The sequence below is a fragment of the Onychostruthus taczanowskii genome, unplaced genomic scaffold, assembly GCF_017590055.1.
Source record: "Onychostruthus taczanowskii isolate IOZ18803 unplaced genomic scaffold, ASM1759005v1 scaffold22, whole genome shotgun sequence".
Lineage (NCBI taxonomy): Eukaryota > Metazoa > Chordata > Aves > Passeriformes > Passeridae > Onychostruthus > Onychostruthus taczanowskii.
In genome coordinates, this window is record NW_024499462.1 from 302525 (window position 1) to 511991 (window position 209467).

General features: G+C 46.9%; 10 protein-coding genes and 1 long non-coding RNA gene across 23 annotated transcripts in view; 7 read left to right on the top strand and 4 right to left on the bottom strand.

The window, feature by feature from the left end:
- The first annotated feature begins 34300 nt into the window (after nucleotides 1-34300).
- Nucleotides 34301-81178, top strand: MCU (mitochondrial calcium uniporter). 3 transcript variants are annotated; one of them, XM_041404941.1, is made up of 8 exons: nucleotides 34301-34327; nucleotides 68486-68555; nucleotides 72450-72620; nucleotides 73413-73517; nucleotides 75670-75830; nucleotides 76313-76516; nucleotides 77968-78084; nucleotides 79210-81178. In XM_041404941.1, the coding sequence occupies exons 1-8, from the start codon at nucleotides 34316-34318 to the stop codon at nucleotides 79285-79287; spliced, it is 918 nt and encodes a 305-aa protein (XP_041260875.1). In that variant the 5' UTR covers nucleotides 34301-34315; the 3' UTR covers nucleotides 79288-81178. The 3 variants fall into 3 exon arrangements, with proteins under 3 accessions (XP_041260875.1, XP_041260873.1, XP_041260876.1); XM_041404939.1 differs by having other exon boundaries at nucleotides 79214-81178; XM_041404942.1 differs by lacking the exon at nucleotides 76313-76516 and having other exon boundaries at nucleotides 79214-81178.
- A 92-nt stretch (nucleotides 81179-81270) lies between these two features.
- OIT3 (oncoprotein induced transcript 3) lies at nucleotides 81271-106325 on the top strand. 5 transcript variants are annotated; one of them, XM_041404935.1, is made up of 9 exons: nucleotides 81271-81408; nucleotides 89554-89928; nucleotides 90319-90429; nucleotides 93264-93386; nucleotides 95213-95335; nucleotides 99440-99600; nucleotides 100119-100534; nucleotides 104063-104162; nucleotides 105476-106126. In XM_041404935.1, exons 2-9 carry the CDS (start codon nucleotides 89685-89687, stop codon nucleotides 105662-105664), a joined length of 1467 nt encoding a protein of 488 aa, XP_041260869.1. In that variant the 5' UTR covers nucleotides 81271-81408; nucleotides 89554-89684; the 3' UTR covers nucleotides 105665-106126. The 5 variants fall into 5 exon arrangements, with proteins under 5 accessions (XP_041260869.1, XP_041260870.1, XP_041260868.1 ...); XM_041404936.1 differs by having other exon boundaries at nucleotides 81288-81411; nucleotides 105117-105593; XM_041404934.1 differs by having other exon boundaries at nucleotides 81291-81411.
- Nucleotides 86030-119618, bottom strand: PLA2G12B (phospholipase A2 group XIIB). Its single transcript, XM_041404943.1, has 5 exons — nucleotides 118824-119618; nucleotides 113805-113881; nucleotides 112540-112705; nucleotides 109557-110272; nucleotides 86030-86070 (listed from the first exon to the last, which is right to left on the bottom strand). The coding sequence occupies exons 1-4, from the start codon at nucleotides 119056-119058 to the stop codon at nucleotides 110154-110156; spliced, it is 597 nt and encodes a 198-aa protein (XP_041260877.1). The 5' UTR covers nucleotides 119059-119618; the 3' UTR covers nucleotides 86030-86070; nucleotides 109557-110153.
- A 733-nt stretch (nucleotides 119619-120351) lies between these two features.
- LOC121336101 lies at nucleotides 120352-123787 on the top strand. Its single transcript, XR_005952691.1, has 4 exons — nucleotides 120352-122081; nucleotides 122959-123071; nucleotides 123359-123481; nucleotides 123581-123787. It is a non-coding gene; the product is annotated as an uncharacterized LOC121336101 (long non-coding RNA).
- Nucleotides 123788-123862: 75 nt separating this feature from the next.
- P4HA1 (prolyl 4-hydroxylase subunit alpha 1) lies at nucleotides 123863-152671 on the bottom strand. 5 transcript variants are annotated; one of them, XM_041404929.1, is made up of 15 exons: nucleotides 152582-152671; nucleotides 147585-147701; nucleotides 146685-146781; nucleotides 144784-144935; nucleotides 143958-144095; nucleotides 142011-142250; nucleotides 141021-141211; nucleotides 140212-140388; nucleotides 136014-136084; nucleotides 131046-131145; nucleotides 129931-129984; nucleotides 128831-128896; nucleotides 128328-128396; nucleotides 126971-127067; nucleotides 123863-126490 (listed from the first exon to the last, which is right to left on the bottom strand). In XM_041404929.1, the coding sequence occupies exons 2-15, from the start codon at nucleotides 147670-147672 to the stop codon at nucleotides 126420-126422; spliced, it is 1611 nt and encodes a 536-aa protein (XP_041260863.1). In that variant the 5' UTR covers nucleotides 147673-147701; nucleotides 152582-152671; the 3' UTR covers nucleotides 123863-126419. The 5 variants fall into 5 exon arrangements, with proteins under 5 accessions (XP_041260863.1, XP_041260862.1, XP_041260867.1 ...); XM_041404928.1 differs by lacking the exon at nucleotides 129931-129984 and adding an exon at nucleotides 130045-130098; XM_041404933.1 differs by lacking the exon at nucleotides 152582-152671 and adding an exon at nucleotides 151870-152548.
- A 4175-nt stretch (nucleotides 152672-156846) lies between these two features.
- Nucleotides 156847-164389, top strand: NUDT13 (nudix hydrolase 13). Its single transcript, XM_041405050.1, has 9 exons — nucleotides 156847-156965; nucleotides 158349-158459; nucleotides 159320-159459; nucleotides 159960-160067; nucleotides 160435-160541; nucleotides 161665-161790; nucleotides 162003-162114; nucleotides 163265-163419; nucleotides 163971-164389. The coding sequence occupies exons 2-9, from the start codon at nucleotides 158377-158379 to the stop codon at nucleotides 164163-164165; spliced, it is 1026 nt and encodes a 341-aa protein (XP_041260984.1). The 5' UTR covers nucleotides 156847-156965; nucleotides 158349-158376; the 3' UTR covers nucleotides 164166-164389.
- Nucleotides 164390-171725: 7336 nt separating this feature from the next.
- ECD (ecdysoneless cell cycle regulator) lies at nucleotides 171726-180790 on the bottom strand. The gene is made up of 13 exons (XM_041404885.1): nucleotides 180544-180790; nucleotides 179949-180066; nucleotides 179514-179601; nucleotides 178399-178577; nucleotides 177520-177715; nucleotides 176498-176626; nucleotides 176227-176352; nucleotides 175369-175454; nucleotides 174504-174610; nucleotides 173902-174079; nucleotides 173393-173460; nucleotides 173095-173315; nucleotides 171726-172577 (listed from the first exon to the last, which is right to left on the bottom strand). The coding sequence occupies exons 1-13, from the start codon at nucleotides 180737-180739 to the stop codon at nucleotides 172365-172367; spliced, it is 1905 nt and encodes a 634-aa protein (XP_041260819.1). The 5' UTR covers nucleotides 180740-180790; the 3' UTR covers nucleotides 171726-172364.
- On the top strand, nucleotides 180781-193414 carry FAM149B1 (family with sequence similarity 149 member B1). Of its 2 annotated transcripts, XM_041404886.1 has the most exons (15): nucleotides 180781-180846; nucleotides 181476-181580; nucleotides 181718-181829; nucleotides 182742-182884; nucleotides 183253-183372; nucleotides 183946-184116; nucleotides 185036-185223; nucleotides 185467-185597; nucleotides 186153-186206; nucleotides 186638-186750; nucleotides 187437-187616; nucleotides 189703-189829; nucleotides 190153-190278; nucleotides 190797-190878; nucleotides 191932-193414. In XM_041404886.1, exons 1-15 carry the CDS (start codon nucleotides 180812-180814, stop codon nucleotides 192003-192005), a joined length of 1761 nt encoding a protein of 586 aa, XP_041260820.1. In that variant the 5' UTR covers nucleotides 180781-180811; the 3' UTR covers nucleotides 192006-193414. The 2 variants fall into 2 exon arrangements, with proteins under 2 accessions (XP_041260820.1, XP_041260821.1); XM_041404887.1 differs by lacking the exons at nucleotides 186153-186206; nucleotides 191932-193414 and having other exon boundaries at nucleotides 190797-191296.
- Nucleotides 193415-193905: 491 nt separating this feature from the next.
- On the bottom strand, nucleotides 193906-196681 carry DNAJC9 (DnaJ heat shock protein family (Hsp40) member C9). The gene is made up of 5 exons (XM_041404888.1): nucleotides 196424-196681; nucleotides 196049-196186; nucleotides 195676-195930; nucleotides 194908-194991; nucleotides 193906-194491 (listed from the first exon to the last, which is right to left on the bottom strand). Exons 1-5 carry the CDS (start codon nucleotides 196601-196603, stop codon nucleotides 194360-194362), a joined length of 789 nt encoding a protein of 262 aa, XP_041260822.1. The 5' UTR covers nucleotides 196604-196681; the 3' UTR covers nucleotides 193906-194359.
- A 1779-nt stretch (nucleotides 196682-198460) lies between these two features.
- Nucleotides 198461-209337, top strand: CWF19L1 (CWF19 like cell cycle control factor 1). 2 transcript variants are annotated; one of them, XM_041405130.1, is made up of 15 exons: nucleotides 198461-198588; nucleotides 198976-199238; nucleotides 199342-199426; nucleotides 199897-199975; nucleotides 200290-200391; nucleotides 203011-203225; nucleotides 203940-204058; nucleotides 204227-204311; nucleotides 204849-204989; nucleotides 205841-205952; nucleotides 206698-206777; nucleotides 207588-207797; nucleotides 208184-208303; nucleotides 209020-209117; nucleotides 209193-209337. In XM_041405130.1, exons 2-15 carry the CDS (start codon nucleotides 199009-199011, stop codon nucleotides 209335-209337), a joined length of 1821 nt encoding a protein of 606 aa, XP_041261064.1. In that variant the 5' UTR covers nucleotides 198461-198588; nucleotides 198976-199008. The 2 variants fall into 2 exon arrangements, with proteins under 2 accessions (XP_041261064.1, XP_041261065.1); XM_041405131.1 differs by lacking the exon at nucleotides 198461-198588 and having other exon boundaries at nucleotides 198882-199238; nucleotides 203940-204007.
- Nucleotides 209281-209467, top strand: part of CHUK (component of inhibitor of nuclear factor kappa B kinase complex) — a 16864-nt gene continuing 16677 nt past the window's right edge. Inside the window, 1 exon segment of the mRNA XM_041405129.1 lies at nucleotides 209281-209467. Coding sequence (XP_041261063.1) covers nucleotides 209432-209467 — 36 coding nt within the window. The 5' untranslated portion in view covers nucleotides 209281-209431.

A 209467-nucleotide genomic window follows, 5' to 3' on the forward strand; every position in this document is an offset into this window, starting at 1 on the left:
CGCGGGGCGCGGCCGCCAGGTGGCGCTGGGGGGCGCGGGGGGCGCGGAGCCCCCGCCGGGAGCGGCACCGGCACCGACCGAGCGGGCAGCCGGCGCCTCTTCTCCCGTTCTGCCTCTGCTCCCTTCTCTTCCCGCCCCCCTCAAGGTCAGCCGAGGGAGAGGCGCTCGGGGGGCTTCCCGCATGCCGGTCGGTGCGGGGCTGGCAGAGGGAGGGGGCAAAGCTGGCCGGGCTCTGTTCGCTCCCTTTTCCCTGGTGGCTTTGCCAGGAAAAGAGGGGACTGGCAGCACACGGCTTTCCTGTGTGTCTCAGCGCGGAAAAAAAACTGTAAAGGCAGCAGGTTGCGTCTTGGAGCTCGAAAGATTTGCTAAAAATACCGGGAGGGGTTTTTTTCCCCCTATTTTTACTTTTTAAACTAAGGGAACAGTGTGTAACCGTGGGTTATCCTTCTGGCTTTTGCCACAATGTGTTTTAGTGCTGCCTCTGAAGGAGCTTCTGTCGGAGGTGTGCACCTGTCGCTCCCTTGTTTTGCTCCGAACAAGTGACCGCGGAACTCCGGGAAGCCGCCGGAACCGGGGATTCATCGGGCGGCGGAGCGGGCTCTGGGCTCCGCTGGAGCAGCGGATCCACCGCTGTGCTCCTTGGGGTTGAGTTGTTTGTGCCGGGTAGCTCCGGGCTGCCGCTGGTTCCTCGGGCCCTGTCGGTGTGTTTTGGCAGCCGGGGGATGCCCCGGGTTCCGTCCGTATCGGGTGTCTCCATCCCGGCGGTCCCGCATTCGCAGCGCGCTCCTTCCCACGTGTGAAGTGTGACTGCGGGGTTAATCCCGGCACCTGCTCAGGTGTGGAATGGCCTTTCCAGCGTCCCTAATTAATATCTGAGCTGTCTGCTTTCGCGGTGTGGCCCTGGGAAATAATTTGTATTTATCTAAATTTAAATTGACCTTTGCGATTGATTTAACGGAGACTCGGATTCGGGCTTGGTTTCACTCCTTGGGCTAAGCAGACCAGTAAATGTGAGAGAAAATGATAAAAAAAAAATTAAAAAGCCGTGAATCTCCTGTGCTTGCCCAGGATACCGAGCAGACGTGACTGAGGTGTGGGCATGTTAAAATCCTGCTGTCAGAGCTGTCTCCTTTAGGAGCTTGGGGAAGGAGGAGGATTTTGCTCGTGTCCTGGGGACTGATGATTAGAAAGCCCTCCTGGCTTTAGTTGGGCTGTGCTGTTTGATTCTTGGCAGCCTGGCTGTGGTGTTGCAGTCATTAGTTTTTGGGGTTTTTTCAACAGGGAGGCTGTGCGCAGGTCGGTTGGGTTGAATCCCTGAGAACCAAGAGTCGGGATCCAGGATCCTGGCAGTTCCTTCTGGCAGCATCTGTGATGTGCCTGTTTATCCCCCCACAGCAGAGATGAGTTATCCTTTCCCTCATTGCACTTGAGAAACTCTGCAGACCACTGAGAGAGAGCAGCTGAATTCTGGAATAAATGATCTGTGAGGAGAAATTTAAGGAACTGGAGCTCTTCATAATAAAGAGAAAATTGAAAGGAAGTGTTACTGCAAAGGGGAAGCAGAAAACCAGACAAATCCTTGTCAGGTGGGAGAAGGAATGGGCTCAGAATGTGAGCTGAGTGGTTTGGTTAGGTGCTGGCAGACTTTACTGCCAGTAAGAGCAGTGGAATGCTGAATTATTTCCTGGGAAGGCTGTTCAGTCTTTGTTATCAGAGGTGGTTATGACAGGTTAGGCTCACATCAATCAGTTATGGCTGATGAAGAATTGATCCTGCTGTGATGGGCCTGGGATGTACAAGCTTCCTGACACCATAGATTAAATTAGGAAAGATGTAGGAAGAATTTCTATAATATGGGTGTAAAAATTAATAGAGTGGTTACATCAGGTGTGTCTGTGCAGTGTTGTTTTTGGTACCATCAATTCTACTTGGGTACTTCTCAGGATGGCTGGTTTCTCACAGAGGTGATAAATTAAATGGGCTTTCTTTGAAACAGGCTGGAAATGCTAAATGGTCTTATGGATGAGTTCTTTCAAAAGCAATATAAATAATGCTGGAAGAAACTGCACCAGTAGACCAGATTACTGTGAGAGGACAGAGCTGTAAAACAAATAAAAAAACTTCTCCAGATGGGTGAAGTACAAAGGAGGAGGTTTTGATAACACCAAATGGGAGAGAGGGCAAGGAGGTGAACAAATACTTGGATTATGAGGGAACAGTTGGGAGTGCATCAATACTGGGGGACACAGGGCTTGAGTGAAGCATTCAGAGCTTGCTTGAGAGTTCTGAAACCTGGGGGAGCTGGGAAAGCTCGGTGGGCTCAGCATGGAGATGTTCCCACAGGAACAATCCCGTAGGGAGAGCACCACGAGTCTGTCCCCAACAGGATCACATGGGGTGAGAGATCTGGGGAGGGGGATGCAAGAAACTTGAATGAGGAGTTCGTTCACTGATCTTGGAGTAGGGATAAGCAAGAAGGAGGAAGTTTTTACTGATATTTGTAGATTTCCCCTCTGAGTGTGGTGGTGGTGTGCATTTCAGGATGGCTGGGCAGGGTGAGGAGGCCTGACCAAGGAGCAAGCGGGGCTTGGGCATCCACAGCGTTGGAAGAGTGTGACAAAGCTGAATAAATGAACTTGGAGCACAAGTATCAGAGGCTGCATCTCTTTCCAGTCTCTCTGTTTGGCTACGCACACGTGAGGGTGGAGGAAGCCAAGTTCCCAAAAGTGTTTGCAGTGGAGAAGGTGCTGGAGTGGGCCGTGATGTGTGGGAGGCCACACGCCCTGTTGGGCAGCTTGTCCTCTGAGGGGCCTGGACAGAGGATTCAAGTGGGGCTTTTCCTCAAAGGAAACTTCCTAAGGGAACAAGGGAAGGCCTTTCCTGTCTCCTGCTTGTCCCAGGTGCTGTGGAAGTTGAGGGTCAGCTTCCCAAGGGCTGAGGTGTAGTGGGGCTGGGAAGCAGGCCTGGAAAAGCTTCACAAGGAAGCAAGCTATAGATGGTCTTCAGTGATGTGGAGGTTGTCAAAATACTTAAATGAAACACTCTGCTTTTGTGTGTTGAACACCTTATCCTCATGGCTTTGTTCCTGCAGAGATTAGAGGCTCCTGTTCCTGCATTTCCTGGTGCCTGTGGCCAGGGGTTGAGTTATGTTGGATTGGAATGTAATCAGCTGTTGCAAAAATACCTATAGAAAATCAAGGGCTTGGCTGTGCGTGGCATTCCTGTGTTAGTTCATTTTAGCAGCTCTGGGCAAATCAGGAATATTGACTCCTAGTGCCTTCTTCTAAGCCTAAGAAGGAAAAACTGAACCCATCTGAGCTGCAGTCAGGTTTTGAGAAGGTATTGGACAACCTGCAGGTTTTCTTTCTGCTCCTGATGAGAACCAGGGTAACCTGTGCTGATCCATCCTCCAAGCCAGGTAGGATTTTTGGTGCAGGTGGCCCAGGTCTGAGGATGTAGTGGAGACTGTATCCTGCAAAGATCTTGCCCTTGTGCCGAGAAGAGATGGGATAAGCCCCACGAGGAGGATGCAGGGGACATCCTGCTGCAGCTGTCCTTTAGTCACCATAGATACAATGTGTATTTAGTGGGTTTTTTTTCCTCTGCAGCATTGACTTCCAGAGAAGCTGTAGCTCAGTAGTGTGGTCATAATTTCCTGTGGGACCACCTCAAGTCCTGAGGGCAAGACATGAGGAGCCTTTGCTTCTTTTTTGCCAGGGTCAGGATTAAATGTGTGAGATGGTATTTCTTGTTTGGACTCAGATGTTTTTTAGTTCTTATCTGTGTTACAGTCTGACAAACCCTGGGTTCTGCAGCACTTTAACAAACTAAAAATGGAGCCCCATCTCTCTCTCTGCAAGGCTTTTTAGGGATAAACTGTCCAATTAAGAAATGAAACCTAAATTATTTTTACTTTTAACCCAATAACCAACCACCCATGGATGCCATGTGGACTTTTTTATCCAATTACACAAAACCACCCAAACCTATGGAGAAGGTGAAGAAGGACCAGCCTCCACCCTAAAACCTCCATCTTGTTTATATATATTACTGTATTCTAAAATCTTAAACTCTAAGTTTCCCACCCTGTGATATCACACACTTCTGCTCAAACTCCACACCCACAATCCCAGTTCCATCATTCCATTTTGGAAGCCTTCTCCGTGGCCTCAGGTCACATGCAGTGTTCTCTTGGGGGTCAGTGCCTGGCAGCACAGAATGTCTGAAATTCTCAGCATCCAGGGTTCCAATACCTCTCTGTCACAAAAGCTGCAGTTTATTGTCCCGTTGTTGCCCAGCCCTTGAAGCAAATTGTCAGGGGAAACTCAGGCAGTGGCAGGGATGGTGGGACTTGGAAGTCTGTGGGGTGTGTTTTTGCTGAGGATGGAAGCTGGCAGACTTGTTTAATTAACTGTACTGCTGTTTTCCTGACCTGGCATACTGTTGATTGTGATTTTCCAAGGAATTATTAAAAATCCGTGCTAAAGGGGATGACCAGCAAATATTTTTGGATGCATGAAAGTGGCTAAAATCAGGGAATACACTTTCAGGGCTCTCTGTGTGAAAGAGGAGCACAATACAAGGACTAGATGTTGGTTTGGGGTTTTTTGACAGTTACTTGGTGGTGTTACCATTTTTTTTTATTATTTATCATTTTTTTATTTATTATGGGCATAATCAAGACTTTGAATCGAGGGTCTGTGATGGGAAAGGAAGTTACAGTCATGATCAAGTTGATGTTGCCACTAATAAAAAAATTTTAGGGCATTTCTTTTTCCACAAGGGGAGTGTTTCTCATCTGTGCTCAGACAGGAGGGTTGCAGTTCTCCTGACCAGAGCCAAGTCTTAGAAAGAGAAGAAGGAAAGAAGTTGTTCTTTTTCTAAGGCTGTTTTAAGACTCATCTTAAAGAGGAAACTTCCTGTGAGGTTAGGCTCCTCCCAGTCTGGAGGGTGAAACGTAACTTTTATGACTTAATTTCTGATTTGTGCTATGAGTCACTAGTTTGCCATTCTATAAAATAGCATTGAGCTGACTCAAATATGCAATTTAAATTATTCTCCTGATTGTAGGTCTGTGGAAATATATTGTTTTAGATTTGGGTGGCTCGATTTTTAAAAAAAAAATTATTATTCATTTATTGCAGTGTCAGTTGGTGGTCAGCCACTCCTCCTAAAATCTCTACTGCTGCTTTCTACTTCTGTGGCTTCTGGTAGGATGAGTAACTGTACTACTAAAAAATTTGAAATTTGTTGAAACTAGATGAAGCTGTGTTCCTTGTGCTCACCATGGGGGCACACTTCTTATTTCTGAAGTGCTCTTGAGACCACCTGTGTTATTGCTGCTGGGGATTTCATCATATTTTCACTTTCCCAGGGCAAACTACAGCAATCAGGCTTTAAGGGCTACTTTGTCCTTGAGTATTTAATGCAGAAAATGAAACGACCTGTGCTTCTGCTGTTAAAGATTCTGCAGAGGGTTTCCTCCCTGTTATTAAGGTCTCAAATGGTCATCAAAATGAGATGTCATCTTAATGAAGATGAAAATAAGCAGCACTTGAATGTGATGTGGAATTAGTTTCCAGCAGGACGAGCCTGTGGGGTATGGCTTTTGTCTCATGTAAAACACAGAGCATGTCCACTATCTTTTTCTGCATTCTTGGCAGCTCTTGAGGAATTAGGAAATGTAGAGCTCATTTCAGCAATTTGCTTTTGTTGGCTTCCCCAGGAGGAAAGGACTGCCATGCAATGTGGAAACTCTCAATCTTTGACACTCCCTGCCGGAATAATTAAACTTGAATTGCACTCAGATATCTGACTTGTGAAGGATCTACAAGGGAGCAACCACCATAAAAACCAGCTCTGGGTGATTGTCAGTCTTCTCTTAAACCCTTGTTTTCTTCTTCCCAAACTGACTCCTGGTGGTGCTGAGCTCTTCTGGGTTTGCAGCTGAAACCTGCAGAAGGAGCAGCCAAAGGATGTTTGCTGGCCAGGGTGCAGATTGTGAGATGGAATCAGAGTAGGAAGGAAATTTGTTCTGACAGATTGTTGTAAGAGGAAATAGTTTTTCATTCCACTGCAACCATTCTTTAAAAATACATCCTCATAATTTAGCCTCATCATTTTTCTTAGATGTTTGGACTTAAGTGAGAATGAGTTTTCTGCCTGGCAAAGCAACTCCAAAAATGACAATTTTAAGTACTACTCTGACAAATGAAGATATTAAGAGAAAATGGGCTGCCCAAGATAGCACAAGAGTGATGTGAGATATTTTTTTCAGTTTGAGTGTTAAGAAATAAAATATCTGGGGTCTGGATGATGGTTTTTCTATCCAAATTTTCCTGCATGAATACTGTTCTGTCATTATTCATGCTTGCCTCTGAGAAGAATTTGATATCCCACGTCCTGCTTGTGTTTTCTGCTTCTAGACAAAACTCACACACTGTGAATGTGCAGTGCAGCAGCAACCTTTTAATAGTCATTTAAATTAATTGGAAGCCTGTCCCAAACATCACAAAGATTCCTGGTGGGGGAGATGGGAGGGAGAGCTGGCGGCAAGAGTTCTTTTCTCCCCGAAATAACAACGAGCTGAAAAACTGCAGAGATTTCCCAGGGGGAGAAAAATGTGATTCCTTTTTTGGAAAGAAAATGCCCTGATTTACCATGTGACTTGGGAAATCCTCTTGGCTTCCTGCAGAGGGGGAAAAGGGTGAGTTGAAGGTTTGGTGGGAGCCTGGCAGGTTTGTGATGCACGAGGGCTCCCGTGGGATCCTCCTGCTTGCTGCAAGGCTATTCCTGTTACCCAGGGACTTTGACAACAGAAATTTCATTGTCTAAATATTGAGTAGATTGGATAATTGCACTCTTCAGCGCTGTGTGGTTTCTCCTGAGTTTGGGGGTGTTGTGTTTAAGTGGAGAGTGGGATCCTTCCCTTGGATTTTGGTGTAAGGGACTCAGGGGACCCAAACCCAGTGTCTCTGTTAAGAGAGAGGAGTTGTTTCACGAGCACTGTATATTGCTAGTAATGAAACCAGCTCCAGACACTCCCTTCTGCATGAAGGGAACAGATTAAAAATTGTTCCCTGCTCAAGATGAGCTGTTCTTGTGTTTCGTGAGCTGCCTAGAAAACCTCTGAGGCTGGCTTTTGTTCAGGCTGTGGTCGGTGCCCTGCATCGCACGGGAGGACTGGTGTTGTTTTTGAGCCTGGAAACCTGCAAGGGAGGGAAAGCACCGCAAGTGCTGAGACATCCGTTCCTCTTTGCTGGGCTGGGTGATGTGACTCTCATTGCTAAGTAACCAGAAATGATGCTCCAAAACAGAGCTTTGGCCCGAAGCCAAAACCACGGATTTCTCTGACCACAGAGTTGAAGAGTGCGAAGACGGATTTTATTTTAAGGATAATTTTGTCCAAAGACAAAGACTGTGACTCAGATTCACACATGTTCTCGTGGAAAACAAATCATGGTTTGGAATCAGCCACTCACTTGTGTGTGTGGGAGCGAGCATTTCCATATTTCCTCTTGGCATTTAGTGCTCAAGAGAGTAATTTTAAACAAATAGTTTCACAAAGTACCTCGTTATTGAGTAGGGCAGGATATGACACCACACAGATTTTTGAGCTGGCAAGGAAGTCAGGATTTTGAGAAGAGCCCTGATACTATGCACTTGTGAAATTAATTGTTTTGTAAATAACATTTTTAACAGATGTTGGTTTATTTTTTTTTTCCCTCTTTCCCCAAAGGTGGGTTGTTTCTGGTGGCTATCCCTGCACGCCATTCAGTTTTCCTCTGCACAGCAGCTTCTTTGCTTGTGCTGGACGGTGTTTTTTCCATTTGCAGTCAGTGGTACACGCATGGCATCCTCTGCAGGATGCCCTCCTCTCCCTCTGCATGCACGCCGGTAACACACAGCTCCAGTTCGTGTGCAGCACCCAGGGCTCTGCATCTGGGGCAGGGAATTCGGGGGAGCTGCTGCTTTCATGACCTACTTCTTCCTGCAAGTAAAAAACTGCTCCTGGTGGCTCAGGAGAGAGATTTGGGCTTTTAATCAGACTCCAGTTTGATGCAGTGGTCCTCCTCGAGGTTGTTCCCTGAATTATTCCAGTTTCAGTGGAAAGCAAGCACAGGAGCACCTATGCCTAGAGCAGTGTGGCTTTGGGGATTTAAAGCAAGCACTGTGTGTTCCTGGGGAACTGATTGTTGTTGTGGTCAGTCAGATGTCATTTATTTCTTCATTTGTCCTTTTGTAGAGGGGTAGGTGTGTAACTGACTCATCCTCAACACTGTAACTCCAATTTTTCCTTCAGTTTAGGACATTTGGCAGCACTCAAAGCAGAATCGCTGTGATTAGCCTGACATTTTATGTAACAGAGTGCACCAGAGAGGGCTGTTTGTTCTTGGAATTACAATCTCAAAGCACCACAGTAGTTTTCAAGGCAGTCTTTACATAATTTGTGTGGATTTCCACGCAGATGGAATTGCAGGAATACCCTGATATTCCCTGGGTATCCGTGCACGGGTTTCATGGCACAGCCAGAGCTTTGCTCACCTCCTGCAGGAGCTGAGGATGCTCCAGACAGGATTCTGACTCACAAACACTTCCAAGCTTCCTTACAGCCTTGGGAATGTGGAGATACGTGGCCTGAAAGCTGAATTCCTGCCCTAGCTATGCCATCCCACTGAGGACCTGGAGACCCCACTGGCTGGGTGTCAAGTCCATGTTTTCTCAATTTCCTTGGCTAAAGACTTAAGCCATCCCTTACCTCCTTTCCACTGAACACCCCCCAAAACCCCTCCTCTGACTGTTTTCTGGTAATGTATTTTAATGTGTTCCAGCTCTGGTACTCTGCCTCCTCCAAGCTTTTCTAAAGAAAACTAATAAAAAAATAATAGTAAAGATTTCAGCCTTCCATTGTCACGCTTTTCGTTTTTATAATACCAACTAGCATCCCAAGAGTTGTTTTTAGATTAGGCTAATTTAGTTCTCAAGTGTATTTCCCTTTTTTTTGCCATTTGTGAGCACGGGATAGTTTAAAATGTGTATTATTTTGGCCGTGATTTGCCTTGGAAAAAGCATTCTCTGGAACACTTTAATACAGTTATTTAATAGCTGTAAATAACAGAGCTGCTAGAGAACAGCTTGGCTGACCACTGGCTGTAATCTGCATGAAACTTATTTAATCCTAAGTTATTAAACTTGAATTTTATGGGTTGTGTTTACAGCCACAGTTCTCCAGCTCTGATTTCATCTCTGTGCTGCTTGAACCTTAATATTAATTTTCAGTCCTGGTGATCACTGACTTATGTGAGGCTTTTCCCATGGCCAGATATACCTCAGTCTGGTTTCTGAAGCAATAGAACAGTCAAAATAGAAGAAAATGCTTTTTTTGTTTATTTGAGTTTTTTGAGTGTTTGTCTTTGTTTTGTTTTTGGGTTTTTTTGTTGTTGCTGCTGTTATTGTATTTTCCTTCTGCTGCTCTGGTGTTTTGCTGAGTCCCCCAACTTCTTCTCTTGGCTGTTTGAAATGCATGAAGAGCTCGTAAATAAACATGAGAGAAATCCATGCAGCTTCTTAGTAGAGAAATTTTGATTTATTGCATATTACCTGAGTGCAGAACCCTTCCAGCTCTTGCTGTGAAAAATACCTGCCTATTTCCTTGTAGGTCTGAAGAGCATCACCCAGGTTGAAAGGACGTTGTGAGTGTAATAACTTCATGTTTTTGCAATCAGTTAATGAAGTTCAAGTCGTGTGATACTCAAAGTGAACTGGGTAATTTGCTGATCCATGTGAATAAATCCCACAGACTCCCTGGGAAGGTGGTTATTTCCTAAAATCAAGGGACAGCTGCGGGCAGACAATCAAAAATAGCAGAGGTGGGAAGAAGGCAGATGAAAAATAGGATGCACTTGAGCTGTTGCCATCTATCACTATTATTGTAATAAGTACAGGAATTTGAAGGGGCATGAAAGCATTTCAGTGACTTCTCCTGGATTCCTGATTTATATTCTGGGAATTTTGGTGCAAAGATGCTGTTCTTGCTCATCCCTTGGTCTTTCTGATGCTGTTGCTGCAAGGTTACTTTCCCCTCCTTGTTTAATAGTGGACCCACAATGATAAATACAGGTTTTTTTCCCTGTGCAAGGCTTTTATCTTGCAATAATTAATATTAATACATATATAAATTGGACTGTATATAACATATATCTATTAATATATGTTGGATTATATTATGTAAACCAGTAATAATTGGGACTTTTTTCTTTCATCCTTGCTGTGAGAACAAGACTACCAAGTCCTTTTGAGGATATTAATTGCACTTTTTCACAAGAGACTGAAGGAGCACAACCTTAATAAGAAGTCTTAACTCTTAACAGTGACAATTGCTGTTTGCAGCTTTAATTGTGATGTGACTTTTCCAGGTAGATAGTCTGATAGGAGAAGAATAACCAGGCTCTGACTAGACATTTTCCTCATTTCTGCCCACAGCTCTGGCCAGCCATTAATTATCTTTCCCTCTCCTCAGTAATTAGTGTGCAGCTATGAAGTTCAGAGGTTGAACACAGTATATTAACCCTTGTCTCCAGGAGAGAGGAGATGGGAATGTTGGCCTCCTGTGAGAGTGCAAATCACCTCCTTTTTGTTGAGCTGCTGTTCTTAAACTATTTCCTTTATAGAAAAGCTTCTAAGTCATATTCAGGTAGGATTTAAATAATAAAGTTGAATAAAATGTGTGCCCCTTCTCTGCTGAAGCTGCTTGTTTCTTTTTTTTTCTTAGTAGGGCTAAGGACCAGTAGCCAGCAAGATTAATTTTATGTGGTGTGCTGATTTAGCACTCCAGAGCCTCCAGTGAGAAATAACTTTCTCCCTGTCCTCCCCCTTTTCTTCTGTCTTCACCAAGTTTAGTTCCTAAGGCACAAACCCAAGCAGGGTATTTGGAAGTGTAAAACCTCTGCTTCAGCCAGCATGAGCTATTAATCCCTCTCTGCATGGTTTTACATTTCTACAAATGAACTTTTTGATCAATAGTTAGCAAAAAAATTGTAAGAGAATCCAGGTGAAATAGCAAAAATTAAACAACCATGTTTGAGAGCACAGTTGGTTGAATCATCTCCTTCAGACCTTTGCCTGGTGATTAGTTTTGGACCAAATTGTTGCTTCCACTCTTAATTCCTTCATTCCCACTGAGAGGTTTTGGGGGAACCTCAGACTTCTGGGGGCAGTTTTCACTCACAATAGGTTGCAACTGATTTTTAAAAGACAGCTTTGAAGAGATCTGATTTCCGGACAAACATCTGCTCTTTACTGTGCTTGTGTTAAGATTATCCTAGTTTAGAAAAATAATCTGGAATTAGTGTCAGTGAGACAGCAATCTGGCAGAGTGCAGGTTTAAATGGATACTGCTAACAAATCCCAGGCAGTGAACTGAGCAGAGCTTCAGCCTCAAAATAGTTCCAGCTTTCTTGTAGTTTTCTAAGTTCTTTGTTTTGCTGTCAAGACAGTGAAAAATTACTTGCATCTTTTGAATTTTAGGGCCACCATGAATTTTTTTACCCTCTCTTGGTTTCCTCTAGTGTTTTTTATTTTTTGGCCAAGAGCTGCTTGGCCAGACATCCATCACCAAACTGAGAACACTGGACCACACAGAACCTCACTGATGTTGCAGTTGCAGGGTTTACATCTCTTTGCTGTGGGGAAAGTTCATATTTGGCTTGGAGGATGGCAAAAGCTGGTGTTTCCATGTCCCCCAGCCAGTCCAGGCGTGCAGCAGGAGCAGCTGGTGGCTCTCCAGGAGGGTCACCATGGGTTGGGATGCTGCAGGGTGGCCCTGGGGTAGCTCCGTGGTTTCCACTGGCAGAGGGACCTCAGAAGAAGGAATTTTTGCAGTTCCTGTGCAAGCAGATGATTTGCCTTTATGAATCCTTCCTTGCCTGGATGGAGAAGAACTTTTCCGGGAAGGCTGAGGCGGCTGTGGGGATTCTCTCAGGTTTTTTGTAAATATTTAGTTTCTAAGAACCGCTGCCCTTTGAGCAGTGATTGTGAGTCCCTTCCAAAGCAAAGGGCTGTTTGGACCTCTTGGAGGACCTGTGGCCTCTGACATTAAATTTGCCATTTGGAAACTCTCTTTGGGATTGCAGAGTAGTTCCTGTTGCAAGTGTGAGCTGTGAAGAAGGAGGTTTAGCTGGTGAGCATCCCTCAGATGGACAGATGGACACTGGGCTGGGTGTCTTAATGCAGCTTATGTGGCTTCCTGGGGGATAAGTAGGAATGGATTGTGATTTAATGCCACTAAATGGGGGAAAAAATGTGATTAGTGTTACGTTTACTCTATGTAGATATATAACACTTAATCTACAACTGCGTTTTCAGAGCAGTTTTCCTTCAACTGATAATACCAGCCATAAAAATTCCACTTCTGCAGCATGGCCATAAAAAATAATGACCTATTCCAATGTTCTGTTGCGTTCCTGAGCTTTAGGAAGTGTCTCTGAGGGGTCAAACCTGCACTTGGGGCTGTGCTTTGGAGCAGCAGGGTTAGAGCTTGACTCGTATGTGAGGGGTGGTTGCTGCTGCAGAAAAGGAGGCAATTTGTGTGTGCTTGAGGAAAGAGCAGAGCTGCTGACTGCCTGGGGAAGCTGTCCCTCTTTGCCAGCACCTCCAAGGAGGGGAGTTTGTCCCTTCTGCTGTTGTGTGCCTCTTCTACCACTGCGCTGTTTAACTGGGCACTTTCTCTGTGTGCTGTCTAGAAAAGATTTATTTACTAAGTTTTGCTGTTTTAATCCACAAATTTTAGGCTGGAGATTAAACGAATTAACAGCTTTGCCAATGTATCACTGAATCCCAGAATGGTCTGGGCTGATCCCCTGTTGGATTATGCCCTTTTCTGACCCAGAGATGGGCAACTGAGAGGTGTTTTAAAAACTTTTACTCCATTTTCAGTCTCATGTGAAGGGTGAGACAATACAGATGTTAGAATTCACACCATCACAATCAGAAGCCAATTATTTCCTAATTACATTCTAAGTGTTTCTCGGCCTATCAGCTTTAGCCACACCATGCTGTAGATGCCTTAAAGCCAACATCTAAAACTGCCCCTCGTGGCTCCCACTACAATGCATCTTTCATAGCTCTATTTCTCCAAAGTATCCAGTCTTTTTTACAAGGCCATCCTTTGAAACTTGTTTCTGGTTCCATTTCTCTCTCCACAATGTCTGTCCTGTTCCATGGCATTTCTAAGTCAGCATTTCTTATCTCAAGGTTTGCATACAGATACACACACTGTGTAAACCTTCTGTCAGGCTTTGAGAGATCACTACAAATCCATTTCCCTCACTGACCTTAAAACCCATCCCAGTCCATCCCCATTTATGGGCTGGATCCCACCATCCCAGGCTGCTCCAAGCCCTGTCCAGCCTGGCCTTGGGCACTGCCAGGGTTGCAGGGGCAGCCACAGCTGCTCTGGGCACCCTGTGCCAGCCCTGCCCACCCTGCCAGGGAACAATTCCTCCCCAAAATCCCATCTAAATCTCCCCTCTGTTGGTTTGAAGCCACTCCCCCTCGTCCTCTTACTCCATGCGTTGTAGAAAGTCACTCTCCCTCTTTTTTAGAATCCTCCTTTAAGTGGAAGGAACTCCAGGTTTCCCTGGATCTTTTTCTTCTCCAGGCTGAACATCCCTGCCTCTCCCAGCCTGTAGCAGGGGACTTGATTTGAAAAATAATTCACAAGGGGGAGCACAGTGGGGATTTTTGTGTTGCCTCAGCAGCTTTGCTCAGTGCCCAGGTCAGAACCAGCTGGGTAGTGGGTGACAGATCATTCCCACCTGGAATGGGGAGCAGCTGGGTGTGGAGCACTGCAATGAGGAGCAGCTGCAGCAGGGCCCAGGTGAGGCTGGTGAGCAGAGTGCCAAGGCTGGGAGAGCATCCCCCTCTCTGCTGGTGGTGCCTCAGTTCTCTCTCTTCCTCAGCCTGCAGCGTGTGGTGAGTGATGCCTCTTATTTCTGCCTGGAGGGTTCTGGGGCTCCAACTGGCTTTCCAAGTTACTTGATGTGTAATTATCTGGCATTTCAAGTCTTCCCATCTTCATGTGTTGGGCCAGAGCTTGGGATGTGTGTTATGAATTCTCAGCAGCTGGGGGAGTTAAACTTCTTGTAGAGAGAGAATTCACCACTTGCCACCAGGACAGACCTGGGGGCAGTGAGGTTTTTGCCTTCCAAGCCTTGTTTTCTTCTCCAGCCTCTCCCCACACCACACAGGGAGCACCTAACAAAGTTGAGAACTATCTCAGGGATGGTTTTGGTGCCTCTTATCCTTGTGTATACTTTAGTTACTTAAATATAACTTTTCTTATGTTTATACTTTAGTAGTAAGTCCATGAAAAAGTCTCAATTGAGGAGAAAAATTGGGAAGTTGTACAACCAGCTTGGTGTCTTGGTTATATGAGTACTTAGATCAGAATGAGCCTTTTATATTGGTAGGGTAAGGGATAAAGAAATGCTTTTTTAAGTATACAAGTGGTTGGATGAAGTAAATAAAGATGAAGGCACACAAATATTTGTCTGCTGCTTGGATTGTGTGTGCTAGGGCACTGGATATGGTGATAAAAAAATTCTCCTTTTTGTGTATAAAGTCAGTTTTATTCTTGGTTTTCAAGCTAACAAAGAGGTCAATATTAAAATTCTGCTGTCACTTTTTCAAGGAAATATTGTGGGCAGGATTATCTGGCTTTTCCTAGAGACAGAAGGCTAAACAGTTGCCACTAGCAGCTGTTTTGTGTAAGGCTTTCTTAAAAATGTCAAGTTGCTTTTCTCTTGACAAAATTGGACTAAACCTGAAGTTATATGTGTCTTGGTTTTTTCATGCTAGTCTGTGTGGGGTCTTAAAAGTACTTACCAACCAGGAGTAGGGCTGCTGCAGCAGGAATATTTATCAGCAAAACTGTGAAAATCCAGGTCCTCTGTCAGCTTGTCTTACACTGAATGTCAATTTTGCATAGAAAGAGTTAATTAATTTTCATGAAGTTTTAATCACCTGAGCAAGAAGTGCTGAGGAGCCCTCCCTGTTGTTGAAGGAGTAGCAAAGCTGCCTGTTTGAACAACACTAAAATTGGTAAAAAACTTATTTTCAAGATGAAAAAAAAACTTTAAAAACTTAAGTTCTTTTCAAAATAAATATGTGTGGATTTCTTGGAAGTTTCTGTGTAATGCCAGCAAAAATCTTGGGTTTAGTGTCTGAGTGACCCCCTGGGACTGGGTCTTACTTCAGGTGTACATTGGTGGTTTAATTAGCTGTAATTACTGGAGATATTCCCCCTTCAAAACGAGCTCATGGAATAGGTTTCCTTTTCCTCCTTTTGCCAGGCAGGGTGTGGAAGCTGAGCCTGAGCATGGGACACAGCTTCTGGATGATTTTGGTGGCACTGTGGCCATGTGAGAGTTGGGGTGAATGAAGAAAATGAAATTCACACTCAGATGATTCAAGGTTTAAAAGGCCCTGGGGGATAAATCCAAGTACCAGTGGGTGGTATTGTGGTTTGAAAAGTTACCATGGCTGAGTCCTTAGCTGAAATTGCCGCCAATTAGGACTTTCAGCTGGGGCTAATCATCTTCTGATGGGCAAAGAAGAGGTTAACTGCTCCCAGCTGGTGGGTTCAAGTGATGCTCAGGGCTGGGTGCTGCTGAGCTTTTTTTGCTTTTGCTTGCCCATGTGTTGGTGTCTGAGCACACCCCTGTGGGTTTCTGCGTTGGCAACTTCCAGGTTGAAGAATTAGCTCATCTTGAAGGAAGTTAAGATCTTTTGATTTGTCCTTGTCGTGGCTTAGTCAGTGTTCAGGCTGGAAGGAGGTAAAATTTTGCAAGTTTTCCTTATGGCTGTTAATCAGCAGTAAACCTGAACAGTTGTTGGGAATGACTGGGTGTTTTTTTGTTGGAACGAGTCCTTGCAGCTTGGCAGCTTGCACCTATTTGGAGGATGCCACCTCAGGTTGCTTAAGGCCTTGTAAATCTTTATTTGTCTTGAAGTGCCTGAGTTATGGGGCTGGATGCTTCTGGTCCCAGGTAATTGCAATTTGGAATTGGGCAGTGCTGTTCTTTTCACACTCTAATTAAAATCCTGCCTGACTAATGAGTTGTTCACTGCTTGCCTCCCACCCCTGCCATGTTACTTGTTCTTTGCTGGCATCTTTCTCTTCCTCTCTTCCCTATTTTATCATCCTGATCTTCACCCTGTTGTCTGCCAGCATGAAAATAAAAACCTGGAAGTCTTGGGTAGTAAAGACTTCAGCTCCTGGGGAGGTTTTGAGCAGTGTTGAATATCATAATTGGTTCAAGTTTCAGTGTCCGTGGCAAGGAACTTCTGGGGCTCTTTCTATAACATGCAAAAGGGAAAAAGGAAATACTTGTTCTTAAAACTCCATCAAAGGTGTGAGCTGGGAATGTGGTTGGAGAATAACTTGAAAAATTGCACCTGAATCCAAAAGGGTTTTGACTACATTGGATGTATCCTCCTGTTAACTGGGAAGTGTGACTGAAAAATAATATGGATAAAATAGATGGGATTTGTTCAGAAAGCTGATATAATCTGCATTTGTTTAAGGTTAGCAATGACTGAGACATTTTTGAGTAGTAACAGAAAAGGCAGTATGAATGACTATAGTTGAGATGGGAGATTATAGGTTTTTCATTATCTGCTGATAAGGGAAATTGTTGTGGCATTTCTGAATGAGGTCGATATGGAGAGCAGTTCATTTCATCATAGGCCTCTGGCTTTCTGCATGAGGGATTTTAAGTGTACAGGAAAATTCTTAAGTCTAATAATTCACATTCATCTTGCTGGGGGAACTGGCTGGATATTTGCCCACGTGAAAGCTTTTATTTAAAGTGTTCCTTTTGTAGGCATTTAGACAGATTCAGGGGAGTTATCATCATAATTGTCCCTCTTCAGGCTGTACCAGTGCCTTAGATGGCTGTTAAGCTTCGAACACTGAAAGGAGCTGATGGTCTGCTCTTCTGAAGGACTGTCAAAACACCAAAATTCTTTTTTCAATTCAGGCGACCCAGTAGGAGAAAGTAATTGGGAGTTTTTCCTGGCAAGGAGTGTTTGAGCAGAAAATCATCTTGGGTTACAGCACCTTGGCTTTTACCAGTCAAGCTATTCACCTTCCTCTTGTTTGACCTGGCAGGTGATGGCATCCTGCAATTTTTTCAGTGACAAATAATGTAATGGCAAATAAATTCAGCTTTCCTGGCTTAGGACTGACTCCTCCTTTCCCCCCTGTGCCTCCAGCCCAGAATGCACAGTTTCATTCTCCGTGGTGAGACTGTTTTGTTGGATTATCTCACAGTCAGCCAGAGCCAGTTTGGCAGGATGTTCGTTCTTGGGGTGGGTTTGTCTTTCCTCTTTTGAAGGATACTCAGTTTACTGAAGGCTGAGCAGGTGGTAATGAGGGAGTTTTTATAGCTCCATGGCTTCTGCTGGAGGCTATAAACAGCGAGAGCAGGAGGATGGATTTACATTCATGGCTTTATTGGATGAGTGTTTGTCTGCTGCTTGTAGAACCTCTGAGTACTGTGACAATTAATCCTTCCTGCACCCTCCTTTGCTGCTGGGACATCCCTGACTTGCTTTTCCAGGGAGCGTGCTGAGGTATTTGTTGGCAGCCTGAAATTGTGGGCTGGGCCTGTGTTTATGTACCAGCTGTACATTTTGGATAACTGGCAGTCCCTTGCTCAGTTCTGTGCCACTGTGGCTGAGCAGAAAAGCATTTGTGCACGCACTTCAGCCTGTGGAAACCCACAGACCCTTCAGTGGGACTCCCTGACCTCTGTCTCCTCTCTAGCCAGTCCAAGGGTGAGGGGTGGAATTCATGGAGGAAGCCTTCCATGGCTTGTCCTGTTCCTGCAAGAAATACTCTCAAGTATCTGCTGGAATTAATGCTTTTGCCTTGCCTGAGGTGGATTTATTCCAGGCTTGTGGGCTGCCCTGGTTGAGCAGGGACTTGGCTGATACTCTGTAGCAGGTCAAGTATCTGGGACAAGTTCTGTTCAGTGAAATTGTTCTGAATAATTTTTTAAAAAACAAAAAAACCCCATCATGCTTTACAGAATCATCTGTTCCCTGCCTTGCTTTTGTGGTAGATTTTGGCAGCGGGGGGAATATGAACGTGTGAGTTGGATTTAAAGGAATGTTCTTGGTTCCAACCTGCAGCTGTGCCTGGAGTTTCACTGGGCTTTGACATTACAGGTGCACAGTGGTGTTCTTCTTCCTTACTCTGTTTTGGCAGAAGTAACACAACATCTGTATTTTGAATGGGTAATGCACAGTTTACAAACACGAGAGGGTTTCTTCCTTTGCTGTTATCTTTCCTTCCTGAGGTGTTTCAGGCTGGAGTCCCTGATGGGGTGGGATAAGTGCGGATAAGGAATGTTGCCTTTTTCAGCTGTGACTCAGTTTTGCTTTATTCAGGTCAAAGTGAGCACCTTGCTCAGTCTGACAGACATGTAGCAGGGGAAAAAAATCCCAAAACACTCAAACCCTCAGCACAGACTGTATCAGACCTGTTCACAATGGGAGCAAAACTTGTGTGATTTTTCGGGTGACAAACACAGATCACATGCTGATCTCTGGAGAGGGAAATGTTTTACCAGGAAGCAGATGGAGTGTTTTTTTAATGAGTGCACTTAGTTCCTTTAGGCTCCTCCAAGTTCATTTCCTCCAAAGGCTAAACCAGGGAGAACTTTACCCATATCTTCATAAGCTGAGAATCAGTTTGGCATTGGTGTGTGAACTGTGTTTAGCACCTGAAAAACCACACAACTTTAATGTTAAGTGCACACATAAACCTGGCAGCATGCTCTGGAGAACAGATTCCAGATTTATAAAGCTGATTGAACCAAGCTCACCTACTCCAGACTTTGATTTCAATGCCCAGTTTGTTTGCAGGTAAACATGTGGAGGAAGGTGATGGCAAATATTTGTGGCTGTGCACTTGTTAGCACTGCACCAGTCAATTATTCCTTGGGATTTTGAGGTCTGTAGATCCTTGCTGATCCTGGGCAGGGTGTTTATACCTGCAAGACATTGTCTGGGTTTGTTTGGTTTTGTTTTTCTTTTTCCTGCCCCTGGAAACATGTATAAGTGTAGGTGTAATAGAAAGGGATTTCTTAGTAGTTTTTAAAAGAAGATCAGGGTTAGACATCTATAATAAAAGTCTGTATACTAGCAGTGATCTCAGGTGAGCCTGGGCCTCTCCTTGGGGCTATTGGCTGGGATGGGAAGGGCAGGGCAGGCAGGATGTGTCCAGCCTTAGCCCCCCACAGCCCTACTCTCTTGCAAATTTACCAAAATCAGAGACTTTTATCAATGTGCAGAGAGATTGGCATGTCTGTAAATAGTGTGAGGATGTTCAGACTTGTGTGGGTTGGTTTGGTTTTTTTCAGGTTGGTGTTATCTCCTGGTGTTTCCCCCTGTGTTCTTTGAACAGATAGTGTGGGGCTGTAGGTACTGATGATTTGAGAGGAACTTTTTCCTTGTCTTGGGTTTCCTTCTTTTTGTTGGAGGTTCTGTCAAGGTCTACCAAAGCTGCATCAGAGGAGTTCCTGAAATACAAGACAGGATCCAAACATACATTCCTCGTGTGATGGGTGCGCGTTTTGGTGCAATTTTATTAATACATGACTGTGATTTCTGGTTTTCAGTGCTGCTGTTCATTCCCCCCCATTGCCATAATCTTTGGGATAAATCCTGCTTGCAGAAAAATGTTGTCATTTGGGTGGGGGTTATGGCGTGGCCAGGGCCATCCTTGAACTCTTTATAAAAAGGCCGAATTTGCAAACTGGGACCAGGGAAGTGTGAGAGGCTGACTCTGTTCAAGTCTGTTGCTCATGACTGCAAAGCCACATGATCTTGGACAGGGAGTTGTATTTGGAATATAAGTTTGGCAGCTTCATGATTTATCAAGATTATTAAGTTGAGGTTGCCCTGTCCCTGGAAGTGTCCAAGACCAGGCTGGATGGTGCTTGGAGCACCCTGGGATCTCAAGTAACATGGCAGGGGATGGAATGAGATGAGCTTTAAGGTCTGTTCCAACCCACACCATTCCATGATTCTGTCTGAGGGGGACTGCATGGTTTAGAGCTTAGAAAGCCCATGGAGAATCAGGGGGAGCCTTGCCATGAATGCCCCAGCTGCTTGATGCTCCTGGCTGGGTTATTTACCTGCCTGTTGTCCCCTGCACTGGTGACACCTGTGCTTTCCCACATCTGTCTGATTTTTACTCCCTCCTCAGAGCTCTCCAGTCCTTTGGCAGTGCTCAGACGTCTGAGTGATGCCTTGTGAAGGCTGACCTAGAGCAGAGGCTGGACAGAGCTAAAGAATAAAGTAGGGATTTATTAGGAGGTTTTCACAGATCCACCTTGGGCAGCACAAGAGTCCAGCCAGGGCTGCACCCAAGATGAACCAAAATGGTCACAAAATGGACAACTGATCATGGGGTCTCTCATTTTTCTAAGTTCTGCTCCATTTGCATATTGGAGTTAATTGTCCAATTTCAGCTCCAGCCCATGCAGTCCCATCCTGCTTGTTTTTCTCTCTTCAGTCCACGTTGTTTGTGCTCTTGGGCTGAGATTTGGATCATTTGTCCTTGGTCCCCAGCTAGAGCAGGAATTGTTTTGTCTCCCTGCTCTGTGCAGCGAGCTCACCATCTGCTAAAATGAAGCTCAGAAGTACACACTAAAGCAGCACAGAATCTGAAAAATATAAAAGCTAAACCCTGAGGCACCATGAGGGTGCTGTGGAGGATTGATAACTGCTGCAGTTACCAGGCTGTTGGACAGAGGAGCAGAGCTGTCAGGTTGGATGCTTCAGGAAGTGTCCCCAAGAAGCACAGGCTGTGCTGGTGGCCTGGGAGCACTGCAGGACGTGCCAGAGCTCCCCACTGGCTGCAGCCTAGCTCAGGTTTAGCAGGATTTTGCAGCAGCCAGAAGAGTTGCGTGGGAGAAGTTGGGTTTTTTTCTTTTCTTTTTTTTTTTTCTTCTTCGCAGCACCTTGGAAGTAGGAAAGCTATTTCAAACACTGTGCTTGATGTGCTTTCCTAGAAATTTGTGTGGACTAAATGGTGAGGCTATGTTTGCCAGCTGCAGAGTGCTTTTTTCTTTTGATGTATGTATTTTATAGCTGCTCTTGGCTGGGGGGGTTGTGTTACTGTGCTGGGGTGATGGGAGGGCTGACTAGAGGAAGAACAGATGTGTGTGGCAATAAGGAACTGTGCATGGGTCACACTGAGGCATTTTATACTCTAATGGGAACAGATGGATCCAGGCTTGTGAGTAATGGAGTTGTCTCAGAGGCAGAAAAGTTGTTCTGACGTGGTGGTGCTGCGCAGTGCCTGAACCACAGCTGCTTCCATCCCTCAGTTTTGTTCCTAGATTATTGACAGAGCAGGCTCCTGGCCGCTTTTTTGCCTTTTGCTGTAGATCAGCTGCTCTCTGGGTTTCTGAGGCAGAAATTCTGGTATTTGTGTTGTCCCTGCCCAGCCTTCCTGCAGCAGCTGTAAATAAAAAGCCTGGCACAACCAAGAACATTGCACCTGCTTGGAGCCAGGGGGATCCTGCTGGATTAACCTTGTGGATCCCTGCTCCTTGCTCTCCTTCCCTCTGCTGCTCCTAAAAACCTCCTAGGCTGCATGGTCTCCAGGTTTGGGGGAAGCAAGTGTTGGTTTTGGGCATTTTACTGAGACAGGACAAAGCCTTTTGCAGCATGAGTTTGCCATCTGTACAAATATTCTTCTAATAGGCAGAAAAGATTTGTGAGATTTTACTACTGAGCGCTGCTGGAGCTCTGCAATTCAAATTTGGTACCCAGGCAGGGAAGTTTATGCAAAACACCTATGTATTATAGATAATTTTTAAATGCTTAGCATCATTTTCACAGAAAAAAAGTCCTGTGGAGAATGGATTTCCTCTGTGAGTCCCTGTGGCTGTAATAATGATGTTACTTTTGGCAAAAGTGACACAATTTAATCCTGCTTAATGCATAGTCTCTGATTTAACAGGTGACAAAGGAACTGTGAATCACATTTCTCATTTCAGTGAGATGGGGAATGTCCACATCTAACTGTTGACAAGTGAAATTAATGATGGCAGTCTTGCTCTGATGTTTGGTGGAGCTTCATGTAGTGTTACACAAAAATAAAATGAAATCCAGAAGTTCTCCAGACAGTTCTGAACACAGGGGTTTTTTTGTTACCTCATTTTTCACTTGTGTTCAGAGCCTGTCAGAAGATACCTTGAGCTTTCCTTTTTCCTCAGTGTGCTTTCCAGGAGCCCTGTGCTGGCTCCTTGAGTTTCACCACCTCTGAGCCCTTAGGAACATGGGGAATTCTGTCCTGTTTTCCCACCAGGGAAGCACAAGCAGCTACAGTGCACAGCTCTGCAGGCACTTTGTGTGTTCTCCTGGTGCTCATGTTTTCCAGCCAGTTTTCTCCCTAGAAGTTTGGGAAGCACGGCTGCTATGCCATAAACACACCAGATCTTCTGCTTGCATTTTCTTCCTAAAAGCTGAAGAGAAATTGGAATATTGGGGCTGCTGTGTGGGGTTTGTTGCCAGAAGTTTGTTCTCCTTTAGCTCAGCGTGGTGTATGTGTGGTTCTCAGCCAGGGAAGGCCTGTCCTGGATGGGAGGCTGTAGGGAAAAGAAAAGATGAGGTGCAGAGGGATGTGCTGAGTGGCTTCAGCAGGTGAAGGTTTCGTCACGCTGGCAGGGCGCTGCAGCCTGGTGAAGTGATGTAACACCCTGTTCTCACTAAAGTCGCTTCTTAGAAATGACACTTTATCTTGCTTCCTTTATAAACACTCAGGAAATGTGTGCTGCAGTCCATTTACCTGGGGGTTGGTGTCCAGCTCTGCAGAACAGCACAAACCCCTCATCCTTGGTCCCTCCTGCCTGCTCTCCAGGCACTGGGAGCGTCCCTGGCTGGGAGCTCTTTTGGCAGGGAGAGCTTGTTCTTGGGAAAACTGCGCGTGTCTAAATAAAAACAAAAGCTCTGCCAAGCTCCTCTGGTATTTCTGGTATGAAACTTTCAAGTTAGGAGCACCGAGGCCTCCGTGAATCTTTTGGTTCTGGCCTCCATTCATTCAGCATGTTCTTAGTGATCAGTGTTACAATCGTGCTCTGTATAAAATGATTTGTGTGGTTTGAATCCATATAAGGATCTTGCTGTCAAAACCACAGTATCATCAAAGGCCTCTTTCTGAAGGAGAGCTTCCATATAAATGCTTTTAAGATTATGCAAGTTGCTTATTTTTGAAATATTGGCACCAGAGCTACTTGCTGTGAATTCCTCTTTTTCCTTTACAGGGAGGCCGTCGCTGGTTGTGATTCCAAAAACAAAACAAAAACAACCTCCCCCTCAAATTACTCATTAGAGGCAGCTTGGAAAAATAGTTACATCTCCAAATATCTTGGATAGGAAACCTTATCTGAGGCTCCATCTTGAAAAGAAAAATGTTTAGTCTCAGAGTTTGGCTTGGGATTTGCTCTAGAAATGGTATCAATTGTGTGGAATAATGAGACATTGCTGTCCTTGGCCACATCTTGCTAATAATAATAATAATTCTTGTCAATAAATCTCTTCTAAACAGCATTTATTAAAAAAAAAAAAAAAGAAGGTCCTTACAGTGGAACAATATTTTTCTAGGAGCAGATGAGTAGGCTCAGTTGAGCTTCACTGGACAGTTAATAAGGGGACGTTTTGGGTTTTTCACTTACCCCTCCTGCTTTGGGGAGATAAAAGCTGTGGTCGCCCTCTGTTTGTCACATCCCTGGATAAGGACAGATGTTGTTCCTTCCAGAGTCTGCTAGAGATATTTTGAGCTGTTGTGTTTCCTGTTAAAGCTGGAGGAAAAGAGTAGAACAGCTTCAGGTGTCTGGGAGGTCCCATCCAGCCTGGGCTGTGCTGTGGTGCTTGCCTTGTCCTGTCCTTGGTGCTTTGCAGAATTATTTGCATGGAAGAGAATGTTGTGTCACAGTGACCTCAAGTCCTCTTGGGAGCTTGTATTTCTCTAGGCATTCGGTACAACTGGAGAACCAATAGATTTGAGACAAAGGAGGAATGAACTTACTTACCCTACCGACAGGGGCTGTGCAGCTGCTGTCACAGCTTCTGGGATGGAGCCACTTGGTGCCAAATTATTACATGCTCTCAGCTGGAAAGAAGCTGCCTCATTCCCTCTAGCAGAATATAAAATTAATTTCCTGTGATTGGCTGCTCAGCCCTGCTTGAATATCCTGTTTGGGAGTTTGTTGAACTGTCAAAAGGGTGAAGTCAAGGCCTGTGATGAGCTGCTCTGCTTCTTAAGTGACTTGGATTGATAGATACTTACCCCATTTTTTTTAACCTGTCTCCAGTGCTTGGCAGGTGTTTTTTTCTTGCAGAAAGCACCAGCCTGGGCTGTAGGACAGCAATGCTCCTGCTGGAGTTGTTGCTAGGGGTGGTGTCTGTGCTCCAGCACACACACACCTGATGGCCAGATGGAAACCTTGCTTTTTAAAGTCTATTTTTTGTATTCCTGGCCAAGGCAGCCTTCCTTGAGGGGGGAGGTGGTGCTGCAGGAATTACTGACTGCACTAGTTTTAAATCAATGATTTTGCCAACTGCAAGCCTTTAACCCAACAGAATTAGCCTAAAAATGGGACTGTGAGGGCTTGATCGCTCTTGTAATCCCCCACACTTGGAAAAACACTTCCCAAAACTGGAGATCCAAGCCCAGTGGTGTAAATGGAGATGCCAAAATAAATGCACTGCAAGAACAGATCCAGAGTGACAGTGAGCACCTCTAGGTGTAATTATGCATTAGGAAATTGGGAAGTGAACTACACCTACTAAAAGGAGAGAACAAGTGCCTTCATGTGCTCTTAATTGGGTGTTTTGCTTCCCCCAGCCCTCTTTGGCTGTGAGATGACTTGGCTGGCAGCACTGGAAGGTACCTGAATATCATTAGGAGCTGTGACACATCCAGCCTTCCTGGCTTTGCAGTAATTAATTTCCCTTTCCTTTGAGGTAACGGAGGCAGGCAGTGGGAGATGATGAAACAGCAGCGTTCTGTGCGAAGTGTTGTCTTTTAGGTGTTGGAGCTTGGAGTCTCTTTCAAGTCCTCGTGTGCTCCTTCTTCCCAGCGCAGCCAGAGGGCTGCAACACTGCGAAATGAATGCAGTGCCTCCCCTGTAAAGCCTTGGAAAACACTAGGAGGATTAGAGAAAACAAATGTTAGGAGACCGACCAAAACCCACTCTCGCTTTCCCTTGTAGCAAATTCACCTTAATCATTCACTCCAGGTAAAGGGAATTCCTTTTTCTGAGCTGATAGAAAACACGGTGAAAAAGGAGCTTGCAAATTTGCAGCCTTCATTTCATATATATATATATATATGTATATGTATATGTACACACACAGTTCATTGAATGGTAATTTAAAGTTTATATATATCTACACACACAGAGTATTCTAAATGGAAATTTGTCTGGGATTTGGGGTGCTTGTGAAACATGAATGTCTACAGAAAGAAAAAATGAGGCATGAAAAACCTGTTGATTAAATAGTGTATTTGGTAGAGGAAAAACATTATTAATGGCTCAGATATATCCAATGGGTTTTAAAATCCTGTTTTCTCCTTTTTGCTGAGGGCAAGGCTTTTTCCTGTGTGGGAGAGCCTGGAGCCCTCTCCCTGTGTAGCCTGGGCTTTCCCTTTCAGCAGGGTGTGTGGAGCTTGTCCTCTGCTTTTGTAAGCGTGACTAATCTTGCAGCTTGAGCTTCTCCTTCCTGAAGGAAAAACCTCTTAAAAATGGGATTGAATTCAGTCCTGCAGCATCCAGCTCCTATGGCTTGTAATGAGTTTTTGATGTCTCATGGCAGCAGGTCATCTTTAATGATGAATTAATTTTGTGTGAGGCATCAACTGTGGTGTCAGTCAGAATTAAAGCCTCTGGAATTCTCAGTGCTGCTAAGCCTGATGTAATTCTTCAGTGAAGGTGCTCTGAACCAAAGTGGCCCTGATTTGGCTTTGCTTTCTCGCTTCTGTCCCAATGTAGAAAACCCCTGATTAATTTTTTTTTTCCCCCAGACTTCCTAATCCGACTGTTAGAGCTTTTAAAAGCCAGAAAATACTTGCTGTGGAGTTAAATGCTGACTTACTCTGCAATCCTGGACACTGGGGGCTTTTTAGAGAGACACTGCATTTGTCTCTTAGCAGCTTAATTGCTGGCTGAGCTTTGAATCAAAAAGAAATCTGCCTGTAATTTTTCCTTTGTGTGGGGAAGCTCTTGTCAGATATTATGAACAGCCTGAAATAAGTGCTTTAGGTGGGGTTCCAGAAGTGCTGCTAACTGGTGGATTGTCCCTTGCCAAGGAGGAAGGTGGGGAGCTAATGGGGCATTTTGATGGAGGAAATTGAGTGTCTTGTCTCCAGTGACTTGCAGCACAATGAGTCCTCTATCAAATACACTTGAAGAGACCTTTTCCCCTATCAAATACAAAGTCTTGAAGAGACTTTATTGGGAGCAACGTCTCTCTGGATCCAGTGGCTTCTGCCATTGTTTAGACAGCGAGGCAGCAAACTGTTCCTGGTGGCTGCTGGTGGAACCACTGGGGTAGCTGGAGCCAAGGTCCCTCCGGGGCAATAAACAAACAATATTGAGCACCTGCTGCTCTCTTTGCTTTCTGTGTTTCTTGGGTTGAAGATATGGTGATTGTGATTTCCACCTCTTTCTTTCCAAGGGAGTTCTCGTGGGCAGGTGTTGAAGGCCTCTGAAGTGGTTTATTCCATGGAAATTGCTGTAAAGTTAGTGATGTGTGCCTGTGCTCAGGTAGGGGCATGGGAGCCCCAGTCAGGTTCAACTCACAGCCAGAGTGATTGGAAAAACCCTGTTGTGATATTTGCATGGGAATACTTTGGCAAGTGATAAACATTTGTGTTGGTAACTACCCAAAGCAAAACCTACAGTTAGCTGTTTTCAATATGCACATTTCAGTAACTTCCCAACGTTTTAATCTGTTTATTTCACCAAAACAGCAGGAACGGAAACCTCCTGACTGTTTGATCTGAGCCTAGTGGGCCTTAATTTTGATGGTTTCTCTATAGCTGTGCCAAATAGCTGCTGCCTTGGAGTAAATCTTGATCTCTTCAGTCTCTGTGCTTCCCTCAGTGATGATTTTCCCACTCACGTTGCAGGATCTGTGCTCCTGTGGCCTTTGTGTTGAATGTTGCAGCAGTGATTCCTTCTTCCCCTCTCTCCTTCTGTGTCATCCCAATTTGATGGGCTGCCTTCTCACTTCTGTTGGCATTGTAACCTAGTCTGCTCTTACTGAAAAATCCTCTTTTGACACCCTTCCACCTCCTAGATGGAACAAACATCCTTGCAACCAGGTTTTTGGAGAGAATGCAGGGAATAAGCCCTTGTTTAGACCAACACAGCTCCTGTCAATACTGAAGAGCAGAGAAGCTTCTTGTTTCCTGCCAGTCCTGAATTTAAGTAAATCTTTCTGCTGAGGAAAAGGTTTTAAGGAGAGAAACATGGCCAATATTTCTGGTAGGACTCTGTACAAGGTGTCATGAATTCCAATATCTCGAAAGTCAGAGTCAGTCATGCAGCACCCCCCTAATTTGAAGTGATGAAGGATCCTGAGTGTTGCTTGAGATGAGTTGGCTCCTCAATGTTGTTTTGGTATTGACAGTAAGTATCTCTGACCTTTAAAGGAGGACTCAAAATTGAGACTTTGAATTGCCCTGGAATTACACCTTCCACTGCAAGCCTCTATGTGAGGCACCATGTTGGGAAGTTTCTGGGAACATGTAGGGATAACTGTATCATTGCATCCTTTTTTTTTGTTTCTTTGTGTGATTGCATCCTTTCTTTTTTTTTTTTTTTTTTTTTTTTTTTTTTTTTTTTTTTTTTTTTTTTTTTTTGTTTCTTTGCTTGGCAGCTCTGAACTTTGAAGGGCCTTGTGGTGAAGCAGTTTGAGCTCAGCATCACGGCCTGAGTGTGGCTTTGGGTCATCACTGTAGAAGAAACCTGGGGGATTTGGGAGCAGCCCTCGCCCTCTGCCCCTTTTCTCAGATGGAACTCCATAATCTCTTCAGTTTTTTATTTTTGTGGCTGTTTGGCAAATGCCTTAATCCAGAGATCATTTAGCTTAACCTTTGGGTATTGTACCTGTTGTGCCTGTGTTGGAACCCTGGCTGCTGAGAATTTCAGACATTCTGTGCTAACAAACACTGACCCCCAAGAGAACACTGCATCTGACCTGAGGCCGTGGAGAAGCTTCCAAAATGGAATGATGGAATTGGGATTGTGGGCGTGGAGTTTGAATAGAAGTGTGTGATTTCACATGGTGGGAAACTCAGAGTTTAAGGTTTTAGAATATAGTAATAGATATAAAGCAAGATGGAGATTTTAGGGTGGAGGCTGCTCCTTCTTCTCACCTTCTTCTCCATGGATTTGGGTGGTTTTGTGTAATTGGATAAAAAGTCCACATTGTGGGCCAAGGGTGGTTGGTTATTGGGTTAAAAGTAAAAATAATTTAGGTTTCATTTCTTAATTGGACATTTTATCCTTAAAAGGCCTTGTAGAGAGAGCTACAGGGCCATTTTGTAGCTTGTTAGTGAAATGCTGTAGAACTCATGGCTTGTGAGATGTGACACAGCTGAGAACTAATAAACATCTGGGTCTGGACATGAAATACCTTCTCGAGCACTTTCATTCCCAGCCCTGACCCAGGTCGAAAAAAGATAAAATTTGATGTGACTGCAACTCCTTGTTTAGGCTGTAACCACTCCTTCCATCCTTCTGTTTCCCTGTGTCATTGCTGCCCTGATTACAGAGCATTTTTGGGAGAGAGTGTTTATCTTTGCCACAGAGAACACTTCTGTTTCCTTCCCCTCCGTGTAATTGCTGCGTGTCGTGTGTTTGGGAGGGGTGGCAGCTTTTGCAGGCACTGCTCTCTGCTGCTTTTGTTGCCTGTTCCTCCCCCCTGTGTGGTTGTATTCCCAGTTCAGGCTTAAATAGTAAGCTGGAAAAAGCTTGGGATGTGGAGGGAGGTGATGAGGGCTTGGACAGGTTTTCCCAAAAAGCAGGGAACATTTATTCCCGATGTGTGACCAAGGTGAGTAACTTTATCCTCCTCTCCTAGAGAGAGAGAAGGGCATTTTGTTCACCTCTTTTTCCAGTTGAGTGTGCATAAGAAGTTTCTCCAATTATGGCTTGTTTTTTAGCTTTATGACCTGACAGGATGCTGAAATCACTTTGGCCTTCCATGCACAGAATACAAAAGTGGGAAAGGCTTTTTGCATTCCTTGAGCTTTGCCCAGTCCACCTGCTAGGAAGTTTTCTTGCTCAGGTGATTATGATGACCTGATTATGATTATGATTGTATTTTAGAGTGATAGCTGATATTTCAGCCTCTACACTTCTGGCTGACGTGGGAGACCTGCTATCCTTGGAGGCTTGTCTTCTTCCTGCAGGGAAAGGGTGGGGATGAGATGAAAAGCAATATCAATATTGCTAAGCCATGTTTATTGCTGGGTGGAATCAGTGGAAAGTTCCAGGCTTTGCAGAGGAGATGTGCCAGGGAGCCTCTACACCTTTAAATGTGTGCAGAATGTTCTAGAAGAGTGTTGGGGAACTGATTCCTCACCTGTGTGCTTTGGTGGATGTCTGGAGAGTGCTTTTTCCATTCCTTAAACTGCTTTCTCGGTGCTTTTACTGATTTTCTGTGATTTTACTGTGCTTTCTTGTGCCTTTTGCCCTCTTACACAGTGCTGCACATAAAAGGTGCTTTTAGCTTCCCAGTTTCGTAAAACTTGGCTTGAAATCGTTCAGCAGAAGAGCCAGGGAGAAGTGTCGTGAGCAAGGGATTTTGGTTCTGGGGAGGGGATGTGTCTATAAAAAGATCTGATGAATAATGCACTGTGCTGGCAGGAGTGTCAGAGGCTTATCGTGGTTCTGGGAGTGCCATGAGTTGTGCAAGTTGTAGTAGATACTATTGCCTGGGCACTGCTCTGTGCCTGTATCAGCAGATGTGGACAAAAAATTAAAATACTGTGGTGTTGCTGAATGCGCAGTAGAGAATTTAGTGGGATGGGTTCTAAAATAAAGCAGTTAATGTTCTACCCCTATGAAAAAAAGATGTCTGCAGCTGTTTAAAAGAAAAATATTATTGCAGAATGCTGTAGGAACCAAAGTACTTTCATAGGGTCATTGAGGTTGGGAAAGACCTTCAGGATCATCAAGCCCAAGCTGTGTGCCCACTTTGTCCCCAGCCCAGAGCACTGAGTGCCACCTCCAGCCCTTCCTGGGACACCTCCAGGGATGGGCACTCCAAAGCTCCCTGGGCAGCCCCTGCCAAGGCCTGAGCACCCTTTCCATGCAGAAATTCCTGCTGCTGTCCAAGCTGAGCCTCCCCTGGCCCAGCCTGAGGCCCTTTCCCCTTGTCCTGTCCCTGTTCCCTGGCAGCACAGCCCGACCCCCCTGGCTGTCCCCTCCTGGCAGGGAGTTGTGCAGAGCCACAAGGTCCCCCCTGAGCCTCCTTTTCTCCAGCCTGAGCCCCTTTCCAGCTCCTCCTGGGACTGCAGCCCTTTCCCAGCTCCATTCCCTTCCCTGGACACGCTCCAGCCCTCCACGTCCTTCCTGGATTGGGGACCCAGAACTGGACACAGCCCTGGGGGTCCATGAGCAGGGCCAGCCCAGGGGACAGTCCCTGCCCTGGGGCTGGGACAGAGCTATCAAAAGAGCTCCTTGTAAAGAAGTCTTTTGGAGCCAACATATTGTCTACAAACGTAGTTTGTATAGATATAAAAAATAAATCAGTGGGACAGATTTTCAACATACCAAGAGGGTTTGGTTTTGTGGAGTGAGTGGAATAAGAAATGGCATCCCCAAAGCCCTGAGCTGTGGTGTGGGATGCTGGGGAGCCAGGACCAGTGTGCTTTGAGCTGGTGCTCTGTTCAAGGTCTGTTGTGACATGAATGGAGACTTTTATGTCTTTAGTTCTATCAATTACTTCCTCTCCTGCTTGCAGAGCTGTAGGTAAGAAACCCCTTGGCAACCTGCAGTGAAAAGGGTGTAAAAACTTCCCAGCTTCAGGTGCTGCATCCAAGGCTTCCCATCCACATCAGCAGCTGCCTGCCTCACCTCCAGGCTGTGCTTTTGTTTCTTTTGGCTCCTGATGTGCTGTGTGAGGAGCACGTAGAGTGGAATAGGTGATGCAGTGCCCAGTTGGGCTCTCAGTTGGGTTTTCTGTGCTGCATCTTGCTGTTTCATCTCTGCTGCTTTGAAATACGAGTTCACTGGAAGAATCCTCCTGGGGACAAATCTGGATGTGATCTGGCACTCCTGAGAGCCAAGAAGAAAGTCTCGTTTTCTCTGTCCCTTGGCAACCTGCAGTGGGTTGTAAAGGGTGTAAAAACTTCCCAGCTTCAGGTGCTGCATCCAAGGCTTCCCATCCACATCAGCAGCTGCCTGCCTCACCTCCAGGCTGTGCTTTTGTTTCTTTTGGCTCCTGATGTGCTGTGTGAGGAGCACGTAGAGTGGAATAGGTGATGCAGTGCCCAGTTGGGCTCTCAGTTGGGTTTTCTGTGCTGCATCTTGCTGTTTCATCTCTGCTGCTTTGAAATACGAGTTCACTGGAAGAATCCTCCTGGGGACAAATCTGGATGTGATCTGGCACTCCTGAGAGCCAAGAAGAAAGTCTCGTTTTCTCTGTGTTGGGTGAGGGGGGAAGTGTAATTAGCAGGATCTTGGGTACCTGAATTGTTTTGGAATAAATTTGTTGTGCTGAAAAATGCAGATCAGTTGAGGTACCAAACCTGCCTGAAATGGAGATCTAAAACTGCTGGAATTTGAGAGGAAAAAGGGAGGTGACTTGTTTTTCATGGTGTTGCCCTAGAAATCGTGGGGTTTAGCAAATTTTATTTTTGATCACGTATTGTTTTTCTGTAATGTTTTCCACTGTATGCTGCCAGCAAGACCACCTGAGGCTCTAAAGAGCTGTTTAAAAGAAAGAGCGGGGACTTGGGGATTCTACCATGAAATTAGGAAGAAATGAGCATTACTTCTGAAAAAATCTGGAGTCCTGTTAAAAAGACATCACCAAATGATTCAATTTGTGAAGCAAACAGAATAAACTGCCTTGTGGCCACGGCTTTACTGTGCTGTCAGTAACCTGACAAAAACCCTGCGGTCCCGTTTTTGTCTCTACTCAAACCAATCTTATTTCCCCCAGTGCTCTTGGGGGGGAGTGTTGTAGCTCTGTGCCATAACTGCTCCTAAGCTGGGCTTTGTGTGTTACGTTCTTGGCTCCGTGTGGCTTGAGGAAAGCTCTCCAGGAGCCTGTGCTCGCTGAAGTTGTGCTGCTGGAACTCTGCCTGCTCGGCCTTGGCCCTTCTCTGCCGGATGCTGGCGCAGGAAATACTCGGTGTTCGATGTGTAGTTAATAAAGAAGAAGTGGTCACTGAAAAGCAGGTGCCTCAGTGGACTGCTCCAGCAGTTCTATCGTTTTTCTTTTCTCCTAAACAGCCTTTCCAGCCCTGTTAGCAGGGATGCGGTGCCCCCTTCCATGCTGGACGCGCGGAGGGAAGCTAAACCCTTCAGGGTGTGAGGGAGCAGAGGTCAAGCTATTTATTTCATGTGTTAGAGCTGTGAAATGCTGGCACTGCCTAATTCCAGCTCATGAAAACATCCTGCAATAATCCCCTGTCTCCCCTGGGACGTGGAGCAGCCAGTGTGGAACAGCAGCAGCTGCAGCTCCGTGTGTCACTGGCTCAGGAGCCCTTCAGAGGTGTCTTGTCCCCTTGCCCCTGGGAAAAATCACCTGCCTTCTTTTCCTACAGCCAGGATTAGTAATTCCCTGTGGATTTATTAGTGGGCAAGGATTTCTTTTAGGCAGCAGGATGCAGAACTGGACATAGTAAAACCCAGGCTGCAATCAGTCCTGCTAACAGTGGGGTTGATGAGCTCTGCTTCCCAAAACTTGGGCTGTCCTTCTCTTTCCATAGGGACTTGCATTGTGTGGGTTTTTTTGCATGTTGTTAATTATAAGTGTTGATAGTAATGATGAGAAAGTAGAATTAGGATTAGCAGGGACTCTGATGTGCAAAGCAGGTGTGGCTGAGGGTTGGGAGAGCTGTTTCTGTAGGGGTCTGTGCTAGGTGAGTGTTTTCTGAACTGACCCGGGCTTGAATCTCCCTTCACAGGAGTGCGTGGGCTTTTTGCATTATTTATTGAAGAAAATGCGTAATTAGGCCTTCTTTTCTATTTCTGTCTTAAAGCAGCAAGACCTCCACAGCAAAGGCAACCTTCCAGAGCTCCAAGTGCAAAAGGCAGTGCTAAGGCTGTTTCCAAATCTGTTTTTTTCTTTTTTGTTGCATGTAGTTTATTTTTCCAAATACAGAGAAATCAAGTCAGAGACAGGAATATTTCTATCACTTAAAACACAAGGTTCCTACTTCAGTGGCTGCAGGGGGAGATGGTTAAAGCATGGCACAACTCTCCTCCCTAAACACCCAGCAAGTGAGGATGGCACTATTGCTGCCCTGGAATGCAGTGGAGCTCACAATCCATCCTGGTTGAAGATGAGAGGAGATGGAAGGGCTTGCTTCTTTATAAGCTGCTTAGATCAGAGACAAAGCTGATGGGCTGAGTGCCACCTGTATGCTTTGCCATATGCCGCTACTCCTCAGTGTTATTTGCTACTTGAGCTTATAGAATTTTAAAAAATTCTCTTTAAAAGGCAATCTCTGGAGAAATATCTTCTGACTCGGGAGGAGGGGGTACAAACAGCTCCATATGAGCCCTTGCAGGGGGAACAGGTGACTGTATTAGGAGATCTAATTATGTTAAAAGAAAAATTGCTATTAGCCTGGGCAGGCAGCTGCCCAGCATCCAAATTTGGCTTGTGCTATCTTTGACCTTATAGGAGCGTGTCTTGGACCGTGGCTGGCTTTTCTGAGCTTCAGGAGGGATGGGTGAGTCACTCTGGAAACTGGGAATGCCCTCTGATGGGATTGGTCCTAGATAGTTTCCATCTTGGCTTTTTGTGTTGAGCTGAGCCCCAGGGAGCCAAGGAATATCACATGGGAGGGACTTGGATGGCTTTCTGAGCTCTGATGAAAAGAAAACTAAAATTGCAGGTTTGCTGACCCTGCCCCAATGTGAGGCTGTCAGAGGGATGAGGGGAAGAGTTTTTCTTCACACAGTGGTGGATCAGGTGCAGCCTGCAGCGTCCAGGATGTTTTCCAGTCCCCTGTCTGTGTGTGTGAGGGTGTGGATCCTCATATTCCATGGCTGAGAAGGTGAGAGTACAGCACAAGGGAATAAATAACCTTTGCCCTTCCTACTGTTGTTTCCTGTCCCAAACATAAAAGATTGTGTATCTGCTGGATATCACAGGTATTGTTAAATCAGACGAATGAGTTCACCAGAGATGATTGTTAACCTGCTCTTGCCATCTTGGGCTGAGCCTGAAGGCAGGGAGTGCCTGGAGCTGTTGAAAATGCAGTCAGGCACTGTTCAAATTCATCAGCAAGTTTGTCATAACCTATTGCCACAAACTAATTCCCAGTGTCCTTTCAGGGACCTTTTCTGCATAACTGGTGGAAATAAAATAGCAGCCAGATCCTTGCTGGCAGGTTTAGCTGCATAATTAGACACTGCCTCCACCCCCCCTGGCCCCCTCTGCTTGTCCTGCCCATCAACACACTTGACCACAGTGCCTGCCAGCCCATTTTCCTGCTGCCAGCTCACAGGGAGCCATGTCTGAGACATCATGCATAATTAAGCACTTCCCACTCCCCCCCCCCCACCCCCCCCCCAAAAATAATATTAAAATAAGCTGAGCAATCTAAAACCCTTTGGCTTCAGGGCGCAGTCATGCAGTGTGTGGGTGTTGTTGTTTTCTGTGTGTTTTAATAAGAAAATGATTGGGAAGGTGTTGAAGGGCATCTCCCCAGGGTTTGCAGAGGTCACTGAACATGGAGAAGTTTTCCTCTTGCTCAGGCAGCCTCATTAAAAACCTTACAAAGGAGGAAAGAAACGGGCTGCTGGGACTGCACTGCTGTCTCAGGTATAACTGCCCAGTTTGTGGGCATTGGGGTAATGAGGATCTAGTAAATGACACAAGAATCCCTTTTATGCTGTCCCTATTGGATATTTTCTTTGTGCTAATAGAAGAAGTGAAAAGCGTTGCTTTATCTTCTCTGCCTGCAAGCTAACATTCCTGTACCAGCTGGAAAATAATGCCATAAAGTCAGGATCTTTGTAGGAGAACTGGAGATTTTGGCTGTGTTGTAGCCAGATAATGATATGATAGCATATGTTGTGAAGCTGCCCTACATAAATGCATGAGGAGAGAACTTCATTTTCTGAAAGTCATCCCTTGAGATATGTGAATGCACAGTGTTAGTCAAATATGCTGCTAAAATTGTCTACAAACCCACACCAGGATAATTCAGAGTGTGTTCCTGTGTTTCCCTTTCTACATAACGTGGTTTATAAATATCCCAAACCCCATTGCTGGGCACTGCTGTGTGTTGTGTGTGCCTGTCTCAAAGTACATGGTGCTGATCCCAAGGGTAATAGGTCCTGGGAATAGCTCCAAGGGGATGCCAGTGCAGCAGTGGGAAGGTTAAAGGTGATATGGTGTGGACAAGAGCAAATCTTAAAGCACAGCTCATTCCACCCTGGCCTTGGGCACTTCCAGGGATCCAGGGCCTGCCCACCCTCACAATATGGAATTCCTTCCCAATCTCCCATCCATCCCTGCCCTCTGGCAGTGGAAGCCATTCCCTGTGTCCTGTCCCTCTATCCCTTGTCCCCAGTCCCTCTCCAGCTCTCCTGGAGCCCCTCTGGGCTCTGGCAGGGGCTCTGAGCTCTCCTGGTTTTATCCAGGTGAAATAACCTCTGCTCTCTCAGGCTGAGATCTTTTAGCTGCTGACAGCAGCTGGCATTAATTTGTGTGAAGTGCCTCTGGATTGACTTTCACACGTGTTGGGAAGTCAAATTGAAGAGCTTCCTGCAGAAGACACTTGGATATAGATAGGCTCCCTAATGATGGATATAAAAAATGTTCAATCAAGCTCTATGGTGATGTTGTCTGAGTTAACTGAGCTCACAGCTTCATTAACAAGGATGTCTCATGGCCTGGAATGGTCTGCCATGTGGAGATTTGGAAATGGAAATCTCTTGTAAATATTTCCAAAGAAAGCTGTGCTTTTGTTCTTCCCCTGTAGCTGTGTTCTTTTTCACAGCTATTGATTGAAATATTTTGGTTTCTTTGCTGCTCCATTTAAAACCATAGTAAAAAGATGCTGGAAAGAACTCTTAAAAAAAGCAGCTTGTTCCTGGGTTTTTTTTTTATGCACTGGCTAGCCAAGAAAATTTCACATCAGAGCTGTAGCAGGTTTGGGTTTGATTGAAAGAATAGTGGCAGCAGTTAGTCACTGTCTGAGGAGATGGGAGAAGGTCTGCAGTCCTCAGAGATGTGCTGTGGTCATCTTGTTCCTGCTGCTCTGCTTTCTCCACCTTTGACCAAATACCTCTCTGGGAATTGTTTTAAAGACAGAAAAATTCTGGACTTGTTTTTTGGAACAGACTTCTGAGTTTTATTGGCATTAAAAAAAAAAACAAACCAACTTGTTGTGGCTGAAAAAGCTGCACTTGCACAGGAAGGTGATGTAACTCCTGTTCTTCACTGCTCAGAGCAAGCAGGTGGCACTCAAAATACACTCAGGTGAAGGAAGCCCTGAAGGTGGCTGCATTCCCTCTGCCCCTTCCCATGGAAGTGTTTGTGTTGCATTTTTGATGCTTTTCTGGAACAGGTAAAATGATCTCTGATTTGTGAAATGACTCAGGAAGCTTTAATTACTTCAATACCTGAAGCCTCAGCTGGTTTTGGTGGAGATGAGCCCTGGCTCATGACAGTAGGACTGTCCCTGTTTAGGGATGTCCAGAGTCTCAAACACCATGGAAAGGCATTGGTGAAATTCCTTGGGATTTTCCCATCACAGCCTTCACTGTTGTGTTGCTGTGGAAAAGATGTCTACCTCCACATTTTATTATGGGAAAAAAAAAATCTTTAATATTGGAAGTGCTGCTTTCATGCACCTTTTGGGAACTGAGGTTAATTCAGGGAGTGAGAGAAATTCTGAGGCTGCTCTAGAAATAATAATAAATGTAATAAAGATATCATATATATTATAAGATAGAATATCTTTATTATATTATATCTTTGTACTTTCTATAATAAACAACTTCAGGTTTCTGGTACAGCAAACAGGGAAGTTGCATGATGGAAATACAGTTGTAAGAGGTGGGAACAAAGAGGAGATGCCTCAAAGCTTGGAGCTGAGCAGAAACATGCAAGATCTCTAATGCATAGGTTGGTTGGGGTGCTTTTTTAGCCCTTTGTTGTGATTTAAATCTTTCTCTGGTGGTTTATTAGTTCAGCTGTGCTCTGCAAAGGAAAATGCTTTTTGTTCCACTGCTGATGGACAGCACTGACCTCATCCCACCGGGATGAGAAGGAGCAGCACAGCCTTGGAGCTCACTGCCTGCTGCATGAAGGCTCCTGCTCAGGTAGAGCATCCACCCCACCTGTATGTCCTTCCTGAAAATCTGTAACTTGAGGATAAAACCACGTTCAAAACTGTTGCGCACGTCATTGTTAACACAGACAATGAGAGCAGGAGTGGTGTGGGCTGCACATAATGAATGTGGGCTTTTTCCTCTTCCTGAGCCTGGATTGGAAATCCAGTGTTCTGTGCCAGGCAGACTGTTGGGAGCACCTCTGGGGGTGAGGAGTGAGCTCTGTGAGGTTAAATAAACGGTGTTGTGCTGCAGGGGCTGTAGCTGTGAGCTTGCTGAGCTGGTGGGGTTCAGGTTGTTCAGTACTGACACTGATTTTCTAAATGAATATCAAAATTAGAAGCAGAAAAAGCAGGTGATTCTCTAAATGAATTTCTGCCTCAGAGGCAATCCTGAAAAAAAAAAAAAAAGAGGAAGACAGCATTTTATTAGATGTCACAAGAGGCTGGAGCTTAAATTTCCCTTTCTCACCCAGCTGAAAACCAGAATTGTGTCCCGAGGTGTGGGACCCTCCTGCTCCTCCCTACTCCATTTGTACCACTCAAGGGAGGGGCTGTGTTTTCATTTGTAGGACTGAAATGTAGGACTGACTTTCATAGGTAGGACTGAATTGAGAGCATCAACAAAACCTTTCGATTGCTGGTTGCTCCGAGCCTGCAAGTCAGTTTATTCCTGCCTGCTCTTCCAAGCCCTGCCACCTCCACAAACCCAAAGCAGGGCTCGCTGCTGTCCAGGTGGAACTGCATGGAGCACACAGTGAGTCTGTACGTGCTCTGAAGCTCGGTGGTGAACGTGCCAGAGCACTGAGAACAGCTTGTAAGCCAAGCTGGGAGATTCCCATGTACATATCTGCTGTTGCTCAGGGAGATTTTTAACGTGCAGTGTCACTCGGGGAGGTTTGCTGCCTGCCATGGATGACCTTTGGGGTCAAATCCCTGCTCTTTTTCTCTCCTTTGATGCTGTTGGTATCCCTTGGCACTGTTGGAAATGTGCTCCCCCAGCCTGGGAGCTGCTGTCTTTAGGGAAATCTTACAGCAGAGCTTTGGAGGAAAGTGAGGGCAGGAGTGTTTGCTTTTCCTCTGGTTTAAAGACAGAAATGATCTCATCATGGAGTATGTGCATTTTTCTTGCTCATTGATACTGTGAACATGAATTTTTCAGTGACATTATTTCTTGGGAAGAATTAGAAGTCTTCTGTTTCTTTGCTGCCTCCCAAGCAATTTTTTGTGCATGTGGTGTCCAAGATGATGACGTTTGCCCATTTATCAGTTTTACTCATTTGTCAGTGTCTCACCATTCTCCCTGGGTGTTCATAAAATGAAGCACATAGCAGGATATTGGGTAAATACACTGAGCAGAATATGCCTGCGTCTACTAAACAAGCAAGTTTAAATTGGAAAATATACTTTTGTGTTTTGGCTGCAGCTGAAGGCTGATTTTCCAGATGAGTTATTGAAATAACTCCCACTCCAAATGTTGACCTTCATTTAAACCTGATTTCACCCCTCCCCTTCCTGTAACACTGGGCTGTGGCTGCAACAGGGTGAGAAGTTGCACTCTCGTTTTCCTTCCTTGTAACTGCTTTACAAATGCTGAGCTCTGTGGTTTGAGTGTGAGCACTCAAATGTCTGCAATAAAAGCTTCAGTCCTAAAAATTCAGTGTGTAATTTAGGTACCAGGTATGGTGGAGCTGCCAGCTTGGTCAGGATGGCAAGTTCCTCTGAGCTTCAGAAATGGAGCCAGGTCCTGATGGGGAGAATGTTCACATGCTTCAAAAAATGTACAGAAAGAAGTGGTGTGCAGGGGTGGGAAACCTCGAGTTCCCAGTTTTGTGTTTGTGGAAATGTTGTTGTTCTGTACACATAAACTCTTACCTGCTCTGTAGGTCTGGTGTCTGCACTTAGCTGAAGCGGATACCTAGCTCAAATAAATATAAAGTACAAATACAGAATGAATTGCTTGCAGAGTACATTTGTTGCTCCACGGGAAGGCAGCAGCTGATGGATCCTGTGGTGTTGCCATGCTCTGCCTGGGACAGGGCTCTTCTCTGCCCAGGCAATTCCAGTGTCGGTCTCAGGCACTCCTTTGTGGCTGATGGAACAGCATCTGTAGGAATAGTAATGCTTGTTTAAACCTCCTGTTGGAAAAATGGGCTTCTGAGGGAGCATGAAAAGACAGAAAAATCTCCAGGAGCTTTCTGTTTAATATAAAGATCGTGGTGTCTAGGTTTTGTTTTTCTAGTTAAAATCCCTGTTTGTGTTTCAGAGCTAAAGCACCCTGCCCACCCATCCCAATTTCTGAATGTAGTTAAAAACAGTCTTATTTCTCAAGCTTGACTATTTCAGTTTTTTCAAGGACAAGATACCTGTTGGAACCGGGAGGAAAAAATCCCGTGCTGGGTCTTTAATGTGGTCTCTGTAATTAGTTCCAGTGCGTAGCCACTCCACGTGGATAGATGATGTTCCATTGACAGGTACTCCAGACTAAAAAGAATGAATTCTTAGAACATCACAACGATTCCATTCTGCAGCAATAGCTGCAGTAGAAGCATTTGGCTGCAGCAGAAGGAGCAGAATGATTTCTGCAGGACTAACTCAAGTATTAATGCACTCTGTGCCATGCACTTAAGGAAATACATCTCCTTCGCAGGGAAGAATTATTTATTTAGCAAGATGAGTGAGTGCAGGGCATCTTGAAGGGTTAATAATTTCGGGCTAATTTTTCAAAGTTCACCTATGCCATATAAATATGGAAACCACTTCTGTGTGAAGAATTTCTTCATCTTTTTGTGGGGGTGAGTTATTGCAGTCCCGAGTTGCCCGACTGCTTTGTCAACACTCTCTTCTATTTGCTCATTTCCTGCCGTTCTGTGGATTTTCTTGCTTTTGCTCTTACAGCAATGTAGTTCTTTCTGGGAGCGGATTTCCAAACAGAAAATGGATGAGTTCGGAGCGTAAAGAGCTATTAATACATCTGCCGGTATGGCACGCCGTGCTCTGCTGGGAGCCGGGGCAGCGGCTGACAAAAATACCCGGCTCTGTTCTCGTCCAGCGCTCCCTCGCTGCAGTCGTGGCTGCGAATGCAGCGCAGGGATGTGAGCTTCTGGTTTCACAGCGTCAGGGAAGCCCCAGCAGCGACGGGGAAATGAGACTGCGGAGCTGGGAGTTCCCTGCAGCAGCAGCAGCGGTGATTCCCCGCGCTGGGAGAGCCAGCCCCGGGATGGAGATCGCTGCCACTTCGCTGCTCTGCGCAGTGGGCAGCTGGGATCCCCTGCTTATCCTCCTGCCGCTCGGCACAAGGGACAGCCATCATCCAGCGGGCAGTCTCCCGCTTCCCGGCAGGCATTCCCGGCTCCTGCTGCTGATGCTCCCCGATAACCTGCGGGCTGTGCCGGCGCAAAGCGGGGCTTAATTCCCCCTGTCGGGTTCTGGGGGATGCCCTTGGTCTCTAAAGCAAGCCACTTCTGAAATAATGTTGAGAGAGAGGATTGCACTTCATGAGGAGGAAGGATGTTGAGACACTGGAGTGTGTCCAGAGGAGGCATCGGGGCTGGAGAGGGGCTGGGAACACAAACCCTGAGAGGAAGCACTGAGGGAGCTGGGGGTGCTCAGCCTGGGGAAAAGGAGACTCAGGGGTGCCCTCATCACTCTCTACAGCTCCTGAAAGGTGCCTGTGCTCAGGTGGGGTTGGTCTCTTCTCCAGGCAGCACTGACAGAGCCAGAGGACGCAGTCTCAAGCTGTGCCAAGGGAAATATAGGTTGGATATTAGAAAAAGAGTTTTACAGAAAGAGTGATAAAGAACTGGAATGGTCTGCCAGGGGAGGTGGTGGAGTCACCACACCTGGATGTGTTTAAAACAGACTGGATGTGGCACTGGGTGCCAGGGTTCAGTTGAGCTGTTGGGGCTGGGTTGGACTCTGAACTTGGAGGTCTTTTCCAGCCCAACCCAGTGGCTCTGTGATTCTGCGAGTAGCGGAGTTCGTAGTAGAGAGCTGCTGCTAACAAGCAGCTTTCCTTTCTCAAAGGAGGGATTTGCATGTGGGATAAGGAGGCTGGAGCAGATGGTGGCAGCGTGTTTGGTTTGATCATTGAATTCAGAAACAATTCCACTGGAGCTCTTGTCCCGGAGCAGTAATTGTCTAGGGGAGTAGGGAGAGAGAAGAGAGGTGTTTAATCGTGAGGATTTGCTTCCCTGTGCCGTGCACATTAACTGGAAATCCCTTCGTTTGTATTCATAGCAACCATCAAGCATTCTTCAGTTGGAGTCAGAACGAATGGGCTGGTTAAAGCCATTATTACATGTAGGGATTTCCCCAAACAGCCACTTTTGACATTATTGCTCCTTTCAAAGTGATTCAAACGTTTTGACCTGTAGACAGTGCAAGAGAAAAAAAGGTCACTGTTAATTAGATTATTGCCCATCTGTATGTTAACATGGCTCTCTCTGTTGGCTGTGCATTATTGATGATGTGTAGCAGAGATTTAATTATTTTTCTGTAACTCTCTGCTGAGCTGGACTTCAGCCCTATTCTCTGTGGATGAAATATGGTTGTATGTGATTTAAGACTGCCTGAAACACAAATCTGAGTATCAAAGAGGTTGTAGAAATGAACCAGTATCACCTGCAGATAGCACATTACAGCACCTGCAGCGAGCAGTTCCTTTAGAAGTGTCAGAATTAGTGTGAGACCGTTTTCAATCTAACTTGTACAGAATATACTGAGATTTCAGTTCAGTTTCTCTGTGTGTTTCTCAGTTTCTGGGTGTTTTGAATACCAGCCCAGGTCTTGGTGACTCTGCCAAGCCCAGCTATGCTCACACTCAGCTCTGGAGGGTTCCCATCAATATCTGTGTGGTTTTCCACTGGCTCTGCTACTGGAGCTGTAGGGAAAAGCTGCTGGCCAGAGCTTTGTATTTATTTGCAGTGGTGTTTCCAGGTTGAAGTTTATCAAAATTTCTTACCTTCTTTGGCTTTAATGGTGTTTCTCAGCGTGTGACCTGAGAGAGGAAATGAGGCAGAAGAAACACGTCCTTGGCTCGTCCTGCAAGCCCTGTGGAGGCACCCTGAAAGTGTTCTTCATTTATTTTGAGCTCAATGTGAATTTGAGACCTTCAAACACCATTCCTCCAGAAATCTGGCATCTAAAAGCAGCTGGGGGCAGCTGTCCTGTTAAAAGTGAAACCCCCCTGTGGAAATGGAGCAGCACTGAAGGGTTCATTGGGTGACGTTTTGGGGGCAATGTTGGGGTGCAGCAATGCCTGTGCAGGCTGGTGCTGCTTTGTTGCGTGGTGGTGGCTGCAGATGTTTTGGCTCTGCTGGCTCGCTCAGCACCACATCTGCACCGGATTTCAAAGGATGCCACTCGCTGCAGGTACTTGGAGCTGTGCATCAGTTTGAGGTGTGTTCCCTGCTGGCAGAGTGTGGGCTTGTAGCTGGAGTGAAAAGCAGAGAAGTTCCTTGGCTTGCCTGTGAAACAGAGATGCTTTGCCTTTCCTGCCCCTTGAACAGCAGGGAGTGGGGCTGGAGGAGGAGGGGAGGAATGGTGTGGCATTAATTTTGGGGACTTCTAACCATAAACTTGGAGGACAAAGCAAGCTCAAGGTGGTGATTTCTGGTGCTGCGGTGCTTAGGAGGGATTTAATTGTCATTTGTTCTTTGCAGTGTTGAGAAGCCTTCTCCTGCCTAAGGGAGGGCTTAAATTAGACATTCACAGAAAATGTGTGCAAGTTCCTGAGGAAAGAAGAGTTTGGCTGACAACTTGGGTTTCTTACAAAGTGATATTGAGGTTCATGAGAAAAAAATAAGCTTTTGTGTGTGTGTCTTAGGTGCTGATGTATTGCCTGGTCTGTAGGGTGAGTGTAACTCCTCCACCTCCTGAATTAACAGTGGAGCTTTTACTGAATTGGGTATTTACAGTTTATTGGTCTTCTCTCAGCAATGAGAAAACAAAGGTCTGACTCAGCCTTGTGGCAATTTCCACCTGGAAGTTAAAAGTTGCTACTCTTTTATGGAAGTAAAGTTAGATGACTCACATGAGGAACTCTCCCTTCATGGAGAAGAGAATACTCCTAAACCCTTAATGCAGTAGTTGAATGTTTAATTTTCCTTAGCTGTATTAAATTCTAGTTTAAAGGCTTCAACCTCCAGTTTTGGTGGCTCTCACAGGGGAGCAGGGATGGATGCAAACAAAGATCTGCCAGTAGTATGCCAGGTACTCAATTAGGCTAATTTTCACCAGTTCTTGCTTTAATTTCTGTTTAGAAAGAAGTTGTCAACCCCAAACATGCACAGGGATGATAGGGTATTTCTCATCTTGCAGCTGCAAGCAGGAGAACCAGCAGCTGTGTGGCAGCACATTGTATTGATTCCCTTATCTAGCTGATAGCAGCCTGCAAGGAAAAAAAAAGTGAATGATCTTGAGTAAACCAGAGGACATCAGGGCACCACCATGGGCAGGAGTTGGGAGGCAGGCCCTGTCACTGGCAGCATGGTCTGGGGTCTCCTTAATTAAGATAGTAAATTAAGGGGCATTTTTATAGCAACAGCACCTTGTGATGTATCTAATCTGCTTTTGTTAGCATCCTCTGCTCCAGGGAAGCTTCTTCCCTAAGGCTGCCTTGGAGGGAGAGCGCTGCGCAAACACTTCAGACTGTGTGAGATGGATGGTGCCTGCTGGCCGCAGAGGCTCAGAGGGGGATGCAGCAGTGCCAGAGCTCAGTCCTGATCAAAATGCAGCCCCAAGAGGGGAGGTGAGGGCTTCCTTCCTTGGATTTCCTACTGGCTGCAGTGTTGGGCAAGATTCTGTGTCAAATTTGGTTATCTCAGAGAGCTCCGAGGTGTCCTGGAAATTAGTGTGAAGGGTGAAGGACTGTGGGTTGTGTGAGACTTGAGCAAGTAAAGATCAAAATGATGCTGACATAATAAAGGTGCCAAAGGAGGAGCAGCTCCCAAAGGCAGAGTTTGGTGGGCTTGCACAGTCTGAGGTTTTGGACTGCAGCATTTGGAAAGTGCATAAAACATTGCCACACGAGGCCAGTGCTGCCCACAGCAGCATTAGCAAAGCATTGTGGTTCCTCCAAACCATGGAGGAGTTGCTGGTTTCTTAACCTGGGGAGCAGGATGGGCTAAAAGCAGAACTTGGGGTGGAGGCAGCTTCTGAGGCTGACATGCCTTGCTGTTCCCTGTGGCAGTGTTCTCTAAAATAAACCTGTTGGTTCAGGAGATGCTTCCCTACTTTTATGGTTAAAAGTCCCCAAAATTAATGCCACACCACTCCCCTCCTCCTCCAGCCCCACTCCCTGCTGTTCAAGGGGCAGGAAAGGCAAAGCATCTCTGTTTCAATTCACAGGCAAGCCAAGGAACTTCTCTGCTTTTCACTCCAGCTACAAGCCCACACTGCCAGCAGGGAACACACCTAAGCAGTTCATGTGCAGTGCTCTGAGCCTTTGGAGGAGACCAAGCCAACCTTGTCCTTCTCACTGTCCTACAGTGTGGCAGCTGGATTAATTTTCCACAATGCAAGACTCCTGTGCTCTTAAAAAATGAAACAAAACCCCAAGGAATTTCAGCTTGTTCATAGATGGGGTCTGAACGTACGTGCCTTCAGGGGAATTGAAGAATTTCTGCATCTCTGAGGCTGTTATGTGCTGAGATGAAAAAAAACACAAGGTTCAGGTTCTAGAATTGCTATTAAATAACTAATGTTTATAAAAGAAAGCCCAAAATCTTGCTTGTTAACAGCTTGTACATATCCCTCACTGATGTCCAGACCCACAGAGAGGTTTTTCAAGTGGCATCTCTTGACAGCATCCACAACTCTTAAGGGATTTGCCAGTTGAGTGCCAAGCTGGGAAGAATTTGGGTTGTTTGAGTGGCCTTAGCCGTGGGTCAGCATGGGCTGGGTGAGCAGGGCTGCTGAGCTGGCACAGGCTCCTGGTGCTCCCCCAGAGCCAACAGCACTGGCAGAAATTCCCCAGAGATCTCCCCAGGGCCTGGCTTTGTCCGTGCCCAAAAATAAAACCAGTGACAAGCATTCATTTTATTTTTTTTTTTCTTTTTATCACAAGGCAGGTAAAGCCAAATGGAAAACATTGACAGTCAAAATCAGAAGTCAGACTTTGAATATTTTGTGATAAGGGTGCCTAAAGACCTATTTGTTTTGTGCATGTTATCTCTTTATCAGACCTCATTCTTGATGGAAAATAAACATAAATAATTTTGGCTTCTTTTTCACTTCCATGGAAGTCAGACATCAGCTGACTGTATGTCAGTATTTCACAGAAAATTCTGATTTGGAAGGCACCCTCAAGGATCATCATTCCAGATTTCTTCTGGAACCTTCAAAAGTGCCTGATTGTGGGGGTTTTTGCCCTCATTACTGAATTTTTATGTCTATTTATTATTAAATAGCTGGTTAGCAGCAGCTTTACATTTCTGAACCTAAATGCTATGAATAATGTGTTTAAAGTATTGATCTATCAAGTACCTTTAAGGTAGCTACATTTGACTTGGAGATTTATATTTCAACTTCAATTAGAATAAGTCATAAAAATGTCTTCTTTACAATTCTCTTTGGTTTAAATAAATCAGGAAATATGTGAAATACATAGCAATTGACATGCTGTGTGTTTTCAGAGAGTTTGGATTATGGGAGCTGCATGGATGTTCTAAGTGCAGGGAAACCCTGTTGCTGGATGTGAGTGGCATTTCAGGAAAATAAAGTAGAAATGGTGAATGTATTTAAAGCTGACTGTTCCTAATGAGTTTTCCTGCCTGGTGGCTTGACTTATTGAAGCTCAATATTCTTGAAATGGCCTGGATTTGAAGTCACACTTGGCCAAACTGGTTTTTGTTGTGCTATTGCTAAGCCCAGCTAGAAAGAATAGGGAAAGTGGATTGATTAAATTCAGCAACATTTGCTTTTTCCGTAGTTAAAAGTGGATAGAATTTACCTTTCTGCTCCTGAGTGTTTAATCTCTGAGAACTCCTCCTTGGCCCAAGCATCAATTGCTGCTCCCCAACTCCTACACTGAAGCTTTATCCCCTCCTGTGCCTTTCACACTGAAAGGTGTTTTCCTTTTTATCATGGTCATTCATGCCTTTGAAGGTCCCTGAGCTTGTGTGGCTTGGATTTTTTTCCTTTTTCCAGATGTATCCCAACATAGGGATACATTTATTTAGGCTGGGGGAAAAAGATGGGATGAAGAAATAATGTGAAAGTTACTTTTTGTCAGAGCCAAAATTAGCTTTGGTGGCCATATTCCCCTCCCTTTCCCAAATGCAGGCTGAGGGTTGCTCTGACATTCCTCACAGGTACAGGACTTTCAGGGAAAATCCCCAAAGCCTTAATAATGCCATGATCACATCTGGACAGGGCTCATCTACTGATCCCTTCACCAGGTTCTGCCTTTCTCTGCTCAAGGTTTGCTCTTTTTCCCTCTGGGTGCTGAGAATCCCTCCCTTAGAGTTCAAATGGCAATTAAGAGTATTTTTTCCCCCCAGAACTTCAAGTTGCTCAGAGAACTCTGTGCCCAATCACTCTGTGAAACAAATTGCATGGAAGTAACAGAGATCACAGCTGGTTTAAGTGATTTACCTTGGCTTTGTCAGGTGGCACTTCTGTTGTGCTCCCTGGAAGGGCTGCACAGCTCGGTGATGAGGTGAAGTGAGTGGGCAAATGCAGGTTCAATGGTCTGTGAGATCTGTTTCCTAAGCTCTGACAGCTAAAACAGGGAAGGGAGGGAGGAGGAGGATGCTTTCCTAAAGCAGCACCTAAAATTCTCCTTCCACAAGTAGAATTATCGAGGTTTTTCTCAACAAATGTCTGAAGCTACACCTGAAACAATGAGCTGGCAAAGTGATTTGAGCTGGGTTTCTGTGAGCCTGAATGCTCATCCCTCACCCTCTGAGACTTCTGCCTTGGAAAGGCCACGAGTTCTTGTAGAAACCCTCCCCTCGTGTCCTTGGGTGGAATGCAGGCTGGCAGGGGGATTCCAAATATTTAACAGAAAAATTGCTCTGAAATATTTATCCAGTAATTGTGCTGAACAGCTTTTGCTCTCCAATTTAATCAAGTATTTTATCACCACTTCAGGCTGCAGGTAATAGACCGAACGGAATATTTTGGATCTTACCCCTCTTGAATTATTCATGGTCCGTTGTCTCTGTTCTCAGCTTGCCAGATGAATTACTTGTGTTTCCAATAGTTAGGCTTGATTTATTCTTTTTTTCAGCCTGTGTAATGCTTAAACAATTCCCAGGCAGATTTGGAAAATAACTTCTTGAAGACACAGAGTTTAGGATAGCATTGATCTCTCATGCACTGATGCATCGAACTGACACCATCCATTTGAGGGCAGAGCTCACCAAGAGAGACTCATATTTGAAGACTATAAGTTGTCTCTTCCACAAAACACTTTTTTTTTTTTTTTTTTTCTTTACTGGCAATATTAAAAAACCCAGATTCTTTTAATCTTGCCCTGATGACTCATCTACACTTTGATACTTTTAGGCTATTGAATACCAGAAGTTATATGGTCTGCTTTTTGGCAGTAGAACTGAGATATTGGAGGGTTTGACTGAAATATGTGTCCTGACAGTGGGGCTGAGTGAGATATGAGGAGTTTGGGGGAATCAAGCAAGAGCTGGCAGCACTGGGAACTCGCCCTAAGTATAAAAGGGAAGCCTGTTTTGCAGGGGTCACAACAGAAATAAAAACGGTGATTTGGAGCTGGAGAGTGTGTTTTGACCTGTGTGCTTCCCTCTTTGATCTGGACAATGTTTGTGCTTGATGTCTGTGTCTAATCCTTCCTAAGGAGGAATAAAGTTTATTGACTGGGGGAAGAATGGTGCCTGTGTGGAGGTACTTGGATAAATCACTCACTGTGTACCTGAATTACCTCTTCTTTGGTTCTTTTCTTAGTGAAATCTTTCATTAGAAAAAGCTGAATTAGTATTTAAGTGCTGTGCAAACAGAGGGCTGTAGTGAATAAAGCAGCAACCACTTGAGAAAGGACACAGCCAGTTTGCATCATTAGTTCCTTTAAACAGAAAAAACCAGTTTTCAATGCAGAGTTCAGTCTTGAGCAGCTCCTCATGCAGAAGGATGAAGTGTGTGTGTTGCCTGTGTTGGGGACCTGTTCTGCAGGGTCTGTTCTGTTATTCCTCTCTTTTTGGCAAGTCCTTGCAAATAGTTTTGTGATTAATCGAGCTGTTGCTGTACACCACAGAGAGGTGATCTCATGGATAAACTTGCTTAGAAAGCTCTTTCTCATCTGTTGTAGCAAATTTAGCCAGGCATTTGAAACACTTTACTTTTTTTATTGTTTCTCTGCCAGAAATATTTTAACTGCATTAGAGATTTTTGTATGAGCCAGTGATAACTTTTCTTATGAGCTGTGAGCCAAGAAGCTGCTGAAGGTTGCACAGTTCAGTAAAATGTTTTTCCTGGCCTTGATGCTGTAAGGAAATGGCTGTGGAAGTTTTCCTAGATTGTGATAAAGAGCGAGGAGTGATGAAATGGCAGGGAACAAGGATACCTGGAGAGGGTGGATGTTAGGGAAGCCTGTTAGGAGCTCCCAGAGCTCAGTGCTGGATTTGGCAAGCCCCTGTGAGATACACTGGGCTGGTAACAGCACAGTACTGCGCAGCGGCTGCAAACTTGGGACAGGCTTTGGTCTCCTTCCCCTGGTCAATTTGGCTTGCAGTTGTAAAATGTTAAAATACAGTTGGTATCTGGGAAGAGGGAAAACTTAACATGAATAAAATAACTGGGAAAGGGAGGTTTTCCCTTTCTGAGCAAGGTGCAAATGTGCCAGTGGAAGAGGAATGCTGAAGTGGCTCACTTGTGATCCATTGCCTGCTCCCAGAGGATGGGTTCTGGCTTCCATTGCTGCACATGTGCTCTGGGTAAGGGGATGGGGCTGACACCTTTTTGTGATGCATTAAAACATCCTGAAGTATGAGGTATGCTGAGGGTCAAGTGATACATATTCAGGGTCATAGAGAAACAGATTACAAGTCTGCACCTGGCATTTAGTATCTGAAAATTCCCTTTGGCATTCAGTTTTGATCTTCATCTCTTGTATTCACTTTCTGCTGCCAAATCTGGTGGTGTGAATCTGCTTCTGAGTTTCCTGAGAACCTGTGAGTTTGCTCCTGAGAGCTGCAGCTGAGCCATTTCTTCTTTCTCTCCCAGGAATGCAGTTTGTTTCCCCTGTGCAGCTCTTAAATGTGTTATTTTTTAATAACACATTTATAATAAAAGCAGAGGCATGCTTCACTCAAATTTTAAGCCCAGACTGGTAATGCTGGTGACTAGCAGAGGCATGCTTCACTCAAATTTTAAGCCCAGACTGGTAATCTTTGACACAACTTTTCACTTTAACCCTGTAACTCTTTTGCAGTCCTACAGTTATAAAGAGCAGGATTTAGCTTCTCTATTTTTCTCTGTAAAGATGATGATGGAGGAGTGCCTGATGTGCTGCTCTTAGCAGGGATGTGCTGTATGTGGTGCCATGAGCTGTGTTTTGAAGATGCAGAGATCATTATTTTTCTCTGTGAAGATGATGATGGAGGAGTATGGAGGAGTGCCTGATGTGCTGCTCTTAGCAGGGATGTGCTGTATGTGGTGCCATGAGCTGTGTTTTGAAGATGCAGAGATCAGGAGTGTGGTGGGGGGTCCTGGCCAGCAGGGCAAGGGCAGCCTCTGCTGCCAGTGAGAAATTCCCAGATGGCTGATGACAGCTGAGGAAACAGCTGCAAGTGTAACCTGAGAGCTTGCCTGATCTGTGGCATAGCCCAGGCATGCATCCATTGTATTCCAGGATTGCTCTGAAGAAATAGTCTTAATAAATCCAGATGACTGTGCTCTATTAGTCAATTCAAGATGGGCTTACTCACTACATTTTGACTTTTAGATCCTAATAGGAGCTGACCCTCTTCCACCGTGCTGCCTGTGCCCAGCAGGCACGTGTGGGTGCCTTGACAGAGCTTGTCACTGTTTTATTTGTGGCAGAAATTGGTTTCTGATCTGAAAGTTAATTACCCATGTTTCATGTGGATCGCTGGTGTGCCTGTTGTCCGTCTGTAGACACCTGTGTGTCAGGTGTGCATGCCACATGGATTATAAAAGTTGGTTTAATTCCTGCTGGAGCCTTTGCTAGTTGTTTCCAAGCTGGGTTTAAAAAAAAAGAGAGTTTTGGAAAACTGCAGTCTGAAATATGTGTAAGCTGTTTGTATAAAGTCTGCCTTGTGTTGTGTGTGTGAGTGACTTCTACGCCACTGTGTTGATGCCTTGTGAAGGCTGACCTAGAACAGAGACTAGATGGAGTTAAAGAATAAAGCAGGGATTTATTAAAAGGATCTCCTCCATGGATGCACCTTGGGCAGCACAAAAGCCCAGCCAGGGCTGCACCCACGGTGAACCGAAATGGTCACAAAATGCACGACCGGTCACGGGGTCTCTCATAAGTTCTGCTCCATTTGCATATTGGAGTTAATTGTCCAATTTCAGCTCCAGCCCATGCAGTCCCATCCTGCTTGTTTTTCTCTCTTCAGCCCATGTTTGTGCTCTTGGGCCTGAGATCTGGATCATTTGTCCTTGGTGCCCAGCTGGAGCAGGAATTGTTTTGTCTCCCTGCTCTGTGCAGAGAGCTCACCATCCCCTAATATGAAGCCCAGACCCACACACTAGAGCAGCACAGAATCTGAAAAGTATAAAAGCTAAACCTGAGGCATCAGTATGGAGTTGCTTGCTCCATACAGTGAACTGTGGATGGTGGTCTCCTTAAGGAGAGGCAAATGGGAAGTACAAATGCCCTGGTCCAGAAAAATTGAGTGAAACAGTCCTCTTGGTCACCTTTGAGTTTATTGTTTTGGTGTAATAACATTTGTAAAGCTTTGGTGTTACTTGAAGCCACTAATTTTTCTTTCATAGAAAAAAAAATAAAATTCATTTGTGTTTTAGTGGCATGAGTATTCACATACTTGCTGGGTAGTGCCATTGGTAGCTCATGAATTTGCTCTCCATCTTGCTGCTGTTGATAGCTGGTAAGCTGCTACCAGCTGATGGCTTCAGAAATGTTGTTGTAACGACACAAATCATAGGTGCTGTCAGCAGCAGCTCTGAAATCAGCCAGCTGACTCTGTGTGCCCTCTCCTGTTGGCAGAGCTTGTCCCTTGGCTGTGGTGCTCCCTCCTAAGCTGGCCCTGGAGACTTCATGGAGATGATCTCTCTTGGTGACTTCTCTTGGCACATTAAGGGAAAAGAGCTGCTGCAATGAGCAGCAAAGCACTGCCAGTCTGTGCTGTAGTTTAAGATCAAGTCAGTAAAGGAGACCTTTAAAAGCCCATCTGGAAATCTGTTTTGTTGTCCAGCTGTGCCAGGTTGGCTGCTTCTCCATGGCCAGGGACTGTAAACTCGGCTACCATGGTGAAAAGCAGGAAAAATGGATCCCCAGGATAGCTTTGCAAGAGACCTTGGAGGGATTTTTCCCTTGTAATGTGGTAAAATAGTATAAGAAGCATTCATTGTGTTACTATTTGAGCCATTTCTATGAGATCTGTTTTAAGGAATCTGGAACATCTTTGCTGGGTCTCAGACTCCACTTGCTCCCAGGTGCTGTAGCACATGGAGACGAGATGCAAAGGTGCCAGTCACCCAAATGACTTGTGACATGTACTTTCTGTGAAGAGCAAACACTGACAACCAGTTTAAAGCCTCCTCTATTATCTCAACCTTTTCCTGCTGTTCCCAAGGAGCAGACAAAGGCAGCTCATCACTTGTCTCCTTGACTGAACTGATGTTTCCAGCTCTTAACACACTTTACTGTTAACAAGAAACTTCAGAGGAAAGAAACACTGTTTTCAGGTGTGTTTCACCAGTCCAGGGGCTGGACTGCAGAAAGCCTGTGGTTGTGGCTATAAATCACTGCTGTCTAATCTGGACCTACCTTTCATCCTCCCTCCAGCAGCGCACAAGGACTTGGTGTTTCGGAGATGGGGTGTGGAGGGAATGTGTTGCTGGAGCAGCTGCTGAGCAAGGGTAGTTGACAGGAAGCTTTGGAGTCACAGGCTTGCAAAATGGTTCCTCCATGCAAATTCATGTGTTGGACAGAAGGCTTTCCTAGAAGGAGAAAGCAGCTGTTTGAATGTGGCAGTTTATGACTCACTGATGCCCTAACAATCAATTTAGGCACACTGAGTTGTTAAATTATGTCTTAGTGTTTGCTTAGGTACTTCAGTTGGGATCCTTGAAGGAATCACAAGGTGGGAAACGCTCCCGTCATAGAACTTAGCCAGCTGTCCTGTGGTTTTTGAAAAGCTCCTTGTTCTAACTTAGTGTTCATTTGAAGTAGCGTTCTCTAAATGCACCTGAGTGAGGCGCAGGAGGCTCTCACAGGCAGCAGCAGGTGACTGAACCTGATGTGTTTTCTCCTGGAACAGTAAACTTGTAAAGCAGCATTTCAGGCTGGAGCTGATGGGCTCCAATGTCCTTTGCCAGAATGTGCCACGGGCGGTGTCAGAGCCCGGGCTTGCAGAAATGGAGCAGGAAGGGTCTTACACAGGTGGTGTTCAAGTACAGAAGATTGGTTGTCTGCTTGGCTGCTGCAGCTCCTGTGCTGCTCAGGTTCCTCAGTGGTGGTTCCAGGATCAAGCTGGCCCATTGTCCTTCACAGGTGAGCTTGGATGTGTGATGCCAGGCAAGCTGGACTGCAGGTACAGCAGCTTGTCTTGCCCCTGTTGTTCGTGATAAAATGGATATGGTGGCCCAAGCAGTGCTTTAACAGCTGTAGCCTGTTAAATCTAAGGACTGGCGGGGTTGTTTCCCTGGAGTCTCCCCCCCATCCTCCCCACTGAGTGTGTCTCTGTCAGATGGGAATGTGCCACATGTCAGCTAATGATTTGCCTAATAGTGTGGTTAAGCACCAGTGCAATCAAACCAGTGACAGAGTTAAAATTATCTCCTAATTAGACTGAGAATCAAAAAAATCCTGGCTTGTGGGAAGAGGAGGGAAACAGGGAAAGAGTTTGCATTGAAATGCAGTTCTAGGAAGGTTTGGGGTACCAAGAGAAGTTCGTGTCATGCCACTAAGGTGAGCCTGACCCTTGCGTGAGCTACCTCTAGCCAGATCAGAATGTGCATTTTTAAGCCTCTTGCTGGGCTGTAAATAGTGTGGGGAAGGCTTATTGAAATCTATTTGGGAGTGTGCAGGCTTTATTTCTATTTATCTTTGTAAATTCCATTTATGCAAGGTCCACAAGTCCTGATTTTTCTTACCCAGCCACCACCTCCTACACCTAAGATGTGTCAGAGGTGTTGGTGGTTCTGTGCAGGGCTGGTAAAGGGGAGTAGGGGGGTGGTTTTACAGCCCCTTTCTGTAACCTCCCGGTGCCCAGGAGGGTACAAGGTGGCCCTCTACAAAACTGCAGGGGGTTGTGGCTTGGTAGCTTGAGGCTACCATAAGTGACACCCTTAATGGAGATCAGCAAGGGAGCAGCACCACAGAGTGAGATGGAGTTGGCTTTGCATGCCCATGGCATTCAGCCAGCAGGGACAAGGGTGTTCCTATTTCCTGCTGGGATTTCTGCAGGGTGTTGGGGGTTTAAAACATGACAGCAGCTGCCTTTCATAATTTCCAGGGAAATTATGGTTCCAGCACTTGGGTAACAGGAGTGACTTTTACAAGATGCTTTGCTAGAAGTTGCTTTTTTTTTGGAGAAATCAGGTATTTAATCTTCCTTAGGCAGGACTTTTTGTCTGGAAGATGCAGAATTCCAAAAAAGGAGTTTGATATTAATTAATAATAAATGTGCATGAGAAAGTTCCCTCTGCCAGACGTCATCCCCTGAGCTGCCACACGCTCTCCTACAAACTTGCCAACGCATTTCTCACCAGCCTGCAAAACCAAAGGAGTGGTGGTTGCTCAGTGGTCTGGGAGATGATGCTTCTGAATCTTTCAGTGTTCTGCAGGGTGGAGGTTTTGGTAATCCAGAGAGTCATGGTGTCAAATTCATGACACTTAATGTTTTACTGGATTTAAATCCGTCTTCCCTATCTACAAAAGGTGAGAACAGCAGTTATTGCTGATCAGAGTTGTTTACTGTGTCTGTTAGTCTGTCAGACTGGCTGCTGTGTTAAACATACTGTATATATTAATAACAAATAAGAGCTGGGAAATAGAACAGGTCTCGCAAATGTTTCCAAGCCCAGGACCACACAGACTCTGTTCTAGACTGCGAAACTGTTAATGTCTCTCTTGGTTACTGTTAAAAAGTTGAAATACTGTGTTTTTGAGGTATTTGGTGGCCCAGCCCCTCGCTGCACATAGGGGCTTGTGGCAACTCGGTGATGACCTTGTTCAGAAAGGCAGGAACAGGCCAAAGCTTCCCCTTGCCCCTCTTTCCAAATCCAGCATAACTTCATAAATACCTTGTTAGCATTTGCCTGCTGAGAATCTCTCAGGAAAAAAAAAAAAACAAAAAACCAAAAAAACCTCAGATGAACTTAAATTATTTCTGTTCCTCTTGCCTGCAGGCATATTGGAATGAATCTTTCTGGGTTCCTAACATGGAAAAGAAATTTATCCCCAGAGGAGAAGGGTGTGCCAGTCACCCACCGTTCAAGTGTGATTCCCAGGCTGTATTCAAACTCTTGCAGTTGTAACTTGGCCTGAATTCTTTCCTCAAGTTTATAGTGATATCCTTGAATTACAGGAACACAGTGTAGAGATGAGACTTTGGCCTTTTCAAGCTTTGAAAACACTCAAGTACCCTGTGTCTGTTGTGTGAAAGGGCAAGATAAAATTTGGGGAGGGGGTTGTTTGCTGTACAGCTTCCTCACTGGAGATGGCATTGGGAATGTCACTGCAGAAATGGTGCTTGTCTGTAGGCAGTCCATGTGGGATGTGCTCTGCCTGAGTGGATTTGCTGGGTTCTTGCACTCCTGAGCAAATCTGATTGCAGCTGGTGCAGTGTCCTGCGGCGTTGTGGCAAGGCTGTGACCTGTGTTCCTCTCGTTTCCCAGCTCTGTGCTCATCTAGCTGCTGCTTTCCCAGCTGTGCCTTGTGCATGTTTTTAGTTTCCATCGTGACTGTCGCCTCAGAAATGAGTGATCTTTGATATTTAGTCTGAACTTGATGTAAGCGTTCCTGGTTTGCATGTCTGCAGAAGTGGTCACTGAGGATTTTTTTTGCCTCCAGAGTTCTTTATGGATTCTCCTAGTATTTGTCTGGACAGCCACTTACACTGCTCCTAGCAGCTATTTTAGTGCTTCTCTTAATGCTTTCTCAAGGGCTAATGTGTTTTCAGTGCTGTGCTGGGAAAGCACGCAAGGTCTCGGCTCTCCGAGGCAGTTCCAGAGTCCATCAGGCCTCCTGCTCCCCAAAAGGGTAAGCTCTTTGCTTGGAAATGCCTGGGCCTCATCCCTAAACTCATCATGTTGTTGCTTTCTGCCTGATTTGAGCAATAAGCTTCATCTATACTAAAAAAACCCAAACCAAACAAAAACAGCCAAAAAGCCCTGTGAAAGAGGGATCTGCTTTTGATGTCTCACGTGAGTGTTTGGGTGTGCAGGCTTTCAGCAGAGCCCGTTGGAAGGAATTGTGACCAGCAGCTGTGGCAGCTGGATGTGGTTCACTTACAAGTTGTTTGGATCCAGCTCACCCATCAGCAAAGCAGTGTAAGCAGGGAGGGATGAAAGAGAGATTGTAATGGAGGCCCAGCTCTGAATCACTCTTCCTTTATGTCTGGACTTTCCAAGCTGTTGATGCCTATTTTGGGGATGATTTTAAACTGTGTCTATCAGACTGAACCCAGCAGATTTCACAGGCTTAGGAAAACAGGCAGAGTCCTACAGCATGTCAGCTGGGGAGATGTGTTCTCTCCATTGTGTGTTCACCCAAAACAGCCAAAATAATTTTACAAACAAAGGAGAGAGAGAGAGGGGCTTTGGTATGGGCAGATAGTAACAGGACAAGAGGGAATGGGTTCATACTGCCAGAAGCCAGGATTAGATGGGATGTTGGGAAGAAATTCTTCCTTGCAGGGTGGGGAAGGCACAAGTAGCTCAGAAAAGTTGTTGCCCCTGGATCCCTGGAAGTGTCCAAGCCCAGTCTGGATGGAGCTTGGAGGAACCTGGTCTGTGGAAGGTGTCCCTGCCCATGGCAGGGAGTTGGAATGAGATGGGCTTTAAAGTTCCTTCCAGCTCAAGCTAGTCTGGGATTCTCTGATTCTCTCTGGACTTTTAAAGCTATCTCCATAGAGGAGCAGAAACCTGGGATTCACAGCTGAAAGAGCTTTAAGTCATAATTAGCATTGGATCAAAGGAAAAGTCCTGCTTCCCAGGGCTATTCAGTGCAGTGAGAAAGCATTAAAAATGTTCTTGGAAAGAAAGTACGCAGAGTGTCTGATTCTGTGTGAGCTGAGCCAGCCTCCTCTCTTGGATGGAAAGCATATGTTTTGAAGTATGTTTTGAAGCCCTTACCTTGATGCCTGTCGCTTCATGGCTTCTCCACAGAGGCTCTTTTTGCTCTGTTTTGTGTGTATATTTAATTTTCCAGAGAAGAATGGTTCAATTTTCATTAACTAACTGAGACTGTCAATGAAAATACAAACTGTAAAGGTGTCTCTGACAGCTTGTATAACTCGGAGCCAAATTGTAAATTGCCTTCTTCTAGACCACTGAACACCTATCACAGTATATTAAACCCAGTTTAATTGATTTGGAAAAGCTTTAAGGAAGTGATCAAGCCAAAGATCTCCTGTTACTTTCCATTCCAAATCCCTCTCTCCCAGGATAATCTCTTTTCCCAAGACTGTTCATTCTTAAATGGCCCTACTGACTAGAAAAATTCTAATTTTCCTAGTAATTTTTTTCTAGTGGTTCATTTCCAAGGCTTCTCAATCTGTTTTAAAATGAGTTAATCCTCAGCCTTCATATAGGAAAGAAGTGTGAACTGCAAACCCTTTGCAACATGTGTATCTCTGATGTGTGGTTTGTAGCTTATGATTGGGCAAGTAGTTCAAATCAGCTTTTTGGGACTAGCTGTTGAAAATGCATTTGTTTGGTGTTGGATCCTCCTTGTGTTTTATTCTTCAGATGAAGCTGCAACAGCTTCTGTGGGGAAAAAACTTTAGGTAGAGGTGTAAACACAGGATATTATATGTTCTGTGCTTTTAAAACAAAACAAAAATACTTGAACTGAAACAATTTGAAAAATTTCCGTTAAAATCCTACTAAAACAAACCTTGTGATTTAGGGGATAGAAAATTTATAGAAAACAGTATTTTTAAATAAAGAGATGGAATGGAATGGAATGTTTGGGTAATCCTGGTTTATCACACATCCTGGCAGTGGTTAACTTGATAAGTTAGGGGAAGTCATAGGTCTGTTTTTCTGTAAGATTCTTCAGTGATTTTAACTTGGATGCCTGGACTTAATCATTATATAAACTAAAGACGGGTTTGTGCATAGTGTGTGTCCATAAACCCCATTTTGACTGGTTTTGCCAAGACAGAGGGGGGAGGTTTGGGAGGGGACAGAGTGGATTGGTGCTGAAGGTGGCCTGGCCATGGGCACTGTGGTGGCACCTACAGGGGGGCAGCAGCCCTTCCAAGGGCATCCAGCCTCTGGTCCCCACAGGCTCAGCCTGGGGGAGTGATGGATGTTGCTGAGCTTTGAGGGTGGCACTGGCTGTTAGATCAGTTTACAGCTTTCCTCAAACTTTATCTGTTCGTGCCTCCGTTGTGCTTCCATGCATTTGAGCCTAATTACATTCAGTTTGTAGCACAGCAGTGCCATGCAGGAGGTGCTCAGATGAATAGCTCTAAGCTATTAGGAGATACTGTTGCAGTCATTCCCTTTATCAATGGTCAATTAAATAAAAACCTTTTGATCTCTGGGCCTCCTGCTTATGACTGATGATGAAGCAGTCAGTGAGTGTTGCAGTCAGCCCCACCTGCTGCCAAGGCTGGGGTCTGGGGAGCAGTCCCACAGGTGATAAAAGCTTTTCCTCCTCCAGAGAAGCCAGGAGCAAGTTTGTGTTTCTGAAACCATGCTTGGAATGCTGCAGGATACCCTGTGGGTGCTGCTCGTGCTGTACAGAGGTGGTCAACCCCACTTTCTTATGGTTAGGGAGATGGAGCACCTCGGCTGTGAGGAAAGGCTGGGAGAATTGGTCTTGTTCAGCCTGGGCAAGAGAAGCTTTGGGGTAACCTAATTGTGGTGTTCCAGTATGTGAAGGCACCCTGGAAGAAGAGAGACTATTTACAGGGGGGGATGGCTTTAAACTGCCAGAGGGCAGGGTTAGTTGGGATGTTGGGAAGAAATTCATCCCTGGGAGGGTGGGGAGGCCCTGGCACAGGGTGTCCAGAGAAGCTGTGGCTGCCCCTGCATCCCTGGAAGTGTCCAAGGCCAGGTTGGGCAGGGCTTGGAGCAATCTGGTCTGCTGGAAGGAGTCTCTGCCCATGGGAAGAGAGGCTGGAGGAAGATGATCTTTAAGGTCCCTTCCCACCCAAACCATTCCAGGATTCTATGACTCTGACCTCCTCCTCTCCCAAACAGACCAGGTGAGACGAGCAGGGGAAAGCTGAACTGGGAAACCTTGGGAACTGAATTTAACACAGTAATTAGGCATCAGGTTGACAAGTAACGTGTTTGTGTTCTTCCTGCACGTTATTGGTGTGTCAATAGAGATCTGCCTCTGCAGAGCACTGCCTTTCACTCCTGCTTTAACTTCTGCCAAGTTGCCTCTCCAGGCACGTACTTATGGCTCACAGGAGGTGAGCATTGCACCATCTCCTCTCTCAGGGCACAGGAGGAGGGCAATCCTGCAAAATAAGTAAAAGTACATCATTAACCAAAGGACATTAAACATTAACATATAGGGGTATTAAGTTTGCGTGTAAGTATCCTTGATCTGTGGTCTGGTAGCACAATGAAATGGAGTTCTTTAATGGCTTTAAAACATCCATATATTTTTATTGGATTTTTTTTTCGTTTCTGTCTGTTGCTCTAGTCTTGCCAGGAAGCATAAGGGATTTAGAAGCCAGAGTTGCACCGTAACAATCCTTATAGCAAGCAGCATATCCAGGGGGAGAATGTCAGGCATCCACCCTTAATTCTGGAAGAGGATTCTTCCAGGGCTTCATGAGATGTGTGTGGGACTAGCAAAAGGATTGATTTTTACTGTTCTAATCACACCTGGTGGTAAACTGCTGCAAACTGATGGTAGAAAGCAGGGAAGAATGCCAAGCTGAACATCCTACACTTTGGTATTTCTTCCAGAATAAACCTGGCCAGTGTGAATTGGCTGCAGGTATTTGTAGCCAAACTTAGTTTTTTGCTTAGGGTCTGAACTTGTGAGAATCAGAGTATCGATAAAGCTTGTCTGGCAGTTTTGGGTAACACTCAAACTTCCCTGCTAAGTGCCTCATAAAGGATTGAGTCCTAAAGTGAGTTTGGCCTCTAGGCTCACCCTGTAAGGCCCATAATCCAAGAGAAGGAACCACTTTTTGTGGACTGCCTGGATGTGCCTTTGTGGGTACAGCCTCTTGCTGTCTGAGAGTACTTACCTTTCTGTTCCACCACTTTTTGGACCAAACCCAGGTGTAAAGTTAGCCAGAGAGATGAGATTGTTTTGTGTTGTGCTTTCCTGCAGGGAGTTGCTGGTGTAGGACTCCCCCAGCAGTGGGATGTGCTGTGGCTTGCAGGATGTTGCACCTCTCCACATTTCAGAGTGTGCAGATCCTCCCAAGCTGTGCATGTGCTGTCTCTGACTCCAAAGCCTGCACGAGCCTGCTGTGCCTTTTCACCAGCGAGGTTCCCTCGTTTCTGAGTTTATTCCCTGGAAAACCAGTGCGAGTTGGCTGCTTCCCAGCACGCACCGAGGCAGAAGGAATATCCCTGCACTTGTGGGAATCTCACTCCATAACTCTGCTCAGTGTTTCATTCTTGATGCTGGGAGTGCAGGGGTGTCAGCGAGGTGCTGTTTCCTCCTCACTGGGAAGCTGTTTGTGCACTGGGAGAAGAGGGGCAAGAGCTCTTGTTTGAAACTGGTTCTAGCAGAGGCTAAAGGAGTTGCCTGATGGGGTTGGTAAGTGCTAGAGGAAGAAAATCAAACAAGAAACCAAACAACAAAACAACAGCTGAGCTGCCCTGGGGAAATGGCTGAGGGGAATCCATCTGATGCCTTCTCTCTTAGTTATGCAGTTTTCAGCTGTGGGTGGCTGAGAGAGACAAAATCCCTGAAATTAGTGAGCTCAGAATTCACTGAATTCTTCAAATTTCTTTTAAACAGTGGTTGACAGCCCCCTTAATTTTGAGAAGAGAGTTATAAACTTTTCCAGTGAGATTCAAGTGATGAATCTGGAAATTAGGGAAATAAATTTAGCTCTCAGGTTTCAAAGCTGACAGGTTTAAATGCATCCTAGTGTTTTGTTTCAGTTCTGTGTTTCAAGCCTTCAGGATTCAAAGGAATTAAAATTCTCAGCTTTTTTTTCCCCCAGTAACCATGAGGATTGTATTAAAGAAGTGGAATCCAAACCATCCTGCTTCAGCAAAGCAAAAATATTTTAATGGTGAAACTGTGATCTGACATCACAAACTGTCAGGGAGAAGTTCCAGCCCTGTTTTGTGTTGTCTGCCAGAGGTAGGAAGTTCTGTGTGAAGGTTGGGTGAAAAAGTGATTGTGAGGGTCTGGAGAACCCTGCCTATCATCTGCCTTAAGTTAGGAATTGGGTATTTCTCTGTAAATTGTTGGCACTTGCAATAAAGTTAAGACTATAGACTGAGAGAAGGTTTCGGTTTGGGGTTTTGATTTGGTTTTTAGTTAAGGGGGAAGTGATGTGGATGGTGGCAAGGGAAGCACCTGTTAAAAGCAACAGATTCTGCATTACTGATGTGCTTAAGATGTCAACTCAACTTTTTTCCCTTTTAGTACCTGCTCTTCCTTCTCTTGTCTCCTAGAGGCTCAATCAAACCCATCAAATGCAGTGATGTTCCTGCTCAACAACAGTTCCTGCTGCAACTCCTTGTTTCAGTATCTCCAGAGCAGCAGTAATGCCTGGGAGAAAGGATGAGGAACAGTTACTTCATCCCTTTTTCCCTTTCATGCAGAGAATTAATCTCTTTCCTCCTACCCCCTCCTCTTCCTGGACACTGTGGATTACCTGCTTCTTTTTAGGCAGATGGGCAAAGGAAGCAGGATGAGAAACGAATATTTATAGCTCACCTCCTGTTTATATTCCCTTCCTAGCAGATGTGATAGAGCTTTGTACTAATGCTGGAAGAGGAGAAAATTCAGGCAGGAACAAGAACTGAGGCAAATGAAGATCATTTGCTAATGCGTAGGTCATACGAAGTGCTTCTAAATGTAAGGAATAACACTTCCCACATCTTGCTGGCATTGCCTTTTTTTGTGTCCGTCTACAGCCTGATTTTAAAACACAGAAGAAAAAATCCACAAAGAATAGCACTGCAGTTCAGACGGGTTCTTGTTTGCTTGACCCTCATCCTCATGAAACGCTGCCCTGCGGAGGCAGTGGGTGCAAAATGTTCTTTTTGGTGCAAAATCTGACCTCTTGAGTGGGATGGAGTAAGGGCTTGCTGTCAAAGAGAGAAAGGAATCAGTTCAAGGCAGTGGGATTTAATCAGACAAGTGTTGTTTGGGTCCTGGGAAACGAGCTGCGTGGTTAAAAAAGGCAGCAGCTTGGACTTAGAGAAAATTGTGCTCAGAAGTGTGTGGCTTGTTGCTGTCACTGCGAGGGCACAACTCTTGGGTCCAGGGGTGTTTTTTCTCCAGCCAGATCCCTGGGGTTTGCATGGATGTGGTGTGAGCTGTACCCTTGTGGGAGCAGGGGGTGTTTGATCACATCCCACACTCCCAAACAGCAGCCCAGGGTACGCCTGCTAGCAAATACTGCATGGCTGTATTGGCTGTGTGAGTGTATCCAGAGACCTCAGCTGGAGAAGGTCTTCCATTATCAAGGTTGAAAATCCCTGATAAAGTTGGGCCCAATTTCAAAGGAAGATTGAGACTTTTTTGGTATTTTTTTTTCTCTCAAAGAGAGATCCCAGAAGTGCGCAATCATGTCCAGGCACCTCAGAAAGAAAGGAAGGGGGTGAGAGATGCAGGCAGACATCTCCAGTGGCAGACAGGCCTGTTTTGATCCCTTTGGAGGTGTCTGAGGAAGGCAGGGAGGGCGCTGAGGAGGAATTAGCAGGAATTAGCTGAAGCTGGCACTGGCAGCAGGCCGGTCCCTCACGAGGCGCCGCCATCTTCCCCTGGTCACCCCGCTGCCCTCAGAGCTCCTCTGTGAGGGGCTGCTGCGGGCTGGCGAGGTCCTGTGAGTGCTCAGAGCCCCACGCTGCTCCATTGTGAAGGGTTTTATCGGCAGACTGGTTTGATAGTCACTGGGTGGGGTGCCTGGGGCTGGGAGGGGTTTCTGTGGGGGCTCTGTGGGGTGTCACAGGACTGAGGGGGGTTTCTGATATCTGTGGGGTGTCACAGGGCCGATGGTCGTGTGGGATATCACGGGGCTGAGGGGTCTCTGTGGGGGCTGTGTGGGGTGTCATGGGGCTGAGAGGTCTCTGTGATGGTTTTGTGGGGTGTCATGGGGCTAAGGCGGTTTTCTGATATCTGTGGGGTGTCACGGGGCTGAGGGGTGTCTGATATCTGGAGTGTCACAGGGCTGAGGGGTCTCTGAAGGCTGTGAGGGGTGTCATGGGGCTGAAGGGTCTCTGAAGGCTGTGTGGGGTGTCACAAGGCTCAGGGGGTCTCTGATATCTGTGGGGTGTCACAGGGCTGAGAGGTCTCTGATATCTGTGGGGTGTCACGAGGCTCAGGGGGTCTCTGATACCTGTGGGGTGTCTCAGGAGGCCAAGAGGTGTTTGGGGTTGAAGAGTCTCTGATCTCTGTGGGGTGTTTGGGGCTGAGGAGTCTCTGTGGGGTACCCAGGGGATGAGGGATCTTAGTGTGCTGTGTCTGGGCAGAGCTGGATCTGGGCATAAAGGGTTGGGCTAGGGGCAAAGTGTTAATTTCAGGCTGTTTCTTGATATTGTCTACTTTAATTGGCAGTAAATCAACTTTCCCTTAGTGCAGTCTGTTAAGCCAGTGAGGAGTGGTGACTGATCTTTCTGCCTTCATCCTTTTATCCTGCATCCTGCTGTCCTATTCCCGAGGAGCGAGCGAGCAGCTGGCCCCAGTCAGTCCCTCACAGCTCAATGTATTTCAGTCCAGTCAGAGATTGTGTGCTGGTGCAAAACCACTGGCTGTGTTGGGAAGTCACACATCAAATCCCTCAGACAGCAGGTTTCTGGTCAGGGCATGGTTTTGCCCTATACTTTGCAGACAGCTGGTGTGCAGGGGAAGGAAAAGGGCAGGGACAGAAGGGAACTCTGATAATTTGGGATCAAGGTACTGTATTGATTCTTTAATTTTTTTTTGTTTGTTTTGGTTGGGATTGAAAGCATTTGAGATGGTATTTTGTGTTTGGACTTGGATATTTATTATTTTTTATTTATATTACAGTCTCACAAGTTGTGAGTTCTACAGTATTTCACTAACAAGTTACAAAAATGGCTTCGTATCTATCTTTACAAGGTCTTTTAAGGAAAAACTATCTAATTAAGAAATGACACTTAAATTATTGTTACTTTTAATTTAACTAATCACTGTTAATGTAGACTTTTCTGCCTAATTACAAAATACTACTCTAACTCATGAAGAAGAAGGGGAAGAAAGACTAGTTACTGCTTTAAAACTTTTATCGTAGCTTTATATATATTATTTTATTCTAAAACTTTGAACTCCAAGTTTTCTACTGAGTGATATTGCACACTTCTATTCAAACTCATAATCTTAGTTCTGTTATTCAGTTTTGGAATGGCCTCAGGTCAAATGCTGTGTTCTCCTGGGGGTCAGTGTTTGTGAGCACAGAGAGTCTGAAATTCTCAGCATCCAGGGTTCCAGCATCCTGTTTAAGAGAGACTAAAATCTAACAGATTGAGTACGGGAGCAGAAGTGAGGTAAAGACAGATAAATGGAGCCCTTCAGCATGTTTGAGGTGGGTGGCTTGGGTTGCTGGGGCTGCCTGGGGAAGCTCGCTGCAGTTTTCATCGCTGAGATTCCAGCCTGGAGGATTTAGGATAACCAGTTTTAGAGCCAGGAAAGACATTCAGTGTTTCATGCAGCAGAAGTCGGGATAGAGAGGAAAGTATCTGTTTCTTGTTGGAAAAGGTGAGCTGCTTTGTGTCAGACTTAAGGCAGCCCCACATAAAGGAGTCCCCTCGTAATTTGTAAAATAGATGTTGCCAGAAGCACTTGCAAATGTGTCTCTTAAATGCTTTGCTTGTAGTAAGAAATTTTTATGCAGAGAATGCTCTGTTTTTCACAAAAGCTCTGCTGCACTGGTACTCCAGGTAATGAGTTAGCAGCATGTTTTACTTGGGTTCTAGAGTAAGTTGTTCACCTTTTTTTCATGCTTTGGGTGTTTTTTTTTTTCTTTTTTCCTGGTCAACCTCTTTCCTGATTTTAATTAGGGTTTGGAGACTCAATCTCCTAAAGTTGTTAGTATTCCGTTATTGATAATTACATACCTGGAGAACAGGAGCTGCTCCCTCTTTTTCCAACAGAGAGCACTCACTGGTAGCCAAAAGGTTGATTTTTTTTCAGCAAGGCTTTGATTAACTTTGTCACCAGGGCAGTATTGAGAAAGCCACATTAGGACCTATAAAGGTGCTGTTATTTTTGCCTTTGGGTTGTCTAATATACACCTGGAGGAGGGATTAGTTTTAGGTAGAGGACTGGGACTATTTTCCTCTTGCTCCTTTAATCATTTTGGGAGCGCAGCTGCTGCATAACCCTGAGCCTCTTAGCATGCATCTTACTGCAGATAAGGCAGGAAGCGAAGGATCTGATGGATGTGGAATGTGAATTCCTGCATGTGTTCCTGTGAGACCCAGAAATTTATCCTAGTGCTTAAAGCTTTTTGTTTTTGTGGTCTGCCTTTGGTGCTTTTCACGCTCCCAAGTATTGCTTATTTTGGGAGGGGTGGACAAGCCTGTATCAACTAAAATTTGGGTGCAGTTGTTGCACACTTGGTTGCTGAAGGGGCGTGAGCTGTTGGCTGTTTACTTGAGGGGCTCATGTGGTCAGTAAAGCTTGAAATGAGTTGCTCTCTGTGCCCTGCGCTGCTCTGATCCCCAGCCTCAGCCTGCTGACACCTTTCTGTATGAAGCTGGTGAGCTGCAGACACTGGGTAACGCATTCAAACGTTTCTCTCCGTCTCAATTTTAAAACAACAGTCTCCCTTCGGAATAAAAATGATGGATGACTCCGTAAGCTCTTCCTAACCTTGGATGACATATCATGACATCTTGGTCTCTGCTCAGTTTTGAGCTCATTTGTTCCTATTTTTCCCTTCCTGCCCAGTAGAAACTGTTTTTGTTGATAAGGGATTGTACCAGCAGCACAGTTCAGAGCTGCAGGAGTGACAGATAGGAGTGCTCTAACAGATCTCTCCTGTAAAATGTACTGGCAGCACGCTGCTGGGGAGGGGAGTGTTAAGGAAACAGAGGGGTTCAGCCCATATTGGGATGCAAGAATTGTGCAGGGGTTAAGTCTGGGGGCACCTCAGCTTTTTGATGAGTCACCTAACGTGCCCTGGTTTTTTTTTCAACCTGTTTTGCCTTTTCCTGTTTCGTTCTATGAGGGCAGGAGGCTTCTGGAGTGAGCTTGTATTTGTGAGATACTCGTAGCCTTAAGGTAAAGTCTTTGCATGTGCTACCTGATAACATCTTCCAGCTACACGGTTACTTTGCAGTAGGATGATGCTGGGTTCAGCAGGGTTTAGGATGTTGTGAGAACTGCGTTTTTGGGCTGCTGTCCACATGTGGTAGAAAAGCAGAGTCCTGCTGTGCAGTGTTTGAAAAAATGAATGAGTTATGTTGTCTAGAGGGGGTGAGTGAAGCAGTAAAAACCTCATATCAGTGCTAGCTGTGCTGTGGGATCATGTAAAACTGGTCTATAAACAGGCTTTGGGGTAGTGCTCTCTGATTGAGGAGGGTTTGTGTCTCACTGAGTGAATTCTGCCCACGTGTTTTTATATCTGATACTGTTTTAGGAAGGATTGAAATTCCCCTTCTTAGGTAAAAATTGGTTCCGAAAATCGATTTGCATGTGGTACCACATCTGATCCTTGAAGCTTCTGACTTTATTGTCTTGGCAGTACTATTATATTATTCACAGAGCTGGATTTGTACATTATGTGGGGCCATAGCTGTGTTTGTCTCAGATAGTTTTGAGTCCAAAACCTGGATTTTTTCCTGTGGGAGGGGTAGGCCTGGTTGCTCAACATTAGCACATGCTGTCAGAGAGTTAAGAAGACTTGGTTATTTCACTTGCAAAATAGCAAATTTGCCCTTTAGTTCCCAACAGGTGTTTTTTACAACATTACTCTTGTTGAAACATTCAGCTTCTCTCTTGAGTTACAGCTGTTTGGTGCCCACTTATTTTCCTGTCTGATTTGACCCTGGGAAGCTGAAAATGAGATTGAGAAGAGGCAAATTGAAAATGACTGATTTTTGTTGTCAAAATTGATAGAAATGAAATATAAATACAGCACCTGTCACAGTGAATTTCTAGAGCTGTCAGTGCAGTGACCATCAGGGCCAAAGGTCCTGCTTTCAAAAAGATTAGTGGAAACTATCCTTGGTTTGGATGTCAGGCTTCAGAGGACAAGGGAAGTAGCAATTAAAGCCATTCAAAGTAGGTTATCAAAGGCAACCTCATGAAACACAGAGGTCTGGACAATTTGGCAGAGAAGTAATCAGCAACCTGGGTTTTGTTTGCAAACTTCATTAGAAGTTTACTTAAACAATCCCTCCCTGTAAGATACCTTTATGAAAATGTAGGTTTGGCAGCTGTGTTTTAGTGTTCAGCAAAGAAAAAGTATCCCAGACCATAGGAATGTCCAAATCGGACAGCAGCTGTGGAAAAATCTGAGGCTAGCCACTGAAATATGAACCACCAGAGACAGGTGAGAGCTGGTGTGTTACTCCTTACTGTGGTGTACAGTTGGGCTGGTTTGTGCCAGAGTTGGAATTTCAGTGTTGGGGAAGGATTAGTATATAACCAGTGTAGTATAATCTGAAAAATAGACTTTAAATCAGTCTGGTTGTAGATTTTTATGGGCAAATGAATCTCTTGCTAAGTTTGCAGAACATGCAAACCCATTCATATGCTTTCTTCCTGTTGGGCTGTTGTTTCTTATTTTTATAGCTCAGTATTACAGTTATTGCTTTTTATGTTAGAACAATTTGTTCTTCTGTGCACAGGCATGTTTACTGCTTCATATCTCAGTTTGGCTTCCCTCTCTAAGGACACGAGAAAAGTAATGTTGGCATAGAAAACAACCAAAGAGAATGAACCTGTTAATCCACAACTCTGTAAAACATCCCTCCTGGTTATGCAAAAAACTTCTTTTTTTAACCTTTAAAGACTTGTGCTTTGGTATAGTTTCTACTCTGTGTCTGTGTAGTAAGCTAAATGGATTTCTTAAAACTGATTGACCGTGTGGCTTTAAAAATCCATGTCACATTAAGGAACACAAAGCACAGCTGTTCTGTTACAAACTCTCAGCTGCCCGTGTGGAGAGTGAGGTGTGTAGAGGTGAACTTGGCTGCGGGGGAATCCCTGTGGGGTGACAGATGGGAAGGGAAGAGGCTGTTCCTGACACGTGCTGCGGGTTTGTGGCTGCTCCGGACGGGAGGAAGTGCCTGGCGCGGGCATTGGGGAGGGGGCACGGGAGATGGTTCTGGGCCGGATCCTGCCAGACTCTGAACATTTGTCCTTTTTCCCGTGTTTTCCAGGTGCATCAGCGGCTGTCTCCTTGGCAGAGCGTGCGAGTGGTGTATTGCAGTACCGTAGTGCCCTCTGATGGTGAGTACACACCAGCTCCTGCCTCACTTGGATTCCACAACTCAGGTTTCATTCCCTGCCCCCTTTTCTGGTGGAGGCTTCTTTGGCTGGGCACCAATCCAGTTTGGAGCTCAGGAGGCGACAGAGGGAACAACGTCAGAAAGAATTAAAGCAATGGGCAACTTTTCTATGAACTGTCCTTACAAAACTGGACAGGCTTTATAAAGAAAGATGGAATTGCATGCCGCTGTCAGAGTCTTTTTGCCACACTTCTTTCTGATGTGGCTGTGAGGTCTGTATGACTCCTGCCCTTCAGGGTGCTGTCCTGCCTGGAGGGAGGTGCCAGAGGTTGGAGCCAGGCTCTGTTCAGTGGTGCCAAGCACTTGGACACGAGGCAAAGGGCAGAAACTGATGCACAGGAAATTCTGCCTGGACATGAGGAAGATCTCCCTGTGTACTGGAACAGATAGCCCAGAGAGGCTGTGGAGTCTCCCTCACTGAGGATGCTCCAGAACCATCTGGACACAATCCTGTGCCATGTGCTCTGGGATGTCCCTGCTTGAAAAGGGAGGTGGCACCAGAAGACTCACTGTGGTCCCTTCAGCCTGACCCTACCTGCCCCCTTAAGCCCATTTATGTAACAAAAGTGCAGTTTAGCTACATGCCAGAATGGTCAAAAGCATTGTTCACTGCAGTGAATAAATTTTGAAGCCAAAGCAATGATATTCCTTTATTTAAATTCTAGCACAGTTCAAACATGAAGCTTTTTTGATAAGGTTGTCAGAGCACAAAGCAAAAGGATGCACTAGTGGAACTTCAAAAATCTCAGTGTGCTGCCAATGCAAAGTGGAAAGGAGCAGCTTTCAGCTGCTTAACATCTGCGTGCTGTGCACAGGGAGTGGAGCACTTGTGCTGACAGACTGGGCATTGAGTGGATCCTCTCCTTGTTAAGGCTTGTTAATGAGGTCTGAAAGCTAATAAATGAAGGGTTCCTGCTTCCCCTGCCAGGGTAACAAGTGTGCAAAGACAAAGAGAACATGACTGACTGCTCTGCAGAGCTTGCATGAAAACCTGGCAGCTTCAACAGGTAGAAGTGTAGAGGATGTGTAAGATTGAGATGGTGTCTGCCTGTGCTGATTTGATTTTACCTTTCCTCATGTTGTGCTTTAATAATTCTCTCATTATTTCTTCTGATAACTTTGCCTTTACCAGTAGCCAATGTTGAACACTGACTTCTTTGGCAACACTTTTTTTCTTTTATTGTACTTCGTTTTGACCTCATTTGTTGCTCAAGTTGATATTAGGCAAAAATGGAAATCTTAAAAAAAAAACAACAAAAAAAACACCCATGACCTCTTGCTGGTGCACATATGGTTGAGTCAAAGCTTTGTGGTACTTGGATGGAACTCATGCCTCAAAGCACCCCCACACTCAATATAGCATGTAAAGCTTTTCAAATCCCCCACGGTCTCATTTAGCACCATTCCTGGCCAGGCTGTAGGTGACTGTAAATGTAAGTGCAGCACACTTGTATAACATTAATTTCTTTTACTTGGCCCATGCCTTTAAATCCTGGCTTAAAATTTAACTAGGGGAAGATTAGCTGAAACCTTAGCTCTGTAATTAGAGAGGTGCCAAATGCTTTGTTCTCTTTGTAACTTGTGAAGTAGATGCAGAAGACACCCAGGGCTGTGGGAGAGAAGAGTGAGGCAGCCATATCACAGGGGCTTGTTAATAACTTTTGCTGGAGCTGCCTGCTGCTGTCTGTTAGGTTTGTGTTATTGTGTCCTTCAGATTTCCTTCTTTTCTATGCCTTTTCCCTCTTCAATGCAGTAAATGTCTGACCAGCATTGCTTGTGTGGGAGGTGGTGAGAGGATCAACCTGCAATCACAGACTTTCCCCACCAGTGAATTAAGCTAGGAAATTACTTTTACAGGGTTTTTGCAAGGAAAATATAAAGCAGCTGTGTTTGCAGGCTTATGGACCCTGTCTTTTGAAGGGAAATAATTTGATCTTTAATACTTTACCTAAGCTGGAAATCCCGGTGAAAGGCTTTGTTTGTGCTCCTAATGCTGATGACTCCTAAAATGCAGCAGGACTGTTCCTGGTAGGCACTTCCTCCAGAGCTGCCAGTCCTGGAGCTCTGGGTGGTACTGATGGGGATCCATGGAAAAAGTGTAAATGCAAACATTGTTCTCTCTTCTCTGCAAAAATCTGCCTCACTGCCTCTGTGATCCAGGTAGCATTTTAAATTTAAAGAAAACCTGGTAGCTGGTGTCATAACAGCTGCTGCTAAGGAGCTCTAAATTCTCTCTGGCAGTCCAAATAAATTAGCACTTTGCTTTATTTCTTTCCAGTAAATATCTGATTGTTGTCTCTGAGTTCTGTGCTTCAAAACACTAAAGCTACTAAAATCCTGTCAGGTGTCTGAGTCTTGAGAAAACACATTGATAGTTTTTCAAATACTGGGACCTCTTAGGATGCTTTAGTTGTTTTAGGTGTCCATACTTGGTTGCTTCCATTTAGTCTTTAAGGACTTTAAGGTGGCAATCCTTTGCAAGAGGGGAAAAAGCTTTTTTATGCTTGATTAATTTCATGAAGGTGTGTGATAGTTAAGAATGAGAAGAGAATTCTTCTGGCTTTGTGCAAGTGCACTTGGTAAATCCTTTCTCAATATCGACGATCCCCCATTTTTGGAAAGGTGTGTTGCCCCAGGATTGTCCCCATAGTTCCCTTTGCTAGTTAAAATAACATTATTTACCTTTATTTCTACTTCTGTTGACTTTTTGACTGGCTGGTTTTGGTGTTAGCTGCTTAAAATGACTTAGCATGTCAGTGCATGAGTTCAGTGAGTTTAAGGAGACAGGAGCTGACCAAAGCTACAACAGGTTGGGATACTGAGGCAGATGAATTGTGGGTGGGTGTGACTGCACCATCCTTGAGACACAGCAAATGTCTGAGCAATAAAAAACCCTGTGTGTTTTTACATAACAAAGATACCTATAAAAGCAAATCGTTTTGAGGTGTGCTGTTATGTCTTAGCAACTACGTCACTTCAGGACAGTTTTATGACTGTGATTCAATAAAGGGCTTAGCAAATATGAACTTTTAACTTCTCTTTTCTATGTATGGATCTCACGAAGTACACGGAGCAGGTTGTGGCAGTAAAGTAATAACTAGCTTACAGCTCATACAGTTCACTACCATTGATTTTAGAATTACAGAAATCCTCAAGAACGCCCTCAGAAAAGCTTTTGGCAGCACCAAAGAAATGGGAAAATCTTGTTTTATCTACACCTAAGTAGTAATGCCTGTCTGGAGACGTACAAAGCATATTGATCCCATGAATTTTAGATGAAATGACCTTGAAGCCTAAACTTGGAGTGCTGTTCTCCTACAGCCTCATGCTCCTGACTGCTTTCTGACATGTTTTGCCTCAGGACAAGGAGGAAGAAACCAGAACTAAATAAGAATATAAACATTTGAAGTGGGTCCTTCCTTGATGTTTCCTAATAGACATAATCTGCCTTTGTCTCCTGAGCTATAAATTCTGATATAAACAACAGTGCTTTGTCTTCCAGAGTCCAAAATGCTTTCATTCTCAAAACCTAACCAAAACAGACTGTGCTGTCATGTTAGGGCTTTTTGCTATCATGTTGCCTTTAGAGCAAAGGTGACCATAGAGTCAGTAACTTTTAAAGTAAGTAACTTTTACAAAGTACAGAAAAATACTGCCAAATTACTGGAGTGAGAATCTCTGCTATACCTCAATTTTTCTTTGGCCTTATCTCTTGAGAAAACTGAAAGTTTAATCTGTTACATTCAGATTATAATGAGGTTTGCTTTGTCTCCATGGAGCGAGTAGAGGAGATCTGTTACCTTCTAACGATCTTGTGTTTTTGTTGTGTCTGTAGAAGTGACGGTGGTTTACCAGAACGGCTTGCCTGTGATTTCTGTGAGCCTTCCATCGCGGCGCGAGCGCTGCCAGTTCACCCTGAAACCCATCTCAGACTCTGTCGGGGTGTTCTTGCAACAGCTGCGAGCAGAGGACAGAGGCATTGATCGGGTTGCAATCTACTCAGCAGGTACTCTTGTTTACAAACTGATTGATTTGCTTGCTTGCCAGCTGTCTGCATCCGGCCTTTTGCTTTTGAAGTACAAGTTCGCTGTGGTGTGAGTTCTCTGACCTTCCTGAAAGAGCAGAAGGTAGAAATGCTATTCCTAGACTTAGAATATTGTATAGTCAGTGCTGCCAAGGAAATCAGTCCTAATGGAGATGTCTTTTGGTGAGTTTCCTACTATTTAGTAGGAAAGATGCAAGCTGTGCAACCTACATAGAGGTTGAAATTGATTTATAAGGAGTTGGGTGTGGAAGGTGGTACATGGGAAACAGTATCGTGCTTTAGCAGTGAGAACTCAGTTGTGTTTCACCTTTCATTGTCCTGGCAAAAAGTATCATCCTTTACAAAGAATATTTATGTTATTATTGTAAATAGCCAAGAATTTAAAGTTATTTTGTGAACTCAAATTCTGTTTTGGCTTTAAGGGACTCTGCTCTTTGATTTTTGGTCATATGGCAAAGCACATCAAGAGATCAAGTTCATCTGAAGACTTTGCTATTTTTATTAAAGATTGCTATGTTTTTCTGTATTTTTGTACACTACTCTCATACTTTGGATGTACTGTTTTTTTCATAGTCCAATACTGTAAATTAAAGAGATCCACCCTCTGGTTTTCTGTAAATAATATTTACATTATTCTATTTACAAAGAATAGAAACCAAACAGCTGGGTTTGGGATGGTATTACAACTTAGCCACAGCATGTTTGAAGTTCTTTGTTCCTCCTGCTTAATCTGTGTTTTTGTTTTCCTTACAGATGGCACACGTGTGGCCTCCTCCACAGGCATAGACCTGCTTCTGCTGGATGACTTCAAGCTGATCATTAATGATGTCTCCTACCATGTCAGACCACCAAAGAGAGGTAAAGCAGCCTGCTTCTGCTCAGCCCTGGGAGTAATCTCAGTATTCAGTTCCCTGCTTCACTGCAGCATGCTTTATTAACTTGTTCAGGAGCATGAAGTGTTGTTTCTAAAGTGAAACCTCGTGGTTTCTAATCCTGCCCTTGGAGCCCAATTTAGAGATTTCCAAGTTGTCAGAATAATCACTAATGAAAAGGAGATATTTCGTTCTGTTCAAAGCTAGTGCCCCCAGCCCTCAAGAGGAATAAACAAAGAAATAGAATTCCTTTTAATTTGTAAGTTTTTCAAAATTTTTTTATAATTACTGGAAAGTAATTTAATTTAATTCATTCTGAAGGAATACAAGACAAGATGGGAATTAGATTGGAATTTAGATTGTCTGGTTTGGAAGAATAAATTGTTGCTTCCCCTGACAGCTAACATTGTTTCCATTTAAGTGTGATACTTTGAACATTGCAGATAAACCTCAAACCCCTGTTAGCTACCAAACAGTGAAATAAAAGAGACTTGCTCTTAGAAGAATCAGGTAGGAGGGGAAGGGAAAGCAACCTATTCTGAGTCAATAAGAAAATCCATTTCTATAATATTCTTTGAACGTGTGTGATTTTCAAGATGTGAAAATCTGCAAAGAAGCTTTTGAGACATTTCAGCATTACTGGGGGAGGTAGGAATTTAGTGTTTTTATCTGCCCTCTTTCTTCTGGGCAGCTTCATAGCCTTCATAAACCACCAGGTTCTTGCTTGCCTGTAGTTACCTCTGAGGATTTAAACAAGAGGGACAGCTTGGGAAATGCTGTTTCTGTTTGTCTCCTGGCTCACACATGTGGGAGATTTTATTGTTCTGTTATTCTGGAATTGGGAGTGAAGTATACTGGGTGAGATGGTCTTTCTCTCCTAAATGTGGGGTAGACTGACCTCTACTAGAGATGATTTTTTTCCCCATCTCATTAAAAGCACCTTAGCAGAAAGCTCTCTGCTAAGACTGGGAGTCTAAACCACTGGGTATCACACACACAAAGAAGTTCCTCTGCTGTCACCCACTGTGTACTGATAGGTGAGCTCTGGGATCACCAAGGTTACAGGAAATTGTCTCCTAGGATGCACTTGCCAAGGAGATTTCTATAGTCTGTGCTAAAATGAATGTGCCTGCAAATAGGCACTGAGATTAGTTCTGTCAAACTTTTCAGCTCTTGCTTTTTCATTTTTACAAGATCACCTTGTGTATTTGAGAATGGAAATGCCAGAATACTGTGATTTTAAATAAGTACTTCTTGATGTTCACCTCAGTAGGAACACATGAAATTATGTGCTTTGTGTGTCTTGGCACAGGCAGCTGAGTCACTTTTTTCCCTTGAGCTGCTGGTGTTAAAATTTAAGTTGTCCATAGCTTTTTGAGTTGGTAAAATCATATTTTGATACCTTTAGGTGCAAGTCCAAGGATGCTACAAAAATTAATTTTTTATTTGGTTAATGTCAGAATATTTTGCTTTAATTTCAAACTTCTTTTTTTTTCCATGTGGACTGTAAAACAATACAAGTAGTCACAGCTCCTTTATGAACTGGTGTCCTCTTTTTGAGTTGCAATGCAAGGATAAAGGTGTTTTTGAGTTGTGGCCCTGTTCTTGTTTCTGATACTGTGTGGGAGAGCTTCACTCCTTTGCAGGCAGCGCAGCACGGGGTGTTACCCACAGTGCACTGGGAAACAGTTCTTGGCACTGGCACTCCAAGTGCTGCTGCTGAGGCTGTTGTGGGGTCCCTAAGCCACAACGTTCAGTTGCCACCACCAGTAACTCTGGTTGCTGGTGGTCTGTATTCTGAATTCTGCCCGTGTCTTGACAGCTGGTGTGATGGATCGTAGCTAGTTTAGTTTGTTTGTCTTGTATATAAATATGAATCAGAAGCAGCTGTTAGCATCTGGCCAGCTTTATAGGACACCTCTCTTTTCATTCTTAGCAAATTTTAGGAATATCCAATAGTAAGGCCTGGTTTTCTTTCAAGGGAATCACATTGTCTTAGAATGCTGGAGCTCTTCCAAAGGCCTCTTTGTTGAGAAGATAGTTTTGTTTGTTTCCGGTGCAGACTAACAGCGGTTCCCCAAGGGCCCACGAGAAGCCCTGTGGGCACAGTGGATAAAGCAGCCTCTGTTTTTCCCTAGAGCTCCTAAGCCATGAAAATGCCACGACGCTGAATGATGTGAAGACGTTGGTTCAGCAGTTGTACACAGCCTTGAGCATCGAGGAGCACCAGCTGAACAAGGAGAAGGAGCTGATAGGGAGGCTAGAGCAATTGAAGGAGCAACTAGCACCTCTAGAAAAAGTAAGGAGTTTCTCAGTGTGTTGTATTTATCCTCCCAAATGCAGCCTGGATGTATTTCCAGGTTTTAATTGGGTCCCTGGCGTGCTTCAAATAGTTTTAAGATCACTGAACCAAGTGTTTACCAAACCATGTCTGCTTCTGGTTTCTGTGGAAATATTTTTCTTGCTTCATTCAAGTAGTTAGAAATGAGCTTGTTAGTAAATAAAGGCTGGGGCTAATGCAACAGAACATCTCTGAACGTAGAGAAATAAATACTTTCCTGAGGCCTTCAGAGCATGCTCAAAGTAAATATAGGTGACAGCAAGACAGTGATGGAAAAGAAGCTGAGGTTTGTTTGTGTAAGCATCATGCATAATCAAATCATGTTTCAAACCACTTAATGTTGCTATTAATATAAGGGACTGATTTTACATTATTATCTCTTAACAATATTAACATAATTACTTCTGAGACTGCAAGATGTGTGTTTCTGCCTTCTGCAGGTAAGAATGGAGCTCAGCAGGAAAGCAGAGAAGAGGACAACCTTGGTGTTGTGGGGAGGCCTGGCCTATATGGCCACTCAGTTTGGGATTCTGGCCCGCCTCACCTGGTGGGAATATTCTTGGGACATTATGGAACCAGTCACCTATTTTATCACCTATGGTAGTGCCATGGCAATGTATGCTTATTTCGTAATGACCCGCCAGGTAGGACTTGTTGTGCTGATTTTGACACTTCAGTAGAAGACTTTCTCTGGGCTCTACTCCCTAGAAAAATAGCAAATTTGTGCCTGGTAGAAGGTGCTTAGCCCCTTCCTTATCCTGTTGGAAATCAGATGCTACTTGTTTCATTTGTGCTGGCCAGGGAGGTGGTGTGTGGCTGTGGGGTGTTCTCACAGTGGTCCTGGCTGGTTGTCTTACCAGAAATGTTTTTCTGTGTTTGGTGACTGACTGCTGTAGCCAAACAGATTCCTTTCTTGGCAGTGCAGACAGGTATGGCCTGAGACACCTTCTGAGCTTCAAGGAAGCCCACCCTTGTTGGAAATGTCTTTCACAGATCTAGCCTCCCATCCAGATGAAGAATCCATCTCTGGATCCTTGTAATTGTGACAGATTCTCTGTGGATTTTCTAGTGCGTGGTTTTTTGTCTCATCAGTTCCCAATTCTGCCTAAATAATGAGGAAGGGAGGGCTCAAAGTGTCTCTGCTGTCACAGGGCCATCAGAACAGATGCTGCAGGTGTTCTAGCGTGGTGTCCCAAGGGTCTGTCAACTGCATCATTTCAGGGACAGTATTTATAGCTTTTCTCACTCCTTTATTCCCCACAAACTTGTCAGTACAAAATGTTATTTCTTGTTGTCTCTGCATGGAAGTATTCACACACGGGACAAGAAGGAGGAAGGTGCTTGTAAATCACTGCTGGAGTGTAACAAATGAGTAGAGAAGCAAATGTCTGACTTTGCTGGGTCTGGCTGGGATGGAGTTAATGTTCTTCAGAGCAGCTGGTGTGGTGCAGTGTTTGGCATTTGTGACCAAGACAGCCTTGGTAACACAGCAGTGCTTTTGCTGTTGCTGAGTAGTGCTGGTACAGCATCAAGGCCTTCTGTGGTTTTTGTTCTTCCCTGCTCTGCCCCCTCCCAACCTCCCTCTTCCCATCCTTGCGCATAGGCTGGGGGTGGGTGAGGTGTTGTGAGGGAACACATCTGGGACAGCTGCCCTAAACTGACCATACCACATGATGTCACATTTTTCAATAAACTGGGAGGGAGTTTCTCCAAAGCAGCTGTTGCTCAGAGTCTGGCTGGGCATTGGTCTGCTGGCAGGAGGTGGTGAGTGATTGCTTTTGCATCACTCCTATATTGTTGTTTTTTTCCCAGTTATTAAACTGTTTTTAACTTTACATTTAAATCTTTCTTGGCTTTTCCCTACCTTTGGATTCTCTTTTCTCTCCCATCCAGCTGTGCAGCAGTGAGTGACTAGGTGGGGGTTTAGCTGCTGGCAGGGGTCACCCACCACTGTGTGAGCTTGGAGCAGGCTTATGCGTTCTGTCAGGAACTGGTCATTCTCCCAAAAGCACCTGAGACATACTGTACTATGGCATCCTGTGCTGCCTCCCTGCTGTAGCTTTATTCCTATTTTGTCTCCTTTTTTTCTCTTTAGGAATATGTTTATCCAGATGCCAGAGACAGACAGTACTTATTATTTTTCCATAAAGGAGCCAAAAAGACACGATTTGATCTAGAGAAATACAATCAACTCAAGGATGCAATTGCTCAGGTAACAAGAGTTTTTCCAGAAATAAGATAAAGAAATTATTGCTTGCTAGCTCTTCATTACTATTAATAGACACACCTCAAGCAAGAAAGAATGTATTTTAAGTTTTCAGCCCATTTTCCTGTCACAGCCCCACTGCAATCACTAAACTGGCTTTGATATAACCAGGAATAGAACTGCTGGAAGTGTAAATCAACATGAAACCCATATCAATCTTTAAGGGCCTTTCAGAAACTGCTGGTAAATCTTGAGTTGCTTCAGACTCTTTATGCTTCAGAGGAGCCTAATTCAAGATTTCTTTGCTTCTCAGCTCCTACACACCAGATGGGTTTAGTGAGGAATGAAGTCTTGCATCCATTCAGTTCAGGTCTTCCTGACATAGACTTCAGTGCAGTCCTGGAAAATAATGTTCAGGAAATGTAGCTGTATTGTTAAAGTCAGTGAGGGCAGATTTCTCAGACTCTGGAGACAGACCCTCTTAACAGATTATCCACATTGTGGGATCTGTTCAGCAGAGGATAGAGATGTTTCCTTGTGTTTCTCAGGGCCTTATTGCAGAAGGATGGTGTGAGCAGGAAAAGCAGAGTTATCACATTATTGTTCACTGCTCTCTATCATCCTTTATTCCCAGGCTCTGGAAATGACAGTGTAAGATATCCAGGGCAAGAGGAGTTCTACCCCTGCCTTGGAGAACAAACTGCATAAGGAAGGACCCACAGGTCCTTCTGGAGTTTCTTAGGCCACGTTGAATAGAGATGCCATTGGTTGGCTGTATTTTCCTGGAGCTTTTCTTCTAGAATCAGCCATCCCTAATAATGTAGTTGAGATGTTGGTTTGTTGGGTTTTTGTTGACTTGTTTTAAAAAGTATTCCAGTGGGTTTATGGGGATCCAAATCTTCCCTACCCTAGTCTTTTAAGTTGCTGCATACAGACAGCTTCAGACAAATACAGCAGAGAATGGTTTTTGTAAATATGAACTTTCAACTTTATTTCACTCACTGGGCAAATTCCTGCTGGACAGGGAAAAAACAAGGAAATGTGGGAAAGCTTTTCTTTCTCTAAAGGGAAATGGTATTGGGGGAAGTTGTTTTGGGAGCTTGTGCTTTATAATGTGTCTTTTACTTTTAGGCAGAATTGGACCTTAAGAGGCTTCGAGACCCACTGCAAGTTCATCTGCCCATCCAGCAAATTTCTGAAAAGGACTGATCAGCAAAGAAGCTCTGAACCCCAGCAAAAAACCTGTTCATAGCTCTTGCCTTTTTTAATTAAAGCGTTGCAGGTGGAAGCTGGGATGTGGTGTGGGGGGTGGAGGGTTTTTACCTTTAATCAAGACAAAGGACTGTAAAGGGGGAAAATCTCTTAAATCTGAAGATGGGACATTGTGGAATGTTAGTTCTGAAAAGGGCTTGGCAAATAGTCACATTTTAAAAACTGTCAGAATGGCAATTGTGTACAAATACAGGATTGGGAGGTTCATGAAAAGAATGTAATGCTGGGGTGTAGGGGTGTCTTCTTCCAGCTTTGCAGGGTCTGCCTCTTGATAAGACACCAGCAGCCTGCTTAGCTTTTTTAATTTTCCTTTACCTGATTCCAGTCTCTTTTTCTCTCTTGAAAAAAAACAAAAGGAGAAAAAAAAATGAACAAAGAATCCAAGCCACCTGGAGCTCTGGCTGGTGATCAGAACTTGCACTCCACCGCCATTAACACGCACACTTCTGGTCAGACCTGGTCTCTTTTATAAAGTTACTACAAGACTGCTTTCTACTGGAAAACCGTGAGCTTCCCCTTCCCAGCCCACCCCCTGTGCTCCACTGACTTCCTCCTTTGCTTATTTGTAGCACAGATTGGTTGTAGCCCAGTGAAAGAAGGAATGAGTTTTCTTCTGGACATTTGATAATCGATGTTTTGGATTATTCCGTAATAACTCTCAAAACTTTGCGTCCCAGTGCCCTTGAGCTCCTCCTAGAAATCCATGGCAGCATTGCATGAGCGGTTTTTTATATTCAGTCTTAAGGCAGGGAGGTTCCCCTCTTCCTACCCCAAATCTTGAGAGCCACCTGAACTATGAAGTTAGGAAGGCCTTAAAGGGTTACAAAGCTGTTGCCAGAATCATGACTCCTGCTTTAAAATGGACAGTTTTGGAACATGGAATAATGAAACTTGATACTTGACTGTTTGTGTAATAGGATAGAAGGTTTCACATATTGTCAAAGCATTTCCCTTGCCCAGAGGCTTTCTGAGAGCCTGGGGATCTTACAGTGCAAGACACAGAACTGCTTTGGTTCTGTAGCACTTTCCCCTGATTAAGTAGCTTTAAGTGAACTCTGTGTCCACAGGTCAGAATTTCTTAGGAGTGGCTAATGACATCTCTTGTTCTTAGCTAAAAAGAAATAAAGGAAGGAAGGTCAACCCATTGCCCTCTCTGTTAGCCAAGGCTGGCTGCTTTCTAAGCAGATAAAACATCTCTTCACTCAAAGCAGGTCAGTCTGGTTTAGCACCCTCCTGATAAATGCTGTGGAGACAGGATGAAGGTGGGAGAAGGACACTAAGCTTTATATACAGAAAGGCTGGCTGCTTCTTTTTGATGTTTCACTACTACTCCTCACTGTGTCATGGAAAGAGGCTTCTGGGTTTTTTTTTTGGAGAACCATGTTTTAAAAATATAGGAAAGAAAATAATTCAGTATTAACTAGATGCCAGGTGCCTTGCAGATGTGGAAACACAGCTGGGATTGCTGCCTCTTCTCACTCAGTGGCATGTTGGACCGAATGGGTGCATGTTTCTAGTTTTGTTTTTTTTTTTATTCCCTCCCCCTTCTCCTCTGTCTTTCCATTTAATTACATTGTGTGATTATTTTTTATCTGTTTTATCATGTTTGTGTGATGAGTTTTAAAAGGAAAAAAAGTGAACACAATCCTGTAGCTGAATCCTTGGTGTGTGTTTGGGACGAGGGAGGGAGCATGGAGAAAAGTCCTTCTTTAAAAAAAAAAAGAACAAAAAAAAAACCTGAACATGTGTAAAATCCTGTATCATTTATGAAATATGTATAAAAGAGCAATGTACTTCTGGAACAATAAATAATTATTCAATTTTTGAATCAGTGCTCTTGAATAATGTTATTTTCCCCAGCTGAGAAGAGAATATTCCCTGTGTGGCAGCTCTCTCCTGAGTTTCCTCCATTTCTTTTTGTTTAGGTTGTGTCTTCTTGACTGACCTCACCTCACTGATGCTGTGGTGATGCAGATAATAACTTTCCTGAAGAAGCCTGGATGGAGATGTGGCTGCCAGGCCTGGCTGCCTAACACAGGGATCTCAGGAGCAGTTGAGGTGGTGAGATAGAGATACTTAGTCTAGCAAAGATCTTCCTTTGTTTGGCCAGCATAGTAGCAGGATAAGAATATATATGGGCAGTAATGCCCAGCAGCCAAAAGAGGTACCTGTGGTGTCAGTGTATTTCTATATTGCACTCAAGTGTTGTTTTGGAGAAAAACTGGAGTTGTCAGGCTTCAGTTCCTTTCTGTCTGGGCCCTTGAATGATTTGTCGTGGTGACATGTGATTTGTTCATTTCCTTTGGGAATCAGCAGAGTGTGCTTTGTCCTGACTTTCTGGATTATTAGGATGAGATATTTGGTGCAGGTTTCCATTGTGCCCATGGACTGCTTACAAAAATTACCATCCATGATTAGCTAGTTTTTGAAAAAGCCAACTCTTGTGTTTTTCAAAGCTGGAGGGGAAGGGCTGGAAGCTGTTTGTTGTCACGTGCCTTTAATCTCTGCTGACGGGCCTCCTTCCTCCAGGCAGCCCTTAGTGTGCTGCTGTCCCCAGGTGAGCTGCTGCCACCCTTAGGTAAATTGTTTGGCTCAGTTGCATAAGAATTTGTCCATTTTGGCATCCAGGAGAGCAGGAGACTTTGTGATATCTTAGCACCACCATCTCTGTTTTGAAAACAAGAAAGTGCTGTTACAAAACTGTTCCTGCACATGAATTAATGTTGTTCTAGAGATGGTGTGGGTTACAAAAGGAGAGTGACTACACTTGTGCCCTGAAATCCACAAGCCTCCCACTCCAGTCTCAGTGCCTTGGAATGCAAACACTGAAGGGAAGGGCAGGGTTTGTTTGCTCTCCTGATCCACGCTGTTGTATCTCAACATCAGCACACACTCTTGCAGCAACTATTTCCCCTTTGGGAGCCAGGCAGGTGATAAGGTCCTGTCCCCCTGGCAGCACTTGCAGAGCAGGCAGTGCTGCCTGAATTTTAATGTGCCACTGCATTCCTCAGCCCTGGTGAGGGAGAAGCAGCAGGGAGCATTGCAGTGCTCAGGTGCTGCTTTTTCTACTGATTTTGCCATTCTTTTGATTAACCTCTTCTGTGAGGGAGCTTTCAAATAAATGTATGGAAGGGGTTTTTTACAGCTTTAGGTTAAATGTAGTGTTCTCTTGAGGGTCTGTGTTTTTTAGTATAGAAAGCCCAAAACTCTTTGTATCTAGGGTTTTAACATATAACCAGTTGAAAGTTTCCTGGAGAACAGCATTAAGTTCCCTTTGCCACACCCATGAGGCTCTGCCTTGCAGGCCCCTCCAGGGAAGCTGTTCTTGGCTACTCTTTCCTGAAGAGCAAAGAAGAAACCCTTTTTCTTTCCCCTGTAACCCTTCCTGCATGGCAGGCAGCAATGATGATCATCTTGCTGCAAGTTCTTATGCTTCCATGTTGGCTTTAAGAGGGTTTGCATGATGCTCTGAAGCTGCTGTTGGCTGTCAGACCATGGCACTGAGCCAGCCATGTGAAGCTGCCCAAGCTGCCCTGTCTTTGAGCCAGTGGACCGATTTCTTTGATATCTCCTGGGCTTCTTGTGTCTGTGGAGTTATAAAAGCAAGCTTCTGTCCTCTGTGCTCCATTGTATGGCTTAATTTTCACAGAGGAAGGAGATTTTTATAGCTTAAGTATTCTTCTACCTATCCCAAGAGATGCTAATTATTCCTATTAAAAAAAAACAATCCGGCTAATTTTCTTTTCTGGCATTTAAAGGGATGAAAAGTAAAATCCACTAATGAAAATCAGACTTGCAGTGTACCTAAGCCCTGAAGCAGGGGAGAACTGCTCATAGGCTGTGCTCCTGTGGCTCTGAGGGCTCTTAAAAGATGATTTCTACTTCTCTTTCTGCCCCTGACTAGTTTTGCAGTTGTTGATGTGCTGTCTATGCCCTAATTCCTCCATCTGAAAATGGAGGAGCACGGAAAATATGCTGGGTTTGTAGGACCTGTGGAAAAATTCTCAAACACCAAGTTCTGCATCACAGTGCTCCACTAAGGGAAAGGAAATAACAGCTACTCGTAACTAGGAGTGATCTTAATGGGTTCTCAGTCTTGTACTTGTGTGGAGTTTGCTCACATTTCACTTGTGCTCCCTCCCTGATCTCCACAGCCCTTCCCACTGGCTCTGAGTCCTGGAACAAGTTGTTTACAGCAACAAGGCCTATCTCCAAGTCCTTGACTTCAGTGCAATCCATCTCAGCTGCCTGTCAGGGCTTATTGTGAACCTGCATCCTCCAGTCAATCCCAGACAAGGGAGCCTGTCCTGTGTGCCAGGCTCTCCTCCCTCCCTGCAGCAGGAAGTGCTGATTAGCTCTTCCTCCTGCTCCTTCTAAGCAGGTTGTAGGTTCCTGCACCCAGAGCTGTGCTTCACACACCTCCCAGGCATTGCTGTGTCCTGAGAGGTGGCTCTGACAAAGCCAAGACCACTGCAGCAAATGCCTAAGCATTTTTAGTCATGAGTCCATTACAAACTGTACAAGGCTTTCCAGCCCAGACAATGCTTTGAAGAATGTGAGTTCCTTGTGTGAGGATGGTAAAGCCCTGCAGAGATCTCACTTCCACAAGAAGGGTGGTTGCCACATGCAAAATGACCATTTTTCTTGTTAAGAACAGATATGCACAGGCTTTGTAGCAGGTTTAGAAAATCCCTCTCAGGTACCAAAATAAAATCCCTGCCCTCTATTTTCATTTTACCTTCCTTCTTATCTTTTAAACAGTGCTGGTGACTTCTTTTAAAAGATTGAAGCTTGATTGAAAACTTGAAGCTGGTTCTTTTTGGGATGTTGGGTGCATCAGTCTATGGTGTGCAAATGTGGAGGTTAGGAACAACACATTTGCTGGAGAGTGCCGGTGCTACAGAATGCCCTGTTGGAATTGTGTCTCTCCCAGAGCATCTCCTTGCAGGGAGGTTTTTGATTTGGGGTTTTTCCCTCCATTTCTTCTCTCAGGACTAACTGTTACAGCTCCCTGAGGCATAGGTTGTTTGTGGGGGAATTGGAGCTATGAATATCACCCAAATTAACTTTCAAAGAGAAGCTGCTGATAGAAGAATTGCCTCTGATGCTTCTTCCCAGAATTGTTTACAGGTAGCAGACTGTCTTCTCCAGCTTGAGACCACTTCCTTCAATTAGATGTTATGGTGACTTGGGGTGGTGTCTTCTCTGGGAATGCTGGGGCATCTCCTGCTTTAATCCACTTTTGAGAACTTGATAGGGCCTGTAGGTGCCACCTTTGGGACTCCAATTTGCCATGTTGCAGTTCATTTCTCTGTGTTAATTGTCAGCTGTCAGTCACTTCCACGTACCTGTCAAAACCTTGTTATAACAGGCTCATCTAGCAGCTACAAAACAGAAGCAGCTGGTGAAGGATGGTTCAGGGAGCTGCACACACCTGTGACACAAACAGAGCATTCCATTCAGGCTTGTCAGTTTTATTTACCTGGCATCATAAGTATGAACCAGCCTCTCAATGAAAGTGGCAAAATAGAAATTCCAGTGGCTTGCTGTGTTATTCTCTGTTCAATTTTAGTTTCTCTTCTGGGAATTCACATAGTCACCTCTTGAGGGTTATCTGCCTTGATAGCTTTGTGTAGTGAATCTCTTCTCTTTTCCTGTTGTTGGAAAAACCTTTCTGGTACTGCACAGCTGTCAGCACAATAGAGCCACAGGAATTTTTTTTCCTTATGGAAGCAATAACAGTAATTTATTTGGAGATTTTTTGTTCCCTAGAGTCATTCACCACTGAAAAAATCCTCCTGGCTGGAGTGGAGTAGAGCTGCACATGGTATTTCACTCCCAGGAGCACACCCCAACAGAGAGAGGCCATTGAGAATTTTCTGTAACGTACAGTCCCTGTAAGACAGACAAGCACCCAACTCCCTGTCTTGTTCAAATTCATCATGTAAATAATGGAGCCACTTTTTCCTGCTGGGATTTGAAGTTGGTGTTATTTCTTAGGCCAGCCTGCTGCAGAAATGCAGGATGCCAAGGGAATGAAGGGAATGGAGAAATTCCTACATTTGCCTGATTGTGTGATTACTGTAGGCTCAGCTGCACTCATTGCTGATGGAGAGCTCTTGGGGTGGGGTGAGAGGGGAGAACCCTTTCTGGGTTTGCTGTAGTTAAGAACACATTTCAGCATGCTGCATCTAGAGCTTGTGACTGTCCCCTGCAACTCAGCCCAGTTTGGTTTGAGCTAGTCAGGAGAGGTTCTTAGATACATCAAAACTAACTTCATAACGTTGGGATTGGTTTATTTTTTCAAGACAAGAGATTGTAAGAGCTCTGCAGAAAAGTCTTTACTTGCCTTGCTTGATAATCTTGCTGCAGTGGTCAGGTTGTGTGACCAGGAGTGGCAAGGGCCTCTGTGTAGCCTAGGAACAGCTCATTTCCCTGTGGGACACCAGTCTTTCACTTTGACTGATGTTCCCATTGTAGCTCTGCTCCAGGCACTCCTCTGCAATCTGTGCTCGGAAGGATCAGTGCTGCTCCTTTGGCCACTATTTCCTGCAGTTAAGGCTCCTTAGCTGGTGTTTTCTGCCTGGAGGGAGCCATGGAGTGTGACTTGTGGAAGGAGCACAGATAACAAGCACCCATCTGTTCTTCTTTTCCATCCCTTCGGGATGTCCGGGTGTCCCTGGTTAGAATTCTTCTCTGGATAAGATACTGGAGGTGTCACTGCAGGGCAGTCAGGGCAGAAAACAATAGCAGGTCAAGTCCAAAAAACAAGATTGATCAGTGAGTATATCCCTGCTGTCAGTAAGGGGCAGAGCTGCTCTGGGGAGGTCAAGGCTGGAGCTGTAGCTATGTCCCTTCAGCTTCTTCCTCTGATAAACTTGCTCTTCTGGAAGCCTGGAGTCAGAAGCTCCACTGAGAGGGAGGCTGCAAGAGGCACAGCCTGTACAAGGACTTTGAAGCCTCTGTCCCTTGAGTGGTGGCTCTTCCTTGGCTCAGTGGGATGTTCCAGTACTTGTTTTTCTGTATTTACTTTGTCGTTCAGCTCCAGCCAGTGTCTTCGATGGGTGAGTAAAGAGGCATTGCCTTGTTTCTGTTTGCCATCTCTAAGGTTCATGCTGAGCCTTGGTATTCTTAGGTGAAAGACTGGGAGGTGGGAGAAATGTCCCTTTTGTTTGAAGGTGATGTGAAATTCCTTCCAGTTGGAAAGATCCTTCTGTTACAGTGTGAAGTCTTCCATACTGGGAAGAACCTCTATTGCCAAGACACTGTGGGATTTTCCTCTCCCTTTGGAGGACAGACTCTTTGAGTAGACATTATGCTACCTTTCACCTGCTTCCTTGACAAATCTCAACTGAATTTAGTGCAACAATGTAGTGCTGCTCCCTTTATTGCTCACTTGTGCTGGATCAGAGACCTGCAGTTATACAATGCACCCAGGATTAATCTCTGCAGGATGGGGCACTCCCCAGTGCTTGCTGGAGCCTGATTTGTCACCTGATTTGTCACCCAGTCTAGCTGCTACCATGCCAGTCAGAGAACTAATGACAGCATCAAGCTTACAAATGGAAAAGCTTTGCTTTGTAGCTAATGCTTGTCAGCCTCAATTGCTCCGGCCACGAAAGAAGCATTGAGGAGGAAAAGAATTGAGTCAAGAAAAATGAAAAGGAGTGAGCTGGAGACAGTTATTCATTTTGTGCAAATCCCCAAGCTTGTGGTTTGGGGAGAAGAGGGGAGAGGCTGATCAGTCGCTCCTCTATTTTTGTGGATATATTCATTTTGTGCAAATCCCCAAGCTTGTGGTTTGTGGAGAAGAGGGGAGAGGCTGATCAGTCAGTCGCTCCTCTATTTTTGTGGATATTTTTTCTCAAAAACTCAGTTTAATTAATTAAAATGAAAAAAGCTGTGCTGCCAAAGACTGCTTGGTGTTTACAGGGAGGCTGGTGTGGGGCAGCACTGGCAGTCCAGAGGTGTCTGTGAGGTTGTGCAGTGTTCCAAAGAGCACTGTCTGCTTTTTCTGCTTGTTTGCTTCCCCTCATTCCTGCCAGAAGCTCTCAGGGGAATGAAAGATGTGAAGGAATGCTACCTCAATTCCCCTGATGTGCCTTCTTCCAGCTCCCTCTGAGCTGCTGCATGTTCATCTCAATAAATTTTGCCTTTAAATTATCTCCTGGATATTTAGGAGACAACGTAATCTCCCTAGCTGAGCATTCCCAGAGTCTGTCTACAAAGGATATTTCATAATTACATGGAAGCTAATGAGAGTGTAGGTATTTTTAGTGCTGCCCAGCTGGGAAGCTGACAGGGCATTTCTGCTTCACCTCATTTGGCTTTTAACAACACGAAAACCTTCTCATCTCACTCGGTGACTCACCCTAAGGCCACACCAAATCCTCTTGTGGAAACCAAGGGAATGACACTGAGGGAAGCCCAGAGGAAGCTCTGTTTTACTTTTCCCTTTTGGGAGAAGTCAAGCCAGCTTTTGGAGGATGGAGTTTACAGTACTGCTGCTGCTGTCTGTGGGAAAGGGCAGGCAAGCAGAGGCAGGTGAAAAGGAGAGCTCAGGAGGGGATGCCTGGTGAATCCCATCAGAGATTCCCTGCTGCATTCCCCTCTCTGCTGCTCAGGAGAACCAGGCTGGTTGTGGTGACAGTGAACCAGCTCCTCTGCATGTCTTTGAATCGTGCCACTGGAGATTCCTCCATAACCCAGATCCACGCTCCCTGTGCCAGCTCTGCAGCACTCCTGACCCTGGCAGCTGCTCCTGCCTTTTATGCTGGATTTGAGACCAAGCAAAATGTATCTGTGGCTGAGGGAGGCATGAGAGGTGTTGTATTTGTGAGATATTTCTTCCAGGTAGCACATCTGTGGGACAGATATTTACAGAAGACACAGCTAAATAAGAGTGACTTGAAGTCTGTTCTCTGAAGCACTTGTAGCTCCCACTTTAAAGTCAGTGAAACAAATCAAAATAATGAGCCAGGATGATTTGTGTTTCTAGTAGAAAGAGCATAGTATTCCTCCCTCACCCAAACTCCATCACACTATTGTCAAAACAGCACAGCTTTAGAACTTTAAAAGAAATGTGCTGTGGAAAGTTGAGGCTGTTCCAGTCCAAGATTCATTTTGTCAGAGTGATTGGTTTTATTAGCCTAATTTTAGGAAATGGTAATCAATTTTCCTTACTCGGTGCAGTATTAGCATTCCTTTTGCTTAATAGGGAATTGCTTGTCATGGCTAAGTTGTGCTTAATCAGGTATTAAATTTAAGGCGAAGTGGAACCTCTGGACTTCCAGTGAGGAAGCTGCCAAATGAGGGTTAATTAGGAGTAGATTGAAAATTTAATGAACACTTAAGTTCTTCATTTATGTTCTCCCTCTGGTGCTCTCATATTTTAATTATTTGCAGAAGGTTCAGAAAGGCCTCTGGAAAGGGACACACTCCTTGAGCACTGCCAGGAAGTCCATGTGTTCATGTCTTGCCCCCACGAACACTCACTTCACTTCACTCACAAGCAGCTGATCTCCTGTGCAGAACAGGAGGGTTTGTGAGCTTGCTGAGCTGTGTAGAGGGTTTGGTTTAATGTGTTGCTCCCCAGAAGGTCCCAATCCAGACCTTCATCCCCTCTAGATTTTAAGATAATGATTAAAAAGGTTTGGCAGCTCAGCTGTGAGGACTGACATTGGCTGTAGTTGGGTGGGTTTAAAAGAGGCTGTATAACCTGTTTGAGATATAGTTCTTTGTTCCAAGGCTGGGAGATTTACCAATTTTCTGGTAAATTTCTCCAAGCTGGGAGAGTTACCAGTGACTTCAGGAGGGGCTTGCAAGTGCTCAATTACTACTTGAACAAAGGCTTGTTGTCCTAGGCTAGATCCGAGACCGTATTTCCTATGGCAAAATCATTACCTAGACCTCAGATTTGCTTGTATCTTGTTTTTTTCCCTGTCAGCTAAACAGCAAGTCAGACTGTTGCATAATGTTTTAAGAGCTCTGTTAATTTACTTGTTCCTCCAAGACCTTTAAGGCAAGCTGTCAAGGTTTTCCACAAGGCAGTGAGTTTGCAGGTATCACCTTTTCTCCCCAGTGCTGAGAACAGATCACAACGGTTCTGTAAGCCAGGGAGAAAAAAAAACCACAAACCCTTTTGTAATTATCCATCAACAACTCGGTTTGGTATCTACCAGCTGCTCTCTCTGTGTGTCCCAGCCCTGGACCCCTGCTCCGCCTACATCAGCCTGAACGAGCCCTGGAGGAACACGGAGCACCGCATCAACGGCTCGCACGGGCGGCCCACGTGCGACAGCGGCATCGACGGCGAGTGGTACCGCTTCACGGGCATGGCCGGCGACGCCATGCCCACCTTCTGCATCCCCGAGAACCACTGCGGCACCCACGCTCCCGTCTGGATGAACGGCAGCCACCCGCGCCCGGCCGACGGCATCGTGCGGCGCCAGGCCTGCGCCAGCTTCAGCGGCAACTGCTGCCTCTGGAACACCAGCATCGAGGTCAAGGCCTGCCCGGGGGGGTACTACGTGTACCACCTCAGCAAGCCCAGCGTCTGCTTCCACGCCTACTGCGGGCGTAAGTCACCTCTCTGAGCCCTCCTTGGTCCCCAGGAGGCTGCCTGGCTTCTCCAGGTGGTGGCCTGCCCCTGGAGGATCAGCGAGGCGGTTTCACCTGCTTTGTTCCTCTAGCAGGATTTTTCCACAGCTCACCTGGCCTCAGTGATTTAATGCTCCCTGTGGGCCCTGTGGCTTGTCTTGGCGCACTACCGAAGTCAAAATTTGCATCTCTGCCTAGCAGTAATTAAACTTGATTGTTTCTCAGCAGCTTCAGCAGGTCAGCTTTTTCAGCGTGGGCCAGGTCTGTAACTGAGGGGCTGCGCACAGGGTGGGAAGCTGAAGGGACATATTCTGTGCTTTCCTTGCATGCTCAGGCCTTTGTGCTGACCTTGTTCTTGTCATGCCCTAGATTTTTATGACATCTGTGATGTGGTGGATTGCCAGGACTCCTGCCTGGACACCGGTGACTGCACGTGTTCCCCGGGTACGACACTCGGACCTGATGGCCAGACATGCCTTGGTAAGGGTGGAAATAAGCTGTGCCACTTGCTGATGCTTTTCTTCCCTTTGTTTTGTTGCTCACATCTCAATCCCTTGCCTTACAAAGCACTATAAAAAATGACATATCCTGAGAGCAGTTTTCCCCTTTGCTGCCTAGAACCAGGACTATGATTCTGTAAATGGTTCCAAGATATGACATCCCATGACTGCATCCATTCTGGTGCCCCTGGAGCTCCATGTTTGTGAGGCTGGATTTGCTTTCTGCATGGTTCAGCTGCAGTAGCAGAGTCTCTTTGCGAGATCATGGTGCAGGATTCTGTGGTATCACTGTGGCACTCAGGAAGTGCTGGCGTTAGAGATTTCCTCTCACACATTCTGTTGAATATCTCTCCTCCAAAAAAAGTTTTGCTGGCTGCTGTGGGGCTGCACACTAAACTCCATCATACTTCCTGCCCTTTTGGGACATTGTCCAGGGCCTGGGCCTTGAGGAGACCCAAAGAACTGTAAGTCTCACCACAGCTGCAGTGGTTTTAGGCAGCATGACAAGGGCATATTCAGGGAGCTGGCACTTGGTGGCAGAGACCAGCATGGCCAGGAGGGAGGTGAGAGCAGACTGGGGAATGTGGGCTTTGGAGATTTGTGGGGGAATCCCCATGCAGCTCTGAGGAGAGAAAGTGGCTGTGGTTGTGTGTGTGGTGCTGGGAGAGAGCACCTGGACTGAGAGGTCAGGAAAATGATAGGACAAATCGTGGGGCTGGGAAGGGGTGGCTGTTGGGGAGCTGCAGAGCCACACTGAGGGATAGGGAGAGGAGGGAGGAAAGGGTGTTTGGGGGAGGAGGAATCTCATCTGTCACTTGATTTGTTGGTGAAGCTGAAGGCAGAGTTGGTCCAGGAGGTTGTGTGGCAGGTCAGTCTGCTCCACAGGGGCTACACCTGACAAAGCAGGCGTGGGTGGTTTCCTTCTCCACACACCTCATGTCTGTGAGCATCAGGGCAGGCCCCACAGCCATTCCAGTGTGTGGAAGGAGCAGCCTGGTCCTGCTGCAGACACTTACTCCCAATGATTCTGGGGAAGGCTTTTGCTTAAGCAGTTCCACTTGTCTGCAGCCAAGTGGCTGACTGAGCTCTCTCAGATAATTAAAAGCATTTATTGGCTGCTTCTGTGCAAGCCTTCCAGTCACAGAAGTGCCCTTGACAAGCACTAGCACTCAGTGAATGTGTGGCAGGCTCAGAGGAAAGGATTTCCTGCAGCGGGGAGGCACACAGGAGTCCTGAGCCTGTCTGTGTGTGCTGCAGCTGCTTTCCTTCCCCCATGAGCAGGATTTCTGCGCTGCTGCTTCTCCTTGAGATTCCCAGGTGGCACAGCACCTCAGCTGGAATGCTCACACTGGTTCACCTACCTGCAGCCTCTCTTGTGAGGCTCTCTCCATGATCTTTCTAATAACTTTCTGTTGTGCTGAGTAATTGTGCAATCACATCTCCGAGAGCAACTGTGCCCTCCTTATGGAGAAACCAAATAAATCCCTGTTTGTCTTTCCTAAACAGAGAATGTGCTTCCTTTCCCAGCTCCCCCAAAGAGGGGGACTGAAGCTGCTGCAATAATGCAGCAGAGCAGCTGTGGCTGGCCCCTCCATGGAAGTGTCCAAGGCCAGGTTGGACAGGGCTGGGAGCAACCTGGGATAGTGGCAGGGAATGGAAGAAGGTGAGCTTTAAGTTCCCTTCCAACCCAGACCATTCTGTGAAGGGTGAGCAGCTCTGTGCACCTCCCTGTGCTTCTCCTCAGTACATTAGATGCTTTAAATCCCAGAGCAGAGCAGCTGATCCTGAGTGACATTTCCATTTGTGGGTTAAATAAGGTCTTAGACTTCCTGTCACGCATTCACCAACTTGGTGCATTGCCTTTGACTTCTTCAATGCCTGGATCTATGTCCCACTGAGCCATGGTAAACATCAGCCCAGCACTGTCCCAATCCAGTCTCAAGAGAACCAGCCTGCATCCCAGAAGTGCTGCTTGTCACCAGTGGGGAAGAGCAGGGACAGAGATCTGTGTGTGCTGTAGAACTTGGAAGGACCAGTCAGGGGAATTTCTGGGCTCAGCCTTTGACCAAGACAATCTCTAGGCCCTTCTAACAACATCTCCATGCCTTTGGCAGTAGCCCTTTCCCTCTTCACTTTCTATTCTTAAGCACTCTTAAACACTTTAGATTTATTTTTAGAAGGGAAAGTGTGGAGCCTGTCACATGTGTGAAAAGCAGAGTGTCTGTGGGGGTCTCCTGGACATGCTTCCTGCCTCCCAAAGCAAGGTACCAGCCAAGCCTTTGGCTAAAAATACTCAATTCACATTGCTTGTGGAAGGAGACACCATCAGCAGCTGCCAGCTGTGGGTTCTGTGTGTGTGTGGGACCACAGATACATGAGAGAGCTCATCTCTGACCTGTCTGTTAAAATGATACTTTTTTTTCTAAGTTTTAAGCTTCTGACACCTAATAAATGCCAGCTTCTAAGCTGTTTTGATGAAACCCCATGTGAACCTTAATTGATAACTTCAGCATCCTGGCCTGCCTAAGAGAAATCATTCATTCTGTGGCTCAGCAAGAGCAATGTCTGTTCCTTTCTCTCTGTTTGATTTGCTTTTTGCACACAGAGATTAAATCAGGTTGAGAAATTAGAATCTCAGAGAACAAAGTACCTTTCAAAGTAAAAAGAAGGGCAGACAGACACAGAGCCACTTTAGCCTTTAAAAAACATTAGGAGGAGTTTTCAGAGCTTTACAAAGAGATTCAAAAGCTACTGTCAGTGTTACTACTTGTAGTGGGATTATTCATTCCATTCCAGAGCTGGGTTTTTTTTCAGATGAAAATGAGTGTGAGCAGAACAACGGGGGCTGCAGTGAGTTCTGTGTTAACCTGAAGAATTCCTTCCGCTGCGAGTGCGGGGTCGGGCGCACGCTGGGAAGCGATGGCAAAACCTGTGAAGGTGAGGCTTCAGCTACCACAGCCTGCTGCAAGCTCTATAAATCATTCCATTGCAGCACTGGCTCTCTCTTGGCTCCTTGCACCTGGGATTAAATGTCACTGATATCACCTCTGTGCTTGCCAGAGGGGTTGATATTAAAATATCCTTCTAAGCAAGCGGAGAGAAATCTCCTTGTTGTTCTCAGTGCCTTGTTCACTTCTGTTAGGATTTGCTTCTGTTTATCTCCGTGGGGAAAGGCAGCAGTGGATCTGGAAGATTGGTTATCCAGGCAGAACTTGTTGCTGCAGCTGTTGGGATTTGATATCTGGAGATTTGAATCTCTGGAGATTTGTGTAGTAGAGTTTTGTGGGGGCAGATTTAGCTGCACTGGATTTTGGCAGCTCGCATTAGGTATGGGGTAATATCATGACATTAGACTGGAGCATGAGGATCACTTTAGCCTCCCAGGATAGAGATTGAGGAGAGGGGGTGCCATTCTGCAGACAGAGGTCAGATTTGGGATTAGGGCAGCATTTTGATCTTTGGTGTCTGTGGGCTCTGCTGCTCTGTGCAGCTGCCACAGTTCCTTCACAGTGGTGGCACAGCCGTGTTGAAAACCCTTGATAAATTTAGACTGGTAGCTTAAAGACCAAATTGTGGGCCTGATGTGTTGTCACTAACAATATAAAAACATCCCTAAGCAGAAATAGGCAAACCCAGCAGAAATTGATGTGTGCCTGATGTTTTCTGTGGTGAGCTGTGGAAAAGCACTGTGCCCCCTCACAGCATAGCTGCTGTGTGCTGTTCACAGACACTGTGGGGCCTCAGACAAGGAAAACAACTACAGATGTGCCTCACTTTTCAGCTACCCAAAAGAGCTAAATGTGCTTTCTGAGCTCTGCTGGTACATAACTCATCCAGGCAGTGACACTTTCCTGGGAAATGCTGCTGTGCAGAGTGCTCCTTAAGTTACTTGTCAAGTTGTGTGGGGCCAAAAATGGTCTGTGGGCTTTGTCCCTGCCACATCCAGCTCTGAGCTGCTGGGGCATCACATAAATGAGCTGTGCAATTTTTATTCCCTAGTGCTGCACTCTTCTGACAGGGCTGGAATAGTCTGTTTGGAAACTCATTTGTTTCTGCCATTCCCCAAGGTGGCTTTTAGGGCCTTTGATATATCATTTAATTTCCCTTCTGTACGAAGGATGGTGCCTTTCACGAGTTTAACACTGCTGCTGGGGATTTTTACAATCTTGTTAGTGAGTTTTATTTCTGAAGATGTATCCTCAGCTTTGTGAACTGGTAGAGGATGGGATGTGAGGTGAGAGCCACCTCACAGTTTGTTGCTAAAAAGAAAAAATGCGAGAGATTTAGCTTGATCACATCAGTTGGTGAGGCTGAGTAGGATTTAAAGTATCTCAAAATTTATATTATGATGCTTTACCCATTGCTTTGACTCACATGGGGTGTTTGGGCTGTTATTTTCCATGCATTGTGTGGGATTGAGTGTGGGATTTCTATTTACATTTCAGTGAAAGCCACACAGTGATTTCTGATGGCAGGCTCGGGGAGAAATATTTTATATTTATGATTTGCTTATCTCATTTCTGTTGTTTTACTGGGAACAGTAGTACTCATCTAGCATATTCATCCCAAAGGGTTAAAAAAATCAAGCAGTTAAGGTTATTTGAAAGAAAAAAAATCATGATGCTAAAGTACAATTAAAAAAGGGGTTTACATCTCATTTTCTGGGAGACAAACTGTTGCCTTTGAGTTGTATTGTTCAGACTGTTGTTTGGTCAGGGGTCTGTGGGGCCTGTGGGATGTGCTGATTTTCCTTTCTTCCCCAGAAATTGAAGGCTGTCACAATAACAATGGAGGCTGCAGCCATACCTGCATTGAAGTGGAAGGCACCTACCAGTGTGAATGTCCCAGGGGACTTGTGCTGTCAGAAGACAACCACACTTGCCAGGGTAAGTCAAAAAGGGTAACGAAATCTCCCTGTCAGCCTCTGTCCCCCGAGAGAATGTCTGAAGAAACTTTTCTTCTTGTTTTTGCTGTCTTCTCTTAGTCTGTCCATTCCAGTTGGGTTAATAGAGCTTTTTTACCAATGACAGACTATCCAAAGGTGAGAGCTTGAAGATGTTGCTCTTCTCTCCAGGCAGGAGAACAGCCACAGGGCCCAGCTTGAGTGAATCTTGTATCATGTTAATTGTAGGGCAGTGTCCCCTTATGACTAATGCTGCTCAACATTGTGTTTGGAGTTTGTTTTCATGAACAGAACAGCTCTGCTGGGGTACAATCCTTGAGCTTTTATTGCAGCATCAGCCTCACTACGTGGTTGAGACAATAGGAAGATAGCAAAAGCTCACATGCAGCCAGAAGCAGCCAAAGATTTCTTTGTTACAGAACATTTTAAAAACTTTCTAGCCAACAGCATATTGCTAAAGCTTACAGACAATTGTTCTAGCCAGTTACTAAAAGGACCTGTACACCTGCTTCACACAATGCTTGCTTGTCTTCTTTCTATTAGCAATGCACAATAAATCATTATTAAGCTTAAAACCTTCTACTACCTTGCTTAGCATATTTTCCTGCAGTTTTAAGGTCTCTCTTAGCCAAGCCTAAAACTCAAGCTGTAGTTTAATGTCCTTGCTTGCTATACCATTGTAACTTTCTTTATTTTCAGACTTTGCAGCTGCAGCTGGTTCTCTGTTCTTTCTGTTTCTTAGGCCTTCTTTTACAGCTTTCTGGAAATCTTCTTACCTCTGCTATTTCCCACAAACATCTCCCATTATAATGCTCTGTGCACACCCCTGACAAATTAATGCTGTTAGAGCTGACATTTTCCATGCTCCAAACTTCAAACTCTCAGCTAAAGCGGTCCAGTCCCTTCCAAGAACAGGGTTAAAGAGAGAGGCATGTTTTTTTCCAAGTATGCCATTCCAGTAAGCATTCCTGTGCCTTGAAGCAGGGCACTAGCTTTGATATTAGCTCCTGCTGCCCCTTGGAAAAGTGCCCAGGATAGCATCCAAAAATTGACTGTTGCTTCTGCTGTGTAGAGGCCAGGACAGCGTTATCCTTGGAGAACCTTCCATCTGAACTTTCCACAGGGAGTCCTTCATGCTGAGTCACTTGTGCCTATGGCATGCACCTGGAATAAACAAGCTCCCTGGTTTTTTGCAAAGATTTCTTTTGCAAATACATCCAGGCTACCAGCAGTCTCTGGTGTGCTCAGAGAACCTCCTGCAGTCTGATGTGCCACAGACTGCCCAGACATCAGTGGGAGGAACAGATTTGGGCTTCATGGTGGCCAAAAGGGCAGGTATGCCTCAGAGAGGAAGTTGGAATGGTTCTGCTTGATGGAATTTCTGCTTTTTAAGCTTTTTAGAAATGCAGTGCTCCTAGGGGTGAGCATTGCCCACTTGGGATCCAGCAGTGCTGGTGGGGAGGTGGAGGTGGGGGTTTCCAAGAGCTGTGATCACACTCACTGATTGAAGGTCTGATTGATGGATCCAGCCCAGAACAGAGTGATGTTTTTCAGTCCTGGGCCCCTGAGGCAGCCCCAGCAGGGCTGGAAGTCCTGGATTTCCCAGCCAGGGTTTCTGCTGCTGGTGAGGCTGCTAATGAGAGCAGCAGCACTGCTGGGAGCCAGGCAGGGGCTCAGGATACAGCATCTCATAAAGTGAAATTGCCTGTTCTTTTGCATTCATCAATTTATGTCCCCATGCTGTGGCCTGCAATTCTGAGCAGATATGGAACTGTACCACACAATTTTTTTGTGACACCTAATCAGGTTTATATTGGTTCAATTAACAGTGCAGGGTAGGCACAGTAGCCTGAAGCAATTGGATCTGCAGCCTCTCTACCCTCCTCTGCACTGTCTCCACATTCAGAACAAACATTAATAATCTTCCACAGAAATCACAGTCTACAGGCTGCAATTTTTCCATAAAGATACCGGCCAGCAAAATATTTGGAATTTTGCAGATCATCCTAGAATTTTGTAGCCCATCCTAGTACCCCACCTCTTCCTGAAGAGTAGGGATGAAATGCTCTTCTCCCCCATCCCCTGCCCGAATTTTTGTGCAGGTAAGCAAGGTTTATGTTGTAGGAGTGGGTCAGGGCTCCCCAGCAGCAGAGAGCCTGTTCTGCTGAACAGTCTGTGCAGGGAGGTAGCCTCTGCTCCAAGCAGCAGCACTTGGAAAGGCCAAGGAAGGGGCCAGAGGCTGGAATATGGTGCCAGTAACAACGGCAAACAGAGAAATGAGTGTTGGACTCGCCACAGAAGCTTCCTCCCAGGGGCAGATGCTCAGAAGCATAAAACAGAGCTTAAAGTGGAAATAAGGAGGCTTTCCCATCTCTCACAGGTGCTCTGAGAAGTATGAGGTGAAGAACTAAAATGTTTGACTGGCACACACTGGGTGTTTTCTCAAATAGCCACGAGCTGGCTTGAGTCAAGAGGTTTCCTGCCCTTGTTTCTTTGTCCAGGTGATGGAGGTCACACAGCTCCTGCAGCTCTGAAGCACAGGGAAAATGGAATCTTTTCTTTCTCCCACTTTGTGCCAGTCAAAGACATGTAGAAACAGAGAGATCCTGAACTAAATCAGTCCTGAACTTCGGAGAATTGCAGTTGGGATCCAAATCTCTTGCCCTGAATGTCACCTTTATAAAAGCAGTACATTTTCTTATTTTTCAAGGAGTGCTAGAACAGCGAGTCCTTAAACCCAGATGGAGCCAATCATTTCTCCAAAGGATGTTCCTCTGTCTGCATTATGCTGTGTTCTCCAAGTCCCTTTGTCTGCTCCTGAGCTGTGCCATTTGACATGCTCAGTTATTCCCACTTGCCTTCTGCTGCCAGTGCAGGGAAGGTTAAGGTAATTTTTAGTTCTTTAAGCTTCTGTTCTAACCCAGCAGTGTCATTATGGGAACATATTGCTTTGGGCACTCTGCATACATTTTAGCATATCACTTTGAAATTACCAACTTTTAATCAAAAATCCTCCCTGAAGGTACTCAGAGACTGTTGCTGGGACAGGGAAATTTTTAAAGGGAGTTGAAATGCCTGTTTTAGCAGTGTGTCTTATTTCAAATATCCATAATCTTAAATTATATAATTAATGATTGAAATTAAGGGAAGGCAGGTCACAGGAATGTCAAGGACTGGGGCTGCAATTAATTTTGGCAAAAATCTCAGGAAACTGGTATATTTGCAAAAAGGTTTTGTCGTGGAGTTTTAAAATATAATAAATGTAAATCCTGCAAAAGGTTTGGTTTTTTTTCTGGCTGAAACCAGAATATATGCCACCAGTATGTTTGTCCTGTCTCCAACTGAACTGAATAATCCCAAGGAATATATGTACAGCAACTACTTTTTTATTGAAGATTATTCTCTCTTCTTTCCTTTTCTGTTTTGTCCAAGGTCTGTTTTCTCCTGCTTCTTATGTAATGAAATTTTAATTTAAAAAATTCACACGGAGGCCTGTATTAAAATTTAAAGGTTGGAAGGAGGTGGAATGAGTGAGCTAATTTGGTTTGTTTGTCAGAGCTGGGTTTATTGCTTATAAAAATATTATTATGGCATTTTGAGGTCCATCCATTTTAGCTCGGTATCTATATGGAATTACTCTGCCTTGTTTCAGCGTGTTCTGGGTTTGATGTAAAATCTGATTAAGGGTCTTAAAAAATGGTTTTGCCTGGGGCATTGTGAATTTGATACCCATATCTGGCAAAGGCTCTTCCCAGGACATCACAGTGCAAGAGATACCAACAAAATCTGTGCTGAGTGCTAAGTAAAGCTGGAAAGCACAGCTAAGTTTCTGCTGCAAGTGCAATGATTGTCTTCATTGTTTTCTGAGGCATTGCTGTGGCTGGAGAATTTGGGGCAGTGACAGGCCTGGTTTGTGTTGTGTAGGTGGGAATGCAAGATGGGTGGTTAGGTTGCTGTGGTAGGATGATAATCATAAATGCTGTCTATGATTCCCCTTTTATTCCCCCAGTTATATCTGGTATAGCCCTTCTCCAGCTCACTGGTATGGTTGTAGCACAGACTGTTATTCTGGGGACTTCTCTTGCAGTTCCAGTGCTGTGCAAGTCCAGCTCTATTGAGGTGAACATCCCAAAGGACCTGGTTGGAGGCCTGGACCTTTCCCTCATCAACACTTCGTGCAAAGGCGTGTCCAACGGCACTCATGTCAACATCCATTTCTCCCTGAAGTCCTGTGGAACCGTTGTAGATGTATGTATACCCAGTGCCCAGTCTCTGGGATTTGGCTGTGCCTTACTTGGGGAACAAAGCTGATTTAGCTACACCCTCAGAGCCCTTTCCTGTGTTGCCATGCAGCTGTCCTCAGAGTAGAGCTGGGCTGGCATTCCACAGTCAGAGAGCTTGTTCCATCCCCCCTCCAGCACTGTGTGTCCGACAGCATGGGTGCTGCTTTCTGCTCACCTCCTGCTTCATGAGGGTAGAAGGAACAAGTGCCCTCGCTCTTCATCCTCCTGCTAAGACAGATTCTGGTCTCCTGATAATGTTTCAAAGGTTAAACTGGCAACTGGTCAATGGCTCACCTTAGCAGAGGGGTAGCAGAAGTGCGGTGCATTGCCAGCAGACCGAGGTCCTTAGTTGTGAGGTCTGTGAGGATGAGCAGCATCGTTCTGGCTGTGGGGTGTAAATTCACAAGCTGGGCCTTCAGTGGCCACTCTTCAGTGTCAGCCCAGAGAGGTCTTTCTCAATGATCTCCCCTTTCTTTGCTGCAGGTAATCAATGACAAAATCATTGCCACCAACCTGGTGACTGGCTTGCCCAAGCAGACGCCGGGGAGCAACGGGGACATCATTGTGCGCACCAGCAAGCTGCTGATCCCGGTGACCTGCGAGTTCCCGCGCCGCTACACCATCTCCGAGGGCTACGTGCCCAACCTCAAGAACTCTCCCTTGGAAATCATGAGCCGCAACCAGGGCGTCTTCCCCTTCACCCTGGAGATCTTCAAGGACAAAGACTTTGATGAGCCCTACAGGGGTGATCTTCCCACCCTCAAGCTTCGGGACTCCCTGTACTTTGGGATTGAGCCCTTGGTGCACGTTAGTGGACTGGAGACACTGGTGGAGAGCTGCTTTGCCACTCCCACCTCCAAAATTGATGAGATCCTGAAGTACTACCTGATTCAAGACGGGTGAGTTCACTGTTCCCTCTCTTGCTGGCAATTTAGAGGGAATTGGCAGTGAGGCTGAGTTGTCTGTGTGATGCAGGAAACGCTGTCCCGCTCTCCACAGCAGCCTGTCTGTCCTGGTCATAGCAATCACCAGCAGCCATCAAGCTGAAACCACCTCTCCCATCAAAAGTAATTGGGAGAAACAGTGGGAGGCAGTGACAGAAGTTCCTCTGAGTGCAGCCTTTGCAGGATGTATTTCCCTGTCACTAGCCTTGTGGATAATTGAGTTGGCTCCTGCAGAAAAGATTCTCTTTCCTGACACCCTCTCTCTGCCAGCCACAGAGTGCCAAGCCAATGTGCAGAACTCCCATGGCCATGTGCTGCTGCCAGGCAGCTGCTGCAGCAGCTGGAGCAAGTTTCTTGATTTTCTCATAATGGCCTTATTACAGCACGAGCCAAAAGAGCCCATTGCTAGTCCTGGTAGGAGCTGCAGGAGAATCCCTTGCTTTACTCTCCCTGATGCCTGTCAGTGCAATAAACTCAGGGTCTTTCCGTTTGGCTGTAATTTTTTGAGGTATTTGGGGTTGGTGATCATTCCAGGATATGCTAAAAATAGTTTTTGTGCAGATCTGTAGGTTTGCTGTTGTAGTGGTTTTTGCACCAGAGTTTTGGGGAGCCTTGCTGTGGGCTCAGCTGTGGCTCCTGAGATGATCCCTCTTTTCAGACACTTCTTTGGGTGCTGAAATGACTGTGCCATGCTACAGCATTGCTGCAGCGTGTTTGCATCCAGCTGCTTAACCAGAGAGCTCTGAGGAAATGTCCTAGTTGTGAGGCAGTCTGCTGTCCTCTAGGGAGGGAAATCCAGCCAAAGGAATATCTAAGACATACCCAAGAGTTGTAGCCTGAGAGTCAAGGGACTGTGCTTGTGTAAATCCTGTATGTTGCCTGCCAGACCATTCAATGATGACAACAATCATGTCCTCAGCTGCCAGACTAATCATCCACTGTTACAGCTGCTGCTGGCAAAGTCTGGTGTGGTTGTCTTGTAGCAAAAGGGTCCTGCAATGTAAAGTACCCAAAAATACTGTTTCCATTTCCTCATGACAGAGGATTCAGCATTAGCCTGCTCTCCCTGCATCCTAGGCTGCAGTCCTTCTGTGCCCAACATTGCTGGCCTTTATGAGCAGATCTGTAATGGAAAAATTGATTTTATCAGCTCCCTGGCTTGGCTGTTCCTGTGGACCCTTCCAAGAGTCAAGGCCTCAAACATTCATTAATTTCTCCCCATAAGTGATAATGATGGGATTCAAAATAGCAGCCAAAACCTGAGCTGGATAGAGAAGGGAGGAAGCAGGAAATGTCATCTTTTGAATTCACCCCAGCACGGGTTGGAGGATTTATGGCACCAGCAGTCCCTTGGTACCTGCAGAGGGCATTAAAACTTCACTGAAGGGAAAAGTGCTCCACTCTGCAGCCATCACTGCAGGCCCCAGTGATTCAAAATTAAATTATCTGAAAGCAGTAAATTGTCCCTGCTCCAAACACTTCTGTAGTAACTCAGTTTCCTTCTAAAAATCCAGCCCCAAAAGCCCATGGCAATAAAAATGAGATTTTTTAATCAGTTTATGTAGGATCAGACCTGCAAGAGTTAACTGCATAATCCAAAGAGAAACACTATTTATATTGGAGGGGATATACCCTGGACTGAGGAATTGGAAAATTCCCTCTACTGCTCTCTTCTCTGTTAATTCCCTGCCTTCTGAAAACAAGTGGAACAAAGGCAGTGACCGATGGCACAGCTGATAAACCGGAGCTCTCTGGGGCATCTGGAGCCAGGTCATGTCACTGCTGAGGTCAGGAGCTGTGGCTCAGCAGAGCACAGGGTGGTTAAGGTAGTTCCATTGCAAAGCTCATCTTCTTATGCCTCGGGCTGCCCTGTTTGCTGGACTGAGGTGGCTATTTCATTGTGCAAGCCTGCTCCTTTCAGCCTTGCAACCCTGAATAAGAGGATCAGAGCACAGCTCCCATGGCACTGCCACTCTGCTCCCCAAACGCATTATGCACAGGGATAGGGTGATTTTCCCCATATCCCGACCAGGCCCACCCCTTTTCCTTCCACACCTGCCTCTTCTCACCTCTCCAAAGTGGGCAGAAGGGTCTCTGGGGGTTTCCTAGCAGAGTGGGATATGGTCTGGCCTCACAAATGCAAAAGGAGTTGCCCTTGTGACTCATGAGGTTTCTGAGCTGGTTTTGTCTACGTATCTCTGACTCCTTTGTGGTGTTCTCCCACGTTCCCTCTCCCTAGCCCCAAACCAGTAGGTTTCCTTCCACCAGCGTGGAGAACCTTTGGAAAGCCTAGGATTTAGGAGTCATTTTGAGGCAGTGTCCAATAATCATCACAGTTTATATGCTCACAAATGAGAAGATGCCTGTGAGTTGACTTCTTGGCCCTAGAGCTTGGCCACTCACCTCTGAAAAGTCTTTAACTGTCATTCCTTATGACAGATGCCTTGTTTAAAAAGGAATTTTGACAACTTAAGAGACTCCCAAATGCTGCAGTGAAGGCAGAACTGCTCTTTTACAGCTGAACATGTCAAACATCAGCATTGCTGACAATGCCATGCACATTTCTCGTGTAAAGATGGGAGCTGAAGCTTGCTGCAAGAGCAAGGCTTTGATCCACACCAGTACCTCGTCTCTTCCAACACTGCTTTATTGTTGGGGTTTTTTAAATATCTTTCAAAGTCCACATTTTCGAAATTAACTTGCTAGAAAGGATGAGCTGCATTGCAATGCAATTTCACAGCAGCTTCAGGACCTCCCAAGACACCCAAGGCTTTGCAATAATCAGTAGTAATTATTGAGCGAGCATAACTTTTTGTCTGTCAAACTCTAAATAGGCAGTAATAGTTTATAAATGCACTGCACCTAGAATGTAGCTTATTATAAAAGCAGCTTATTTTCCTGCAGTTGTGTGACCTCTCTTACAATCATGCATTGCTAGTGATGGAAAAACTGAAATTATAAATTTTCAGTGTAATGAATTTGAGCTGTTTGACCAAATCCAGCAGGAAGAAAAATGTAAATGATATAAAGCAAAGTAAATCTGGATTTTTGTTGTTTTCATCATCTGTCATATTTTAGTAATGTGGGTGCAGGCTGCTTCATTTTAAGCATAATTTATGTGCATATCTATGTGTACACAGTAAGTGCAGGGCACATTCTGTAGTGTATAACAGTGCAGGCTGTTGCACAGGGAGGTGAAATGAGGACAGACTTGCCTCTCTGAGGGGACTGGGCCACGTCCTGCCAGCCCTGTGCTGCTGAGCTGTTCCCTGTCTGGAGATGCTATTAGCAGTGCTGCTGTTTTCCCCCACCATTCCCGACTTTTCTCCTGTGGCCAAAGAGGAAGCAGCAGAAATGGTAGCTGAGCCTGAGAGAACCAATCCCTCCTTTTCTTTCTCTGGTTAAGTAGGCTGGAATGTCTTTTCTCTTTCTTTTTTCCATTTCTGGGAAAGCCATTAAAGCCTATCCCTCTCCTCTCCTCAGCTGTGTTTCTGATGATTCCGTGAAGCAGTACACGTCAAAGGACCATCTTGCCAAGCACTTCCAGGTTCCTGTGTTCAAGTTTGTGGGCAAAGACAACAAGGTGAGCTCAAAACTCAACTCTTAGATATTTCATCAGCTCTGATATAACTGAGAAACCTCAGCACAAAGTTGGAAAAGGGTATGGAATGGGTGACCCAAGGCAGGTGCAGCTCTGCCTGTTCAGCAGCTGCACCTTACAGGAGCCTGACAAAGGTACTTCAGGAGAGATTGTTAAAAACAACTAAAATTGAAATATGAAGGACAGTTTTGGAACATCAGTGCAGCAGCAGGCTAAAATCATTGTTGCTTCCAAGGTGGTCTTGGTGGACCTCTGTTTGCTTGGTGAGAGAAATGTTCTCAGTCACCAGGCACGTGTCACAGTGCCCGGTCTTTAAAACAACACAGTTTTTAGTTTGGGATCTCTTCAGCCTTGTGTCTCTTGTGAGTACAGATGCCAGCACTCCAGACAGAAGGCCACCATACTGCTTAATTCAGTGTGAAACCAGGCTGTCTCTGTGGGGCAGCAGCTCTGTAGTGAGAAGACAGTGGGAGGATAATGCCATTTTCCTAATGCAAATAGCTTTCCTTTCTGTGTTAGAGGAAATTGGATCTTCCAGTCATTGTTATGCTCAGCCAACACTGCCTGCTCCAAAACTTATAAAGCTGCTGCTCCAGCTACTGGAGAGCTCCAGTAGGGTTAAAACAGATGTGATCTTCTAAAATTCAGGAATTTTCCTTGGCTTTCTGATCATCCCTGCTGCCTCCAACCTGCATCCTCCCATCCTGCACAATGGATTCTGCTTCAAACCTCTCCAAGTCTTTGTGGCTGCTGCTTGCAGAGATGGTGCTTCCTCTCTTGGTCATTCACAGGGCAGGGAGCAGCAGTCCTGTCACTGCCTGTGCTGTGCAAGGAGAAAAGGCAGCTGTCTCCTTGCTCTTTGCATTCTCCCTCTTCCCTCAACTTAGCCTCTCATCACCCTGCATTCTCCTTGGTTTCCTGGCTTTGTTTTCCCAGCTTACTTGAAATTCTCTTGCACATCTCCATCAATCCTTGCGAGACTTCACGATTCTTGACACACAGCTCCTGCCAGTCCACGTGAGCTCTTCCAAGCTGATTCCTGCCATTTTCATCCCTTCATGTGGAGGATCATTTCTCACCTTCTATTCCCTGTGTCCCCACTCTTGCCTCCGAGACCGCAGCCAGGCTCTCTGGAGAGGGCACACAAGCAAACAGACGGAGCGGCCGTTCTGGCTGCGGGCGGCGATGCTGGACATGGACCCTGTGCCACGGGCACGCTGTGGCACTGGCCCTGGCAGCGGTGCCAGTGGTCCCCAGAGCTGTGCACTGACCCTGCTGCTGTGTCCCCACCTCAGGAGGTGTTCCTGCACTGCCGCATCCTGGTGTGCGGGGCGCTGGACGAGACCTCGCGCTGCGCCCAGGGCTGCCGGAGACGCGTGCGCAGGTCGGCCGAGCAGCGGGAGGAGCAGCAGGACAAGGAATCTGTTCACGTGGCAAACCACCTCCTGACAGGAGGCCCCATCAGGATCGACTTTGATGACTGACACCCACCCTCTGGAACAGCATCCCTGGTCTTCCTTATCACTGTCTTCTGTTGTGGTTGTTTGAGAAATCAGAGGTATTTGTTAAAGCCCCGCTTGAACCTCAGGACTCATTTCCTTAATTCCGTGGTGGTTATTTGTCAAGTGTTTTGGGCCCATGAGGCAGCCCTTGGAGTGTGACCTGGACTGCAGAGCAGTTTGGTTTTATCTGTATTTCTCCCCAACAGTCCTTTAGCTGAAGGGACCCTGTTTCTTTGCAGGCCGGAAGTGTTACCCAACTTTGCCTTTCCGTACATCCACCTACAGGCCCCAGGACTGTTTGTCCTTGACTAAACAAATGTTATCCAAGCCCTTCTTGCATCAGACAGTACAAACAGTATCATAGCTGAGTGTGTTTGCTGTGCAGCTCTGTGAGTGATGCTGAGGATTTCAGGTGACTGTTAATAAAACCGTGTATAAAATATATCTCATCATGTGTAAGTTCCTTGGAGCAATGCAATTGTCATTACAGGCAGCTAAAGCTCAGATCTATCACAGGCACATTCAAATGGGATTTTAAATAGCAAAAGGTATTTAAGGAGATTTGATTTTTTAGGGGCTTTTGATAATTGCATGAAGTTTAATAGTGTTTCCTCCTGTATTTAGTGTATCATTATTCTTCTCCCTCTTCTCCCACCACCAAAAATGCCTTTCCTAAGTGCTACTATACACCTTGATTGTAAGAGAGCCACCATTAAACATCTATAAACACCCCCTCCCATGCGTGCTGCTGCCAAGTGTTTGTCTGGAAGTTGTGATGCATTGCCCTGGTTAGCGAGGCCGTGGTTCCAGCAGAGGATTAGAGGAATGCACATTAATTATTTATAGCAATCATTGGTGATGTGTCTCAGGACAGGGCTGTCCCCAGTGAGCCTGGTGACAGGAGACAAGGCAGAGTTGTCTGAGTGGCCGTGGCAGGGGACACAATTACTGGTGGTGGTGGTGGCATCGTGGTTGTCAGGAATCTTTTTGGGCTATCAAGCTCCTTCTGAAGAAAATATAATGGATGTGATCAGCTCAGGCTTCTCTGGGCTTCATTGAGCTGTGTGTTAAAGGATTAGGGTGTGGGGAAGGGAGGAAGCACAGCCAGCAGTGAAGGACACCGTGGGACAGGCAGGGCTGGAGGATGAGGAGAAGGATCCATCTCCACCGGTGGCAGTGGCTCTGCAGTGTGTTCCCAAGGTTTTCTACAAGAAGCTCCTCAGTGTGCAGCTCTGTCCTGTGTGCTTGGAGGTCTGCTGGAAGCCCCCTAGCCTTCATCACCTGTGTTCTGCTTTGCTTGGAGCAGCCAAATTACTGCAAAAGCCAAAATTTGCTGCTGCTCTCAAATGGAAGGGGAATCCATTTGAAGGGACCATTTAGAAGGGAGTCACAAATCACCTCAAACATTTCAATCTATTTCACAGATTTATTTGTTTTGGCAAGTGAGATTCCAGTGAGGAATGAACTTTTAATGGCTGAGAGTTTAATAATTTTTTTAATAGCTTCACGGCTGCTTTTTCAATCTTGGAAATACATGTGTGTGTGTGTGTTAGAGTAAACAAAAATATTTCTATGATGATAAGTAGATATAAATGAAAAGATGCTTTTCATGTGTTATCCAGCCATATGTGAAAGAAAAAGAAAGGAAAAAGGCTTCTCCTAGGATTGCTGTTCTGCTGATTCACATCTGCATTAGGACCACAGGGGCAGTTTCCCACTGTCACTTCTTTGTTCAGACAGCCTCCACTAAATATATTTGTTTTGATAAAACGAGAGCTGGGAAATGAAATTAATTATCTGGTGCCTTCTGGAGAATCAACTGGTCTTGTTTGTTTATACAGAAGGGATGTGGGGGGGAGTGGTGGAGGGAAAAGTTCTTTTCCTGGCTTATTTCAGTTATTGTGCACATTATTTCATTCTTCCTGATGAATTCATGTGAAGCAGCTTTTCCACTCTGCAGCTGAAAACAATCCTGCCAATGCACAAAGTCCAGAGGAAGCCACAGGATGAGCAAAGCCATGTCTTTGTGTCCGGAGCAGGGTAGAATTGAACATGACACAAGGTTCATGGAGCAACCTGGAAAATCCTGTGATCAGCTGCTTCCATGGCTGTACATCACTGGACAGCAAGAGTGGCACGGAGGGGAAGCAGTTTTTAGTTTGGTTGCAGTTTTACGGCGTTCATGCGCTGGTTTGCTCCTGCACAGGATTATCTGGTGCTTTGCCAGAGTCACTGCCACCACTTGAAGGTTCAAGTATTTCCTCACAGAGCTGCTGGTGGGATTTTTCAGATTAGCACAGTGAAAAATGAACTTATTCAGTAGCTAGCCTGCTTGCAGCAGTCTCTAGGGTTTTGGGATGAATGGTGGTCTGAAAGCAGGGAGAAATGATGATTTATGTTAGCGATGTCCCCAGCACATCAGTATCTGGGAACAGAGACTTTGTTCAGAACCCTTTGATTTCTCCAGTGTATGTCAGCACCTGCCAGAAGTTGCTTGGCTTTAATCTGCTATCACTTGAACTATAAGATAATTGATATATTTGCCATGCAGTCAGCTACTGAACGTAGACAATATAGCTATTGTAACTTCTTTTTTGTCATTTAATCATAGGAGTAGGTTCACATTTAAACTGGCCACAGGCACTGTTTCACCAACAAAATATAAAGTTTGGGCAGTGTCTGGAATGAGGAATGTTTCCTTCCCATCCCTAGCCAAAAGTAGGTGTTTCCTAGCTGGATAATCAAGGTTGTCTGTCCAGCCTCATGCTCTGACAGAGCGGTGAACCTCGGCAGTGCAGAATTCCCTCTCCAGTGGCATTAGCCCAGCTAGGAAAGGCTGTCGTTACATCTGAGCAGTGTTGAAGTCCTCTGTGATGGAAAACATCCCAGTGCACCTCACGCAGTCACTTCCATTTTCCTGGTCTGGGTACCAGGGGGCTCTTGTTGTTCCAGCCCACTTGGGGCCAGCTGAACAGCTCATTGCTGTTCACTGTAAGGCAAAGATGACTGGCAGGAACAGGAATACAGGGCTTAAATAATTTATAGCTCCATGCATACATTTTAAACCCATTTAAACTGGAAGAAAAGCAACCAAGACAGACTCTTTCCACTCTTGTTAAATCACCCTTTTGCAGCCTTAACTTCTCTGTGGCAGATGGAAGAACATAACCATAAATATGTTTGCAGGAGCCGCTGAAATATTTACGTGGCATGGCACGCACACACCCAGCAGCAACATCCTTCCAACAAGAAACCCAGCTCAAAGCTGTCTGCCAATGTTCTGTGGAGGCAAAATGCCATGCACAACTTTAAATTCTGGTTTTGCATGCAACAAAAGCTCCCCATAACAGATGGGAGCATTAACCACATTTTAGAAGCAATGATGTCTGAGGCTGCTGACAGCAGCCCCGCAGAGGTAGCACATAAGTCCTGTCACCTGACAGATAAGGCTCCAGAATTTGGAATATCTTATCCAAGGCCACTGTGAGCCTCCTGTTTCCCTCGTGCAAGAGATAGAGGTGGATACCCAGCCATTTTCTGTGAAAAAGGATCCTGGGGGCAAAGCTTTGTTAAATGCTATAGGAGAAAATTAATTAAATAGATGTGGATGTTGCTGGCAAAGAAAAGTGGCTTCCTCTCCTGAGACTGGGGGAGAGGCCTGTGATTTCACATCTGATAAATGGTGGGCTTTGGTCCTGAATATACCACAAACACCTCAAGCCCTTCTCCTTAACTCATGCTTAAGATTTCTCCAGACGTCCTAAATCAGTTTAGGGTCCACCAAGTATTTAAATATGCAGGGTTGTCAGAGTGTGTAATGACAGGACGGAAAGTGTCAGGGATGGGTGTGAGCAATGTACTGAAAGCAAATTACCCCTCTTCAGTCTGTCACCAGCGGTGCAAAAACGTACATAGCATATCCATGGACTGGGAATTTCACAGGGCTTGCAGAAACCTACTGCCTTGCACTGCAAATTAGAGAGTTACAGGGTGGGGGGAGGCAATAGTATGTATTTAAGGTAAGTCCCCTGTTTATAAGCAGCACTGCATCCTGCTTGCTTTGGAGAGAACTGGCTTGGAAAGGGGCGCTGGGGCTGTGGAGCTGCATCGGCAGCAGGCACGGCTGCCCTCTGTCCATGGGCTGGCTCCGCCCTGCCCTGCCCTGCCCCAGGGCTGCTGTGGATGTGTGCCTTGGCCCAGGTGCCCATCCCAGGGGCTGACAGGAGTCACTGTGCTGCAGAGGGGCACTGGCAGCAGCCCAGGTGCCCATCCCGAGGGCTGACAGGAGGCACTGTGCTGCAGAGGGGCACTGGCAGCAGCCCAGGTGCCCATCCCAGGGGCTGACAGGAGTCACTGTGCTGCAGAGGGGCACTGGCAGCAGCCCAGGTGCCCATCCCAGGGGCTGACAGGAGTCACTGTGCTGCAGAGGGGTGCTGGCAGCGGCTCACAGACACCGGGTGGCTGCTCTTGCTCACAGCTCATCGCGCTCCTCCTCGCTGCAAATGCAGGCGCTCCGCTGGCTGTTCATGAAGGGCCGGCAGCCCAGGGTCCAGACAGCGTTGAACACCGTGTCTGCCATGGATTCACAGGCTGTGGAGAAGGACAGGGTGGCCAGGTAAGGACAGGCAACCCCGAGCACCCCAGCCCCAGCCCTGCACTGAGCTCCATGGCATTTGCCATTGGAAGCGTGGGCTGTCGTCTTTTCTCTCTGAGAACTGCAGTTTTATAAATCCTGAGGCTCCCTTCTCTCTTCTTATCAATGCAGGGTAACTCCAATGCAGGGAATAATGTGTTCTAACTCCATGATTTAGAAAGCTGAACAATTGCTTTATTAAGCTGTACTATATTACACTAATACTATACTAAAACTATATTAAAGAAATACTATACTACAAAGATACTAAAGAAAAACCCCTGACTGTCTCCAGGCAGTCACGACACACGTAGATCCAATTGGTCAAAGAATCAAAACAACCTTCACCAGTGTCTAATTAAAAAATCACTTTAGGTAAACAATCACCATAACACATTTCACATGTGCAAAACAACAAGAGCAGTGAATAGAGATAAGAATTGTTTTCTCTTCTCTCTGTGCTTCTCACTGCCTTCCCCAGGAAAAATCCTTGGGAAAAATTGTGCCTGCTGCTCTCTGTGAAGAGAGCTGTGGCCACATCTTCTCCCCAGGGTGGCAGTAATTTCTCTCCCCCCTAAACCCGTCCTTTCTTGCCTCTTTGAGGCCCTACTGGTTGATGGATCATCTGGGGCTCTGCAAACAGCACTGTTTACCAAACAGATTTCCCAGGAGGCCTCCACATTACTCCTTCTCTTCTCAGTTTTGCCTATAGCCACTATTAACCAACCTTTCTAGGCTTTTTTGGGAGTTGTGATGCCAGCTGCCAGCCAGCATGAAAAACCCTACAGCAGCTGGAGCAGCTGACTGCCTGACCACTGGCCCCTCCTCACCTCAAAAAACAACCCTGAAAGTGCTTGTCAGTAAATAAATAGGTTAATAATAAATCTTTAGGGTTTATTTACTGGCACCAACACTGATAGCTGTATGCTTGATGAAGTTGGGAAAGCCTTGCCTTTGGGACTGTTTTCTTTTATCTCAACCTGTCCAAACACCTCAGAGCTCCTGTTCCCTTAGGAGGCTGCTCAGTTGGCAGGCACTGGAGAGGCTGTGGTGAGTCAGTGGGAAAACCAAGGCTTTGGATACCAGATAAGAGATGGCTGTGGAGGAGGACTGTGACAGGAGGTGCTCAGAGCAGCCCTGGGACAGGATCTGTAGAGCCCAAGGTGAGGGGAGGATGGCTCAGAGGTTCATTGGTGTTACCTGTGCCTCCTACAGCAGCCAGGATAGAGATGCTGGAGGAATCTACTCCTGCCTGGCAGAGGTGGCTTGGCTCAGCCCAGGAGTGTGGGCTCTGCTCCACCTTAACTGCCTAGGATCTGGGTTTGCTTTCCTGCTGCAAGCAGAGAGCAAGAAGGAATCATACGAAAAAGTGGAAACTCTGAAGAGATGGGAAGAAGTTGGCTGCATGAGGAGTTGTTGATAAGGGTGACCATGAAGGATTGGCTGTGCTCAGCCTGTAGCACTTCTGTCTCAGTCCACGTCTTTGATTTCTCTTGCTGGCCTGGGCACTCTTTCCATGAATTTATCTGTGACCAGGTAGGAAGCCATCTACAGACATCTACTGATGTCATGCAGACTTCCCATGTGTCTTAATGAGGCTGCACCTTTGGTAAACAAATGCATATTTAAGGATACCTTAGAGCAGGACATCAGCAGAGGTTACCAAAGAAGTTCTTCTCAGACTTGCAGGCTGAGGCTTTTTAAATTAGGCAAAACCAGGGTGGCACTTGAACTCACTAGAACTTGCTAGCACTTCTGAGCCATCCTGAGCTGCCTGCAGTGGCTCAGCCACCACTCAGCCTGGTGTGTCCCTGGTGCCATCATCATCTCTTATCTGTGAGCAAATCCCTGAGAGCCGTGTCCTTGGCTCTCAGTTTTGCTGGCCCCTGGCCATGTACAGGTTTCAGTGTGTGCTTCATGGCCCTGGAAGGCATTCTGGTATCCCATGAAGGTGTTTGAACTGTCTGGGAGTGCCTCCAAGTTTTGAAGGAATTACTTCCAGTGTTGTTTGTGGTTTTTTTCACACACTGTAATGCTTTCTAAATGTAAATAACCATAAATCTCCAGCCTTGGGACAGAAGTGTGTGGCAGAGGGGGCAGATCTCTGTGTTCTCACCCGCCTGTGACAAGTGCAGGACAGAGATGCTGCTCCCTACTGCAGAGTTTTGCTTCTTTTTGGCAAGGAAGGGGCTCCCTGCACAGGGGATGTGAGGCAGGATCTTACCTTGCACCTTGGAGACGAAGCCCAGGCTGCGCTTGAGGTCGGAGCAGATGGAGTGGAGGCACCAGCGGAACTTGGCGTCGCAGCGGTACTTGTTGGCCCCACAGGTGTCATAACAAATGTCCAACTGGTTACAGCACTTGGTCATGGCAGGGATGCCCAAGTCTAGCTGGGGAAAGACAAAAGAGGTGTCCCTTGGCTGAGTCCTGGCCTCAGCTCACACAGCTGTGACGCGGTGAGGTGCTGCAGAGCCCAGCTGGCTCCTTTTCCAGAAGCTATTCCTGAGAGCCAGGCAGCAGGAGGAGTGTAAAGAAGGGTGAGGGAGCAGCCCAGTGGTGTCAGTGGTGCAGGCTCAGTGAGGGCTACATCACATTCTCTTCTCCTCTCTGTATCCCAGGGAATCAGTGTTTGGCAGAGAGGTGGGAAACAGCCCCTCCATGACCATTTTCTAGTTCTCATTTGTCAGAGAGCTCCATGTCCTTGCCAACAGTGGCAAAGGCCTCTTTACTTCTTTCCTCTTTTTCCCACAACCTGACAAGTTCTTGCTTTTTGGCCTAACATGTCACAAGTATTTTAATGTCTTATTTCTCAGAGATACACTTGATGCCAAGGACCAGCACAGCATGGTCAGGGGAGTTCTGCTCCCTGTAAGCTTAGCTGGGGGTGATGGGGCAGAAGGCCTGTCTCCTGGAGAGACTGGACTTGTTAGCTTCTTATGAATTATTCCTCTTTTTGCCCTTCCTCATGTAAAATTTAGGAGATGAATTGTTCCTTCATCACACTTGTGATTGCCTGGGTACAGAAATGGCACCACAGAAATGCCCACAAGGTTTGCAGTGAAATAGAGTTTCAGGAATTAAAACCAACAGGAAAAATGGGCTGCAAAGAGAGGGGTTGTCAGAGCAGGAATCTGCCTAATTGCTACAGACTCCATGGGCAGCAATAATGCATGAGCTAAATAGGAATCCCTGCTCTGAGAGCCTCCTGGGAAGGCTTTTCCTGGTGATTCCAATATGTTCATTAATTGCCTTTAAGATAACGAGCAGGTGCAGTATTAAAGCCTCTGGATTTCATTCAGTGCTTGGCAAAGGCAAAAAGTGTGGGAAGAGGTGGAGGATACACTCAGGTGTTACTGTGTGCACATGGGTTATTGTCACCAAGCTGCCCAGCCCATCCTTTTCCTTGCTCAGAATGATGAGCTGGTGATGTGATGGAGAGCTGCATCCTGTGGGGTTGGTGGGTGGGACAGTACATACAATTTCAGGTACCTTGAGCCCCAGAAAATGGGAGCTACAGCCGTTGGGTTCTTGGGGTTTGTAGTGAGGCCGTGGCATGGGAGCCTTCCCTGGGAAAGAAAAGAGAGGACAAATGTTAGGAAAGCTGATCTTTCCAAGACTAGGTCCAAAAAGCAAGGAGTGACAGGCAGCTCCCCTTTGGTCTGCATCCCCAAACACTACTGCTTACAGTGCTAGCTTGGCAAGGGGGTTTCTTTCTATCCTCAGTTCATTCTTGGACTGTTGGTGTGGTGTGGCTGTCCCCCAGACTGTGCCAGACCTTGCATGTCTGATCTTGCTCTGAGCAGGTCTTCTTGGTCCATTTTCTGCCCATGGTAATGCACTGCCATGTTTTGCAAAATTATTTCTATTCCTTTAATCTCTGCACCTTCCTCAGTCTGCTTCTTAATATGCATAAAGGAGCAAGAACTCCCTCTGTGAATAATTATTTACCCAATGTAGGAGGAGTCCAGCTCACAGCCAGCTCTAGCAGTACCTTCCAGCAGCATTTAATCTGATTTTTGTAGGGAAGCCTGTTCAGTACTCGACCACCCTCTGGGGGAAGAACCTTTTCCTGATATCCAACCTAACCCTGCTTCAACATAGCTCCAGCCATTCCCTGGGTCCTGTCCCTGCTCTAGGAAAACATAAAATGCAGGAATGCTCCAACAAAAACTCCTGTGAGCTGGGCCTTCTGAAGCCTGTCACATCAAGGGTTAAGTTTCTGCTTCCCTGAGCAAGGCTAGAGAATTTATATAGACATAAAATGGATCTAATTCAGCCCTTCAAGGCAGGGTTGGGTTCTTTTAAACTCCATTTCCACTTCTTGCTTCTTGTCAGCACCAGGAATTATTTAAGACACTTTTCCCATTTTTCTGTTCAGGTACCTAAAATGCCAGTAGTTAATTCAACCATAAATCTGCTGTGCCCTTGGGAAGGCATTGCAGCCAAAAACCTCAGAGGGCCTTATGTAGGAGTGTTCCCAGCACCTCTCAATTAAACTTTGCCAGAGCTGTATTGCTTAAATAACAGCTTTGCTACAAATAAATTACAAACTGAAATGCTGTCCAGCTGTGAGATGCCAACAGGCAATCTTCCTCTTCCAAAAGAGCCTTGATGGTTTTTTGGAAGGGAGTGGGAGCTGGGACTCAGAATTCAAGTGTTCCTGAACTGATGCAGGAGGCAGAGGAAAGTTCAAAATCCGCTGTGGGTTTTGCAGGATGGAGTCAAATTTGAGTGACTTGCTTGTAATATTGGTTGTAAAAATTCTGTTCCTGCAGCACACTGGCAGTGAATGGGATAAGATGGCAAGTCTGAGTAAGAGTGAGATTTTTGGGGATGTGGAGATCATAGAATCATAGAATGGCTTGGGCTGGATGGGACCTTTAAAATCCTCCAGTTATCCAGTTCTATCTGCATTATCCAGATCCCAGCCAAAAATAGCTGTGTTTCCAGATCTTCAATTCAGCTGAAGCCACAGCTATTATAATGTTCTAGAAAGCTGTCCTGAGGAAAAAAACCCTAAGGTAAATAAGGATTGTGCTGATCCATAAAACATCAAACTGCCTTCAGGATAAGCCCTCGTAGGAAACCTGTCCCCTCCTCTCTGCAAAACAGAGCTTTAAAACTTATAAAGTGCCCCTTTGTACTCTTTCTCAGCTAGGTCAAGTGCAAGGCACCACAATTAACCTCTCTTCCATATCTTGTTTTGTACGTAACAGGAAAGCAAAAGCAAAACAGGAATATCAGGCCTTCCTGCCCTCTACAAGCATTGACTCAGTGCTCCTGTTATCATTTATTGCTTGCCCATCCTCACAGGCAAGAAGATACATTTCAGGCCACTGCCTTGTTGCCACAGCCCTAGAACTGAAGTTGAGTTTCCCTGATGCATTTTGATTCCCCCAGGCTGTTGTAGCTGTTCCAAGAGGCTGGAAAGCAGCCAGCTGGCTGGAGCAGCTGCTGGCAATGCAGGAGGTCTCAGGCACTGCAGTGCTGGGACACTGGCAGGGGGAGTGAGTGTATTTTTGGGTGAATGGATGGTCTCAGGGCTCCTTGCACTTTTGGGTGGTCCATTGTTGTTTGTGTGCCCCAGGCAGGCAGGCTTTGAGCAGAGGTGCCTGCACACACCCAGCTTTGTGAGCCCTGTTGGAGAGAGCCTGGCTTTGAAGGCTCTTTTCCAGGGGCTTTGAAGGCTCTTTTCCCACAGCCTGGAGGTGCCCCCTCATCTGAAGCCCTTCAGGACCAAATGCTGAGCAGAGCAGTGAAGTCTTGCATGGCCAGGAGGAAGCTGCAAGGGCTTCACTCCCAGCTCAGGCTGTTTGTTTCCCCTGAGATGCCCAGTGAGACTTTGTAAGCAGGAGTATATTTGCCAGTAAATGCTAGTGTAACCCTAATGTCCTGATTTAAGGGACTCATCCATCAAGTTGGTTGTTTTCAGACCTCAGTAGCTGCTGAAAAGTCAGGAGAGTCTTACAGCTGGAACAGCCATGTGCTCAGCTGAAGATGGATGTGGCAATCACAGGTGAGTCCTGACCTTTACTGTGGCAAAATAAGCTGTTATTGGTATCTCTTGGCTGAAATTAAAATAAGTAGAAGGAATAATTTTTGTTTCATGCCTGGGGAGAAAAAGCAACCAGGCTCTGATTCAGCACAAAGATGGTTTGTGTTCATCCTTCTGAGCAAGGACTGGATCTCACTGGTTTGGGACCATCCTGGCATCCTCTCCTCTCACAGTTTGCAACGTCTGCGCCAGAGATTAGCAAGGACAAATGGTCCTGGAAGGGTCTAGCAAGCCCCTTGGAGCCACGTGGGCAGCATTTCAGTAGTGTCCTCCTTCAGGCAGTGATTAATGAGCTGTTCAGCAGAGGATGAGAACTGGGCTAGCAATGGGCTTGTTTTCCTTTCTAGGTAAAACACTGCTCCTGTAAGATGCAGGGGCTCCTGGGATGCCAGCAGGGATTTGTGCTGCTCTCTGGAGATGCTTTTCACAAGGACAGGCAGGGAGAGCCCCCTGGATGTGTCCAAAAGCAGTAACTCCTGCATGGTGTGGTGAGTCCTGAGCCTCCCTGAAACCAGCTCTAAGTACCAGCATTGCCTCAGGCACACTGCAGTCCCAGCCACAGTTTTCCCACTGCCAGGGGTTTCAGTCTCTACATTAAGGAGGGCAAGTCCCTTTCTGCTCTGAATTTGGAGCATGGACTGGACTTTTAGGAGGTTTTCACACACATGGCCTGGGGCTGCCACACCGTGAGCATGAGACAGGCTGCCTGATAAGCTCATCCTGAGTGCTGGGGGGTCTGGGGACCACCTCCTCCAGACAGGCCCTCCTGAGCTGCTGCAGGGAGGCTGAGGGACCCCCAGGCTGAGGGAGCAGGGCCACTGTGGGGCTGTGGTGATGGGCTGGGGTACCTGGCTTCCTCCATCCCACTGGGCTGAGGTTCCTGGCTTGCTGCTCCCTGGTTGTTCTCAGTGTGGGGCCTGGGGAGCGGAGCTGGCAGGAGGGGGAGGATACCTTATACACATTAGATGGATGTTGGGAAGAGGTTTTTCACCCAGAGGGTGGTTGAGCACTGTGAGCACTTCCAGGCTCATCAGAGAAGTGGTCCCATGGCTACCAGAGCTCCAGGAGTGTCTGGACAACATTTTCAGGCACAGGGTGTGACTCTTGGGGTGTCCTGCACAGGGCCAGGAGTTGCACTCAGTGATCTGATGGGTCCCTTCCAACTCAGCCTGTTCTATGGTTCTGTGACATTATTTGTGAAACAAAACAACTCAGCAACTTTCAGACTGATTTTAACCTCCCCCCCTGACAGGGAGCTGAGGTCCTAGCCCCGCAGCATCTCTTTGTCCCAGTGGCCTGGCTGCTGGCCTGGGAAGAGCAGGAGGTCCATGGGATCTATACAGACTGAGACAGAGTCAGTGGGGTCTCCCCAAAGCATTGACTCTGTCCGTGAAAAATAATGCTCTGGGGAGGAGAGGGGTTGAAATCCCTTGTGCTCAGAAGCTTCTTTCCCAGGTGGTCACTAGGGGTGTGGGGTGAAGCTCTGGCTGGGCAGGCTGAGGTGACAGGACAAGATGTTGCTGTGGGACAATTGTAGGAGGCTGAGGAGAGGATACAATCTGTGGGAAAACTCCTGCCTGGTTCCTAAGCAGGTCATTCCTACAGGTACCATGATGGCCAGTGCTGCCTGTGGCCCTGTCACCCCACAGACTGCAGCCCTGCCCTGCCCTCCCGAAGATGTCACCCCCTTCATCCTGCGCCCAGGACAAGCCAAACTAACCCTTTTTGGTAAACCACCAAAAAGTGAATTCCAAAGCAAGCAGGAGCTGCCTCCTTCTGCCTTGAGCACTAAAGGCTCCTCCCGGTGACGTGTGGTTTGTCCCGCTGTTATCTCTCCTCCTGCAGCCCTCGGCAGTGGCCAGCTCACAGCTGCTGGATAAGGACACTCCGAAGGTTGCTGAGATTAGGGCAGCTGGCTCAGCCTCCCCTCCCTGTGCTGTGCCAGGCTCCGGGCAGCGGGTCAGCCCAGGTACTGTGTGCCCTCACAGCCGGGTGCTGTGTGCCCTCACAGCCGGGTACTGTGTGCCCTCACAGCCCAGGTACTGTGTGCCCTCCCAGCCTGGGTGCTGTGTGCCCTCACAGCCGGGTACCTGTGTGCCCTCACAGCCGGGTACTGTGTGCCCTCACAGCCGGGTACTGTGTGCCCTCACAGCCTGGGTGCTGTGTGCCCTCCCAGCCTGGGTGCTGTGTGCCCTCCCAGCTGGTACCTGTGTGCCCTGGCAGGGAAGGCTCCATCCTCCCCTGCTGTCCTGTGTGCGGTGCCTTGGAGAGCTGGCTTCTGTTGGGGAAGGGGGCTCAGTGTCCCTGTGCTGGCACTGGCACAGGAGTTGTGACCCTGAGCTCTGCCGGGGGCAGCTCCTGGGTAGGAGGAGCTGCTCGTGGCCGCAGGAAAGGAGAGGGAGAGAGGGGAAAGGGCGAGGAGAGAGGAGCCAGCAGCAGTGAGGTTCACTTACCGTATCGACAGCGGTACTGACAGACTCCGTTTTTCCCCCCAAGCAGTTCCAAGAAGGAGTCGAAGTAGCTGTTCACCGTCTCAAAGCCATCCCGGATGGTGTCGATGCCCCAGTCGGAGTAGGATGACACTGCCTGGGAGTCCTGCTGGCCGGGGCTGCCGGGCGCTGCCTCCTCGGAGCCGTGCCCCAGGCGCAGGGTGAGGCACAGGAGCGCTGCCCGCAGCAGCAGCCGCATGCTGCAGGCCCGGGCCCGAGCCGGGCAGGCCGAGGGGCAGCGGCGGGGATGAGCTGCTTGGGCAGGAGGCAGCGGCACCGCTCTGCCTGGACTTTAAACGCTGCCCGGGGAGCCGGCGTGAGGTCACGGCAGCCGGGGGCAAAGTGCAGCGCCGAGATACGGAGCGAGTTCAGCTCCCGGAGCTGGGAGTTTGCACAATCCCGCTGGGACAGCTCGGTCCCCATGGCTGCAGCTCCCCAGGAGGGACCCCTCCCTCACCCCTGAGCGGGTTCTCTCTCCCCAGGGCACTGCACTCCCTCCCCAGCCTGCTGGGACGTGAAGAGTATTTCTCTGTCCAATATTTGTGCTGCTCAGGCAGGCTGAGGAGCACCCCTTGCCTTTTCCCCAGGCCTCCTGGGCACAGGGAGGGGTGGGATGAGACCTTCACCCAGCCCGCCTGCTGGCTGTATTGCTCCTAGCAAATCCCAAGGGCCCACGGAGCCTCGGAGGGGTTGATCCAGCAGCTTGGAGAAGTTTGGGACAAGCATTACATTCAGGGCAATTCCTTGGCATCACCGCCAGTTCCAGGATCAGTTGGTAGGTGAGTATTGCCTTTGATGTGGCTGATGTTGCAGGGCTGCTTGTTACAGCTCCTGTGTAATGTAAGTTAAGCGTAGCACAGGTGACCCAGGAGGAAAGGTTGGCGCTGAGACCTGAGCCAGGGAATGGGTTGTGGGACACCTGCAGCTCCTGGCTCTGGAGCGGGACAGGCCTGCCTGGACCCAGGGTCCTTCTCAGCTGGTGGAGGGTTCAAAGTTGCTCATTAAAAAGAAAGCAACCAAATTAACACCAACAGCAAAAGACAAAGCAAGCCACTCACGAAGAATAGAGAAGGGAAATGGTGTGGGAAGGTTCTGGCTGCTCTTAGAAAGCTTTTCAGATGTGCCCCAGCACAGCACTGCCTCCCAGGAGGAGCTTTCAAATCTATGCCAAACACAAATGCAAATTCTGGCATTTTATTGCTTTGCAGGAAGTTTAGCCCCATTGCATTACTGCTTCTGGGCCAGAGCTCCATGGCACTGTCTGTGTCTCTGCACATGGCCCTGGGTGATGAGCTCCAGACATGGGATAAGGAGGAGGAACCACAGCCAAGTCTTGGTTTCTTAGACAGGTAAGTCAGAGAAAGGGGGAACAAACAAGCTGGTTAGTGCCTCTCCTGTGCAATGGTGTGGAGCCAGAGGCAGCTGCTGCCTGCTTTTTCCACCTGTTCTGAAGCCCATGACTGCCAGGGCTGACTTTTTGGGTGAGGGGACATTTAGGAGTGCAGGAGCTCCCAGGGGAGCCTCAAACCAGCTTTGCCTTTGGGGAGATAAACCCAGATGCAGAGAACACTGGGAAAGGGAGGTTGGCAGCTTGGGAATCAGCAAATCCCTGCCTCGAGTAAGCCTTTTGTGACATCTGTGTCACCCTGGCACATGGCAGAGGGGGTGCTGGGGAAGTGAGGGCTTCCCTGCAGGAGCACTGGAGAGCTTGGGCCTCTCCTGCTGTTCAGACCATGCTGGGGACTCTTCTGTCAGTCATGGGTGGAAATGATCCCTGGAATTTGTTGTCAGTGGCACTGATTCAAGAATCCCATGCTGTGTCTTGCAGTGAGTGGATCCTTCATGTCTCTGCTGGTTCAGTCCCTGCCCTGCCTGACACTCCAGATCACAGTCCCAGTGCTCCCAGCATTTGCCAACAGCCTGGCAGAAATTAATGTAAAAAAGAGCAAACCAGCTATTGGGGACTAGCTTGGAAATGTGTAAGAGCCTCTGGGTGTCTGTGCATAGTGTCCTGCTTTTATGTAGAGCCTTTTAGGGTTGTTCTGGAGGCAATTCCAGAACACAGCTTTCTTTGTCATCCCTCGGTCCCTGCTGACTGATTCATGTTCTGCTGAAGGCAAAGAGAGAGGGGAAAAATGCTGGCAGGACTGCAGAGGAGGCAAACCACAGGGAATGTGGCATGGGCAGGGCATGCAGCCTGGAGCTGGTGGCTCTGCAGCACCCAGGCAAATTCCAAAATCAATTGGAATTGGGAAAGCTGAACAGGGCGGGGAGGGAGCAGCTGGCAGAGGGCAGAGCCTGAGTAAAGAGGAGTCAGAAACTTTCCTGTTAGTTTGTCACTGATCCTGAAGCAAAGGTTGGTGAGTAAAAAGCAGTTTACTGCTTTTCCAAAACGTGGCAGCCCCTTTGCCCTGCCCCGGGGATGAGCCACTCTCCTTTCTTCCTTCCTTCTGCTTCCTTCCTTCCCTCCCCGAGCCAGTCTCCTGAGAGCTTTTCAGTCCAGCTGCAAATATCTCAGTTGCACCCAGACTGCAAGATCTGAAGAGCAGGAAAAATGTAGGATTGGGTAAAAGTGACCTCCAGTTTTCCCTCGGGGAGTGGCTCAGCAGCTGCAGCAGTGAGGAGCTGTGGATGTGCACAGTGGGACCCCGCAGGTTCTCTGGTCTGGCTTTGACCCGCTGCAGTTACAAAACCCCCTTCCCTGCGCCAGCTTTTCTCTCTCTGAAGATTTAAGGGGTGCAGATGCTTTTTGCCACGGTGGTGAACTCTGACAAATGCTTCCTGAGCCTGGTGCTGACCTCGGGATAGGCAGCTCCTGACTGCGTGCATTCATTCCTGCCTCCGTAATGCTTAAATATAGAGCGGCGGTGAGTCACGCGTTCCCGGGACACTGCAGGCTCCTGGCAGCGCTCCTGGGCTGGGAGGGAGAGGGGACTACACCCGTCCTGTCCCTGCGTCCGGTGTCCCCGCGCCTGTGGCAATGAGCCCCATCCCAGATGGAGCTGGAAAAGCCCTCTTGGCTCCGCATCAGGAGCCGAGCTGCAGCTCCTGTGCTGCATTCCTCCTTCCCAGCGCGTCGTGGCTGTGTCAGGATTCTGCCCGTGCCACTCTGCTGGGGAGGACGTGGGATAGAGGGACCGAGCTCCTTTTCCATCGGCTTTGGCTGGCTCAGGGAGCTGCTGGTGGATGTTTAGCCGGGGGAAGAGGCAGCTGGTGGCTCAGGTTAGTGGGTGATCCGTGGCTGCTCCAAAGCCCGGCTTGGGAGCCAGCTGAGTCACTGATTATGGGGAGGAGAGAGAGCTGCGGGTCGATGGTGAAATCCCCGAGTTCTCCGAGTTCTCCTGCAGGTCAGAGTCCGGCAGCCGGGAGAGGCTGGCTGGGGTGGTTAAAGACCCCCTCCCTAAGGGAGCAGAGCTCAAGGGTGTGGGCAGGTCCGCTCTCTGGGAGTCCCTGGGCAGATCCCTTGTGCTGCCTTCCCCCAGCTGTAGAGAGGGTGCTGCCCCTCTGCCCCTGGGCTCAGCTGAGACCCCACCTGCAGAGCTGCCCCAGCCCTGGGGCCAGCACAGGAGGGACCTGGAGCTGCTGGAGAGAGCCCAGGGGAGGCACCAGGATGGGCACAGGCATGGAGCAGCTCTGCTGGGAGGGAAGGCTAGAAGAACTGGGATTGTTCAGCTGGAAAACAGAAAAGTGTGGAGACCTCAGAGCCCCTTCCAGTGCCTAAAGGAACTCCAGGAGAGCTGGAGAAGGGCTGGAGTGACAGGACAAGGGAGAAGGGCATCAAACTGACAGAGGGCAGGGATAGATGGGGATATTGGGAAGAACTTCTATGTTGTGAGGGTGGAGAAGCCCTGAGGAGGCTGCCCAGTAGAGCTGTGGCTGCCCCTGGATCCCTGGAAGTGTCCAAGGCCAGGCTGGACAAGGCCTGGGATAGTGGAAGGCATCCCTCCCATAGCAGGGGGTGGAACTAGATGAGTTTTAAATACCTTCCAACCCAAACCAGTCTTTGATTCCATGATCCTGTCAGACCCTTTCCTTTCTCTTCAGCTTATCCTGCCCTGTGACATTCACAGGCATTTCTCTCTATCTCTGACCTTTTCAGCCTTTTCAGCTGCAGCTGCAGTGATCCTTACCCTTGTTGGGTTCCTCCCCTGCTGGTGACCCCCACGGTCACCCTTCAGCTGCAGCTGTGGCAGAAGAGCCCCAGGGACCCAGGTAGGATGGTGGGAAGTCACTGCTTGGGGTGGGACAGGGCTGATCCTCTGGGCAGGGGCAGGGCAGCAGCTCAGCAGCACAGGGTAGCTGGGGAGGGAACCCCTTCACCTTTCCAAAATCAAACAGTGCTCCTCAGGCTTATTTCAAACGTGTGCTCACATCAGCTGTGTTGGGGCAGTGCCCTCCCTGCAGAGGAGGGGAGATGGGCTGTGGGTGTTCCCAGGCAGCTCCGTTCCACAGGCAGAAGAATCCAGGCCCCTCAACAGCCCCTGCTGTGCTTTTTGCAGGTTCCTGATGATGGGAATTAAGCACAAGCTCCACTGCTCTGCAGGGTGAAGCCCAGGGAGGGCTGTGGTGTACAGACCCCAGAGGTTTTGGTCATGGAAGAGGCCAGCCTGACCTTCCCACATGTGAGTTTATTGTGCTCTTGGAGTCTCTGGTGTTTTATTCCCCTCCCTAGAACCATTCCAGGGTAAGTGGTTGTTTGACTTTCTCGCTTCACAAAATAGATTTGCCCCTCCTGGAAAAGAGATCCTCAACAGCTGATCCTGCTTTCAGCCCAGCATTATCTGCCCTCCCCTCTTGCAGCCCTTTAGTGCTGAGTGCTCCCAGTGGAGACACAAGTTTAGTGTTGAACAGGAATTTGGGGTAGGAGCAGCTCCTGCACCTGCCCTGTGAGATGCTGAAGGGAAACAGAGGAGCTTGGTTTCCACAAATGGTGATAAACCTCTGGTGATAAAACTCTGTGTGATCAGATTTATGGCAGCCACATACAAGGAGAGTTGGATGTGGAGGATTTCTCACTGCTAATGGCAGTGGCTTTTATTTTAAGCCTGTTCACTTTTTTTTTACATTAAAAATTTTATTACAAAAAAGGTAACAGTAAGGCAGTTGTCAGTCACTGTGAGCCCAGACAGTTTTCAATCATGTTTAATACAAAACTAGATTCACACAGGAGCCACGATGGGGATCCAACAGCCCTCTGAGAAATGATGGGATAAGGCAGAAGCAGCAGCACCAGTGTAATCCCTTACACAGTCAGCACTGGATACATGGACACCACTGCAGTGGAGGGAGAGGAAATAAGGATTGTCTGCAGTTTAAAAATCTAAGCCAACCCTGTTGTCATAATCTGGAACGTTCCTGATGTGTCCCAGCAGACTGGAGATTCAATCTTGAGAGATTTTTTTTCTCCTTTAACCAAGTAAAATTTTCTACTGTCAAAAGCAGAAAATTCTTTCCTGAAGAATTATCTGTGAGTGGTTCACTGCTTTAAAAAGTCGTGCACCAGAACATTTGTACTCCCCAAGCAATGCCTGAGACTGATGCTGTTTAACACCGCAAGCACGCACTGGTATTGAGGTGAGGGAGGGAACTGCTGAACAAAATTCCCCATCTCTGGCTTTTTTTCATGCTTTGGTGAGTGTTGAACAGAGATGGGACATGAAGAGCAAATGCAGGCGTTTTCCATACCTGTTCCTGATGGCAGTACAGGGGTTTTGTTCTGTGCTCCTTTACTAGGTAGGACTGGCTTCCCTACCAGCATTTATGGATGCCTCAAAGGCAGGATTCCCAACTGTTCCCACTGTTCATTGTCCCCTTTGCTTGCAGGGACATGGTGGGAGGTACCTGCAGCCATGGTTAACTTTTTGGAGCTTAACAAAATAAGAGAAGGGAAAGGGAAAAGAGAGAACCACGGATAGGAAGAGCAAGAGAAAAAAAAAAGTGAGAAAACTCAGGTAGGCACAAATCTTACAGGTCTGGGGGTTTTTTTAATTATTACAAATTGGGGCTCGAAGATCAGCTCTGCTAATTCAGTTCTGGGGTGAATTTATTTACATCAGCTCCTGCTCTTGGTAAATGAGCAGGACAGATGGGACTGTGCAGACTTTGTGTTCTCACTTTATGGATGGACCTTGTTTTCCAGCTGCCAAAAGCCAGGCAAAATTCAGGGAGGTGCAGGGCTAAGGAGGGGCAGTTCTGTGGGTCCCACTGCTACCAGGCTCAGTAGAAATTCAACAATTATTTTCCAGCAAAGACCTTTTAAAGTGTCTTCTGAAAGTATGCAGTTCCTCCAACTATAGTACCTTAAACTGCATTCCCAGTAATCCAGAGGTATTTCTAGCACATTTAACAATAGGTTTTGTAAGTTTTGGCTCAAGTGTCAAGATTTTATTGAGGCAGAAAATCCAATTAACCAAAATTGGAATTTTTCCCTTGGTAAAGACTTCAGGCTTGACCCCTAAATTCAGTAAAATCATCATCATCCAGAAAATTGGACTGTTTAGGTAGAGGCAGGTGCAGCTTCCTTTGATTTTTGTCCTCGTGCTATTGAGATATTTGGATATTTTGCTAAAATCCTCCTGTGGAAGGGAAAGGGTTCAGGAAAGTGAGCCTGCATCTAAAAAAGGTTCAGGACTATAAATAGGCTGAGAGTTTCTCCTGAAACCTCGAGAGCTGGGAGGAGAAAAAGGACAGGGAGCATTCTGTGAGGACTCTGTGTTACCTCAGCACCTGAAGTCTCAGAACCAATTTGAAATTCCAGTGTCCTAAGGCACGACAATTTTGATTAATGAAGATGGGAACATCCCCATCCCTGCTGCCCGAGGAGCAGAGGGAAGAGCTGGCTGCCAGGACAGAACAAAAGCAGCATTTGTTCTTGTGGACAAACATTGCAGAAAGAGGAGGGGAGATGGGCTGTGGGTGTTCCCAGGCTGCTCTGACACTGTGGAAGCATCCTGACTGCCTGTGGAACTGCTGGCTCATATTCTCCACAAAGAGAGCCAAATTCTCCACAAAGGCTGAGAAGGAAGACAAGTTTAAAAAGTGGGGCTTTTGTGGAAGTGGAAAATCAGGATAAAACATGATAATAACCTGTTTTCCAGCAAAGTAAGCCTGCAGTGGTCAGGCACTCTAGGAAAGCAAAGAGTCAAGTGTCTGGGAATTGAGGAATAGGAATGGGTTTAATTCAGCATTCCTTAGAAGGGAGCCCTCCCAGGCAATGATCCTGCCCTAAGCCTGGCAGTGAGGAAGACTCCAGACAACCCCAGGCTGCCCACACTGCTCAGAGGGATGATGGTGACAGGAACACCACACACAACACCGCTGTAAGTTGTGGCCCTCATCTATATTTATCTGTATTTTGTCCTTTTTTTTCAGTAATACTTGTCAACCTCAATATTTTCTGTTGATAAACCTTGGGGGAGATTTGGAGGGAACCAAAAGCACGTTTGTCCTGTCCACAGCTGAGCTGGGTGGGGTGAACCTGTAGTGGAGTGTTTGTTAGTCACTGTAAACTGGCAGGGTGTGCATTCCCCACACCCTGAGCACCCAGGAGCCCGGGCTGCCTCATTCCAGCTCCGACAGCGTGCACGGCCGGCGGAACTCCTGCCCCCGCTCGTGGAGCCACTTATTGGAGACTGCAAAGACACAAAGGGACTGCATCACTGCACGTGTCAGCTCCTCTCTGCTGAAGCTAAATATGCTCTAGACAAGCTTTTAGTTAAGCACAGGATTATCTTAGTTTGCTAAAGGGTTTTAATCACAGAATGGTTTGGGTTGGAAGGGGCCTTAAAAGAGTCTCTCATTCCAACCCCACTGCCATGCACAGATCTGTGAAGTTAGTCTAACTACAAAAACAAACCAACCAAAAACCCTTCCAGTATGGCTGCAAAGCTACAAAAACTCTTAAAGTAGACATAGCTACTCTTAAAGTAGATATAATATTAATTTCCTTTATACACATAATGAAACATGCTACTATATAAAATATATTTAACATAGAGAGATGAGGTAAATATATTTCTTTACAAAGAATGTAATTTCTGAAGTCTAAAGAAAAAATAAAGCCAAGCCACCCCCCAGCAGAGCCCAGACTCAGGTCAGAGGCAGGTACTCACCCCATTTATTTCCCACTAGCACCGGGCAGGCCGCGTGCCGCGTGCTGTAATCGCCTTCTCCACTCGGGAAGAGATTGTACCAGAACACAGCTGTTCCCTGGGAATGGGAGGGACGCTCAGCCCTGTGCTCTGTACAACACATACAGTGTCACACCAGAGATTGTACCAGCACACAGCTGCTCCCTGGGAATGCAAGGGACACTCAGCCCTGTGCTCTGTACGACACACACAGTGTCACACCAGAGATTGTACCAGCACACAGCTGCTCCCTGGGAATGCAAGGGACACTCAGCCCTGTGCTCTGTACGACACACACAGTGTCACACCAGAGATTGTACCAGCACACAGCTGCTCCCTGGGAATGCAAGGGACACTCAGCCCTGTGCTCTGTACGACACACACAGTGTCACACCAGAGATTGTACCAGCACACAGCTGCTCCCTGGGAATGCAAGGGACACTCAGCCCTGTGCTCTGTACGACACACACAGTGTCACACCAGAGATTGTACCAGCACACAGCTGCTCCCTGGGAATGCAAGGGACACTCAGCCCTGTGCTCTGTACGACACACACAGTGTCACACCAGAGATTGTACCAGCACACAGCTGCTCCCTGGGAATGCAAGGGACACTCAGCCCTGTGCTCTGTACGACACACACAGTGTCACACCAGAGATTGTACCAGCACACAGCTGCTCCCTGGGAATGCAAGGGACACTCAGCCCTGTGCTCTGTACGACACACACAGTGTCACACCAGAGATTGTACCAGCACACAGCTGCTCCCTGGGAATGCAAGGGACACTCAGCCCTGTGCTCTGTACCACACACACTAAGGCAAAGGTAGGTGCATTTGTGTTTCAGATCCTCCTTTTAAAGGGCTCTTTTCCATATTCTTATTCTTAGGAATAAGTCTCCTTTGACTTATTGTATGCTTGTCTCTTAGTTTTTTATTAAAAAGTCCTAAGCCAGTTTCATTCAATTCCTGACGAGTTTAAGAGAGCCAAGATTATTTACTAAAGCTGAACAGCAGGGCAGCAAAGGCAAACCTTGCTTGAAGGAAAAATCTGACAGGAAAATTTCCTACAGATGCCTCAAGATTAAAGCAACTCACAGATCTGAGTATTTTCAAGATGTGTTTTGGAGTATTTAAATGTTTTGCATTTGCATCCACACATGGAATATCAGGGCCCTTGGAATCACCAACACAGCTCCAGTTGCTGCACTTAAGGAAAATCATAGCACTGTTGTGACAGCACAGAGGTGCTTACAGTTATTTTAGAGATTCATTTTCAAGCTCTGTTCTGTGTGGGTAGGTGGGGAGGAGTGGATTTATCTGCTGGATCAAGCCTGCTCACCTTTCTGGGCCAAACGCTGGCTCCCACTTCAGGGAAGACCGTGGCTCCCCCTGCTGACACATCACTCATCTGAACAGGTGGGGAAGGACAGGTGAGTTCAGGCTGATAAAATCTCACTTTTTAGTAGTGAAAGTGAAGTTTAATTTTGAGGTAAATCCCTTAAGAAGGCCAAACCCCCTCTGTTCCCAGTGCAGTCCCAGCCTTGTCCCTCCCACTCGAGTGTTGAGGCTGTGAACATGCTGTAAACACCGATGCAGATACAAAAATAAACAGGCAGGCAAATAATTTAAGCTAATGCTCAAATCTGGGGGGAAAATCCTCCTTAAGACACATGGAAGAACCACAAAGTCTGGGTAAGAAGACCCCCCCATATGTATTAACCCAAAGTTAGTGGCTGCTTCACTGGCAAGTCCCTTCGGTAAAAAAGAATGAAAGAAAAGCAGAATTAAATCATTCCATGGTATAGAATACGCAGTGACAGATGGCAGAAATGTATCACTTACATAAAACAACCAAGTAGCAATTCTGTTGCCTGTTCCCAATTCTTTAAAAGCATCTGGCTCATCTTTCTGTGAACAAAAGCAGGCAGATTCCATCAGCATTTCTTTTTGGTTGCTGAGAGCAGCCAATGACACACAGCTGCTGAGCCAGCAGCACAGAACAGACTCATGCAGAAGAATTAATCCAACCCCTCGATTTGGAAGGAGGGGAGGAATGCAATAGGAGTGAATCTATCAATTTAAATAAACCAGGCACTTTGAAATTCTGTAGGACAGCGAGGGAGGGCATTAAGCCCAGATTCTAATGGGTAACAACAACTGTGCTGTCTGAGGCTGAGGCTATAAATCCTCCTCACAGCAAACTGAGTTATTTAATTACACTCATCCCCCTTGTCCTTGGCAGCAGCCAGGGCAGCTCTCAGTCCCAGGGTCAGCTGGGACATCTCCCTGCCACACTCCACTCTGGATTCCAGCTGGGAAGCAGGGAGGAAGCCTCAGTGACAAACCAGGCAACTAAGAGGTGTCCAGCACTCAACTTTACCCCATTTTGATGAGTTTTGACACCAACTTCTGTCACACCTCTGTTTGTAAACCCATCCCCTGTGCACTGGAATTCCAGCAATTGTTACTCCAGGAAACAACCCCAGTGTTTCCAAACAAAATCTGTCAGTTGGTTGCAAAGCCTCAGAGCAGGTGCTCACAGAGCAGATACCCTGATTCAGAATTGGTGGCTGGGACTGGCAAGGTTAAGGTTAATCTGAAGGGGTTAAACCACACAGAATTATGCCCAGTAAATAACCAACTGAATTTCAGCAGTCTGCAATTTAAGCTGGAATAAAACAGGTGGGGACTTTAAATCCAATTAAAAAATTAAGGACAGTGAGATAAGACTTTTTCCAGTTGTCAGGAGTCTGCTGGCACTCAGCTTACAGGCAGCAGCCTCCTCCAGGTTCAGCTGGTGGTTTAGAGGGCTTTTTCCACGGACACGGATTAGGAAAGTGGAAGAGCTACACAATTTAATGCACATGGAAGAACAGAGAGTGTGCCCCAGCCCAGAGGCCCAGGCTTCACCAGGTCTAGCTCTCCTCCAGCTCTTTACTTGCCCGTGCAAAGTCAAAGTGGGGCTCATACTGTCCTCCCACTCCATAATTTGCCACCTGAAAAAGAGAAACACAGCGCTTGTGAAGAAGAAAGAGTGAAAACAAAACAGGACTTACCCTTCCAAAATCAAAATGAGGCTCATACTGGCCTCCTACGCCGTAGTTGGCTACCTACAGTGGAAGGAGAAGCACAGGATCTAGTAAATCAGTCTTTATCCAGGCAAGAGTTTGACTGTCAGCTACAGCCTTTGCAGAGATAAAGTTTAAACACCAAGCCCCAGGAAATGTCAAGGCTCTGTCAGCAGCAGGAGCACATCCTGGCACTGTGGGATGCTCCAGGTCAGGAATCTGGTGCTTCCCAGGGCAGAAAAGCATTCTTCTTCTACAGAAAACCTTTCAGCCTCTCTCCAAAACAGTGTTACGGTGCTTTTACATCATCAAATTGAAACCACTTTTTGACCTGAATTTGACAGTGTCAATAAATAGGGCTCCCTGTCCTTCTTGCCAATTGGTTATAAAAAAATAACATCAATTTTCTACCAGATCCTTGGCCATTTTATCACCAGAACCTTGACAGAGGGGCAAGGAGCACAGCAGGTTTCAGAAGTACTTTGTGGGTGTCCTGCTTTCTAGGTACTCATGCTCTGCTCACAGTCAGGGAGGCAGCTGCTCCTTTAAAGGCCTCAAGCAAATAAACAAAAGCACTTCCAAATTGCAGTTTACTCAAGTTACACACAGCCAGTGTTTCCCACGTCCCAGGGACACCAGACACACTGGTGGCCTTCCCTGAATTAAACTTTTAACTGCCTCCAGCAGCAGCAAAGTTTGACCCTGTGGCCATGAAATTCAGTTTATTTGACTAAATAAAAAGGAACTACACATCTAGAGCTTCAGTTATCACTGTTTCCTTCCAGCCCCAAAAAGCCATTTCACACTGAACAGCTGCTCTGCAAAGACAACTTCTTCTCCTCCTCTGTAAATAAATTTTTTGTGGCCACCTCACCTGAGCAAGCACAAGAGGTGCTGAAATGGTGACTGAAGTGACACTTTATCATTCTGAAAACAATCAAACAATGCATTAAATTGAACAACTGCTGTCAGAAGAAGGTGCCACTTACCTGCAGCTCCTCTGCTGTGGAGACATCCAGCCCTGTGAGGTCCTGGATCCGGGTGTTGATGCGGGACACCACCGGGCTCTCGTACCCCGAGAGCCACGCGCTGGGGGGGGACAGTTAGTGACACCTGGCAGCAACAGCACAGCAGCAACACTTGCAGCTACTTGGAGTGGCACATTGGTTTTTAGGACTTCTCAAGGATTTGGTGACATGAACAGAAGTATTTCCAGGGTGTTACAAACCCCTGAATTTAATGAATGCGTTTCCTTGAAAGACCAAATCCAGCAGGGGTTTAAGGGAGCTCTGTAACCAAGGGCCTGAATTCCCACACTGGGCTGAAGGAAGTGTTACAAACAGTGCTTCAAGCTGCTTTAAAACACACAGTTTTGCTCTTACCCCGCTCCCAACAGCTCATTCAGCCCCTGGGGTGATGCATTTTGAAGCAAGGTTGGGGACAGGAGCAGGTGAGTTACTGTTTTTGTCTGTGTAGCTGGAACTCAGCTCCCCCAAATGTCACACACTTCCAGGCCAGCTCTCTGGGAGCTGCCCTTTCTCATCACTTAGCCCTGCAGTGCTGCTAAAAATCATTCTGAAAACAATCCAAAAATGCACTAAATTGAACAATTGCAGTCAGAACAGCCTATTATAAATCTGGTATTTAGCACATGCTTCAGGTACACAATGATTTTTAAGGAGGGGGAACCCAAACTAAGCCCCTCCCCCCCCTTTTCTTTTTGGAAGTGGAAGGTCAGCCTCAGTTCCAAAGGCATCTTTCAGAGTGTTTGCCTCCTACTGTGTATTAGAGTTCTCCCACATCTGCTCACCCTGTGCCTGTTTCTGTTGCTGCTTTACTCATCCCATGCCAGCCACTGCACCTTCAATTTACCTGGCAGCCTGCACTAATATGGGTGATAATATTGATGATTTGGGGCTTGTTTTCCTCAGGTTTTTTTTGGGCAGGAAAGTGGAGATAGCTATTCCTACCTTTTTTCCTAGCAGCTGACTCAGCTTTTGGGCTCAGCAGTGATTCCTGCTGGATAGAAATCCCTGTGCCCAGAGCCCAGCTGGAAACTATCAGCAGCAGCATCCATGTATTTTTACTCAAATCAACCTTCACATCTACACTAAATTAACTTTTTATTTTGATTTGTATTTTAAAAAACCCCATAAATCCCCAAATACTTTGCCTGGGAGGAACAGTAGCATGAACATGACACAAGGCACTGACACAGGTTACAGAATCTCTACGAGCATTTTTTTAAATGGCAAATGAACTATGAGATAAAAGAAATCAGATTTCTCAAGACAGACATGCACAAACACATCACCATCCACTGCTGAACACTTGTTAGTACCAGGAGGTGTTACAACACAACCTGCTTTGATTTCAGGTGGCAGAAGAATGCTAAGACATGGATATGAAGCATTCACCAAACAAAAATGCCCAAAGCAGCCATGCCACACAGCCATGGTGACCAGGTAATGCTCACAAGCAGCCCTAACCTCACGTTTAAGGCACAAGAAGAGCCCCAACACACCCAGCAGCTTCGTGTGGGCTCTCTCTGCCTCTGTCCAGTCTGTTATAAAGGAAAAAAACAAAGAAACCCAAAGAAAGAAAAACCCAAGCATTCTTGCTCTGTTGGTTATTTAGATGGCAATGAATGCTTCACCAGGGAGAATACTGCAGCCTTTCAGGAAGGGGAGTACTGTATGTATTTTAAAAATCAAACTAACTGCCTCCACATACAAAGAAAGCCTATGAAAGGTGGAGGAACAGGGAATTGAAACCATATTCCAAGTGCCAGCCTGTCTGCTGGGTGCTGAGCAAAACCACAGGGAGGTCTGGAGTGCTGCAGAGTTCCAGGGGGATTTAACCCTGGAGGTGTCACACAAGCTGCAGCCATGGCTTTGCCTGGCCACAGAATATTCCAGCTGTCCCAGCTTGGTCCCTTGCTGATAAAATCTCTGCCTCATTCAAAACAATTTCTTCACACAAAGTTGGCTTTTTTTCCTGCCCTTGTCTGTCAAAAAAGAGAAAGACTCCCCTGACCAGTGGTGAAGGAGATGCAGCATTAACAGCTTTAAACATGCTCAGCAGTTTGTTTCCTTTTAATATTGACACACTTCCAGGTTCATTGCATTCTGTCCTATTTCTGACCAGCTGCCACCTCTGAGTCCATGATGGGCTCAAACAAAAAAGGGACAATTCCTGGGAAGCCACAGGCAGGGCAGATCAAGATCCCACTGATTTAGTTACAGAAGGATTTGGTATTTCCTTAATAACCACCACAACCCCCCAATTCCCTGACCACACAAGTCTGGTGTTTTGCTGACCCACTTGGCTTTGTAAAAAGCCATCCCTGAACTGTTATAAAAAATTTAATGCTTCCATTAGTGTGCTGAATTCACACTGAGGGGCCTTTTAACAACTTTTATATGCATCACAAACAGTCAGGAATAATCATATTGACTCATGGAATCAAGAAATGGCTTGGTTGGGAGGGACCTTAAAGCTCACCCCATTGCACCCCCTGCCATGGGCAGGGACACCTTCCACTATCCCAGGCTGTCCAACCTGGCCTTGGGCACTGCCAGGGATGGGGACAGCCACAACATGTCCCATGTTCCTCCCTCTTCTAATTCTGCATGAGGCATCTCCTCAGATTTTGAATGGCAGATGCTTCTACACAGAAATGATTTAAAGACTAAGCAGTACATTGAGGAAAAACCAGACAATTCTCTGGAGCTACTGAACACACAAGAGCAGCACATCTCCCCCCAGATCTCATCTCCTCAGCTGCACTGCTCAGTCTAGGAAAAGATATTCCATCCCAACACTACTTCTGTAGGTGACTGGCCACAAAATACTGGGATTTGTGTTTAAAAGCCTTCTAAGCCATACTTGGTGTGCAGAAAAGCACCAGCAGAGACACAACAGGGAGTGAGTAGAAGCCCAGCCTGGTATTTCTGAAGTGGAAACTTTTAGCATTACATGCTGCAAGCTCTGGCTGCCTGCTGGGAGGAGAGGGAAGGGGGAAAAGGGAGTTTTTATCTGTAAAAGCAGTGTGTGAGTGGGTGGGTTTATCCTGGTGCTGCACACACTGGCAAGGTGCCTCCCTTCACAGAGCTGCCACGTCCCTCCAAGGGAACAGTAGCTCTCTCAGAGGCAGGAATGCTGTAATTTAGGAGGGCATGTGCTAGAAAGGAATGTTTGGAGGGGGAAAGCAGTCAGCTATTAAAAAATGAAGTGAGCATTTTTTTGGTTTTCAGGAGCAATGATTCATCTGGAATCTGAACCAGCTCGAGCAGCTCCAAGGGAAAGATGTTTCTGGCAGTGCAGGAGGGCAGCAGGAACAGCAGAGGCCCTCTAAATCAGGCTGCTGGGGGTGGCTTCTGCCTCCCACTCCACATTTAGGTGTCAAGTTCTCTGGGGAGGTCCACACCCATCCTGCAAATCTGCACACGGAGGAAAGCCAAGGCAGGGGGAAGCAGGAGAAGGGCACACCTCTCAAGGCTATTCCTACCCTCAAAAAACGGCCTTCCCCATCTTCTTGGATGTGTCTCTACAATTTTATTTGCAGTTTCCAGTGAGATACTGAATTTAAAAACTGAGAGCTGAGTAAAATGTGATTTAATTCTGAGAGTTCCTTGGGTACGCTGGAAGGAAGTCTCACAGTGCCACATTTTTGAGCACCAAACCTCATTAAGAATTTAAGGGTCCCATTCCCCAGGCTCTATTCTGGTTTTTTTTTAATTGGCCTTTAATGTTGCGTGGTGCCTTGGACTATTTTTTCTGACTGTGGCATCTGCACTACCTCAGGGAATAACACTTCCTACTAATGAAAAATCACAACTCTAAATAAAAAGTTCTTTCACTAAGCCTCATCTATTTAAATAGGGACCAATTATTCATCCCAATTTCCATCAGTAATCTGGTCACCTTCTCCAATTCCCATCATTAGCACAGCAACTTTGACACAAGGGGATGTTCAAAAGGATGAAGGAGTTTCCTCAGTAAGTATTCCAGAGCTGTCTGGCACAGAGGACAAACCCCACAAGTGAATAAATTAAACCTTCCAAATACACAGTGACAAATAACTAAGATAGGTAAGACATGGACAGACTTGAACATTAAAAACAAGAAATCAAAATTAAATGCAACACATGTGCAACAGGAAGATGAATGTTCCCAAAGTCCCTCCATGGGGGCAGTTTTAAGGAGCAAACATGTGAGACCTTCCCAGACAATTTCCAGAGGACTCCCACTACCTGCATGTGCCAATGGGCACACAGACCCACGTGCTGCAAAGGTGTGAGGCATAAAAAAAAAGTTTTCAACTTGCCACTGGAGTGGCCTTAAGGACCTTGGCTCCAGTGGTTTTCCATTTTCCTGAGACTTATCATCATTCCTGAATCAATCACCTTCCTGTGAGCCCGTATTTGGAAGCACTTTTACCTTTCTGAAGCATTTCACAGCTAAATAAAAGCTCCAGGCCATCTCAAATTCAGGGGTTTGCCAAAGCAGCTGGAAGAACACCGAGTTTCTATTCGAGCAGCAACTACCTTCCACCATTCCAACATGGAAACCCCCTAACATCATCCCCTAGCTTTACTGGGCAGAGCTCCCAGCCCTGAGCACGTGTGGGCACTGGAGCTGAGGAGCAGAGGTGAGGCAGGTGGGTGCCCCACTGCACTGGGTGCCAGCAGAGCCCCACGCCCACGTTTAGTACGTTAGTCACAGCACACAAGCCATGCTCAGCCAGAGAGGGCACTTCCACCTTGGAATGCCACCACTGACAACCAATCCCTGCTTCAGCAGACCCCGTGCTTGGTTAGAGGACAGCTCAGCTTGCTTAGGCCACTCTCCTCGAAAGAAAGGCTGAAGAATAGGGAAAGTCACACAGAATCCTTGCGCTGAAGCGGCACGGCCCCAGGACACACTTCCTCAGACAAGGAATCCCCTCCCCTTACCTCTTAGAGACTCTGTAATGTGCTGTGGTCAGTTTCCCAGTCTCAGGGTCATGAACAGTAGCACGGCTCAGCTACAAAAAGAGAAAGGACAAGGCTTACCCACCTTGCAGGCTGCTTTTTGGCCGAGCCCCAGGTGTTTGAAAGGGTTCCGATTGGTCCGGATGCGATGCTCGCATATTAGCAATGGTTGGAAGGGCAACACAAGCTGCAGCTGCCGTGTCCAAATCACAACTAATTGGTTGCAATAATTTGGTTAGATTGTCCTTTCACTTTTTTCCTCCCTTTATTATTTTTCTTCTTTTTTTCTTTTTGGTTTATTTTTTGGTTTAAAATCAAGACTTTCTACAAGTAATTTATGATGCTGAGTTTCCCAGACAATTCCTCCTCACCCAGAAGCTTTAAGTCCTCCCAGAATTTTGGCTCAGTGCTGATGGCCTGTGCAGCCAATCTTTAATTACCATGGCTAAAACCAAGGGAGGGCAAGCAGGGGGCAGGTGGTTTCTTTCAGATCCAGCCAATTTTGGAAAGCACTGGCTAAATTCAGCTCTTGTAGTACTTAATGGACAAGCTGAAAAGAACCAGGAGCCCAGTGGAAGTGAGCCTGTGTTCTGCCAGGTTTGTGTCAGGCAGGAGGTAAAGGAGCTCAGCTGGGAGTGTGGGATTATCCTGCACAAGGAGATGTGTGTCTGTGTGCACAGCAAGGACCTGAAGCATTTCTTACACCTATTAAGGCATTTTGAGGTCTACTTCATTTTCCAAAAAAAGGGAGGACAATTCTTGATTGTGAGAAGAGCAAGGGGAAAGGAACGTATAGATTAAAAACAAAAACCAGATTTTACTGAATGTTTTGTGGCATCTTGTATTTTTCACACTGACTGCAGAGAGTCGCTTGAAAAAAACAGACTTGAGAAGGTGACTAAAAGGGAAAGAACAAATCAAAACACGCCCCCAGAACTTCCAGCTGAAGGAAAAGACTGAGAAGCTCAGCAGCAACAGCCTGTTACAGATCTGCAGGGAATCACAAGGTGGACTGCAAGCTGTCTCTTCAGCCCAGCTCTCGTTTCCTCAGAATGAGCAGGGCGTACACACTCATGACAGGCCCAAACCTCTGGCAGAGAGCTCTCTTACCTTTTGCTAATTCTGTAATGTGCCGTCTCCAAGGCTCCCGTTATGGGGTTTGAAATGGTGGCTCGCCTCAGCTGTGAAGCGAACCATCAGAAGTTGCATTACAAGCACAATCTGCATCCCAGCAATCCGACCATTCAGAAGCCTGGCCAGGGGACAGCGCCACCGCCCCCGCTGCCACCGAGGGTGCAGGGCCACGGGGAACGAGGGGAGGCTCCAGCTTTACTAAAAGAAAGGTTTCTTGTTTGGTTTTTTAAAGGCTTTCCGCAAGTCCCGTTTCCATGTCTGTAGTGAGAACGGTTGTCTGAATAAAGCAAGCTACAGCAGCTTGGATTTCCTTTGTAGTGAAATGCTCTGGGAGCAGCAGTGGTGTGGCATGGGGACAAGAGGTGCTTTGTTACACTGTCCTGCCCCTGCACGAGGAGTCTGACAGGTAAATTCAATCCAGGCAGCACCATTAGCCAAAGGGGAATAAACCATTCCTTTTCGGTCCTTCCTGTACCAAAAGCAGCACTGAGCTCCTCTGAGCTCTCAAACTTCTGCTTCACCCACGGTCACATTTACAGAGTGGGAACTCCTGGCTCAAGGCTTTCCTCTCCCTCTGCTGTGCTCCATTTACTTCATGCCTTCCCATCTGTGTTAATATTCCAACTCAGAACCTCACATGTGCCCTTTAGCTTGGTTCATGTACTACCAGACACTCTCCATCACTCATAACTGGAAAGGCTGGGATGCAGAGCCCAAATTTTGCAAAAGGCACAATGTCATGCCAACTCCCAAACAATCAGAAGCATTTCTCCTCTGTTAAAACAAACTAAACAAGCCAAGGCCTCTCCATACCTACAAGAAAGGATACTGGGAGCTCCCAGTACACTGCCCCTCCTCTCCTCCCATGCAGACACATGAAAAAACAAGGCACAAACTACAATTCCAGTGGGACTGCAGAGCTGAATAATGAGGCTCCATCCCACCAGCACGGCAGAAGGCTGGGCACAGAGCAGCCAGCACTCTCCTCCCAGAGGATGGCAGCATCCCGAGCAGCAGGAAGGAGGAGATGACCTTTAGGTCTCCAAGAACAAAATCCTCTTGCTGCTGAGCCATGCAAGGCCTCAGCCACAGGGAACATGGGAGCAGTAACTGCATACAGATGCTCCTGCCATAAAGGTCTCCGAGTCTTTGCCACGAGCTGAGTGTTTGACAGGAAAACAGCGACCTCAGCAAGTTCAGAGCTTACAGTCACACATTCACAGTTTTCTGCTCTGTAAAGCAGTGGTGTGATCACATTGCACAGGTGTGGAATGCATCACAGTGGAGCGAAGGAGCTCCAACACCTCCAGACCAGCAATGGGGGCTCTGATTTTCAGCCCTGCAGCAGGAGGAGATGCCTCACAGGTACGTGGAGGGAAGAGCTTGCACTTCCTGCTTACAGTTCAGCACGTTATCTCAGAAACCTCAGAAGAGAATCACAGAATCACTGAGGCTGGAGAAGACCTCCAAGATAATCAACTCCAGCCTCTTATCCATGCCCACCTTGCCACATCCAGCCATTCCTTGGGCACCTCTAGGGACGGTGACCCTGCCACCTCCCTAGGCAAGGCCCTGCCAAGGCCTGACAAACTCTTCAGTGAAGAGATTCTTCCCAGTGTCCAACAGCTCAGGCTTCAGGGAGTTTAAGATCCCTTTCAGGCTCCCTGGTAGGCCAAGGAGAGCCTCACTGCCCAGCTGCCCATGTACAACCACAGCTCTTGGCCAGGCCAACAGCTTCTCCTGCACTGAGTGCTCTTTTTCCTCTGGTCTCCATCTGCTCAGCTCATTCTGGACAAAAAGCTATTTAGGCCAACAGCAAAGGAAAAAAGCAGGAAAATTACATTTCTATGAGTTTAGGTCTTATTTTAGAATTGATGGAAATATAAATTAATTTAACTAACTGCATCTTCAGGGTACATTTGTAGATGCAGAGTTGCACCAACTGGATACAGGAGGCAACTCCATCAGTTTGCTGTTGGCCTTGGATGCTGAGACAGTCGAGCTGCCCTGGATTATTCCTCTCTGAGAAACAAGAACCTTTGCATCCAGTGTCTCAAACAGGGTTGATGAGCCACCATTGTCAATAAGAAGGCAAAACCCACCAACTATGGCCAGACCTCTTAAAGCTCTTTCATCTGCAGGCAGCTTCCAAGCCTGGAGACAGTGATGGCCTCAGGTTTGGCTTTTATATTTTTCAGATTCTGTGCTGCTTTAGTGTGTGGGTCTGAGCTTCACATTAGGGTATGGTGAGCTCTCTGCACAGAGCAGGGAGACAAAACAATTCCTGCTCTAGCTGAGGACCAAGCACAAATGATCCAGATCTCAGCCCAAGAGCACAAACAACGTGGGCTGAAGAGAGAAAAACAAGCAGGATGGGACTGCATGGGCTGGAGCTGGAATTGGACAATGAACTCCAATCTGCAAATGGAGCAGAACTTATAAAAGTGAGAGACCCCGTGAGCGCTCGTGCATTTTGTGACCATTTTGGTTCATCTTGGGTGCAGCCCTGGCTGGGCTCTTGTGCTGCCCAAGGTGGATCCATGGAGGCCTTTTAATAAATCCCTGCTTTATTATTTAGCTCTGTCTGGTCTCTGTTCTAGGTCAGCCTGCACAAGGCATCAACAGAAGCCAGTCTTACACCAAAATGGGGAATATAACCATTCTTTCTTGTCTATACAATGAGGTGGCATTCCAGGACCAGAGGAGTAGCTGCCTTTCCCTTCCAGACTTAAAGAGCAAAGAAACAAAAGCAGAAAACCAAACACAAGTCAGGAATGCTCCAGTCCACCCTCGCTGCTTTATGTTTGTTCTCTGTTGGAGAACATCCCCCTCCTCATCCGAACCAGCAGAAATTGCGTCTGCTGGAAGAGCCTGACAATCCTGCCCTGCTGTGACCTGGCTCCAGCCATCACAGAGAATTCCCAGTCTCGTTCCAGGGGTGTCACCAAGGTGTGAGCTCACTGCACACACCCCTGCACTCCGGAGCAGCCAGCCGCTCACACTCACACCGAGCACACTCCAGAGGCAAGGAAGGGTGAGCATTTACCCTGGGCTTTGCCAGCTCCTTGACGGTCTCGATCTCTTCGTCGGAGATGATGTCCAGGAAGCGAACGATGCGGGGCCTGTCCCACTCGTCCTCCTGCTTGACGGGGCCCAGGATGTACCTGGGGTTCCTGTTCCCGTCGTAGTAGCGGCAGAAGAGCCTCTTCTGTCTGCGGGGAGTCTGGGGGGAGGCACAGCAAGGGGCACTCAGAGAACTGCCACACTGGCATCTCCAGGGGCAGAACACGTCCTGGACACACAAACAATTCACTCTCCCCACCTCCTCATGTGACAGGTTAAAGAGATGATTTCAGTTTGAGAGGTCAGTGCTGTCTGCACTTTGATGTTGCTGTGCAATACTTCAGCAAGCATTACTTTATACAGCCCTACTAAGATAATTTCATCACTTAAGAAAACACCCCAGCTGATCCAACTTCTCTGCCCATCTAGAATGAAAATATTCATTAAATATTCATTCATTAAACCAGACTCTCACAGAGTCTGGTGCTATGCTAGAGAACTGATTGCAAACTACTCAAACTACCCCATTTAATTCTGTCTGTAACTCCGGACTTCCAGCATCCTTATTCAATTAATTACACAGATGGAGCACATCCAAGACAGCCAGCAGTGCCTGGGGCAGTGTTACTTTCTGTCTGCTGAACAGGCCAAAGGGGGAAGAAATCCAGCACGTGATCCTCAGCTCTGCACACTCATCCAGCTGCTCCTAACAACTTCCTTGCTCGCACACCACACACAAATTCCTGACATTGTTTGGTTTCAAACATTTGAGAACAGTCTACTCCACTTTACCATTTTGAGCCCCTCCCCACGGCACAGCATTTCGTACTTCCTTCTCTCAGGCAGGTAATCCTTTTTCTTAACCTCAGTTTCCTTCTCCTGCTGCTCTTCTGAATCCGTGCTGGACTTGTTTGCTTCTTTTTCTTTAGCCATGATGTATTCAAAATATTTCATGTTCCCATTTGCTCTTTGATGTTCAGGATCTATGGACAGAGAAACAGACGGGGATCACTGGCAGGGTTCCAGCCCCTGAGGAATCATCCAGAAGTGGTTATTCACAGGAAGCAAAAGGAAACAGATGCACACCACTGCTTCTCACTGCACATGGGGGTCCCAGCACTGAGGAAAAGGGTTTGGCCACTCCAGCCCATCTCACTTCAGAGGGAGAGACAAGGGAATGGGACAGGGAGAGAGGTGGCACAGCATGACTGGTTGAAAACTTGAAACTACCCTGGTGGGATTTAAAATTTATGGAGACAAAGCTTTTTAACTTACAGAATTAGCTTCAATTTTTTAATAAGTAGCTTTTGCTACATTAGGGTTAGTTCTGAGCTTCCCAGAGCATCCATTACATAGTCTGTCAGTGGAGTATTTACAAGAGAACAAATGCTTTCATTTTTCATGAAACAGACTCTTATCTCACTGTCCTGCATTCTGTATTTCTTGTTTTTACAAGTATTTCACCTTCAGCATGCTGAATTTTTATTTAAATCATCTGCAGAGATTTCAGTATCTCCAATTTAGTTTCAATTTCATTAATTTTGGATTTGCCTCTACCTAATGGGAAGCAATCTCAACCCAGGAAAGCAAAATGTAGGGAGAGAACCAGATTTCAGACAGGTAAAGGGACAGAAGCCATGAAAACCCTTCAGTACCAAGGAGCAAATCCCCATCTAGAATGTAAAAACACACTTTTTACAAATGCATACAGGAGTCAGATCCCAGGCAAGGCTGCAGTGGCCAGGACAAACCCAGGCAGAGCTGTGTCCCTGTGCCCCTCACCCAGCTCCAGGAGGCGCCTGGTGAGCGCCATGGCCTTGCCCAGGTCCCCCTGCTGGTACACGGCGTAGCTCAGGTAGTCCAGGATGTAGACTTTGTCTGCAGAGGACACTTCTCCCTCGTCCAGCTGCTTCAGGGCTTGCTCCATCCACAGCTCTGTGTGGTAGTAGTCAGCCTCTGTGTAGGCAATCTTGCCCAGCTCAAAGCAATCTTCAGCTGTTAGGAAGGATTTGTGCTTCACACCTGGGTATTTAGAGCAAAACAAGGAGTTTACACAGGGTTCCAGACCTGTCCTCTGAGAAACATTTGAGTTATTTCTCATTCCTCACAGCAGGGTTTTATTTCTGTTCTCCCACAGCTCCCTTCTGCAGTAGCTGTTTGTTGGAAGTCTCTAAGCCTGTAAATCCTTGGCACACAAGCACTCAGATGCAGCTTTCCACTGCCAGAATACCAGGGAACAGCTAAATGTCTCTACCACTAGTGAAAAACCAAATTAAACAAACCTTCCTTCCTCAAAACCCCAACCACTTCCAGCAAGAGCAAAAATAAGGCAAATTTGAAGTTTCAGAACTCTGTTTTCAAGGACATCACATTATCACTTCCAAAATGTTACTGAACCACGACTTGTTAGTGACATCTTGGTGGGGGAGGAAAAGGAAAACATCAGGGAGTAAATTCCCAGCTGCTTGGGATTTTTTTCAAGTCAGTCATTTTTAGAAACATTTTAAGTGACCTCTGAAAGATTAAAGCACTAGTAGGCAAATTACAGATTCCTATTTTTGCCTCTGGAAATACAAGCCCTATGAAAAACCAAATTTAATCCTGTCAAAGTGAAACAGGACCTGCCAGTGTTACAGCTAGAATTACATCCCTGATTACATCTTAACCCATTCTGAGTTTCTAACAGCAGCTCTGCAGGGCTCAAAGAGGGCAGCTGAACTGCTGTTTATTCCTGTGATGGGCAGCAACTGCAGCTTCCTGAGCCTGAATCTGCAAACACTCAAAGGACACAATTATTTGGCAATAGCTGAGATTCTGGACCAAAAGAAATTCCCTGGGAATGAAGAAAAGGAGCACAAACAAGTGACCACATGGGAAGTTCCCCTCTGGAGCTCTCCAGAGCCCAAGCTATTCTCTTTTATCCTCCAGAACTTGCAGGTTCTGCCATTGCACTTCATTGCACACAGCTCATTGCTTCACAAGCAGCAAAACCTCCCCTTGTATTTCTGTGCTGTTTGAAGAAAACAGCAACGAGCTGCTCATTGCATTAGGAGCAATCTGTAGGTCCTCGAGCAGGTCTTGAACCAAACCCAAAAGCAAGGTTATACATCACAACACATAAAGCCAATTACTCTTAATTTTATTAGGCATCTGACCACAATGAGCACTTGCAAAAACAAGATGGATTGTACAGAGCTGATTTTTTGCCAGCTGGCACAGGACTATTTTTGAACAGAGGAAACAAGGAAGACTCAGCAGAGAAAGTTTCCTGACAAAAAAGAGAAATCATGTCTTCTCCTGCACAGAGCAGCCTATTAAAGATCAGCTCAGGCAATGGCACACAGGCTCAAGTCTGTGTATGCACCACCTTTTGCTCTTCAGTTTGCACAATCCCTGAAGTTTAAGCTCAAAATAACTTGTTAAAATGCATTATATTGTACAATAAACCCAGGCATCTGCCAGTGCAACACAAGGAAAAAACCCCCACCCAGGCAAGATTTTATTGCTATTGACTTTTATTAGAAACTATTAACACTAGATTATCTTACCATAACTAGAAGAAAGATGCAGATTTCAACCAAAAAACCACTTTTTTCATTCATTTCAGCCAGCTCAACCCCCTTCCTAATGTTACTTTCAGGCTGAGCAGTTAAGCAAAGTGGAACAGAGCAAACAATTTGCAATCAGGACATTTAGGAAATGCAAATAACAACGAAGGATGGCTCTCACCTGGCAGGTTCCCTCTGGAGAGGGTGTCTGTGTCCAGGTTGTAGGTGTCCTGGAGCCTCAGGAGGGCCTTGGCTGCCCCAGTCTGATCCTCATCGTTGGGGAAGAACTGCCTCTGGATCGTCATGTTGGAGATAAAACCTGGGAAAGGCAGGGAAACACATGCTCACCTCTGTCCTGGGAATTGTGTGAACTCCCTGCTCCAGGGAAAGCCAAAATCCACCTTCACACAAGCCTCAGAGCAGAACTCACAGCACAGGCTGCACAGATTGCATTTGGTTTGGGTTTTTTAAAAGAAAGCAAAGGAAAAATCAAAAATAAACACGTTTTTACCCCACCCATTCAGAAGGGCTTAAGACACACTGGTGCAGATTTCTGGCTGGCAGGTGCAGAGCCTTTTTCACTGCCATGTTCAGCCCCTCTCACAGCAACAGGGAAGCTGAATGTGCTGAGTCCTTATCAGAGACTAATCCTTTTCCTTTTGAAAGCTCTGCTTTCTTATAACTCCTTACTACAAACCTCCATCTGGTATTAATTAGCTTTGAGACAGTCTCACAGGTCCATTATAACCACCCTGGCTTCCTTTTGCTAAGTGTCTTTCACAGTCAACTATTTCATGTCCTGCTCCTTGCTAAAGAGCTTCCACTCTAGCTGAAGAAAAGAGGCAGCAATTAAGTGTTTACTACACTAATTCAGATTAGTTCCACAAATGCTCAGTCTCAAAAGCAGATTTGCAAATCTAATTCAAGCCCTGACATGTGAAAGGCAACAGCCAAGTACCTGCAGTGAGCCTGTGATGCTGGATTTTGCTGCAGGCACACACACTCACCATCTGACATGTCCTTGAGGACCAGGCTCTCCAGCTCACCCCACTCTGTGTTGAGCCTTTTCATCAACTTGAATGCATTCACAGGATGGCCCAAAAACCCCTCTGGGTCTTTTGTGGCAGTAGCTGTCAGCTGATCCAACTTCTCTGCCCATCTAGAATGAAAATATTCATTAAAGTCTCACAGAAATCTGGTGCTGTGCTAGAAAACTGATTGCAAACTACTCAAATGTCTTCACTAATAAAAAGCCAACTGAAATTGCAAGCTTTTGCATTATCTATATTTAGAGCTCTTCTAAAAGAAATAAGAAGGGCTACTTCCTTTTCCTTTATTCAATCTTCTTCCTCAGCTGCAGCCCAAATCTTGTGCTGCTCTTGCAGCCCTTGCTGGAGCCCTGCTGAAGGAACTCCTTCCTACAAGCCCCAAAAGCACAGTGCCAGCACTTCCATTATGAGCTACCATGCAGGACCAATCAAAAACAAACCTTTACCCACATTTTCAATCACCACCTTTTTCCCCCCTAACAAAAAGGCAGTTCAATGCTTGTCTCACATTATTTTAGGGTTAGACAGACACATCTGTGAGACACCACTGCCTCTCTCCACAAAGCTCCTTTCCATGCTGAAAGCTTGGATGAAGCAACATCAGTAGTTCTCACACCCCACATGAGGAGCTCAGACCCAGTTTCTGGTGCTGCAGCTCCAACTAAAAATTCTCTAAGTACCACAAGTCATTCACAAACCCAAGGTGCCCCAAAACAAGCACAGCTTCAAAAAAAAAGAAAAAAAAGGCAGCTGTACAGCATGAAGAGGTGCAGCAGCACCCTGCAATCAGGGTAAATTGATGTTGAGGAGCCACACCCCACAGAGAATCCCAAACTCCAGCAAGAAAGCAAATCCAGAATCTGTAGCCTGGAGGGAGCTCTGCCCATCAGCTGGAGCTCCTCCTGTTCCAGGATCTGCTTTGCCTGGATGCAATCTGCAGGCTGTACCTGAGGCAGGGAGGTGCTCACAGCTGGCAGAGGTGCCTCTGGCTGCATCTCCCCACGCTGCCCCGATTGTTCTCCTGCACCCTGACAGTCCCTGGGGGCTTTTCCAGCAGCCACACCAGTGAGGGGCTCCCTCCAAACCAGAGCAGCTGCTGGGGACCAGCTCCAGCTCAGAGCAAGATTGAAAGAAATCAGCTTCACCCTGTGCCTTCCCATGGCTCAGGGTCAAACCCTCCCTGCATTTCCCACTGCAGGAGCAGCTCCCAGTATCCTCCAGGTGCCAACAAACAAGGCTGGCATTTTTTATCCAAGGTTCTTTAAAAGCTCTGTGACAGTTATTTAAAGTCTCCTGACCTCACAGGGAGCACCTCTGATAAAATGAAGCAGAGCTGCAACACTTCTGCCATGAGCTGTGTTTACACACTCTGGGATGCCCAACTGGCACAACTCCTGTGTTAATTTGTAGCTGTAAAGAATCTACTTGTAACATTCCAAACCTGGCAGCAATTCCAAGTGACAAAGAAGGATCTTTCTTCCTGCATGGTGGAACACCAGAGAGTAACACACAAAGGCTAAGATAAAAACCACTCCTCCATCCAGAACTGCTTCAACACCCTCAAGACAGATTTATGCATATTTCTGAAAGCATCCTGTTCAGTGATAAAATATGTTTATTTCTAGCTGTGATAAAACCTGACACATTGGGCTCTGCTCCTCGCATGGTCAGGTCTCTTATTTATGCACCAAGCAGTGCTGAAAGAGAACAACTTAAAACAAACACCCAGCAAAACCTGCTGCTTTGAGCTTTGCCCCAGAGGAAAAATTCCACACATTTAATTAGCCTTAAGGAAGCACTTTTTGCATAAGTGTGGACTCCAAAGATCGACCATTAGCATTGTGACACCAAGTGCTTACTTTTTGATCTGCTCCAGCTTGCTTTCCTCTGCCTTAATGTAATCTTTGAGTGACACAACCAGGTCTTTTTCTGTATTAATTAAGTCTGTCATATGACCTAGAAAAAAAATTAGTTTGGTGAGTCAAGGAGAAACACAAACCCCTGAAAATTAAAAGCATTTTCCTCTTTTCTACTTCCCCCAAAAGTCCTTCTGCATTTGCTTAAACAACCCTGAAGGAGTATCTGAGTAAGGCCTTTTATTTTTTTTTTTTTAAGGAGAAAATCTCCTGCTGGACCAAGATTGTTGCCATGGAAATTAATGTAATTCTGCATATTTATTATTAGAACTAATTTAGGATTCATTTGGAAAAGGAAATAGTTTGCCACAGAGTAATCTTTCATCCAAGCATACATAATGTAGAGCAAATAAAGAGAAAGCTACAGATATACACAAAGCCTTTGTGTTTGACACACAACACTAATCCAGGGCTTTATTTTTAAGATTACATCCACGACTTCAAGGGGTCCCTGGTATTAATTAACAATTGCTTCACCTCCTGCAAGCAGGCAGCTGAAGTGGCTCAGTGCCCAGCAGAACCAAGGGTGAGTCCAGGCATACTGCACCTTTATGTGCCCTTGGCACTGCACCCCCTCCTTCCACATGTGTGCAGCACCAAATTCTCCTTCAATTCCAATACCCTTAAGAACAAACAGTCCCAGCAGAGCCTAGCCTGGCTCATTAGACCACCCCTGGACTGACTTAAAGCCCATTTCTCCCCAAAGAAAAGCCAGTAACGTGCTAACAACTAGGAAATGTGTTTGTACCAATTAGGGCCTTGGATGATTAATTAACACATCCTTGCAGAATGAGCTTTGGGGGTCTCGAGAAACTCTTTTGGCTACACCAAAGCAGTTCTCACCAATGGAAGTGAAGAAGTCCGTGTGGGCACAAGAGAAAGGCAGCAGAAATCCCAGGGCTAGGGCACACCAAAGCTTCTTGAAGGCCATTGCTCAACAGCTCTCACCTCACCACACACCTGTGAGAGAAACACAAAACAGTGAAAATCCCTGCTCACCAGAGAGTGGAATGCACCTTCAGAAGGGGCAGCTCAGCCTCCTGGACCTGAGGCAGCAGAACCCTGACAGCCTGAGCAGCTCCCACAGACTGAGTCCCTCCTGCTGACTTTTATACCTGAGAAAAGAAGAATAGCTCAGGGACAAGGTGCTCACCAGCACTCCTCTTTCTGGCATTTAAGTCGTGCTGTAGGTAGAGCTGCTTTGCCAAAAGCACTGAAAGAAACCATCAAACACTGAAAAAAGCCCACAGCACCAATTTAAAATAGCCATTATCAAGTTCATTCACTCAATAGGAAAAAAAAGTTTCCTTTTTTCAGTCAGGAAGATGCCAGTGGAGCAGGTCTGAATGAAACCCTACATGAGCAGTCCAGAGAGGGAGTTCTGTGCACGCTCCTGCTGCCTCCATGGAGCCAAGCTCCACACCTGACACAAAAGGCAGCTCTGTCTGTCCCTGGATCCTGGCTAAGCACTCACAGGCAGTGCTTTCTGCAGGGCCAGCTGCCAAGCTCAAGCCTTTCAGGATCCTGATCCCTCCAGCAGCCCAGCATTGCCTGGCTCCTGCATACTTTAGGAGTAATTATGCTGTCGTGGAATTCACAAGGTTTGCTTTTATTCCCCCCAAACAAAAGCTTAAACTTTCACATATTGTATCTGGTCAGAAAAAAAATGAACTCCAGTGCATGGACTAACAAATTGCTTTGCAGCTCTTCCAACAGCACAACTAATGAAGAAAAAACCAAAGGAAAAAAACAACAAGCTCAGCTACAGGGCAGTTTGGCCTGTTTAGGGAAGAAAGTAGCATAACCTGAATCAAGCAAACAACACAGACCCAGGTGTGGTACTCACACAGCAAATGTGCAACCATAACCAGGGAAGTTCAGAAGTTACACCCAAATAAAAACCATCCCAAGCACAGCTGGTGGGATTAACAGGAACATATCCCTGACTCTGGAGTGCAGGATCTCTCCTCACACTGCACCCGAGGGTCAGGAGGCAGCTCCCTCCTCTCCTTCCAGCTCCAGCTCTGCAGAAGGAGAGGCACTGGGGTTTGGATTTCCCCTGGGGCCTGCCTGCCTGTTGGACAGGAGCAGCACAGCTCCACTGGCACCAAGGGGAACAGCAGCAAACACACACGAGCCCAGAAAAGCAGCACAGCCTCCAGCTCTTGTAAACCACCCAAAATCTGCATGACCACAACCGAAGGGCTGATGCATTCTGGCACATTACAACTTGCTTTCTGCCTGTGAAAGTGAGAATTCGGACAGGGAAGCCTCCTGGAGTGCCCCTTTCCCCCTCACCAATGCTCTAAAGCAGCCCTGCTGTCCACAGCAGCCTTCCTCACCTCCTCCTCCCCACAGGCAGCCATCAGACTGTTTCAAACATACCTAAAGAAAACCCACTGATGTCCACCTCCATTCTTACTGGAAACACCACTCAGCTCCTGTTTCACCCTGCAGAAAGCCAAGTGCCTCCTGCTCATTCAGCACTCGAGCCAATACATCTGTGAATCGGTGACAGAGCACAAACAGCTTCACTACACCGTAAATATTTGCCAATTTTATCAGCACTGGGAATGCACTGAGCTATTTGTTTACTGCACTCGGTGAAACACAAGAGAAGCTTCGGAAAGTTTCCTTTCTTGCTACATTAATCGAGATGAAACTTTTTAAAACCACAAAGAAAAACCAATAAACAAAATCACCAAAAAGGTGAAGAAAACAATGTTTCCTCTCCACCTACTGCTCTTAGTGACAGTGTTCCCTCTCAGTTTTCCTCTTCTCCAGCTGCCCTTTCAGCCTGCTCCAACACCAGGCTTCTGCAAACACTGCTGCAGCCTTTATTCCCACCTCTTTATCTCCACAGGCACCCAGCAGGAGCGACTGCCACCAAAGGCAAGGAGGGCAATTCCAAGGAGATACAAGCTCAAAGTTTCTCACACTTAGGCACTAGGAGAGGCTGCCCAGAGGAACTGGATCTCCCATTCTTGGAAGAATTTCAGAAGGAGCAGAGCTTTCCAAGCACTGCAGCAGGACCAGCCGCAGGTTCCCAAACCAAAGCAAACACAGCTCAGTTCGTATAGACACTGGAAATCTCCCAGACTCACGGGCTGCCAAGTAAGTAGGCTTTAATTTCTTCCCATTGCTGACATGAAGTAAAACAAGATGAAAATCCTCTCCTCATTATCCCTGTCAGTCTCACCCTCCTCCTCAGCCATGTCCCACAAAAACGGCAATTGAGCATCTCGGGGAGGAGGGGATCACTGCCCACGCAGGGAAGGGGGAGTCCAGCTGACAGCTCCAACACAGGAGCTCCCTGCCTCCCCTGGGAACCAGCACTGACTAAGCTCTGAAACAGCACAACACCACCAGGGGAAGGGGGGAACGGCAGAGAGCAAAGCAAACACACGGATAGAAGGGAAACAAAGCAGCAAGAGGAGCAATGGCACTGCCGAGAGCAGCACAGACTCTGAGCACACAACAAACGCCATTTCAACTGATGTAACTTCGAGGGGTTTTTCTGGGGACTTCCCAGAGTTCAGCTCTGCTTTACAAGATGCAAGCAGGCCAGCAAAGACAGCTGCACAGTGACACATGACACAACCTCATCACACAGGTCCCGCTGCTCAGTGACCACGCTGAAGATGCTCACTAGCCAAGCCTCCTCACTGCCGGCTCCAAGCTCCCAGGAGCTTGAAAACAGGATAAAAAATGGAAACTGAGGGGCTACTCCATGGAATGGCTCTAACTCAGTTCTAAACCAGCTTCTTTATTTAGGTAAGAAGTAATGGGCCTGCTCAAGATGAAGTCCACTGCAGGGCCAGGAGACAAAACTCGATTACCAAGATCCTCAACTTTTGATTGAAAGATGGGTCCATTCTCACAATCCTTACTGGACCCCATTGTATGTAAAAATAATAATAAAACCCCTTGACCAGTTAAGCTGAGCTTAGGGAAAAGGGAGAAGATGGAACCAGAAGTGATAGCTGCCTCTCCTGTCTCAAGGACAACCCAAGCTACAGTCTCATGTGACCAAAAATACTACTGAAAAGGAAAGAACTTTCCCAAAATAAGTACTAAGAACATTCAGCTGTCATCATTGCTTAAAGGTCTCACAGGACAGAAACACCAGAATCCAGTTCCCAAGTCTTCCAGCATGTTCAAAGGCTGCTTTAAAATTAAGATCCAAGCAGTGAGAGAAGAAAGATTTTCTACAGTTGCTGCTACCAAAAGAACAGGGTGCACTTTAGGCATCTTTTAATGACAAAGTTACAGTGTTTCATATATATGAGAAACGTAACATAATAAGAGATGAGACTCAATTTCAAAGCCAAGTAGGGTGTTCTACCCATCATTTGCTTCCAAGGTGAGGACAACATTCATGGCTGAATACAGAGCAGTTGAGTTTGTACAGAGGGAACTGAAGTGAGTTTTCCCTTGGTTTCCTCCAGACTAAGATGGAATGGACACAGCCCTCAGAGCCCACCTGTCTGAACTTCCCAGGCCAAGACAAAGAACACTGGGGATGGAATAGAGCAATTATTTTATTAGACACAACAGGCAGGAGGCTATCTTTCTGCTCAAGGATTAGCTGAGCAAATACAGAGACATCCAGGAACATTTTCAGATATTAAGAGTGATTATAAAGAAAGCAGGACAATGCCAATGATCACTTGTGCTTTTTCTTTTAAAGAAAAAAATATTTCCTTATCTGCATCAACCTCAGTATGAAGGCATGGTTTTCCTGCTATTAACCTCTGCTTATCCTCACTCCTTCCAAAGTGTAACTCACCACCTGTCATTTCAGTTTGCCAAACTGCACTGGGCACTTTGCCCCAAAAATCACAGCTTTAAACACTAGATTTTAAAGCCATTCATTATGGAACAGCATTTAAATCTGCACAGGTCAGAGAGCTGGCTCGGGGAGGAAAACAAAGAGAAAGAAAGTTAATCAGCACTGGTTGTGTCAGCACATACTTCAGAAGCAGTGCAGAGTGCTCCGGGTCAAATCAGTTTGGTCCAAGGCATTAAAAGGAATCCAGCAGAGGTCCGAGGTGTAGGGCAGTGGGACACAGAACGTCCCTGTCCCCGAAGGTCACCCGTGCTTCCCACACAAGCGGGAACTAATTACCTTTCCTCTCTGCCCCTGGCGGAGCACCGTCTGCATCCCGAGCCAACAGCCCCTGGCGCTGTGGGGAGCCGCACTGATTCACTCCTTGTAACCAAGTAAATAAAAGTCTTTCATTCACTAAACCTCGAGCGCCGAACCTTTACTAGTCAGTAAGCGAACACTTCAGCACTCGGCATTCGCCTCCCGCTGAAGGCAGCGTTCCCCAGGGCGCAATCCCCGCTCACACCACGGAGTAACTTTCCATCGCTCCCAGCGCCGAGCCACGCGCCCGCAGCTCCCGGGACCAGGGCGCTCCAGCTGCGGGGCCACCGGGCGGGGCGGGAGCCCACCTGCGCCGCCGGAGGGCAGCGGGCCCGACCCGGCCCAGGGGACAACTCCCAGCGGCGGGGAACGGGAGGAGGCACGGGAGGAGGAGGAGAGGGAGGCGGCTGTGTTTAGTCTGCCAGCCGCGGGGAAGCCGGCGCGCCGGCGCCCTCCCGCCCCCCTCCGGAGGCTGCCGGCTCCCGTTACGTAAGGGCCGGGAACCCCGGCCGGCAGCGCCGGGACACCGGCCCCTCGCCGCGGGGAAGGCGGGGGGCGGCGGAGCGCTGCCACGTATCGCCCCCACCCACGGCCGCCCGCGCGGCAGCCGCCCAGCGCCGCGGCTCCCTTCCCCCCGGCACACCCGCCCGGCCACCCTCACGGCCGGCGGGACGGGGCGGCCGGGCCTCACCTGAGCACGGGGGGTGGCTGGGCGGGGGCGGCACCGCAGCTCCGCGCTCGGCCCGGGGGCTTCACCGACTGAGCGCGCCCGGCCCCGCCGCCCCTCTTATAGCCGCGCCCGGCCACGCCCCCTCAGGCCACGCCCCCCTGGCGGCGCGGCCCTCGCGCTACGTGAGCCCGGTCACAGCGGCGGCCGCCGCATCGCGCATGCGCCGCCGCGTCTGCACGTGGGTCCGCCCGGCCCGGGAATAGCGCGCGTGGGACCGCGCCGGGAGCGGGCTGGGAACAGCCCCGGGACAGGGGGGAGCATGGAGCCGAAGCGGTGTTTTTGGAGTCAAGTTGCCAGAAAAGGCCCGAAACGCCGGCCCCGCGCCTTGCTGCCAGGGCAGCTGGGCTCAGCATCAGGGAATCAGTGAGGCTGGAAAAGAGTCCGGGATCACCGAGCCCAGCCTGGCGGGATGTGCTGCAGCGCTCTGAACCCTCCCAGGCACTTTAAAAAGATGCTTGGGTGAGTCTTGCTCGGAGACATCGATGCTGGCTGCTCTTTGCTTTCTGGGGGTTCATAAATGAACGGGTTCATTGCGGCGATTCAGTTGGAATCAGGGACATTCCTAAGCGTTTTCTCCTATCTCTTTAGACGAGGGTTTCCAGGAAAGGATCACCTCCTCACTAGCACAGCCTTCCATCTTTGCCCTTTCACTTCGTGATCACTCCCAGCTGGAAGTCTTTCACCACAACAGCAGCGGAGCTGGCAAAGCCATAACAGGGCCAAAGCCCCTCGCCTTTGTGGCGGGGTGACGCCTGAAAACCACCGGGACCACGAGAGGCACCGGGAGGCTGCAGCGTCAGCCACAGCTGGCGTTTCTCCCCGTACCCCGACTGTCACCTCAGCTCCCACCCAGAGGGACAAAACCTCGGCTCTTTGGTCCCATTTTGGGGGGGTGCTGAGATGTAGCTCTGCCACAGGAGAAAAAAACAAGGGCATGAGGTGGAAGTCATTTCTTGTCCAGCTGTGCACGCAGATGTGTCCACGCAGCTGATGGCAGAGCAGGAAGAAGGCCAGATTTTAGTGGAACTATCCGTCAAAAAATAAGCCTTCCCTTCCTCTCATTTTGGTCGCCTTCCAACAGAAATACAACTCCTACAACTAGCAGGAAACGCTGGAATGTTATCCAAGCTGAGGCATCCAGTTAAAGCCCCATTATCCAAAGAGTCCCTAACATCTAGCCAGGGATTTAACAGCAGCTTCCAGAGATTTGGCAGAACCTCACACACGCTGTAGAGGCACAGGCAGATTTCTTCAAGCGAGCTCTGCTGCTTTCTCATCTTCTTTTGCACTCTCCAGATATTTTTAGGAAGTGAGGCAGGCAGTGGGGGACACCAACAAGTCCATCAGCACGGGGATGAAGGCTCCAGCTCGTTAGATTTGATTAATGAGGTTGCTGAATCACATTTATATCAATCCACATTGGCTCAAAAGGCTCAGCTGATTAAAAGGTCCATCATATACATAATAGACACGACTCTAACTTCAGAGAAAAGCCAGATTTTGGGTGGTTTGCATCTAAAATTTAATGACAGGGGGAAGGCTACTCATTAGCTTTCTCTTTAAAGAAGTGGTTTGTCTTTCCCTAAGCTTGTCCTATAAAAAGGAGGTTTTTTTTCTTTCCAAAAAGTTCCTTGTGGCTTGGCCACAAGTTTTTGATGTGAATTTGCTGGTTTCATGTATTTAAGGCAAGTAACAGTTGTTTTACAAGGGCCAACTGTTAGCAATTCTAATGCTTGTTTCTGCTTACTGGGGCAACTGGAGTGACACAAAACAGAAAGAAAAAGCAAGATTAGTAGTATAACCATTATTAGCCTGGAATTACATTTTCCAGCTGCTTTTATGGCTTGAAAAAATCTTTTACCAACTCTTTACCCCAATATGAGTATTTTACAATAGAAATTTTAAGAAAAATAAAATATATTTTAGATATAATAGATTTAAGATTAGATATAATAGATTTAAGAGAAATAATAATTTTAGCAACACGGGACCAGAGATTTACCTTGGTCTTGTCCATGTAAGAGAGGATGTTCCTGCTGCCTGTGTCCTCTTTGCCTGCTCCTTTGGTTTGCTCCTACTGCACCAGGAGAGTTTCTGGGATTCATTTCCTCTGGGGCCCTGCCAAAGCTGAAATTGATAAGCTACAGAAAGCTGTCAGAGGCTCATTTTTGTGTCCAGGCCCTCACTGCACTCCCAGGATTGCTCCCAGCACAGGCTACAATGTCTGCAAGGGACTGATATAAACGGTTTACAGATAAAACTCACTCAACCCAGAGCCCCAAAAATGCTTACAAAGAAAGAACTCAGGTGCCAAACCAACAGCTGGTATTTGTGCCCCTTGAATTAAATGATGAAGTGAATAAGTGACAAGCAAGCTTCTGTTTTGAAACCATCCCCCTTGCTTACCTGCTGCAGAAATATCTAACAGGGCAGTTAAGGAGTGAGCCCTGGGGAGAGGCACAAGGGCTCTCTCACAGATTGCTTGGCTCGCCCCAGCTCGAGGCAGCAGCACTGCAGACTCTAATCTCATTTCTTATCTCCCCGAGGCACACGGGCCAGGTGGGCACGACTGGGATAATCCAACCCGTGGGGGTTTGAGCTGCACCTGAGGAGGAGAGGCCAGAGCACTGGCCTGGCTTTTAGTCCTTCCTGTGACAGGCTGCACTTCCAAACACCTGGCTGCTTTGGGCTGAACCAGCTGGGAGGCTGGCCCAGGATTTGATGTCCCAAGCATCTCCCCCAGCTGCTTCCCTCTAAAGCCAGCTCTTCTTGCAGGATCCATATCTGGGGGCACTTAGGGTCAATAAATCTGTTCGTTTGTTTTAACAGCAGGGTGGATACTTCCCTCAGAGATTATATTTCAATCCTTTATCTTATTAAGGGAAGATGTGTTTTGTCCATTAATCCAATTAGCTCGCTGGATTAATAAGACTGGGCTTGCTCTGTTTCAGGAAGCATAAAAATAGAAGTCAAGCATAATTAAAGCTAAACTTGTAAGTAACTCTGGTAACAAGGGCACTATTTCCATGGATATTCTGTTTATTGTTTTTACAAGCTATGCTCTCAGATTACATGACGTGAATTCTCGATTAGAACGGCTCAATTCATGACCAAAAAGCAACAGGCTGCCCTGAAAACATTTACTCTTTGTATGTTTATAAAATTCTCTTTGTGCTAAATATAGTCAGGTAGGCTCCAACCCAGAATAATGTTTTCAATACTCGAGAGGAATCTGTTGGATTGCAAAGGAATGAAAGTAATTTGTCATTATTCTGACGTGCCCTGGCACAGGGTGCTCTCTGATCAGAGCTGTTCAAATCCAGCTGTGGGTGTTTGGGTGCTGGAGCACTGAACAGCTCCAGACCTTCAGCTGTTGGAATCTGAAATGCAAGGAACAGGCTCTTTGAGCCTGCAAACCAAAGCTTAAAATTAAACACAGAATTTGATGTGAGACCTTAAGTCTCACATCAAATTTCCAAACTTAAGTGCTAAAAGCAAAAATGTAGATTTATAGTTTAAAACAAAAACATGTTAAGCTAAGTAAAAAAAAAAAAAAAAAAAAAAAAAAAAAAAATTTAGGTTTTTTAAATTTAAAAAACAAAAAAAAAAAAAAAAAAGTTTTTAAGTTTAAGATACCAAATAAAAACCTACAAAAAATAATTAAAATACAATACTATAAGTTTATATGTCATAATTAACTAAAAAAGCTTACACTAAAACATAAATCCATAAAACAAAACATTTAAAGGTTAAGTCAAAAACACAAATATCCTTATTAACAATATTTTAGCAATATTTTAACAATATATTATCCTTATTAATGATATTTTATCCTTTAAAAGCCTCAGAGCTAAAAATCTTGTAACTTTCTAAACCATACCACAAAAACGTAAACCAAACTCACCCTATATAAAAAATTACCTACCTATATAAAAAATTTAAAAAAAAATAAACTATATAATCAAAAATAATTCCAAAAGTCCCATCTCAAATTCCTTCCAAAATTCCGCACAGATATATTATCACAAATGGTGCTCCCGTGTGATTTTTGGCATATTTTCCTATTCGAGGACGCGTGGTCCTTTACTTTAAATAACGCTCCTGCGCTGGGGATACAAAACCCAGAGCAGCTCGGGGTGGGGAAAAAAGGAGGAGAAAAGAAAGTACCGAACAGGAACAAGAGGCAGCACTACAATTCCCAGCGCTCCCGGTGCGGGAAGCGCGGCCGGAGCGCAGCGAGGGATGAGCCCGGCTTCCGCAGCGGCGCCGGGAGTGGGAGCGCTCGGGAAGGGCGGCCCCGCTCCCGCCTCGCTGGAGTTCTCCGGAGCTGGGACGGCCTCTGCAGGTGGAGGCTTTGCTCTCTGGGGGTTTTCACGGTGCCAGCCAAAGCGTGGCGCGGTGGTTCCTAGGGAGGAAGGGGTTAAAGGCGCTCGGGTCGGGGCACAGGCTCGCTGTTCCCGAGCAAAGGCGGCGCTGCGGGAAGTTCGCACGCCGGGCTGTGCGGGACGGGGGGAGAGCGGCACACACACACACACACACACACACACACACACACACACACGGCTGTCACCCCACCAAACCCTCTGTGACACGGTCTGCGTGGCAGTCACCGTCCCCACAGGTGTCTGCACCAGCGTGTCCAGCTCCCACTGCTCCCCGTGGCTTCCCCAAGGCATCATCCCGGTCAGCTGAGGCGGTGGGAAAGGGGATGTGGGGTGGAGATGTCCAGAGCAGCAAGGCAAAGTCTCCCCGTGTAAATAGGAGCCTGTGCCGAGGAACCCCTCGGGCTGCCATCACCTGTGCTGAAGGAAGAGCTCTCAGACTCTTCCTGGCACCCCTCAGGCTGCCATCGCTGCCCTGTGCTGAAGGAAGAGCTCTCAGACTCTTCCTGGCACCCCTCAGGCTGCCATCACTGCCCTGTGCTGAAGGAAGAGCTCCCAGACTGTTCCTGGCACTTCTTGGGCTGCCATCGCTGCCCTGTGCTGAAGGAAGAGCTCTCAGACTGTTCCTGGCACTGCCCTTGTGTCTGTAACAAAGTAAAGGTGACTTCCTCCATAAAGGGTTTTGTGTTCTATGGCTGCAGGGTGCAGTGATCCCAGTGATCACCAGGGGTTGTGCACCACAGCTCACTTCTGTCTTGGGTCTCTGGCTATTTCCTGACATCCTGAAGCTGAGGTCAGGCTTTCAGCCTGGGCTGAAAACGTGGTGGGATTTCTTGGCACAAAAAGCATTCATAGCTGGAGATGATCCCGCTCAGCTGCAACTGCTGTCCCCTGTCTAGCTCAGGGAATTTTCTTCCACAGCTGATATTTTGTCTTTCGCGCTCTCCTGGCATCAGTGCCTTTCCCACAGATCCACTGTGTGCTGCAATAGGATGTGTGGTTGGATCAAGGCCATTACAACTGTGTAGGAAACCAGCAAAAGAGCAGCCACCTTCTCTGCCCTTTTCCCCAGGACACAGGGATTTGGGAGAAGAAGGTCTATTCTAGTCTTATAAGCAAGTTCTGTAAGAGCTGTGCACACTCAGAGATGGAAACAAACTGAGGTATCTTTAAGTAGTCTTAAAACTGGCCTGAAATGGAGTTTGAAGTGTGACTGAAGTGATCATTTTAGAAAGCAGATTCTGCAGACTCTCTGAGGTGGAGATTTATCTGGTTATTGCACCTTTTAAATCAAACTTAACCTTGCAGGGTTCTGCTGCATTACATTTTATTTATTTTTTTTTTAGGCAGAGACACCAGCTGTAGCTGTTGGTTATGGCTGCAGTGTATCAAGCACTGCACAGAGGAGTTTCCTCCCTCGCCTGCAGGTTGCACTCCACCTATGTGAGAAAAATGAGGTAAGTTCTCATCTGATTCCTGAGTACTGGGAGGCCAGAGCTTGGCACAAGCAGCCCTACCTAACCCTGACCTGGGGGTTAATCCTTCACCAGTTCAGCCATCACACAGCAATAAATGCTTTGTGAGCTCTGTGAAGGGTAACATCCAAGGCCTCTGGGCTCCCTTCACCACTGGTAAGAGCTGCTTCTCTCAGGCTGAAGCTCTGTTAATGATTGCCTGTCCTGCCTAGAGGGCTCCTACAATACCAGGAAGACTTGAAGTGGTGCTGCTCACCTCGTTTTAAATATTGCTTCCAACAGCCTGGAAGGAGAATATGCTGACATCCTTTTTCCAAAGATTTTTTTTTCCTAACTCAGCTCCAGCCAGCTGTGCCCTAAGACTTGGTCTTTACCCCTCACATCAGTGTGACAACATAACACATGTAGCCTGATGGGAACCAGATTGAACATCAGAAGTGCTCAGCAGCTCGGCCAAACAGCATTTGGAGCCATCCAAATTCACAGAATATTCTGAGCTGGGACGGACTGGGGTGTTTAAAGGGAAGATCAAGGTTTCCTTCAACCTTTACAGCAGACCTTTTGGATTAAGAGACTGGGTTACTGTTCTTCTTGCATCTCCAAAGTTCAGGGTACTCGTGTGGTAGGTAAGAACTGCAGCATTTTATGCCACACAAACTTCACTAGAGGCTGCAGTCCACCAAAGAGTGACTCAGCTGTCAAAATTCTCCAAGCACATAGAATACCTTAAATCTCATCTGCCCATTCAGCCCTCCCTGCTCTGTGCAAAATAAAGGCCTCCAAATAAGCAATAATCTCAACACGATCTTCAATTCATCTTCCCAATCGTTTTCTCACTGCAGATACTTAAATCAGTTAAAGGAAGATGACAGCCTTTGTAGACAAGCTCAGACCTCAGGAACTTTCTACCTCTTTCACAATCTCTCCCCCTTCCTGCAGAAAGTTGGGAAGAAGTATTTGGTACCACAGCTCAGTGCAGCAGGTAAGAAAGAAATCGGTGCATCCAGAAAGAAACACCTGGTGGATCACACAGCTGAAATGAAACAGAGACACACATGGTATCAACCTGATCTGTTCTGAGGTGGTCAGCTTTAAACATTTGGGACTGTGCCTTTTGAAGAGAGAGGGCTGGCAGGAAAACAAACAAGGCCTTACTGGCAAACAAAGGTCTTTTTGGTGTAATGTAGGAAAAGTTTTCTTTGAGAGAAAGCTGTTGGCTGGTGCAGGACAAAACCAATGGACAGCTGCTTCCCAGGCATTACAGCATGGAGACCTTTAGCCTGACATGGTCTAAACTTCCTACAGCTTAGGAGCAAAGCCAGATTTTAGATTTCTCTCTGTGTGGGATCTCTTGTCTGGTCCCCTTTCACACATGGGCATTTTGCCTTGAGCCAGGATTCCCTGTGCCTTGAAGATCCAGAGAGCAAATCCAGAGATGTCTTTGCTTTCATCGCAGCCTTCTCTTCCCCTTTCCCTGTTCAGAATTGAGACAGATTCTGGAGAAGCTGCAGGAGGCCGAGCAGTGGATGGAGAAGTCGGTGCTGATCGGATGTTCGGACGAGCACAGACCGCGCTTCGCGCTGGATTTAGGTTGGGACGACTCCTCTTCCACCCCTGCCAGCACCAGCTTGATGCACTGGGATGGAGGAGATCCCTAATCCCTGGGAGGACCTGTCCTACCAAGGAGGGCTGGGCTGGGTCTCTGTGGGGGCTGTTGTGAGCGTGGCAGGTCATGGACTGCACTGCTGCTCCTGTGCCTGTGTGTGTTAGGCAAGGTGGGCTGGGGGAGGCCATTCACATTTGGGAATGCTTCCCCTGATGTCGTTCAATTCCATGGGAACTCCCAGAAACTGGATACTGGGACAGCAAAGGGCATAAAATTGGAATAATACTAATAATAGCTGAAACTTATGAGATAAAATTTTCTTTTTTTCTTTGTTTTTTTTCCCTTGAACAGGAGCCTTGGATAAATCAGTCATTGAGTCAGAACTGCAGGGATCATTTACTGACCTACGAAAGGCTCTCTTTGTCGTGGATGGGAAGGATTCTCCTTTGCTGGCTTCGGTATTGGACAGGGCTTTTTACTTTAGGGAGATGTGGTCTCTAACATCAACCCTTCTCCTCATCTCCCACACTCTTTTATGATCTAATCTTGTAGAAGTACCTACTGTACACTTTCAGGAACTTAGATGCAGACACACTATAAATTACAACACTTTTCTCAAATTTGTAGTCCCAAAAGGAAGATGCAAGGGAAAGAGAAACAGAAAAGTGACTTAAAAATGACTGCAGTAACTTATGCCATTTAGCTGAAATATGCTAAATGACAGCAATCCCAGTTTGTCCTCAGCTCAACAACTATCAGGCAAACTGGAAATCACAAACAAACTTATGCATCTTCACTCAGAGCTGCTCTTTTAAAACCTCTCCCTTATAAGCTGGTGCTCTGCAGATGCCCTGTGTTTGGAAGGCCTAAGAAAAGGCCTGTGTGTGAAAATCAGCTGTCCTGACCCATAAGAAGAAATAGCTTGTATTTCCTTTCCTGCTCTGCAATGTTTGTGATGCCTGGGCTATTTTTCAAGAAGATATTCAGGGCTGGAGACTCTTTAAAATAGTCCAGCTCCCAATACAACTCCTGTTATGTCCCAAAGAACAATATCTCTTGCCCACCTCCACCAAACATACTCAAATTTAGAAGCAGCAAACATGGATTACAGAATCCACTTTTCAAAGCACTGCCTGTTGCCATCTTATTGCAAAGGTTTCATGCCTTCTTGGTGATTTCTCATGGGCAGCTTTTCACAGCACTGACACCTCCTTCTTCTCAGCACAGCCAACAAACTCCATCCAACCTTCTGGACCAGCCAACCTGCTCTTTTACAATACCCCTCCTAACTGGATCCAGCTGTGGCCTATTAAGGGCAGGCCTGTTCCTAATTCCTGATAATTAGCACAGCTGTAACTCCTTAGGGGTGAGATTACCACTATCTCTATTCTCCTACATTCTATCTATCCACAACTGCCCATACTTCATTCACCTTTCTGAGGCTTCCAAAGACAGAGTTTATCCCCCCGACTGCACACGAAGCATCATTCAGGGAGACTGCTCTGAATTATTTCTTCCCCCTAGGTATATATATATATATCTATATATCTAAATGAGGTTTGTGCTCCTCTGTGTTGGCAGGCCCAGTCCCTCCTGCGGTGGCACGATTCCCACCAGTACTGCAGCAAAACTGGGCAGCCCACTGAGAAGAACCCAGCTGGCAGCAAACGTGTCTGCCACGCCAGTGGAGTCACTTACTACCCTCAGGTGAGCACCTGGCAGCACAGGGGAGGGACACAGGGACAGGAGGGCAGCGCTGCTGGCTCACCCCTGGGGAAGCAGGAAAAGGGATTTGTGCCTAGCTGGGTACTTGGTCTTTAGTGGTCAGCCAGCGACCCTCAACCAGCCAGGAAAAGCAAAAATTTGCAGTTACTTGTTTTGTCTGAAGCCCTTGTTTTGCCTTGTGGTGCACGTGGCAGGTGTCTCCAGTGGTCATCACCCTGGTGTCCGACGGGAGCCGGTGCCTCCTGGCCCGACAGCCCTCGTTCCCCCCGGGGATGTTCACGGCTCTGTCAGGCTTCTGTGACATGGGTGAGTGGCTTCTGACCCAGCACAGTGGCCCTGGGCATGCAGGGTGTGGGGACATCTGTTGGGATAAATCACAAGGGATTCCATCTTCTTCATAGTGGAAAAAGCCCATTCTTTAGTCACACAACTAATTTTTATAGTTTTACAGACCTTGTGTGTGACTCCAATCAGTTGGTAGCTTTCTTGCTAATTAATGTATTGGTTAGTAACAATATTGTTACTAACCTGTATTGATTGGTCAGTCAAACCCCTGATGTGTACGTGCAGGAAAAGTTGTTTGTGAGAGGTAGTTTTAATTTTTCTATCTAACAGCAAAAACAGTTTATACAGGTGCTGGTTGTTTTTCACCCAGGAATAGATTGTTATGCTAACAAACTGCTCACACCAGGATTGCTTTCACATGGGAGCTTGCAAAATCCTGGCTTTGACCAGGCCAGCCAGTGACCCCAGGAGAGCAGGCTTGATTCTATGAAGCCTTTCTTTATGATTTTCCTACCTTACTGTAACAGACAGCAGCCACAATCCCTGTTCACAGAGGAGGATGGACACACAGGTGATCTGTGTCCTCATCCTCAGATGTGTTCAAGGCCAAGCTGGGTAAGCCTTTGAGCAGCCTAGTCTAGCAGAAGGTGTCCATGCTGATGGTAGGGGGTTGGAACTAAATGATCCTTAAAGTCTCTTTGGACTCAAACCAGTCTGTGATTCTATGATAGCTGGGAAAAAAAATTACATCTAAATAGATCAGTGTTTGCATGCAGACAGAATTCAGAATAGCTGTTACGTACCTGCAGGGAATGGGTGTCTAGCAGTTGTTCTAGTCCCTGATAGCAAATACAAGCTTTAAACTTGCTGGGTCATAACCCTTTTAAAATCCATTTTGTGGCTGGCTTAGAAGAAAAAGTACAGACTTCTCATTACAGGAGGGAAAATGGCTTAAAATTGAGTTGTTGTGTCCACCATCTGTATGTAGACGGGGCCAAAAATGTCTCTGGTGCCTGTGTTTATCAGAGGTTGATGAATTTAATGGAGCATCCCGCCAGCAAGTGTTTCCAGGACAGCACAGCCGGAGCTCCTGCGGGTGGGAATGAGCGCTCCTGCCTTTTCCTCGGCACGGTTTGTGATGCCGTCCTTGCCTGACTCCGGCTGGTTCTAGGTGAGAACGTGGAGGAGGCAGTGCGGCGAGAGGTGGCCGAGGAGGTGGGGCTGGAGGTGGAGTCGCTGCGCTACTCGGCTTCCCAGCACTGGCCCTTCCCGAGCAGCTCCCTGATGATAGCCTGCCATGCCCTGGTGCGAGCCCCGCGGGCTGAGGTGAGCGCCTCGGGCTGCCCGAGCTGTTCCACTGCCTGCCCCAGGCAGCAAAACCTCCTTCGGTCCGCGGAATTTAGTTAGGAGAGCGTCAAACCCCCCGTAAATGCAATTTTCTGCTGGCTTTTTCTGGAAGTGCAGAAGAAACTTTGAAACAATCCCATCATCTCCTGTTGCAAGGTGCCAGATTTCACTCAGGTCGCTGCATGTACAAGCCCAGAGCCCAACAGCCCTGGATTTTTCCCTCTGAACTTTGCAGAGGAGGTTCCCTCACACGTTTGCCATAGAACACTCAGGTTCCACCACACGAATTACTGTGCTCAGCCACTTTGCTTTGCCACGACGGAGCAGGGTTGGTTTGTGGCTTCCCTAAGGAAGCCAGCACAACAAAGTGATATTTTAGTAATGTCCTTCCCTGGGTTGGTATCAGGGCCTAATTCAGGCATAGATGTAACACTCTGGGCATTCCAGCATGGGATTTCTGTGGAAGCAAGGTACCACTGCCCACATTCAAAGCTGATTTCAGGAACTGGTGCCCTCTGAATTCTTTCCAGATCAATATGGACACCCTGGAACTGGAGGAAGCCCGTTGGTTTGGCCTGGAGGAAATTGTGGAGGGTCTCAAGAGGGAGCCCAGCTCTTCCAAGCAAGATGATGGCAGTTTCTTACCCTGGTTCCCTCCCAAACAGGCCATTGCTCACCAGCTGATCCATGAGTGGCTCCAGCAGCACACTGCCCAGACAGATTAGGCAGGGCTTCATCTGATCTGTGATTCCACCAGAACTGTCAAAGCTCCATAGAAAAGCTTCCAAAGCCCCTGGAGGCAAGGGCTCTGTCACAGTGAGGGCAGCACCACTCTGATGGCACTCAGGCACACTGACCTACAAAGGTCTCTGAACTGATCTGACAGGCTGATCTGATCCCATGGTTTGAAGTAAATGTGCAATAAAATTCTCAGTTCCAAAGCATCAAACTTGTTGTGACCAGCTGTCACTGACCCCATGGCACCAGTGCCCCATTCCCTCCATTTCTTCTGTCTTGGGGGGACATCCAAGGCACCCTTTTTTCCAGAACAAAAATAAAGGGAGAGTGGCACTTTCCAGTGTCTCTGTTTATATGGATCTGGGAGACCTGTCAAAAACCAGTAGAATAGCCACTGCCTGTTTGCTCTCCTCTTCTTCTCTCTCTTCCCATTCAATCTTCCATTTTTATATAAAATACCCTTTTTTTAATGTTAAATGGGCTTCTACATTTTCCCCACTGGTAAGACACTTTCTTCTGTCCCAAGAAAGAGAGAACAGAGCTCTCTGGTGGTGGAGAGGGGAAGAACAAGACCTGCACATAAACGTTTTAGAAGACCACAGTTAAAGGTGACAGGAACTGCTACGACAAGAACTGCACTTAGAACAGAGAAAAATCTTGAAAGGATCAGTGCCTCTTACCCTGAGGCCAAAGTCTGCGCCTTGCCTGGAGAACTGGTCTGATTTTACTGATGAAATGGTGCCACTCTCTGGAGGAAGAACAAGGAAATCTGGACAAGGAAAGCTTAGTGAAAGAGCCAGGTGCTGCTGACTCAGGCTGGCAATCCTTTCTGCCTGCCTGGTCAGAGCTCAGATGCCAGGACTGCAAAGCCAGGTGCTTGAAGGGGGACAGGGATGTGTCCCTGACTGCCACCACTGGGATTCACTGCAGGAGAGCAGTGGTAAAAATCTGCAGTCCTGACACCTGAGCAGCAAGTAAAAAAGTCTTCCACACTTTTGAGATACACTGTGTTTGCTTGGGTTGCTTTTACTTCAGGAGGTTGGGAGGAGATTCCTTCAGGCCGTGGTGGCATGTACAAACACCCTTCCTGGTATTTTAGTTACCAGAGAGAGAAAAAGTCTTTTCAATCTACTCAAGTAGGGGATTTTTTGGTAGAGCTAGAACAGCTACAAGATAATAATACATCACATCTTTGGAAAAGCATTACATTTTAACTGTTTTATAAAACTCTCAGTCCAGACCCTTTTGACTTAGTTATGAAGCAACATTGGTGGCCTCCATTCCTGGTGTTAAGCTAGCAGGAGTGATGATAGGCAGTAGCCAGCCCTGAGCAGGACAGAAAAACAAGGTGAGGAACATTGTCCTCACTTTTATTTGCCTCAGAAATCTGTCTGGAGCCTGAAGAACACTCACTGCAGTCAAGACAGGACATGCTCCATAAAGGCAAGTGACCTAGAAATAGGAACAGGCAAATCCTGACAGAGGCTTCCTCACCAAAACACAGCAGGGCTTTCCCATGGAAAAGGTACCAGGCAGAAGGGCACAGAGCAGCAACATTTTCTCTCAAGAATGCATCCTTAACTGAATCCTCTTTGGGAACACTTGGCTAGCATAAATCACTGAGACCCCTCTGCTTTTAGGGATTTACTGTAATAGGAGTCTCCTCGAGCCAGGTCTCAAGCTCTTGGAGATCTATTTCACACCCAAGATAGCTCAGCTACCTCTGGAGGTATAAAATCAGCAGGATGGCTTCTGTGGTAGTGTTAGACACAAAAAGGTTTTAATAAAAGGCAAAATAACAAAACTCTTTACAGAGAAGAACCGAGCCAGGTGCAAGAGTCCTTGCTCCTGGTAAAACACCTCACAAAAGCCATTAGTTTCTTTGTTCTCTTCTTTTTCTAGTGAATTGCCCAGGCAGGACTTTTTGGCTCCTGTCCAGCTGGCTATCCTTAAGCTTGAGGTGAAGTCCCCCAGGTCCTATGAGATGCCTTTTCACCTAATCGAGGAGAGAAACTTCTGGGCTTATTTCCTTTTTAAGGGGACAAAGGATAGTTTTGTCACTCTGTCAACAGGGGGCACATTCCTACAATTTACAGCAAGACCCAGCACTGAAAAGCTGCCAGCTGGGGCATTACAGCCCAATTGCTCATAGGTATTACCAGTCAGCAGGATATAGAACGATAGCACTCATCTGATTAATCAGATGGAACTTTTTGGTTAGCAGGTTGAGAGCAGCATTCCACCTACCTCCCAAAAGCAGCAGGGCATAAAACTCATGTTGATCTCTAAGAGGTGCCAGCAGAGGACTGAAGTAGCAAACCTCATGACACAATGTCGTAGGTTAAGGAAGTGAGTTTTTTGGGAGGTTGTGGTCAAACCAATCAGTGCTTGGATTTGAATATTGGCACCTGGTTTGGCCACTGAAGGTATGGACCACCTCTGAGAACACAGGGGGTTAAAAGCAAGAACTGCCAGGAGAACTGTCTCTTGGTCCCGCTCAGTGAAGGAGGTCAGAGCTCCCCTGCCCGGCCGGGGCTGGTGAGGGAGGGGAAGCCACACGGCCGGGTGAGGTAGTGGAGACCTGGGCAGAGGAGGGGGGTGAAGGCTCCTGCAGGATGGAAGGGTGGAGGAGGCCTGAGAAGCATCGCCCCCCTCCTACCCCCTGGGAGATAGAGACAGAGAGAGAGAGAGAGAGAGAGTTGAGCAGGTGTGATGAAAGTTGGTGCCTGTGAGAGATGTCTGAAGAAGTGGGAGGAGACGATGGAGTGGCCTCGGCTGGACTCTTTTCTTGTATGCCGTGGACAGACCCGTGTTTTTCCTGTGACACAGACACTGCATTCAGGGGGAGGCAATGCCTTGGAGCCAAGAGTGAAGCAGTGGCGTGAACAGAGACGGCTGAGGAGGGTGTGGGATGCCCTCGTCTTCTGTGGAGAGGAAGATGGAGGAGGAGGAATGTATTTGGAGGGTTTTCATTCTTAGTTTTGTGTCTGTTCCTTTTTAGATGTTGTAGTTAATAAAGTTTGTTTCCTTTATTCCTGAGTTGGAGCCTGCTTTGCTCTGTTCCTGATCACATCTCACAGAAGCCACTAGGGAAAGTGCATTTTCATGTAAGCACTGGCATTGTGCCAACCTCAGACCATGACACACAACTCGTTTGATCTCTGACTGCTCATGATGCCTTGAGAAGGCTGACCTAGAGCAGAGGCTGGACAGAGTTAAAGAATAAAGCAGGGATTTATTGAAAGGGCTCCATGGATCCACCTTGGGCAGCACAAGAGCCCAGCCAGGGCTGCACCCAAGGTGAACCAAAATGGACACAAAATGCACGAGTGCTCACGGGGCCTCTCACTTTTGTCAGTTCTGGTCCATTTGCATATTGCAGTCAAATTACAGCTTCAGGTTATGAAGTTTCATACTCCTTGTTTTTCTCTTTTCAATTCACCCTTGTTTATGCTTTTGGGTCTGAAACTTGTATTGGTTGTCCTTGGTCCCAAGCTAGAGCAGGAATTGTTTTGTCTCCCTGCTCTGTGAAGAGAGCTCACCATCCCTTAGTGTGACACTCAGAACTACACACTAAAGCATTAAAGATTCACAGAATCTGAAAAATATAAAAGCTAAAACTTAAGGCATGACTCAGAAAAATCTTATCTGGAAAAATGTGGGTAGAAAATTCACCACATGCTCTCCCATCACCTGGTCTGCTCTGCTGCTGTATGCAAATGCCACACTTTGCTATCCATCACTGTGGATGGCAAAAAGTCTGACTTCAGCATTACAGTTCTTGCATGAAGAAATTGTTTCACCTTTAAGCAAGCTCCAAGACATTGTGGACACACACTGAGCCTGATGTTTGGCCTGAGAGGACATGGAATGCCCTGACAACCTGACCTTGTAAAAGTCATTTGTCAGTAAACTTTTGTGAAGGAACCACGAGCAGCTCACCTCTGGCAGCTGCAGCAATTACCTGCAGTAATTGCACAGGTACAATTCCTGTATTCAGTCTGAGGCACTGCTTGAACAAAGTGAGCTGCCCCAGCCTTCAGCTCCCATCTAAATCTTGGTCACTTTTCAATCTAGCTGATATAACATCCACTGGTTCCTGTGCTCAGCAGTAGGTAGCATCCTTTAGATAGAGTTCCACTGTTTCTATCTGTGGAAATACTGCAGAGGGACACAGAAGATTTACCAGCATTTTAAAAAGAAGCTGAGAGACCAGGAAGGCTGACATTTGGGATAGGGACAGAAGCAAATTCACACATCATATGAATTAAATACGGCTGCTGTGAGTATGCAGCACAGAGGACAGCTAGATTAAATTAGAATATATTCCAAATCTACTTGGCCTTATAACTGCAGGTAAGGTTAATAAGCCTCACCAATTAATAAAAGAGGAAATCTGGTCTGAAGTAATTTAGATCACCATCCCTGCAGCCATTGGGTATCATGACTCCTTTTCCCCACCAAACTACACAGGCTTTCCTGGAAATCTCTCATGTTCTGTTTCCCACCTGTAGCAGTGCTCAAGTGACCTGTGTGATGCCTCTGAATGAACTGAGCTTTACCTTCACAACAGCTCTGCCCTTCACTTCCCAGCCTGGTGCCCTTGTGAATTTCCATCTGGGAGCCTTGGCTCTGTTCCCAACACCCACGCTTTGCAGGAGTTCCCCATGATGGGATGTTCTCCTGCCTGGACTAATCCCTTTGCCTCTCAGCTCCAGCTGGAGCCCAGAATCCTGGCAGTTGTTCAGGACCCTTTGCCATGGCATGGCCCCACCCAGCTGATTCCCAGCCTGGCAGCACAGTGGGCACACACTGCCAGCCCTGGCGGGTGTTTCCATCCCGCTGCAGGAGCCGAGTTGTTCCCGAGTGTTCCTGTGGGAATCCAGGCCCAGGTGTCTGTGGGGTTTGGAGGGGCTCTCCTGGGGGTATGTGGGGGTGGGCTGTGGGATTTGGGAGGGGGCCTGAGGTGTGGGGGTGTCTCTGGGATTCCCGTTCTTTTTCCCTCACATTTTTCCATTCTTTTTCTGCTCATGTTTTGCACCCTTTTCTCCTCACCTTTCTAGAGCTTTCCTGCTTCTAAAACACCACCTTTTCACCATTATGCCATCTCCATTTTGTCACCCCTCCCCCCTTTTTCCGCTGTCCTTTTTTCCCCTTTTTTTTTGCCCCATTTTTTCCCCTGCTCTTTTTTGCTGCCTTTTTGCCCCCTTTTTTCCTCCACCCTTTTCCCCCTGTCTTCTTTTCCTGCCATTTTTAGCCACCTTCCCCTTCACTTTTGCCATCCTGCACTTTTTTGCCACCCTTTTTTCTTGCCTTTTTTTTTCCCCACCCTTTTTTGCCGCTTTTTTTTCCCAGCCCTTTTTTTGCCCCTCACTATAAATCCCTCAAATGATGGAATAAGTTGTTGTTTCTACCAATTTAAACCCTAAAACTAAGGCACAACAAGGATTCCTTGTCAATTTAAACTGAAAGATGATGAAAATTGAAGGTTTGCTCTCATTTCAAACCAATAAAATCCCATCATAAAGGGTCTTCCCTGATCTATTTCAGCAAGAAAAGGGGGATTCCCCATCCACTGATATCCCTGAAATCATGGCCAAGGCAGGGTTTCTTTCAGTTGATACCCTTAACATTGCAGGTGAATGGGGATTCCCCAGTTTAAACACAGACAATAAGGGAAAATCAACAGTTAAACAACTTCAGAATACACTTTGACAGAAATCCATTGAAAGGGAACCACACCACACCTCTCTTCCCTAATGAATTCCATCAGGCTTCCTTCACTAAAAACTCTCTCACAATTCAAAGCGGAGATGCCTCGTGTGTTACCTCAAAGCAGTGGAAGAGGCAGCATGGAAATGCTTCTTCTTCCATGGCAAACTCTCCTGGGAGCACTTCCAGAGCCCTGGAGGGCTCCACTGTGAAGCTGCTGAAGAAATGGAAATAGTTGGGATGAGCACAGCCCCAGAGAAATCCCAGCCCCACTGATGGAAAAGTCAGATTATCCAAGCAGCAACACCAGCTGGAGTGTTTGCAGAAGAGCAGCTTTGTTCTGAACCTCAGCTTAGGAGTTCTCCTCATGCACTGCAGGAGTCCTTCCATCTGTCTGGACCTTTTGTACAGCACAGGCCACACAGCAGCTAAATGGGATCACGTTCTTCAACTCAGTCATGTTTTAAAGTATCTAAACTTGATCTAACTCATCAGTGAGAATTTTATGTATTTCCAGTGTAAATTACCTTCCCTGGTCAAACACAAACCCTTCCCAAGGTTCAAGTAACTCTGTTTTCCACCACTAACTGCTCGTTATCCTTGTCTAAATCAAAACACCTCTGTTAACCCCGTTTTTCCACCACAGATTTGTCTGACTCTCTCACCTCTCAGCAGTCCAAATTCCTTGAAATTTGGCAAAACCTTCTTCACTTCTCCCATATCTTGCTGTCCATCTCTAATCCTTGTCCAACCTGCCACTGCTCTCCCTGAACTGCTGACAAAGTAAATGACACAGCATCAGTGGAGGACAACTGATTAATTGCTGAATGAAAAAGAAATAAAGAGAAATTAAGAAGCTGATTTAGACCAAGCAAGACTGCAGTGCTGGTGTCTGTGTATCAAGAATTTCTATGTATTTCATTTTACATCACCACTATCCATTACCCAGATCAAGTTCCAAGAGAAGGACAGAAATTGTTCCTGAGTCCTGGCTCAGCCTCCTATGGGAGAAAACTACTACAGGAACTCACAAGTGAAGCTGCAGCTGCTTGCCCTACTGGTGAAACCAGGAAAATGGAACTAAGCCTTGGAAAAGATGGGCAAATTCAAAGCTTAGGGAGGCTTCAGCTTGAAATAAAAGGTATTATGGTGCAGGTCCAGCACACTTTGCTTGCAGGTGGGAAGGTTCCGATCCCACTACTCAGAATGGCCACTTGCAGCACATTTCCTGCTTGGAAATGACTGCTGCAATCAGAGCTCAAGGCACACTCACCCCTCTCTTGTGGCTGGTGAAACTTTTCCCTAGCAGTCCAAATTCCTTGAAATTTGGCAGAACCTTCTTTAGAACTTCCCAGCTCTTGCTGTCCATCTCTAATCCCTGTCCAACCTGCCACTGCTCTCCCTGAACTGCTGACAAAGTAAATGACACAGCATCAGTGGAGGACAACTGATTAATTGCTGAATGAAAAATAAATAAAGGGAAATTAAGAAATTATTTGGACCCAGCAGGACTGCACTGTTGGTGTCTGTGTATCAAGAATTTCAATGTATTTTATGTCAAATTTATCTTGTTGAAACTAAAGGTGTCATATCTGAAATAGAGTTTTTATTCCACATGAAAGCAATGTGCTACATCCCTTCCAGCCACAATTTCACAGAAGAAAATCCCAAACTGTTCAGCTTGGGCTCACATATAGCTACTGCTGGCATGACACCAACATTCAGCAATAATGGAATTCATTCAGAAAATGAACAATTCTAAAAATGCTTTCACTCCAACAACAGGTACTACACTGAGGAAGTTATGCATACCTTCAAAAAATGTGTTAATCAAGTTGTATTTCTATTTTTATTGAAATAAATTTTAAAAATACTTCTGGCCAATATTTACATTTTTGCTCCAATTACTCTTCAAATCCTTGTGCTTAATAAGAAACAGGCTCTTACAGAATTGTCACAAGCTCTCACGATGCAGCATCGTGCTCTGGGGAAGGATTAAATGTCTGCCCAACATTTCACCAGCATTCCCAAATCCCTGAGACTCTTCCTGCAATGTGCTATTTCCCCACCTGCCCCTGAAGGCAGCAGCATTTTCAGAACAAGAACTGCTTCCCAGATATTGAACCCACTTAGCAATGGGTAAAAGGACATTTTAGAAATGTGGCAAACTGGATCACTGATTGGGATAATGGAAGAGAGATTTTGGAATAAAAGAAAACCTCATTTGAGTCATTCATTCAACATCATTTTTCATTTTTCTGAAATTGTGTCAGCCCTAGGAAAATCTCATTTCCACCCAAGACTGTGCCCAAACAGAAAGCTTTTGCAGGTCAATTCACTCTGCTACAGTGACACATAATGAACAGAATGCTCAAAATGAAAACCTTTGGCCTCTTCTTCCACCTCCTGCTTGTCTGTGTGTGCTTCATCTCCCCAGCAGCCATGTCTTGCCCAAAGCCTCTCCCCTGTGCTGCTCAGCTGCCAGTGAGCTCTGTGTTCTCAGGTAAATTCACCCCCAGGCTCTGTAAAATGTTCGAGGTGGGTCCTGCCAGGCCAGCCTGGGCACTGTAGGACTCGAGCAGGTTTGCCACCAGGTTCATGTCCACATCCACGGGCGCCAGCTCAGCAGCCTCAGCTCCAGAATCAGGGCCAGCACTCTCAGATGTGGCCACTCCAACAGAACTTGCCTGCAGCGAGTACAAAGAGAAAGGTTTATCAAAGTGCATGAGCAGATTTAAAGAAAAAAAAAAATGCAAACCACAGGAGGAAAGAAACAACAATTCTGCAGCCAAAGTCCAGTACACTCCTGAGTCTTGACAAACTGGAATGCAGCCACCAAATGCTCATGCCAGCTAAAAATCACCACTGTCCATTACCCAGATCAAGTTCCAAGAGAAGGACAGAAATTGTTCCTGAATCCTGGCTCAGCCTCCTATGGGAGAAAACTACTACAGGAACTCACAAGTGAAGCTGCAGCTGCTTGCCCTACTGGTGAAACCAGGAAAATGGAACTAAGCCTTGGAAAAGATGGGCAAATTCAAAGCTTAGGGAGGCTTCAGCTTGAAATAAAAGGTATTATGGTGCAGGTCCAGCACACTTTGCTTGCAGGTGGGAAGGTTCCGATCCCACTACTCAGAATGGCCACTTGCAGCACATTTCCTGCTTGGAAATGACTGCTGCAATCAGAGCTCAAGGCACACTCACCCCTCTCTTGTGGCTGGTGAAACTTTTCCCTACGTTGGTCTGTGCCAGCTCACGGTCCATCTCCTTCATGTACGCCTTGAGACTGCCCACGAGCTCCTCAGGAGACACCTTCTGCTCCTGCCTTTGATTCCCAGCATCCAGGTCTTCATCATCCTCATCTGAGAAACCAAACTCCTCCTCTTCATCCACATCATCAGAATCCAGCTCCTCCGAGTCTGCCCCTGGACATTGTTTTGTGTCAGTTCAACAGCAAAGAAATCAGTGCGGGGATTTATTTCAAATAAAGAAGCAACCTCACCTAAAATTCTGTCCAGTGCTTTCGTAAAAGAATCCACGTCAAAGGTAACATGGGACTCATCAGATGACCTGAAAGAGAAAAATACTGTTAAAGAAATAAAGCTTTTATGCTTTCATAAGCCTGAACAGGCACAAGCCATATTGGTTTCTCTCAAGCCAGGACTGAAGTTGGGCCCTTTGAACTTTCAAGTCCTCAGAAGTTTGAAGTCTGTATGCATTAGACATGAAACAGTGAGTGGAAGAATTCTTGGCAAAAAGAGAAAAGTTCTGAAGACCACTAAATCAAACTGGGTGACAGAGAGCAGCTCAGCTTGCAGCACTTGAACCTGCACCAGTGTCAGAGTGGTCCCAGGCTGATTTAAAGCAGGCACATGTTCACTGCTCTGGCTCTGCTCCAGGCCCTGCCCAGCACAGCACCTTCAAACTCTGATTCTCTGCATCCAGAACCAACCACAGGGCTGCAGCAGAGTGCAACATTCTACACCAGACCCAAACTCCAAGTGCTACTACCATGGCATTTCTGCTCCTTCGTGCGTGGAGACTTTGGACACAAAAGCCTTCATGCTCTCAGCAACTGTTTCCAAGTCATAGTTTTGCTCTTCCTCGTTTGTGGAAGGAAGGGACTCATTTCTTGTCTCCTTCAGCATCTGATCCAGAGCATCTGGTGTAATATCCAGCCAGCTGTCATCTGAAAGAACACAGGACAGATCTGTCATTCTGCACAAGCCTGCTGGCCCCAGGGCCCAAACCAGCTGACTGACAGGACTGCCACCATCCTGCAGCTCAGTTCTGCACTTGATATTTTGTGCTGATCCTGGGTCACACACGGCAAAAGGCAGAGAGAGCCTGAAAAGAACAGAGTGCAGATCTCTTTTCACTACTTTAAAACTCTGCTTTGCAGAGCTCAAACTAAGAGAGACCATTCTAGTCACTGAGAAGCCTTTGGCCACTAAGTGGAGGAAGAAAGGCTCACTCTAAATTGGGAGAGCCAATCCAGTATTTAGTCTTAAGGAACGCTGGATTTGCTCTCCTTTCATAGCTCTCTCTCCTTTCATTCCCCCTCTCTCCCCACAATCATCAGTAATAGGAATAATTCCCCCCATCCAGCTCACCATCCTCTGCAGGAAGACAAGCTGCTTCTCTCTCAAATTCCTTCAGATCAATGGGTGTTGTCTGTAGTAGTGCCAGGATTTCATCACCTGGGCTCACTTCATCAGAGCTGGGAGAAAAGAAGTCAGTTTACTGAAATAGATTCAATGGGATCACATGCTTTGCATTCAGGCTTTCACTTGAATTCTTCATTTTTCCTTCTGTGCAAACACAGAAGGAAAAAAGGGAAATGAACCTGGGGGGAAGTACCAGAGTACCACCCAGATTATTGGCCAAAACAGGACACAGTCAGTCCCTGCAATTCCCACCTGATGGCTCCAAAGCCCATTGGTCATGGCTCTTTTTCTTTACATTTAATTTGCCTTGGTAAATACTAAGATTGCCAGATCCCAAGCAGCACAGACTGGAAACTCAAAAATCTAACAGTCAAGACATTATGAGCTGGCAAAACCTCAGATATTTCTGTAGTGAGTTATTTTTTGCATTTGATCTTCCAGAGAAATCTACAGCCAGCTCCTTGAGCAAAGGAGACAGATTACTCTGTATTTATTATTCACTGGGACTGCTTTTCAATGAAACTTTTCTACACTTCCTACAGTCAACCAAGCAAAAATTGCTTTGCAGTCACCACTTGGAATCCACTTGGAAGAGCTCAGCATTTCACAAAACCAACATAAAGAGTTACTCAAGCCAGAGCTTGTCCCAGTGGAGTATTCCAGAGGAATTAGTACTTGCATGTCCTGGCCACAGCTCCCACGGTGAACGTACCATGGAGAAAAGGGTTCAGGTGTTTGTAACAAGGATTTCACAGGTCCCTGAAAGGATTTGTAGGGTACGTGACACTCATGGATTTCAAGGAGCTCTCACCTTTCTGGCACAGCAACAGATTGCTGGAAGTGATCTTCTGCCATGTGCAACAGTTCCAGGTACTTGGCTGATCCTTCCATTTCTCCCTGTTTAATGCAAGTCACAGGCATGAACCCAAACAATTCTCCCTCCCCTTCCTCTTCACAGGCAGGCTTCCTAAGGATGACTGTTGGTCACACAGAAATGCTGAGAGGACCAAAACAAGTAAAAGCTCTTTGCCATGCACACTTGGAACCCAATACAGCAAAGGGGTATCCCTATATCTGAAGTATATTAAAGTATCTTAACCCAAGAATCTCAATAACATTGTCTCCAATTTTATAACCTTAAAATAAGTACTCAATTTATGTCCAATTTATTAACTTCAAAGAAGCAGTCAAAGACATCCTTAAAAAAAAAACAACAACAAAAAACCACAAAACCTCACCAAAACCCCCAGAAGGCACAAAAACCACACACACATAAAAATTACACTTGCATGGGCCCAGACAGGTCTATGGTGTTATGTATGCACCTTGAAGAATATTTAATTCTAGAGGGGTGGAAATGAAATGTAAACCAGTGAAATCAGTTACAGCTCACACAATCACATATGGTGGTTTTCTTCATTCAAGTGTATTTCTCCCCTTGCTTTAGATGAATGAACCAATCCCCAAATCTTGCTTTTTCCTTGTTAATTTCCAAAATAAATTACTTTCAAAAGGGAACAAACTGCACACATCCCCTTTAAAGACATTAATTCACTTTACACAGAGATAAGGATTCAAGCTCTTGCCCCAAAGCAACTCCTCACACAAGTTCAAGGGTTAAAATGTATTTTCCCTGGCATGTTTAAAAGGCACAGACACACTGCTTCACCTTGAAATAATCCTTCTCCTTCAAGCTCCTGAGGAATCTCTCCCACAGAGGACCGCTCACCACGTTTCTCTTGGCATCAGGAGCTACTTTACTGCTCTTGGAGCACAACATTTCAAAGCCATGAGCCTGCAGACAAAGGGTGCAACAACAGGAGGTTCTCAAGGCGTGATGGACTTGGCTCACACTTTTCTGGACAAGCAGGCAACTTCCAGACAACGACCCCTTCCCTGGCCATACCCGAACCAAGCCCAAAAGGCACCACCATCATTACCAGCTTCATGCCCAGCTCGTAGGCTCGGTACTGAGGATGAGAGGGGGCGGGCAGGGTGTATCCACTGCGTCTGTCTGGAACAAACTGCTGCTGCACCAGCTGTGCGTACAAACACCGAGTGAAAGTCACCTGGAACAGCCAGAGCAGAAACAAACACTGCCTGCAGCGTCACCGTGCTGGGGACAGGCACCAAACTGCCCCCAGGCTCACCAGAGTGTGCTTGAAGGCACCACATTACAGGCACTACCTGAGACTGCATCCAAAATATGTCTTAGGTAGATTTTTCGCATGAATTGCTTTTCAGGCTTCACAGAGTATGTCCCAAATTGAAATCCCCAAGTAAATATGAATTTTTGTCAGTCAGGAAAAATCCTCAGTACATTGTATTCACATTAACAAGGTGTACTTTCAATTAAAATGAAATTTGATTACAAGATTTCAGCAACAGTTTCCAAGTCCAAAATTTGACTCTAAATCTTCTTTTAAGAGTCTAGTAGTACAACTCTGTAACAAAATGCATCAGATACAACAGTGCTTGGACAGTGCTCATAAAACACTTCCTAAAAACTTTCACAGAGCTGTGAGAGCACAGCTGAGGTGAAAAGCCTGAGAGTGAACCAGTGGTTAGCAGCAACTGCTCACATTGGCTGGCACGGCTGTCAAAGTGCTCTGATCACACAAGGAGATCAATTTACTCAGCAGGCACTTCAGCAGAGGAACTGTTATCACAGCCTCTGGTTTCAGACACAACTCTCTCATGATCACACCCCTGAAAGTCCAGCCACATCGATCCAGAGCAGCTATTAATGTAATGACCCGGAAATTCATCCCTACAGCCAGAAGGGGGAAAAAAACCCAACAGGAAAGTCACAGTTTTAAGTTAAATCTCTGTGTTTGGCCACAGAACCCCTGTCAGTGACAGAGGGGAATGAAGTGACAAGGCTTTAGAGAGCACTTACCAGGCCATCACAAGCTTTAGAGGAGCACAGAGCAGGGCCATCAGAGGCTCTGAGAGCACTTACCAGGGCCATCACTCGCTGCTCGGCAGGGAAGGTTCTGAAAGGGCGCCGGCAGGCCCCCAAGTCGCTGGGATCCCGCAGGTAGAAGGCCTGGACTGCCGCAGCCACCAGGGACGGGCGCAGCCTCAGCACGGCCGCGATTCCGGCCGGGAGGAAGCAGCGGGCTCGGTGCAGCGAGGCCTGGATCTTCTCGGGATACCTGAACGGCAACCGAGTGTGGGAAATGCACTGCAAGGTCAACCACTCCTTCTGTATCATGAGGCCCCTTTCCCTTTAATATTTATCATGGGTCAGAAGATTACTATGGAGCTAAAACTCGGCCAATCTAGTGCCTGGAATGTCTGTTTCTGTAAGACATATGTATAGAAGTGTACATGGCTCATAAAATTGAATCCCCCACATGGGTAAGATGAGTGCCTGTGGACTTAACCAACACATCCAGCTATGCAGTATTCTTTGCCATACTTGCTGTCAAATTGTTGTAAAAAATAAAGAACCGGGCTGAACAGAGCTATGACAAGCTGAAGCTCTGACATTTCTCGTGGTTCTACATTTTAGGTCAAATCCTCTTTTTCCTTGTGCACAGGGCTCCTAAAAGATCACAGAACTTTCAGATTTTTCAGTCTCAGAAGAATGTGAAGGAAGAGTAACTCTTGTCATTGTCAGGGGTGGAATTACAGCAGTGAGCCAGTTTGAGATGCCCAGATCACAGCCTACAGGACACCGATCCCCCTCTTTCCAAGAGTGCCACAGAAAAACCTCCAGCTGCTGATTTCTGAAAAGGAACCAACTTTATCCCATCTGCTGGGGAAACGTTTGAAGCCCAGGGAGCACAGAACCAAACCCCAGCGCTGCAGAGGACAGAAAGGCAGCCCCACGTACCCACGGATGCGTTTGTCCAGCGCAGCTCTGACGGGCTCTGCAGCCAGGAACTCCTCGGAGCGGGTGGATAACAGAGCCAGCGCCTGCGGCACCGTGGGACAGGGAGCAGAGAGGGCCCAGCCCTGCTCCGAGGGCTCCCGCGGAGGAATGATGTGCAGCTCTCCTTTGTAAAAGAACACCTGGCAGGCAGGAATGCTCCCGTCACACGGGGTAAGAGCAGTCACACACAGAGCCACGGAAAATTGCATTTATATACAAATGCATCTGTTTGAGCACAGGGAATATCAAGGACAAACAGAGAACCAATGCAGGGAGCAGCACAGCTTTTCTAAAAAAGTTATTTGAGATGCCAGAGACCATGATCCAAACAGTAAAAATCCCTATTCTAACTGCAACAAGTTTCATCACATATATCTCGTTTCCTTAACAACAACAATACCACGTTTCTCTTCAACTGGAGAAGTGCTTCAGGAGAACCAGCATAACCGAACTGCTCCAGAGCATCCCAGGGATTAAAGAGCATTATTTCAGGTGCTACAGGCGACCTCTGCTGGTTCCTGATGCTGGGAAAAGCCCTGAGTGCAATGTTCTCAACTCCCTCACTCTGTTCCCCCAAACAAAAGGAAACATGAGCCTGACACTCCAGGTGCACACTTGCAATCAATTCTGGTGTTGTGTTCCAGCCCTTTTAAAGAATCTGGGTGTAGGGGAAAAAGAATGAAACAATTTTTTGCTAATGACCAAATTAATTCTCTCCATTTTAATCCATTGCCATTAGCAACCATCCATATCCAGGAGAAGGTGTCTGCTCATTATTTCACCAGTGCTAAAGCCTGTGTCCTTCCAGAGACAGCAACACCCAGCCCTGAGCATTCCCTACTCTGAGGGCAGCAAATCCTCTGGCCTAAACACTCACAGTCCAAGTGGTTCAGCAGAGCTAGAAGGTTCAGGTGGATACAGGAGTGCTCCTGAAGGCAGCAACAGCAAGGGACAGAAAGCACTCTGGATGTTCAGAGGCAGTCAGACCACTTGGCTAGAGGTGCAAGAGAAAACTCCAGCTGCTACAGAAAAGGCCACTGTGGCCACCTTGCCAACTGTACACAAGTTTTACTCACCCTGTTTTCACTGTTCTCAGGATTCAGCCATTTTGGGAGAAAATCAGCTGCTTCTATCAAGAGAAACTCTCCATCGTTGTCATCAATCCTGGCCAAGGAGAAATTGGAAATTTAGTAGGAAAAGCCTTGCAGAGCACAACAGCACACTTCTGAATCCATGTCCCTTGGAGTTTTTTTTTAATATTCATAAACCCATAGAAAGTCTAAGGTTAGAAGGGACCTTAAAGATCAACACCTGGTTCCAAGCCCCCTGCCACAGGCAGGCACACTCTGCACTAGCCCAGGCTGCTCCAAGCCCCATCCAATCTGCCCTTGGACACTTCCAACATGTATGGCATGGGGAAACACCTCCAAGGATGGGAATGTTAAGACAGGACCTCCAGAGCACAGGCAGTGCCCCTTGGCAGCCCTCCCACACAAGCAGCTCAGCCTCACCTGGCTGCCAGCCCCGGGAACTCCCTGCTGATCTCCCGGAGCAGGTACACAATGAACCACTCATCCTCCACGTTATCCCCGAACGCGGTGGTGCCGCCCAAGTGCGCCGGGGTCTCGCCTGGACGGGGCACAGAGAGGAGAGGCGGCTCAGCAACGCCATGGCCAGGAGCAGATTGTCCCCACGGGCTGCGGAGTCTCCCTCGCCGGGGATATTGCAGACCCTGCTGACAGAATCTTGTGTCCTGTGCTCGGGGATGGCCCTGCTGCAGCGGGGAGGTGGCACCAGAGGCCTCACTGGGCTAACCCGTGCTGTGACACCGACAGGCTGGGAAGCCGCCGGGTGCCCCTCACACGGCCTCGGTTCCCGGCCCTCAGGTCCCCCCTCACACGGCCTCGGTTCTCTCTCAGACGCTCCCGGTCCCCCCTCACACTCTCCCGTTGCCCCCTCACACTCTCCCGGTCCCCCCTCACACTCTCCCGTTCCCCCCTCACACTCTCCCGTTCCCCCTCACACGCTCCCGCTTCCCGGCCGCCGGGTCCCCCTCACAGTCCCCCCGCTCCTCCCGCCGTGCCTCCCGGCCCGCTGCCGGCTCACCGCGGCGCGGCACGTAGCGCAGGCGGAACGGCTCCCGCTGCCACACGTAGGCGGCCAGGAGCGGGGCGAAGCGCACCAGGGCCAGCTCAGCGCAGCGCCGCAGCAGCGCCTCACCGCCCGGGCCCGTCGCCGCCGCCGCGAACAGGCGGTATCGCACCGTATCCTCGGGCAGCGCCGGCCGCCGCAGCGCCTCCATCGCGCCGGGGCCGCGCTCCGCCCCGGGGAGGAGCGGCGCGATGGCGGCGGCGGCGGGGCGGCGGCGCTGAGGATGATATCGCGATACGCGCGGAAACCGGTGCAGGCGTGAGTGGCTGCCGCTGCCCCGGTGCCCGGCGCGGCCCCGAGCCCCAGCGCGGTCCCGGTCGCGATCCCCCCGGCCCCGCTCCCGGGCCTGCCGCCCGCGCTGCCCCCAGCACCGAGCAGGGCCCGTGACGGCCCGGTCAGCCCCTGTCCCTGACGGGAGATGGTTCCCGGCATTCCCGGGATCCCTGAGCATCGGTCCCCACCAGATACCGGTGTGACAGAACGCGATTAAATCCCTGTAATTGACTTTTTTTCCCGTGACCCAAGAGTTGGGCCAGTTCTGATTTACTCGGCTCGTTTACTCTCGTTGTATTTCATTTCATTTAATGGACTTAATCTGCAGGGATAATGGCATTGTCTCTGCTTTTAGGGAGCTGTAGCCCAATTCACAGCATCTTAAGGTTAAGTTTAACTGATTTTGAAGCCAAGACCTTTAAGTCCATATTTATCCTAGAGTTAGTTTTGACACTTTAAACCTAGAGCTTTGGCGACAAGAATTAGCTTTGTAATAGTAATAAATGTGTGCACAGTCCTTGAGAAGCAGGGGGAAAAAGCCTATAAAACTTATTGGGAACTCCATTAATGTTTATTCTTGTAAGTTATGCCAAGGTCCACTTCTGTTTTTTCAGACAAGGACTCCCAAAACATGCCCTGAGGCATCACCCACCGCCAGAGCCAGGGGCTCAGGTGTGTTCAGCCACATCCACGGCTGGAAACCTCGCCCAGACCTCCAGGTACTTGTGACACGTCCGATCCAGCGGTTCTGGTACAGCCAGGCTTTGTTTACTGACACACTCAATCTGTCATTGTTCGTTGTGGGCTGATTTGCTTTCTTTTTGTTTTTGGTTGTGGCTCGACGTGCGCGTTTCAGGGAGTCGGGAATCCGTAAGGGATCGGATGATCATGGGGATGCACGCACTGCGAGCCAGGGTCGTGCTGACACCTCCACAGAAGACAGCTCGGTCTTCTCTTGGGGCTATGACGTGAGTAGGACATAATCCTCCAAGCCAAATCGAGCACAGAAAGACATTTGAAATACTGCTGCAAAGACATCTCAGAAAAAAAAAAAAATGGATCTGACAGAAAATCATGGTAGTGACTACAGAAAGAACATCTTTTTTACTGCTTTCTGTCTTTCAGTTCAAAACACATTAGACTATTCTGCTAATATTCTGTATTTCCACCAAAAAATTTGAAAATTCAAGTCATTTAGTGCATGAGTGTATCTATAAATGCTGTTATTGTGGAACCCCAGACATGGCTGGATGACTTTCAGACACTTGGTGTGTGTTTATCAAACTTCTGCCCTCGCATGTTTCTCAAAGTATGGGAAGTTGCTAAAACATTATTTTCGTTCAGAAATGTTTGATTTATTCTCCTGCCACCAAAGTCAAGTGTGTTTTTGCCTTCTGGGAGGTGAGATGGAGCTGTTTAGATTTAAATGACCCCAGAACTGACCCCATTTTCTATCACATGTAACAAAGGGCCTGACCATCCCTCAGGTTCAGTGTTTCCCACCAGCCTGCATTGCTTTTAGTGTTGCTGCTCTTTGTGGACACTGGAAGCAAGAAATCCTCCACTGCATTAAAATATCACTGAATTTTATCCTTCCCCTTCTGATTCCTTTAAGTCTTGTAGCTTAATATAATAATATGGATATTTCAAAATGTTTTAATAGTTTTTTCTGCTGTGTCAATGTAAGCTTTTTATGTGGCTGCCATCCATCTTAAGAGCAGGCTGCATCATCTCTGGGAGAAAATCATTTAAAGTGAAAATCTTTCTGTGCAGTCCTGCTAAGCTGTAAACAAATAGTTGTGTTTTCTAATTATATTTCAAAAGACCAGTTAAGAAACCCCTCCAAATGCTATTCACTGAGTATTTTCTTTCCTCTCCAGGAATTTGACAAAGCTGCCACACAGCAAGTTCAGCAGATGTTCAGACAAGTTGATGAGCTTCTGTATGAGCAGAAGGAGACCGTTCATGTTGAGGGACTGCGGGAAGAATGCCACCAGTGGTCCTCCAGCTTTCCTCATCTCAGGTACTTTATTAATGGGCTGATGCTGCTGCCTTCCCTACAAGGCACACAGCTGCTTTTGAAACAGGGCAGGGTGGGTTTGTGCAGTTATGCAGGAGACAGAGATAAAAAGATCACTCTGGTGATGTGCCTGCCTGTCATTAATAAACATCCTCTTACCTCACACGTGGCTCTTTGGCAGAGATTTGTGGCTATCTGTGGCTGACTTGGCCTTGACAGAGCAGAATTCTCTTAGAAAACTGAAAGTGTCACCAGGAAAACTGCACAGCTTCCCAGGAGAACTTCTAGGATTTGCTGCTGTTCTGACACCCGTCAATAATTGCACAGCCAAGGTTTTCTGCTGTGTTTCTCCTTTGCTTTTGCCGTGGCAGGGTGGTGGGGAAGCAGGTGGTGGCCCCCACAGATGAAGGGTATGGATGGTACTCGAGTTCCCCCTCGGGCAGTTTGGCTCCCTCGGATGTAAGTTCACCACAGGAAAAGGATTCTGATGAGTAAGTACCAGCAGTGAGCCTGGATCACGCCAAGGTGGGAAGGCAGGTTTCTTCTCTGCTTCTTAGAGTGTGCAGCCTTCCTCTTAGGCTGAGTTTTGAACACAGCACACTCTTTTTTTTTTTTTTTTCCCTTTTTAACTGAATTGAGTACACTTACAACAGCAAGAACACATAGCTGTGCTTTTCCTGACTGCAGTGAGCTGGCCAGTAAACAGAAATATCTTTGCTGCTGGTGATTTCCTAAGAATATGTGTACACTGTTGTTGGTTTTATTATTAATCACCTGTTGAATTTGCCTAGGCTTTAAAAATACAAAGCATGACGTTAGTGCTGCTTTTATTATTTAATGTTTTAGAATGCTTTCTAATCAGCTTTGGATATTTTTTTCCCCTGAAGTTTCAGGTTCCTTATTAAGAATTAGAAGGTATCCAAACCAGAAGTTGCTACTGTAATGAATAATTTTTTTGTCCTCGCTACTGCTTGCCTTTAACAACTATGCTTGTCTCTCAGTTATTTGAGGTTGAATAACAACTTATCTTTGTTTCTGCTTTCTGAAAACTGTCACCTGTCCAGATTTAGCGTTTTGGGCAAGAAGGTGCCTCTTTTTGTTGCTCCTGCTCACAAAAAGGCCAACCCTTCCAAGGCTCCGACCTTGTGTTCCTCAGAGAGCGGTGAAGGGGAAGAGGAAGTCATTCTCTCCGAAGGCATAGTGGAGGAATACTTGGCATTTGACCACAGAGATGTGTAAGTATTGAAGGTTAAAATAGTGTCCTGGGGCTCCTGCAGTTAAGACACACATACTTGATGAATTTATTTATCTTTTCTCTACAGAGCTTTCAAAGGCCTGAGGTTGCCTGAGCACTGGGAATTTTCCCAACCTGTTTCCTAGGACAATTTCTTTCACTAAATTATGTTTAGGAATTTTTTGATAATTTTTCATGCAGTTTTTTGTGCTTGGTTTGAATAATTCATTCCATCATAACTAATAGCCTGTGTATTTAATAATATGTGTTTAAACACCATTTATTTTTCACACTATGTCAAATTCACTGCTGTTAGTTATGCAACAGCAGTGTGCTGCTTCTGTTTTGGGTGGAATTGTACCTTTTTGGATTTTTTTCAGTGGTAGTTTTAAGAACTAGAGTGGATTTTATGCTTGTCAAGAAACAATTACCACTAGTTTTATCTTTTTACCCCTTTACATTAGTTAGTACAGTATACATACAGTATGAACATATGGCCTGAGTCAGGACTCTGGAGGGTGCTGTCAATTCCTGACTACTTAATTGGTTTTAATAATTAAAGCCACTTATCTGGATGGACCATTAAATTAAAACTGTTATCTTTCTTGGTTTTAGCAGACTAGAGAGACATTGCTGCAGCAAAAAAAAATAACACTGTCTTGTTTTCAGGATTCTGTCCTGTCATTAGATATGAAGCCTAACAATGTGATGAAGAAATATCACTGTAACAACTAATTCTGATTTTTTGACATGAATTTGATCTCGTGGGTAAATTTTTGTTCATGGAGTATGATTTATAATCATTCTGTATAGGGAGACCAGGGTGGGTCTGTCATTTCTCACTGAGGTCAGTGGGAAAACTGAAAATAAATATAGGACATAATGTGTTTCTGGTGCAGGTAATGCTTACATTTTTACAGGGAGGAGGAATTGCACGAGAGGAAAATGGGACTGTCCTCTGGCAGACGGAAACTGGGGTTTCCTCCTGTCTCTCCCTATTCCTGCATGAAGGATTCCGTGCTCACCTTTGTGTTTGATGACGTGTGGAGTGAAGTCCTGGTTTGCATGGAAGAATTGATCTGCAGGCACTGGGAAGGGTCAGCCTCTGGTAAGGATTCATGTTAAGGTGAGGGCTCAAAAGGGGATTTCAGCTAATTTTGCAAAGATGCCATGGGAGAGTGATATATTTGGGAATGATCTGTTCAGTGGGAATAAAAAGGTTATTTTGCTAACAGTGTGAAACACATCTTCAAAAAACTTAGCAGAGCTTGTCATCCAAGGGGACTCTCTCTAAGAAAATTCTGATTCATAGCAATGCCAATATTGACAGGAATTCTGTTGCTTTGCACAGATGATGAGAAAAATATCATAACAGTGGAAACGCTCCGAGCAGATGCCAGAAGCCCTTTGCAGTTGGATCCTCTGCCAGCACTGCTACCTCGGGTGCCACACACAAAGATGCCCTCAGTGGCATCCAATCTGGTAAGGATTTTTGGCCAGCTGCTGTTTTGTGTGGGGATGAATCACAGCGTTACCTCAGCAGACAGAGTGGTTGTGTTTAGGTTTATAACTGGTTTGGACTTTGTGTGAATGCTGGCTGTCCTTTCTGACACTTCAGTCCTGTTACTCATTTGGAAGTTTTAATTCCTACTTTCTTCCCTGACACAGTATTTTATATCTGTGTGTGACAACCATGTGGTGGCTGTTGATTCAGGATGTAGTTCTTTCCACAGTTTCATGTTTCAATTAAATGGTGAGATTGAGGAGTGTGTGTGTGTGTGTGATCCCATTCTCACAATAATAGTTAATTCATCCAGCAAGAAGGGAGAAATCTCTGCAGTTCTAAACCAGTTTGGTTTTTTTTTTTTCTCAGACACTGAGTTTATCTGTATGATCTGCTTCTAGAGTGGTGAGCACCAAAGTGTTACCTGTTTATTCCATTTTAATTCAGCTCTTTCCTTCTTATTTCTTTTTTATTTCTTTCTCCTTTATTTCTTCCCTCTCCCTATCCCTTGTGTCCCCTCACTGTGTGTGTAGTGCCCAAAACCCAGAGGTGGCCGCAAAAGCAAAAAAAGGAGAAAAACACCTCAAGTATGTATGGGATTTAAACTCTGCTATTTTCTATTTGCTCTTCTTATGGTGGGTGGAACATGATGTTTCTTTTTTCCCCAGATCAGTCTGTATCTCAGAAAAGGATTTTGCAGATCTGTTCTTGACATAAAATGTCAAGAATGCACTGAAGATTATTTTTGTAAAGCTGCTGATTATAGACATAGTTGGAGGATCAGCAAATGAGCTGCTCAGTTGGAAAACATTAAGTATTAGGACATTTTTAAGCACTGTCATTCCAAAAAAAAAATAAATGCTAAGATCCCCTAGCTGGGGAAATAATATAACTGAGTATATATCTGAATGTCATGGAAGAAATTAATGACTTTTCTCCAAAGTGATAGACAAAGTCTGTAAATATTTGTGTGTGTTTCTCTGTCAAACAGTAATTTGCTTACTTATTTTAATTTCAGGTAAGTCTCTCTCAAGGATCAAGTAGTAGTTCTCAGCGTAACCTGAATGGCTTGATGGTGATCCATGGGATCCAGTTACACCAGAGGAACCTGCCTGTAGTGGAGAAAACACTGTAAGAGCAACAGATCACCTGTAGTAAATAAAGTAGAACACTCTCAATGATGAGAGGGATTCAGCCCAAAACCTTGTAAGATAAATTCCTCTGCCAGAGAAAGTAATTAGTTATTAGTTATTTTCCTGCTTGGCTATTTATTTGTCCTCTGTAAAAATTGATATAGTTACTGTCATGGTAGTGAGCCCCTGATTAGGGAGTTATGAGTATTGACTCCATGATTGTAGAAAGCTGATGAATTGCTTTATTATACTATATTATACTGTACTGTATATTATACTGTATTACTAAGAAACTTATCATCCTTTTCAGACAGTGCTATACAGACAAATCTAATTGGTCAATGAATCCAAATACCATCACTAGTGTTCAATTAAGAAACCACCCTTTGGTAAACAAACACATTCCACATGTGCACAACAACAGGTGCAGCAAGTGAAGATAAGAATTGTTTCTCATTCTTTTCTCTGAGCTATCTCACAGCTTCTCAGGAAATCCTGGGAGAGAGCTATGTCTCTCTCTATTCAGAGAATATATGATTTCCACAAGTGACATAAAAAATCAACACACATAATTTCTGCCCAGGTATTTTATGATTAAAGTCACCTGTAGGTGAGCACTTTGGTAGCAGCAGTTGTCATGCTGACCATCTCTCTTTTGTTCTTGTAATTTTTTGTTGTTGTTAGGGAGCTGGATGACAAACGGCCAGGTTCCAGTTCCCTCCTCTCCACCCGGACGTGGCCAAACCGTTCCCTGGAGCTCAGCACCTCGTCCCTGTCCCGCTGCACCAGGAGGAGGAACCCTCCACCACGGACCCTGCATCCCATCGGCACCCCACGCTCCGGGGAGGATGTCTGCAGGCGCCTGTAGGTCCCCAAAACTGCCTCTCCCTGCAGGGCACCAGGGTCAGAGAGCAGCCCTGGGGAGGGAGAGGGGCTGCCCCTTGAAGCACAGCTCCCCTGAGAAAGCTGAGTCCTTAAAGCCGATGTTCCGAGTGCTGCCAGCTGTGATTCGGTGAATCACACACGTTCCATATTCAGGTAGTTTTGCACGTGAGCAATAGATCTGTCTGTCCTCTGCAAGCAAAGTGAATGGCACTATCTCTTCCTTGACGTGGCTGTCTCTTTCTGCAGCCTATTTTCAGGATAAATTTAAAAGCCTGCAGGTTTTGGAGGTCATATTGCATGTTGCTATCCTAACCCAGCCTAGACTATAAAGATGTTCAGAAAGGTTATCTGACGATCAAAGGGCTCTTAGTGAGCCCTCAATCACATCTAGAATATCTTTCTTTTATTCTGCACAATGACCTGACTGAGTGGAGTAATTTACAAGGACCACAGGGTATCAGGAAACAATGCAGGATTTGATAGACTTGTCTATTTTCACATGTTCTAAATTGATGTAGCTTACTTCTAGTTTTGTTATCTATCTATATTAATTCATCCAGTCTGTTGCCTCCTTGTCACATACTGTTGAGAGACTTATTCCTTGTCCCTTATTCCTTCATAACTGGTGTTTCTCCTTCCAGTATTTTGTGTTTCTGTTCCCTTTCCTCAGGCTTCAGTCAATCTAAGAAATACTGACATCTCTGCTTTTTTAAAATGTGTCTAGGTTTGGAAAGACAGTTGTCTGCTAAGGAAGGCAGGAGCCTCCCCTGAAATGGAAAATGTAAAGCTTCTCCCTCTGAATTGTTATAAATTTGAAATTAAGGGGCTCTCAGGCAAAAATATGGGAGCAGGAAATAACAGTTCTTTAATAGGGAAGAAAATAAAAAGATAAAATAAACAATGCAGTAAACTAAAACAACACTGACAGAGTCAGACACAACCTGACACCCTGTTGGTCAGGGTGTTGGTAGCAATCCAACTGGAATTGTGGCTGCAGTCCTCCTGGAGTGTCAGGTGTGGTTCTGCTGGAGCAGGGATCCTGTAGAAGGGTGTAGCCTTCACACTGCCCACTGGATTGTTTTCTGCCACGAGCACTTCATAGGACGCTTGCTCAAACTGGGGAGCGTTGTCATTGACATCTATCAGGGTGATTGGCAAGATGGTGTGGCGGGAGAGGGGGGGATTGCCCAGGTCTGAGGCAGAGACGGTGACGTTGTAGTAGGCAACATGCTCCCGGTCCAGGCGGGTGCTGGTGAGCAGCGAGTACTGGTGCTCGTAGTCCTTACGCAGCTGGAAGGGAAGATCTGGAGACACGTGACACAGGACCTTGCCCTGCTCGCCAGAGTCCCTGTCTCTGACGTGTATCACGGCCACCACTGTGCCTGGCAGTGCATCCTCGCTCAGGGTGCTTGAGAAGGAGGTGAGAATGACCTCAGGGGCATTGTCATTGACATCCGTGATTTCCACCACCACGCTGCAGTGCTCCTCCATCGTGGGCAACTGGAATTGTGGCTGCAGTCCTCCTGGAGTGTCAGGTGTGGTTCTGCTGGAGCAGGGATCCTGTAGAAGGGTGTAGCCTTCCTCTGAAGATCCAGTGGAAGAGGCAGCTGTTCCTCTGGGAATCCAGTGGAGAAGCTGTGCTGGTGTTCCAGAAACTCCAGATTATATCCAGGCAGGAATGCTTGGCTCCTCCCTCTGGGCTCACATCTCCCAGTGGATGCTGTAGTTCTTATCAGTCACACAGTGACATTCCATAGCCTGGTATCAGCAGAAGTCTCTGTGGAGGGAGGGTTGGTTGTGGAACAGATAAGGAAAACTGCCCACTGAACAGAAGACAGCTGCCATACAGATGGCAAATAGAATACAATTTGCTTGGCAATCCAGGACAAAATGTATTTTAAAATGTAAGTGGAGAGCACTAGGAAAGTCTTTTTTAGATGGTTTGAAGCTTTTCCAAGCTTCAAACTCCAAGTCAAGTCCAGAAGGCCAGAGAAACTGACATTACACCTTTCCACCTGCCAAACATATTAACTGTGTTTTTTCTGTTCTTACTGGTGCATTCCAGCCTGACAGCACAGGAGCAGCTGACCTCACCCTCCCCACTGCTGCTGAACAGAAATCACCCCCTGCCACCCATTGCCACCACCACCGTGGCAGAGCATGGGAGCACCACAGGACCCCACAGGCAAACGGTAACAGGCACAGCAATCTCATTTTATTACTGGATAGTCTAAAGTTGTTGGCACTGCTGGTCAAATTACCCAGCCCAAGAGTTACAATTTTTTTGTTGTTTTGTGACAGAAGGTCAAATAGATTATCAAATAGAAAAATGTTGTATCAGTTTTGAGCAACAGCATCACCCACTGCTTAGTTCTAATGCAAATTGAATGTTTCCCTCCTCATAACTAGGTATAAAATGATTAACTTTGAAAGTTAGCTTTAATTCCTGGGTTAATTATTTTCAATGAACTGCTGCACAAAGAAAAAGGCATAACTCTGTTCCTTCTCCTTGCAGAAACCTCGAGGGAACTCGAGCCATGCTCACAGAGTCACGACACAAGAAGACACTCGCCAGCAGCTGCAGGCACAGCTGTTCCTACCTGATCCCTTCTCCAGGCCTAACACAACCACCACATCCTCGGTAAAGCATGGCTAATTACACCAGATCATCCTTAATTACTGAAAAGGGTGCTTTGAGAATTAACATCAATCCATGTCCAGTCTGTTTCAGTATCAAATACTCTCAGTTTAATTTATTGGAACTCCTACTCTACTGGTACCTTCTTGTATCTAACAATGTGTTTTTGTCTAAGCTTTGAAAGCTGTAATTTCAGCAGAGCTTTTAAATAGCTGCTTGATTGGTTTCTGTGTACAATTTCAACATCCTGGACTCAGCAGTTATAAACTCTGCTTTGCAACAGTGCAATATCCTGAAATGGAAAGACTGCCTCTAACCGGCCCAGTGAAAATTTAAATAAGTGTTAGAAAAGTGTATTTTCTACTTCTAAAGTTGATTTGACCTTTCTTTAAAACTTTCCTTAGACCTTCACAACATCTAACTCATTACCAAATACACGTGTTTAAGTAGATTTTAGTTACATTATAATCTTGCTGATTTGTTTTCATGCAAACAGAAAATAACTTGAGCTGTTTTTCCAGCCCCATTCCCAGCGCCGCCGTTCTTGCACTGTTACTGATTCCAGTAATCAATCCTGGACGAGGAGAGCATCCACGAGTTCAGGTATGCTCATAGTCCCAGGGTTTAGTAAGATCAAACAAAGGAGATGGGACAGGGATGCATTTCCTACAGGGGGACATTCCTCCAGGTAATTTATACTTTGTCACAGTTGCATCCGTGTCTTTAATTTACCATTATACAGATGTTATTCTTGCGATGTCCTGCTCTACTCCAGAGTATAGTTGGGTGCATTTTGTTGGGGTTTTTCTTTTGTTTTATTACCACCAAATATTTAAATCAAGTAAGAAGGCTTAATGTCATCAGCCCCAGTGCCTCTCAGTGTCCAAGTTTTCAAAGCAGTTGTCAGCTTAAACAGAAATAGTAACTTGAGGTTAATAAAGGCACTAAAACTGAAGTAGCTTGTTTTTAAACAAGCAAGGAGTGGTTCCTACTGAAATTAAATAAGTATCTGCCCCCCCTGAAAAAAAACCTCCAGGTAATTTATACTTTGTCACAGTTCCATCCGTGTCTTTAATTTACCATTATACAGATGTTATTCTTGCGATGTCCTGCTCTACCCCAGAGTATAGTTGGCTGCATTTTGTTGGGGTTTTCTTTCGTTTTATTACCACCAAATATCTAAATCAAGTAAGAAGGCTTAATGTCATCAGCCCCAGTGCCTCTCAGTGTCCAAGTTTTCAAAGCAGTTGTCAGCTTAAACAGAAATAGTAACTTGAGGTTAATAAAGGCACTAAAACTGAAGTAGCTTGTTTTTAAACAAGCAAGGAGTGGTTCCTACTGAAATTAAATAAGTATCTGCCCCCCCTGAAAAAAAAAGATGAGTTTTATGACTGCTGTATTGACAAAAACAATTTAAATTTGCAGAAAAGCTTTGTAGACATGAATACTTAATGAAATATCAAGGAATGCAGTTGCTGCAATGCATCAACTCGGCAAACACAAGCTTTACCCTTTTTGGAAGTTACAAACAATGCAGCTGATAGCCATGTGTTAGAGTAAAGACACTTTAATTTTAGGCTAGAGGAGATGTATTTGATACTTAGCTGTAATTCCTTCCCAAAGTCTTGAGGCTGTCCATGATCTGTTGTTTGTCAGGTCTTCCATCACGTGGTTCTGTGAAAGCCCACAGCCGAAGTGGATCAGGCACAAAGAGCAAACAGAGGCACTGATGTGCCACGGAGAAGCATCCACCCATCCATCCCTCTCCAGAGAGTCATGAAGCACCTCTCTTTCCCAGCAAGGTCAACGTTGTTTACACAGAGTTTTCAAACACCCTTCCTTACAGATAGTTATTTTTATATAAATCTAAGCAGCAGCTGCCAAAGATTAGAAGGGGTGCACTTAAACATTCCACTTCCTAGCAGTAGAGAAAGTGATGCTCCAGTGGAAGGGTGAATACATTCCTGTGAAGCCCAACTCCTAGAAACCCAGCAAACACTCTCAGTCCGTGCTTGTGCTGTTTTCTGTGAGGCTGGTGACAGGTTCATGTCCTTACAGGCAGGTACTGCAGGACCTGCTCATTTTTCCCTTGGGAAGGTTAACCCGGCCTTCCACAGATGTAGTGATTTACTTTTTTAAAAATAGTGTATTTATATGTTTAAATATGTTTGAAGCAATATTGTACTAGCAAAAGCAAGCACTCAGCTTAGGCAGATGATGAATGCTGTGGTAGCTGCAGCAGGTATGAACACAGATGTGCAGAACCAAGGCAGCAGAGCAGGTGAACTGGCAGCTCCAAGGGCAGCACAGCACTGCCTCTTCCTGAGTTATAATAAAACCTTTTACCTCTTCCTCAGTGACTGAAGAAGGCTGAACAGGCAAAAAGAAACTTCTTACTACAAGTAGTTTCAGACAATACTCAAAATCTTCCTGGTGAGACATTTTATGGCAATTTCACAGAATAGCTCAGTCTCCCTTTGTAAAAATACCTATAATTACACAAGATTTCTTCACTCCAAGGTAGAGCTCCAGAAGCCACTGATGAAATAGAGCTTACAGGAGCTGTGTCTGCCCTGTGTGACAGACCTAACAGAGGCACTTGCTGGAGTTGGCCTTGTGGCTCCAGATAAGACAAATGAAACCATGAAGTACAGGCTTCTCAAAATAAGCAATTAGTTGAAGGTCTTACTCCCAAACAGAAACTGCCAGACCGAAATATAAAAAAAAAACCAAGCTGAGGTAGCCACTGGCTGTATTTAAACAAAGTTAGGACGCTCCACAAAAACCAATCTAGTCAAAGAGCACGGTTTTCCTGTATTTTCTTATTCTTCAAGATAGGAAAAAAACCCCTTGTTAGTATTTTTTTATGATATGGCTCCCTGATTTCCCCACTCCAGACCAGCTAATAATTTTTCATCCATACTGAAGCTCACAAGTCTAGTTGATCCAAACGTGCTTTAATCAGAAAGAGAGAACTGTGCAAATATAACTGGGTTAACTTGCCTTTGCATTTCCAGAAGTTAAAAAAAAAAAAAAAAAAGCAGCTCTGAACTCAGTTTTGAGTTTTCAGAGAGAGAAGGTGATGCTCACCAGAGACCTCTACTCACGAAACCATTTCAAAATACAATTTCTCTTCTGGAACACTGTGCAGTGTGTTAGTTATGTCAGGAAAAGTGCAGATAAGCATCCCATTTGTATCTGTGCCATTCCTCAGGGACTGAGTGAGTTTTCTGTAGCACAAGAGTTACAAAAACAGACAAATAAACTTGAATAGACTTCTGCTAACATGATCTAGTGTTTTACAGCCTAGAGGAGTCAGTGGGTTTAAAAAAATGCAGTTGCCTCCTAAGGCTATTTCTGGTTTTTGTACAGATGGCTGACACCAGGGACTGCTCCTGGACTATTTATTTTGTGCACCAAAAGTAATCTTCAAGCCCTGTGTTACAAACCACAATGATATTCTCTACTTTCTCAGAATCAGGGTTATTTTTCAGAGCAGACAAGTAAAAGGGAACAGAGAAACCATCTACCTCTGGCTTCCCCCCAGGAGCTGTTGTTGAAGCTGTGAGAGCCTCCAGCTCCCAAAGTGTTCACCTTGAGACTCCTACGCCTTTGAAAAATGATCCTCCCTGGAAGTGTGCAGGATTTATTTGACTGAAATCAGAAGAATCAACACAATTGGCTTGTTTTAAATAGCTTATTTAGAAAACATATTGAGAACTGAGGAAGCAAAACTCTGAAAAACAACCCCACCTCCTTGTTTATTAAACCAGCAATTTTCCAAACTATCTTTATAAAACTACAGGAATATCTGAAAAAACACCTGTTGAGCAAAGACCTTTAAAAATAGCAGGAGGTTTGTTACAGAAGAAATGTGTGAACAGCACACATGGATCTCAACTGTAGAGCACCCAAAGAGCTGGAGATAGCAGCACAGGAATGCCTTGTCTTCCTCGTTCAGCACGCATTCCGTGTCATGCCTCCCACTTACCGCCGGTCAATGCACGCAGTCCGAAACAGGAGCCCGGAAAACACCCAAAATTCTCCCAAATCCACGTTTCCATACAAAGTGAAACCTGCTATTTCAGTCTGTTCCTTCTGCCTTTCTTTTCTTGGCTGAGGTCTTCTTTCCTCCTTTCTTAGCACTGTTGCCGTACTTTGCTTCCAGATGGGCGAAGAAGTTATCCATTTCCTTTTCTCGATCTTTGCTTCGGCGCTGGGCAGGGGGAAAAGAAAACCAGCCAAGCTCAGACCCTTTGGAACTTCCCAAACAGCTTATCCTGTTGGAATTTGATAGCTACACAAAATCTTGGACTACATCAAACACATTAAAGACAAGCTACGGGAAGTTTAGTATCATCATTAGAACTCCCTGTGAAACCACCTAAAACTAGAAGTTATTGCATAAGTACTCCACATATTTAACTCTTGTGAATTTTTAAATAGACACAGGTAATAAAATCCATACTGTACTCTGATTCTAATTAAATTAAAGCACAGAGTTAACATTAAGGCCAGGTTTTAACCTCAGGAATTCAGAAGATATGCAAGGATCCAAATCAAAGATGCTCAGGGAAAAGACAATTATAAGCCAGTAACAAAATTATCTGCAAGAAACAGAAGAAGCCTTACTTTAATCAGCGCTTGCAAGTCATTTTCTCCACTAAGGCCCAGGTCATCTATCATCTTTTTTGCCTCTTTAGCTTCTTTTTCTGCCTAAAAGAGCAAATAAGGGTTTTTAAAGAAGTATTTTGCATGTTATCTAACCACGTCTTACAGAACTTACCAAATGCTTTTTGGGCATCTGTGTACAAACAGCTGCAGGGAAATGCAAAGGGTTTCCAAGTTTGGCCACAGATAATGGATCAGGCAAGGGAAGCCCATTCTGCTTCCACCATTTAGCAGAGCAGGAAGTTTTTCTGCTCTTTCACAGCGTTGAATGTCATGTTTGTCCCCATCCCTGCTCCCACACCCATTTTTTTTTTTTTTTTGTCTTGGTAGATAGTACAATAACTTAAAGGTTACTGTGATTTGCATATAACATTCTACAAAGTGTCCAAAAGTATCTAAGAGTCCATTTAGGCCAGAGCAGTTTCACACCTGGCAGAAGCCAACCAAAATGTTTTCACCGCTTGCTTGTTTTTGTTAACTCCAGCAACTCCCAGCTTTGTAGATAAATGCAGGGACACGCTAAACTGTAATAAGCCATTGTGTATGATAAGGAAATAAAGAACTAGAAAAGACTTTCACAGTTATTTGAGTTGGGGGGTGATGACCACAGGTGACCAGATGTGAACACGAAGGTGTGTAACCCAGCAATCCTCTGCCAAACATCTTGGAAACAGCATCACTTATTCCTGACAAGGGAAAAAGTTCTGGTAATTAATTGCTGCAACCTACCCGCTTTCTTCTGGACACAGTCTTCTGCTTTGACTCCTTCACAAAAGCCTTGTAGGATGGGACCTCCCCAGACTCGATGGCTCGCTCGATCATTTCCCGGATCCTGGGCTCATCCGTGTAGTCCACACACAGCACAGACTCCATGATCCGATCCATGTCACCCTTGAAATTCAGGTACGCCGCCTTCACATCAGCCAGCTCTTCCTCCGAGTTTTTGTACGTACTCTTGAACTCTTCGATGTCTTTCACGGTGACCTGGAGCAAAGAGGTGATGCTTTGTGAGAGTTACAGGACTTACTCACCAGGAGGATTTAAGAGAAAACACATAAAAACCAAAAAGTTCTTCTGTCTCCCAGCCCCATCTCGCTCTCACCTTGAATAGCAGCTGCCAATACTCCAGCCAGTCCCGCCCGTCCTGCAGCGCCTCGGCGTCCTCATCCACCATGCCCGTCTCATCGTACACTGCGCGCTGCTTCTCATCGCTCAGCACGGCGTACACCTTGCCCAGGATCTGCGGGAGTGGCCGGGATGTCACTTGGGGATCGGTCACTTGGGGGTCAGTCACGCGGGGAGCACTGGGGTGGGCACCCAGGGTCGGCTGCCCGGGCTTCAGTCACTCGGGGGACAGGGGATCAGGGGGCCAGTCCCTTGTGGAGTGGTGGGTCGGTCTCACTGGTGGCCGCCACAGCCCCCCTCCCTGCCTGTGTCTCTCCTTCCCTCCTCCCGTTCTCGCTTCTTCTCTCCTCACCTGGAAGCGGCGCGTGGCCTCCTCCTTCTGCTCGGCCGGGACGCGGTCGGGGTGCAGGCGCAGCGAGGCGCGGTGGTAGCCGCGGCGGATGTCCTGCGCGGACGCGCCGCGCCGCACGCCCAGCACACCGTACAGGTCCGCGGTACCGAACGCGGCCTCGCACTGCTGCGGCAGCGCCATCCCGCCCCGCCGGGACCGCCACCAACGCCCGACCGCCCTTCCCGCCCGCTCCGCGCCCGGGCTGCTGCTCTGCGGCTGCGCCGGGCGGGAAGAGCCCGCGGGGGAAGCTGAGGGGCGGCGCCGATGCTGAGGGGAGGCGGTGAAGGAACCGCCATGACGAAGGGAGGCTGAGGGGCGGTGCCGATGCTGAGGGGAGGCGGGGAGGGGGCCATGTCGCGGGGAGGCTGAGGGGCGGTGCCGATGCTGAGGGGAGGCGGGGAGGGGGCCATGTCGCGGGGAGGCTGAGGGGCGGTGCCGATGCTGAGGGGAGGCGGGGAGGGGGCCATGTCGCGGGGAGGCTGAGGGGCGGTGCCGATGCTGAGGGGAGGCGGGGAGGGGGCCATGTCGCGGGGAGGCTGAGGGGCGGTGCCGATGCTGAGGGGAGGCGGGGAGGGGGCCATGTCGCGGGGAGGCTGAGGGGCGGTGCCGATGCTGAGGGGAGGCGGGGAGGGGGCCATGTTGGGGGGAGGCTGAGGGGCGGCGCTGCTGAGGGCAGGCGGTGGCGGTGCGGCTGTGGTGCCGCTGAATGGAAGCGGTGATGGTGCGCCCGCGGTGCTGCTGAGGGGAAGCTGTGGCGATGCGGCGGCGGCGCCGCTGCGGGGAGGCGGAGGGCCGGCCATGTTGGAGGGAGGCTGAGCGGCGGCCCCGCTGCGGAGCGGTGGCGGCTGAGCGGCGACCCCACCGAGCCGGGCGGCCGCCGCCTCTCCGCCCCTTGGAGAGCTTGCGGTGGCGGGGAGCTCTTGGTCGGGTAGCGTCCATGACCTGCTGGGGTTGCCGGTTCGGGCCGGGAGTGAGGCAGGAGCGGGGCGCACCCCGGCCCGTCGGGGCGCGTTGGGGTGGCCTCGCTGCCTCTGTGAGGCGCTGGAGCCGCCGCTGAGCGACCGCCGCGTGCGCTTTGGTCCCGTTACCGTCGGTAAAATAAACTTTATGATTTTATCCTGCTCGCCTTCCCACTTCCCGGTAAACAATCGGCTCTGCTGGCTTTTGGGAGTGGGCAGGCCCTGGCACAGGATGCCCAGAGAAGCTGTGGCTGCCCCTGGATCCCCGGCAGTGTCCGAGACCAGGCTGGATTTCGGGGCTTGGAGCCCCTGGGACAGTGGAAGGGGGTGGGACTGTGTCGGAACCCAGAACATCCCTCTGGGTGACCGGGATGGCTTGAGCCCCTGGCAGGGGGCTGATGAGCCCTGGCAGAAGGCCAAAAACACTTGGGAATTCGATCTTAGCCCCTGGGAGAAATTACCAACCTTGTATGAAGAGTCACAGGTCATAAAAGTTTAAGTAGCATGCTAGTAGTAAGCACGGGGTGAAGGGAAAATTTTGGAACCATGTACAGGGGGGTTTGGGATTCTGTCCATGGGGGTCAGGGGGTTCGAGATGGAGGGATTTGAATGTGCCCTGTCCTCCTTTCTTCTCCCTGGCATCCATGTTCAGGAGGATGTTGGCACTCTCAGATTGGTGTAGAGTAGAAACTCACTGTCTAACACAGGTGATGGGTATTGGAACATAACTGTAAACATAGTACACGTAGTTTTTAGTATAAAAGATAGCACCGACCCGGGAGGTGGGGAGAGTGCCTCAGACCGACCTGCCAGACAGGCCTGTGGCGTGTTGGAGAAAAAAAAACATCTTGGATAAGCAACAATAAACAACCTTGAGAACCACAAACATAGAATTCCCACTCTTCTTTGACCATCGGGCTGGCTCGGGGTCATCCCCACCGTGGGGAACCTGAGAACTGGATGGGCTTTAAGGGCCCTTCCCACCCAAAGCATTCCACGATTCTTTTGTGGTTCTTTCAGGCCAGGTGAGATGCAGACAGCAAGAGTTGCTGCTTTCCGTTTCTCGTGCCCGTTGTTGAAATGTGGAACGGTTCAGTCCCGATGCTACAGAAGGAACAAACAACAGAACCAACTCAGATTTCAGTTCCTGGTTACAGAATTCAGATGGTAACGTTGTAAAACCTTAATAAAAATATGGATATTTTAAAAATCCCCTATAAAAGCTATTTATAAGGTATCGTTTATTTATAAGGCATTATTATAATAAAATGTTATAAAAGGTGTGAAATACACGAGAGCTTTGCTGGTGTTTAGTGCTTGTTTTGGTACAGTTCAGCGTAATAATTACAAATACACATGGAAATAGAGTATTTTACATAAATATAATTATTATAAATACATTTCGAAACATAGTATTGACAATGTATAATGAACGTTATTATAATTTATCAGAGTCACAGTGACCTGCGGTGATTGTTTCAGTCACTTCTGAGACAACGACCCCTCTCTCACTCGATCACCTCTTCTACTTCTTCGCGGGTTTTCCATGTTTAGTGCCAGCACTCACTGGAGCACTAACACACCAGGATGAGGACACCACGCGCTGGGAATATCCGCGATTCCCGGCGGACACCGGGATTTAAACTTCCCGGCGATTCCTGCCCGTTTTGTCAGGCTTCGGGCACCGCCCACCCGGCACCGGCGGAGCGCTTTGAGCGGCGCACCCGGCACCGGCGGAGCGCTTTGAGCGGTGCACCCGGAAGTGGCGGGAGGTTCGGGTCGAGCATCTTCGTGATGGCGGCGGCCCCGCTGCGCGTGTGAGTGGGACGGGACGGGATGGGATGGGATAAGAACGGGGCGGGACACGGGATGAGGTTGTGGTAGGGCCGGGGCGGATTCTTACCGCGCGGTGTCCCGCAGGCTGGCGTGTGGCGACGTGGAGGGGCGACTGGAGGCGATCTTCGGGCGGGTCCGCGCCATCCAGGCCAAGAGCGGCCGCTTCGACGTAAGGCTTGTGGGGCTTGTGGCGGGAGGCGCACGTGGTGCCGTTCCCGCGGCGTTCCCGTGGGGTTCCCGTCCCCGTCCCGACACGGCCGAGGCCGGGGGCAGCCCGGGGCGGGGTTCCCGTGCGCTGCCGGAGGTGTGCCGGCGGTGCTCGGGTGGGTGTTGCTGTCCCGCCCCTCCGCGGCAGCCACCCGCCTCTTTCCGCTCGGTTTGAGAAAGCGTTTGCAGGCCCCCAGCCCTCCGTGTCCGGCACCAGACGACTGGGAGGAGCCGTGATCTGCGCACAGAAGGCGGGAGAGCAGCTGGCACTCCTTTTAAACCCGTTGATGTTGAGTTTAGCTCAGATAAACACAAAGGAATCTCTTCACTTCAGCAAACCAAATGCTGCTGAAGTGGTGCAAGCAAAGCCTTTGTGTGCTTTGTGTTCTGTCTGTGGTGAAAAGGCAACTCCTGTTTATGTGGTGTTTTTAGATGCTTTTGTGTGTCGGGAATTTCTTTGGCTCTACTTCCGAGGCAGAGTGGGCCGAGTACCGCACGGGGGCCAAGAAAGGTAAGGGACGGGGGGGGGCACTGTGGTGTTACAGCAGCTGTACTCCAGCAGGGAAACCCCCAGGAGGGAAGGAGGGGGCTGTGAGAGCAGCCCTGGCTCCGGGGCCAGGCATCACCTCGGAGCTAATCCCGCCAGGCAGGGAGGGCGAGGTGGCTGGGAGCTGTGGGGATTGCAGCCCTCTCTGCAGGAGGGTTTGCTGTGCTGTTGCTCCCCAGGCGTGCTGGGGGGTCTGACTGGCTTTCCTGCTGTGGTTGCTGGGCGGTGTGGGCTGTTGGAATTAAAGCTCACCGAGCGCACGGCGTTCTCTCCCTCAGCTCCAATCCCGACCTACGTGCTCGGTGCCAACGACCCGGACACGCTGAGCTACTTCCCAGATGTCAGTGGCTGTGAGTTAGCTGAGAACATCACTTACCTGGGTAAGGCTCAGGGGGTTTGGGGTCAGCCTGTGCCTGCTGGGGCTCTCATGGACGTTCTCTCATCTTCCCACTGTAACACCTTCCTTTTCTGGGAGTTGGAAGTGGCATTGTTCATCCTGTGGTTCAGACTGGAGTTCAGCTTGATGTCGGTACAACCTGTGTGAAATGTGAAAGAAAACCCCACTTTCTTGATTTGGGTTTTTTTTTTTGGTTTCTCTGATACTGAACTTGCTGAGCAGAAGGAATAGTGGTTGTAAGAGCTGTTTTTTGAAGTAATTTGTAACAGAGCGGGATGTTACAACAGTCCTCTGAATCATTAGTGTGAACTTGAATTATTAATGTGAACACAGTGATTCTTTTGAGATAGAAATGTGTTCAATTTCATGAAAAAGTGCACAATTATGAGGGTTTGTCCCTTGCTTTATCTTCCTGCAGTCAGTACTTAGAAATGAGGTTGTACAACTAAAAGAAACTTCTGTTTGTTGGTCAAATAAAAAAATGAAAGAGATTGTTCTGAAATTTTTTTACATTTTTATTCTTCTGTTAAAACCACTTCAACTGTGTTTTGCTTTATCCAAATTGATTTCTAAATGTAACACTGCTTTTAAATAAGGATATATTTTTTGTCAGAATTGTTCATTTTCTAAATTCACAGCTCAGCAAATCAGCAGTAACTCCAAACCATTTCTGTAATAATACATTTGTATTTATTATCTTTGGTTTAGGAGAAGTTATTCTAAACTTCTTGCATTTACCTATGTGTAAGAAATCATGTGGTGTAATATTGTCCTTCCACTCCTGCTTTTCCTTCAATTGAGCATTCTTGTCTTGGACTCATTTTATTCCAGGCTCTTCTACTCCAAAACTCTTCACCTTTCTATTTTTTCTCAATTTTCTTTATTTCAAAAATTATTTGTTCAGTCAATTCCCTTATTTGTTCTTCTTATAGCATGCCTGTGTTATTCCCAGAGCATGCCTGTCTCTCTAGGAGAGGGTTTGAATAAGATTTTTTGTGTGGCTGTACTGCAGCAGCAGAGATGACAAGCGAAGTGTAGCAAAGCTAAAAGGAAAAACCAGGGGCAGGGGCGTGCCTGGGGCACTCTCCGGGCTCTGTGTGTGTCTCTCCAGGCGCAGGGGGGGGCCTGGGGCACTCTCAGGGCTCTGGGTGGGTCTCTGCAGGGGCGTGGCTGGGGCACTCTCGGGTCTCTGGGTGTGTCTCTCAGGCCGCAGGGGCGTCCCTGGGGCACTCTCAGGGCTCTGGGTGGGTCTCTGCAGGGGCGTGGCTGGGGCACTCTCGGGTCTCTGGGTGTGTCTCTCAGGCCGCAGGGGCGTCCCTGGGGCACTCTCAGGGCTCTGGGTGGGTCTCTGCAGGGGCGTGGCTGGGGCACTCTCGGGTCTCTGGGTGTGTCTCTCAGGCCGCAGGGGCGTCCCTGGGGCACTCTCAGGGCTCTGGGTGGGTCTCTGCAGGGGCGTGGCTGGGGCACTCTCGGGTCTCTGGGTGTGTCTCTCAGGCCGCAGGGGCGTCCCTGGGGCACTCTCAGGGCTCTGGGTGGGTCTCTGCAGGGGCGTGGCTGGGGCACTCTCGGGTCTCTGGGTGTGTCTCTCAGGCCGCAGGGGCGTCCCTGGGGCACTCTCAGGGCTCTGGGTGGGTCTCTGCAGGGGCGTGGCTGGGGCACTCTCGGGTCTCTGGGTGTGTCTCTCAGGCCGCAGGGGCGTCCCTGGGGCACTCTCAGGGCTCTGGGTGGGTCTCTGCAGGGGCGTGGCTGGGGCACTCTCGGGTCTCTGGGTGTGTCTCTCAGGCCGCAGGGGCGTCCCTGGGGCACTCTCAGGGCTCTGGGTGGGTCTCTGCAGGGGCGTGGCTGGGGCACTCTCGGGTCTCTGGGTGTGTCTCTCAGGCCGCAGGGGCGTCCCTGGGGCACTCTCAGGGCTCTGGGTGGGTCTCTGCAGGGGCGTGGCTGGGGCACTCTCGGGTCTCTGGGTGTGTCTCTCAGGCCGCAGGGGCGTCCCTGGGGCACTCTCAGGGCTCTGGGTGGGTCTCTGCAGGGGCGTGGCTGGGGCACTCTCGGGTCTCTGGGTGTGTCTCTCAGGCCGCAGGGGCGTCCCTGGGGCACTCTCAGGGCTCTGGGTGGGTCTCTGCAGGGGCGTGGCTGGGGCACTCTCGGGTCTCTGGGTGTGTCTCTCAGGCCGCAGGGGCGTCCCTGGGGCACTCTCAGGGCTCTGGGTGGGTCTCTGCAGGGGCGTGGCTGGGGCACTCTCGGGTCTCTGGGTGTGTCTCTCAGGCCGCAGGGGCGTCCCTGGGGCACTCTCAGGGCTCTGGGTGGGTCTCTGCAGGGGCGTGGCTGGGGCACTCTCGGGTCTCTGGGTGTGTCTCTCAGGCCGCAGGGGCGTCCCTGGGGCACTCTCAGGGCTCTGGGTGGGTCTCTGCAGGGGCGTGGCTGGGGCACTCTCGGGTCTCTGGGTGTGTCTCTCAGGCCGCAGGGGCGTCCCTGGGGCACTCTCAGGGCTCTGGGTGGGTCTCTGCAGGGGCGTGGCTGGGGCACTCTCGGGTCTCTGGGTGTGTCTCTCAGGCCGCAGGGGCGTCCCTGGGGCACTCTCAGGGCTCTGTGTGTGTCTCTGCAGGCCGCAGGGGCGTCTACAGCGGCTGCTCGGGGCTGCAGATCGCCTACCTGAGCGGCACCGAGGCGCAGCAGCAGCCGGCGCCCGCCCACTGCTTCGGCGCCAAGGACGTGGCCGAGCTGAAAAGCTCTCTGCTGTCAGCCCCCAACTTCAGGGGCGTGGATATACTGCTGACCTCCCCCTGGCCCAGAGATGTGGGCACTTTTGCCAACAGCACGGTGAGTGTTCTGTTCCCGGGCTTTCACGCAGCGTTGCCTCTCTGCTTCCTCTCCGAGTGGAAGTTCTGTTCACCCTCTCCAAGTGCTTGAGAAAGCTGGGAGTAAAAACAGAGAGAGCAGATGTTCTGGTTCTTCAGAGAAGAAGGACTGAAAGGAGGGGGATTTGTGAGACTTCAGGGCATTTTAGCTGTCCCTGCCACTTTTTAAGTGTTTTGGTGTTTATGTCCATAAGTATCAGTCAGTTATCTGGTTCTTCCTCAGTCTGGATTTTGAGGGTGTTATTTCATTTGTGTCCTATTTTGTTGTGTTAATGTTCCCTAGCAGAGGTGATTTTCAGATTATTTGAAACCTGTCTGGACAGCAAGGCCGCATGTGTGGCAAAAGAACATTTTTTGCTTCCTCTCAGTTTTTTCCAACATCCAAAACCAGATACAATCCTCAGTTTAAATACATGAGGAACCTTCCCTCCCAGCATAATAACCAACCCTGCTGCCCTTGGGGGTTGTAGAGAGTGATTTGTTGGGATGTTCTAGCTCAGAGAGAAAACTCAGATCTCAGGGCATTCTCTGTACTTGTTTAATATGTCATTCTATGTTTGACTTCTCTTGACATGAATTTTCTGGGAATGTACTCAAGTGTACAGAGAAGTTTATTAAACCTTTCTTTTCCCTGCTCTTTGAGAGGTTTAAACAAAACTTGGGTTGTGTTTTGTAGGGAGAAATAGATACCAAGAAGTCTGGCTCCAAGTTGGTATCAGATCTAGCTGCAAGCCTCAAACCAAGGTACCATTTTGCTGCCCTGGAGAAGGCCTATTATGAAAGACTTCCTTACAGGTTTGTAAGATCATGTAAAATCTCATTTATTTTCAAGTAAGGATTCAGTTTTTAAGGACCACAGAAGGATTGGTGTGCTGTCTGAGTATCTTCATGGCAAGCAGGGGTTCTCCCACTGTCCTTTCAATACTTTATGTGCCAGTACAGCCAGGTTTTGCTTCCTTACAGGAATCACATGGTGCTACAGGAGACCCCACAGCACGTCACCAGGTTTATTGCCCTTGCTGATGTTGGCAATACAAGCAAGAAAAAGGTACTGACACCCTTGAATCTCTCTTCTTTTCTCAAGTACAATAATGGGGCAGTGAGAGAAGTTGGAGGACAACATCAGGCACTTAAAAGCTTGGCTGAAGTGGAGGTATCTGTCTCACTTGAGTAAAAGGTCCCACTTGCCTGTTATGTCAGAAGGGTAGGCAGGGCTGCACGTGGTGTTCTGAGGCACAAACCACTGGAAATAACAAACTTCTGGCATGGGATTTTTAACCTGTCTCTCTTCTGCCCTTAAGAAAGTTAAGGAATATTGTTTGGTAGTTAAGGATGCACAGGATCCAGGCCTGGTAACAGAAAAGGCCAGAAGGAAGGCCTGGAAACAGGCAGGGTTCCAGGATGCACTGCATAAAGCCCTGGGTGGGACGCTGGCACGGGGTTTTTCCATGCCCTGCCTTGGCACAAACACTGATGTGCTGAGTGGCGTGGAACTGTTCTGGGGTGCCTTAGTTCTTAAGTGATCTCCTCAGAGGTGCAGCTGTGGCAGGAGCTGCTTGTCCCTGATTGCCTGTGTTTGTTGCAGTACCTCTATGCCTTCAGCATCGTGCCCATGAGCTCCATGGACCCTGCAGAGCTGGTGAAGCAGCCTCAGGACGTCACCGAAAATCCCTACCGGAAGCTGAGGAAGGAGGCTCCCAAGAGCAAAGCCGCGCTCTCCGCAGAGGTACTGCCCTGTGCTCCTCCCCCTGAGCCTTCCTGCTTCACTCTCTGTGCTCACAGCACTGCCTGGCTTGCCCTTTGGGATGTCTCTGTCCAAAACTCTGCTGTGGGGACAGGCTTGGGGAGCTGGGGGTGTTCAGCCTGGAGAAGAGAAGGCTCCAGGGAAAACTTATTGTGGCCTTTCACTTCTTAAAGAAGGACTGTAAGAAATATAGGGACAGTTTTTTCCTCTTCAACATTAAAGCCTTCTAATGGCATTTGGCTGTATGGGATAACTCAGTCAAATGTTTTCAACCTCTGGTGAGTCTGTGACATGTTAACATCTAAGAAATAAAGTCATTCTTTTGGCACTGGCTGGCAAATGAAAATATTTGAGTAATCCATAAAATCTTGCAATTCTAAATGTTCAGCATAAGGCTGAATAGGAGAGCATAATAATTTGGGGCAGCTCTCCCTGAAGTTTTTCCCTGACTGAAGCAGGTAAAGTCTGCTGCATTACTAGGAGGACAGGTCATTCTGTTCCAGGGTATTCAGAAGGCATTTCTTCCTGGAAAGGGTGCTCAGGCCTTGGCAGGGGCTACCCAGGGAGCTTTGGAGTGCCCATCCCTGGAGGTGTCCAGGGAAGGGCTGGACGTGGCATTCAGTGCTCTGGGCTGGGGACAAGGTGGGCATCATGGGGATGGCAGGGACAACTTGCACTCAGAGGGCTGGGAGGGATTTTCCAGCCTCAGAAATTCTGTGATATTGATGCTTTTCAGAAGTGGTTCACAGCTCTTCAGGAAGAAATCAAATCTATATCCTGTCACTTTCTGTGATGCAGTTCTAACTGAACATCCTGTTCACTTTCCTAAACAGGAAGAACCAGCCTGCCAGTTTTTCTTTGACTTGAACAAGCATCAGGGAAAGAAACGTCCCTCAGATGGGAAAGAGAGAGGGGACTCCCAACCTAAGCAGGCCAAGAAACCCCGTAAGTGTGAGGATGCTTTTTTCCTGAGCTCTTCCCTCGAGGCTTTGGATGGACCACGTCACTCCAAGTTGTTCCTCAAGCTGTTGAGCTGCAGGTGTCAGCTGGCCAGAGAGCTCTGTCACTGCCAGCTGCTGGGGGGTGCAGGAGGATGAAGGGTCCCTTGTTTCCAAGGGAAGATAGGCTTCAGTAGGTGACAGAAGGGTCAAGAGCATGGTTTGGAAGCTCTTTGGGTCTGTGGTGGTTGTGGTTGGGCTGATGGCATTTACCCTCTGAACCAGACACTTCCAGAAAGCTCAGCTCTCAGAAAGGTAGCACAGTTTGGGTGTGAATCCAGGTGTTTTGGGTGTGATGGAGAGGCCAGAACTGACACCTGTGTTTGACAGCACCTATCCTTGTGCTGTCAAATTTACCTGTGCAGGAACTTTACCTCATTTTGATTTGTTTGCTTACATTTGCTGGTGTTTCCTTACTAGTGAGCTGCAACTACTAACTCCTGGAGCTATTAAACTCCTCCTTCATTAGGTTACAGCATTCCAGGAGAATGGCAGTCAGCAGGCTCTGACTGCCACCACCTGCTTTCTTGCTGGAATGTCCCTGGTTCTTGCTGGAATGTCCCTGGCCAGAGCTGTGTCCTTCTGACACCTGCAGCACTTTATAAACTGGGAAGGGTGGTTGGAAAACACCAGGTTGTCTGTGTTCTGACAAATATCCCTTCTACTAATCCTTGTTTTCTTTCCCAACAAAGCTCAGCCCACAGGGCCCTGCTGGTTCTGCCTGGCCAGCCCGGAGGTGGAGAAGCACTTGGTTGTCAGTATTGGCACACATGTAAGTACCTGCAGCATGGGCTTTGCTAGGTCGGAATCATGCTAAGACATGGCAAAACAAAATACCAATCTCCAATTTTAAATTTAAAACAAACCTTATTTGCAGCTGGCTCTTGGGTTTGCTTTCAGTTCCTTTGCATCTCCTCTACAAACACATAAACTCTTCAAGTGTGGTCCAGTTTTGTTCCAGCAGCAGAGCTGGATTCCAGTGCCAGAGCACTTCTTGCTGTGCCAGCCCTCTGTTACCATCTGGCAAAACTTTTTCAGCTGGAACAAAGCTGGAACCTGCTTTGGCAGCAGGATGCACCAGTGCCAGATCTCTCTTGGGCTGGCTGGTTACAGATTTGTTCTATAGAGATGAAAAAGAGGGTGTCTCCAGGAAGCTGACTTCAAGCAAAGTGCATAAAACAATCATGGACTGAGCTTCAAAGTTACTGCTCCTGTATAGCATAACCCACTTATGACAGAGACAGGTTTGTCCACAGGTTTAGTTTAAATTTTTAAGTGGATTTTTTTGTTAGAATAAGGAATTCCTGCCTCAGTGGTGAAGTTCACTCAGCAGCTTCCCTGCAGACATGGCATTCCTCTGGCACTCAAAAGATACTTTTTTTTTTTTTTGCCATTTGGCAGTCTCTTTGTCTCTTTCTCATTCCTCTAGTGATTAATAAATTCAGTATAAAAATAAATTCAAATAAAATGGCTAATAAGCAACCTAGAAAACTCTCCTGTTCCTGAGGCTACTCGGGATGAGTAGTCAGAGAGTAAATCCCTACAGCACAGTGAGTAACTGGTGTGTGTTGTTTCACTCTAGTGCTACCTTGCCCTGGCCAAAGGGGGTTTGTCACCTGACCACGTCCTGATTTTGCCAATTGGGCACTATCAGTCAGTGGTGGACTTGTCTTCAGAGGTGCTGGAAGAAGTCACCAAGTACAAGGCTGCCCTAAAGGAATTTTTCAGGAGCAAGGGAAAGAGATATGTCCTGTTTGAAAGAAACTATAGGAGTCAGCATCTGCAGCTACAGGTACAGTTTGGGTGTCACCCTGGGGAGACATAAACTTGCACTGAATATAAACTCCAGATGAACTGGAAGAGGCATTTTGGGGTGTACCGTGGTGGTTGCTGTCTGTGGCAGGTCTGTAAGTGTATCAGAGCTGTATCAGAACTACCACAGAGATCGGAAGGGAGAGGGCTGTGCTGAGAACTCTCAAGCTTGGAGTTTTCAGCTGTCTGTCCAGCTCCTACAGGAAGAAAAGTCTCATAAGTTTAAGCCTGTAGAGATGGGTGCTCACCTGTCTTGTGTGATGAGGCTGAGCTGTACTGAGGAGCCACGAGCTCCAGTGATGCACTGATGGCTTTCTGCAAACGGATTGTCTCGTCTTCTTTGATGGAAACGTCCTCCCTCTCCAGGTCATTCCTGTCCCTCTGGACCTCTGCACTTCTGAAGACATCAAGGAGGCCTTTATTACACAAGCACAGGAGCAGCAGATTGAACTGCTGGAAATCCCAGAGCACTCGGATATCGCGCAAGTACGGGGCCAGATTTCACCTCTTCGCTTCCCCCTGTCCTGCCTAAGCTGCTGTTCCCCTCTGAGGTCACTCTGTGGGGTGGGGTCAACCTGTTGGAGGCACATCCTCAGGGACTTGATTTGGGGATATGCCAGGATTCTGCTCTGGGAGAAGTTCCCACGAACAACAGATGATTTCTCAGCTGAGAAATGTGAGCGTGGCCTCGTCCTCCAAGAATGTGTCGTGCTGGGCTGGGGTGACCTCAGTGAGGTTAGGGATGACCACACCTGCCTGCTGCTCATTTAGTCATGGCAGAATTAAACCACAAAATATCATAGGTGATCCCAGCAGGAAGTGCCACTGCTCCTTCCTCCCATGGAAGGTATTGTTTGAGCTCAGGCACTGACCTCAGGTGGTTTGTGGGGTTATTTTTCCAAGTTTCCTCCCAGGAGAGAGGACCATGGCATGGGGACAGCTGGCTGCCCAGCCCCTGAACTGGCTGGGAAGAGGGTCTGCTGTGCCCTGGTAGCTCTTCTCAGCAGGGTGATGAGGAAGGGGCTGCCCAGGGAGGTGCTGGAGTGGCCGGCCCTGGAGGTGTTTCGGGTCCAGACTGGCCGTGGCAGCTGGTGCCACGGTGCAGTTAAGGAGCCGGTGATGGCTCCTGGGTTGGACCTGATGGTGTCAGAGGTGTTCTCCAGCCGAACTGACTCTGTGCTTCTGTGGGTCCCATGGCGCAGGTGGCTCAGCCGGGCACGCCGTACTTCTACGTGGAGCTGGACACGGGGGAGAAGCTGTTCCACCGCATCCGCGGCCGCTTCCCGCTGCAGTTCGGCAGGTGCGTGCCCGCCCCGCCCGCCCCGCCGTGACGTCACGGCGACGCCGCGGTGACGTCACGGCGCTGTCGTTGCAGGGAGGTGCTGGCGAGCGAGGCGCTGCTGGCGCAGCCGCAGCGCGCGGACTGGCGGCAGTGCGCCGCCCAGCGGCCCGAGGAGGCGGCGCAGGCCCGCGCCTTCCGCCGCGACTTCGAGCCCTTCGACTTCTCCCTCCGCGACTGAGGCGGCGCTGCCGGCGGCGGCCCCGGGCGGGCGCGGGCGGCGCCGGGCGGTGACGCGGCAGTAAAGGCGGAGTGCCGGAGCGAGCGGCCGAGCCATGGAGCGGGGCGGCCCCCCCGCGCCCGCCGCCGGC

Bases quoted from the DNA above. Each gene is read 5' to 3' on its own strand.
- CWF19L1 (XM_041405130.1), top strand. From the start codon at position 199,009: ATGAGGACACCACGCGCTGGGAATATCCGCGATTCCCGGCGGACACCG. The intron at 204,312-204,848 runs GTACTGACACCC...TGTTTGTTGCAG, and splicing joins GCAATACAAGCAAGAAAAAG to TACCTCTATGCCTTCAGCAT. The intron at 205,953-206,697 runs GTAAGTGTGAGG...TTCCCAACAAAG, and splicing joins TAAGCAGGCCAAGAAACCCC to CTCAGCCCACAGGGCCCTGC.
- PLA2G12B (XM_041404943.1), bottom strand. From the start codon at position 119,058: ATGCGGCTGCTGCTGCGGGCAGCGCTCCTGTGCCTCACCCTGCGCCTG. The intron at 112,706-113,804 runs GTACCTGAAATT...GTCTTTCCCCAG, and splicing joins CCCATTTTCTGGGGCTCAAG to CTAGACTTGGGCATCCCTGC. The intron at 110,273-112,539 runs GTAAGATCCTGC...CCTTCTCCACAG, and splicing joins CTTCGTCTCCAAGGTGCAAG to CCTGTGAATCCATGGCAGAC.
- DNAJC9 (XM_041404888.1), bottom strand. From the start codon at position 196,603: ATGGCGCTGCCGCAGCAGTGCGAGGCCGCGTTCGGTACCGCGGACCTG. The intron at 196,187-196,423 runs GTGAGGAGAGAA...CCACTCCCGCAG, and splicing joins AGGCCACGCGCCGCTTCCAG to ATCCTGGGCAAGGTGTACGC. The intron at 194,492-194,907 runs GTAAGGCTTCTT...CCCCCTGCCCAG, and splicing joins ACTTGCAAGCGCTGATTAAA to CGCCGAAGCAAAGATCGAGA.
- MCU (XM_041404939.1), top strand. The intron at 68,556-72,449 runs GTGAGTACACAC...TTGTGTCTGTAG, and splicing joins TACCGTAGTGCCCTCTGATG to AAGTGACGGTGGTTTACCAG. The intron at 78,085-79,213 runs GTAACAAGAGTT...ACTTTTAGGCAG, and splicing joins TCAAGGATGCAATTGCTCAG to AATTGGACCTTAAGAGGCTT.
- ECD (XM_041404885.1), bottom strand. From the start codon at position 180,739: ATGGAGGCGCTGCGGCGGCCGGCGCTGCCCGAGGATACGGTGCGATAC. The intron at 176,627-177,519 runs GTAAGTGCTCTC...TGGCTGTTCCAG, and splicing joins AGCAGCGAGTGATGGCCCTG to GTGACTTTCACTCGGTGTTT. The intron at 175,455-176,226 runs GTGAAGCAGTGT...TGCATTAAACAG, and splicing joins AGGAGAAGGATTATTTCAAG to GGAGAAATGGAAGGATCAGC.
- OIT3 (XM_041404938.1), top strand. From the start codon at position 86,351: ATGTTCCAGTACTTGTTTTTCTGTATTTACTTTGTCGTTCAGCTCCAG. The intron at 100,535-104,062 runs GTGAGTTCACTG...TCCTCTCCTCAG, and splicing joins TACTACCTGATTCAAGACGG to CTGTGTTTCTGATGATTCCG. The intron at 104,163-105,475 runs GTGAGCTCAAAA...TCCCCACCTCAG, and splicing joins TTGTGGGCAAAGACAACAAG to GAGGTGTTCCTGCACTGCCG.
- NUDT13 (XM_041405050.1), top strand. From the start codon at position 158,377: ATGGCTGCAGTGTATCAAGCACTGCACAGAGGAGTTTCCTCCCTCGCC. The intron at 158,460-159,319 runs GTAAGTTCTCAT...TTCTCACTGCAG, and splicing joins ACCTATGTGAGAAAAATGAG to ATACTTAAATCAGTTAAAGG. The intron at 163,420-163,970 runs GTGAGCGCCTCG...AATTCTTTCCAG, and splicing joins TGCGAGCCCCGCGGGCTGAG to ATCAATATGGACACCCTGGA.
- P4HA1 (XM_041404929.1), bottom strand. From the start codon at position 147,672: ATGGCCTTCAAGAAGCTTTGGTGTGCCCTAGCCCTGGGATTTCTGCTG. The intron at 142,251-143,957 runs GTGAGAGCCATC...CTAAATACCCAG, and splicing joins CTCCAGAGGGAACCTGCCAG to GTGTGAAGCACAAATCCTTC. The intron at 128,897-129,930 runs GCAAGTAAAGAG...TTTTGTTCACAG, and splicing joins CCCACTTTGACTTTGCACGG to AAAGATGAGCCAGATGCTTT.
- FAM149B1 (XM_041404886.1), top strand. From the start codon at position 180,812: ATGATATCGCGATACGCGCGGAAACCGGTGCAGGC. The intron at 181,581-181,717 runs GTACTTGTGACA...TGCGCGTTTCAG, and splicing joins AACCTCGCCCAGACCTCCAG to GGAGTCGGGAATCCGTAAGG. The intron at 181,830-182,741 runs GTGAGTAGGACA...TTTCCTCTCCAG, and splicing joins TCTTCTCTTGGGGCTATGAC to GAATTTGACAAAGCTGCCAC.